The 276,833-nt window shown below is 42.7% G+C and overlaps 1 protein-coding gene across 7 annotated transcripts; it reads right to left on the bottom strand.

The window, feature by feature from the left end:
• Positions 1–43,986: 43,986 nt before the first annotated feature.
• GRIK1 (glutamate ionotropic receptor kainate type subunit 1) lies at positions 43,987–272,543 on the bottom strand. Of its 7 annotated transcripts, XM_072138649.1 has the most exons (18): positions 271,404–272,543; positions 179,926–180,093; positions 179,293–179,550; positions 151,594–151,775; positions 140,757–140,810; positions 134,932–135,105; positions 118,043–118,186; positions 116,587–116,694; positions 101,544–101,588; positions 89,011–89,124; positions 87,863–88,066; positions 84,089–84,312; positions 76,207–76,325; positions 69,166–69,383; positions 63,384–63,609; positions 59,510–59,760; positions 58,111–58,272; positions 44,267–44,402 (listed from the first exon to the last, which is right to left on the bottom strand). In XM_072138649.1, exons 1-17 carry the CDS (start codon positions 271,522–271,524, stop codon positions 58,123–58,125), a joined length of 2,760 nt encoding a protein of 919 aa, XP_071994750.1. In that variant the 5' UTR covers positions 271,525–272,543; the 3' UTR covers positions 44,267–44,402; positions 58,111–58,122. The 7 variants fall into 7 exon arrangements, 6 of the variants coding, with proteins under 6 accessions (XP_071994749.1, XP_071994751.1, XP_071994750.1 ...); XM_072138648.1 differs by lacking the exon at positions 58,111–58,272 and having other exon boundaries at positions 43,987–44,402; XM_072138651.1 differs by lacking the exon at positions 101,544–101,588.
• Positions 272,544–276,833: the final 4,290 nt, after the last annotated feature.

The following is a 276,833-nucleotide window of genomic DNA, read 5'->3' as shown; positions in this document are numbered from 1 at the left end:
TCTCTCCCAGCCAATCCCAGGCTGGAGTTGATTATCTGCACATCTGATTGGCCGAGCAGGAAGTAGTGCCAGAGCAGAGGGTGGAGCCGGTGCCAGAGCAGCAGGAGATGACTATAAATATATTATATAATATAAATATATATAATAGTTAATACATCCTTTTTAATACTTTATAGTTCTAAAATTTAAAATAGTATTTTTTTCTATACACTTCCGAAAAATTATATAGTTTATTGTTCCAAAAAGTTCACATTTGATCCTTTTCAAGTTTTTTTTTTTTTTTGGAAATTTTTTTTTTTTTTTCGAGTTTGTTTGCCAATACCATTCATTTTTATCTTTTAAATAAATTTTTATTTTTTTAATTTTTTTTCCCCCGATTTTCTTACCCGTGCAATATTTATCTCGCCAGTCACTGCCGCTGGTTTTTGCTTCCTAATTTGTGAAAATCTTCTATTATCCTCTTACTAATATTACCCCAGCACTTCTCATCCTGCAGAATTTCTCACTAAAAAGTAAATTGATGCTAATTATTATAAATAATATTGATGGATACATAATCTATGGAGGGGGGAGGGGGGATTGTGATTGAATCATCTTCAATGTTCCAGAACCAGGATGTATATAAGAGATAAATGCGTCTACATACACTACCTCATATCCAGATGATTTCAGGGTGCGTCGTATTATTTTGGTTGAGAGCATTACGTGTTTTCTGTTGTATATTTTTTATTTTTATGCTTTTTTTTTTTTTTTTTTTGGCTTTTAACTATAGAGGTATCTGAGGTAGGTGCTCATCCGGCATCCGATATTATGCAATTTTTCTTTTTAAGTGTGTGTTTTGTTTTTTTTTATATGTATACACTGATGGCGTCGCTCTACATTTTGGGGAGTTTTCTTGTGATTTCTATTTTCTAGTATTTTCTCTCGGAGATATTTTATAAGAAGCTTTGTTTACAGATTTCTATGTCTAAAATTCAGTCTGAATTAACTGGTTGGAGAGGAGCTGTCACCTCTCCGGACGTGTCTGATTTTAGGGGGAAAAAAAATATATTATAATCACGGGGAATGTTTACTTTCGTTCTCTCGTAATTGCCCAAAAAATGTAATTTTAAGGGATTTTCCTTGGCTAAAAAAAATATTGATAATTGATGCAATCAAATTGATTGTCTAACACCAGGCACCCCCTTCAGATCAGCTGTTAATACTCATAGAAAGGAACAAGAAGTGGGCAGTGCCGTTCGCTGTGTAGTGGCCAAACCTGGTACTGCAGATCAACTCTCATTCATTTGACTAGGACTTAAGCTGCAGTAACCCTATATGGCCACTACACAGAGTACAGTTCTGTCTGCTTCCTGTCCGTTTATCATCTGTTGAGAGCATCTGATCCATGGGGTTCCTAAATTTTGATTAATTTAACTTAATTTTAAATTAATTTAAGAGGAGAACAGATAAAGTTTTCCATTGTTGTTTGTTTTGGGGAGGGGGCGCGGGGATACAAGTATTTACTAAATCAGACATGTCAGAGAGCTGATAGGTTCTCTTTTAGCATACATCATTCACCTCATTGATTTGAACCAATCAAACACTGGCAATATGTCACATGATCTTTGTATAAGGCTGATAACTGGTCACACAAGCAAATCTCTTAAAGGGGCTGTCTGAGGTATTTCTGACCTATTCATTGGATATATCAATAACTTCGGGGACCTACCTCTATGTCATGTAGAGGGCTCGGGGGTACAAATGTTAAGGAGAGCAAATGGTTTTCATCCAACTCCATAACAGAAACAGAACTCTGCTCGCCAATTTTGGCTTTCCAAAAGACACCAATGGGACCCCACGTCCAAGTACCTCTGATCGACAATACCCCTTTAAAGGAAATCTACCACCATGATCAAGGATTGTAAACCAAGCACACTTACATGCAGGTGTTTTTAGTTGTTCTGTCCTTGTCTTTACCAAAAAAAGTTTTAAAAATTATGCAATTGAGCCCGAGGGGCTCCATAGATGTTAATTGAGCCCAGAGCCCCTCAAGTGCATTTGCATAATTATTAAAGTTTTTTTTTTCCATAAAAACAAGGTAGCTAAAAGAAGAGCGGATCCTGCCAGGGACGACACAACTTAGCAGCGGGTAAGTGTGCTTGGTTTACGATTCTTCATCCTGGTGGTAGATTTCCTTTAGGGCTATATCTGATGTCCTTAAAGAGCCAATGACATTACTTGGATCCGTCAGGTTTCCATTACGTCCTGGAGCCAAAAACCAGTGGCGTCCAGATTTGTGTGAGTGTGAGCAGCGGATCGTCCGGCGCAGATCATTACCTCCGGCTCGTTTGTCTCTATATTTCTCTCATTTATTGACAATCCATAATCCATGGGCACAAAATGACGCGAGACTCGAGTGTCTTATAATGTAATGAGGGATCCAGGGACATATTACACTATTATGTAAAATATTGTAACTGCGAGATATGTGATGTCACTAACATACAATCTGATACCCGCTTATTATATCCGTAACCTACCTGTGACGCGGGAGGTGGTCACTCCTACAGCTGCATCTATTCAGAGGGAACTCTAGAACCTCATGTCCATCTATCATCTCTTCCATCTTCTCTTTATCTGCAGTTGTAAGAAACTCTAGAGATGAGCGGAACCGATGTTCCCAATCGGGTTCGGTTGCGGGGCCTTGGCTAACAGCCGATTTGGCCAATCGACACCGCTATGGAATAGCCATGGCTGTGATTGGCAGATTGGGGTTCGGGCGTGGGACCCGGACATAATGCCGTGGCGGTAATTGGCTGGATCGGCTGTTCACCCGAACCTGAACAGGAAGACCGGGTCTCCTCAATCCCTATTAACCACCATTCCCCATATAAGTCCTAGGCCCCGTGTATCACGTTTTTATCCCGTTTTCTATGTCGTGTGTGTGTGTGGTGTCCATCATTTATTCTGTCCTTTTGATAATCGAATGAACTTTTAAAAAACTTTCCGCCATCATTCTATGACTTCTGTGAGGACAATAAAGTTTCAGTATTGTAACAAAATAATGCCAAATTATTGCAGGTGTCTCTCACTGTCCTTTGGATGCACAGATAAATGCAATAAAGATTGTATGAAAGCATGGACCTCGTCGTTTGTTGCTTCTTTATTTACCACGTCAATTGCAATTTGCAATGGGACATCTACCACCAGGAACAAGGTTTGTAAACTAATCACACTAACATACTGGTGTGTTCTCCCGCTTACAAGATCCACTCTTCCTTAAGCTTCCTATGCCTTTTGTTTTTAAGAAGACACTGTTTAAAAATGATGCAAATGAGCCTGAGGGGCTCCAGGGTCCATTAACACCTAAGAATGCCGGAGCCCCTGAGGCTAATCTGCATAATTTAAAACCTCTTTGTAAGAAAAAAAAAAAACAGGACATAAGAAGCTAAAAAAAAGGGCAGATTATGCTAGAAGGGACACACACCAGTGTGTCAGTGTGCTTGGTTTACATACCTACGTCCTGGTAGATGTCCTTTTAAGTTTGTTTTTGCGGATCCAAAAGAGAAACCTTTTATAGTAGCTACATTTATTGACCAAAATTGATGATGTGGAAAAAGGAGGAGATTATTGGGTAAAACTGTGCAGTAGAGAAGAGACTCTCTAGGACCCTGTTGGTGCCTCTAACCTGGATACAAGATGAGATAAGGGTGGGCATGGACAGGGTTATGGAGTTGATAATTTCCAGCCAAACTTACGACTCAAGTACAACTCCACTAAATGGAGTACAACTCATGCAGTTGTAAGATGAGGCATTCATTCTCAGTGCCTTATTCTTCTGACCTGAAGTGGAGGAGCTTCACTCCTGAGCATGTACACAAAATGCAGAATCTCAACTAAAAGTCTAGAAGAGGATGCACAACCCACGGCTGGGCCACATGCAGCGTGTCAAGCCTTGTGTTGCATCCTGCACCCTACCAACAGAGTGCCATGAGCTATAACTGATGGCAGTGCTCATTGGTGCAGGAGACCAGGTAGTGGTGAGCGTAGCTGAGAAGTCCTCACTGCTCAGGGTCCTCCCCTTCCACTCCGCAATGCGTCGTTAATCCTGATGCCGATTGCATGTGCCGGTGTCAGGACCCAGAGCAGAGGTACTCCAGTGGTGGTAAGTACTTGTCAGGAGAGTATTTATTTTTGTGTTTGCTCTGGGGGTCTGCTGTATTATTATTGTTCTATGCGCTGGGGTCTCCACTATTATTGTCAGCCCTGAATGCAGTATTTGGTATCTGGGGTGGTATTTATGAGGTGGTATTTTGTGCTTTTAAGTTGTTGGTGCATCTAGGGTGCTGGTTACTCATGCGGTCTCTTAAATTTGAGTGGTATAACAATGTGGCCCTTGTGCCAATACATGTGGTTCACCACTTGCCTACATCCATAGAAGTTTCTGAATATACGTTTGTGGAGTCAATCGGTCCTTTTTAATGTGATTCCACATCTCTGTGCATTGAGTATATAGCTACTGTATGGTGTCTTATGGCACATATGTTACCGCTGGTCCTGTAGATCCTGCACACTTTTAGGGGTGGCCAACTGGTCTATACCCAAAGTGAATGGCAGGCCACACCATGGAGGCCACAACACCAAATTTCTTCTGCTTATTGCACTGGAAAAGAAGTGTGTAAGAAGTGGCCATCTGCATATCCGAGCTCTTGGTCCAACTGATGTCGGCATGGGTGTAAGGAACTGCATGGAGAACCCAAGTACTAAAATATAACCTGATACATTACTTAAGGATGGGGCGGAGAAGGTGCTGTTCTAGAGAGCGTCTCAGGCAACCCAAGAGTTTAGGTTCACCCCTTAATATACATCTCTAGCTGAAAATTGGCGTTCCATCGTGTCTTGGTAAGGGAAGTTGACTTCAGGAATATACTGAGAATAGGTCCTCAATTATTTGTTCTCTTTCTTAAAGAAACTCGTGAAGCCATAATGGTGTAGCAAGGTGCATGCTGCCCCCTTCCTCGTTCAGTGTCCCCTCAGTAGAATTTATTCGATATGACACAAGTTTTACAGATTCTCATGCGTTTACACCTAACGCACTCCCTCCTGTTTAAGGAGAACCCTCCATTGTTTGTAGCCATAAACAATCTCCCGGGCCAATCATCTGTCCTTGTTCTGTAGGTGCTCAGACAAAGCACCGGAGCCCGATGATCTTTCCGCGGTGATAATTACCATCCGCATGCTGCATTCAGCCACGTCGGCTTGTATAATGCTGCATTTGGCGAGCGGCCAGCGATCTAATTACATCCCCATCTCCGATGCATTACGCCAGTTGTGTTTGGACCCAGCAGGACATTTGTTTGGCTGTGTAATTGGTTCTCATTTTGCAGAACATCTGTTGTGATTTGGAGATGCTATACAGGGCAGCACGTTACTATTGTGGAGAAGCTTCTCACAAAGAATTTTTCATCTGTCAATTAAATAGCGCCGGAGAGTTGGAAGTAAAAGTCAGACTCTGCAGCTGCAACACAACGTGTCGATATTCCTTACCCAGAACGAGGTAGAGATCCAATGTGGTTAATTACATGTTATGTTCACCTCGCTGCGCCCCCTCCAGGGTCGGGGTCACCAGGTGCTTAAAGAAAAGCAAACACAGCGTCTTTACTTAGTTTGTTTGGTTCTATTTTATTGTCTTTTTTACTTATTGTTAAATATTACCATAGTAGAGGAATCCCCAACACCCACAGAAGGAAGGGAGATTAAAAATACACAGGAATTTAGTGTTTTGCTGGAAAACCATCATGTCTATCCATGGCTTGCCAGGGCTGGTCTGCAGACAAATGGTCCCTGGAAGTTTGCCCCCCACCACCAGATATGAAATTACCACACAGCCCCATGTAGGGAGGATTATATCTCTCAGAATTGGTATGGATTCTTGAGATCTAAGTTCATTGAATCTTGAGTAGTAGGTCCAAGCCGAACACCGTGGTTCCCAAGCCCAATCCTGGACTTCAGCCAGAAGTTTCAGTTCAGGCTCAACTCCCACAGGTAACACCCTAAATCCATGCTGCCATCACAAGGAGCGCTGATCCTATGATAAATGGTATCTTAAAACCGTGTGTTTAGCGGTTTGTTTGGGTAACTTGTTATTTTGCCAAACTCGCCAAACTCAAATGGGTCGGCTTATCCCTAATCCTGAGGGCAAGGGTGCAAAAACAAAGGAAAGTGGACTCCCGATTCTAGCGTTGCAATGGTGTTTGGGTCTTCCTCTTCCACCAAGGACTTCAGTGCCGATGACTGAAAACCACTGTGTATATGGATTCCTGGAAAATCCCTGACTGGACTGGGGAGGGAACACTGTAGTCAACCATGGCTAAAATATCAGAAAAGATAGAGGAGAGTAAAGGATTAGCCATGAAAAGGGCTATCCTTACATATGTTAGATGCATTTACCACCGGATCTACCATAATAGATAGATCCATAGTGATAGGTTTCCTTTAACACTGATAACATCCAGAATTGGAATTGAAAGAAACCTGGTAGCCGGGATCTCCTCCTACTCCAAGTGTGACGGGATGTGCTCTGCTTTCCGAAAGAAGTGGTGGTGAGCTCTGTGAGCACTGGTCATTAAAATGAGATCTAAGGAAATTCTTCTGGACGTGTGACACTACTTGGAGGTTACCATACCTGTCATCCATTTCAGGGTGACCTCAGATGACCTTACCTATCACCCCATAACATTCTAAACGGGTCATTTACTGTGATCTCCAGAATATCCACCAACATTTTAACATTCCGCACAAAAACGAAGATGGGAAAAGATGTTACTGTCTTGTCCCAACTCCTTGAAGGGTCTAGTGATTGAGTCTTCTTACAAACATGGTCAGCACAAGGATGCCATCCACGTGTCCCACTTGTCAACCATATTTCATGTTCTATCGAAAGGACCACAAGGTCCGGAAGAAATAGGTCCTTCTCTGACCTTATCTGGCGATTTGGACCAATTGGCAATTTGTTAAACTATCAGCCTCAGATTGGTCTCCAATGTGACTAGCCATGATGCCACCATTCCCACGCCGGCTGATTCCAGCTTTTAGGGTAATCTTGTACCTTGGCCGGTCTCGAGAATCCCGTATTATCAAAACTTCTTGAAATGACTTTCTTTTTCGTTACTGATGATGAATATTCATCAGTTCCTCATCCCTTTAACGCCCCCCCTCCGCCATGCTTAGCTTGTCTTCATGGCTCTAAGGTGTTTATATTTAATCACTTCTCTTTCCGGCTCTTGCACCCGGGGCCGGAGCCGGCAGCAGCTTAGGGACCATATTACATCAATACTTTTTAATCAGTTTACGCTTCTGTCTGTTCCTCTTATTCTTACATTGATGTTGTAAATGTTTGCAGATCTAGGGTCCCCATATAATGACTGTGAGGGGGCGATTGCTCTACATCCTTCTACAGGACACATTGATGGCAAAAGGAGACATCTGACAACTTATACTTAAATATATAGAAAGTCCTGTTATAAAGCAGGAGGAGTAAATTGTATGTAGTTTCATATCTGCAGGCACATGTTATAGAGCAGGAGGAGCTGAGCAGATTGTACATAGTGTCCTATCTGCAGGCAGCATGTTATAGAGCAGGAGAAGGTGAGCAGATTGTATATAGTGTCCTATCTGCAGGCAGTATGTTATAGAGCAGGAGGAGCTGATCAGATTGTACATAGTGTCCTATCTGCAGGTAGCATGTTATAGAGCAGGAGGAGCTGAGCAGATTGTACACAGTGTCCTATCTGCAGGCAGCATGTTATAGAGCAGGAGAAGGTGAGCAGATTGTATATAGTGTCCTATCTGCAGGCAGTATGTTATAGAGCAGGAGGAGCTGATCAGATTGTACATAGTGTCCTATCTGCAGGTAGCATGTTATAGAGCAGGAGGAGCTGAGCAGATTGTACACAGTGTCCTATCTGCAGGTAGCATGTTATAGAGCAGGAGGAGCTGAGCAGATTGTACATAGTGTCCTATCTGCAGGCAGCATGTTATAGAGCAGGAGAAGGTGAGCAGATTGTATATAGTGTCCTATCTGCAGGCAGTATGTTATAGAGCAGGAGGAGCTGATCAGATTGTACATAGTGTCCTATCTGCAGGTAGCATGTTATAGAGCAGGAGGAGCTGAGCAGATTGTACACAGTGTCCTATCTGCAGGTAGCATGTTATAGAGCAAGAGGAGCTGAGCAGATTGTACATAGTGTCCTATCTGCAGGCACATGTTATAGAGCAGGAGGAGCTGAGCAGATTGTACATAGTGTCCTATCTGCAGGCAGCATGTTATAGATCAGGAGGAGCTGAGCAGATTATACATAGTGTCCTGTCTGCAGGCAGCATGTTATAAAGCAGGAGGAGCTGAGAAGATTGTACATAGTGTCCTATCTGCAGGCAGCATGTTAAAGAGCAGGGGGAGCTGAGCAGATTGTATGTAGTGTCCTATCTGCAGGCAGCATGTTATAGTGTAGGAGGAGCAGATTGTACATAGTGTTTTATATGTATATGCATAAGCTGTATGCACAGCATGATAAGAGATTCTTGATGCAGTATGTGCTATGGAATATAATAGTGGTAATAATGTTTCTTCATGGAATAACCTATGTAACAAAGACCGAAAAAGGAATTGTTTAAAAAGTAAATCTTAAAAGGCCGGTGTGTTGTGATGTCTCACTGCTGGTTTATTTTAGATGATTTATTTCATCCCCTTTAAAGACTTTCTAGTGTTTTCGGCTCGGATGTGACCCGCACTGCACAATGTCTGCTGTGTCTGGGCTGATTCGGAGCTAATGATGTAGAAGGAAATGTAAATTTTTCATGAAAAATATGAAGACTTGTGCAGTTCGCCCACAGGTCACAGCTAATGCGCCTAGAAGAGACCTGTCCGCATGTGGCAGGGGACAGGCAGCCATCGTTATAAATAGACTTATGGATGTGACGAGCTCCCAGGTGACCGGAGAACATGTAGGTCACTCATCAGTGGTAATGGAAGCAAATAACCGCGAAAGCTTTTTGCACTGCATTTCGTTGGTCACAGCCCATTGACAGCTGCCATTATTTAACACACACTTAAAGGGATATTCCCATCTCTGCCATTTATGAAAATCCACACTTACAATATGCTCAAAATTAGGATCTCCTGACCCCCATTTGGAGGTACCAGATGTCACTGATCAGTACTATATCACTGACTAACCTCCGAGTATGTGTCGTGTCATTTACAGAGGGTCAGTGCGAATATTCAACCCTCCATAGCAGTCCTAGTGTAGGCCTCATCCACACCCATCCGGGCCAATAAGAAGGGGGATCTGGGTGATAATAAAGTTCACCCTGGGGTACTCTGAAGGCCTGTGATGTTAGTGGATTTATCCGGGTGCTCACATATGTTTTCCCCTGGTGGCATGTAAAAGGCTCCCCGACTTTGCTAGCTGAACTGCTATAAATCTTCCCTGGTGCAGGGGGTAGAACTCCGTATATCAGCCCCGAAGCATAAGATCAGCAATCTGTTCTCCTCCACTCGTATATCTTGAAAAACTCCAGTCTGAAAAGAATAAAAGACACAGAACCCAGGGCTGAGCCTATGTTTATAGACTTAAGGTTTCAGCTTCTGGAAGGTTCTAGGGAACTAGCCAATAAACAGCCTGTAACAACACCAGCTGACAATACATGGGATGCGGTAAAGGAAATCTACCAGCAAAATCCGTCATGATAAACCAGGGGCACTTACTCATAGATCCAGGCACCGTGACTGTGGTAATAATCTGATATTTGTTAGTCATGACCTTCTTCCTTCCGTAATCAAATTTTATAAAATAAGATAATCCTAATTAGTCAGTAGTGGGGAAATAGCATGACAGTGTCACAGCAGCGGAGAGAGTACAGTATAAACAATGACAGAACAATAATATTAGAGATAAATGAACAAAAGCAAAAAATGATAAGAAGACAAAAAAAATTATAATGATGCTAATGAGCCTGAAGGCCTCTGGGGGGTGTTACCAGAACTCCTCTGTGCAGTAGCGTCACTGTCTGCTCCCTCAGCACTTCCCCCTCCCTCTTCCTGGTGTAATTTCACTGCAACAGAGGAAGTTTCAGCACACCACTGAAGGGGGAAGTGCTCCTGCCCAGTGTAACAGCCTGTGAAGCTACTGAAACAATTGATGAGCAATCAGACCCCCTTGGGGTTAAGAACACTATTGTAAAAATAAATTAAGAAAAAAAGAATTCTTTAAAAAAAAAAAAATACATTTAAAATCATCCTTCATTATTTCCCTAGAAAACATATAAATAAACAAAAAATCATGAACATGTTAGGTATCCCTGCATCCCAAAAGGCGCAACCTATCAAAATGCAAAGACTATTATGTCATATGCCGCATGCTAAAACAGAAAAATATGCTGATATCCAAATATCTGAAGGTTTTTGCCACCCATAAAAATTTTTAAACTTTCACAAATGTCTTTGGGTTTTAAGCACTGGGGATCAGCGACTAATAATTGACAATTACAATGAGCGGCCATTTTGGACAGTCTTGACATACTCTTCTCATTGGTATATTGGACACTTGGGTTATTGGCTCTTCCCGCTCCATAATTCTCCGTTCTTTAGAGAGCAGAAGTCAGTGATCACTGCGCTGCGGTCCATCTTCCCTCCCCATGGCTCCGTCTGATTTGTTGACTAGTCAGCGCGCTTCTGGGAAAACAACATTTTATGTCCCCGCTTTATTGCGGTCTTGACTCACTATGCTCTTCACCATGACATTTACCGAACATGTTCCTCGTATATTCTATGACGCTCCTAAATCCTACACATAAAAAAATACAAAAAAAAGCAAAAAGAAAATTGCAAGACATGACAGACAAAATGAAGCAGTGGCGCTCGAAAACTTTATATATAGGGTGTGTATACAGGCAAAAATCCTCCAGATCGTACGAACAGGCTCCCATTGAAAAATTTGTTCTGATTTCCCCCAATGTGAACTACTGTAACCCTCTTCCAACAAAATCACTCCGTGAGTGTGGAGGATTTATCAGATCAAGCCTAAAATTACTGAACTGATATACTGAGGGAGATTTATCAGAAGTGTCTGAGGTAAAACTGTTTTGGTTTCCCATGGAAACCAATCAGAGCTCAGCTTACATCTTCCCACAGGTGTTTATAAAACTAAACATGGGAAACCAAAACAGTTTTACCTCAGAAACTTCTGATAAATCTCCCACACTGAGTTCAGTTCAGCACTTCAATAGGTTCGGTCCAGTAAATCCTGCACACGCTCAGTATGAGTCTGTCAGAAAAAAACTTACTTATGGGCATCGGGCCTAATTGTGATCCACAGACTAGTAAAGCATCAGTACAGTTTTAAGACACCTAAAGGGGTTGTAATAATAATAATAATAATTTCTTTATGTATATATAAAGCTCACACAGATTACGCAGCGCTGCACAGAACTTGTCGGATCAGTCCCTGTCCCCATTGGGGCTCACAATATAATCCACCTACCAGTATGTTTTGGAGTGTGGGAGGAAACTGGAGGAGCCGGAGGAAACCCACACAAACACAGAGAGAACATTGTGATACCAAAGAATCACTTATCCACAGGACAGAAATAAGTGTCGGGTTGTGGGTTTTAACTGCTGGGACTCCCAGTAATTGGGACTATTTGGGTTACCAGACTTTACTATCAAAGTAACATAAGTGCCAGTTCTCCATTCACTTCTATGTTGCGGCGGAGCACCTTACCGGTTTCCCCTTAAAGGTGAAGTGCTGCTGACACATGCACAGCGCTGCGCCATTCTCTCAGCGAAACTCTACTGCCAATTTACAGGATTGTTCAGGTCCTCATGGTCAAACCACCACTGCTGTGATGAAAGGGACTTAGTTTCCTTTGCTCCTAAACAACTTTAAGGGGTAGACATCCTATTACCTTATATACTCGAGTATAAGCCTAGTTTTTCAGCACAAAATTTGTGCTCAAAAACCCTAACTCGGCTTATACTCGAGTCAACTAAAAAATAAAGACAAAACTCACCTTTCTGACGTCACCCGTAGGTCCTCTTCTGTCTGAGACAGTCTGAGACAGAAGAGGACCTATGGGGGACGTCGGAAAGATGAGTACAGTGTTATTTTTTTTCCTACTACAGGGGTCGGGCAGGCTCTATGCTACAGGGGCTGGGCAGGCTGTATGCTACAGGGGCTGGCAGACTATATACTTGGAGGCTGTAACCAATGCATTTCCCACCCTCGGCTTATACTCGAGTCAATAGGTTTTCCCAGTTTTTTTGTGTTGAAATTAGGGGTCTCGGCTTATACTTGGGTCGGCTTATACTCGAGTATATACGGTATTTCATTTTTTTGGTATTGTACGCGTAACCTGAAATTTTATATTGCAGTTTTTCAAATTGACCTCCAGAGCAGTCACTTTAAAAATACATTTCCTCTTTTCTGTCGCTCACTTATCACTTCTATATAGCTTTGCTGTACAGACTGGCAAAGAATGAGCAGAGCCATCACCAGAAAGGGAATCATCTGACGGAAACTCTTGTACTACTGGTGGTTTAGATAATTGTAAAAAGTAACGGCATATACTATACACATAGACAGGTTTCTGTCTGCATCTCCTCTGACACCTCTGGCTCTCTGGGGAGGGGTTGTTCTTTATTACTTCCTAGAGACTGTAATATCCTATGGCATTTAACTGACTCCTGGTTATTTCATCCCACAAAACACACGTCCTATCTGTACAGACAATACCGAAAGCTAATATCTGCCTCCAATATGGCCTCCCTTGTATTGAGATGCAACTAAAAGTATAACTTTTCACCACTGTTGCAATTACTATAGAGCTCTAACATGATGAAATGACGACAATGGTGCAGTATTAAAAAATCTTCTGTAGACATCTACAACCCCATCGGAAGTGTTCATGTGCACTCAAAAACAAAATGTCTGGTCATCAATGCTACTATCCAAAAGCAATATTTTAAAAAATTACTTGAAAAAAAAATTGGAAGCGCCAAGATAATTCCTTGTTGGCTTTTACCTTTCATGTCCCATGTACTGTCCTGACTATAGGGGTCACCACTGAACCTAAGGACAGAAGGACCGGACATGACACGACCCGTTTTGCGTCGAATTCCGCCGGGAATTCCGCACGCGAACAGATTTCGCCAGCTTTCACGTGGCAGAAATGGGGGGGGCGTGGCCGTCGGACGACCCGACGGATTCGGAAAAACCGTGGAATTTAAAAAACGAAATGTGTTGCAAGATCAAGCACTTACATGCACCGGGAAGAAGCAGGTGAACTCCGGTGGACCTCGGCGCAGCAGTGACACCTGCTGAATATCAGACGCACGACCTTAGTGAATCCCGGCAGAACCCGAATCCACGTCGGACAACGCGCCGCTGGATTCACGACAGGACCAGGGTAAGTAAATGTGCCCCATTGTCTTTAGTTAATTTCTGTTTGATCATAATTTATCGGTGGAACCAACTAACAACAAGAAAATCCCCATAAGAATATAGAATTCACTCAGCTAAAAACAAAAGTTATCCAATAAAATAAAGCAAAAATTTGGAACTTCTGACACTTGTTCTATCACTCTCACCGACCATTTATAAAAAAAATTTAGACAAAAATAAAATCCTGGAATTCCTGCTACGACCGATCAATAATTTGGGTTCAGACCGAGGTCAATTTGCCGTCACTGATTTTATAGGTCCTGTTCAGCGAGCTGTGATATTACTGACATAGAAGAAGGATCTCACTGTCATCTTATTGATTAGGAAAGAGAAGGAAAGCAAAGACTTGACGACCCATTAGACCAAATACCAAGAAATGTTTTTTTTTGTACATTGGTTAAAACTATGTGCTACATTTTCCTCTGTGGTAGGAAAAGTAAGTTTTTTTTGCATATTTTTTTTCCCTTTTTTTTGCAGTATTTTTCAATTATCTTGGAAAAATGTACTGACTTCTCAAAAATATTTAAAAAATCCCTTGTACTTGTTTTAGCAGTGAGAAGATCTCTTCATACTGAGCAAAGCAGTGAGGAGGTGACAAAATTTCATGTGGCTGCGAAATAGACAAACTCATGTCTATTATCGGTTTTGGACTGTGACTCCTGACCACACAACTGTGGTCATGACGGCTACTGCTGGTTTGCGTCATGTAGACATTGAGGCTATAGAGGTTTTTATATTTTGACGTGCACCAGACTCTGGATGGTTGAGTCCAAGGAAGTCTCATTGGTTTCCTGGAGGCTTGTCCATCAGAGGTTGAGGGACATTTGAGAATACTTGATAATTTACATACATACATGCATAATTTACACAAAAACTTGACTGATGGTGAACCACCCAAGTTAAATCAACCAAATATGCTCTCGGAACATGCTGATAATGCAACCAACATGCTGCATGTTTTATGTGATTTGTGTTATATTCCCCGCAAGTACATATTTATGTGTATGCAGTATATTTACTGCTGGGATATAATTTATTTACATAGTCTTAATTGGAGATGGTGGGTGAGGCCCAAATCCAAAGTTTGCATCTGAACCCTTTGGAGTCTTTTTAAGCTCTACCTCTATTTCTTTAGGGAAAGTTAAAGTTCTTTGTCAATAAAGGCCACCTCAAAGGCTTGTGGAGACTTATAACTATGGATGCTCCACTAGGATATTCTGGGAAATATTCAAATACGTTTTCCAGGATTGTAACACATCCTCCTTAACATCAAGCATGGCTTTCAGGGAGACTAATGACATGATGCCAGGATTAAAGCCAAACCAGTATATCTAGTGGAGCATCGATGGCTACAAGTCTCAACAAGCCTGCAAGGCGGACTTAATTGGCAAAGTCTCTGTAAGGAGAACTCTTAGTTCCTGACCATGGTCAAAAGCCTCTCACTCGGCGAAACCAGTTACCTGAACGCAACCGCATTGTCTGAGAGCTATCTACAGTTGGGAATCTGATCTTTACTGTTTTAGCTTCATGTCTTTAGGCTTCCCAAAAGTCAAGCTTGATGGAAAGGGGGCTGCTTTACAACATAGTGAAAGAAGTATTGGTTTCCTTGTCCCATCCTGGACAATGTATTTGCATATGTCTCTCCATTCCTTTTGGCTTTCATATTCTTTCTTAGAGTTCCACAATTGCTTTATCTAACCTTTTGCCTTAGTTGTCACATTAATGATCCTTCACGGCACCTGATTACTTTTCAATTTCTACTTTCTTAGTTCTTCTTTTTTTTTTATATTCCACCAAGACTTAAGGAAAGATCAATACGATGAAGGAAGTGACCGCAGCAATGTAGACCTCGGAGACTCAACTACAAGTAATTATCTAAGAACTTGTAGAAACTTATATTGATTTGCACAGGAGAAGACAAACATTTCTAGAAATAAAGACTTTGCTACTTCGTTTTTTACTGCGAGTAAGCGCACATTCACACAGGCGTATGATTTCTCCAGTCCCGTATTTACGGGCCCTATATACGTGACGTTTTTCATCCGTATGCAGCACGTATGTAACCCGTATTTTATACGTCACCCATAGACTTCTAGGGCATACGGAACTGAAATACGGGAGAAAATAGGACACACTCTATATTTTTATACGGCTAGTATACGGTACGGTACGGTACGGAGTTAACAATGGCAATGTAAATTGTCAGACGTATTGTCCATTGAAATGAATGTGGCCGTATGTAATCCGTAAAAAAACGGTACGGTACGGTACGGATACGGCCGTTTTCATACATCCGTGTGAATGTAGCCTAAAGAAGAAGTTAGTATTTAGGGAAATATATCCATCATAAGATTCCTGTCTGGGTAGTGAATCTTCTCCATGAAATTATACCTATGAGAAATCACCTATGACACTTATCACCAGGATGGTGGGTAACAGAACAAGTATCTATGGGATCTACAACAAATCTTTCCTGGAAGTCCAAAAATGTATTGCACAACTGAGGGCAACTTACACCCACTAGTGATCATCATGAGTGTCCAGAACCCACATTCCGCAGAATTATTTTTGATGAAGCTCTGGCATCTTGCCAGGAAAATTAAATGAGGTTCTCCACTCTTATACTTGATAGAAGGGTCTCCTGACAACAAAGCCAGGCACAAATGGTCCAAGCAAGCAGCTTTGATCGGAGGAAAAAATTTCAGCAAGTGTATCATTTCTTCAAGGCAACACTGGATAAATGAATCTCTGGGGCACAAAGTTAAAAAATAACAAAAAAAAAAAAATTTTTGTGTTTTTAGTTTTATTAGAAGTAGAACATTTCCGAGACTTGTCTTTATCCTGGTCAGTCATGTTCTAGTCACATCAGATGACTGAATCCTCGGTGGAGCTGGCTGCTTTAATCATGGTTGTCTCCATCGAGTGTGTTCAATAATTTTATAGTCATCCAAGCTGCTTATTACGAGCCTCATCCACGGAGCGCATCTGATGTTGCCGTCTAATCAAAATATTGGATGACGCTGGAGATGAGAGCTGGATACGTTTCAGAAATGGGTTGCGATAAAAATATGTTTGATGGAAAACTGTCGCCTTCCATAAATATGTTCTTGTTTGCTAATGAGCAATTACAACAAAGGGAGTGCATTTTTCATACACGCAAATTAGCCAAATTGGTCTAACAGCGCAACTTTAACAGCTGCTACTTCGGATGATAAAATTCTCAGAGTATTGGAGATGGAGACACTGATGTCACGGTGCGTGAAATATGACTTCTCATGACTGAGGTGAACATGATGGTGCTCCATCAACAGCAACACCGGAGGTTGTATTTAGGAGAAACTGTGGAGGTTCTTACCATTTTTATCTCCTGCATGGGGTGGAAAACTGTGGTGGACAACTCATCCCAGTCTACAAAGGTGTCACCATCACTTACAATCTTCTCATTTATCTCACTATTATAATTTCACAATAAATAAAATATACTGTACCATTGATACCCATGACCACAAAACATGACCACAACTACTCATGTGGAAGTTTTTGTAGCTTCTTTCGAAGGTCTTCTCTGACCGTAATAACTTATGTGTGCATCAGGATGATTTCCACACACCCAATCATCTAAACTCAAGTGAGATAGATCACTACTTACTCACCTTTTTCCTGGCTAACTTATTTCAAGCCATCATTTATGACCACAAAACCTTTCTTGAGCTACCCCTTTCCTCTAGACCAGTGATGGCAAATCTTTTTTAGCGGCCCTTTGCCCAAAAAGACACCCAAACCCCCCCTAATTTATTGCGAGGTGCCAACCAAAAATTAAACTTATTGCTCCCTGTTCTTCAACAATCATATTGGCCTCCTCAGGGCAGCAACACAGTAGAAAGATGGAAAATTTGCATAATTTTAGCTTCTTTCCAGTGTCCCTCTGTAGACCTGTAGGGGCCAGCAGGAGGTCCTCCAAAGATAATTTGGCCTTGTCTACTCATTCTCCCTCTTCCTACAGTCCCAAGTTGCAAAGTAAGTATCAAAATATGACTGAAAGCAGCATCTTTTAAGTTGCTTGGAACTGCAGGAAGATTCTTTGAGTCCTGTCTGGTGTGCTGGGGCGATGGCCCGGGTGCGCACAAAAAGGGCTCTGAGTGCCGCCTCTGGCACCCGTGCCATAGGTTCGCCACCACTGCTCTAGAATGTACACCTTACTGACTATCTATCTGTTTTTGGGCATGTGTTGATTGCTCTTGGTGGAGGATGTCAGGATGAAGTCATTTGATGGCCCCAGTTTTTAACAAACCCTTTATGTTTAGCAGAAGTGAACTCCTTTCAAAGGTGACTTTGAAGGTCATGACATTCTGTTAGGGTCTTCTTGTAATTGACTCTGAACTACTATCCCTCTTCTACTGAATGTTGAAAGCTGAAACCCCTGACTGTTTGAGTATCTTATGTATTTGCAGGTGTGGTAACTCCCTTTGGTGGATGATGTCAGGGGAAAGAAGAATCAGTTCCAGAAGATCCTCAGTCTGGCACTGCTTATAAAAGGTTTATAGGCCCAACTCCTTTTCAAGGTGGATTTGAAGACCATCATACGCCAATAGACCTTAATGAAACAAATTTGGCGTTGGAGATGGGGCAGGACAGGTCTGTATTTTCACAAACAGTCGTGGTCGATTAAGGCAAATCCCTGTGTAAAAATGTGCCAGCAGACATTGGGAGACCCATATGTTTTAGAGGCTCAGGTGATTTAGGGGTGGCTTCAAGAACCTTCTTGCGTTCCTCCATCAACTGTAAAATAGGAATGTATGAACCTTATGTGACATGTTGAACTTTAGCCACAATGGAGCACATTTACTAAGGGTCCGTCGGACACATTTCCGTCGGGTTTCTCGAATATTTCAGATTTGCCCTGAATTGCCCCCCCGGTTTTTGGCGCACGCGATCGGATTGCCGGCGCCGGCTTGCATGCGACACAAATCGGGGGGGTGTGGCCGTTGGACAACCCAAATGATTCGGACAAACCGCGGAATTTAAAATTCAAATTGTGTCGCAAGATCAGCACTCACATACCCCAGGAAGAAAATGGTGAACCCCAGTGGACCTGAGCAGGGAAGCAACACATTCAAGAAATCGGGCGCACGCTGTAAGTGAATCGCGGCAGCTTCGAATCCTTGTCGGACATTCTGGATGGGAGGACGCAACGGGACGGGTAAGTAAATGTGCCCCAATGTCTAAAGTTACTGAAGATACATATAAGACTCATTACTAAATGTGTCAACATCGAGAGCTTGTATCTATAAACTTCATGTAATTGGCTCCTCAGAAATTCTTTCTTCGTGATGATTCTCTATAATTTCATTACCGGCATCCATCACACATTGAGCTGAAGAAATATTATTTTTCACATTTTTTTTTCCCTGCATTGATTTTCCTCTCTGGGAACTTGTGATATTAATTTCCAAAAACATAAAATATGCATTGGATAGAATAAAGAGAAAGGAGAGTTAGGAAACATCTGTGTCCTAGAAATAGCTCAGCAGTATCTAATCTTCTGTCTTTTGCCGACAAGATTAAGGATCTGCTCAGAGTCTGATTAAGAAAGTAAAGTAAAAAGATAAAGACATTCTGCTGAAATTAAAGAGGTTTAAGTCCAATCTCCAAATTCATCAATGTAGTCAATTTCTAAGCTGTCGTAACAACCATGGATTATTACAAGGCTTTACTAACAACGGGATATGAATGGTCCTTCTACAATCTACAGTATGTAAAGCAAAATTGAGTTTAGCAGTTTTAGCTTTTTGTGTTGTTGGACCATTTTATGTTGAATGTGTCATCATCGTCAGCACATCTAATGTATCTCAGGATCTTCATGCAATGCCATAGCGGGGAAGCTACGTGCAAACACATTGGGCTCATTTACTAAGGGCCGATTCGCGTTTTCCCGACAGGTTACCCGAATATTTCCGATTTTCCCTGTATTGCCCTGGGATTTTGGCGCACGCGATCAGATTGTGGCGCATCGGCGCTGGCATGCACGCAACGGAAATGGGGGGGGCGTGGCCGAACGAAAACCCGACGGATTCGGAAAAAAAAGTGTCACAGGACTCGCGCTTACCTTCACTAGGAATAGGCCAGTGAACTTCAGGTAATTCCGGCGGGCCTCGGGGAACTGCCTTAGTGAATCGCCGGAAGACCCGAATCCACCACAGAGAACGCGCTGCTGGATCGCGAATGAGCCGAGTAAGTAAATCTGCCGGAATGTACAATGTCAAGTGGACTATGGAGTAATGGAAAGTTCTTCCCTGGAGTGAGGAATCGTGTTTCCCTACCTGGCAGTCTGATGGAGAAATGGGTTTGGGAGTCATGCGGGTCACAATGGGAACATTACATACCAAATTATATGGTGCCTACTGTAAAATGTGGTGGAACAGTCATTTTGGTTGACGCTATCTTTTAAAGCTATCTAATGCAAAGTCAATTTTATTTTCTGGGTGTAAAGTTGATTAATGCCCAGGTTTTTGTAAAAGCACATCAATGCCATAGGTCAGTGGTGGCGAACCTATGGCACACAGAGCCCTTTCTGTGGGCACCCGGGCCATCGCCCCAGCACACCAGACAGGACTAAAGAATCTTCCTGCAGTTCCAAGCCACTTAAAAGATGCTGCTTTCAGTCATACTTTGAAATTTACTTCGCTACTTGGGACTGTAGGAAGAGGGAGAATGAGTAGACTGGGCAATTCTCTGGGCACAGAGGGACACTGGAAAGCAGCTAAAATGATGCAAATTTTCCATCTTTGTATTGTGTTGCTGTCCTCAGGAGGCCAATATGATTTAAAGTTGTTGAAGAACAGGGAGCAATAAGTTACTGCTTTAATTTTTGGTTGGCACCTCACGATAAATAAGGGGGGTTTTGGGCACTCGGCCGCTAAAAGGTTCGCCATCACTGCCATAGGCTGACCTTAAAGGGGTTTACACATTGATGACCTATGCCCCATAACCAAGACTCCATCCTCAACAGACTCCAGCACTGGAACTACATGGTGGAGGAAGGTGCAGCCAAAAGGTTTCATCCACTGTGTAATGGCCATGCTTGAATACTATAGCTCAGCACTCTTTCACTTCAATTAGTTCACCTCTCCTTAGCATCGTATTTTCACGCCTGCATCTCAAAAACATCTTTAGAATCCACTCATTTCTTAAAATTGCAACGTCAAAAATGCCAATTGTCGCTCTGATTCACTCTCCTTTAGACTACTGTAACTCCCTACTAATCGGACTTCCCTACTAAACTCTCTCTAATTGATTCTTAATGCAGCAGCCAGGCTCGTCTTTCAGACCAAACACTACATGGATGCCTCCAGTCTATGCCAGTCACTGCATTGGTTGGCTTTCTTCTTCCAAATACAGTTTAAAATAATAACCCTCATCCACACAGCTCTGCATATTAGATTACTCTTTTTTTCTTAATTCTAACCTCCCAATCACATCTTCAGGACTTCTTCTGAGCTCCACCAATTCTCTAGAATGACCTTCTCCAGACTATCAGACTAATACCCAACCTCCAAAGTTTCTTTAGGCAGCTTCTGCATAAAAAGCACAGGGGCTGTCTATATACTGAGTGGGCACGTGCTGGGGTTATCTATATACTGAGTGGGCACGTACAGGGGCTATCTATATACTGAGTGGGCACATGCAGGGGACATCTATATACTGAGTGGGCACATGCAGGGGCTATCTATATACTGAGTGGGCACGTGCTGGGGTTATCTATATACTGAGTGGGCACGTGCAGGGGCTATCTATATGCTGAGTGGGCACGTGCAGGGGACATCTATATACAGAGTGTGCACGTGCAGGGGCTATCTATATACTGAGTGGGCACGTGCAGGGGACATCTATATACTGAGTGTGCACGTGCAGGGGCTATCTATATACTGAGTGGGCACGTGCAGGGGACATCTATATACTGAGTGGGCACGTGCAGGGGCTGTCTATATACTGAGTGGGCACACGCAGGGGCTATCTATATACTGAGTGGGGACGTGCAGGGGCTATCTATATACTGAGTGGGCATGTGCAGGGGCTATCTATATACTGAGTGGGCACGTGCAAGGGCTATCTATATACTGAGTGGGCACGTGCAGGGGCTATCTATATACTGAGTGGGCACGTGCAGGGGCTATCTATATACCAAGTGGGCACATGCAGGGCCTATCTATATACTGAGTGGGCACGTGCAGGGGCTATCTATATACCAAGTGGGCACATGCAGGGCCAGCTAGACGAAGCGGGTGAGCAAGTCATTATGATCTTAATTTCAATGCCGGGATATTTTATGGGGTCTTTAGGTTTGTCCTAAACTAATGGAAAACACTCACATAATCAAAATGTCTTCCCTTCCGATCATTCTGTCGTCTGGTACTTCAAGGTGCCGGGGTAGCAGATTCTGAAGGCTGTTGTAAGATTTCCAGTTAACATAAGAGTTTAGGAGGTTCACAGGTCATGTCCACACCATTAAAAGTATTTATGATATGTATACAATGCTACAGGGGCTGTTTTTTGCCGCAAATTGTAGGGGATGGTCACTGCTTTAACCCATTCTTGCCTTGTCCTCTAAATGAGTAGTGCTAAGTGCTGCTAGCATGGCCACAGCTGGGACACTTACCTGCAGGGATCAGTTTGGATGATTAGCTCATGCGCCCTAACATCAGCCACTCAGATTCTCCTGGGTAAGTGCATGATGGTTTCATTTAAAGTACAATTTTAGGCCTTGAAATAGAGATTTTGATGGGGTTGTCCATGAATTTATATTTATACACGGCTGGGGGAGGGATCTTATACTCACCTCCTCCGGTGCTCCAGTTGTCCTGCTGAGCTGCCTGTCAGAGGAGGCGTTTTTATTTTATTGTTACATACCCCAGCCATGTATATATAAAAATATTAATTCCTTTAAGGTCTTATACTCCAGAACAACCCTAATAATGATACTCATTTTGGGTAGGATTTGAGTAGAAGTTGCTCCTCTGGGGTGGTACTTGAAAATGCCCCGCCTCTTTTCGAAACAGATGCAATGCATCATGTTTTGCAGCATTGTTACTACATATTGCAGACAGTTGTGGCAAGTTTTATACTGTTGGCCATTGTAGTAGTAGAATTTAGTACTGGTTCTACTGGTTAGTACTGGTTGCATCCAGTATAATGTGGGACAAAATTACTAAAAAAAAAAGTCTTATAAAAATTGACTATGTTTTTCAGATTTTATTTTATACAAAAATTACTTAAAGGAAACCTAAGTTTTGATTTTTATGCATTATGAACCAAACATACCTTGAGAATGCTGTAGCTTCACTGATGCAGAAACGTATCTTGTTTAATCCCTACTAAAAATAACTTTTAAAGAGAGGGGAGGGGGAAGGAGTGAATCATAACTTCTAGGTCCCATCTCCTAACTGTATGTATGTAGAATATAAAAGAACCATTGCCATATATAAGAAGACAACAGTACAGGCTGTCCCCTACTTAAGGACACCCGACTTACAGACAACCCATAGTTACAGACAGACCCCTCTGACCTCTGGTGAAGCTTTCTGAATGCTTTACTATAGTCCCAGATTGCAATAATCAGCTGTAAGGCGTCTGTAATGCTCTATTGATAATCCTTGGTCCCATTACAGCAAGAAATGTTTAAACTCCAATTGTCACTGGGGCCAATTTTTTTTTGTCTGGATCTACAATTATAAAGTATACAGTTCCGACTTACATACAAATTCAACTTAAGAACAAACCTCCAGACCCTATCTTGTACGTAACCCGGGGACTGCCTGTATAAGAAATGGCACATGGTAAACGGAGCCACATTTCCCATAGCGGCACAGGTGCTCCATTTTATACCTTTGATAAGTTCTGGGTACTGTATGTGAGATCCAATCCTTGAATCAATACGACTTATGATGTAGTATCATGCTGGAAAATGTGTTTTATTACAGACACTACTGATTATCAGACATTAATGTTAACAGTCCATTAATTGGATTGACTGAGAAGAAGATGACGACTTCTGGACTGCAGTCTGGAAATGACTCCACATCATTATTCTTTTCTATAAATCATTTATACCTCTTCAGTGCGGCTGATGCCAGTATTCTCTTTTAGATCTATTTTTACCGTCACTTTGATATCACGGCTGCTTTGCATAGCTATGACATTTCTAGATTTAAGGAAGAAAAGCCATAAATCCATCGAAAACCAAGATTTCATCCTCCGAAACCCCCTCCCTCCATGCTTATGGATATTATTGTGCTTATGGGATTAGATATGGGCATTGACTTTTTAGTCGGAAAATATCAAATTCCTGAAAAGTGTATCGGAGTGTTCAGAAAAAAAATATTACTACTAACCCAAGGTCATCACTGTGACGTTTTGTGACTGTACTGCTTCTGACTTCATGCCAGGGGAACAGAAGAAGAATTTTAGGCTTGGCCAACAATATAAAATATACATGTTGGTTGAAATAATGTGCAAAATAAATATAATTCCAAGGTGGCCAAGGTGTACTACAAAGTCGTAAGGCAAGATCGTGGTCCAGGACAGGCAGGAGGTCGAGACAGGCAGCACAGGATCAGAGCCGGGGACGTAGCGGATGGTCAGGATAGGCAGCATGTGATCGAAGTCAACAATAGAATCGTGGTCACAATAGGAATTCAGAACACTAGCACAGGGCATCAGACAAGCTTTCTCTTAGCCTGTGAGGCACAAAGATCCAGCAGGGTGTGGAGGGAGAGGCTGGGTTATGGGGGATTCTAGGAATGGCCAGCATCAATTAATGGTGTGCTGGCACTTTAAATCTTCGGGAGCCAGCCGGCACACCCCTTTAGTAGATGGGGATGCGCACGCACGACCGTTGGAGCAGGAACGAGGACAGGTGAGTGAAGCAGAGGGCGCGCTGGAGCAGGGAAAGGGGCACGGGTGAGCCTTCGACCTGAGACATGGGTCCAGGGGTGTAACTTGAGGGGGTGCAGAGGGTGCGGTCGCAGTTTGTTTAAGGCCTCATGCATTTGATGGTGTGTAATATAGGGCCACAGACAGGGGAAAGTGATCCTCTGTTTTCGCCCCGTTTTGGCCAGGTGGACACATCAAAAGGAAATCATTGGCAATGCCATAAACCGGAGATTGAATAGGACCTTCTCTAATTTGCAGCACATTCACTTTGCTCATGATGCGGTGAGACAGTGTGCATGAACCAGGCCTCGCCACCTCATGGGGGTCGTGAATTAGTTTCCATTTTTGTGGCTAGATCATGACCCCCAAAAACCTTTGTGTGAACGAGGCCTAGCCCAATAAAAGTGTACCTATAACAATGGAGATAATCTATAAACAAAATCACCTCCATGGCAGCATGGTTGTGCTCTTACCGATTCTCAACAATGCAGCCAATTACTATCCTTACCTGAACATAAACACCGTGGGATTGACTGGCCTTGCCCTGAACCTGCCATTTCTAGCCTAAAGGAGACTTTTTATTATGTCGTACCCTACAGGTTCAACTAAGGCCTCATGGGAACTGCAGCAAATCTTGCTGTAGGACTTCTTTTCACAGCATGTGAAGGGAATGTAAAAGTAAATAGGTGTTGCCAAATTCTGGCACCGCGTCAGCAATGGTTGCAGCAGCTTGGATGCACAAAAAAGAGATCTCCAGCGCTCACGTAAGTCAAAAACTTGGTTCCTTTATTGATGCATAATTGAAATAGGATGAAGAAACATGACGGACCAACGCGTTTCGAGCTGTAATATTTATACCTACATATACTCCTGACCTGATGCTTTTTTTATTGTTGCCGAATTCTCTTCAAGTTCCTGGCCTTGTGGTATTGCCTAATCAGGGCAACCTCTTTGTCTAACTACCGATAAGCTGATTGGTTTCCAAAAATTTTACTTCAAAGTGCCATTGAAACAAATAAGTGAAACTTCTCGTAATACATGGACCAGCTACGGCAGATGGGTAGATATCTTTCGCAACTGGTCAAGGTCAGACTTGGGCTGATTGAACCTTCCTGAGAAGATGAAACTAGAGGCCCACTTTCCATTGACCCCTACGGAATAGACACAAGGAACTTCTGGGTTTTATTATATCCTAGAAGACTCTCTGCACTCGGTTAAGCCCGGCCGCCCCCGGTTGGCAATCTCTATCATCACGATAAAACGTCTCCTATTGTTACAGACTGTCTAGCGTCTCACAGGCGGTTGGAATAACTCCGGAGGTAAGTGCCCGAATAATTCAGAACATTGTATCCTGAAACGGTGTATGATAGCCGCTCCTCGGGAGCCGCAGGCACCTCACATCTCACTGCAGGACAATCTTATTACAAGTGCTGCCTCCATCTTCTCTCCCGAGTCGGAGAGATTCCTCTTGAGAACCGATCACACAGTTTTATGAACATATCACAGAGAACGCGGCAAATTAAAACCTGACAAGACGTCTTGTGTTCCAGACAGTGGACTGTCTGCAGAAAATCAGGACGTGAGAATTTACTCTCAATCAGTGGCGTTACCTCCATCCATTCATTACAGCCAGCGGCGGGAGGTGAGAACTATCCTGGAATAACACGGAGCAGGGGGAGTAATGTGTATATCATCTAGAACATTCATTCTCCAATCTGAGAAGCAGAAATGATCTATTTGTCTCATATCTATCTACTGTATCTACTGGGATATTCTTATCCAAATTTCACATGTTAATAAGCTATTTGCAAATAGTATGTTGTAGAGTAACAGGAGCTGAGCAGATTGTACAGAGGGCCACATTTATCACTTGTTTTTTCTGTTGTTTTTGCGCCTTTTCGTTTAGGCGCACCGTTTTTGCGCCATTTTTGCGATTAAACGTCAAATTAGCCGCGCAGCTGAAATAACCACCTTTCCCTCATCTATCGTTCAATTCCAGATGTTTTGCTGCGCCTAATGATATTCATCATGTGCGACTTTTGCATTTAGGCGCAAAAACGGGCGCAAAAACACTCCAGCCCGAAGGTGGCGTTATCTGAGAAGAAAGCACTGAGCCCCTTTGCAGAAGAGCTCATTTCTAGCAGCAGAGCTCAGCCAGACACTGGAACATATAATAGATACAATTAGATACATTACAGACAGGAGCTGCAGACTCTATTTACAGTTCATCACCTTCTATTTACTAAATATTCTGCAAAACGCTGAGCTCAAAGCAAGAGCAAGAGAAGTTTGCACAAGTTTGCAGAAGTTTGCAAATACTACAAACAAGTGTCCCCCATGTAATTCTGCACAGTGTCTGAGGGGGATATTGTGCAGAATTACAGGGGTGCAGCAGGAGACCAGCACTGGGGGATCCCCTCCAGGAGAAGCCACTGCTGAGGAGGTCACTGGGTGCAGGGTGTCACACACCTGGGTGCTGCTGAGGAGGTCACTGGGTGCTGGGTGTCACACACCTGGGTGCTGCTGTGAGTGTTCTCTTCATTCTGGGATGTGGGAGAAGCACAGAGGAGCTTGTAGCAGGATCACATGTAAGTGCCTGAATCTAACATTGCGCCTAAACTGTGTTAAAGTAAAGTGATTAATAAGAGGCAGAAAATATACTTATCACAGATGGTTGTAGCTTATCACAGATGGTTCCTCCTGCTCTATAACATGCTGCCTGCAGATAGGACACTGGGGCTCATTTACTAAGGGTCCGAACGCTGCACCTTCGTCGGGTTCCCCGAATATTTCCGATTTGTGCCGAATTGCCCCGGGATTTTGGTGAACGACGGATTCGGAAAAACCGCGAAATTTAAAAAATAATTTGTGTCGTAAGATCAGCACTTACATGCACAGGGATGAAGAAGGTGAACCTTGGCGCAGCAGCGACACCTGCTGGATATCAGGCGCACAGACCTTAGTGAATCCCGGCAGACCCGAATCCTCATCGGAGTACCCGCTGCGGGATCGCGACTGGACTGAGTAAGTAAAAGAGCCCCAATATGTACAATCTGCTCAGCTCTTCCTGCTATATATCATGCTGCCTGCAAATAGGACACTCTGGGCCACATTTATCACTTCTGTGCGCCTAAGTGTAGTAGTTGCGCCTAAATTCGGGCGCACTGTTTTGCCAGAATTATCACAAGCTACAACCATCTGTGATAAGTATATTTTCTGCCTCTTATTAATCACTTTACTTTAACACAGTTTAGGCGCAGTTTAGGCGCAGTTTAGGCGCAATGTTAGATTCGGGCAGTTACATGTGATCCTGCTACAAGCTCCTCTCTGCTTCTCCCACAGCCCAGAATGAAGATAACACTCACAGCAGCACCCAGGTGTGTGACACCCAGCACCCAGTGACCTCCTCAGCAGCACCCAGGTGTGTGACACCCAGCACCCAGTGACCTCCTCAGCAGCACCCAGGTGTGTGACACCCAGCACCCAGTGACCTCCTCAGCAGTGGCTTCTCCTGGAGGGGATCCCCCAGTGCTGGTCTCCTGCTGCACCCCTGTAATTCTGCACAATATCCCCCTCAGACACTGTGCAAAATTAGATGGGGGACACTTGTTTGTAGTATCTGCAAACTTCTGCAAACTTCTCTTGCTCTTGCTGTGAGCTCAGGTTTTGCAGAATGTTTTGTAAATAGAAGGTGATGAACTGTAAATAGAGTCTGCAGCTCCTGTCTGTAGTGTATCTAATGTATCTATTATATGTTCCAGTGTCTGGCTGAGCTCTGCTGCTAGAAATGAGCTCTTCTGCAAAGGGGCTCAGTGCTTTCTTCTCAGATAACGCCACCTTCGGGCTGGAGTGTTTTTGCGCCCGTTTTTGCGCCTAAATGCAAAAGTCGCACGTGATGAATATCATTAGGCGCAGCAAAACATCTGGAATTGAACGATAGATGAGGGAAAGGTGGTTATTTTAGCTGCGCGGCTAATTTGACGTTTAATCGCAAAAATGGCGCAAAAACGGTGCGCCTGAATGAAAAGGCGCAAAAACAACAGAAAAAACAAGTGATAAATGTGGCCCATAGTGTCTTATCTGCAGGCAGCATGTTATAGAGCAGGAGGAGCTGAGCAGATTGTACATAGTGTCCTATCTGCAGGAAGCATGTTATAGAGCAGGAGGAGGTGAGCAGATTGTACAGAGTGTCCTATCTGCAGGCAGTATGTTATAGAGCAGGAGGAGCTGAGCAGATTGTACATAGTGTCTCATGTTCCATGTTCTTTGTATCACACACATTTTCTATTTTGTATGATCACTTCTGAGACTAAAGATGTTTTTACGGCGTCGCTCATTGATAATTAGAAGCCATTAGTCTCATTATAAGATCCTCATAATGTAGTCATTAGCTCTGTCCCCCAGGTTTGTTTATCATTCATGCACGGGGGGGGGGGGTGGAGGGGGGGAGGGAGTCATTAATCTCCTATCAACCACCCAGATGGGGACTTTATTTCGCTTGGATCAGGAATTAAAATATTGACTTCATTAAGAAGATGTTTATGAAACAGAAGAAAAATCATCACATGGAGACGACAAGTTCATACGTCTCAAGGAGATTCTTAGTGATCGCTAGATTTTTGAAATAATCATTGTTTTTGGTTTGTAAATTTGTGTTGATACTTTATTCAACTAGAGTGCTTGGAGCCCTCTTAGATGTTCACATTTGGGATGTCTACTGCCACCACTAGGGGGAGTCTAAGAGCTTACTGGATGCTTTACATATATACACAAGTGTATGCAGGAGGCTCCCCCAAGTGGTGACACCCAAAATCCACAACCCCCCCCCCCATTCAACAGAAGCCAAATTAAATACAGACCACCTAAAAAAATACACATCCGAGAGAAGAACCCTAGATAAATACAGAAGCATAAATAAATTCACCCCCCCCCCTTACAAATGATACAAAATCGAAATCCTCTTAATAAACAAGGACCTTGGACGGAATCCAAAAAAAAAATAAAACAGACACCAGACCGAACCCTTTAAAAATACAGACCTCCTAATAAAACCAGCCCCTAAACTAAACCCCTCTTTCTTAAGGGATTTGAAGGACCTACATCAGAACCATCTTCTTTATGGACCCCAAATTCTCTTAATATACCTCAGACCAGACATCCAGATGCTCACCTGTTCCGCTTGGCATCAGGACCCCCTCTGTGTACTCGGGGCATGGTCTGGGTGCAGAGGGAACCACAGGGTCAGGTTTGTCATCTTTTCTGGGGGTCTAGAAGCCGACAACTAATGTATGTTCTCTAGACAAATCGGGGCAGATTTACTTACCCGGTCCATTCGCGATCCAGTGGCGCGTTCTCTGCGGTGGATTCGGGTCCGGCCGGGATTCACTAAGGTCTGACGTCCACCAGGTGGCGCTGCTGCATTGAAATTCCCTGAGGCCCGCCGGAATGCACTGAAGTTCACCGGCCTATTCCTAGTGAAGGTAAGCGCGAGTCCCACGACACTTTTTTTTAAAAAATGCGGCGGTTTTTCCGAATCCGTCGGGTTTTCGTTCAGCCAGGCCCCCCCCCCGATTTCTGTCGCGTGCATGCCAGCGCCGATGCGCCACAATCCGATCATGTGCGCCAAAATCCCTGGGCAATACAGGGAAAATCGGCGCAAATCAGAAATATTCGGGTAACACGTCGGGAAAACGCGAATCGGACCCTTAGTAAATGACCCCCATCATCTGCAGAATTTGACTGCTCCTAGCAAGTTCTAAAAAGTTACAATGTATTTCTGCATTTGCCACATACCTGACCTCTGCTTATTCTCTCTCTCTATCCTAGTATCTTGTGCCTGATCTTGGCTGGTTCTATGACTCTGTCACAGTATCTTGTGCTTGACCTCAGCTGGTACTATGACTCTGTCTCTTTATTTAGTGCCTGACGTCTGCTCATTTCATGTCTCTGTATCTTGTGTCTGACCTTGGCTGGTACTATGGCTCTATCTCTGTACCTTGTGTTTGACCTTGGCTGGTTCCATGACTTTTTCTCAGTATCTTCTGCCTGACCTTGACTGGTTCTGTGGCTCTATCTCTATATTCTGTGCCTGACCTTGGCTGGTTCTGTCATTTGTATCTTGTGCCTAACCTATGCTCATTTCTTGACTCTGTCTCTGTAGGCTGTGCCTAACCTACTATACTCCCATGAAGTCCTGACTTTAAATCTGTAATGCCAACTCTGACCTAGAGGTTCTATGACTCTGTCTCTGTATCTTGTGCCTGACCTTGGCTGGTTCCATGACTCTGTCTCTGTATCTTGTGTCTTACTTTGACTGGTTCTATGACTCTGTCTCTGTAACTGGTGCCTGTCCTTTGCTGGTTCTCTGACTCTGTCTCTTGTTTCTGACATTGACTGGTTCTATGAATCTGTCTCTGTAACTGGTGCCTGTCCTTAGCTGGTTCCATGACTCTGTATCTTGTTTCTGACCTTGGCTGGTTCTATGAATCTGTCTCTGTTCCCAGCTATTGTCCTTGGTTGGTTCTATAACTGTTTATCTGTATCTTGTGCCTGACCTCTGCTCATTAGTTGACTCTGTCTCTGTACGCTGTGCCTGACCTCCCATGATGACCATGGCTTGTTCTGACTTTGAATCTGTAATACCAGCCCTGACCTAGAGCCTGTTCCTGGGCTATGCCTAAATTTAGCATTGCCCTGACCTTTGCTTTTCCCTTGACTACTTTCTGACAACCCTTGCTGCTTCTGTTCACCATCCAGGTCATCTACCACCTATCACGTGCCAATTATGGTCCTTTAAAGGAATGTTAAATAAATCTCTAGATCTTCATAAGTGAGAATTCCATTATATTGTTATGTAATAAACATAATTTGCCCCGGAGAATAACCCGGAACATGGAGGATCATGTAGCCGATGCCTAATTCTGCACTAATATCAGTAATTAATACTATTAGCAGTGACGTCCCTGCCCTCTGGGCTCCGCGTCCTCCTCTGCGCTAATGTCTAATTAGATAGGATCCCATGACTTTCTCCTAATGAAGATGACATCTCTGGCCCGGGCTCCGGCAGAAGCCTCTTACCAGAAACGGAGGTTCATTTCAGGAATGTAAAGAAGATTTCATTATGTTTTAAATTGAGGAAGAAAATGACTACATTTGCATAATAGATGGAACTTTAAAATGACTTTCCCTAATGGAGCACTTAGGAGACATTGGCTCGCCTTTGTTTTTCACTGTAGGAGTCAAAGATATACATTAATATATATACAATTTCTGGCGTTTCTTAATTAGAGCTCTTAAAGGGGTCCTCTGCTCCGGCCAATTCCTAAAACACGGATAACAATATTTCCTGCAGCTGGACTCGTTGGCAAACTTGTTAAAGGCACTGACAGTATGTGCTCAGTTTTTCTCTAGCACCCCTGCAGGATATTGGAGGTATTACAAAGTTCTTATTAAAATCAATGGACTGTCATTGTAATGCCCAGACATGACCAGTGACCCAGCACGAGAAATGTTCTTTGTAGCCACTATGATCATAAATTAGTTGAGTTTTATGCCTTATCCAGGACACTGAGGACACTGAAGGGCAACATTTCAATAGAGAATCCACAGCAGGTTTATGTTGTAGATGTTCATGGCACAATACACCACCTGAGTGAAGTTGGCCCCCCCACCTTGTTGAAATCAAACAAAATTGCTGTCAAACGTTTGTGCTACGTTTGTGCTGGTTTGTGCAGCAGAAATTTTCGTTTGTGCCACTATCGTTTTTAAGATTTTAATGAAAGTTTCCAGAGTTCATCAGAGGTAAACCAGCCCCCCCACGTTGCCCAAATCAAACAAAACTGGGACCGAACAATTCTGCTACGTATGTGCTGGTTTGTGCTGCCCAAATTTTTGTTTGTGCTGCTTTTGTTTTGAATATATGAACAAAAAATTAAAGTTCAAAAGTTCAGCCAGCCCCCCCACATTAACCGAATCAAACAAAACTGGTGTCAAACGTTAGTGCTACGTTTGTGCTGGTTTGTGCAGCAAAAATTTTCGTTTGTGCCACTATCATTTTTAATATATTCATACTTTTTTGCAGAGGTCATCAGAGTTCATTTCTTCCAAAGTACAATGTGTTTGCTTGCTCCTCCTGGTGATCAAACCAGGGAAGTGTCACTAGGTTTGTTTTTTACCAGTTCATCCTAAACACCTCAAACACCTGAACATACCTTAAAAATTATAGCGGCACAAACAAAAATTTTTGCTGCACAAACCAGCACAAACGTAGCACTAACGTTTGACATCAGTTTTGTTTGATTCGGTTAATGTGGGGGGCCGCTTGAACTTTTGAACTTTAAATTTTTATTGATATATTCAAAACAAAAGCAGCACAAACAAAATATTGCGCAGCACAAACCAGCACAAACGTAGCAGAATTGTTCGGCACCAGTTTTGTTTGATTTGGGCAATGTGGGGGGGGGGGCTGGTTGACCTCTGATGACCTCTGGAAACTGCACAAACGTTTGACACCAATTTTGTTTCATTTGAACAAGGTGGGGGGGGCAACTTCACTCAGGTCAATACACCAGGTAACAGGCGCGAAGCGTCATTCAGTTTGATGGTAGTCAATCAAATCTCTCAACCAGACTACACATAGTACACACTGCATTGTTTTTGATAAATGTGACCCATTGTTTTTTTATTTAAGTCAAATTTGAAACATAGGTGCGTAAATGGGGCTCAGCCACTGATAAACATCTACATTTGTTAGATGAACGTGTGAGCTTTATACTGTGCGACATAGATATAGAAACTTCTGGCGTAAAATCCAGACCTGTGCCAGAAAAACCGCAAATTCACAGCAAACTAGCTCCTGAAAAAAATAATAAATCCCAGCCCCCCCCCACTCCCCATGTGTGTCCTGAGGAGGCAGATCTATAGAGTTAAAGTTGGGGATGACACGGGGTCCATTGCTGTCAAGCGACACTTTTTTCCTTTTAAATGCAGCGGTTTTTCCGAATCCGACGGGTTTACTTACGGCCACGCACCCCAATTTCCATTTCCATTGCGACACAATCCAATCGCGTGCGCCAAAATCCTGGGGCAATTCAGGGAAAATCGGCGCAAATCTGAAATATTCGGATAACCCGTCGGAATTTTCTGCAATGTGGAACTGGATGACTCAGAAATATACATGAAACTTGGGGGTAGAGGTGTAGAGCCGAAGTGCAGCTTGGGTCATAGTCTACATTCAGCATTGGTAGAGTTTTTAGACCTGCTTGTGGATAGAGCCTTAGGGGCAGATTTATCAAGATGTCTGAAAGTCAAAATATTCCTAGTTGCCCATGGCAACCAATTACAGCTCAGCTTTCAGTTTACCAGTGCTCATGAATATTTTAAAGGGGAGCTGTGATTGGTTGCCATGGGCAAATAGGAATATTCTGACTTTCAGACAGCTTGATAAATCTGCCCCTAAGGCTCACTTGGCAGCATAGACATTGGGACTCATTTATTAAGGGTCTGTCGGATGCATTTTCATCGGGTTTCCCGACAATTTCCGTTTTGCGCCAAATTGCCTCGGGATTTTGGCGCACTTGAACGGATTTTGGCGCATCGGCTTGCATGCGACAGAAATCGGGGGGGGGGGGGGGGGGTCTGTCGGACAACCCAACAGATTCTGACAACGCGCAGGATTTAACATTTAGAATTGCATCACAAGACATGCACTTACATGCACCAGGAAGAAGCAGGTGAACTCCGGTGGACCTCGGGGCAGAATCGACACAAGCAGGATATCGGGCGCACGATCTTAGTGAATCGTGGCAGACCGGAATCGTCGTCGGACAATGCACCATGGGATCGCGACTGGACCGTGTAAGTAAATCTGCCCCATTAGGTGGTGGTGGAGGTCTATCACAGCATCATGTGCAGGAGAGCTGCTTAGGCTTTCAAAACTGGAAGTAACTTATCCAGTAAACTGGATAAATCAATAATGCTCGTGCTACTTAGGGGTTGAGCGGTAAAGCTTAAGTGCAATTGAGTCAAGTCCAGCTTAAGTCACAGTCTAAGTTGGGAGAGCCTTTAAACCTTCTTGTGGATAGAGCCTTGGTCCAGACTGGCGGCGTAGAGTTAGGAAATGTTCTGAAATGGTGGATGGCAGTGGAAGAGGGGGTCCAAGAGAGCGAATTAGTCTTTCAGAACCAGGAAGTAATTCCTGCAACGGGAAATTAGAAGAGTAAGTAATGTGCATGCCACCTCGGGGCAGAACGAAGGTATTCACATATTTTATAAAGTCATTTTCTCATCTAAAAGAAGCTTGAAATGGATAAGAAAAACGGTGTCAAGTAGCCCCTAAGGTGCTGAGCGTGTGAGTGGGGAGAGTCTATCACGCTAAATCTGGTGCTAGGGCGTCTTCAGAAATTCTGAACTTGAACTGTTCTCCGGTTCGAGGGTAATCCGCTATTTTCCAACACTGCTGGCAGGGCCAAAAATACTGAGGGTTCAAGGGACCTGCTTCAGTCAATCAGCAGGACGTGACACGTTACATGGAGGACATGATGTCCTAGGTCTACTGAGGCAATTGATTGGCCAAAGCCTTGACCGTCCTCAGCACTCCTCGTCCTGACAAACTGTAGTCCACTAAGGTATTAAAGATCTTAGTTTAAGGCGTCTACAGGGTTAATTGTATTACAGCTTTTCCTTCTTCCTAAAATTAAATGGAAAATGAAGACTCCAACACGAGATGGAAATTCCTGATGATTGTTAGTGTAAATCAGAAGTCGTCTCGAGAATCATCCCCCACCTCCTGCATGACATTATCTCATTTCCTCTCACCTCGTGTTTGCCCAATGTGATCAACAATGTTTCACAAAAACACAAGACGAGACGATCAACCGCCGGCGCAATGCGGGGCCGTGAATACATTAAGTTCCAAAAGTTGTCTCATTTGCATTTACAATTTGCCTATTTAGTGAAATTACTGAGTAAACTCTTCTTGTGTCGCTGTACGGAGGGGAGATCATTGCGGAGCGTCTATGACAAACATTTACATGGAAATTATATTATATCACAGGTTCCAATTATCAACGGTAGGAAACAAGGTTAGGATGGGGCTCGCGCTGCTGAAAGTTCCGAAAAATCTCTAGAAAATTCTAAGTGTTATGGGAAATGAGTTGACATTTTCATTCCTTCTTGCCTTATAGGGATATTCCTCCCATGAAGATAAGATTCTTAAATATGCTCAGGATAACAAAATGACACATTGGGGGGGGGGGATATAACAATGTGTCTCAGGCTCCGCCAGTTTCACTACGTTTTTTGCTGCGCCAGATTTATCACTGTGATGATGTATTCTGGTGCAGGATAAGACTATCGGTTCCTACTTTTAGTTGGTCTAAACTGTGCCCCAGAATTTTGGTTGCTCGGATGATTTCCTGCAAGCCACACCCCTTTCTCACAAGACCACGCCCATTTTCTCCAAGGTCACGGTCCTTAATTGGACAAGTCGGAAAAGTGCAAAAAAAAAGGTCTAAAAGCCTTGATAACTGTGATGTAAGGCATTTTAGACACTGTTTTTAGGCGCAAAACCACCAGAATTGTGCCGCAAGTGCGTTTATAAATCCCCCAATTATCCCCCAATTCACTGTTATTAAAACAAATACAGCATTTCACAGCTATATTTCCAACAAATTGTTTACAATTTTTGTTGCCCCGGGATCCAGCCGTAAAATTTCTGACTATGGTCGGGTTCTTCTTACGAATAGCTTTTCCTGTCTGCACACTGCAGTGCTCTCTGCCTCCTGCCCCTTCCTCCTGCAGTACAAGACCAGCTCAGACACAGGCACTTCCTGCCGGCAAGAAGCAGCATGCATGGACTTACTATACAGTCTACAGACAAGATCTTTATCTTGTCTGGCTGAAGGCATAAAGCAGAACTGACTCTGTGTGCGTCATAGCTAAGATGTAGCAGCGCGGAGAGTGTTATTGTGTGTTATATCCATCTCATGGATCTCCTAACAAATCAAAAAAGATGTATATACGGACAAAGGTACTTTATTTAAATGTAATACACATACAAATTAAGAACAATTAAAAAACAGAAATGAACTGGATAGTAATCAACCAACTTGCTGTCCGGAAATAGTCAGGTGATTATGGAATTTCTATGGTAATGTATACGTCCTCCTCAAGCATGCATATACCAAATGATATGGTATGACATAAGATCTAATGATATGATCCATCTTATGGATGGCATCATCTTTCATCTCTGATCCGTCTCATCATCTTTCTATGTGTCAGATACTAGTGAATGTTCAGAAGCTGAATAAAAGTGTATATAAACACTATTCCCTGATAATCAAAGCACATTGTCAGCGCACAGCATCTAATAGCACCAGAGGTATCATGAAGTGTCTGCTTAGAGAGGCCCCGCCCACACTTAGGAATCTTACACTGACCACCGCTGAGTGATAGGAGCTAAAACAGAAATAAAACTGAGTAACATTGTAAAGTAAAGTGTTAAAAAGAGCTTTATGGTGTAAACATCACTGGGGGGTTAAAATTGAGAACTTTCTTTCACAGACAGACCCCTTTCAGATACCAGGAGCCCTCCCCCAGAGGTCATTTTAGACTTTTTTTTTAATTGTTTAAGTCGTTTTTTACATTTCTGTCACTATACTCTGACCGCTCGAACTTTATAAAGAGACATTGTCACATAATTTTACCCCATTTTACTACCACCCCCCTCAGGTTGGGGGTAGAATTCCATTCTAGAATTCCCTCTTTTGTATTAAATCTCTACCATATACCTATAAAAAAATCTTTTCCAAAGTCATATGAGCAGAGAAGAGTCATCTTTGCCTGAGATGAGTGAAGGTTCCAGGAAGAGTGTCACTTTAGACTCCACTATCTTTGCTTCTGTAGCACCTGGTTTTGATGTCATATTAAAGATTAGAATCTCGTCTTCCAGATCATTTGTGGTGAGCTACAGAATTGGAGATAAAGAGAGTTAAACAATTGGATTTGTATCTGCAGCTGGGTCTAACTATGGGTCCAATAACTGAACCACAATCCTGAATGATGAGATTTATTATCTTAATTATTAGCATATTTCTCGGTGCTATAGAACAGAAAATTGGGGCATTTGAACTCCTCCTGCAGCCTCCAAACTTGACTCTTCTCAGGTTTCGTTCTCTTTCAATGGTGTTTTACATGACGGAAAAACAGCAGGATGGAATTTTTTAGACATTAATAAAGACATAATTTTTACAACTTTCTTCCCACTTTTCTATTCTTTCCTTCTTTATAAAAGTTTCCGATTTTCTACCTTTCACTAGATGTAATAATAAGAATAAGCCACTTGTCCCTGGGCGGCGCTGTGCAGTAATGTTGTTAGGTGCTAGATAGTGATAAGTGGATCTGTAGGTTTGGTTATGGGTTTGGTGTTCGGGTCATGACCTGGATCTATTGCCGGATTGGCGGCCGAACAGTCAATCCGGCAAATTGACACCCCTTGCTACTAGTCATGGCTATGAACCCGAACTAAAACAATGGGGGTCATTCTCCGACGAGGATTCGGGTCTTCCAGCGACTCACTAAGGTCGTGCGCCCGATGTCCACCAGGTGTCGCTGCTGCGCTGAAGTCCGCCGAGGTCCGCTGGAGTTCACCAACCTATTCCTGGTGCATGTGAGTGATTGATTTTGCGACGCAAATTTTTTAAAAAATTCTGTGGTTTTTCCGAATCCATCGGGTTTTCCGAAGGCCACGCCCCTGTTTTCTGTCGCGTGTAAGTCGACGCCGATGCGCCACAATCCGATCGTGTGCACCAAAATCCTGGGGCAATTCGGCTCAAATTGGAAAAATTCTGGAAACCCGGCGGAAAAAAAAACGATTTGTTCCTTTAGTAAATGTGCCCCAATGGGTCCACTCATCTGACTGCCTCTTTTGTTTGGGTGACCCATAGATGTGTCTGTTATAGGGTAACAACCAAAATCTTCACAATCCCCTCCCGTTCCTTCACATACACCGTGATTGGAATCTCACTGTCGGGTTCGGAGCCAATCCCTTTTGCCGGCAGTGACATCTTCCTATTTCACTCATTAATTTTCGTCTCTCTCCGTGATTTCCGTCACCTGTGAGGGCGCCGCTGTGTCTCCTGTATCACATCATATCATTACGGATAATAAATAATCCGCTGCCACGATAATGGAACGTGGAGCAAACATCGGATTAATGTAGTGTGCCGCCTTATACGAGAACGTGGGAGCGAAAGAAACACAAACCCATCAGGGTAATGAAATGGCAGCGAGTGCGAGGGACAAATCAGACAAATCAGACTCCCACGGCTATCGGGAAGGTTAATAAAGTCTACTGGCCGGGAACGTGATGGCTCCTGCTGCCTGTACTTTGGCCTATTGAGTTAACCCCATGTGAAAGGCATCGAGCAGAGAAGCTCTGGCTCCGGGATGTGATATAGGAGAAAATATTCTAGAAGAAGGTCCGAGAAACAACGAGAATAAAAATAATTCTTTATTTATATAGCGCACACAGATTACGCAGCGCTGCACAAAGTATGTCAAATCGGTCCCAGTCCCCAATGGGGCTCACAATCTAATCATCCTACCAGTATGTTTTGTAGTGTGGGAGGAAACCAGAGGACCCAGAGGAAACCCACGCAAACACAGAGTGAACATACAAACTCTTTGCAGATGTTGACCTGGGTGGGATTTAAACCCAGGACCCCAGCGCTGCAAGGCAGAAGTGCTACTCACTCAGCCATCGTGCCACCCTAGCAAGAGCAGCATTTTATGGAAGCAGCGATAGATAATAGTTGTGGTATGAGATCTACTCCTTCTTCAAGTCTCAAATTTTACAATCACAGAGTCCCAAACTGTGTCCCCCTGCTGACCTCTGTCAGAACCGGACCATGGAGAAGACCCCATGAATAATGTTTATACCATGTGGATGAACAGCTCTGCGTGCGGAGGAGATAGCAGCACTAGAATCTACCATGATAAGTGGAGGAAGTGTGATGCTTTGGGCAATGCTCTACTGAGAATACTTGGAACTTGGTGTCTGGCGGACGTTCCTGTGACCACCTACAACCAAGCTAAAGGTTGTGACATTGTGATTGTGATACTCCCTAATGGCAATGATCTCCTTCATATAGTGTCCTCATGTCCTCCATTTGTCCTCATATTCCTCATATTGGGGCTTATTTACTAAAGAAAGTGGATCACACTTTCGTCTGACTGTTCACCGTTTTCGGGATTTGCGTGGCTCGGACAGGTATTTTAAAGGGGTTTGCACTGGGATTGTGTCGCACACGATTGGATTTTGGCGCAGCTGCTTTCATGCGACAGAAATCGGAAAGGCGGCCGTCGGACGATCTGACTGATTCGGACTGAGCGCAGGATTTAAGATTAAAACTGTGTCGCAAGATCATGCACTTACATGCACCAGGAAGAAGAAGGTGAACTCCGGCGGACTGGAGCGGGGAAGCGACACATGCAGGAAATCGGGTGCACAATCTTAGTGAATTGCGGCACAGTGCATGATCGTTAGACAATGCACTTTCTGTGAACTCCGCAGACCAGGTAAATAAATGTGCCCCATTGTGTTCTCCTGTCCTCCTCCATCTCCCCCCATATAGTGGCCTCCTGTCCTCCTCCATCTCCCCCCATATAGTGTTCTCCTCCATCTCCCCCATATAGTGTTCTCCTCCATCTCCCCCATATAGTGTTCTCCTCCATCTCCCCCATATAGTGTTCTCCTCCATCTCCCCCATATAGTGTTCTCCTGTCCTCCTCCATCTCCCCCCATATAGTGGCCTCCTGTCCTCTTCCATCTCCCCCCATATAGTGTTCTCCTGTCCTCCTCCATCTCCCTTTATATGGTGCACTCCTGTCCTCCTCCATCTCCCTTTATATGGTGCACTCCTGTCCTCCTCCATCTCCCCCCATATAGTGTTCTTCTGTCCTCCTCCATCTCCCTTTATATGGTGCACTCCTGTCCTCCTCCATCTCCCCCCATATAGTGGCCTCCTGTCCTCCTCCATCTCCCCCCATATAGTGGCCTCCTGTCCTCCTCCATCTCCCTTTATATGGTGCACTCCTGTCCTCCATCTCCCCCCATATAGTGGCCTCCTGTCCTCCTCCATCTCCCTTTATATGGTGCACTCCTGTCCTCCATCTCCCCCCATATAGTGGCCTCCTGTCCTCCTCCATCTCCCCTCATGTCCTCCCCTATTGCTGGGTACATCTCGGTTACATGCCATCCTGCATAGGTATCAGTCTATGCTGAGCGGTGTTGCGCCGGACTAAACAGAAGCAAGAGCTGCGCCAGAACTTACTGTCCATGCGCGGTCATTAACAGCAGCGTGGTGGGAGGCAGAGGCTACTAGGGCGGGGAGTAGCCTCAGCTGCTGGCGCTCAGACATGTCCCAGTACCCTGTAAAGATAATTTGCATAAATAAAAGATATGGATTTAAGTTACATAAGGTCACAGATATTAAAAAAACAGATGGGTCATTGATACTTTAAGCAGTTGATGAAAATGTTAGAAATTCAATAAGATAATAAAGTTACACTTCGCAAAAACATATAGTGAAACTTTCAGATTTTTTTAAAATCGCAATAAATATCACAATAAATATATCTGTAACATTTGCTGCCGTGTGCAGTATTTTTGTACTAATTCTCTAGATCTTGGCGTGGGCCCGGTGGTCATTATCTCTCTTTGTGTAGACGCTCTATGTATTGTCTTGTACTGATTGGCCGGTTTGTCTCCGGCGGTGAATGTACTGGCTGATTGCCGCTTCTCGCAGTGACCACACATCTGGACACATCGTTATTTCCGCTTTGTCATTATCTCTTTTATGTTCCAAGATTCTTAACAGCGAAAGTGAAGAGATAAAAGTTGCTGATTTCTTGACTTTATAAGACTGAATTAATTTTATTATTGTTCATTTGCTGACTAATTGTAAAAATCTGAATAGTCGGCTTTAGACTATTAGAGAGTTGTGTCCCCGTGTTGACCCTTCTCCTTCACCAAGTCAGAACTGGACCATGGAATAGACCTGAAGGTCGGATGAACCATGTTTGACACCATGTGGACAGGTAGGTGTAAGTGACACTTACCTGCGGTGGAGCTAGTACTTGGATCTACCATGATAAGGAGGCACCGGTGGAGAACGTGTGAAGCTTTGGGCAATGTTCTACTAGGAATCCTCAGGACTTGTCTGGTGGTTGCTCCTGTGACCACCTATCACTAAACTAAAGATTGTGGCAGTGACCTTTTTCATTGTTATTATACGTCCGACCACAATGAAATCATTCTTCAGGAACGGTTTGAGGACCATGAAGAACAAAGACGATTGGGGTCATTTACTAAGGGCCCGATTCGCGTTTTCCCCATGTGTTACCCGAATATTATCGATTTGCGCCGATTTCCCCTGCATTGCCCCTGGCATGCACGTGACGGAAATCGGGGGGCGTGGCCGAACGAAAACCCGACGAATTCGGAAAAACCGCCGCATTTAAAAAAAAAAGTGTCGCGAGACTTGCACTTACCTTCACTAGGAATAGGCCGGTGTACTTGAGTGCATTTCGGCGGGCCTCGGGGAACTTCAGCGCAGCAGCGCCACCTGGTGGACGTCGGAGGAACTACCTTAGTGAATCCCGGCCGGACCCGAATCCACCGCAGAGAACGCGCCGCTGGATCACGAATGGACCGGGTAAGGAAATCTGCCCCTATGTCTTGGCTCCTAATTCCCCAGATCTTGATCTGATATGGGTCAGAATAACTATTCCGATTCATGAACACAACGCCTCACGACTTACAGGTGATTTATGATTAACATCGTTCACACAAAAGCTTTTTACCAAAGTTTTTTTTAGAGGGCAATTTATCTTGTCCATCGAAATCAATTGAAGGCCACAAAAAAGTAGCAATATGCCACAATTTTCTGGCAAAATTTGGATGCCTCTAAGAATACAGGGGAGATTGGTCAAGATCCACATTAGAAACCCCAACAGCAGATTTTGAGCAGTTAATTGACCCACATACCCTGGAGGAATATCTGGGTAAGATAACACCATCTTAACTTTCCTTAGAGCACCCTGAGGCCTAAATGACCAGTGATTTATTGTCCCAAATCACTGTATAGGTACATTGTATGAGCCTGGCCTAAACAAAATAAATGCTTATACTTACCTAGAGATGATTCCGAAGAACCACATTGGACTCATCCCTGATGCTCCTGGGGCTTCCATGAACTGGGGGAAGTATATCTTGACTTCATTATGTAATGAAGCCAAAATTACCATTTTGCGCCAAATTGCCCCAGGTTTTTGGCGCACGCGATTGGATTGTGGCGCATCGGCGCCGGCATGCACGCGATGGAAATCGGGGGGCATGGCCGTCGGAAAACCCGATGGATTCGGAAAAACCGCAGTATTTTTTCAAAAAATTGGTCGCTTGACAGGCACTTACCTGCACCCAGCCTAGCTTGGTGAACTCCGGTGGACCTCGGCGGACTTAAGCGCAGCAGCGACACCTGGTGGACATCAGGGGAACTACCTTAGTGAATCGCCGGAAGACACGACTCAGCGTCGGAGAACCCGCCACTGGATTGCGAATGGACCGGGTAAGTAAATCTGCCCCTATATATTCTAGCCAGACATTGAATACTCTAGAGAGGGTTGGAGCCTGTGGCTCAGCAGTGGGCAGAGGCCAACATGAGCAGAATTTGGTATGTAGTCACTGATTGGCCAGTTTTAAATGGCTGGGGGAGTTGCTGTCAAAATAGAATTTATCAGGTTTCATGGTGAAAGTATGGCTAGGTTCACATCACGTTTATGTGATGCTCAGTATATACACCTGGAAAGCTCCCGGCTGGCGAATGCATCCTATTTGCACAGTAGATGTCATGACAACCTCCTGGTAAGAGACATATACGCTGGGCAGAGGCCATTATAGGGAATGTGGGAGACAGATGCAACATATTACATCCCTCCCCCGGCCTCTGCTGAACGTATATATGTTGCTCAGCAGGATTGATAGGCCCACTGTCCAGCCAATTACTGCTCCTCACACTTTCAGACAGGAGGTTTGAGCAGGGCCGGTGCCAGCACTGGGCATACGCGGGCAAGTGCTATGGCCCAGAGCTACTGGGGGGGCCCACACAAGCCTGTCCATAAGGAATCCACGGGGGAGAGGGGGGCTTTATATAAAATAACTATAAGGGGGCTGTATGATATGATAAACAAGGGAATATTTTAGGGAACAGGAGACTGTTTTAGTTTCAGAATTTTTAATGCCGCCACATGAGTTCACTGCAATGGGGCCCCCTGAGGCTCTGTCGCCCAGGGGCCTACTGAAACCTGGAGCCGACCCTGGGTTGGAGGAACAGAATGATGTATCCCACAGTGCATACAGTAGGATACATTGTATGTTGAGAATCTGCCTGACTTATCCCCACTAAAGATAAAAATGAAGTCTGAATGCTAACTAAATTTACCAGAAAGGGAGGCATCCGGGAACTTTGCCAAGTTTGCTGAAAATTTTGTTTAAAGAAAATTAGAGACAGAGAAATGAAAAAAAAACAAATGTGTTTTATTTAGAAAGCACGGGGGGTCATTTGTACATGGGGTGACGGAGGAGGCCGGAGATGCTTGGTGCAGATCCTCACTAGTCTCGTGTGTAGTGAGCCCTTGCTGGATTCCACATTCTCCACGTTGAGTTGATCCTAGATGGTTTTTTTTTATAAAAATCATGTAAAGAATTTAAAAAAAGGAGACACAATCCTTTAAAAAAAACCCTCGATACAGTCCCAGCAGAGTGACATTCAGTATCTACGCCATAGTCTCTTTTCTGATTATCCGCCTCTGGTGACAGGTCAGCATACTGGTGAATGACGCCCGACCCTTGACCTTTGACTTCTTTTTTAGCCTTTTTGGATGTTTTAGCGATATTCCAAGTTCTTCCATTATGGCGTTGAAAGAGAGACACTGGTGATAGGAAAACAACATGTTATCAGACGCACTTTACCTCAATCATAGGCTTTATACTGCGGTGTCATTTGGTAAAAGAAAAGCAAAAAAAACGATTCACTTAAGTAGATGAAATGTGCAATTTTTAGGTCCAAGCAAAATGTTGGACTTTGATTTATGTAAGAGGTGTTATTTACCGCGGTCAAAGGATGTGATTACTTCTGGCACAAGTTTATTTGCTGTACAAGACCTGCTTATTCTACAATACCTGCTTGTGAATCTGCAAGTTCAGAGCTCAGTGCATGCCCCCCGTTCTCTCAATGTTCTAGGCAGTGTACAGACTGTCTATATACTGTGTGTATATCATCTCTTCTTGACATTCTTGGTGACAGGTTCCAATAGACTATGCTGTGCTGATTTAAAAAATGCATTCCTGAATTATTTCAGTACTTTATAAAACTTTATTTCACATTACCTGGCTCCCTGCCAGCAACATGTGGTAAGACCCACACCACATGCAGCTCCTCCCCCCTCCTGTCATGTGCATTTAGTAGGGAAGGAGAGGAAGAATGCATGAGGAGACACAGGTACACAGGCTGCAGCTGCCCCACTGTTCTCCACATACTGTTGGCAGGGAGTCAGGTAACGTGAAATAAGCTATTAACATGTGGTGAGTTATGGGGAAGGGGAGGCAGCTTCTAAATCTCATGCATTCTTCCTCCACTCCACTCCACACCATCCTGCTCCCCTGCCTGCTCAATACAAATGACAGGAAGTGAGGAGTGAGCTGGATGAGTGTGGAGGAGAGGAGACTGAGATACAGGCACACACAGGCTGCAGTTGCCCCCTCACCCAGGACTTAGGACACGCTGCATTTTATGCGAAATGAAGTTTTATAATGTACTGAAACTATTCAGAGTGCTAAGAAAGGCATCTGTTATTCAGGAAAACATAGGCTATTGGAACCTGTCTCCAGCTAAAAATGACAATCCTGGTGACATATTGGCTTTACTTATGCTACAGTATGTTGCGCTGGAGGTTCTATAGCAAAGTCCGTTTAAAATGGTTAAAGAAAATCCAGTTACTCTGGAAGCTCAACTGTAGTCAATGGGAGTTTTGGGTTCAAATGTCACTAAAAAGTAACTTTACCTGGGTAAATGTAAGGCCATAATATTGTACTTGCCCTGGTAAAGTTTAGTCCCAGGAGTCACAGCTCACGTAACCCACTGGCAGAAGGACTCGGGATCTGCTGTGACCTCCCATGTCCTGCTGCCTTTCATTACTATCTGCCCGCCCCTCTGTGATAGCCAACCCCACATCAGTGGTTAGAGGGGGTGGCGTGTAGATGTCCTAGGCATAGACATAAAAACTACTGGGTAACTTTACCAGGGTAAGTATGATGTGGCTGACACTATTAGGGTCTTATACTTACCCTGACAAAGTTTATTATCAATGGCTGACCCCATCATTAGGAAATCTACCATCAAAATCTATCATAATAAACCAGATCCAGACACTGTGACTGTGGTATCTTCTCATATTTGTTAACCATGGCCTCCTTCCTTCTAAAATCAACTTTTAAAATGATCTAATATGCATGATGGGCTACCCTAACCCCTCTGTGACCTGCCTTTACAGATTGTTTCACACTATTCCACCCCCCTGCTCCCTCAGTAGAAAGTTCTGCACTGCACAAGTGCTGAGGAAGCAGGGGGTAGTGGGAGGCAGTGTTTGCTCCAAAACAACAAACCACTTGAAAACAAGAAACACATGTCTCTACATGTACATGTACCTGAGTCTTTGCCTCCTTTGTGAGCTTCAGCCTTTCCTTGTTCTCACCATGCTGCCTACTGTATGTAAACACACCTTCCTGTTTCTCACTCATTCAGTCCGCCCTAATGGTGTCACCCACTGCACCTCTTTCACTCATAGTCCATTTCACTGACAGACACAGTAAGAGGGGATTGGAAACAGGATGAGCCATAATCTCCTGCTACAGCTCCTCCTATTCATCAGAGCTCACATATGTAAACAAAGATCCATGGAGAATTTGCAGACAGCACTAAATTAAGTAGCAGGCCTGCTGAACTACTTGATTCTTCCCCCAAAAAGGTTCAATTTGGGGATTAATTGTTGGGGAACTTGTACAATTGGTACATGGGGCACGTACATTTTTGATTATTGTTTTTTGAGCAGGTTTTCCCCAAGTAAAAATCATGAAACAACCCAAAGCAAAACAGTGAACACCATTTTCACTCAATGTGACCCTGAATGTATTAAATCATTCGGAAGAGGAGGGTTTGTACTCTGTACATTGCGGTATTATGTATAGTGTAATGAGGAGATGAGCTCCGGGAAGAAGGATGCTGATATTGCAGCATTAATATAGTGTAATATCCATCTGAATATCATCGCGGATGAGAAAAAATGGGAAGAGATCAGGTGTGGAATAATCAATTACTGCGAATTGCAAAACATCAGCTCGGACCATTTGCGGCTCCCGGTAAGTGGGTGGTTGGGTATTGGAGCTGGCACGGTGTCAGGATTTCTCTGCTCTGCGGATGTTACCCTGCCAAGTAAATCAATATCACAAACAATACAATGCCACGAAGCCTACAGAGACGTTTCGTGAAAAGGTATCTGGCACGGCGATGTAGAGGCAGATTATGGGCGACGCGGCTTGTTAAATGGCTATTTACATAAGAAAGAGAATTGATGAATGGCGGAGACCTCGGTTATACTCTGCGGCGGATCGCGGATTCAAAAGGGCCAACGGTGGGAAATGTCGTAATTAAGTCTTTCATAAAGGCAAATATGTCCGCACTGTATGCGAGATGGCTTCGTAGCCGTCGCGCGGGGAGAAGGTTTATTATGGTTCTGACAAAAACATTTCACACTGCGGCCAAAAAGTCTTGAAAAAAATGTAACAGATTTAGATTTTTTCTGTGTAACTGGAGTAAAGGAAAGGCCCTGTAGTATTACAAGGGGTCCCTATTCTGGTGTAGAGTTCCTCCGGTGAGGGGACCATTAGTTGAGTTTCCCTCAAGCCAAAAACAGGAAATGATCAACCATGGAAGACGATGTTCCTGACGGCAATGGAGCTGATAGAGAGGGATCCCTATGTTTAGGGCACTTATCTATGAGCCATGGTGGAGGACTTGGTATGGACAACCTGGATCCTCTTTGGTTCAGCTCTGGGTGTTGGTCTGGTGGTCTTTGGCTGGAGAAGACAACCTGGCTCTGTCCATCTGACTGTAAAGATCTGGACTTAATGACAATAATCTCTCGGAAAAAAGATGAGATCCAATTCCAATTATGCCGGAATCGGTGAAACGAAGCCCATTACAGGATCTAAAGGGTTGGGTTGTGAAAGGTCCCCTTAAATATCAAGACTTAGCGTGATGAACTGGGTCGTTGCACAATAATCCCCGATGTGAGAGCTCCCACCTCCCGCCCCAAAAGAGGGAAACATCTATCTTTTATCTTAACGTAGTATCTTGTTCTGTTGATAAAAAAGGAAAAAACTTTTCTTTTTTTTTTTTGAGTGCCGTTTTCTCAGAACCTTCGTCTACTCCTGTGATCAGAAAGGAAGAGGTGATGAGGACTTTTATCTGCAATTAGTAGAAGAAACCCAGAGGAGATGAGGAGGGGTTCCGGTGCTCAAACCAATCTTGAAGAAAGGAGGGGTTCCAGCGCTTAGACCAATCTTCAAGAAGAAGCCACAAATTTTCTAACGCTTGGAATTTATTATAAAATAAAAAAGCAACGCGTTTCGGCTCAGTACGTGAGCTGAAACGTGTTGCTTTTTTATTTTCTAATAAATTAAAAGAGTCAGAAAATTTGTGGCTTCTTCTTGAAGATTGGTCTAAGCGCTGGAACCCCTCCTTTCTTCAAGATTGGTTTGAGCACCGGAACCCCTCCTGATCTCCTCTGGGTTTCTTCTCCTTAAACAGTGCGATCCTGTCCCCTGGAACGGGAGACGCGGATGACTCTGGAGGCTGCCGGCTGTCACTCTGCGAATTTGCATTTATTGATACAAGAAGGTTGTACCTTTTTACCTTTTTGTCATTCTTTGTTTGAACATACTACACTAGGCCAGTGCTTTTTGTCTGTTTTTTGTTCCTCTCGTTTCCTTGAGATTCCTGGAGCGGCATTTAGAAGTTCTACCAGCTCATTACCTACTTATCTACAATTAGGTGATTTTTTCGGAATCTGTTACTTTTCGTTTTCTCAGCAACTAACCAAAATGTACCCGAATTTTGGTTAAAATTTTTAACAAGTTTTTTTTTCCGGTTCTGTACACAATTTTAATACATGTTTGCAACCAGTAAGAAAAACAGGTGTGGACTTGGATGAAAATGGGAATGACCAAAGTTGCTACCCTGAGCACCATAAAGGTTCCATTATACATTGTATGACCTAAACTAAAAGGCATACAAATAGATTAGTCAGCAGGGGGAGGAGATATGCTGTGACATCATCTATTGTCAGTAGTGATGTAATGATGGGTCAGTGTTATCTATATAGAGGTCATTGTACAGGGAGGGGGAGGAGATAAGCTGTGACATCATCTATTGTCAGTAGTGATGTAATGATGGGTCAGTGTTATCTATATAGAGGTCATTGTACAGGGAGGGGTGGAGATAAGCTGTCACATCATCTATTGTCAGTAGTGATGTAATGATGGGTCAGTGTTATCTATATAGAGGTCATTGTACAGGGGGGAGGAGATAAGCTGTGACATCATCTATAGTCAGTAGTGATGTAATGATGGGTCAGTGTTATCTATATAGAGGTTATTGTACAGGGAGGGGAGGAGATAAGCTGTGACATCATCTATTGTCAGTAGTGATGTAATGATGGGTCAGTGTTATCTATATAGAGGACATTGTACAGGGAGGGGGAGGAGATAAGCTGTGACATCATCTATTGTCAGTAGTGATGTAATGATGGGTCAGTGTTATCTATATAGAGGTCATTGTACAGGGAGGGGGAGGAGATAAGCTGTGACATCATCTATTGTCAGTAGTGATGTAATGATGGGTCAGTGTTATCTATATAGAGGTCATTGTACAGGGAGGAGGAGGAGATAAGCTGTGACATCATCTATTGTCAGTAGTGATGTAATGATGGGTCAGTGTTATCTATATAGAGGTCATTGTACAGGGAGGGGGAGGAGATAAGCTGTGACATCATCTATTGTCAGTAGTGATGTAATGATGGGTCAGTGTTATCTATATAGAGGTCATTGTACAGGGAGGGGGAGGAGATAAGCTGTGACTGGTAGAGAATATAGCAGATATATTATATATGTATATAATTAAATTACTGGTAACAATAACTCATTTTCTGACAACTCATTACACAATTAAACCAGTGTCAGAAGTTACAGGACGCCATCAGCACAGTATAACTGTACGGCGCAAATGAAGCAGCGTCTGTGAGATCCCTGACATATATCTTATATAATTGGCCGCACAGACGAGGCCCGGGCTAATAATAATTGCTTCCAAATGCTGAAGCAGCACAATCCTCCTGCACTGTCCCATAGAGTCGCCTGGAGACGCCGCACATATCTGTATAATTGGTTCCTCCAGTTAAACATAAGGTTAAACAGAGAAACACAGGAATTAATCTTCACATTCGAGTTGCTCTGAGGGGCTGTCGGGTTTAGAAGACGAAATTTCCTGCACCCTATTAGAGAATCGGTAAGTAATTGGATGGTCGGGGTGGTAGGACTCTGCTCATGACCTTCATGACGACTGGGCAAGTATCTAGACCAGCGTTTTTCACACCAGTGTCGATACCCCTTTGCCCCGGTGAGGCCTCCTCACAAATTAGGTGCCCGCCCTCAGTCGTCCTCTCAACAAATTACTTCATTGGGAGACTGGAGGTAACTGGGGCGAGCATCATACGAGGGGTCACCAATGGCCGCCTTTTCCACTCTCACGTCCCATCGCTTTTGTGGAAAGAAACAAGGGTGACATGAACCAGTCCTTGCCAGCACAAATAGGGGGCGCTATATGTCCCCCGAAGCGTAGACCGATGTCTAATCTACAGATGTGCCGCTAATGGGGGCATTTATCATGTTGTGTACAGCAGTTTCCTGGCACGAAAAAGTTGCAATTTCAGCTAAGTAGTTGCAACTTTTGGAAAAGTTTTCCACCACTTGTGCAACTTTTTGTTGGAGCAGGACACAGGAGGGGCGGGGAGAGGTACAGCCCGACCCTATGCATTTACAATAGTCATCGGGCCCAGGTTATACCTGGTATCTACACCAGGAGAGATCTTGTGTAAATATCTTTATAAATTTAAAGAGAAAGAAAGAAAGATAATAGATAGATGATAGATAGATAGATATAGAGAGATAGATAGAGAGATAGATAGAGAGATAGATAGAGAGATAGATAGAGAGATAGATAGAGAGATAGATATAGATAGATAGATAGATAGATAGATAGATAGATAGATAGATAGATAGATAGGAGACAGATAGATATGAGATAGATAGATATGAGATAGATAGATATGAGATAGATAGATAAATAGATAGATAGGAGATAGATAGATAGATAGATAAATAGATAGATAGATAGATAGATAGATAGATAGGAGATAGATAGATAGATAGATATAGAGAGATAGATAGATAGATAGATATAGAGAGATAGATAGATAGATAGATAGATAGATAGATAGGAGATAGATAGATAGATATAGAGAGATAGATAGATAGATAGATGGATAGATAGATAGATAGGAGATAGATAGATATGAGATAGATAGATAGATAGATATGAGATAGATAGATATGAGATAGATAGATAGATAGATAGATAGATAGATAGATAGATAGATAGATAGATAGATAGATAGATAGATAGATATGAGATAGATAGATAGATAGATAGACATGAGATAGATATGAGATAGATAGATAGATAGATAGATAGGAGATAGATAGATAGAGAGATAGATATGAGATAGATAGATAAGATAAAGAAAGATAAATTATAACCTATGACAGATGTAGATATGATATATAGGGAGGAGGTAGATAATAGATGCTATATTTGCCGCTCACATGATGACATTACAGCATTTGGCTCCTCCAGTATTTCGTGTCCCCGTTGGAGACCTCGGCTGGTGCTGGCTGCCTCGTCTAATGGGCGTTTTGGAGGTGAGGAGGTTGTACGTTCCTGGGTATCAGTTCATTAATCAGTAGCTGGAGAAATGTACAGGGAGGTTCAGGTGAAATGACTGAGCGCCAGATCTTCTAGGGCTCTGGTACAATGGTGACTGGATAATAAAGGAAATACAGTGACATTCTGGCAGGACGGGGGAGGAGCGCGCCTCTGGACTGGATGTAAGGTTCATGGTATTTGCTTTGTTTGCTTGTGCTTTGTGGTAAATGTATATGTTTAACTTCATGATATTTTAGTGCTGCCTTTCTGATAGTACTGCATCCCTCTCTCTGCTTATGATTTATGCTTCCTCGCCTTTCACTGTAAATTCTGCCGGCCCAGATAGTACTGCACTGCCCTCCCTAATGGTAAAGTATACAGTATCCCTGCCTTTCACTATAAATGATGTAGAAAGAGATCCTCATCCTTGTCCCTACTCAATGGTAAGGCCCCTTTCACACATGCCTTGTGGGGAGGTGTATCCGGCTGCAAGCTTGCGGCCAAATATACGTCCCCATAGACACTGATAGGTGCCCGGTGGTGGTACCGAGCTCAGGAAGAATATAGAGCATGCGCTATCTTTCCCAGTGTTTACGGCCATACATCTGGAGTGCTCCAGCAATCTCTCATTGTAAATTTGACAGGCACAGATAGTATAGCATCCCTGTCTCTCTTTGTATATTATATATTCTTAAACAGGACTGCTTCCCTATGAGTCACTCAAATAATACAGGCTCAGATTTTACTTCATTCCTTGTCTCTCCTTTTTGGCAAATCGTGCTGCAATCTCTCCTTATAAATTATACTGGCACAGATAGTACTGTTCCCTTCTCTCTCACTTCAACTATCTAGACTTCAATAATAGTCATTCATGTTCTCTGAACACAATGGGGCACATTTACTAAGGGTCTGCACACTGCATTTCCGTCGAGTTTCCCGACTATTTCCGATTTGTGCCGCATTTAACAGGAGTTTTTGGCGCACGTGATTGGATTTTTGCGCAAATGCGCCGATTTTCATGCAACACAAAACGGGGGGCGTGGCCGTCGGACAACCCGACTGATTCGGACTGAGCGCGGGATTTAAAATTCAAATTGTGTCGCAAATCAATGCACTCCCATACATCGGGAAGAAGAAGGTGAACTCCGGCGGACCTGAGCGGGGAAGCGACACATGCAGGATATCGGGCGCACGATCTTGTTGAATCGCGGCATAGTTTAACCACGTCGGACAATGCACCTCGGGGATTTCGCAGGGATCGGGTAAGTGAATGTGCCCCAATGTAATTTATGTAGACATGGATACGACCATCTCTCTATTAGAGAAACAGAGAGATGGTTGCATCCATGTTATGGAGTCTCCAGCTGATTATTATCCGTCTCTCACTGTAAATTATGTAGGCACAGATAGTACTGCATCCCTGACTTTCCTCTTTAAATCATATAGACACATTTAGTACACTCTGACTATTTTCCTTATTGAATTATAGAGAACTGTTACCCCATCTTTTACTATAAATTATGTAGGCACAGATAGTACTGCCTCCCTGTCTTTCTTTCTAAATGATGCAGACAAGAATAGTACTCTCTTTTTTTCTCTGTAAATTTAACAGAACTGTTACTCCGTCTTGCACTGTAAATTATGCAGGCACAGATAGCACTGTCTCCCTGTCTTTCTATGTATATGATGTAGACATAGATTGCATAGATGTATTCCTGTATTTATAAGGCACAGTAGACACAGATAGTACCTTCTCCTTGTCTCTCCTCTTTGGTATTTTTTGCTGATGTTTCTCACTCATTAGTTGTGACTTCCTGATAGAGGAAAAGGCTTCTAGACCCAGAATATTTAAAAAACAAATTGATTTATATAATATTATAAGGTAAGAGATATGACAATGTGTAAATCTTGAATATTACTTGGGCCTCTGTATTCTGTAGCCTGAATAATAAGACTCCTCTCTGAATGTTCAGCGACATTACTGGAAAAGAAACCTTTTGATGCGTCTGATTTGGTCTGGTTCACTGAAGGCAGCGGCCGAGTTATCTGTAGCTGGAGCTTACGGGGGAGAGAACATTTCATCCTCTAATTCCACAGTAAATGTAGCTGAGGTCATGCAGGACGGCGCCAGGTCACAGGAGAAAGCTACAATACATATGAAAGAAACAAGCTATGAAAAATAAAAAGTGAGAGGTTATTGGGAAGCGGCTGGATGTGGGTGTAAGGATCAGCCGAGGAGATGGAATCTGCGATGCGTTCAATCATATAACATGTCTGAAGTGTCATACACGAGGATCGGTGGTATATGGCGCATGTATAAGACGCGCAGTGAAGTCTCATGGGCCGAACGTGTATGTCCTCGAGCGAGCCTAGATCACAGACCGCTGCAGTCAGAGGCCGCTCGGAAACCGGGAGAGATGCAACGCAAAGCACGGAGCAAAGAAGAACGGTTTTTATTATAGGAGTAGAGTTTATGGAAAAATAAATCCAGATTTTTCAAAAATTTGTTACGTTTTTTATATTTGTAAGGACATCGACCATCAGTTTCATCGATGGAAGCCTAGACCTACTTATAAGCTCCTGAGGGATCCCCCTTTTACAAACTTCTTATAATATAACTCTATATGCTACGATTATGGTGATAAGCAGGTATAAAAATTATGCTAATCAGACGTTACCGGAACACCGCGACTCATAATTTAATTACTTCCCCATTATAGTTCCAGTCCCGGACTGAGAAGAGCAATGAGGGAGTGAATAAAGTATACGTGAAGGTGCACTGAGGTGCTTCAGTAACATAGCGAGAGCACCCCAAACTGATTAGCATAATTTTTATCGAAAAATCGCGGATTGCAGGGTTGTAATAAAAGAAGTTTGGAGAACAGAGATTCCTCTTGAGTTTGTAAGTAGGACTAGGCTACCATCAATGAATCTGAGGGTAGATGTCCTTTATGGATATCTTGTATTCTTTAGAGGGGTAAACCATGAAGAGGGGCTTGATAAAATAAATCTTCTATACTATACCCCTCAACTACAATAGTGTCGCCATCAGCAACCATGACCTAAAGATATTCCATCGATGTCATGGCGTGATTGAAGGACGATAAAGCTGATCATCTCCATTGATTTTTACTTTAAGTAGGACACTAAGTCTTGACCTACAACCAATGGAGCGCCACGTGTGTTTGTTTTTCAAGTTGTTTCCATTCCCCTGGGCACATATATACTAGGGCAGTAGTGGCGAACCTATGGCACGGGTGCCAAAGGCGGCACTCAGAGCCCTTTCTGTGGGCACCCGGGTCATCGCCCCAGCGCACCAGACAGGACTCAAAGAATCTTTCTGCAGTTCCAAGCAACTTAAAAGATGCAGCTTTCAGTCATATTTCAGTCATATTTTGCTACTTACTTTGCTACTTGGGACTGTAGGAAGAGGGAGAATGAATAGACAGGGCCAGATTATCTTTGGAGGACCTTCTGCTGGCCCCACGATTCTCTGTGTACAGAGGGACACTGGAAAGAAGCTACAATCATCAATATTTTCCATCTTTTTACTGTGTTGGTGTCCTCAGGAGGCCAATATGATTGAAAGTTGTTGAACAGGAAGCAATAAGTTACTGCTTTCATTTTTGGTTGGCACCTCGAGATAAATAAGGGGGGTTTTGGGTTGCAGTTTGGGCACTCGGCCGCTAAAAGGTTCGCCATCACTGTACTAGGGGATGTTCTGACCAAAGAGAGGCGAGTGGTAAATATGCCGGAGACTGACAACCCCAAGACTTTGGGGCGACAACACAAAAAATGCCCCAGTGGTCTGGATCTGATGAAGGGGGTAGCTCAACCCCAAAACGTATCATCCTTCATGTGTCCAATAAAGTTGACGGAACTCTGCCTATATTTTATATTTTGCCACTTCTGTGTTTTAATCTTTTTAAAACACCGTACAGGCAGTGCCCTACTTAAGGACACCCGACTTACAGACAACCCCTAGTTAAAGACGGACCCCTCTGCCCACTGTGACCTCTGGTGAAGTCTCTGGATGTTACTATGGTCCCAGGCTGCAATGATTAGCTGTAAGGTGTCTGTAATGAAGATTTATTGATAATCCTTGGTCCCATTACAGCAAAAAAATTTGGAAACTCCAATTGTCACTGGGGCAAAAAATTTTTTTGTCTGGATCTACCATTATAAAATATACAGTTTCGACTTCCATACAAATTTAACTTAAGAACAAACCTGTGGATAGGGCCAAACCTGCTGATCGCTGGCGCCACACTTGTCTACTTCTGTCAGCTCCATAGAGATGAACGGAGGAACCGGCACATGCGCAACGGGCTGCTCCAGTCATCTCAGATGCAACAAGGGTACAACAAACCCCATTTTCCTGATCCGTCGGGGTCCCATCATTGAGACCCCAACCACCAGCAACTTAGGCCCTATCCAACGTGCTCTCACCAGACAACCCCTTTAACTACTTCCCGTCCTGTGATAGGAAAAAAAGTCTATGGCTGCAGCAATATAAGTATTTTTTTTAAACTAATCTAATTTAAGAGAGGACTTGGCACCCAAAATAAAGCCAAGAAAAAAATCTATATAGATTGAAAATTAAAATATATCTATCCAAAAACAAAACATAAAAAAAAACATAAAAAATAAAACATAAATGTCATCAAAAAGTTCAAAAGGTGAAATCACACCCCGGTCATGAAGAAGTTAAGACTGTGTTGGTTAGTGTTCATCATGGGAAGCTCTTACATCTTGTGGAGATGATAAATGTTCCGGATCTTTCTTGCAGGGAGCCGGCACTTAGATGTGAGCGCTGCACCCGCAGACCTTTCCACTCTATGCAGCAATTACATGTGACCTTTCACAGATCAACACAACCTTTCCATTTGTTTTTCAAAATTGATCCACATTAAGGTTTTTTTTTTTCCCCTCATACTGGGCCGAGATACGAGAGAAGATAAATGTGAACTCTGCCCTTTCACTGGCTGCTTATTAGGAGGAAGAAAACCGAGAGAAGCGGAGCTAATGGAGAACGTCCAAGCTGACGACGGAGAAACCATCGGCAAATATCTCCGTAGATATAAACCCTGGGACTCCGATAGACCTCCTGGACGAGAGAGGTCAAAGTTAAACACTGGGCGTTACACTAACCTTGTTCTATCGAAACTCGAACAATTTATCAGGAGATATCTTGGGCCTAGAGGTCAGTAGGGTCAGGCGATTCATCAGATTTTTTCGAACAAAAAGGAAACTTCAGATTTTTATCAGAATCACAACATTTATGTCTCTGGGGCGGAGCTCATGGTGGAACGGGGCACAGGTAACATCGGAGGTGGAAGATGATCCCTCCAGGTTCCTAGAAAATGTACATTTTTGCTTACAGAGAGATTACAGACAACTCTGAAAGATGAGGGGCACGGAGAAATACGGTATGCATGGGGCTACAAAGTTAGTTCGGAGCATGGAAATAAGTAGGGGGCAACCTGGATGAGGGCCTAGATAAAAACTAGTGGCGACAGAGAGCTAGGGCGCAGAAATAAGATAAGACGTAGAGAAATTGGGAGCTTGAGTGATACAAGAGACAAAGGAATTCATAAAAAAAATCAAGAATAAACTTGAAAATGTACTTTTAAAAGAAAAAAAACTTGATTTCAATTTAAGCAAAATATCATCCAGCCCCCTAAATGAAAGTTTCGGAAGGACATATCGGGGCAACATGCCTGTTTTCCATGGGTGGTCTGCATCAAGATGTTATCAAATAAAAACACAGTCTTAAGTCTATGGGGTCCCCACAGATTAAAAAAAAACAGATATATGATGGGTGTGAATATTTTTTTTCAACTAATAATTTTGCTAATTTCTCCACAAAATGATACATTAAACCTGTAGAACATTTTTAGATAAAATTCCGTTTTTATCTTTATGCAAATGAGCTTTTTCAGTGCATCAGAGGTGGGGCTGTATCTGCCGGTGCACCCATTTCCTTCTCTAATAAGAGGGCTGTAAGTTATTGTGTAAGGTCTCATGTACTGCACTGTGAGGGCACGTGGGCCACAAACAATGAGCTATGTGCCACTGATTGCACCAGACCGTGAATGTGCACTATTGAAGGCTATAGGTTGTGCGGACTCTACACGTGGTTGTGTGGATGAGGTGCAGGAGAAAGGGAGGGGCATCAGCAGACATGACCCCACCCTTTGTGCTAATTTGCATAACGATCATTCAGAATTTTTGATTGAGGCACTACTGGAATGTGGTTGCATAAAAGGGGTTGGGCTGATGGTGGCCCGACAAATGAATCACTAAAATTTCTTATCAGGAAAAATGCTTCTTTCTCCACTTGCCAGGCTACTTTCCTCTTCTACCTTCTTCAGAACTATAATTTATATATAAATAGTTTTTGCACTTTGTCTAATGAAATTGCATTGTAACCCAGACTATGATGTGTTCCTTTTATATAGGTTACATATATATATACATTATGACCACTGAAAAGCTGGACTCCAATAAAACCCAACATTTACGCAGATCTTGGGACACACCTTTCATGTACATTATACTGTATGTATAGAGGGTTGTGTTCTTATTCCTCTCTCCTCCCGAAGCAATTTTCCACAGTCTAATTCCGTGGATAGAGTGGTCCCCGACGTGGAGTTGGACGGGTGAGTGGGTTTACACTGCAGCCCATAAAAGAAACAAAAGGCCTTTGCATGCAAAAGGAACGAAAGAAAAAAAAACATGCATAAATAACAATAATATCAATAAATGGCCATGATATCATAAAAACATGCATAAATTATAAAAATAACATATCTTAAAGACATCATGAAAAACATGCATAAATTATAATAACATATCTCAGAGATGTAAAAAAAACATGCATAAATTATAAAAAATAAAAAATCTCAATGATATCATGAAAAATATGCATAAATAATTATAACATCAGTAAATGGCCATGACATTATAAAAAACATGCATAAATTATAAAAATAAAAAATCTCAATGATATCATAAAAAACATGCATAAATTATAAAAATAAAAAATCTCAATGATATCATGAAAAACATGCATAAATTATAATAACATATCTCAATGATATAAAAAACATGCACAAATAATAACAATAATAAAGGGCAGTGATAGTATACGGAATAAGCGTAAATGGTTCTCCAAAGCAACAGGATTGTGTGACACTGTATAACAAGGCAAGATCCCATTACCACAGTCCATTTGAGGCAGAAATCGGTTGGCGCCATGTGATGATGTCATCACACCTTCCATCCAAATATCTAATTTTTTTTTTACAGCAAACAGGACAGATGGGGGTGGGGCTTATGTAATAGAAACGGGGGAATTATAAGGATGAGGGTGATAAAGATGAGGACGTTATAGGTGCTACTTAAAATGGGCATAAATTGAGGTGCATTATAAGTGGGGAGTAGAGAAAAGGAGGGGGAATTTTAAATGGGCCCCAAAAGTAAAGGGGGCAGTATAAGGAGGTGGCTACAGTAATGAGTGGGGTGTCACAGGAAGGGGGAATTATATAGTCTGTTGGGCAGAAAGGGGGTATTATATTTTGTGGGTACACTAAGGGAGTGGCTGCAGTTAGGGACAGGGCTTTGGAACTAAAACATTTCAGCTACATCCCCCACCTTCCGCTCCCTGGTTTAAAAAAAATTCTCAAAGCCTGTCTACCAAGTTCTATTTCACGACAATGAATGTGGAGACAGTTCAAAGCCATTTTGGTACACCAATTCATAAAGCCATTGTCCCAAAATCTCACATCTCAGTCTAAATTACCGCACAATTTGTGCACTAAGAATGTTGACCACAGTTGATGAATGCCCCCCCCAATGACTATTAGGTGCACATAGGTTCCCCATTCCATCATCATATCCACTTAATGTTCATCAGACCACAGATAATCTCCTCCTCACCTGTTCTATATCACTATTTTTCCTGGATTTATAGATGAATTCTCCAATGGCCACAAAGACTGATAGAACAAGCCCTGCGGCGAGCACTATGAAGATGCCACCAATGTTCTCCACTCCTAAGGCGCTGGCTTCTTTACTGTCTTCTTCCGGGCAGCCATTCCCTCGCCACCACTTCTCCTTCATCATATGTAATTTCCCTTCTTCTTGTAGCTGGAGAATAGCGATGGTGATTTTGTCCCTGTATGGAGAACCTGGAGGAATATAAAAGTTATACATCACAGGATTGTAGGAATGTCCTACAGGCAAGGGCCTTCTACATACTTTAAAGATCTGATACAGCCCATGGACAAGTATTGATGGTCTCTCAGAAGAATAAATCCTGGCCAACCTCTGTAAATGATGTCCCCTATGCCAGTATATTACCCAACTTTCTGGAAGGAGCCTATTTTTGAAAGCCACATTCAGGGTCGGCTTCAGGTTTCAGTAGGCCCCTGGGCGACAGAGCCTCAGTAGGCCCCTCTGAACGCACGTGGCGGCATTAAAAATTCAGAAATTATAACATATCTCCTGTTCCCTACAATATTCCCTAGTTTATCATCCCAAACAGCCCCCTCATGGTTATTTTATATAAAGCCCCCCTATGGATTCATTTGATACATTCGCCCTCACCCCCATGGATACCTTATGTACAGCCTTATGTGGGCCCACCCATTAGCTCTGGGCCCCAGAACTTGCCCAGGTATGCCCAATGCTTATGTCGGCCCTGGCCACCTTGATCGTAGCAGATAACTACTGCCCAGCAACCAGGAATCAGGGAACACTTCAGAGAGTGTTTAAAGGAAATCTACCAAATGGATGCAGTGCTTCTAAACCAAGCACACTAACATGCTGGTGTATGCCTCATGAAACAGGATCCGTTATTATAAATTATGGTTTAAAAAAATATGCAAATGAACCACAAGGGCTCCTGGATACATCACAGGAGCCCCTTCTGGCTCAGTCATCTACTGATTAATCACGTCCCCTCCTTCCCCAGCCAGAGGGCTGGATGGAGGAGTGAATAATTAGGAGATGACAGAGCCAGAATTGGCTTCTGTGACATAGCCAGGAGCCCCTGAGGCTCATTTGCACCAATTTTAAAGATGTTTGTCTCAAAAACTAAGCTATTAAAAGCGAAAAGAAGAATGGAACCTGTTAAAGGAGGTACACGTCAGCATGTAAGTGTGCTTGCTTTAGAAGCACTGCATCCATGTGGTAGATTTGTCTTGAAGGAAATTATCATTGGAAGTAGATCTGATGGTTGATTCTTCCTGCTGCCTCTGCCCTAATCTGTAACGTAATAATCCTGGAACCTAACTTGTTAAAAACTTTAATTTAGTAAATAAACTGCAGAGACTACTGGGGCGTGTACTAGCCTGGCTGGGCACTGGGAACTAAGGCTAGTACACGCCCCAGTAGCCTCTGCAGGTAATTTACATATTACTAAAATCAAGTTTCTAACAAGTTAGGTTGTGTTATGAGACTATTAAGATACATATTAGGGCAGAGGCCACCTGGAAGAATGTACCATCACATCTACTTCTGATGATAGATTCCTCACGGTAGGTGTCCTTTAAGGTGTGGTCACATTAGGGGGTCAGTAAGTTGTCTCTTTCCTATACAAAGACACCAGTACCTTAGACAACACATTCTACTTTAGGGATGTGGTCGAGCAGAGGGTTGAAAGAGTTAACAATATGCGCTAATTAATTTAGTGGCTTTCGTTAGAATTTCTCCCGGCGCCATCAATCACGTCTCCTGCCCTTTATTTTCTCTCTGTTTGTCCAAGTGCTGAAAATCTATTTGTCATTGTGCCGCTGTCACCCGTATTAGCATTTTCTAACAACACTTCCCAGAAACCGTTTATTATGTTAAAAACACATCATAATTTATACATTTGGAAAAAGTATTCGGGGTCCGGCAAGGATCAGTCACTGTCATTCCCACGGCAAACACAGAGTTTTATGAGAGTAGAAAACAATAATTTTCTCCCATCGGCAGTCCGAATATATACAGACACCACAAAAAGCAATCACTCAGAAGGGAATTTTATGTTTAGAGCTCCTCGTGACCGGAGAGGCCTCACATATAACAGCCCTGTCCATATAATGGACTGTAGTATCACACAATGGGCAGAACATGAAATGATAAGTGCCTTGGATTGTTTGCATCTCAATATACAAGTGGCAGAGCTAAATGTGTAATCTAGAGGGGCACGGAACGGGACCTGCATGGAAATGCCACCACTTATAGGTTGCGAATGGTACTGATCCACCTCATTCTCGTGTATAACTATGAGCTTCAATATCACACTAGGCCCTGAGTGTCCCTCCATCTTCTGTTGGATAAGTCTCTCGTTTTAGCAGACACCTCACAAGTAATAGGAACACATCAGAAGTTTCGATCAGGGGGTTCAGGTGATGACATCTCAACCGATTGATAAGAAGGACTTATCTGAAGATGTACTCCTTTGGTTTCGATCAGCTGCACTCAGATCTTTGAGTGTACCAAGTCCTACACCACCAGCATACCCAGTAGAGATGATCAGAATCAAAGGTAGCAGGGCACATTTACTTACCCGGTCCCTCGGAGTTTCCGAAAGTGCATTGTCCGACGACAATGAAGATTCAAGAAGATTGTACGCCCGATATCGTGCATGTGTCCCTTCCCGGATCAGGTCCGCCGGAGCTCACCATCTTACTCACGGTGCATGTAAGTGTTTGGCTTGCGACACAATTTGTTCGAATCCGTCGGATCATTCGACGGCCTGCCCCCCGATTTGTGTTGCATGAAAGCTGGCGCGATTGAGACACAATCCTACTATATCCCTGTCCCAGCAACCCGATTCCCAAAAACGCTGGAAAACCGGATGGAAATGTGGCTATGGGGCCCTTAGTAAATAAGCCCCAGTGTCTGATTACTAGGATCACCTCCATTTCTGCCATCTATATCTTTAGTTTGCAGTCCTCTCAAAACTGGTGGGTGGAGTCCTCTCGGCTGTGGCTCACTCCTCCACCTACCCTCTCCATAGACTGACACCTACTTGATCTTCTGATCTTCTCTCGTGAGCAAGAAAAAACTCAGCAAAAATTCCTGAATGGAACTCATGAAACAAGAAAAGTAAGTGGAGAGGAATTACTAGAAACTTCTTCTGAAAGCTGGCCATGGTGAGGCCATGGTTTTCCCTAGGAGCGAAGCTGGTCAAGCAGGTGCCCTAGATGCATAATTTCAAAAAGGAAGCCAACAAGTTTTAGGAGAGAATGTGGGTGAAGCTAAACCTAGTTGCATGTTTGGTATCAATTTTTTTTTTACCATATTGCATGGTAGGTCCACATTTCCATATTCAGTTAAGCTTCAGAGTACCTTTAGATTATGGAATCCCATCAGGGGTGGATTAAGACTGCCCTGGGCTGTATGAATATTATAGCCCCATACTAGCCAGGAAACAACCTCCTACATATGAGGGCTCATCTACTTAGGGTCCGGGGACCGCACTATCGCCGGGGATCGCGTAATGGACAGGTAATGGGTATGTGGGACCCTTAGTAAATAAGCCCCAGTGTCTGCTTACTAGGATCACCTCCATTTCCCATGTCCCTTCTGTTGCTTTCAATCTGTGGTTTCTGGAGCTTTGGAGGACCTTCAAAAGTCCTGAAATGGCTCATGTGTACATGTGTATTAAGAACATGAACAAATGAACAAGGTCAAGATCCTTCTCAGTATAAAATTTGGTGGGTGGTTTGGGTGGCCATGGGTCCCTGAGAAGGCTTGGGCACCGGGCTACTGCACAAACCGCCTATATATTAACCCACTACTGACCCCCGTATTAACTTACCTATTGGTGTGCCAACGCCATAACCTTTTGAGTCAATGAGCCCTCCAATTTGGGTAAGATTGCAGTTTCGTTGTGTGACGTATTCAATACTGGTGGACTCCATGAGCAGCGCGTAATCTGTGGTGAGAACCCGCTGAATGCCCTCGTCGTTGTTCTTCACAAGTGCTGTCTGCTGCCTGCTACTCATGAAGGCCCACATCTTCTCATAAGTGGAAATTTTGGATTTCTGCAAGAATTGAAAAGTAATCACTAACAATGAACTTCAAAAAATGGAAGAGATGGACATCAGGGCATGTGGACATGTGCAGACATTATGGACGACTAGGACGTTTGAGGGATCTGATAAATATGTCTCGTTGGACCTTCCTCCATCAGCGGCTATTATGTGGATGAGGGTGGCATGCCGACAATTTGTAGGCAAACACTAAGTCAAAAACAGCACAAGGTCTACAAGTGCCCCTGGGCCAGACCGACCCCTACCCTGAGTTGGACTGACTCAGTAGAGCCTTAGTGGAACCCCCAGTAGGCCAAAGGTCTGACACAAAATTATAGGCTTCAAAGTCCAGCCCTTATGATTTGAAGGTAACCTTCAAGCAATTATTAGATTACATTAGATTAAATTAGATTAATCTCTACCTTAATTCGAACCTCCCATGCACGTATTCAGGACTTCTCCCGAGTTGCTCCAATTCCCTGGAATGATCTTCCCCGGACTCTCAGACTAATACCCAGCCTCCAAAGCTTTAAACGTGCTCTTAAAACCCATCTCTTCAGGCAGCCTATCACACTCGCTAACTGCATGAAATGTCAACTCTCCCTTTACTAATCCATCCAATGTCCTATCTACCATCTGTTATCCAGCAAACAGCAGATATATACCAAGCTCCAGGCTTCTCTGCAGAATTTTTCACCTAGGACCCTGTAAATAAGATGGCGGCTGATGGCTGGTTCAAGCAGCAACATCGTTGCATATGACTGTTTGTTCTTTGTAATGTAATATAGTTGTATATGTCCCCTATGATTTGTAAAGCGCTACGGAATTTGATGGCGCTATATAAATAAAGATTATTATTATTAATTATGTTACAATAGGAACTACAAATATTGTGCCTAAGATATTGTTCCTCAAACTTTCCAAGCTTTGTCTAAGATGCCCCATCGGGACAGTGACATCTGTGTTATGATGGCCTATGGCCACTATATATATAATCCTGTGCCTGCAGAAATGTCTGGATAGCTGCGCCTTTAACAACTGATAAGACAATGTTTTGGTTGGAGGTGAGTCGTCAGATGCTTCGTAGGCCGATAATATCTCATTCATGTCTTCAGTGTTTTCTATACCGTAAGGAAATCTGTTTCCAGGGCTGATAATAAATATCCGGAGAAGAGACATTCCCATTTACTCCCTCATGATTTATTACCATTTGTGGACCGTCGGTGCCTCCGTTTCACTATACCATAAAATATCAGTATTAAACCGTTCATCACGACCACTCCATGCAAAATCACCAATAAAAATACAGCGTACACTCATTGCTTGAGGATATGGACTGCAGGACAGGGCTGCGTAACACAGGACATATTATCATGAGCAGTCAAAATTCCAGCAAGACGCTGACCTGGACACAAGCAATGGAAAGGATTAAAGCAGCAGTATAACAGTGTGTTAATCTTTAGGGGGAAGTGACCTGGGCGCATTTGCTCAGGCAGTGTCAGGCCATGGTTATGATAACAGCAGTATAAGAGTGTGTTAATACTGTAGAAGACAGTGACCGGAGAACATTTGCTCAGGCAGTGTCAGGCCATGGGATTGATAGCAGCAGTATAAGAGTGAGTTGATACTGTAGAAGACAGTGACCTGGGAACATTTGCTCAGGCAATGTTAGAGAAATGGAAATGATAGCAGCATAAAAGTGTTAATCTTAAAGGGGGGCAGTGAAATGAACACATTTGCTCAGGCAGTGTCAGGCCATGGGATTGATAGCAGCAGTATAAGAGTGAGTTGATACTATAGAAGACAGTGACTTGGGCACATTTACTCAGCCAGTGTCAGACCATGGGAATGATAACAGCAGTATAAGAGTGAGTTGATACTGTAGAAGACAGTGACCTGGGAACATTTACTCAGGCAATGTTAGGGAAATAGAAATGATAGCAGCATAAGAGTGTTAATCTTAAAGGGGGGCAGTGAAATGAACACATTTGCTCAGGCAGTGTCAGGCCATGGGATTGATAGCAGCAGTATAAGAGTGAGTTGATGTTGCAGAAGACAGTGACCTGGGAACATTTGCTCAGGCAGTGTCAGACCATTGTTATGATAACAGCAGTATAAGAGTGAGTTAATACTGTAGAAGACAGTGACCAGAGAACATTTGTTCAGGCAGTGTCAGGCAATGGGAATGATTACAGCAGCAGAAGTGTGAGTTGATACTGTAGAAGACAGTGACCTGGAAACATTTGCTCAGGCAGTGTCAGGCCATGGGATTGATAACAGCAGCATAAGAGTGAGTTTATACTGAAGAAGACAGTGACCTGGGAACATTTGCTCAGGCAGTGTCAGGCCATGGGATTGATAACAGCAGTACAGGCAGTCCCCGGGTTACATACAAGATAGGGTCTGCAGGTTTGTTCTTAAGTTGAGTTTGTATGTAAGTCGGAACTGTATATTTTATCATTGTAATCCCAGGCAGAACTTTTTTGGTCTCTGTGACAATTGGATTTTAAAAATGTTGTATTGTCATAAGAATCAATATTAACAATAAAGCTTCATTACAGACGCCTGTGATAACTGTTACAGCTGAGTATTGTAGCCTAGGACTAAAGCACAAGAAATTACCAATATCCAGAGGTCCGTTTGTAACTATGGGTCGTATGTAAGTCGAGTGTTCTTAAGTAGGGGACCGCCTGTATAAGAGTGAGTTGATACTGAAGAAGACAGTGACCTGGGAACATTTGCTCAGGCAGAGTCAGGCCATGGGTATGATAACAGCAGTATAAGCGTGTGTTAATATTTAGAAGACAGTGACCTGGGTCCAGGTGCTCAGGCAGTGTCAGACCATGGGAATGATTACAGCAGCATAAGAGTGAGTTGATAATGTAGAAGACAGTGACCTGGCAACATTTGCTCAGGCAATGTTAGAGAAATGGAAATGATAGCAGCATAAGAGTGTTAATCTTGAGGGGGCAGTGAAATGAACACATTTGCTCAGGCAATGTTGGACTTTGGGAATGATAACAGCAGCATAAGAGTGTGTTAATCTTGTAGAAGACAATGACTTGGGAACATTTGCTCAGGCAACGCCAGGCCAGGAGAATGAAAGCAACAGTGGCAGAAGAGTATGTTAATCATGAGGTGGGCAGTGACCTGGGAACATTTGCTCAGGCAAAATACATGGAATTACCAATGGAATGATAACAGCAGCATGAGAATGTGTAAATCTTGTAGGGAAACAGTGACCTGGACATATTTGCTTAGGAAATGTCAGATCATGTGAATAATATTACCAGTGTAAGAGTTTGCTAATCTTGAGGGAGACAGTGACCTGGGCACATTTGCTCAGGTAATGTCAGACCTTGGGAATGATATAAGCAGCAGCATAAGATTGTGTTTATGTTTAGGGGGGCAGTGACTTTGGTTATGACATTAGCATAATAGGGCAAGATGATGACATTATGTGAGAATAGTCAGTGTTGTGAAGTGAGGAGCCTAGCAGATACATAGTAATGATAATAGCAGCAGAAGATGAGTGTGCTGATTTTTAAGCAGACAGTGACCTGTCTGTATATCATATTAGAGAAAAAATTGATAGTCATAGAACAATGATTATATTATGAATCCCAGGTCTCAGTACGGGTAGGGCATAAAGATTAATTTGCAATCAGCTTCGTATTTTTTATTAGAATGTCTTTTTTTAACACCACAAACCTATTTATCATGCTGCGGGATACATTATAGTCCGCTGATAAATTCTTACTGCCTGTACCCGCTCCTGATTGACTTAATCATTCTGAGGAAAAACAAGCCACTGAAGGAAAATTAAAACCTTTTAGTTCAAACTCAAAAATTAGATTGCTTAACCCGAACAGATCAGAACAAATCCCGTCTCCGACACAAGTTATGCATGCGTACACCTGCTCGTGTCTGCCCACATCCCCTTAATTATCTAGACGAGAATTCTTTAATTAACACTAATTTAAAGCAAACTGGAATATTAACTAGAGTTCACTGGTTTCTTAGGAACCGAGACGAAGGAACAATGACATTTTTGTAACCTGGATTTGTTCTGGTGTCTCGTAAATTAATGTAAGTTTTGAGAGGAAATGCTGGAAAATGGAAGAAATGTCTTAAGTTTTAACGTAAGGTTTTATGGCTTCCACTCGAAATAAATGAGCGGTTCAAAAAGTACATCCTCCATGGAAGAGCATGGCTGTAGCACGTGATGTAACGTTAACTTAAAGGGAAGGTCCACCATGTTTTTTTCACCAAATATTGAGCCTACCTTGCTAATTTTTCTGTGAATATTTTCTGTATACATAATTAGAGATGAGCAGACCCAATGTTTGGGTTCAGGTCCGGCCACCTGACCCAGACATGTTGCCGAACAGCCAAATCGGGAAATTGAGGCCCCTAGAAACTAGCTGTGGCTATGATTGGCTAGGGTGTGTCCAATCGTAGCCATCTCTAGTTGCTGTGGTGTCAATTTGTCTTGTCAGGTGGCCGAACCCAACCATCAGGTCTGCTTATCTCTAAACATAACCTTTAAGAAGCCCTTCAATTGAATTATTGTCTATTCTTGCCCCCTTACCTAATTGCAGTGTATTTCATACAAGAGAAAAGTGTGAAGGACACTCATTAATCTGCCATCCAGGATCTTGTCTACTCTGATCAGATACGATCTTGACTATAAGGTTTTGCACTTTGGGTTGTTTGCTATCAATGCCTGTATGCCTCAGCACAGCATCATATGGGCAGATAGAGATTGTGCTATATTTGCCTGCTGGGAGGACAGTATTCTTACAACTCTCTATATTATACCCTAAAATCTACAAGACCATAAGTATACAGTCAAGGAGGCATCACTGGCGTCCCTCTTATTATAACTGTGTGACTGGAGACTTCTTATCACCAGCCGTAGCTGTTACATGAGTTTGTTGCACTTGCTGTGGAGAGGCTTTAGGGCAGTGGTGGCGAACCTATGGCACGGGTGCCAGAGGCGGCACTCAGAGCCCTTTTTGTGGGCACCCGGGCCATCACCCCAGCACACCAGACAGGACCCAAAGAATCTTCCTGCAGTTCCAAGCAACTTAAAAGATGCTGCTTTCAGCCATATATTAAAGTGATACTTACTTCGCTATTTGGGAATGTGGGGAGAGGGAGAATGATTAGACAGGGCAGAATTATCTTTGGAGGATTTCCTACTGGCCCCACGATTCCCTGAGTACAGAGAAACACTGGAAAGAAGCTAAAATGATGCAAATTTCCCATCTTGTCCTCAGGAGGCCAATATAATCGAACGTTGTTGAGGAACAGGGAGCAATACATTTTTAGTTTTGGTTGGCACCTCGCAATAAATTTTGGAATGCACTTGGGCACTCGGCGGCTAAAAGGTTCGCCATCACTGCTTTAGGGTATTGTGAATGCAATGCCTGGTGCCTGAGATGGTAACCCCTGAGACAACGGAGAGGAATATAATTCACAGGGGGTCACCATGAGATCCCATGACCCAATGGAAGAGAAGGTTCTCAGAAAAACTGGATAAGGTAATAGCGGCCGACTTCTTACCTTGAAAAAGGTCATCGTTGACCCGTCTCTGACAGCCCCATATTCGATCTTTGTTTGTTTGGCCAAGTCATCTGCAGAATCAATGGGAGACTCCATTCTTTCCACCGTGAGGAAAGCCGCCAAGTTTGCCGTGTAGGAAGAGATGATGATCAAGGTAAAAAACCACCAAATACCTCCAACTATTCGGGTAGAAAGGGCTTTGGGCATTAGCTCTGATCCTGTTTCAAGACATAGGTGTTATAAAATCAGACTTCAAAGTAACATATATAATAGTAATTGGTTTAATGGAACCTGCCTGAAATGTGTGTACCCCTTTCTATTCAATATTAGATTTTTAAATTTAGAATTTTTTTTATTTTAGATTGTTACCACCTGTTATAAAACTTACTGTTACAGCTGTAAAGAACACTGGTTTTTATACTATCTTAAACTATTTTATAGACTGGACACGTTGTCTTGTGTTTTCAGGTATTGGGTTTATATATAACTTATGTATGTTAAAATTAAATTTGAAATATTATTTATCTATTTTTGTATAATTTTTTTATGGCTTTGAAAATTTTTAAAGATGTTAAAAAAAGTAATTGCGATTTCGAAACGGGCTTCTTTATGCCTAACGCTTCATCATTATCATAGATAGGGATTCTTTATTGTAAGAGCAGTGAGTCTATGGAACCCTCTACCACAAGATGTTGTGAGGGTCTAGACACGAGACAAGTTCAGGAGGGGCCTGGATGTCATTCTTGAAAGAAAAAATATTCCTTGTTAACCAGATTGTTGTGATTGACCGTCAATCTAGAATTTCTTTGGAGATCGGGAAGACATTTTCCGTAATATAGGCCAATCAGCAACAGCCTTGTGTATTTTTTTGCCTTCCTCTGGATAAAATTGTAGGATAGTAGGTTGGACCCAATGTATCTAGGTCTTCTAGGTCGAAAGATGGTGACCCTTTAAAACTGCAGTGAATGGGTGAGGTTTGCATAACCCTGTCATAGTCTGGATTGTCCTTAAAAAATGGAGACTGTTGGCACAACTAATTGGGGGCAAAATTTGACAAACTTGGACCAACAGATTGTTTGTTGTACAGGGGGTGTCCCAATTCTTTGTTCGTTTATAAAGGGGAGAAGAAAGAAATTTCATATCTGTCTAGCTACAGTCTACGACAGATAAAGCTCTAAAATCAAGAAATTGACAATTTCTCTCAAAACCGGTAACCGATAAGATCTGCCCCTCTATTCTAGAGAAAGGATATTGTGGATATTGTATAATAAGAAGTGAAGTGTTTTTGGGTTATCCGGGAGATTGTTCTTCCTTATGATGAAGTACTCTGTTATAATTATCTGCTATAGTTTCTGGAGATGATGAATCCTCTTGCCAGTCACTATGCCAGCTTCGGGCACAAGCATGTTTACACTTTCATGCCGACTTCCCTGATGTGATCCGAGCTCAGAGCGTCTTGCGGTCTCATTAACCGTCAACAGGTTTGATTGGTACCTCCTTATTTATGTGACACCGTGAAGATCTGAAGAAGTGTCTCGTGAAGAGCATCTTATGGTGCCCAATGGGTTCTTAGTCTTTATCAATGTCTTGGCTAATTGGCACTTTTGTCTGGAGTGTTTCAGTCTAGAGGGTTTTGTGAAATATACACTTTTGCTAAGAAATCAGAATAATTTGCATAGCGCATTCTAGGGCTGTTATGAGACAAAAGCCACCTAATTAGAAGTGTCGCTAATGTCACTTAAGTGGGACTTTGTTGTCTTGGGCACTGCCTACGTGTTTTAAGAGCTACACCAGTTTAAAAAAATTGATCACAAAGCATCCTAATGCTAGGACCAGCTGAAAACACCGGGCTGAGAATCAGGCAATTGCACTGCAGTGCCTCCACAGGGCAAATTAAGTATGACAAGAAGTTCCTTTAAATCCACAACTCTCTTTGGATGGTCCTTCTAACTTAGGTCACCTAACTTAGTTTACCTACTTTTTAAAAATTTTAATATGTGTTTACTTTTCCCATTTCTTGTCATTGGATCATTTAAGAATCCAGTGCCCTCATAGGAAGTGCCTTCTTGAGGTCTGGAGGTGTGAGGCTATTAGGAATCTCATTCTCACAAACCCCAGTCTCTTTTACTGTAATGAGTTGACATAGACAGGCTTCTACTGTGATACTTGGCCGGTAGCTAAGCTGGGGGGTTGGAGAAGGTTGTTGGGGATCTTCTGCCTTTGGACTAGGCATGTGATAGACCACATGTTGGCATGCTGCCATATTTAAGTTAATAAAGTTACACATGTTAATGCAGTATGGAAGAGCCAGGACCTCGAGATTAAGTGAGAGAAGTCTTGAATAAGGAACTCCAATATGAACTCCAATTGAAATCGGAATTCCATAATCAATAGCGGGCGAAGATTGGGAGAGAGAACGCTCATACGGTAAGATTGCAGAGGTGAATAAATATTACATTAGTATATATAGCCGGCTCAACTAGAAGTGTGAGGCACAGCATAAGGCACAACTCTAGTGGAGGTGTGTTTTTGCAGGATTTGCAGGACCAGCTAGAGTGTAGACAATTGGGAGTGGAACAGGGGGGCAGACAGAAGCACAATGCGTTTCGAAGACATACGGAACCCTTTTTCCAGTGGAAAGCTTTTTCTCGCTCCCCAATGTCAGTCCTGCGTGTGCGGAGATGAGACCATCTCTCATTTGGAATCCAATCTGGTGTGTGCCCCCCTCTTCCACTCCCAATAATCAGGAAAGCACATTACGTAGGGTATGAACCACCTTCGTTCTCATAGTTCGGTATGAAAAAAAAACTATTTTTATCAAAAGGCATAACCTATGTACAAGGAATTGTTATAAATTGTTATACTAGACAAGACCCATGGCCACTAGATATGACCCACGGCCACACTTATGTTTATATTTGACGGTTTTATAAATAACTTAGAATGTGTAATTTTTGGCTTTGTTATGGGTTATTTTTTAAAAGGTTTTTGTACTATTTAACAATATTTTTACATTTTTTTATCCAAAGCACACCGATAATGATACACAGAAATCTAGTCTAGACATTGCAGTTTGTTGGACATCTGGCTCTTCAGGCAACATGAAAAAAGATTTTCGGCATGGTTCCTGAAAGAGCCGGATGCCTCTTATACCTGGTCTAGAATCCCAGACCATTGTAAGTCAACATATACAGGACAACATCAGCATGCAAGCGTTTCTATCAGGAATCTGGGTCAGAGACAATACTTGCTGAAGTCTCTTTAATATGGCAGACATGACAGCCAATCCTGATCCAGACTTTGCTCACGCTCTGTAGAAAAGAGAAAGTCTGATCATCACACTTAAGAATTGAAACAAAACGGCTTCCAGTCAAGCACAACAATGCAAGAAGAGCATGACACTAAGTGTAGAGGGTACACACCGATCCATCTTTTATTCTCGATCACACTCTATAGGCCAAGCACCTTCATCCATGGAACAAACGGCCATTTTGAAAAAAAAATAAAAACTTGCGCCCTTCCAATGATGAAGGAGCTTATGGCGACCCGCTTGCCATCACAAGAACAAGGATGGAGACACGTCTAAGATTTTTTTCTTGAAAGACAAGCAGAGTCTGGTTGGGGCTGACTGTCATGTACCCAAGGTAATGGTAACTAGCGGACACTGCATCCCACAGTGTGCTGTGGATGCTGGTAAACTCCAGAGATGTGACTTGGGGTATTGTACACAATGGAAACGAGGTTCTAATACACAAAAGGTGGACACATTCTAAAACAAAACCCTATTACTGTAACACCTTATGCCACTTAAGCAGGATTTGAGTTTCAAAAAAAAATCTAATTAATTTGAAAAATATATATTTAGATTTTTCTTTTTCTGTTAAAAATATATTCCTAAACAATTTTGAGACTCCACCATGTTTACACTGAATAAAGCACTGCGCAATTGTCAAGTATGGTCAGCAAAGTAGACTTTGATGTTCACCTGAAAAATAATTGTGTAGGTTAAAATTTTACATGACTGGTCAGTGCATGTAGTGCATGGTCAGTGCATGTAAGATGATGCGAAAGGTCTCTCCTGATTAATGAAAAGCATAGTCAGAAGGAATAGTCATTAAATATATATGGCCACCTCAAGGTTCAGTTGACATTGTCTAATTTCTAAACCAAGGCCAAGAGATGGACCTTCATCTAAAGCTGGCAAGAGCAAGTTACACTAGTCTCACAAAACATTGCTCTAGATGATGTCATCACACAGACAACAATGACATCACTAGCCTCAGCCTGGGACCATAGGACAACTTCACCTCAGTGGAAAGCTAATAATGTTATATAATAGCTCTTTAACATCTGAAGACACCCAACATCTTCTAATACCCATCAGCTCACCATTTAGAAATTGAAGATGTGATCACACAGACATAATGACATCAATAGCCATTGGCCGGGGACCCTAGGACATCTGCACCTCAACGGAGAGCTTGTTGTCCAATGTAATAACTCTTATTCCCTATCATTAACCAAACGTAGAACTTTGTGGAGGCTTTGCTCATCTACAAGAAGGTGGAGTTTTTGGAACGTACGATGGAAGCAGATGTCCTGATCCATGGGTAGATCTCATTGACATTATATTATCCTATCCATGGTGGTCTCCAGGATGAAGGACCTCTACAGGATGTAACTCATATGTTTTGTTGAATTTGTACTAGAATTGATAAAAAATTGCAATCGGAGAACATCTCCATCCAAGCACAACTTCCATATATTATTCTCCATTCGCTTGCCCTGTATACGGTATATATACTACACTTTAATGCCACATAAGGGTTGAATTTAGCTCTTCATGCAATATATGCCTACACGACCATCACATCTACTGCATCTTCAAGAAACAAAACAGAGTCACCTTGGAAAGTAAAGTTATGAGAAGGTGAATCTCAGCTCGCACTATTCATCACTCTGTAATTATCATTCTTTCTAAGTCTTGTGATTACACAAAAGTAAATAAGTAATCCGACATTTTTCCTGAATTCATTATTCCCGGTTTAGACATGTAACCTTTGAGTCGTAAAATAAGAGTTTGTCCTCCAGAGATTGACACACGATGGTCCAAGGACACATCACGTCCTTCACCGGGTGGGGGGGGGGGGGAGATATTCATTTTTAAGCAAATTTTTAATTGGTTATTTAAAATAAGACAGGATTTTATTTAACCTTGTGCTGTCTTCTGTATGGTGGAGATTACTGTTATGGCTACAGATGTCTTCTAGATGTCATAGACTCTATAAGAGGTCAGTGGGATCTATATGGTTTCATTGGATTCTTCGTGAGATGACTTTATAGACTGTATATAGTTGAGTATGCTAATTGTATGTAGGAAGACGACATGTTTTCTAGGACTGTTCTTTAGAATAGGCTATAAATACATGGATTAGGTCCAACCACTCAACCAGTAGACTAATCACAAGACTCTTGTGGGTGGTCATGTCAATGGAAATAACTCATATACCAGACACTACATGGATGGATAAACTGGTGTTCAATAAATTGGCCTTCAACCTCACTGAAGTGCCATGGAGATATTGAGGGTGGGCTAAGATCTCAAAGGGTAGAACCCAAAGTTTCCTAAAACCGATGTCCTATCCTAACGATATTATTTAGCTCCCTTTAAGAAAAGGAGCCATGATGATATTGTCATCAATTCCATCAATATTTTCAGTCCACTTTAAGAACGGCAGCCATGACAGTAGTTGTTATTAATAGTCTATTGGTTATAATGTCTCTTCGTTATAGAAGTTTTTGGGCAAATATGATTGATGAGTAATTAACTGGATGATGTCTGGTTACATTCTGCTCCTGGGATAAGATCATTTATAATCTTTGTCGTAGACACTCACCAGACATGGAGAACGCCATGCACTCTGGATTATTACTATTGTACAATATAATAAATTAGATACCAGAGATGAGCTTTTAAATATAGAATTTAGAGTATAGAGTTTTGTCCTTGGAAGATTCCCCCTTTATTATTATCATTTTTATGCTAAGCTATTACTCTAGGGTTGTTTAGACCATGATAACACTTAGCCGACATCCCTCCGCTAATCCCTTCTCTACAGGATCGAGACTAGATGTCCTCAATCAAGGGATCAAAGGAGATAAGGGTTCACCAATAAGCTATAGTGTAAAGGTACATGACGTATTTAATCGCATTCTGAATGACCCATCAAAAATGGCCGTCTGTAGGATGCTTCAGTACTCTGGTGGGCCTGTTTGGTCCTCATCCCCTGAGAAAAGGGTCTCCTAAGGAAGAACTGGAGTTAAAAGTTTAAGAAAATTTAGTGGATGATGTTAAAAGAAAGGATGGGTTACAATATGGACCTTACATTGTGTCATTATGTATCCACCAAAAGTAAAGGAGGACTCATCTATCTTGAAGGTTATACTTGACCACCATCCACCATCCCATGAACTGGTCAACCTTCTTCCATTCTTAGTCCTCCACTGGGTTGATGGAAACCATGGAACTACACGTCTGATATCTTCCCTACATTACAAAGATTTTGATGGATGTAGAAAAATAATGCTCTCTTATATCTACAGGGTCTTCTAGTTTTCAGAAGACCTTCCATGTTCTTTATATATGGTCCATACACGTGACTATAAATTGACCCTAACAGCTATAAAAAACTTACTCAATCAAAGGAAGTGGTGTAAAGAAGACAATGTATTATGAGTAAGTCATACAATGACAGAGACCCTAAGGATAGTCTAATTCCAAGACGGGACAAGGTCCACCACCAATTCTAAATTTGTTACAAATAGCAAAAAGATATTGGGAAGATGTTCCCCAAACTTGGCATGTGACATCGTGGAGTAATGATTGACCGTAATGATTGATACTAATAAAGCTTGGCAGTCCTGTAAGCTGGCATAAGGGTTTACAGTTCACCATGGGGGTATGGCAGTGGAGTTTACCAGCACAGAAGGCCCCAAGCAGACTGTGGGAGGTGTCTGACAATCAAGTTGTGACCTTAGTACCTTGTTGCATGAGAGCTCCAACTCCAAACCAGAAACTATTTAGCAAAGTAAAATTGTTTTCCACGACATCTGAGTCAGGGTTGCACGGGTGTGGGTTATACCACTCGTATGGGGTGAACCTGTGGTTTTTAACAGAGACAGTCTGTAAACATCAGATAAATACAAAGCATCAGCAAACCTGCTAAAACAGTGCAAAGAAAAGAGAAGGAGGTAAGCGTTACTATAAAATAGGCAAGTTTTATAGTCAATGCGTAAATCAGAATGTTAAGCTTAGTTAAAGCGAACCCGTCACCAGGAATGTAATTTTTAGCTGGTGACAGGTTCCAATAGCCTATGCTATGCTACAAAAATCCCTTTGTCAGCATTCCGAATCATTTCAGTACTTTATAATAGTTTATTTTGCATTACCTGTTGCCCTGCCAGTAGCATGTGGTGAGACACGGAGTAAAGGGAGGGGGCAGCTGCAGTCTGTGTGTGCCTGTGTCATCCTCTTCTCCACACCATCCCCTCCCCGGTCTACTCAATGCACAGGAAGTGGCGAGGGGTGAGGGAGCTGCATGTGTGGGGAGGAGAGGAGACAGACACAGTCACACACAAGTGATGGGAATTCCGGCTCTTCTTAGTGAGCTGGCTCATTAGGCTCAGCTCACTAAGAAGAGCCGGCTCTTATGGCTCCTGAACGTCTCTCTATTAAATATATTATAGGGAGCCGCAGGTCAATCCGTCACCCCACACCACTCCACTTTTAACCCGATTTTATCAGGTTAAAGGGGGTGTGGTGAGCCATTTAAGGGGTGAGGTTTAGTGAGTTGGCTCACGTCATTCACGCGACAGAGCCGGCTCCTTCGCAAACGACCCATCACTATCACACACAGGTTGCAGCTGAAGCCCTTCTCTACATACTGCATGCTGCTGGAAGGGAGTCATGTAATGTGAAATAAACTATTATAAAGTACTGAAATGATTCAGAATGCTAATCATTTAAAATCAGCTTAGTATAGGCTGTTGGAACCTGTCAAGAGGTAAAAGTGACATTCCTGATGACAGGTTCCGCGCATGCATGAGACATAACATGTCTGGGTTTTTCAAGAAGACAAAGGTTTTTTCTTAGTAAATATTATAAGATATTTCAAGTTTCCATTTTACTGCAATTTATCTGTTGATGTCTTGTCAAATGGACAATCGTTGTAATAATTATGGTCTACACGGACCACTTACCACTCACAGACCTCTGTACAATTCACCAGGAAACAGTTCTCTATGGGAAATGTGACTTTTTAAAAAAAAAATTTGGCAAAAAGGGCAGCAGGAGCACAACTAAAGACTGATGGACTCCACAACAAAAGTTTACCCCAACACAACGAATCCTCATTCCCATCAGTACCTTTCAACAACACATATGCTTTAATGATACAGGACTGACCATTACCAGGCTCATTACCAGGGTAATAAAAAAAATTAGGGGCTGGACCAAAGATAAGTTTTGTCTCTTACACCCTAAAAATTTGTATTTTGGAAACAAATATACAACATTGTTTCTACCAAGGCAACTCGGACACAGCAGCTCATCTCTATGTAAGGTCGATGCCTATATAATGGCAGCTTAGATACAGTTCTGTGGTAGGGTAGATATATCTACAATATTATATGTATACCAGTCTCACACAGAGAGAAGTGACGACTTTCCAGTTATATCCAGTGATGTCTTCTCTGATTGCAGTGAGAATGAAGTAGAAGGAGAATACTGTAACTTGTGCAGCTGCAGATTTCTCTATAGCCTCAGTTACTTGACTATATACTGACTTACTGTTAATTATGACATTAAAAGGTTAATAATCTAAAAGGTTCTATAATCTAAAATCTAAAAGGTTTCATAATCCATCATATTAAAGGAAGGTTGGGACAAATCTGACAGCCTCAGTAATAAATCTCAGTGCCCAGAGTAAGGTTGAAGGATTTATGATGCTCGAATTGCTAGAATGCAAAGGAGATCAAACTGTCACAATGACAACCATTGCGACCTCTATAGTTGGTCTATGTGCACATTGGGAAATTTTAATCTCAAAGATTGGTTATAGACATGTGATCATGACATTTCATGGCCAAAATGTCTTTATTTATATAGCGCACACAGATTATCCAGCGCTGCACAGAGCTTGCCAAATCAGTCCCAATCTCCAATGGGGCTCACAAGACATTCAACCTACCAGTATGTTTTGGAGTGTGGGAGGAAACTGGAAGACCCGGAGGAAACCCACCCAAACATGGAGAGAACATACAAACTCTTTGCAGATGTTGACCCTGGGACTTGAACCCAGGTCCCCAGCGCTGCAAGGCTGTAATGATAACCACTGATCCACCATGCTTCCCCCTGGATTCCTATGACCTTGAATGGTGAATTCTGCTATAGGACCTCCCTTTTCCAGATAATATACAAATCATATGTGTATAATACACAAGTGACAGTCACGCGTCATTAAAGGGAGTGATGTTGCTTAACACGGTACTTAAACCAACATCTCCATTACAAACAATAGCATCAGCCTTACACGTATTGACTAAAAAGTGATCTATAGCTCAATACGATGTGATAAATCCAGACACTAATATATTCCTGTCTCAAGTACGACCGCAACTTGTTCTCACGTGGGAGTAACGATTCTCCGCTGAAAGCTTTTCCAGGACGTCTAGGATACGGCTGATGCATAATCAAAACCTGCAATGGGATAATGACTCCGGTCCTTGGGAACTGCACGGTGACACTACTCAGGAGGTAATCACTCGCTGATATTTGCTTTCACAGGAGGAAGCGGCAGCCACATTACCTTCCACATGTATTATGTGTCGCCAGCCTAATATGCACTTACTGGAAAATGCAGGTCATTTCTCTCCACAAAAAAATAGGAAATGGGGGAAAACAAAGTTGTTTCTAAGATAAAGAAATTTGTAGACCTTGTTTTATGTCGTGTCTGTGCCAGATCTTCCGGTTAAGCTGAAACAAACTATAGGAAGTGCGGAAGGGGCATCTGCCTCCTACAAGACATTGGAGCAGAAGAAGCAATATTTCTGCTTATTTACCAAATGCCCTGAATTTTCGGGGAAAGTCCCCAGTTTTTCGGCTTTCAAAACCCTTCCTTATAGTGGGCATTTGCATTTGGTTTAGGGCCGAGTAGGGCGCAGCAGGGTGTAAGCGCACCCATATTACCCTCTGGAATTGTGGAGTCGGATATCAGTTTTCACTGAGTATTATTTGTTTGGTTGGGAGTTGCAGTACCACATGCAACCTCAAGATTGTAGTGGCACTGTCATCAATTCAATACAATGGGGCACATTTACTTACAGGGTAAGCGGAGTTCATAATCCGACGATAATGCACTGTACCGAGTTTCACTAAGATTGAGCACCCAATATCCTTAATGTGTCGCTTCCCCGCTTTCAGTTCAAATCAGTCGGACAGTCTGACAGCGCATCCCCTAATTTGATTTGCACGGAGACCAGCGCAGCTGGTGACCCAAAAAAAGGGTCACATGCGCCACAATCGATTTCCGAGATAGTTCTGGTCTTCTTTGATCTTCCACATGTCCCGAATCTGATTGGATAAAAAACTTGCCCTTGAAGCAAGATGGCGGCTGTGTTCCGGACATACCCTAAAACATAGACCCCCACCACGCATCACTTGCCAGGGTATAAAGACCTGTTGTAAACAAACAGCAGCGCGGCACTGACAAGTTTGTTTGTTTTTACGGTCGCCCGCCTCACCCTCCAGCCGGTTGTATAATTTTTTTTACCAGTTTACTGTGTCCTAATTAGGCTGCCGTTCAGTCTAGGGGATGGGGGGGGGACACTTTTTATGTGTCTTCTGGCATCTATAATAACAAATAATAACTTTGTAAAACAGCACGAGGCGCTCAGGCAGAAGGCGCCAGAGCACCTCTCAGCTTCACCGGCTTTTAATTTATGCACGCCCCCTGCTGCAAGACTCCCGCTACTCCCGGCCTGGGAACTAGGAAATAGCGCAGGTCCCGCTCTCTCCAAGCACCGGCTCTGACGTCACCGGCCGGATGACAATTCCTTGACCGGAGGAGGGTTGCAGCGGGGGCGTGCATAAAGTAAAGTTTGGGGAAGCTGAGAGGCGCTCAGGCGCCGTCTGCCTGAGTGCCTCCAACTGTTTTACAGAGTTATTATCTCATAATAAAGATGGCAGAAAAGGTGTTAAAATCGGTTCCCCCATCCCCTAGACCAGTGATGGCGAACCTTTTAGCGGCCGAGTGCCCAAACTGCAACCCAAAACCCCCCTTAGTGCCAACCAAAAATTAAAGCAGTAACTTATTGCTCCCTGTTCAACAACTTTCAATCATATTGGCCTCCTGGGGACAGCAACACAGTAGAAAGATGGAAAATTTTCATCATTTTAGCTTCTTTCCAGTGCCCCTCTGTACGCAGAGAATCGTGTGGCCAGCAGGAGGTCCTCCAAAGATAATTTGGCTTTGTCTACTCATTCTCCCTCTTCCTACAGTCCCAAGTAGCGAAGTAAGTATCAAAATATGACTGAAAGCAGCATCTTTTAAGTTTCTTGGAACTGGAGGAAAATTCTTTGAGTCCTGTCTGGTGTGCTGGGGCGATGGCCCGGGTGCCCACAGAAAGGGCTCTTAGTGCCTCCTCTGGCACCCGTGCCATAGGTTCGCCACCACTGCCCTAGACTGAACAAGCAACCTTATTGCTTTAATTTTTTTCTTTATTGGATCCCTAATCATACCAGAAAGTGAGAAACTTTTGTAACGGCTGCTTTATACTGTAATTGGTTGTGAAGAGTTAAAAGGAAACACATTTTTCTAGCAGCCTGTATTACTTTCAAATTCATCTTGGCAAAATATATATAAAAAGAAAAAAAAAAATCAATAAAAACCATTAAAAGAAGGGCTGGGATTTAACCATAACGATTCGGAGGATAATGAATTTCTTACACTACCCGTGGAGCACTTCACGAGTCATTACGACAATTAACAGAAGCAGATGTGTAGAGAAACGAAGAGATAAGAAGACTTTCCCCCGACGCGGTATAAAATTCTGGATCTTCTCGAGGGAATTTAAAAAACTTGCCCTCCGGATGTCGTTAGGGGACTAAATCGGAGGTAACATATTCATTACTTCCATCAATTAAAAAAATACATCACTTCTTGGTACAGATAACTAAAAATGGAGCCTTACAGTCCGATCCCATAATTGGCGAGTCGTCTAGGATCCCGTTTCCGCTCCTTCCCGGAGCTCGTCTACGGTAGTTATAATTGCAAAACTCTTTTAATTGCCAATGTCATAGCAAATACATTCTAATTACTGTTTCTACACTATGATTAATCGGTGAATTTATTAACTCTTATAACTCAGGGGGCTTCGTTTAGCTGGAGTAATGAAACCAGATTGTAATAAAGCCGCTAATTAACGAGTAAATATTCATGGATGGCGTGGAACATACTTAGCCGAATGGAAACAGATTTTTCCAGTGTTGTTTTTTTTTATTTTCAAAAACACAAAAACGACGCATCCGGTTTGGTCTCGTGTGCATATGGAATGACTGTGGTTACACACCGTACGATATAAGGCTATTGATCACAGTGATCGCTACTCTAATCTTGGAAGGAAAGTAAGTGAAATGAGAAAAAGATGACAAACTAATTTCTCAGGAAAAAAAATTTAAGTTCACAAGGAACGTTTCATTTATCTCACGCAATGCAATCGGTTCAGAGCAATAAAATGTATATTGGGGAGCTACACCAAATGATGAAGCCAGGCTGATTGCAGAGTTTGCTGCTTATGCTCGACCACTCTCCACCACATGCTTGGCCACAAGTATATGGGAACGTCAAAAACAGCCAAAAGTATAGACTATTTTTGTCACTCTAAAGACCTAAATGTGTGGCAAACTCTCCGGTATAACAGACTGCAGGAAGCAGACAGTGGACCCCCATTTTTGAGATGAGGTGGTGCAACTCGTATCTGCCACGTGTTTATTATGTGGATATATCATAAATATTATACATGAGACCAACCCTTTAAGCAGAACTTCCAGACCAAGTACCTTCAATCACAGAAAATTTACTTGGAAGTAATATGCAAATTAGCATTATACAGTCACAGGGGCACTCAAGGCCAGCTCTTTCCACGTCAGAATGCCCCTCCACTTGCATCCAAAGAAATCACTAGTTGTTACTTCTGAAGGACACAAGGGGAGCAGGGGAGCAATGAGATGGAGAATCCTCAACTTCAGTGCTGAGCTCTCTGGCTCTATGACTCTATACAACTTTTTGGATGATGCCACCATGTTGGCCCATAAAAATAATATGATCTGGAAGGTTTATGAAGTTCCCTTAGGTAAGTTGGGCCCTTACTAAGATCACCTGAAGGTAACACATCATCAAGATCTGAGACCTCTCAATCCAGAGGCCCCGTAGCAGCTCAGTAGTTGGACATTATAATATGAGCAGCCCAGATTTGGGTCCCAAATTTAGGTCTAACTTCTAATAATCAGAGTGGAAATCTTGGGGATACAGCAAACGAATCATAGGAATTGTATCTGATCTCCAGGTATGAGGGCAGCTACGGCACCTACGGGGACCCGGGTACTCCATGGACATGTCTAAAGAGACCAACCCTCTAGGTGCCACAGTTAAAGAACCACGTCATCAGTAAATCACTGGTGAATGTAACCCTTGCTCATAAGCCATTGTTCATCTGACAAAACATCAACATTCTTTTTTTTTACCGGGATAATCCTTTGCCAAATCCTGGACACACATCATGCAAGATATACCATAGTATACAACATTCACAATATTATCACATAGCATAAAAATGGGATTATTTGAATTGAAAAGTTTTTTCCCCTAAAAATGTAAACCATTTCCACCCCTAAATCCCCCTAACGTTCTCACTGGGGTCATCACCCAACTTTATTAGTTAATACAGTGATGCATGGAACAGTGTAGGGTGGTGGCCCCATGAGAGCTATTTTACGATACTTTTATATATGTTGTTAATAGTGGCAGCGGGACTGTGAAAAATGGATTTATATTCCAGGACTGGAGGCATTTCCTCACACTGCTTTGTTCTTATCCCTCTACAATGAGCAGCTCCACAGTGAGTAAAAGCAGTAGACGGCTGGGGGGGAAGGGCTGTAAGGAAGCTCAATGCAGAGATCTTATAGCACAGTAGTGTGAGAACACAACCCCACTGCTCCAAGTCCAGCTACAATCCTGGAAAATAAATGTTTTTTTTACAGACCTTCTACTAACAACACACAAAGAGATAACACAGATATCAATGCACAAACCTAACGTTGTCTAAAAATTTGCATTGCCAAAATTCGATTGCCTTTCTATACAAGTTATTAACCATCAGCTTGCTATCTACCAATACCTACTGTATGATCACTTAGGGTGTTTTACACTCTCTAGCTCAGGGCTAATGTCTAACATGAAGTTTCTGCCCCTCCCCGTTACATTTATTAAATAAATTCCCCCCATCATGTGTTCCTTATAATTCTGTTATCTTCTTAGGGGGCAGACGTTTTCATCCAGACACCGGGGCTACAATTGACTTGTACACACTTTAGCTAAGGCCTAGATGATTCTGCCCTGTAGTATTATCTATCTGAGGCAGCTACAATACATGAGCTAACACTGATTCTTCTATGTAACAATGATAAAATATTCAACAGTTCATACATTTTACAAAAGCCATCTGTGCCGAAACCGAGAAGTACTTAAACCTTGGCCTGTAAGACCCCAGCCCGTGTCACGCTATCGTCTGGCTCAGCACCATAGTACACAATCTCACTACGGTAAGAGATGGGTCTGTCATGAGATTCAATAGGGCAGGTACTTACCTTGCGATGACAAACAAGACACAACTGACTCCCAGGCAGGCGAGGAGGACGTACATCCATATGTCAGGAGACAGGGGGTTGAGGAATGAGAAGACGCCAGGATTGGTGCCATTGGGTTTCCGGTATAAGATGCTGATTCCCAGTGTCATGAATGGCTTGGAGAAGTCTATGACCTTCTCTCTGACGTAGGTGATGGTGAGCGGAGCCACAGCCAAATCAGCTTTCTGTTGATAGATTCATTTTTTTAGATTCAAACTTCGATTCATTTCAGTGAAAAGTTGTAAACTGAGCCAAAGATTATTAACCAGACTATGCTTCCCGGTGTCCATGGGTTTAGTGCCCTAGTTCATAGTGTCCAATGGTAACTAGCTCAACTGCTAGTGTTCTAGCTCCTTGTGTCCAGTGGTTTAATAGACCAGTCACTAATGTCTATCGGCTTAGTGTCCTAGCTTCTGGTGTCCAGTGGTTTAATAGACCAGTCACTAATGTCTATCGGCTTAGTGTCCTAGCTTCTGGTGTCCAGTGGTTTAGTAGACCAGTCACTAATGTCTATCGGCTTAGTGTCCTAGCTTCTGGTGTCCAGTGGTTTAGTAGACCAGTCACTAATGTCTATCGGCTTAGTGTCCTAGCTTCTGGTGTCCAGTGGTTTAGTTGACCAGTCACTAATGTCTATGGTTTAGTGTCCTAGCTTCTGGTGTCCAGTGGTTTAGTTGACGAGTCACTAATGTCTATTGGCTTAGTGTACTAGCTTCTGGTGTCCAGTGGTTTAGTAGTGTCCTAGCTTCTTGTGTCCAGTGGTTAAGTAGACCAGTCACTAATGTCTATCGAATGTGGTGTCCTAGCTTCTGTGTCCAGTGGTTTAATAGACCCATCACTAATGTCTTTCGGCTTAGTGTCCTAGCTTCTGTGTCCAGTGGTTTAGTAGACCAGTCACTAATGTCTATCGGCTTAGTGTCCTAGCTTCTGGTGTCCAGTGGTTTAATAGACCAGTCACTAATGTCTATCGGCTTAGTGTCCTAGCTTCTGGAGTCCAGTGGTTTAGTTGACCAGTCACTAATGTCTATGGTTTAGTGTCCTAGCTTCTGGTGTCCAGTGGTTTAGTTGACCAGTCACTAATGTCTATTGGCTTAGTGTACTAGCTTCTGGTGTCCAGTGGTTTAGTAGTGTCCTAGCTTCTTGTGTCCAGTGGTTAAGTAGACCAGTCACTAATGTCTATCGAATGTGGTGTCCTAGCTTCTGTGTCCAGTGGTTTAATAGACCCATCACTAATGTCTTTCGGCTTAGTGTCCTAGCTTCTGGTGTCCAGTGGTTTAGTAGACCAGTCACTAATGTCTATCGGCTTAGTGTTCTAGCTTCTGGTGTCCAGTGGTTTAGTTGACCAGTCACTAATGTCTATGGTTTAGTGTCCTAGCTTCTGGTGTCCAGTGGTTTAGTTGACCAGTCACTAATGTCTATTGGCTTAGTGTACTAGCTTCTGGTGTCCAGTGGTTTAGTAGTGTCCTAGCTTCTTGTGTCCAGTGGTTAAGTAGACCAGTCACTAATGTCTATCGAATGTGGTGTCCTAGCTTCTGTGTCCAGTGGTTTAATAGACCCATCACTAATGTCTTTCGGCTTAGTGTCCTAGCTTCTGGTGTCCAGTGGTTTAGTAGACCAGTCACTAATGTCTATCGGCTTAGTGTCCTAGCTTCTGGTGTCCAGTGGTTTAGTAGACCAGTCATTAATATCTATTGGGTTAGTGTCCTAGCTTCTGGTGTCCAGTGGTTTAGTAGACCAGTCACTAATGTCTATTGGCTTAATGTTCCGGCCTCTGGTGTCCAGTGGTTTAGTAGACCAGTCATTAATATCTATTGGCTTAGTGTCCTAGCTTCTGGTGTCCATTGGTTTAGTTGACCAGTCACTAATGTCTATCGGCTTAGTGTCCTAGCTTCTGGTGTCCAGTGGTTTAGTAGACCAGTCACTAATGTCTATTGGCTTAGTGTCCTAGCTTCTGGTGTCCAGTGGTTTAGTAGACCAGTCACTAATGTCTATTGGCTTAATGTTCCAGCCCCTGGTGTCCAGTGGTTTAGTAGACCAGTCACTAATGTCTATTGGCTTAATATTCCAGCCCCTGGTGGCCAGTGGTTTAATAAACCAGTCAATAATGTCTATCGGCTTAGTGTCCTAGCTTTTGTGTCCAGTGTTTTAGTAGACCTGTCACCGGTGTCCATTAGCATAGTGTCATTGCTCCTTGTGTCCAGTGGTTTAATAGACCAGTCACTAATGTCTATCGGCTTAGTGTCCTAGCTTCTGGTGTCCAGTGGTTTAGTTGACCAGTCACTAATGTCTATTGGCTTAGTGTACTAGCTTCTGGTGTCCAGTGGTTTAGTAGTGTCCTAGCTTCTTGTGTCCAGTGGTTAAGTAGACCAGTCACTAATGTCTATCGAATGTGGTGTCCTAGCTTCTGTTTCCAGTGGTTTAATAGACCCATCACTAATGTCTTTCGGCTTAGTGTCCTAGCGTCTGGTTTCCAGTGGTTTAGTAGACCAGTCACTAATGTCTATCGGCTTAGTGTCCTAGCTTCTGGTGTCCAGTGGTTTAGTAGACCAGTCATTAATATCTATTGGCTTAGTGTCCTAGCGTCTGGTGTCCAGTGGTTTAGTAGACCAGTCACTAATGTCTATTGGCTTAATGTTCCGGCCCCTGGTGTCCAGTGGTTTAGTAGACCAGTCATTAATATCTATTGGCTTAGTGTACTAGCTTCTGGTGTCCATTGGTTTAGTAGACCAGTCACTAATGTCTATCGGCTTAGTGTCCTAGCTTCTGGTGTCCAGTGGTTTAGTAGACCAGTCACTAATGTCTATCGGCTTAGTGTCCTAGCTTCTGGTGTCCATTGGTTTAGTAGACCAGTCATTAATGTCTATTGGCTTAATGTCCTAGCTTCTGGTGTCCAGTGGTTTAGTAGACCAGTCACTAATGTCTATTGGCTTAATGTCCTAGCTTCTGGTGTCCAGTGGTTTAGTAGACCAGTCATTAATGTCTATTGGCTTAATGTCCTAGCTTCTGGTGTCCAGTGGTTTAGTAGACCAGTCATTAATGTCTATTGGCTTAGTGTCCTAGCTTCTGGTGTCCAGTGGTTTAGTAGACCCGTCACTAATGTCTATTGGCTTAGTGTCCTAGCTCCTGGTGTCCAGTGGTTTAGTAGACCAGTCACTAATGTCTATCGGCTTAGTGTTTTAGATCCTGGTGTCCAGTGCTAGTCACTAGCATCTTAGTTTTCTCGTCCCTATTAATTTGATGTCCTAACTCAGTTTCTCCAGTCTTTTGGTATCTCAGTTTATAATGTATAATTGTTCTGTATGATTAAATATGAATATGACTTAGCAGCCCTTCTTCCTGCTGTACAGTGGTTTGGCAAACCCATCACTTATGGTAACACTACATATTTCACTACAATGTAATACCAGTAATGAATTACTCTTTAAAATAAATGAATTAGGGATTAGCTCAGTGTCCAACAATCACAAGACTTAGTGACCTATCCATGCCCAGCTGAGTTTTGTCATTTTCTGAGGACCCGCCTCTAGGATGTGCCAAATCAGACTCCTTCTACCAACCGTTAATATCCAGGGCCATTCTGGTTGCTACAACTTAAGGGGAGGCAACCTTCAAAAACTTCAAGATGTGATATGGATGCTGAATGATGGTGCCAAGTGTCACCTAATCTAATGTAGTCATTAGTTACAAGATTGAGTGATGCAACTTATATTTCTAAAAAATCATACAGTAGGTTCTTACATGATCGATGAGTTCCCGGACCATTCCATTCCACTCCCCTTTGTCATTCTGTGCCCCATATTTTCCATCTGCTACCAGCCTGACTTCATATATAAAGCCTAGGATATTGGAGAGTTCCTTAAGTAAATCCAAGCAGTAGCCTTCAAATCTGTCATTTCCATACAAGGGCTTGTCAGACTTCCGGTACATGACGTAAGGATCCTCCTACAAAGGAAGAAAACTTTGATGAATTTGATTCAGTATTACCATATGTCTATTTTCTATAGGTCAAGTCTTTTCAGAGATATTTTTGTAGTTGCCACCGTTTCCTTGCCTCCCATGTCTCATAGAGGAGTCATTTAAAGAAGGTGGTTCTGAAGATCTCTAGTAGATGGACTGGTGGGAGAAGCAATAATTGTAGATGGAGTGGAGGGAGAATTAGTCAATGTAGGTGTACTGCTAGGAGAAATAGGCATTGTAGATGTACTTGTGGGAGAAGAAGTAATTTTCGATGGACTGATAGACAAGTAATCATTGTGTATGGACTCGGTTGAGAATTAGTCATTGTAGAGATGGACTTGGGTGAGAATTAGCCATTGTAGATATTCTGGTGGGAGAAGTAGCCATTGTAGTTGTACTGGGTGGAGAAGTAGTTATTGTAGATGGACTGATGGGAGAAGTAACCATATAGATGGACTTGGTGGTGACAAGAAAATCACTACTCCACACTGCATGCCTAATATAATTCAAAATGGCTTCCAAGGACAAAGAAAAGTAGACCCCGTGGTACTTTGCTGGTTTTGACTATATGGACATTATAAATTTGTATTTTTGCTAATGGTCCAATCCTGTAATAGAGGGTTTTTATTCATTTTTCGTCAGCGAACCGTCAATCCTAATCTTATTAATTGAAGTAATTGTATGAAATCAATGATTCTCTCCGCAATAGATATGAATGTAATTAGCCCTATTAGCCTATAATTGAATTTCCCTAGATAAGGTATGGATATTCTAGACTTCTCTGCTCCGACATCGATTGAGGACAATTAGTGTCTACCAGGTCATGTGAAGATGGAGGGCTCAGAAGTCAGAGGTGTCGCCAGGCTTTCCCCACTCTAGACTATATCTAGGTACTCCGCCATGGCAGAACACAAGCTGATCCAACTTACCAAGATGGTAGTGACTATAAGCGTCCGGTTGGCCAGCGAGTCTGTTATGTTGGTGGACTTGTCTTTAGCGTTGTCAGTCATATTAAGGCCAATGTTCGAGTTCCACACACCAATCTATAGGATTGGAAGCAAAGTTATGAGTCTAATACTAAAACATTGAAAATCTACAAAAGAAGTGGGAACAATAAACTGTTAAAGAAGTTAGGAAGATACTTCCTAGCAAAGCAAGAAATTGAATGAAATAAATAACTAGACATATATGAGATAGAGGAAAGATAGAAAGATAGATGACAAAGCTGTCCTTAACCTCCTCCCTCCATATCAAGTCAATACCGTTCTACACATACAACAGGTACAGAAAGTATTCAGACCCTTTAAATTTCAAATTCTTTAACTGCAAGCAATTGGTAAAATCCAAAAAGTTTTGATCAAAAAAACCCAGTCTTTACAGAAAAAAACAGAAAAGTAGATATTTTTGCAAATTTTTAAACAAGACAAACTGAAATATCACATGGTCATAAGTATGCAGACCCTTTGCTCAGTGATGAGTTTTTGTGAGTCCTCACCTTGTGTCTCCATCTTCCCTCCTATATAGATTGTGAACCCTCACCTCATGTCTCCTTCTAACCTCCCATATAGATTGTACGACCTCACCTCAGGTCTCCTATCCTCCCATATAGATTGTGAGCCCTCACCTCGTGTCTCCTATCCTCCCATATAGATTGTGAGCCCTCACCTCGTGTCTCCTATCCTCCCATATAGATTGTGCTCCCTCACCTCATGTCCCCTTCTACCTCCCATATAGATTGTACTCCCTCACCTCATGTCTCCATCTAACCGCCCATATAGATTGTGCTCCCTCACCTCATGTCCCCTTCTACCTCCCATATAGATTGTGAGCCCTCACCTCGTGTCTCCATCTTCCCTCCCATATAGATTGTGCTCCCTCACCTCGTGTCTCCATCTTCCCTCCCATATAGATTGTGCTCCCTCACCTCTTGTCTCCATCTAACCTCCCATATAGATTGTGCTCCCTCACCTCATGTCCCCTTCTACCTCCCATATAGATTGTGCTCCCTCACCTCGTGTCTCCATCTAACCGCCCATATAGATTGTGCTCCCTCACCTCATGTCCCCTTCTACCTCCCATATAGATTGTGAGCCCTCACCTCGTGTCTCCATCTTCCCTCCCATATAGATTGTGCTCCCTCACCTCATGTCCCCTTCTACCTCCCATATAGATTGTGAGCCCTCACCTCATGTCTCCATCTTCCCTCCCACATAGATTGTGAGCCCTCACCTCGTGTCTCCTATCCTCTCATATAGATTGTGAGCCATCACCTCGTGTCTCCTATCCTCCCATATAGATTGTGAGCCATCACCTCGTGTCTCCTATCCTCCCATATAGATTGTGAGCCCTCACCTCGTGTCTCCTACCCTCTCATATAGATTGTGCTCCCTCACCTCGTGTCTCCTACCCTCTCATATAGATTGTGAGCCCTCACCTTGTGTCTCCTATCCTCCCATATAGATTGTGCTCCCTCACCTCGTGTCTCCTATCCTCCCATATAGATTGTGCTCCCTCACCTCGTGTCTCCTATCCTCCCATATAGATTGTGCTCCCTCACCTCGTGTCTCCTACCCTCTCATATAGATTGTGAGCCCTCATGGGCAAGGTCCTCCTTCCACTTTGACGCAGATCTCTGTAGTTTTGGTATTTTGTATTGGCTTTTGTTCTTGTCTTTTGGTAATGTATGTGAGCCCATTACTGAATGTTGAGCAGCATGGAATTAATGTGCTCTATAAATACTAATAATTATGTGAATAAAAAGATATGTGATATAATTTAAATGATACATTGATAGATACATAAATAGATGGATAGATGATGTTATCAACACCATCGTTTTTCAAGACAGTCTCGATCTTGCTCTAGTCCAGTGATGGGGGAACCTTTTAGAGATCGATTTCCTAAACTACAACCAAAACCCACTTATTTATCGCAAAGTGCCCACATGGCAATTTGCGATAAGCAGTTATCACTCCTAAATTTTTGTGAAAAATCCAGCTGAAACTTTATTTCCTCAATGGATTCCCATTGGAGCTTTTGTCCTGGGCCCCACAATTCTTCCTGTTCAGGGAATCCAATGAAACACTAAGCTACTACTTATTGCTTCCTTCTCTTGTAGCTTTCAACTGTATGAGTATCCTGTAAGTAGAAAGAAAGTGGAGAAACTTGTAGAATCCTAATGTATCATTGGATTTCTTGCGCCCCCAAGAATTGTGGGGCGCAGAACAAAAGCTCCACTGGGAATCCATTGAGGAATTGAGGTGTAACACACCACAACATTGGCATCTTGAAATAAATTTTCACCTGTATTTTTTTTTTTTTAAAGTGCTGACTTCCATGTGCAGATAGATAGAACTGAGCAGAGACCCAAATCAGATAATCAAGGGGTCTTAAATTCAATTAAAATTATATTTTGAAAATCCACTAATGATTGTAAACGTAGTCAAACTTCGACAGGTCTTTACTTCCCAATTTCTGAAAACATGTTGCAGAAAAACCCATTCAGCTGACAGAAACGCCCATTCTTGGGCTCATTTGCATAATCCCTCCCCTGAGGTTCTGTTTACAGGACAATCCCACAAAAACTAATGAAGGAGAGTTATGGATCAGCCTTAAATACGTTGTAGTGCCCCTTTAACACAATCCTTGGATTGTATAAATAGTTCTCCGTCTTCTTGGTCTCCTGGATTGTCGCAGTACAGAGATGTCACTACCTGTTTATATGTTGTATATATTCCTCCCCCTCCACGTCTCGCAGTCACATGTATAAATCATCCTCTGCTGAAGATGTCAACAATAAGAAAAAGCGAAAGGACAATTTGTCCTGTAAGAAATTGAGTGTGAAGAATTAATAATAAGAATATAATGTACGGCGGCCAGTCAGGCATTTATAACTCCAGACAGACAGGCGGGAGACCACATCTCCATCTCTGCTGCCCCTGTCCCAGCCTGTTAGGGGATTAGATACAGGGATTTCCATATATATTGTACTGTATGTATTCCTTCATCCCGGGCGCTATACACATGAGGTTTACACTGGCGGAGCAGTATTATTACAGGGGGCGCTATAGGGGGCACTATTACTAATGAGGGTAACAATGTCAGGGCAGTATTATTACAGGGGGTGCTATAGGGGGCACTATTACTAATGAGGGTAACACTGGTGGAGCAGTATTATTACAGGGGGCACTATAGGGGGCACTATTACTAATGAGGGTTACACTGGCAGGGCAGTATTATTACAGGGGGCACTATGGGGGCACTATTACTAATGAGGGTAACACTGGTGCAGTATTATTACAGGGAGCGCTATAGGGGGCACTATTACTAATGAGGGTAACACTGGTGCAGTAATATTACAGGGGGCGCTATAGGGGGCACTATTATTAATGAGGGTTACACTGGCAGGGCAGTATTATTACAGGGGGCACTATTACTAATGAGGGTAACACTGGAGGAGCAGTATTATTACAGGGAGCGCTGTAGGGGGCACTGTTACTAATGAGGGTAACAATGGCAGGCCAGTATTATTACAGGGGGTGCTATAGGGGGCACTAATACTAATGAGGGTAACAATGGCAGGGCAGTATTATTACAGGGGGTGCTATAGGGGGCACTATTACTAATGAGGGTTACACTGGCAGGGCAGTATTATTACAGGGGGCACTATAGGGGGCACTATTACTAGTGAGGGTAACACTGGTGGAGCAGTATTAATACAGGGGGCGCTATAGGGAGCACTATTACTAACGGGGGTAACAATGGCAGGGCACTATTACTAATGGGGGTAACAATGGCAGGGCAGTATTATTACAAGGGGTGCTATCGGGGGCACTATTATTAATGAGGGTAACAATGGCAAGGCACTATTATTACAGGGGGTGCTATAGGGGGCACTATTACTAATGAGGGTAACAATGGCAGGGCACTATTATTACAGGGGGCGCTATAGGGAGCACTATTACTAATGGGGGTAAAAATGGCAGGGCAGTATTATTACAGGGGGTGCTATAGGGGGCACTAATACTAATGAGGGTAACAATGGCAAGGCACTATTATTACAGGGGGTGCTATAGGGAGCACTAATTCTAATGGGGGTAACAATGGCAGGGCACTATTATTACAGGGGGTGCTACAGGGAGCACTATTACTAATGGGGGTAAAAATGGAAGGGCAGTATTATTACAGGGGGCGCTATAGGGGGCACTATTACTAATGAGGGTTACATTGGCGGGGCAGTATTATTACAGGGGGCACTATTACTAATGAGGGTAACAATGGCAAGGCACTATTATTACAGGGGGCGCTATAGGGGGCACTGTTACTAATGGGGGTAACAATGGCAAGGCAGTATTATTACAGGGGGCGCTATAGGGGGCACTGTTACTAATGAGGGTAACAATGGCAGGGCAGTATTATTACAGGGGGCGCTATAGGGGGCACTTTTACTAATGAGGGTAACAATGGCAGGGCAGTATTATTATAGGGGGCACTATTACTAATGAGGGTTACACTGGCAGGGCAGTATTATTATAGGGGGCACTATTACTAATGAGGGTTACACTGGCGGGGCAGTATTATTACAGGGGGCGCTATAGGGGGCACTTTTACTAATGAGGGTAACAATGGCAGGGCAGTATTATTACAGGGGGCGCTATAGGGGGTACTATTACTAATGAGGGTAACACTGGTGCAGTATTATTACAGGGGGCGCTATAGGGGGCACTGTTACTAATGAGGGTAACAATGGCAAGGCAGTATTATTACAGGGGGCGCTATAGGGGGCACTATTACTAATGAGGGTAACACTGGTGCAGTATTATTACAGGGGGCGCTATAGGGGGCACTGTTACTAATGAGGGTAACACAGGTGGGGGACTATTATAACAGGGGGGTAATGATATTAATTCTTTTATATGGCGCACACAGATGGGGCGTGCTATAGTGGGCACTTTTACTAACTGTGGATCACTCTGCAGGGACATTATCACTATAGGGGGCACTATTACCAATGTGATGACACTGCATTGGCACTATTGCCACAAAAGGTCACACTGGGGGAGCATTACTAATATAGGGGGCTATTTTATTAATGGGGGGGGGTCACGTTGTGAGAGCACTATTGCAGTCAGGCTCTATTACCATTGGTATCACAATGCAGGAACATTATTATAACTATAGAGGGCGCTATTACTAATGGGTAGTATAGAGCCAATGCACTCTTAACCAAACCCTTGAAGAAAGTCTGGGTGCCCTGACCCACGTCCTGTGCCCGCGTCTGCCTGGCACATGTACATGACTGCCCCTAATGCAATGTGTAGCATCTAAGCCGATGATGATAGTGCTGAGGACGGGCTGTGTGGGTAATTGCCCCGTCTCTTGGCATCGCTGCTATAATGAGACGTTATCAGGGAGGTGTGAGTGACCCTGACATTGGAGCTGTGATTTTGGCCGTCGAGTTCCCATTGTCCCCCTTTTTGTAATTATCGCCAGGTTTCATTAGAAAGGAAATGAGATTTGTGCCCGCGCCGGACGCGGCGATGTATCAGGACGTATTTTATAGTAAAGGCTTCTCCTGACAGGTCACATGATTGGTCGGAGGCTGCCAATTACTTCTACGGAAGCTTTTCACATTTATCTAGAACTTCTGGAGGACAAGTACAGTCAGATACGTTGTATAACACCACAAGGAGTCTGACAATACACCGACCAAATCACTCGCAGGACTCCAAATCATGAAGGAATGAGGGAGATCCCTTAAGTTATTATTAAAGGGAAACTCTAAACCCCCAAATCAACCCCACAAGTGACACCGGCATTGTGTAGGACACTTTATCCGCTTTCCGGATACCACATTACAAAAAACATGAGGTAAAGTGACCAACCCCTTTAAGAAAATACTAGAAGTGTATATTCCCGTTTGTCAGACTACACACAGATTTTGCTGTGGATTCTGGGTCTAAATTTGTTTGAAATCCACATGGTGTGAATACAACTTCAATATTACATCAAAAAAATCATGGCGGAGATAATTGCACCACGGAAATAAGTCATTCCAAGATATAATAAAGAAACGTCTTGAAGTTACATGGCGGCATAAATGACTAAACATTATTGTAGGCTGGATATGACCTTTACAGGACACCGTAGGATGGAACGCTCTATGTTATTCACATATATATATATATATATGGCTTCAGCTAAAGAGAGATTTGCCTTATTAGATTGCTGTTAACATTTGTATTTGTAAAATGCAATAGTTAACACATATGTTAACATTATGTTAATATATACGCTAACATTGTGTTGACGATTGCGTTTTGTAAACTTAAATGTTAACATCAATTTCATCAGGCAAATCTCTCTCCAGCTGTTGAATTGCGTCTATTAAACAACAAATGTGACCGCACTCCCTGCATCACATAAAAAAGGGGAGGAAAACGAAAATCTACCATCAAAATCCATCCTGATAAACCAGGGACATTACTCATAGATCCAGGCACCGAGACTGTGGTAATCTTCTTATATTTGTTGTCCATGGCCTCCTTCCTTCTAAAATCAACCTTTAAAACTATGCTAATGAGCCTGAAGGGCTCTGGGGGCATTACCAGAGCTCCTCCGTGCTGCAGCATCACTGGCTGTTACAATGAGCAGAGCATGTTTCCCCCCTCCACCTGCTCATTTCGTCCTCCCTCTGCCCGTGTAATTTAGCAGGCAGCAGGAGGTAACAGCTTGTGAAGCTAGAACACGGAGGGGCTCTGGAAACACCTCCCCCCCTCCGGTTAGAATAGTTATAAAAGTTGATATTAGTAGGAAGGAGACCATGGATAACAAATATAATACGATTACCACAGTCTAAGATCTAAGAGGAAGTGCCCCTGGTTTATCAAGATGGAATTTGATGGTAGATTTATATTAAATACAAAAAAAAAGCCGACCAGAATCTTATTCAATATTGTCAGTGACCATAAACAGAATCAATCGACAGTGTTGGAATGAACCTGTTATCCCTGTTTTAAGACAGGATTACTTAAAGTGAACAACGCACTAGAAATGTAAGGGGTTCGGTCATTTTGGAAAGTTACATAATAGTCAAAATCTCGAACCCCTCGTAGAGCAAGTCAGAGGGACCAAGGATCAACAGCTACACAAGAAAAAACACAATATAATACAGAATACACACACTAACCAATCATATAGTCAAAGAGGACCATAATGGAAGGTCAACGAGGGGTTAACACATACAGCCAACAATTACAGATGTAGCAGGGCTGGGTTTGTCACTTTGCACATCTCACTGTTATGCGTATATGTGTATGCTAACTTTTTTTTCTCTATTCAATTCTAAAATCTACCATTTGATTTGATGCATTATGATCCAAACATACCTTGAGAATGCTGTAGATACACTGATGCAGAAACATATCTTGTTTTCTACGTGAGCTGAGTGGTTTTGCTGAAATAACAATTAGAACATACAGGACCTTGGGAAAGCTTCAGCCTGCCTTTGATAAACACTTTACAGTGAGCTTTCTGAACAGTCCAGACCGGACTAATCAACCTTGAGCTGGATGACTCGTACACAGAAGCTAGAAGCTGGTGCAGGGATTGATTACTTCTGCCTGTCAGACACAACCGGTGATTACATCATTCTCTGCTGCAGTGCATCCTTAATGTGAGAGGAGAAGAGCTGACAGAAGAGCAACAGAGCTTCATTATCATAACATTATCATAGTTTTTTTTCAGAAAAAACACTCAGCTCAGGGATTAAACAAGATATGTTTAAGCATCAGTGTCGCTACCGCATTATCAAGGTATGTTTGGTTCACAATGCATATAAACAAATGGTAGATTTCCTTTAAAGGGGTTGTCCAGAAATTGACAGTGATGGCCTACCTGCTTGATAGGTCATAAATAGCTGACCCATGGGGGTCGGATATCTGACCCCTGCTGTCAAGAGTTGTGGCTCCGATAGAAGTAAATGGGAGCCGAGGTTGTCGTTACAGCATCTGGCCACAACAAAGAGCACATTGGTAAAGCAATTAATTCCTGGAATACCCCTTTCACAGAGGAGCGCCCCCTATCTGGGCCCATAGACAAAGACCTGTAAATCCATATATCACATAAAGAAAGTAGTGATTGTAATACTTTGATTCCCCTGCGGAGGTGCTATAGCAAATTTAACTAACCATACAATATAGCAGATTTCTTGGAATCTTTTGCTCAGCTTATAATAAAAGCTTAAAGGGATGGTTCAAAGAGGACAACCTCTTTAAATGAGAAATGTGGCCATGCTACATCCATACACAGTGGGATAGGCCTGACGCCGCCCTGTGACAGGACAACATAAATCCTCAATAACAGATCGGGGGTGAACAGGACGCACATTTGGTCTCCTGTAATTGCAGTTTAATGATCCGGTTTGCAGTAAACTTCATCATTCAGCTCCGTCATATGTAAGTTCTCATTTGTCATGTCTTAAAGGGAACCTAACAAGTTGTACATGAAATCTAATCTGCCAGCGGCATATTATAGAGCAGGAGGTGCCGAGCAGATTGATATATAACTTAATGGGAAAATATTCCATACAACATTGATCCATTGAAATCACTGATCCTTCTGAACTTGGAAGAGTCCAGTGGGTGGGGCTTTTTAATGAGAAAAAAGTGAGACCACCCACTAAAGTATTCATCTTAGAATGAGCAGAGATTTCAAAAAATGTTTTAATATACTGACATATTTTCCCACCGCATTATATATCTTTCACTGCTCTATAACATGCTTCCAGTAAATTTTTCGGATGATAGGTTCCCTTTCAACAGGACATTCCATCAACTCCACCAACTCCAACTCTTGCCTGATCTCAACAGGTGTCACAGCTCTCATTCTGGCGCTACTGGAATTCATGTTAGTTTTAGTAGCACTAGCAAGTATGCTAATTAGTTTATCTTTTGTCAGGTAGGAGGTCCGGGACCGCCCACTTCACAGTAGGGAGCCTAATATGCATAATAGCTTATTAAAGGGAGTTTATTGGTAGTTTTGCCCAGGTGTTAGGAGATCAGGTAATCATACCATTATGTTTGTTGTTAGTAGCAGCAGAACTATGAAATCTGGATTACTGCTGTTCTGTCCCATATGTGTACTGAACTGATCCACTGCTCCTCCACTCTGAGTTAAAAGTGTAGCAAGCTTCTGGTAAGATACTACAGCAGTCACTCACAGCAGAAGGGAAGCAGATGTGTAACAGAGCACAGCAGAGTGAGGATACACCCTAAGTGCACCAAGTCCAGCTACAATCCTAAAATATAAATACATTTTTCGCCTTCCAACATGCACAAAGTTGTGGTTACACATCTCTCCAGGGAAGATACATAAGAGTTTCTACAGTCAACATGGTCACCACTGCCGTTACACTCCCTTTAACGGATGCAAAGAGTTGGTAAGGTGGTTAGGGGTCCCCTTTAAAGGAAATCTACCATCAAAATCCATCAAGATAAACCAGGGACACTTATTCATAGATCCAGACACTGTGACTTCTTATTAAAATCAACTATTAAAATGATGCTAACGAGCCAGAATTTCACGGAGAAGTGTGTGTGTGATTGTGTGGGGGGTGTTACAAGAGCCCCTCCATGCTCTAGATTCACAGGCTGTTACACTGTCTCACCCTTCCCTTCCTCCCTCAGCACTTCTCCCTCACTCCCTCTGATCTAATCTCACAGTGGGAGGGGGTATTTCTCCTGCAGAGTGTGACAGCCTGTGAAACTACAGCACAGAGGGGCTCTGGTAACACCTCCAGAGCCTTTCTGGCTCATTTGCATGATTTTATAAGTTGATTTTAGAAGGAAGGAGGCCATGGATAACAAATATAAGAAGATTACCACAGTCACGGTGCCTGGATCTATGTCCCTGGTTTATCAGGATGGATTTGAATGGTAGATTTCCTTACCTTGTAGGTTCATCCTAAGAATCGAAGAACCACAGTGGGTCATATACAATCTGCACCGGTGGGTTTCCTATATATTTTTATTTTAACCCCTTGGGACCCTGTAGAAGGGTCCGGAAAGTCCACTGCGGGTGGTGAGACATACGTAGACTATTACCGCTCATACATAAACCCATTCTACAATGGATGAGATGATAAAAAGGAGTGAGTTAAGGCTGATTTAAGCGGACCCCGGGGGCGAGGGAGGGGGGACAGGAGAATAAAGCTGATGGAGCAGAAGAAGATTTAATGAGCACGAAAAAAAAAACTTGATTGTATAGCGCCCCAGGTATGTAACGTCTGGACGTAGCCGAAATCTAGTTCTATCCGATACAATTAATGTATTATCCTAATATCCTGCCCCAGGGACAGTCAGGTATCAGGATTTATGGGGTATTTTCACCAACAATTTATTATTTAAAGGGAAAGTACAGTTTAGAGGTCGGTTTGTCATTGAACTAACAGATCTAGACTGAAAAAATGGGAAAAAAACCCTTGTATGTGATTAAATAAAGCTTGTTCAATGTATACAGCTCTCATACTGACTTATGTGGTCTCCATGTTAACAGACTACAAACAAAACTGTTGTGTAGTCAGAGTTGTGGTGGGATAACATTGGAGACATGTTTTTATCATCAAGTGTCTGAGGTAAAACTGGTCTAGTTGCCCATGGAAACCAATCAGAGCTCAGCTTGAGTTTTATTAACAGCTGTGGGGAGATGAAAGCTGAGCTCTGATTGGTTGCCATGGGCAACTAGAACAATTCTGCTCTAAGAGACATTTGATAAATCTCCCCCCATGGAGACTATGCTATAAGTGTGTATAGGAGCTGTATACCATAGATAAGGGGCTGCTGCTATGGACACGATCTCAAATATGTATAGCATGATAGATGGTCTGTAAGAGAATGTGTCATCACACATGAACAGGAAATATGTTCAATTGTTTCTGGAGAGAGGTATACATCTGTGTGTAATATTAGTAGCAGCAAGCCTGTGAAAAATAGATTTTTATTCCAGGATTGTAGCTGCTCTAAGTGTACTAAGTGGTGTCCTCACACTGCTCTGCTCTGTGTTCTCTGCAGCCAGTGTTAGGCTATCTCTTTGGAGAGATCTGTGTAATCATACGTTTGTGTGTGTTGTTAGTAGCAGCAGGACTGTGAAAAATGCATATATATTTCAGGACTGTAGCTTCTTCAAGTGCAGTATTGTTGTAATGCCCTCACACTGCTTTGCTCTGTGCTCTCTGCAGCCAGTGTAAGGTCCCTGGTGATCTGAGTAAGCAAACCTTTGTGTGTACTGTTTGTACCAGAAGGACTGTGAAAAATGCCTTTATATTCCAGGATTGCAGCTTTACCAAGTATACTGGGGCTATATCCTGACACTGCTGTGCTCTGTGCATCCGTTTTAAGGTATTGTTCCTGTAGAGATGTGTAATCATCTCTTTATGTATGTTCTTAGTAGCAGCAGGACTGTGAAAAATGTACTTATATTCCTGAATTGTAGTTTATCCAAGTACACTGGGGCTGTCCTCACACTGTTTTGCTCTGTGCTCTCTGTAAACAGTTTAAAGTATTTTCCCTGAAGAGATTTGTAATTATACCTTTCTGTGTGTTGCAAGTAGTAGCAGGACTGTGAAAAATGCATTTGTATTCAAGGTTTGCTGCTTCAATACATTCACTGGGGGCATGTACTCACACTGCTGTGCTCTCTGCAGCCAGTGTAAGATATTGGGGCTCATTTACTAAGGGTCTGAACGCCGCACTTTTGTCGGGTTTCCCCAATATTTCCGTTCTGCGCCAAATTGCCCCGGCATTCGCACTTGATCGGATTGTGTCGCATCGGCGGCGGTTTTTACGCGACAGAAATGGGGGGGGGGAGTGGCCATCGGACAACCCGACGGACTCGGACAAGCCGCGGAATTTAAAAAAGAATTTGTGTCGCAAGATCACGCACTCACATGCACCAGGAAGAAGAAGGTAAACTCGGGTGTTTTGCGAGTAGCAGCAGAACTGTGAAAAATGCATTCATATTCAAGAATTGCGGCTTCTATACTTTTTTTTTTGGGGGGGGGGTGTACCCTCACACTGCTGTGCTCTTAATACTCTGCATTGAACTTCCTCATAGCACCTTCCCTCAAAATTTCTATTTATACAGGTGAAGTTCAACCCCCTTAAATTGTATCATAAAAACTAAGAAAAAAATACCTATTAAGAATAAATAGAGAAATGAACTAACTCATAGTTTTTGACCTATTTATACTACACAAACAAAATGGTGGTAAAAAGTGGACATTCCCTTTAAGTGTTAGTAAAAAGAAGCACGTGTATGGGATAAACATATTGACACTCAATGCTGCATTATTAGGGTCAATAAACTGCAATTACAGACAAAACAGACAGGAACTAGGGTGAAGCACAGGAGGTAAGTACCACAAACCACCACCTAGGGGGCACTGACACTACATTCATGTACAAACCTTTTTCCAAACTTTATTTAAGTGACTAGTAGTTTCTCCCGCGGCCTTGAGGAAATGAAGAAATATCTCATTAAAGACGATAACACAAAGCACAAAGCAAAATACCAGATCATAAAAATACTAAAAGATTACAAAATTAATTAAACAGCGCCACAACGTATTACAGGTTGTGTCCGGTACTGCAGCTCAACTCTATTTTATTGAAAGGATCGGAACTGTAAAACACCAGACTGTAATACACCAGACAGCCAATGGATAGGAGAGGCGCTGTTTTTTCCCCAAGGAAGAATTTTTTTGAATCGTTCAAAATTAGCATTTTATCGTGAAATACTAAAATTATCCAGTAATAATATTAGTATTAGTAATATAAATCAGTTATTTTCATCATCCACATTGATTATAACCATTGGTAATGTAAGAAAGAGGTGTAACTACAAGGGTAGCAGCCATAATAGCTGCTATGGGGTCTGCAGTGTCAGGGGGCCCGGCCATGAGACCTGCCACACTAACAAATGGAAGATGTGCACCATTATATACACGTTATACTGCACATTGTACAGGGTAATATGTATATAACAGTGCACATCTTCTACAGTACACAGCTGATCCCAAAGCAGACATAAGAAATATCTAGGGAGGAGACGGCAGGACAAGGGATTTCTCATCTCGACTTCCTGCCAACTACTTCCCCCATGTGGTCAGCAGCTACTTGTCCCCAATATAAAAAGTCTGCCTGACAGTGAGTATATACATATGTATTTGTGTGTGTATATATGTGATGTGTGTGTGATTTATATGTATGTGTGTACATCAGATGTGTATATGATGTATAGGTGTTTACATCATATGTGTATATGAGGTATATATGTGTGTACATACGTTATAGGTCTATATATAGTATTGTATGTATGTGTGTATATTCTGTATGTGTGTAAATATGTGATGCGTGTATGTTGTATGTGTGTATACGCTGTATATGTGTGCATACGGTGTAAGGTATGTGTATATATTGTATGTGTGTTTGTGTTTATATACTGTATGTACGTATATGGTACTTTATGTATGTGTGGATATGCTGCATGTGTGGGTTTATGTGTGTATATGGATTGTTATACTGTCTATATGTTGTGTATATACTGTATGTGTAATAATATGATGTATATATATACGCTATGTGTGTATTTGATGAGTATACACTGTATGTCTTTGTGTATCAATGTATGTTTGAGTGCATAAATATGTGTTGATGTGTAAAAAATATATAAATGTGTGTGTATATATACATGTAGAACTGTATTCATGTATATACCAGTATATAACTGTGTCTGACTGTATAAACATGGGTGAGTGTTCAGATATGTCAAGTTTTTGTAAGGGGGGGTCCCAATCGGGCTTTAACATGGGCGGGTCCTATGCAAATATTCAGTGGGAATTACTGGGTAGATCAAGGCAGGATTTTTCTAGGTCTATGAATCGGTCAGTAAAATCCCTTTAACTGCCTTAAAAGTTGCCCTTCGACAAGGTTGATCTACTCCAAGAACAAGGTTATGAAGAAACCCTTGAAAATCGTCTGGAAAAGGTGTGGTCTTCTCGTAGAGGTGGTCTATCTGCCTTATATTACTCATAGTCCTATTTCTCTGTTGTACATGGACAATCATTCCCACTTTTCCTTCACAGCCATTGCTCTGCTTGCGTGTCAGTGTTCACTGCAGTTCTGGAATTATATTCACAATCAGATTCTACCTAGATTGCCTTGTAATGCAGTAACTGGTGTAGGGGTAATAACAGGGCCGGCTCTAGCACAGGGCATACTGGGGCAAGTGCCGGGGGGCCCAGGCATGCTGGGGGGGCACATAAGGCTGTACATAAGGGATCCAAGGGGGGCTTTATATGAATTAAGCATGAGGGGGGCTGTTTGGTATTTGGTATGATAGACTAGGGAATATTTTGGGGAACAGGAGAAAGGTGGAGTTTCAGTTTCCACGTGAGTTCACTGCGAAGGGGCCTACTGAGGCTCTGTCACCCAGGGGCCTACTGATACCTGGAGCCGACAATGGTGCAATGCCACGTATATTGGATTTTCACCTAAAGAAAAACATATAGAGATTTGTCATAGGACAGACGACTCATTTAGAGCTGGAGAGTCAGAGAGTAAATGGAAGAAAAACCAGTCTGGCGGTTATCCAAGGATCCGCGGTTCCGTCCTGGTTGTGCGCCGCGTGATGTAGACTGCGGGATATAATTCCCATTTTTACTAGGCCGGCTGCTATGGAAGTTACAGATAAGAAGCAAAGAGGCTAAAACAATGGAAGGATCTGGAGCGGAATAACGAGATTATTGTTACTTCGCTAATAGAACGGAATTATTGGCTGTAAATATCACAGGTGACGCAGTCTCCGCACCAGTATTACTACAGGGAAATCTTTTCCGCTTCTGGTTTACAAGCCCAGGGGTCAAAATAATTTAACGCCTCAAAGTGCCAACCAATATTGGTCTGAGGGAGCGCGGAAACTCTTTACTTTTTTCCCTGGGTATTCCGGAATGTATAATAATAATAATAATAATAATAATAATAATAATTCTTTATTTATATAGCGCACACAGATTACGCAGCGCTGCACAGAACTTGTCATATCAGTCCCTGTCCCCAATGGGGCTCACAATCTAATCAACCTACCAGTATGTTTTTTTGGAGTGTGGGAGGAAACCGGAGGACTCAGAGGAAACCCACACAAACAGGGAGAGAACATACAAACTCTTTGCAGATATTGACCCTGGGACTTAAACCCAAGTCCCCAGCGCTGCAAGGCTGTAATGCTAACCACTAAGCCACCGTGTATGACCTGTCAACGGAGAATTTTAGCCGCTGTCCAGAAGTTTCTCTCCGACACATCACAAAATGCTTTCCCTACTTCTGTGTCGGGGACAGTCTCCGCTTTGCTGTCTACAGAGATATAGAAATATTATAGCCAATTTCTATAATCTTAAAAGAAATCTACCATAAAGATCCTTCACTATGCTAATGAGCCAGAAGGGTTTTGGGCGGCATTATCATAGTCACTCCATGTTGTAGCTTCACAGACTGTTATTCGGTCTCTCTCTCTCCCGCATGCTACCTCAGCAATTTCCCCAGAGGGCTGCATGCTGTAATCTCAAGGCAGTAGTGGAAGTTTCAGCACACAGTGGGAAGTGCTGCTGAACAGTGTAACAGCCTGTAAAGCTACAGCACAGATGGGCTCTGGTAATGCCCCCTATAGCAATTCTGGTTAATTAGCATAATTTTAAAAGTTGATTTTAGAAGGACAGAGGCAATAGATAACAAATAATAGAGGTGCCTAGACCTATGAGTAAGTGCCCCTGATGGTAGATTTCCTTTAACGTAAATTATAACAACTCCGGACCCTTGCTATAAGCGGCAGCAACACAGTGTAGGGAGCAATTAGAACAATTGTTATTAGAGTAAGGATTTTCTTAACTCTAAAACCTGAATTTTAGGCTAAGAAAATCCTTACTCTAATAACAGATGAGCTTGTGGTTCAGCAGAACAAATCTCAGTTGTTGCCTCTAATACCAAGTGTCCTGAGTACATGATAAAAACTGACTGCAGTAATTATTGTCATCTCGTTAGCAGTTTAAGTGGGGAAAAAAAAGAAGGAAAAGCACTAAAAATTTTAATATTAAGTCCCACCCCTGAGGTACCGCCAGATACAAGGCTTGACTGAAGCATTGAAGTGTAGCACCTTGTAAAGGTACAGGAAGACCATAATAGTTACTTCCGTTATCCTCGGCTCAGTAGAGCCCGGCTGGGCAGTGTCATAGCCCTCTTGGGAGCTTCAGAGAGAGAAGTGCACAAGTTCTTGAATTATTTTTCATAAATTCATAGATTTCTCATGATTCCATGTAGAATCAAGCAAAGTTGGTCATCGTCAAAGAAGCTCAGTGATCGGTGGAGGCCTCAGACCAGGAGAGGCGGGACCCGAAACGGCTTGGAGGGCAGAGTCAGGTAGTTAGGGGGAGGAGTAGTGACAGGGTTGCTAGGGGTTGGTTTTAAAAGAGTTACCTGAGGTAAAGGGGGACGCCATTTTAGGCAAGAAGTTAATAATCATAGATCTAGGGTCTCGTGATGCATTGCATGATCTCTTTTAAGCAATCTCCAGACACATCTACAGTTCGGTGCTTACACCTTCTTTGCAGGTCTGCGTGTCTACGTGGCAACAGACTACAAACAAACTATGCAGTCAGATGGTAAGCTCTTCCCTTTCATTGTTCATCTCCGATGGTTACAGACAGGTCAAACTCTTTTCCAGTCCAGATTTTGATGGAGTCAATGGGGCACATTTACTAAGGGTCCGAAAGGCGCATTTTCGTCGGGTTTCCCGGGCTATTTCCGATTTGCTCTGTATTTAAGTGGGGTTTTTGATGCACGCGATCGGATTGGATCGCGCCGACTTGCATGCAACAAATCGGGGGACGTGACCGACGGACAACCCGACTGATTCGGACTAAGCGCGGGATTTACAATTCAAATTGTGTTGCATGACAATGCACTTACATGCACCGGGAAGAAGATGGTAAACTCTGTCGGACCTCAGCGGCGAAGCGACACATGCAGGATATCGGGCGCACGATCTTGAAGAAACGTGCCGGAATTCATCCTCGTCGGACAACGCACATCGGGGATCGCAACCGGACCGGGTAAGTAAATCTCCCTCGATGGGGATCATTTGCTAAGGGTCTGCACACCGCATTTTCGTTGGGTTTCCTGACGATTTCCGTTTTGCTCCACAGTTAACAGGGGATTTTGGCGCACGTGATCGGATTTTGGTGCATCGGCGCCGGCTTGCACGTGACAGAAATCGGGGAACGCGCAAGATGTAACATTTAGAATTGTGCCGCAAGACATGCACTTACAAGCACCAGGAAGAAGAAGGTGAACTCCGGCGGACCTCGGCAAGGAAGCGACGGATGCAGGAACTCGGGCGCACGATCTTCATGAATCGCGCAGGACTTCATCCTCGTCAGACTGTCCGAATCGGGGATCGCGACAGAACCGGGTAAGTAAATGTGCCCCATTGTCTCAGACCCTTCCGGTGACTGTCCTCTCGTGTGACAGGCCTAGCACTAAGGCCCTCAGTCTGGATTATGAGTCGGAAGACTCGCTGGTCCTGTGGGAAGCGGATGAGAATACATTTGCTTTCCTCCTCCTGGTGGAGGTGATTTGTACGGCGGCAGCGAGTCTCCGTCTTCCTGGAATAATTCCTTAGGTACTTTTGTCTACGTTAGCCAATAAATCTGCCGGTGTCACCTAGTGACGCTCTGCTCATTAATCACACTCATAGGGGCGGCCGCAACATTTACCTCCGCAGCTTCTGTCACTCCACATTCTCCCGGTGACATTAATTTATACATCTGAGGAGGCTCTTAAATTAATTGAATATTAGTCCCATATTTCCTGGCCTGGATGTGAAATCACCTCAGTGGTAGTACTCTCCATCTAATACCCCGAGGGGGATGGGGGTGAGGAATGCGGGGACTGGTGATCATTGATGTGTGACTTTCACTTCCTTCCAAGATTCAGATTAACTTTCAACGTAGATGAAGCAGTAATACATTATATTATAGTATTATATTCCTGTACATAGGGGGCAGTATTATAGTAGTTATATTCTTGTACATAGGGGGCAGTATTATAGTAGTTATATTCTTGTACATAGGGGGCAGTATTATAGTAGTTATATTCTTGTACATAGGGGGCAGTATTATAGTAGTTATATTCTTGTACATAGGGGGCAGTATTATAGTAGTTATATTCTTGTACATAGGGGGCAGTATTATAGTAGTTATGTTCTTGTACATAGGGGGCAGTATTATAGTAGTTATATTCTTGGACATAGGGGGCAGGATTATAGTAGTTATATTCTTGTACATAGGGGGCAGTATTATAGTAGTTATATTCCTGTACATAGGATGCAGAATTATAGTAGTTATATTCTTGTACATAGGGGCAGTATTATAGTAGTTATATTCTTGTGCATAGGGGGCAGTATTATAGTAGTTATATTCTTGTACATAGGGGGCAGTATTATAGTAGTTATATTCTTGGACATAGGGAGCAGTATTATAGTAGTTATATTCTTGTACATAGGGGGCAGTATTATAGTAGTTATATTCTTGGACATAGGGAGCAGTATTATAGTAGTTATATTCTTGGACAAAGGGGGCAGTATTATAGTAGTTATATTCTTGTACATAGGGGGCAGTATTATAGTAGTTATATTCTAGTACATAGGGGACAGTATTATAGTAGTTATATTCTTGGACATAGGGGGCAGTATTATAGTAGTTATATTCTTGTACAGAGGGGGCAGTATTATAGTAGTTATATTCCTGTACATAGGGGGCAGTATTATAGTAGTTATATTCTTGTACATAGGGGGCAGTATTATAGTAGTTATATTCCTGTACATAGGGGGCAGTATTATAGTAGTTATATTCCTGTACATAGGGGGCAGTATTATAGTAGTTATATTCCTGTACATAGGGGGCAGTATTATAGTAGTTATATTCTTGTACACAGGGGGCAGTATTATAGTAGTTATATTCTTGTACATAGGGGCAGTACTGTAGTACTTATATTCTTGTACATAGGGGCAGTATTATAGTCGTTATATTCCTGTACATAGGGGGCAGTATTATAGTAGTTATATTCCTGTACATAGGGGGCAGTATTATAGTAGTTATATTCTTGTACACAGGGGGCAGTATTTTAGTAGTTATATTCTTGTACATAGGGGCAGTACTGTAGTACTTATATTCTTGTACATAGGGGCAGTATTATAGTCGTTATATTCTTGTACATAGGGGGCAGTATTATAGTAGTTATATTCATGTACATAGGGGCAGTATTATAGTAGTTATATTCCTGTACATAGGGGGCAGTATTATAGTAGTTATATTCTTGTACATAGGAGCAGTATTATAGTAGTTATATTCTTGTACATAGGGGGCAGTATTATAGTAGTTATAGTCTTGTACATAGGGGGCAGTATTATAGTAGTTATATTCTTGTACATAGGGGCAGTATTATAGTAGCTATATTCCTGTACATAGGGAGCAGTATTATAGTAGTTATATTCTTGTATATAGGGGGCAGTATTATAGTAGTTATATTCTTGTACATAGGGGCAGTATTATAGTAGTTATATTCTTGTACATAGGGAACAGTATTATAGCAGTTATATTCCTGTACATAGGGGGCAGTATTATAGCAGTTATATTCCTGTACATAGGGAGCAGTATTATAGTAGTTATATTCATGTACATAGGGGCAGTATTATATTAGTTATATTCCTGTACATAGGGGGCAGTATTAAAGTAGTTATATTCTTGTACATAGGAGCAGTATTATAGTAGTTATATTCTTGTACATAGGGGGCAGTATTATAGTAGTTACAGTCTTGTACATAGGGGGCAGTATTATAGTAGTTATATTCGTGTACATAGGAGGCAGTATTATAGTAGTTATATTCTTGTACATAGTAGCAATATTATAGTAGTTATATTTTTGTACATAGGGGGCAGTATTATAGTAGTTATATTCTTGTGCATAGGGGGATGTATTATAGTAGTTATATTCCTGTACATAGGGGGCAGTATTATAGTAGTTATATTCTTGAACATAGGGGGCAGTAGTATAGTAGTTATATTCTTGTACATAGGGGCAGTATTATAGTAGTTATATTCTTGTACATAGGGGGCAGTATAATAGTAGTTATATTCTTGTACATAGGGGGCAGTATTATAGTAGTTATATTCTTGTACATAGGGGGCAGTATTATAGTAGTTATATTCTTGTACATAGGGGGAAGTATTATAGTAGTTATATTCCTGTACATAGGGGGCAGTAGTATAGTAGTTATATTCTTGTACATAGGGGCAATATTATAGTAGTTATATTCTTGTACATAGGGGCAGTATTATAGTAGTTATATTCTTGTACATAGGGGGCAGTATTTTAGTAGTTATATTCTTGTACATAGGGGGCAGTATTATAGTAGTTATATTCTTGTACATAGGGGGCAGTATTATAGTAGTTATATTTTTGCATATAGGGGGCAGTGTTATAGTAGTTATATTCCTGTACATAGGGGGCAGTATTATAGTAGTTATATTCCTCTACATGGGGGACAGTATTATAGCAGTTATATTCCTGTACATAGGAGGCAGTATTATAGTAGTTATATTCTTGTACATAGGGGGTAGCATTATAGTAGTTATATTCCTGTACATAGGGGGCAGTATTATAGTAGTTATATTCCTCTACATGGGGGACAGTATTATAGCAGTTATATTCCTTTACATAGGGGGCAGTATTATAGTAGTTATATTCCTCTACATGGGGGACAGTATTATAGCAGTTATATTCCTGTACATAGGAGGCAGTATTATAGTAGTTATATTCTTGTACATAGGGGGTAGCATTATAGTAGTTATATTCCTGTACATAGGGGGCAGTATTATAGTAGTTATATTCCTCTACAATGGGGGACAGTATTATAGCAGTTATATTCCTGTACATAGGAGGCAGTATTATAGTAGTTATATTCTTGTACATAGGGGGAAGTATTATAGTAGTTATATTCCTGTACATAGGAGGCAGTATTATAGTAGTTATATTCTTGTACATAGGGGGCAGTATTATAGTAGTTATATTCTTGTACATAGTGGGCAGTATTATAGTAGTTATATTCTTGTAGATAGGGGGCAGTAATATAGTAGTTATATTCCTTTACATAGTGGGCAGTATTATAGTAGTTATATTCTTGTACATAGGGGGCAGTACAGGCGGTCCCCTACTTAAGGACACCCGACTTACAGACAACCCATAGTTACAGACGGACCCCTCTGCCCACTGTGACCTCTGGTGAAGCTCTCTGGATGCTTTATTATAGTCCCAGACTGCAATGATCAGCTGTAAGATGTCTGTAATGAAGCTTTATTGATAATCCTTGGTCCAATTACACCAAAAATTTTGAAACTCCAATTGTCACTGGGGCAAAAGAAATTTTTTTTTCTAGAACTTCCATTATAAAATATACAGTTTCGACTTACATACAAATTCAACTTAAGAACAAACCTCCAGACCCTATCTTGTATGTAACCCGGGGACTGCCTGTATTAGTAGTTATGTATATATATACACTCACCGGCCACTTTATTAGGTACACCATGCTAGTAACGGGTTTGACCCCCTTTTGCCTTCAGAACTGCCTCAATTCTTCGTGGCATAGATACAACAAGGTGCTGGAAGCATTCCTCAGAGATTGTGGTCCATATTGACATGATGGCATCACACAGTTGCCGCAGATTTGTCGGCTGCACATCCATGATGCGAATCTCCCGCTCCACCACATCCCAAAGATGCTCTATTGGATTGAGATCTGGTGACTGTGGAGGCCATTTGTGTCCAGTGACCTCATTGTCATGTTCAAGAAACCAGTCTGAGATGATTCCAGCTTTATGACATGGCGCATTATCCTGCTGAAAGTAGCCATCAGATGTTACAGGGTACATTGTGGTCATAAAGGGATGGACATGGTCAGCAACAATACTCAGGTAGGCTGTGGCATTGCAACGATGCTCAACTGGTACCAAGGGGCCCAAAGAGTGCCAAGAAAATATTCCCCACACCATGACACCACCACCACCAGCCTGAACCGTTGATACAAGGCAGGATGGATCCATGCTTTCATGTTGTTGACGCCAAATTCTGACCCTACCATCCGTATGTCGCAGCAGAAATTGAGACTCATCAGACCAGGCAGCGTTTTTCCAATCTTCTACTGTCCAATTTCGATGAGCTTGTGCAAATTGTAGCCTCAGTTTCCTGTTCTTAGCTGAAAGGAGTGGCACCCGGTGTGGTCTTCTGCTGCTGTAGCCCATCTGCCTCAAAGTTCGACGTACTCTGCGTTCAGAGATGCTCTTCTGCCTACTTTGGTTGTAATGGGTGGCGATTTGAGTCACTGTTGCCTTTCTATCAGCTCGAACCAGTCTGCCCATTCTCCTCTGACCTCTGGCATCAACAAGGCATTTCCGCCCACAGAACTGCCGCTCACTGGATGTTTTTTCTTTTTCGGACCATTCTCTGTAAACCCTAGAGATGGTTGTGCGTGAAAATCCCAGTAGATCAGCAGTTTCTGAAATACTCAGACCAGCCCTTCTGGCAGCAACAACCATGCCACGTTCAAAGGCCACAAATCACCTTTCTTCCCCATACTGATGCTCGGTTTGAACTGCAGGAGATTGTCTTGACCATGTCTACATGCCTAAATGCACTGAGTTGCCGCCATGTGATTGGTTGATTAGGAATTAAGTGTTAACGAGCAGTTGGACAGGTGTACCTAATAAAGTGGCCGGTGTATATATATATATATATATATATATATATATATATATATATATATAGGAGCGGATAGTAAATTTAATTGTTGAATAGGGGTTGAAGTATTATAGTTCCGTATTTTAGATCTGACCCCTCTTATGCTTTTATATTGTCTTTTATGGCTCTTGGTTGCAGTATTATTCGTAGACTATTCCTAATTGTTTGACATTTTACAGGTAGAAAACTCCTGTAAAACAGATGATGATATTAGAACAAGTGATCATTTCCTTGATTGCATCTATACGGTAACTACCGTTCCCAATTATATATGCAAATACGCAGATGATCCGTTGTCTGCATTATAAATCTTTTGTCCTGCGTTCCACTTTCTTTGGTTGGAACAATGTAGCAGTTCTGGATTTGATCTCCTACCAACTACAGCAACCTGTTTATTTTCACATTCCGGGGTTCACCTTCTTTGTTGGACATTTCCTCTAAGAGGATAGGCAATGACAAATTTGGTGCAGGTGGATATTGGTGATCTGAAACTTATACATTTTGGATTATGGGCAGTGGTACAAGACTGATTGTTCTTGGGTCTAATCCTACAGGTGCTATCCAAGTTCTCCTGTTGGTTTTTACCCTCTAACATCCATATGGAAATAGGGAATGCGCTGCAACAGTAGTAACAGGTCTGAAGACATTGGTGCAAAGCAGCAAAGGTCAGACAGAGAATAGTCAGAAACAGGCCAAGGTCAGGGCAGGCAGAGGTCAAGGCACAAACTGAAGGTGAGGGGAGGCAGCTAGGGATCAAGGTGTGGTGAAGATGAGCCGTTTAACGGAGCTGAGGTTAGGAATCAGGTATTGATAACAAACCTTTGTGAGAAGCTATCAAGCTCATGCACCTTCCCGTAACCAGAAGGCACAATAAACTGGCCCTTTAAATTTCAGAACTTGGTGTCTTCACGTTTCCTGATGACCAAGGAGATGGTGGAAGCTGAGATCGAGAACAAGGGAGGTGGAGGACACAATAGACTGTGGCATCACAGCGCTACACATGGACTGCTGAGTGGATACAGCTGGATCTCCCCTTTAAATCCGGAAGCTTCTTTATGACATAGAACATCTTTATTGTATGTCTTTTAGCTGACGTAGTGAGCTAGTAGTATAGTAGTCATATTCTTGTACATAGGGGCAGTATTATAGTAGTTATATTCTTGTACATAGGGGCAGTATTATAGTAGTTATATTTTTGTACAAAGGGGGCAGTATTATAGTAGTTATATTCTTGTACATAGGGGGCAGTATTATAGTAGTTATATTTTTGTACATAGGGGGCAGTGTTATAGTAGTTATATTCCTGTACATAGGGGGCAGTATTATAGTAGTTATATTCCTCTGCATGGGGGACAGTATTATAGCAGTTATATTCCTGTACATAGGAGGCAGTATTATAGTAGTTATATTCTTGTACATAGGGGGTAGTATTATAGTAGTTATATTCCTGTACATAGGGGGCAGTATTATAGTATTTATATTCCTCTACATGGTGGACAGTGTTATAGTAGTTATATTCCTGTACATAGGGGACAGTATTATAGTAGTTATATTCTTGTACATAGGGGGCAGTATTATAGTAGTTATATTCTTGTACATAGGGGCAGTATTATAGTAGTTATATTGTTGTAGATAGGGGGCAGTATAATAGTAGTTATATTCTTGTACATAGGGGGAAGTATTATAGTAGTTATATTCTTGTACATAGTGGGCAGTATTATAGTAGTTATATTGTTGTAGATAGGGGGCAGTAATATATTAGTTATATCCCTGTACATAGTGGGCAGTATTATAGTAGTTATATTCTTGTACATAGGGGGCAGTATTAGTAGTTATGTATATATATACACTCACCGGCCACTTTATTAGGTACACCATGCTAGTAACGGGTTGGACCCCCTTTTGCCTTCAGAACTGCCTCAATTCTTTGTGGCATAGATACAACAAGGTGCTGGAAGCTCCTCAGAGATTTTGGTCCATATTGACATGATGGCATCACACAGTTTCCGCAGTTTCCGGTAGTTACTGTTATTTATTAATGATCCTATGGCAGACTTAGTATTTAGCATTTAGCTGTTTATTTGTCAAGTCTTTATCGAGAACGTACATTAAGACTTATCCCGACACTAAAGGCAAAACAGAACCGGGCACATTTAGCCCTGACAGCAAAAGTGCAGTGTTTATTACTAAAATATCGAAATCACAGCATTAGAAATATTTCACAGCCGCCTCTGTCCAACCTAATCGAGGGGAATATATATTCATAAAAGCCGATCGGAGCAATTTTCATAATGGAAAAGTTAACGCAGGCAAGAATAAGGTAAAAGGTTTTCCTATGTAAATATATTCCCGTCGCTTTGTGTAAACCCTCCGCTCCGCATTAATGGGGCTGGCACCCGGATCAGATCTTTAAATTGTTTATGACATTCAATAAAAAAAAGTCCAGAGCCGAGATACTTGGGTCAGCGGGCTCCCCGGGAATGGAATTTACAACTCGGATCAAAGAGATGATGAAATCCCGTGGTGAGACGTCCCTCCGGGTCTTCGGAAGACCTTTTGCTATTTAACTTTTATTTAAAAGGAGGATAATATGGCACGGGATTCGGAGCTGGGAGCAGATTCATGTGAAGACTTGTCATATGAAACTATTGTATTATAAATCTTATACAAGACAGCGCCTTTCAGAGGCCACTTTTGGGTAGCGTATCCCTTGAGCGATCATTGACTTCTAGACGTAACTCAACGATGTCCTTGATGACCACCAACAGAGATGATTGTTTAATCTGCAAATGTAACTCCCTCAGCAGCCAAGGTCTCACCTTGTAGAACTTTCCAAGGAAATAGAAAATCCCCTGGGAGTCGGATGGGGTGATAAAAAAAAGGATACATACTTACCCCATTCTGGCACCCACGTCTCTCCGTTACTTCTGGTTTTCAGCCCAGGATCTGGCACCGGGTCACGGGAGCTACTTTATCCAACGATTGGCCTTTATGAACCAAGGGACTACAAAGGAAGTAAAACCCATGGAAATCGGAAGTGACATCCTGTGGTCCGAGGTGGTCACCCATTGGCTGATGCGTGTTCCACGACCGAAAACTAGAACTATTGGAGTCACATGGCAATTGGAGCAGGGTAAGTGCAGGCAGTCCCCGGGTTACGTACAAGATAGGGTCCGGAGGTTTGTTCTTAAGTTGAATTCGTATGTAAGTCAAAACTGTATATTTAATAATCGTAGATCCAGACAAAAAAATTTTTGACCCCGTGACAATTGGAGTTTAAACATTTTTTGCTGTAATGGGACCAAGGATTATCAATAAAGCTTCATAATAGACACCTTACAGCTGATCATTGCAGCCTGGGACTATAGTAACATCCAGAGACTTCACCAGAAGTCAGAGGGGTCTGTCTGTAACTAGGGGTTGTCTGTAAGTCGGGTGTCCTTAAGAAGGGGACTGCCTGTATATGTTGTTTTTTCCCCACTCCCACTGTAGCCAGTTGGGTTTTCTCCAGATTCCTAGTTAATTCCGCACAACCCCATCTCTTCTTTTCCATTACCATGCAGTTGGGGGGAGGTGCGATGCTACAGATGCTATACAGGCAATATCCTGATTTTGAAGAAAAATTATATATATACTAGTTTAGGATATGACATTACTGCTTTGTTGTGTGCACCACACAGGTAAAACATTATCGGACTGGTTCAGCTAAAAGAATTGGGGCTAAAGGTAATGGGACAGAGGGAGCATGGCCTCGCCCAATTAGTCACCACTTCATACAAGTCCTGGCGTCGTACCGGAAATATCTTTTGGCGATGGTGTACATAGATCCCACAAGGGGTTAAAAATGACAAAGATTTTTGAGTAGGCAGCATTTTTGGGTTTTTTTGTAAAATTCTGGAAAAATTCAAAACAACGAAGCACAAGCCAGAAAACGATCATCTGGCAGGTGCACCCAATCATACAAAAAAAAAGTAAAGTAAAAAAAAAAAGGCAAAAATGACTAAACAAGACTAAAAATAAATATAAAGTATCCAAGTTCTTCCTCTACAATTACAGAGCCTCATTTTAAACCCGTGTAAAAATGTATTGTGAGATTTTTTTTGTAGGCAAAACTAAGCAGTAGAGGGCGGAGCAAGACAGTTGTTTTTCTGAGTCCTTGTGTCATGTCCCGCTCCCTTATATCAAACACAATAGGGGATTTGGATTCAATGTACACCATTTTTCGAGATATGAAGAAAACCTTTAAGTTCTCTGAACACACAGATCTCAGTGTTATAATTACTCATGTAACACCAGGAGGTCTCGACAGCTAAAGACAAAACATGTTCCATTTATTTATACAATTCCTGAGGCTTTAATAACTACCATATATACTCGAGTATAAGCCTAGTTTTTCAGCACAAAAAAATGTGCTGAAAACCCAAACTTGGCTTATACTCGAGTAAAAAAAAAAGTTTCCCCAGGTTTTTTGTAGTAAAATTAGGGGCCTCGGCTTATACTTGGGTCAGCTTATACTCAAGTATATACGGTATATTTTTTGATGGAATCTTGGCAATAAATGGAAGCGTCTGGAAAGGAGGAAGAATAGAAGAAAATCCTGAATACCTTTTCCATGCCGTCCTCCTTCAGGCTAATAATATCCAAATCAAAATCTCTTCTCAAGCCGTCCGTTCTATTAAAGGTGATCCGACCTGTCAGACCATCCCACCGCGCCTGGAGACACAAAGACAAGAGAAGATATTTAAAGTCGAGGCGACTATCCATCAATATCTCACGCCCAGAAATCTCTTTTTAAAATATTCAATCTACTGAATATTTTTACATTGAAATTCACAGCGAGTGAAGTGGGCGACTACGCAGGAGTTATCTCTATATATAGAACGAGCATTTCCATGGTAACAGACTACACACAAACACCGTGTAGTCTGATTCTTCAATTATACTATCTGTGACCTGCCCTCTAGTTCTTAATCACAAAAACTCAACGTTGACCCCATCTGTTCTTGAGTGCATATTGGCAAGAACTAGCAGACATATCACAAGGAGTATAAGATCAGACTACACAAGGCTTGTTTGTAGTCTGTTACTATGGAGATGAAAAGGGTCTGCAGAAGATTAGAAGGGCAATTTTACTGAAGACCAACTAGTTTAAAATATTTTATCTGCAAGAACTGTTGCAAAGTAAATCATTGGATCTCCACTAGGCGAAAGGGTTCTTATGCTACCTTAAAGGACATCTACCACCACATTTAGGGGTGGTAGAATGTCCCCAAACATATGCTCGTTACCTTAGGGGTGACGCGAGACTGCAGCTGGCATGCTCCGGGCTGCCTTCTAAACCGAAATATGCAGTTATAAAGTTTATGTAAATGAGCCGGAGGCGCTCACAATTTGGCTAGCCGAGCACCTCCTGGCTCTGTCATAACATAATTTATGCACGCCCCCTCGTGCATTCCTTGCTCAGCCGGCTGGAGAGAAGTGGCAGCACAAGGAAGGTAGTTCACGCGCATGTGCAAGATTAGCAGACAGCCATGAGACGTCACCGGCTGTCTGGAGCAATTTCCGCTTGCGCCGAAGATGTATTTAGATGAGATGGGCGTGCACAAATTATGTTCAGACGGAGCGAGGAGTCGCTTGGCTAGCCTCCGGCTCATTTGCATAAACTTTATAACTGCATATTTCGGTATAGAAGACAGCCCGGAGCATGCCAGCTGCAGTCTGCAGACCCCTAATAGTGGTGGTAGATGTCCTTTAAAGAGAATGTCCACCAACTCCAACTACCTCCCGACACAACTTTTTATCTCCTACCTCCACCATTCTTCAGCCATCAGTTCTGTTTCTTTTCTCTCAGTTGGGTGGTCCTGGTGTTTTACGTGGATTGCATTGTACCACCCACCAGACAATATACACCCTAATTTGCATATCAGGTGTCAAAACTTACAGCACTACTTGCTCAGGAACGGACATGGATAGACAAAAAATTCCAAGTACGTCTAAATCAATGGTCTTTAAAAACATGCATCGCGCTTGTAAAACTTGGTCCTAAACCGCAAACACTTACCTCCTTGATGAGGTTCATAAATCGAGGTCCAAATCTCCATGGCTTGTGACGGTGACATTGCAGAGAGCTAACAGTCAACTGGGCAGCCCGTTGTGTTGCTACTGCCACCATATAGACGGCGTCGTACATCAGGGCAGCATCTGTCTGTATGAAGCACATAGGAAGACTGAATTTTATTATAATACTCAAGGACACCAGTTATTACCATCAAGGTTACGAGCAGAAGTTGTGGAAGTCTATTCCTTATTGCCAGATTACTGGGAATGCGACTAATGTGACCCCCATTGATCAGGAGAACGGAGGTCCCTAAGCGCTCAACGTAGATGGGACATTGGTTGACATGTATTTGGCCATTGATGAAAGCTTGACAACACATAGACAATCATGGTGCTATTTTGGTAACACATCGGCCACGTTCTTCTACTTTTAGGCAATCACACATTAATTGTAGCTGTAATTTCTCTATATTTATTTCTGTACAGAAAGTTCAGCAGTCTTCTCGAACACCCACCTCTTGCTTAAGATCACCAGCTGCTGTGTTACTGCACTTGCCTTGTTTTCAAGGTTGTACATAACAGCGGAAGGCTATAAATACGAGCTCGGGATGTTACGACAGTCTGATAAATATATAAGTGGACTTGAGCGTGTCAACAAAGTAGACCTTAAATTAAAGTAATGTCTCGAAGCGTAACATGAAGGAACGAGATGGAGAAAGTGACTGGAGGGCTCTCAGATCAAGGTCAAGATCCGACATCAACGCAACGCATCGCTATGTGGAGAGAATGTGAGAGGATAGAAGACAACTATAGGAAACAAAAAAGGGTACGAGTAGATACACTGGATTTTTAATGTAGAGGAACCCTTATAAGAAGAGTAACCTCCACTGTCCATATATGTTCTGTATATATGTTCTTCTCATCAAAGGTTGGCTGTCTACCACCTGTGATGCTCTCAGGATCACTTGTTTGAGTATTTGATGTTGTTTTTTGGGAATCTTTTGAGGACAGTAACAGGTGGATATACATTGGCCTACCTAGGTCCAAAAAAAGCTGAATACTACCTAATGGACGGAGCATATGAACCTTGATGCACTGAACCGCCTTGCTTTTATGAGAGGTTAAAGGGAGACCACAAATAGTAGAGTTGAGGAGAACATTGGAAATGGCATGGTCTACAGAACCATTTGGTCTCTACATGGTAGACCTGTTAGTGGTGGTGGTCAAAGGTTGGATAGTCATGACAGGTAGAGTTTTGGCCTGTCTTCACAAGGCAAGAACTTGTAGCTAGGTTCAAAGAGTGGAATGTAATCTTTTTATGACCATTTGTGGTCAGAGGGCTTATTTCTTGACTTATTGAAGAGCCTACCTGCAGAGTGGACAGAGTGGAGTTCTATGTAGGTCCAATGGTAATGGCTGAATTATATTAATAGGCAGTGAGGTTAGTTCTAGGATAGTCAACAGGGACCATGGGAATAGTTAGCCCATATGGGAAACAATGTTGGGAAGAGTGGGATTAGAGAAGATCCCTGTTGATGGACCAAGATATTGATGGCCCACTTGACACAGATGGTCTTCAACTAGGTTGGACTGTGGAGACTTGCCTCTAGGAGAAGAGAGGCAGTAACTGAGACAAATGCAGATTAATTGTTGTCTATAGTAAAAAAAACACAGTGTAGACCTCAGCTATGGTTTGGTTTCCCAAAGCTGCAATCACTTTCAAGAGTATTACGGTATCAGACACAGTGGAATATTGTACTCTAAAATCCCAAGTTATTAATTAGATTTCTACACTAGTATTAGAGTGTACGACATTCGCTAGTGTGGCTAAATCCATTTAATGGCTTATTTGATATTGACGAAACAGCGCCACCCTTCTTTTGAGGCTGCATTTGGTACTACATCTCAAATTAATAACTGCAATACCAAACACAACCCACAAATTTGACATCCATCAGTAAGGTGCTGTTCAGACATAGGAATTTACATTTTGTTAAATTATTGTTAGCTTTGGAATAACTTTATTAATATATGGTTTTCACAATGTGTAATTTTTTTCTCTACAATATCCCATTACGTTCCCATCTTGGCAATTATGAAGTGCAGAGAGCAGTCATGTACGCGGCAGATAGCATGTCTGGGTGATTTAGGGTACACATGACGGTGCTCTCTCATCTATTGCGCTGGTAATCGCCATCATATATGGCCTATTTATATCAATAACTCTTCCCAACGATACATTTATATAGGGAGAGGCGGTGGAGATAATGAAATGACGCCTCATTAGACAGGAGAACTCCGGCTTATAATACAATTATCCAACAGGAATGGAAGAATTAGAGGAGGAACATTTCTATTTTTACCTACGTTTTATGTCCTTTATGTTTGCTTTTAGCGTTAACACATTTCCCCATGGAATCAAAAGGTTTGAGAGCAGAGAATTTAACCTTTAAAACTAAATAGTGAAAGGGGAATGAAATACAGAGCAAAAGTATCAAAGATGGGGATGACATCCACCATGTCACCATCAATAGTGGACTAAATGCTTTAGGTCAACAGCTGTCCTTCTTTAACTCCATGGTTGGCCCGTCAAGTCTACATGTGTTCTCAATGGGAAGAGGTGACTGAGATGCTCCACCACATGCAACATAGTAGACCAAATTATTGTGTTTGTTTGCTTTGTAGGATGGGCACTATTTTGGGGTCACCGCTGTAGATATAAGATCGGAATTAGGTGTTTCGGGTTCTTACGAGGTCAAGAACAAAAATTGTGCCCGTCTTACAGATCAAACAAACAAAATAATTAGGCTAATTAGTCGCTCCAGGAGGAGCATATCACCCTCTCCCTATTGAGAACATATGTAGACTTGACGGGCCAACCATGGAGTTTAAGAAGAACAGCTGTTGGCTGCACACATAGTCCACGATCAATGGTGGCACGACCAATGGTGAGGTCACCTCCGTCTTTGATATGACTTTCCCAGAGATCTGTCATTTTAGAGTAAATTTTGACTTCATGTTTATGCCGATTAGCTTCTTCGAAGACTTGAAGACTTCATTTCTTCATTGTGTAGCGTCCAACGAGTAAATATCAAAACTGAATAAAAATTAAGTGACGTATCTTCGGGAAATGGGGAAAGCGGATAGAGAGCCCCACACAAGGCTGCCATTACCTGTGGCGTGAGGTGGGTGTTTTAATGAACAGTTATTAATGAAGTCTTCCTTCGGGCAGGACAGCGATGGTTAATATTTGCATATTGTTTATTAGATGTGAGACATTGGTGTAAATCTGGGACCTCATTATCATCTCCGGATAACAGATGCGGGAAACCATTCATCAATTCCTAAACTGGAAATAATGCTGGCGCAGCCGGAAGGTTTTAATGTCACTGCAATTTGTAAATGAGGCCCCCACTTTTACAATGTGGGGACTTTTCCTTTATCATCATCCCCCAAATACAGATGGCTCTATAAGAGGGGAAAAGTAACACAAAGCTTAAAGGGATGATCCAACGTGAGGAGAGGCGGAAGATGAAAGACTCCTATACACAGTACAATGCTATGCAAATAGCTGAGCATGAAAGCAGAGAAGACTTTTATGTCAGAGACTGCGCTGTATACGATAATAAAAACCGCCAACAGTACAGAACAGGGTCCTGACAGATAGAAAACTTCTCACATTACTACCCGTAGGGGGCAGTAGTCCGGTAGCTGCATTCTTATATACATGACAGTGTTATATACAGTACTAGCAGCTATGTGTGTATAGGAGGGAGTATTATAGTAGTTATATTCCTGTACATAGGGGGCAGTATTATAGTAGTTATATTCTTATACATAGGGGGCAGTATTATAGTAGTTATATTCCTGTACATAGGGGGCAGTATTATAGTAGTTATATTCCTGTACATAGGGAGCAGTATTATAGTAGTTATATTCCTGTACATAGGGGCAGTATTATAGTAGTTATATTCTTGTACATTAGGGGGCAGTATTATAGTAGTTATATTCTTGTACATAGGGGGCAGTATTATAGTAGTTATATTCTTGTACATAGGGGGCAGTATTATAGTAGTTATATTCCTGTACATAGGGGGCAGTACTATAGTAGTTATATTCTTGTACATAGGGGGCAGTATTATAGTAGTTATATTCTTGTACATAGGGGGCAGTATTATAGTAGTTATATTCTTATACATAGGGGGCAGTATTATAGTAGTTATATTCCTGTACATAGGGAGCAGTATTATAGTAGTTATATTCTTGTACATAGGGGCAGTATTATAGTAGTTATATTCTTGTACAGTATTATAGTAGTTATATTCCTGTACATAGGGGCAGTATTATAGTAGTTATATTCTTGTACATAGGGAGCAGTATTATAGTAGTTATATTCTTGTACATAGGGGCAGTATTATAGTAGTTATATTCTTGTACATAGGAGCAGTATTATAGTAGTTATATTCCTGTACATAGGGGGCAGTATTATAGTAGTTATATTCTTGTACATAGGGGGCAGTATTATAGTAGTTATATTCTTGTACATAGGGGGCAGTATTATAGTAGTTATATTCTTGTACATAGGGGGCAGTATTATAGTAGTTATATTCTTGTACAAAGGGGGGAATTAATATAGTAGTTATATTCTTGTACATAGGGGCAGTATTATAGTAGTTATATTCTTGTACATAGGGGCAGTATTATAGTAGTTATATTCCTGTACATAGGGGGAAGTATTATAGTAGTTATTTTCTTGTACATAGGGGGCAGTATTATAGTAGTTATATTCTTATACATAGGGGGCAGTATTATAGTAGTTATATTCCTGTACATAGGGGGCAGTATTATAGTAGTTATATTCTTATACATAGGGGGCAGTATTATAGTAGTTATATTCTTATACATAGGGGGCAGTATTATAGTAGTTATATTCTTATACATAGGGGGCAGTATTATAGTAGTTATATTCCTGTACATAGGGGACAGTATTATAGTAGTTATATTCCTGTACATAGGGGGCTGTATTATAGTAGTTATATTCTTGTACATAGGGGGGCAGTATTATAGTAGTTATATTCTTGTACATAGGGGCAGTATTATAGTAGTTATATTCTTGTATATAGGGGACAGTATTATAGTAGTTATATTCTTGTACATAGGGGGCAGTATTATAGTAGTTATATTCTTGTACATAGGGGACAGTATTATAGTAGTTATATTCCTGTACATAGGGAGCAGTATTATAGTAGTTATATTCCTGTACATAGGGGCAGTATTATAGTAGTTATATTCTTGTACATTAGGGGGCAGTATTATAGTAGTTATATTCTTGTACATAGGGGGCAGTATTATAGTAGTTATATTCTTGTACATAGGGGGCAGTATTATAGTAGTTATATTCCTGTACATAGGGGGCAGTACTATAGTAGTTATATTCTTGTACATAGGGGGCAGTATTATAGTAGTTATATTCTTGTACATAGGGGCAGTATTATAGTAGTCATATTCTTATACATAGGGGGCAGTATTATAGTAGTTATATTCTTGTACATAGGGGCAGTATTATAGTAGTTATATTCTTGTACATAGGGGCAGTATTATAGTAGTTATATTCTTGTACATAGGGAGCAGTATTATAGTAGTTATATTCTTGTACATAGGGGCAGTATTATAGTAGTTATATTCTTGTACATAGGGGGCAGTATTATAGTAGTTATATTCTTGTACATAGGGGGCAGTATTATAGTAGTTATATTCTTGTACATAGGGGGCAGTATTATAGTAGTTATATTCTTGTACATAGGGGGCAGTACTATAGTAGTTATATATTGTACATAAGGGGCAGTATTATAGTAGTTATATATTGTACATAAGGGGCAGTATTATAGTAGTTATATTCTTGTACATAGGGAGCAGTATTATAGTAGTTATATTCTTGTACATAGGGGCAGTATTATAGTAGTTATATTCTTGTACATAGGGGGCAGTATTATAGTAGTTATATTCTTGTACATAGGGGGCAGTATTATAGTAGTTATATTCTTGTACATAGGGGGCAGTATTATAGTAGTTATATTCTTGTACATAGGGGGCAGTATTATAGTAGTTATATATTGTACATAAGGGGCAGTATTATAGTAGTTATATTCTTGTACAAAGGGGGGAATTAATATAGTAGTTATATTCTTGTACATAGGGAGCAGTATTATAGTAGTTATATTCTTGTACATAGGAGCAGTATTATAGTAGTTATATTCCTGTACATAGGGGGCAGTATTATAGTAGTTATATTCTTGTACATAGGGGGCAGTATTATAGTAGTTATATTCTTGTACATAGGGGGCAGTATTATAGTAGTTATATTCTTGTACATAGGGGGCAGTATTATAGTAGTTATATATTGTACATAGGGGGCAGTATTATAGTAGTTATATATTGTACATAGGGGGCAGTATTATAGTAGTTATATTCTTGTACATAGGGGACAGTATTATAGTAGTTATATTCCTGTACATAGGGAGCAGTATTATAGTAGTTATATTCCTGTACATAGGGGCAGTATTATAGTAGTTATATTCTTGTACATTAGGGGGCAGTATTATAGTAGTTATATTCTTGTACATAGGGGGCAGTATTATAGTAGTTATATTCTTGTACATAGGGGGCAGTATTATAGTAGTTATATTCCTGTACATAGGGGGCAGTACTATAGTAGTTATATTCTTGTACATAGGGGGCAGTATTATAGTAGTTATATTCTTGTACATAGGGGCAGTATTATAGTAGTTATATTCTTATACATAGGGGGCAGTATTATAGTAGTTATATTCTTGTACATAGGGGCAGTATTATAATAGTTATTTTCCTGTACATAGGGGCAGTATTATAGTAGTTATATTCTTGTACATAGGGAGCAGTATTATAGTAGTTATATTCTTGTACATAGGGGCAGTATTATAGTAGTTATATTCTTGTACATAGGGGGCAGTATTATAGTAGTTATATTCTTGTACATAGGGGGCAGTATTATAGTAGTTATATTCTTGTACATAGGGGGCAGTATTATAGTAGTTATATTCTTGTACATAGGGGGCAGTACTATAGTAGTTATATTCTTGTACATAGGGGGCAGTATTATAGTAGTTATATTCCTGTACATAGGGGGCAGTACTATAGTAGTTATATTCTTGTACATAGGGGGCAGTATTATAGTAGTTATATTCTTGTACATAGGGGCAGTATTATAGTAGTCATATTCTTATACATAGGGGGCAGTATTATAGTAGTTATATTCTTGTACATAGGGGCAGTATTATAGTAGTTATATTCCTGTACATAGGGGCAGTATTATAGTAGTTATATTCTTGTACATAGGGAGCAGTATTATAGTAGTTATATTCTTGTACATAGGGGCAGTATTATAGTAGTTATATTCTTGTACATAGGGGGCAGTATTATAGTAGTTATATTCTTGTACATAGGGGGCAGTATTATAGTAGTTATATTCTTGTACATAGGGGGCAGTATTATAGTAGTTATATATTGTACATAAGGGGCAGTATTATAGTAGTTATATTCTTGTACAAAGGGGGGAATTAATATAGTAGTTATATTCTTGTACATAGGGAGCAGTATTATAGTAGTTATATTCTTGTACATAGGAGCAGTATTATAGTAGTTATATTCCTGTACATAGGGGGCAGTATTATAGTAGTTATATTCTTGTACATAGGGGGCAGTATTATAGTAGTTATATTCTTGTACATAGGGGGCAGTATTATAGTAGTTATATTCTTGTACATAGGGGGCAGTATTATAGTAGTTATATATTGTACATAGGGGGCAGTATTATAGTAGTTATATATTGTACATAGGGGGCAGTATTATAGTAGTTATATTCTTGTACATAGGGGACAGTATTATAGTAGTTATATTCCTGTACATATGGAGCAGTATTATAGTAGTTATATTCCTGTACATAGGGGCAGTATTATAGTAGTTATATTCTTGTACATTAGGGGGCAGTATTATAGTAGTTATATTCTTGTACATAGGGGGCAGTATTATAGTAGTTATATTCTTGTACATAGGGGGCAGTATTATAGTAGTTATATTCCTGTACATAGGGGGCAGTACTATAGTAGTTATATTCTTGTACATAGGGGGCAGTATTATAGTAGTTATATTCTTGTACATAGGGGCAGTATTATAGTAGTTATATTCTTATACATAGGGGGCAGTATTATAGTAGTTATATTCTTGTACATAGGGGCAGTATTATAGTAGTTATTTTCCTGTACATAGGGGCAGTATTATAGTAGTTATATTCTTGTACATAGGGAGCAGTATTATAGTAGTTATATTCTTGTACATAGGGGACAGTATTATAGTAGTTATATTCCTGTACATAGGGAGCAGTATTATAGTAGTTATATTCCTGTACATAGGGGCAGTATTATAGTAGTTATATTCTTGTACATTAGGGGGCAGTATTATAGTAGTTATATTCTTGTACATAGGGGGCAGTATTATAGTAGTTATATTCTTGTACATAGGGGGCAGTATTATAGTAGTTATATTCCTGTACATAGGGGGCAGTACTATAGTAGTTATATTCTTGTACATAGGGGGCAGTATTATAGTAGTTATATTCTTGTACATAGGGGCAGTATTATAGTAGTTATATTCTTATACATAGGGGGCAGTATTATAGTAGTTATATTCTTGTACATAGGGGCAGTATTATAGTAGTTATTTTCCTGTACATAGGGGCAGTATTATAGTAGTTATATTCTTGTACATAGGGAGCAGTATTATAGTAGTTATATTCTTGTACATAGGGGCAGTATTATAGTAGTTATATTCTTGTACATAGGGGGCAGTATTATAGTAGTTATATTCTTGTACATAGGGGGCAGTATTATAGTAGTTATATTCTTGTACATAGGGGGCAGTATTATAGTAGTTATATTCTTGTACATAGGGAGCAGTATTATAGTAGTTTTATATTGTACATAGGGGGCAGTATTATAGTAGTTATATTCTTGTACATAGGAGGCAGTATTATAGTATTATATTCTTGTACATAGGGGGCAGTATTATAGTAGTTATATTCCTGTACATAGGGGGCAGTATTATAGTAGTTATATTCTTGTACATAGGAGCAGTATTATAGTAGTTATATTCCTGTACATAGGGGGCAGTATTATAGTAGTTATATTCTTGTACATAGGGGGCAGTATTATAGTAGTTATATTCTTGTACATAGGGGGCAGTATTATAGTAGTTATATATTGTACATAGGGGGCAGTATTATAGTAGTTATATTCTTGTACAAAGGGGGGAATTAATATAGTAGTTATATTCTTGTACATAGGGGCAGTATTATAGTAGTTATATTCTTGTACATAGGGGCAGTATTATAGTAGTTATATTCCTGTACATAGGGGGCAGTATTATAGTAGTTATATTCCTGTACATAGGGGGCAGTATTATAGTAGTTATATTCTTATACATAGGGGGCAGTATTATAGTAGTTATATTCCTGTACATAGGGGGCAGTATTATAGTAGTTATATTCTTATACATAGGGGGCAGTATTATAGTAGTTATATTCTTATACATAGGGGGCAGTATTATAGTAGTTATATTCTTATACATAGGGGGCAGTATTATAGTAGTTATATTCCTGTACATAGGGGACAGTATTATAGTAGTTATATTCCTGTACATAGGGGGCTGTATTATAGTAGTTATATTCTTGTACATAGGGGGGCAGTATTATAGTAGTTATATTCTTGTACATAGGGGCAGTATTGTAGTAGTTATATTCTTGTATATAGGGGACAGTATTATAGTAGTTATATTCTTGTACATAGGGGGCAGTATTATAGTAGTTATATTCTTGTACATAGGGGACAGTATTATAGTAGTTGTATTCTTGTACATAGGGGTAGTATTATAGTAGTTATATTCTTGTACACAGGGAGCAGTATTATAGTAGTTATATTCCTGTACATAGGGGGCAGTATTTTAGTAGTTATATTCTTGTACATAGGGGGCAGTATTATAGTAGTTATAGTTCTGTACATAGGGGGCAGTATTATAGTAGTTATATTCTTGTACATAGGGGGCAGTATTATAGTAGTTATATTCTTGTACATAGGGGGCAGTATTATAGTAGTTATATTCTTGTACATAGGGGGCAGTATTATAGTAGTTATATTCCTGTACATAGGGGGCAGTATTATAGTAGTTATATTCTTGTACATAGGGGGCAGTATTATAGTAGTTATATTCTTGTACATAGGGGGCAGTATTAGAGTAGTTATATTCTTGTACATAGGGGGCAGTATTATAGTAGTTATATTCTTGTACATAGGGGCAGTATTATAGTAGTTATATTCCTGTACATAGGGAGCAGTATTATAGTAGTTATATTCTTGTACATAGGGGGCAGTATTATAGTAGTTATATTCCTGTACATAGGGGGCAGTATTATAGTAGTTATATTCTTGTACATAGGGGGCAGTATTATAGTAGTTATATTCTTGTATATATTCTTGTACATAGGGGGCAGTATTAGAGTAGTTATATTCTTGTACATAGGGGGCAGTATTATAGTAGTTATATTCTTGTACATAGGGGCAGTATTATAGTAGTTATATTCCTGTACATAGGGAGCAGTATTATAGTAGTTATATTCTTGTACATAGGGGGCAGTATTAAAGTAGTTATAGTCCTGTACATAGGATGCAGAATTATAGTAGTTATATTCTTGTACATAGGGGGCAGTATTATAGTAGTTATATTCTTGTACATAGGGGGCAGTATTATAGTAGTTATATTCTTGTACATAGGGGCAGTATTATAGTAGTTATATTCTTGTACATAGGGGGCAGTATTATAGTAGTTATATTCTTGTACATAGGGGGCAGTATTATAGTAGTTATATTCTTGTACATAGGGGAAGTATTATAGTAGTTATATTCTTGTACATAGGGGGCAGTATTATAGTAGTTATATTCTTGTACATAGGGGGCAGTATTATAGTAGTTATATTCTTGTACATAGGGGGCAGTATTATAGTAGTTATATTCTTGTACATTGGGGCAGTATTATAGTAGTTATATTCTTGTACATAGGGGGCAGTATTATAGTAGTTATATTCTTGTACATAGGGGGCAGTATTATAGTAGTTATATTCTTGTACATAGGGGGCAGTATTATAGTAATTATATTCCTGTACATAGGGGGCAGTATTATAGTAGTTATATTCCTGTACATAGGGGCAGTATTTTATTAGTTATATTCTTGTACATAGGGGCAGTATTATAGTAGTTATATTCCTGTACATAGGGAGCAGTATTATAGTAGTTATATTCTTGTACATAGGGGGCAGTATTAAAGTAGTTATAGTCCTGTACATAGGATGCAGAATTATAGTAGTTATATTCTTGTACATAGGGGGCAGTATTATAGTAGTTATATTCTTGTACATAGGGGGCAGTATTATAGTAGTTATATTCCTGTACATAGGGGCATTATTTTATTAGTTATATTCTTGTACATAGGGGGCAGTATTATAGTAGTTATATTCTTGTACATAGGGGCAGTATTATAGTAGTTATATTCTTGTACATAGGGGGCAGTATTATAGTAGTTATATTCTTGTACATAGGGGGCAGTATTATAGCAGTTATATTCCTGTACATAGGGGGCAGTATTATAGTAGTTATATTCTTGTACATAGGAGGCAGTATTATAGTAGTTATATTCTTGTACATAGGGGGCAGTATTATAGTAGTTATATTCTTGTACATAGGGGCAGTATTATAGTAGTTATATTCTTGTACATAGGGGGCAGTATTATAGTAGTTATATTCTTGTACATAGGGGCAGTATTATAGTAGTTATATTCTTGTACATAGGGGGCAGTATTATAGTAGTTATATTCTTGTACATAGGGGGCAGTATTATAGTAGTTATATTCTTGTACATAGGGAGCAGTATTATAGTAGTTATATTCTTGTACATAGGGAGCAGTATTATAGTAGTTATATTCTTGTACATAGGGGCTGTATTATAGTAGTTATACTCTTGTACATAGGGGCAGTATTATAGTAGTTATATTCTTGTACATAGGGGGCAGTATTATAGTAGTTATATTCTTGTACATAGGGGGCAGTATTATAGTAGTTATATTCTTGTACATAGGGGGCAGTATTATAGTAGTTACGGTATATTCTTGTACATAGGGGGCAGTATTATAGTAGTTATATTCCTGTACATAGGGGGCAGTATTATAGTAGTTATATTCTTGTACATAGGGGCAGTATTATAGTAGTTATATTCTTGTACATAGGGGGCAGTATTATAGTAGTTATATTCTTGTACATAGGGGCAGTATTATAGTAGTTATATTCTTATACATAGGGGGCAGTATTATAGTAGTTATATTCTTGTACATAGGGGCAGTATTATAGTAGTTATTTTCCTGTACATAGGGGCAGTATTATAGTAGTTATATTCTTGTACATAGGGAGCAGTATTATAGTAGTTATATTCTTGTACATAGGGGACAGTATTATAGTAGTTATATTCCTGTACATAGGGAGCAGTATTATAGTAGTTATATTCCTGTACATAGGGGCAGTATTATAGTAGTTATATTCTTGTACATTAGGGGGCAGTATTATAGTAGTTATATTCTTGTACATAGGGGGCAGTATTATAGTAGTTATATTCTTGTACATAGGGGGCAGTATTATAGTAGTTATATTCCTGTACATAGGGGGCAGTACTATAGTAGTTATATTCTTGTACATAGGGGGCAGTATTATAGTAGTTATATTCTTGTACATAGGGGCAGTATTATAGTAGTTATATTCTTATACATAGGGGGCAGTATTATAGTAGTTATATTCTTGTACATAGGGGCAGTATTATAGTAGTTATTTTCCTGTACATAGGGGCAGTATTATAGTAGTTATATTCTTGTACATAGGGAGCAGTATTATAGTAGTTATATTCTTGTACATAGGGGCAGTATTATAGTAGTTATATTCTTGTACATAGGGGGCAGTATTATAGTAGTTATATTCTTGTACATAGGGGGCAGTATTATAGTAGTTATATTCTTGTACATAGGGGGCAGTATTATAGTAGTTATATTCTTGTACATAGGGAGCAGTATTATAGTAGTTTTATATTGTACATAGGGGGCAGTATTATAGTAGTTATATTCTTGTACAAAGGGGGGAATTAATATAGTAGTTATATTCTTGTACATAGGGAGCAGTATTATAGTAGTTATATTCTTGTACATAGGAGCAGTATTATAGTAGTTATATTCCTGTACATAGGGGGCAGTATTATAGTAGTTATATTCTTGTACATAGGGGGCAGTATTATAGTAGTTATATTCTTGTACATAGGGGGCAGTATTATAGTAGTTATATATTGTACATAGGGGGCAGTATTATAGTAGTTATATTCTTGTACAAAGGGGGGAATTAATATAGTAGTTATATTCTTGTACATAGGGGCAGTATTATAGTAGTTATATTCTTGTACATAGGGGCAGTATTATAGTAGTTATATTCCTGTACATAGGGGGCAGTATTATAGTAGTTATATTCCTGTACATAGGGGGCAGTATTATAGTAGTTATATTCTTATACATAGGGGGCAGTATTATAGTAGTTATATTCCTGTACATAGGGGGCAGTATTATAGTAGTTATATTCTTATACATAGGGGGCAGTATTATAGTAGTTATATTCTTATACATAGGGGGCAGTATTATAGTAGTTATATTCTTATACATAGGGGGCAGTATTATAGTAGTTATATTCCTGTACATAGGAGGCAGTATTATAGTAGTTATATTCCTGTACATAGGGGGCTGTATTATAGTAGTTATATTCTTGTACATAGGGGGGCAGTATTATAGTAGTTATATTCTTGTACATAGGGGCAGTATTATAGTAGTTATATTCTTGTATATAGGGGACAGTATTATAGTAGTTATATTCTTGTACATAGGGGGCAGTATTATAGTAGTTATATTCTTGTACATAGGGGACAGTATTATAGTAGTTGTATTCTTGTACATAGGGGTAGTATTATAGTAGTTATATTCTTGTACACAGGGAGCAGTATTATAGTAGTTATATTCCTGTACATAGGGGGCAGTATTTTAGTAGTTATATTCTTGTACATAGGGGGCAGTATTATAGTAGTTATAGTTCTGTACATAGGGGGCAGTATTATAGTAGTTATATTCTTGTACATAGGGGGCAGTATTATAGTAGTTATATTCTTGTACATAGGGGGCAGTATTATAGTAGTTATATTCTTGTACATAGGGGGCAGTATTATAGTAGTTATATTCCTGTACATAGGGGGCAGTATTATAGTAGTTATATTCTTGTACATAGGGGGCAGTATTATAGTAGTTATATTCTTGTACATAGGGGGCAGTATTAGAGTAGTTATATTCTTGTACATAGGGGGCAGTATTATAGTAGTTATATTCTTGTACATAGGGGCAGTATTATAGTAGTTATATTCCTGTACATAGGGAGCAGTATTATAGTAGTTATATTCTTGTACATAGGGGGCAGTATTATAGTAGTTATATTCCTGTACATAGGGGGCAGTATTATAGTAGTTATATTCTTGTACATAGGGGGCAGTATTATAGTAGTTATATTCTTGTATATATTCTTGTACATAGGGGGCAGTATTAGAGTAGTTATATTCTTGTATATAGGGGGCAGTATTATAGTAGTTATATTCTTGTACATAGGGGCAGTATTATAGTAGTTATATTCCTGTACATAGGGAGCAGTATTATAGTAGTTATATTCTTGTACATAGGGGGCAGTATTAAAGTAGTTATAGTCCTGTACATAGGATGCAGAATTATAGTAGTTATATTCTTGTACATAGGGGGCAGTATTATAGTAGTTATATTCTTGTACATAGGGGGCAGTATTATAGTAGTTATATTCTTGTACATAGGGGCAGTATTATAGTAGTTATATTCTTGTACATAGGGGGCAGTATTATAGTAGTTATATTCTTGTACATAGGGGGCAGTATTATAGTAGTTATATTCTTGTACATAGGGGAAGTATTATAGTAGTTATATTCTTGTACATAGGGGGCAGTATTATAGTAGTTATATTCTTGTACATAGGGGGCAGTATTATAGTAGTTATATTCTTGTACATAGGGGGCAGTATTATAGTAGTTATATTCTTGTACATTGGGGCAGTATTATAGTAGTTATATTCTTGTACATAGGGGGCAGTATTATAGTAGTTATATTCTTGTACATAGGGGGCAGTATTATAGTAGTTATATTCTTGTACATAGGGGGCAGTATTATAGTAATTATATTCCTGTACATAGGGGGCAGTATTATAGTAGTTATATTCCTGTACATAGGGGCAGTATTTTATTAGTTATATTCTTGTACATAGGGGCAGTATTATAGTAGTTATATTCCTGTACATAGGGAGCAGTATTATAGTAGTTATATTCTTGTACATAGGGGGCAGTATTAAAGTAGTTATAGTCCTGTACATAGGATGCAGAATTATAGTAGTTATATTCTTGTACATAGGGGGCAGTATTATAGTAGTTATATTCGTGTACATAGGGGGCAGTATTATAGTAGTTATATTCCTGTACATAGGGGCATTATTTTATTAGTTATATTCTTGTACATAGGGGGCAGTATTATAGTAGTTATATTCTTGTACATAGGGGCAGTATTATAGTAGTTATATTCTTGTACATAGGGGGCAGTATTATAGTAGTTATATTCTTGTACATAGGGGGCAGTATTATAGCAGTTATATTCCTGTACATAGGGGGCAGTATTATAGTAGTTATATTCTTGTACATAGGAGGCAGTATTATAGTAGTTATATTCTTGTACATAGGGGGCAGTATTATAGTAGTTATATTCTTGTACATAGGGGCAGTATTATAGTAGTTATATTCTTGTACATAGGGGGCAGTATTATAGTAGTTATATTCTTGTACATAGGGGCAGTATTATAGTAGTTATATTCTTGTACATAGGGGGCAGTATTATAGTAGTTATATTCTTGTACATAGGGGGCAGTATTATAGTAGTTATATTCTTGTACATAGGGAGCAGTATTATAGTAGTTATATTCTTGTACATAGGGAGCAGTATTATAGTAGTTATATTCTTGTACATAGGGGCTGTATTATAGTAGTTATACTCTTGTACATAGGGGCAGTATTATAGTAGTTATATTCTTGTACATAGGGGGCAGTATTATAGTAGTTATATTCTTGTACATAGGGGGCAGTATTATAGTAGTTATATTCTTGTACATAGGGGGCAGTATTATAGTAGTTACGGTATATTCTTGTACATAGGGGGCAGTATTATAGTAGTTATATTCCTGTACATAGGGGGCAGTATTATAGTAGTTATATTCTTGTACATAGGGGCAGTATTATAGTAGTTATATTCTTGTACATAGGGGGCAGTATTATAGTAGTTATATTCCTGTACATAGGGGGCAGTATTATAGTAGTTATATTCCTGTACATAGGGGGCAGTATTATAGTAGTAATATTCTTGTACACAGGGGGCAGTATTATAGTAGTTATATTCCTGTACATAGGGAGCAGTATTATAGTAGTTATATTCTTATACATAGGGGGCAGTATTATAGTAGTTATATTCTCATACATAGGGGGCAGCATTATAATAATTACAGTCCTATACAGGTCATACAGAACACAAAGTATTACATATATGTTGCATCTTAAAGTTCCTTCACATTTGTCAGTGATACTGATATGTTAAATTGACATATAAAAATTATTATGTGTTCTCACCGTCATCATTCCATCGAGGAGTCCGGTCTCGGGCCGGGGTGGAGCTTGGAGACGTTCCATTGACCACCTATCCACCACGGATGACACCTGAGGATTGTCGATGTTAAGCAGGCGGAATCCAGTCATATTAACCCCACTGTATCTGTATGGCTCAAGGTCAAGTGCAAAGAGGTCCTGCAACACAAGACACAGTATGAGTCATGATACAAAGGTATAGAGAGATATCCACAACACTGAGATCTGACAAGACTTAGATAGTTCTGGTATGCTGTTCATGAATCAGGAGGATCAGGATGATTGGTAGTCTCCTATATCCAATACACCTCATACTACTATATCAGCAAAATCCATCCTGATAAACCAGGGACATTACTCATAGATCCAGGCACCGTGACTGTGGGAATCTTCTTATTTGTTATCCATGGTCTTCTTCCTTCTAACAACTTTTATAATTATGCTAATATGCCAGAAGGGCTCTAGGGGGTGTTACCTGTGTGCTAAAACTTACTGTGCTGCAATGAGATTAGATCAGGCTGAGGGATCAGGTGGAGGGGAGACAGTATAACAGCCTGTGAAGCTGCAGCACAGAGGGGCCCTTGTAACGCCCCAGGGAACTTTATGGCTCATTAGCATAAAATAAAATAGTTGATTTTAGGAGAAAGGAGGCCATGGATAACAAATATAAGAAGATTATCACAGTCACAATGCCTGGATCTATGAGTAATGTCCCTGGTTTATCAGGATGGAATCTGATGGTAGATTTTCTTTAAGATACACATCCTTGAAAAGAACCTGTCCGCAGATTTGTAATCAAATCATCGTGTATATTTTCAGTAGCAGCAGGACTATACAATATGGATTTATATTCCAGGATTACAGCTGGACTTCCTCACACTGCTGTTAGATCTCTGCATTTAACTACTCTACAGCCCCAATTGTCCTGCCTGAGTGATCGGGAACAGCTTAATGCACAGAGAAAATCAGTGTCAGCACAAGTCCAGCTACAATCCTGAAATATAAATAACTTTTTCACAGTCCTGCTGCTACTGACGGCGCACACAAAAGTATGATTACGTATCTCTCCAGGGCTGCTACATGCATTGTCCAAACTGCTGAAAGACTCATTGGATGGGGCTTTTCGAGAATTATATTTGTCTAGCAAATCACAGCAAATCCAAATATCTCTAAATAATTCCATTGTAGTAAATGGAGCCGGGCTGCAATACTCCACGCATCCTGTGGACAAGTGTGGCGCTGTTTTGGAGGACAGAATCCATAGAATCTGTAGAATTTGCTAGTACTATTGCTTTATACATGTTGTAGCTTTCATAAAGAGTTAAAGCTCTTCTATTTTTATGTTTTTATGGCAGATCTGTGTGTCCGCTGTCAGTATTATACTTGTGGGGGGCATTCACCTTCCATTGTGAGATTTTATGAGTCTCAGGCCGGAGATTAGTGGCATTGTGAGGGGTTTATTTCTGATGGATTGCTGCACGGTACCAGCACCAGAGATCGGACCACTAGAGTTTCCCTTTAGGGGGATTTCTGTCTCGCCGTTACCTGCCGATCAGGGGAATCCATCACAGAAATTGAAGGGAATGTGGGAGTAAAAAAAGAACATTTTCTCTAACCCTAAGGCATTTTGTGATGTTATAGTTGGGTAAATAAAAGTTTATGGTGCCGTACTGTATTTAAAGGGATTGTCCACTGATGGGGGATAGGTCCACTAAAGATCATTGTAATGGCTCATCTCACCATGAGATTAATAACCTTAACACATTAGGGCCAATTTGGATGTTGGCCCCGCCCCTAAATGTGAAGGGTGTACCCACCCCTTGCCGTTCCATTTCACGGCCTTGATCCGCCCCCTCCTCGCCCAAAGTGGCATAGAGGGAGAATTATTCACAATTCCCATCTCTGTGCGAGAAATTACGACTAGTACAGCTAGTACACTAGTAATCAGGCATACAAGTGCTGAGAACTCTCTCCAGTATTTTTCACTTGTTCCGTCTCCCAGGAGTACCTTTGTGTACATTGATGGTAGTAGCTGGATTGCAAAAAATGAATTTTTATTCCAGGATTGTAGCTGTACTTGGCACCATGGGGGTGCATCCTCCCACTGTTATGCTCTTAGCTCTGCGCTGTGCTGAATCATCAAACTTATGGTTTAAGTGTATTACAGAAGACACTTAAAGCAGGAAGGAGGACTATGCAAAGTTCTCTCAGCACAGCAGAAGGAGTTCTCCAGTTCTACGTTCAGCTACAATCCTGGAATATAAATCCACATTTCACAGTCCTGCTGCTACTAAGAATACACATAAGGGTCTGTTTACACATCTCTCCAGCAATAGATGCATTAGGAACACAGTAGTGTGAGGACATACCCGCTGGGAACTAGAGAAGCTACGATCCTGGTAAATAATCCATATTTCACAGTCCAGCTGCTACTAACAATACACACAAAGGTCTGATTACACATCTCTCCAGCGATAGATTTATTAAGAGTACAGCAGTGTGAGCACACATCCGTTGGCCACTAGAGAAGCTACAATCCTGCAATTTAATCTATATTTCACAGTCCTGCTGCTACTAACAACACACACACAGGTCTGATTTCACATCTCTCCAGGGATAATATCTAACATTATATACAATAAGCATTAAGAGTACAGCAGTGTGAGGACTCAACCGCTCGGCGGTGTATGAGGCAGTGTCAACCTCAAGAGTCAGAGGCTGTGGTCCGGCGCCCTCCGCGCCATCCGCCTGCGACACTCTCAGTTCTGTGGCCATCTTGGATCCCACGAGGCAGACGGCGCCTGCAGGATTCGGTAGCGGTGATGGGCGGGTAGCACACGGAGGATCGTTCACCCCATCGGGGGTTTGGGAGGGGACCACTGCTGTGGAGTCCATTCTAACAGGGTCTTTAGGGCGGCCTGGGGTACGGAGGTACCTTCCATAACGGGACCGGAGGCTGAGGCCACAGTGGCCACGAGACTGGTGAGGTAACTGGTTATACCCTTGGGAATAAAGTGAACCAGGGGAGCCACGGAGGTCTACACTGTTCTCCTCTTCTTAGGACCCATGGGTTTAGGCAATGTAAGTGTTGAGTTGGTCTAAATTAGTGTGTTTTGGCCTGGGACGGTGCAGGAGCTAACACTCAGCACGTCTGCTCTCCTCCATAGCCAGGTCACTCCCCCGTGTGAGGAAAAGCTATACAATATTCCAATATATTTTCTGTATCAATTCCTCATGGAATTCATCCAGTGGATAGAAATCTCTCCATGGTCATGTGATGTCACACAGGTGCACGAGTCGTTAGTATCAGACGGTTCTGTGATAGTAACGGCTTGTGCACCTGTGTGACATCACATGACCATGGAGAGATTTCTATCCACAGGAAGTAAATAATGAAGCTTCATATAGAAGGACAGCAAGCAGAGATCTAGAAAACTGAGGAATAGATACAGAAAGTATATGGGAAAATTGTCTAGTTTTATGGAAATTATAATTCTCCTCAGTGATTATTAGAGAAGGCGGGGTTTAAATAGCAAACTTCACCTAATGGGAGAACATAATGGGGCACATTTACTAAGGGTCTGAATCGTGTTTTCCAAATTTTACCGTTTTGCGCCGAATGTTTTTTGGCGCACGCGATAGGATTGTGTCGCATTGGCGCCGGCTTGCATACAACGAAAAACGTGGGGCCGTGGCCATCAGAAAACCCAACGGATTCCGAAAAATCGCGCTATTTTTTTAAAAAAAGTGTCGCTTGACACACACTTATATGCACCCGGAATAGGATGGTGAACTCTGGCGGACCTCGGCGCAGCAGCGACACCTAGTGGACATCGGATGCACGACCTTAGTGAATCGCTGGAAGACCCGAAATCCTTGTCGGAGAACGCGCCGCTGGATCACGACAGGACCGGGTAAGTAAATGTGCCCCAATGCGGCACATTTACTAAGAACAGTGCAGTGTGTACTATGTGCAGTTACCTGTGTAGTGTGCAGGGGGCGCCAGATTCAGGATTTCTGGCGCTCGTTCTTTATGAATCTGGCGCCCCCTGCACTGCCCCGACAGAGTGCACCACTTTTTTTTTGGTGCACCTTTAACACGGGGTGTGCGACACACTTCTGTCATACTTTGCATGATAAATTTGGTCCGACTTTACCTAAAAATTCTCAATAATTTGCAGGGCTTAGAATTAGGAAAGTGTATAGGAAACTAATAGTAGAGCAATAACTTGAAATTATTCTTGACCTCTTGGATGAGAAGATGAATGACGTTTCCCACTTTCCTCCCATAATGCAGCTGGTTCCGCGTATTAACTCCTCTACCCTTTTCTGTGCGGAAATTTCTACCTAATGTCACCCATCTAATGCAAAAAATAGAAAAATCTCGTCCAATAATTAGAATGAGCCAGAAAGAATTGGGAGTCATTAAATCGTGATTGACGACTGCAGGGCCCGGGCGAAAAATTTCACGCTTAATATAATCAAATGTCACCGCGGTAATGAGTAGTTATGTCTAAGGAGTTAGTAAAAGGAAGGTATTTTATTAAGACACTAGATTTGAGGTGTTTTGGTACTTGGGTCCTCTATCCTGGTGGTCTGAGGGGGAGCACACTGGACATGGAATAAGGGCCCCCTGATGCACGGGGGAGCCTGTCCTCACACTGCTGTGCTATGATATCTCTGTATTAGGCTGTTCAATAACCCCTCCCCTATACAACAACAGAAATTAGGAATAGAGTAGAGAATCTGTAGAGCTGTTAAGTGCAGAGATCTCATAGCACAGCAGTGTGAGGACACTCCCCACTGTGTTTAAGTCCAGATACAATCCTTGAATATAACAGCATGATAAAAAATGCTTACAATTTTTTTTTTTACTTTTCCTAGGATGAAGGTAGGGGGTGAGGTCATAGAAAGAACATGTTATACACTGTGTATATTAAAGGGGTTGGCCACTTTACCTCATGTTATGTGTAATGTGTGTGTAAGGGCGCAGAACCGCCGCCGGGCCGCCAGTACCGTCTACGGGAACGTATATATGCGGCCGTAATTTTGCAGCCGCATATACATCCTCCAGACGGCCGTGTGAACATGGAGTAAGCATGGGGGGAGGATATTAGGTTATTTAGCAATATACATACAGGCGGTCCCCTAGTTAAGGACACCCGACTTACAGACGACCCCTAGTTACAGACAGACCCCTGTGACCTCTGGTGAAGCTCTCTGAATGCTTTACTATAGTCCCAGACTGCAATGATCAGCTGTAAGGTGTCTGTAATGAAGCTTTATTGATAATCCTTGGTCCCATTACAGCAGAAAAAATTGAAACTCCGATTGTCACTGGGGCAAAAAAAAAATTGTCTGTATCTACAATTATAAAATATACAGTTTCGACTTGCATACAAATTCGACTTAAGAACAAAACTAGGGACCCTATCTTGTATGTAACCCGGGGACTGCCTGTATTTTAGAAGTTCTGCCCCGCTTTCTTGATATGTAAATTGTCCCCTGTCTTCGATAAGGTCATGAATATAAGGTCCTGGCAGGGCAATAGGTCATGGACAGGTAGAGATCACATGACCCTCCATTGGCGGCCATTTTATGGACAGGAATCTCTGACTGATGAGGTAAAAGACAGGAGGCGTCACTTTACATATCAGGAAAGCAGAGCAGAACTATTACTGGATATATATTGGTAAATTACCTCATATCCTGCCCTCACACACAGATTACATGAAACATGAGGTAAAGTGGCCAACCCCTTTAACTTTGTGAAGATGTTGTAGCTAGTCTTGCGAGGTGTAACGTCTTACCATTGTCGTAAAGAAGTAATGGTAGTATTCAGTCATCATTCCCATGGAGAGGATCTGTCAACAAAGAGAAGAGTCAATTAGAGTCAATAAAAGTCTGTGGTTTCTACAATCAAATATTACAGAACCTCGTTAAAGGGCAGTGGCGTAACTAGAAGCTGATGGGCCCCAGTGCAAAGTCTCTGCCAGGCCCTTGACTTTTAATATATTGTTTATAGTAATAGTCTTCTCATATGGGAAAGTGGCACCTTAGGGGCCCCCTAAGACACTTGGGCCCGGGTGCGACAGCGCTCTCTGCATCCCCTCAGCTTACGCCCCTGTTAAAGGGGCTTGTAATGATTAGTTAGTTGGTATCTGCAAGGGATATTGTAGATATAGCTGCTATTTGCTTTTCTCAGATCATTCATCTTGGCTGTTGTGATGTGTGACTACAGTTTCGCTCCATTGCCTACAATGAGCCTGTGGTAGTCTGAGACACGCCCTCTTTCCCTCCTCCTAGAACTTTGTCTCTGCCGATTGGCCGATTATAAACAGTATAAGGGGAGATTTATCAGAAGTGTCTGAAAGCAAAACTGTTCTAGTTGCTCATGGCAACCAATCAGAGGTCAGCTTTAAGTTTATAAACTGCTGTGGGGAAATGAAAGATGAGCTCTGATTGGTTGCCATAAGAAACTGGAACAGTTTTGCTTTCAGACACTTCTGATAAATCTCCCTCCATGTCTATCACCAGGCAGCACATGGAGAGCTGATTCCTGATAGGACAGAATTAATATAAAGTAAAAGTTATTAAACCTTTGCTTATCAGGTGATAATCAGGAGTTGTGAGATATGAGGTGTGAAGACGAATGAAGAAAAGTCTACCTAATTATACGGCCTACAGAGTGCCGGGAAGGCATAATCCAAAGTTACAGACAGTTCTGGATAGCATTACTTGTATTATAGCCCAGAGCAACATTCACAAATCTGCAGATTTCCCAACATCAGATTTCTGACACATCTCCCAGAACGTAAAGGTCTAAGTTCAAAGAACGTACAAGCAAAGGATGCTGGGAGATTTCAGCTCTGAGATCCAAAGGATTGCAGGTCTCAGATCATGTGGGATGTAGTATTCAATAGCTGTAATGCCCAGTTTGGGAAGTGATTATCCTACATGGATTGTCCATGACTAGCTCCGTGCTTTGTATAGTGGTCATACATTGTAACTGCAGGTTGGGCTTCCATTCACAGTAATGAGACATCTGCTTATGGTCCTATGGGTTTTGCTACACTGAGTGAATAGGTTATGGCGGACTACTAGACGGAGGAAGGAGCTGTTCTCTGTGTTAATTATGGTGCTCAATGCAAATGGTACCAATGTGGGTCTCGAATGTTGGATCCCCACCGATCTGATATTGCTGATCTACCTTATGGAAAACACTATTTAATAAATATTTAAATCTGTCGGAGATTTTTTTGTTTCTGATACAAAGTTCCTTAACCACTGCATAGCCATATAGATGTATGTAATAACATTATGTCAGCCACCTGCCACCACTAGGGGGAGCTTAGGATGTTCCTGTATACAGTGAACTCCTAAACTCCATCTGGGGTCTACTATACCGAGGAAGGAGTTCTCTGTACTAACTGTGGTGCTGAAAGCAAATGGAAGCTTCAGAAGGCTGGGGGTCTCAGAAGTTGAACCCACATTGATCTAATATTTATGTCCTACTGGGTTCTTTCCTTACTTTTGCTGCAGGGTGGCACATGTCCATCCATAGATGACCTCATAGTCATGGTGGATGTACCCCTATTATCACAGCCCCATAAATGTACAGTTTCGAGGGGATTAATATTATGTTCCTGATTTGCTACATTTCGTAACATTTCAAAACGCATCCGAAGTTCTATCTCCCGTTTGAAAGATTGGAAATGACGGAGTTAAACAATACTTTAATAAGAGAATTAGAATGAAAATCTATTCAGCTCTGAAAATTAAAGCGCCGGCTTTGTTCACTTAATTAAAGCCGCGGTGACGCTACGTTGCTGCCTGTCAAAATAATTCTAGAAAGGGAAAGGATATCCTTTGAAATCAGCGAGAGGGAAGAATACACATTCTGATGAATCCTTCACTCCATAAAAGAAGGTCCGGGAGACGAAAGAGAAGGGAACCCGCGGGAAGCCGAAAATAGGAAATGTTTTCCTCCCGATCCTTCATTCTTTATGATTATTACCTTAAATGGCTGCGAACGAGAAACGGACGCAACCCCCCCCCCCCCCCCCCCCGACAGGAATAGACACTGCGGTGGAAATCTCCCTTTTGTTTTCGGAACTGGCAAAATTGTTTCCTAATTAATTTATTTCAAATTTTGACTAAATGGGAAGAAATAGAACATATTATGGAACCTTCCAGTCTATGTGGCCTTGACAAAGCTGGGGAGGCCCAAATAGGGATGAATATACACTGTGCCTGGTGGGAATAGACACCATTTTTAGGCTTTACAGCAGGCGACTGTGCCCCTAAATGCTGCCCCTCATCTTGCTGCATGTGTTGCTGTCTGAGGCAAGAGGCTCAACTTGCCTCATGGATGGTGCATCCCTTGCCCCAATATGTTCAGTTCGCCACTACCCGTTACTGAAACACAGTGGAAAGGTTTGCAGAAGGCTCTGGCGCATGCGCGGGCAACTGGTGAAGTTCATGGACGTGCATCTAATCTCACTGCGCATGTTCTGGATTTTCAGTGACTGAGCTGTAAAGTGAGGTATACTGCGCCTAGCTGTACCAAATGCAATATGTGTGCCAGAAGCCATCAGCAGCCCCCCAGTACTTTCCCACCCGGTTTACTTTGAGACCAGCGTCAGACTGGCCCACCATAGTATCAGAGTATCCTCCGGTGGGCCCTGGCTCAACCCAATACTGAACCCAAGAGTTCCATAGGAAAACAACACAATTTGGAGGGTGCTACAGTTTATTTCCTGGGGGATAATGAAGAGTGGGCCCCCAAATTTCTTTGGTGGGCATAAGGAAACCCAGTCCAACACTGTTTTGAAAAATATGTTTGGGACTCTAACAATCGGTTCCAAACTGCCTGACAGATTTGATTTAAAAACTTTGTGGCCACCAGAATTCTGTGCTGAATGACTTTTAATACATATTTGAAGCAATCAGAGATGTCGAGTTCCATATACCATGCATAGCCATACAGATTCATGTAATAAAATTTTTGTTTGCCACCAGTCACCACTAGGGGGAGCTAAGGACCTTTCCGTATACAATAACCTCTTAAGCTTCATAGTGATTAGTCATGATTGCAAGTTGTAATAATCTATTTTATAGAGTTCAGATTAATTCAAGCTCTGTATCAGGAAAAAAAATTGCTGTATTTTAGTATTTTTTTACACCTATTAACAATAGAGTAATAAATTAAAACAGGAAAAAAAATAAATTACATTATGTAATTTATATAATCCCTTTTTGCAGTTCTTACAGTGGGATCGACAAACCTTAAAGGGAACCTGTCACCACATTTTTCACAAATACAACTGGACACAGGTTCCCATAGAGCAGTGATGGCTAACCTATGGCACTGGTGCCGGAGGTGGCACTCAGAGCCCTTTCTGTGGGCACTCAGGCCATCACCAGAGATGACTCCAGGTATCTTCCTGCTGTCCCAGACAGCCCAGGACTTGCTGTGCACAGAGCTATTTTAAAGTGACAGATGTACCTGGGACTATTTTCTGCTTTATTGGTGTCCTCAGGGTGCTGATATCAATGAAAACTAGGGAGAAGGGAGTATAAATCACAAATTACATTTCTGTGTTGGCACTTTGCGATAAATAAGCCGGTCTTTGTTGTAGTTTGGGCACTCGGTCTCTAAAAGGTTTGCCATCACTGCCATAGAGCCATCAAATCAACTTTGTTGTCTTACCAGATCTAGAGGAGTCAGCGGATGGCTGTCCATTCCATTTTCACTCACTTCTTCTCCTCATGCTCCATAGAGGCATGGGGAGGATTAGGAGTTCATGTGGGCATGTTGTGATTTCATGTGATCAGATATATACATGGGGTAGATTTTGCAAATGTTAGTGGGTAAAGGATTTCAGATGACATCACTCTGGTCACATGACATGAAGTGCTGCATGGTGAGAAGGAGGCATGGGTAGGAGTAGAAGTGAGTGAGGATGGACTGACGCACCCCCTCTGACTTGCTGCTAAATCTGGCTGTATACCTGTTAAAATATCAAAGTTGATTTTATCAGGATGTGAGGGAAAGAATTATTAGCTCATAGAAGGGTGTCATCTGGTTAAAAGGGTTCTATGGGATTCTGTCACTAGCTGTATTTGTGAAAAATCTGGTGGCAGGTTCCCTTTAACATAGTCAATGGAATATTTTGGGAATTGATAGTGTCCATTAGTTTAAAGGGAACCTGACACCACATTTTTCACAAGTACAGCTAGTGGCAGGTTACTATAGAGCTCTAGTAACTGTCTGACACCCTTTGTTTAACTAAAAATTGTTCCCCTCAGATCCCCACAAAATCAGAGTTATCAACTTGCCAATCTGAATTTTTGGAGCAAGTCAAAGGGCGTGGCCTTGTGGCATGTGACCAGGGTGACATCATCACAGGTCCTTTATCCTCTTAACATTAGCAAACTGTACCCCATGCACATATCTGACCAAATAAAAAAATCACAGCAGCCTGTATGGACGTATGTGATTTCATGTGATATGATATGCTGTGGTTTCATGAGATATATGCTTGGTGTACAGTTTGCTAATGTTGGAAGGCTAAAGGACCTGCAATGATGTCACCCTGGTCACATGACATTATTGCTGCATGCAGAGGTAGCAAGGGGAGGAGCTGCTGGATTTAGCCTGAGGAGGCCACGCCCACCTTGACTCACTATAGACATGCTTAGACAATAGGTAAAATTATAAAGTTGAATATATGGGAATCTGAGGGGAACAATTTTTAGCTAAAAGAAGCGTGTCAGTTAGTTACTGGGGCTCTATCGGAACCTGCCTATAGCTGTATTTGTGAATAATGTGCTGACAGATTCCCTTTAATCCTACAATGGAGTAGAATAAAGAAGCCCCCAAACAAATATGAAAATACTTATTTTTTACATAATTCCAGTTCGGTTCCATACCCAGACTTTCCCATTACAGGAGCAGCTCTGGAGAAACATCACACAAGTCTCAATGTAAAAAGTTTCCAAAACTACTAAAAGTCCCGACAGATTTACACGGATCTTCACGACTTGTATCTCTTTCATATAACATAATAATGTGGATTTTTTAGCCGGTTCTCCCTATCACCAATACTTCATGTTCTTCAGAAGGACGACTATATCTGTCAGACACCTGCGAATAACTTAAATGTGGGATTAAGGACCTTCATAGCAGAAGGACACGGAGGCCATGAAATCCCTCATGTAGAAGGGAAAAAATCACTTACAACTTTATAAGAGCCATAAAACCTGGAGGCCCGTAGTGGTCCGACACCACTTACTCCATAATAATGCTGGTTTTAGGGGCATAAAAACAGATGAGAAAATGACTTATCACGATACCGAAGACACCGAAGTACAAAAAATTACTGCTCAACTTTTTATCGGCCGCCCTAATAAAGCCGTATTCCAATACATATGATGTACTACGGCTGACCGAGATTATTACCGGTATTATTTGTCATATCCTATGAAATGTTATATATGAGGATAGTTTCTAGGGATCATTTAAAGGGGTCTTCCCATCAAACAAGTTAGGGCCTATCCTCAGAATAGGGCCTAACTTGCTGATCGGTGGGGGTCCCTACAGATCACGAGGACTGGGGGTCTGAGGTATCTCTGTTCTGCTCCAGTCATCTCAACAGACTCCGTCGGAAACCCCGTTCTCGTTGATCAATGATGAGATCCCCCAACGATCAGCAAGTTGAATGGAGCCTAACTTTTTTCGTGTGGGAAAACCCCTTTAAGGGCGGAGGCAGAGTTGGGGCAAGAGTACACATAGGAGTAGGGTCGTAGACATGTGGAGGGCAATAAGTTGTGTAGATTAGTAGGCGGATAATCGGTTAGAGGTTGGAAATCGAGGGAATTTGAATGGTATGGGATGAGTCCAAAGTCATGGGCAGAGTACGGACTCACAATATCGAGGTTGGAATTAGCTAGGCTACACCAGAGAGTGTCATTTACCCCAATATTGTATTTTCAGGGAATCAAAAATTCACATTTTTAGGGCACTCTTTCTTTACCTCTTCCTGAGGCAAAATCTGAAAAAAACAAGGCCAAAATATCTTTTTGTTTCGGAGGTTTGAGTTAATTAATATATTTATTATGTGACTAAATGCCTAATTTTTTTACCACTGGGCGATTTGTTAATCGGTCTACGACATAATTCTGTCGTAATTTGCTAACAAAAATGGTCTGTACCACATTTATAAAGGGGTTTAGATAGCTTTCAGGCACTTCCTTCCAACTAGTACAACAAAAGCAATGCAAAAACAATGCAAATTAGCCTAAGGGGCTCCAGGCTGCAGAGATGTGAAAGGAACCTGGAGCCTCTCAGGCTTATTTGCATAATTTTTAAAGCCTTTTTTCAGAAAAAAAAGGGCATAATAAGCTAAACGAAAAGGGAGAGGCACACACCAGTATGTAAGAGTGCTTAGTTTACAATCTTACATCCTAGTGGTACAGGCCGTTCCCTACTTAAGGACACCCGACTTACAGATGACGCCTAGTTAAAGTAGGATCCCTCTGACCACTGTGACCTCTGGTGAAGTCTCTGGATGCTATTACTTTATTCCCAGGCTGCAATGATCAGCTGTAAGGTGTCTGTAATGAAGTTTTATTGATGATTCTTGGTCACATTGCAGTTAAATTTTTAAAATCGAATTGTCACGGGGGCCAAAAAAAAAATTGTCTGGATCTACAATTATAAAATATACAGTTTCGACTTACATACAAATTCAACTTAAGAACATACGGATGAACCCTATCTTGTACATAACCCGGGGACTGCCTATATATATCCTTTAAGGGAATGTGGATGAGCTGCAATACCACACACAACCTCTGGACAGGTATGGCGCTATTCCTGCATGAAAACAGCTATTTTTTTGCAACCAACCCCTTTAAATTCCCTATTTTTCAGTCTGACATTTGGAAGAAATTACACCAGTTATGGTCTTTATGTAATGGTGAGGTTACCTCATTTTAAAAATGAAATAGTTACCTAAAACTTTCTACAATCAATAAAAAAATTCCAGAAGTGAAAAATGAAAAAAAATAAATTGTTGAAGTGTATACAATGTGCGCGGCACAAAGAGCAGCCGTTGGGGCCGGGGAAGTGCTCGGAGGACTCACTTGCCGCACACAGACTCAACCGCAGACACTTAAGCTCAATCAGGCGGCTCAGATCTCAGCATTGGCGCAATTATCCTAAGTATTTCTGTAAATGTAAAACTACTCCGCAGTCATCAAAGGAAGAACGGGACATTTAACTTTCTCTTTTACGCTGTCAAAGGGAATATTTTTTTTTTTTTTTGTCAAAGATAAAAAATTGTGAAATCTTCCATCAGAGAATCTATTGTGTGAGTGGCGGGAGCCAGCCCTCTATCAGCTCCCATTATGCAGGTTTAGGAGAATTTAAAGGATTCCCGTTCATAAGTAATGAGGGTGTTTGAAGGGGTTGTCCAGAGGTTGAGAAGCATGGCTGCTTTTCATCCAAAAACAGCGCCACTCTTGCCATGGTTTGTGCCGATATTGCATCGAGCTGCATAGAGATGAATGGAACTGAGCGAAATTATAGCACAAATCTTGGCCAGTTGTGGTGCTGTTTTTGGAAGAAAACAATGGGGGTCATTTACTAAGGGCCCGATTTGCGTTTTTCCCCGACGTGTTACCCGAATATTTCCAATTAGCGCCGATTTTCCCTGAATTGCCCCGGGATTTTGGCGCACGTGATCGGTTTGTGGCGCATCGGTGCGGGCATGCACGCGACGGAAATCGGGGGGCGTGGCCGAACAAAAACCCGACGGATTCGGAAAAACCGCCGCATTTTAAAAAAAAATTGGTCGCACAGGCCATACTCACATGCACCACGATGAAGACGATGAACTCCGGGGGCACCTCGGCGGACTTCGGTGCAGCAGCGACACCTGGTGGACAACGGGCGCAGGACCTTCATGAATCACCGGAAGACCCGAATGCTCCTCAGAGAAGCCGCCGCTGGAACACGAATGGACCGGGTAAGTAAATGTGCCCCAATGTTTTTCAACATCCAGACAACCACTTAAAGGGAACCTACCACCACATATCTACATATAAAGGTACAAAGGAGGAACAAAGAGGCTACTGGGGTGTGAAGTAGCCACGTCGTGTAGCCTCAGCTCCGGCTACTCCCCGCCCCAGTAGCCTCTTTGGAAAATGTACATATTAGCTAAATAAAAGTTATCAAAAGATTGTGGGGACGTAAGCATTAGCCCTTAAAAGGGCTATCCTCACGTCCTACAGATGTACCTACCACCCGATCTTTATAGGTAGATATGTGGTGGTAGGTTCCCTTTAAAGGGAACCTGTCATGGTGGTTTGAGACACGCTAAACCACCAACATCTCATTATGGACCTGTGGTGTAGTGTCCCAAATATTTTTAAGAATTCGAGGGGAGAAAAAACCCAAACTTTATTCTCCTTTTGTCCCTTGTTTCTTCGGACCCTGTGTGTTCTGGCAAGTAAAGCCGGGGTATTACACCCTGCCTCGCTGCGCATGTGCAGTGAACCTGGGATTTTGCCCACATTACGAGATGAGGTGCTGCCGGGGGGGTCTTCTGATGTGAGTCCAATGTGCCTCATCGGACTCACATCCAGGTAAGCAGAAAAGTTTATTTTTTTCCATGTACAGACATCAAAAAGTTCTATTTGGTCCATAAGTACCTTTGTTGGTTTCGGGTCCTTAATCGACCTGACAGGTTCTCTTTAACCATTTGTGTTGTGCCACCGTAAATCACTTTCTGCAACAAAATGAGTCCACCATGCTCCGCCTGCACCCTACTGTGCTCTCTGGAGATGGACTGGCCAGGGTGCACGGCCAATGATACTTAGAGGGATTTCTCATCTTGATATTGTTGACCTAGTCTTAGGTTTGGTCACCAGTATCAAATCAGTGGAGGTCAATAATCATATCAATGGGGGTTTGGCTGCCTCTCTGTGTTAGGAGAATGAAGCTTGAAGATCAACTCCATAAAGTTTGTGGTGGCCGAGATATGTACATGTCCCATAATTGGGGAACAATAGACGTACAATTCTTCTACCAATCCAGAATTAGGAAGAGCCCTATTTTCAAGATCAATGTAGGTCCCAATGGTTGCACACTTATTGTTCAGACAATTTTCCTCCAGGTAGATGATAAGTGTCTTTAGTGGGACAACGTCACCACCTCCATCTCTTTCCACCCCTAAATAAGTGGAAGGGGATCAGCTAATTTGCTTATATTATGCTAATAAGTCTCTCTATTGTCAGATGGCTGGTCCTGAGGTGGGGCAGACACCCTGCCCCCACCCATCCGACGATAGCTTAGGACGATAGCTTAGGAGACAGAAAATTTTTACCTTATGATGTAATTTGAAGAGTTTTGCTGCCTCGGAAAGGATTTGGAGGAATTGATTTAATATATTTAATATATATTTAAGCTGAATGTATGTATGTGTGTGTGTATATATGTATGTGTGTATATATGTGTGTATGTATGTATGTATGTATGTATGTATGTATGTATGTCCGCTGAAGGAATCTGTACCGACACGTTTACAATCACCAAATTTAGCACAGTTGCTGCCTGTGACTCAGGGAACGTCATAGATTCGGTTCTGAGCAGAAATTTTCATCCTGCGCTTTCCAAAATCCACTTATTGCCCACCATATACCGGTAAAACTGTTCCAGCTGCCTATGGAAACCAATCAGAGATCAGCTGTAATTTTATAAACATCTGCGGGAAAATGAAACTTTGAGCTCTGATTGGCTGCCATGGGCATGGTTCTGCTCTCAGATACTTCTGATAAATGAGAGCGTAAGAGGCAGATAGTCACTGGAATGAGAGTGTCGGAGACAGACAGTCTCTTGAATGAGAGTGTCAGAGACATGCAGTCACTGGAATGAGAGTGTCAGAGCATGCAGTCACTGGAATGAGAGTGTCAAAGACTGACAGTTGCTGGAATGAGAGTGTCAGCAACAGACAGTCGCTGGAATGAGAATGTCAGAGACATGCAGTCGCTGGAATGAGAGTGTCAGAGACAGAAATAGTCGCTGGAATGAGAGTGTCGGAGACAGAAACAGTCGCTGGAATGAGAGTGTCGGAGACAGAAACAGTTGCTGGAATGAGAGTGTCGGAGACAGACAGTCGCTGGAATGAGAGTGTCAAAGACTGACAGTTGCTGGAATGAGAGTGTCAGCGACAGACAGTCGCTGGAATGAGAATGTCAGAGACAGTCAGTCGCTGGAATGAGAGTGACAGAGACAGACAGTCGCTGGAATGAGAGTGACAGAGACAGTCAATGGAACGAGAGTGTCAAAAAAATTTATAAAAAAGGGACGGTCAGTGAGAGTCTGACACAGTATATAGATACATATAAAATATTTTTTTAACCTATTCTATTTTGCTGTAGCTAAGAGCAGTGATTTACTATCCTGGGCAATGCCAGGAGCTACAGCTAGTAGAAAATAAAGGATATTGAAAGGATAGACATTCCTCCCTACATAAATGATGGAGTGATGAGGGAAACGTTGCGGCGCCTTGCGCTTGATGTACTATATGGAAGCAGAATTGTGCCTTTGATGATCTGAAAATAAAGAAGTAACTTGTCTACCTGTTTGAGGATCTCGGCGGCGGTTTCGTGCGAGCAATCAAATATCACATAAAACTCCTTGGCTTTCTTCATCTCTTTGAGCAGAGGCCGCGCGTCCTTGTTTCCTGAGGGTAATTGGCGGATTTTTATTTTGATGTTGTATCTTGATGGAGCCTTGATGAGTTCTTGCAGGCGAATTAAACCTAAGGGAGAAAATAATACATGAAATTAGGTGAACACTAAAAGTCCTCTAACTGGATAGTAAAGATCCTTCTGATAGCCCCGTAAAAAAAACTAATTAGACGCCTTTGTTAAAAAGTTACTGGGAAAGTTTTTATATCTCTGGAAAAGATCATATTCTCTACAACTTCAACGGAAGATGTCACCGGAAAATACCTGATATGTGAACACAGTTTTTCGATTAAACATATTTTATTTTTTTTGGAAGGATTAAAAAAAAAACTTCCCTGTCATGATCTATATTTAATAAAAAGAACTATAATTAATAATTATTATTCTGGACACTAGGCTTAATATTAAACTGACACTTTCTTATTCCATAAGGGACTTCTATACAGTATTAGCCTAATTTACACCACATAACAATAGAAGAAAATCACATTACATCACTACTGACAATAGATGATGTCACAGCTTATCTCCTCCCCCTCCTTGTACAATGACCTCTATATAGATAACACTGACCAATCATTACATCACTACTGACAATAGATGATGTCACAGCTTATCTCCTCCCCCTCCTTGTACAATGACCTCTATATAGATAACACTGACCCATCATTACATCACTACTGACAATAGATGATGTCACAGCTTATCTCCTCCCCCTCCCTGTACAATGACCTCTATATAGATAACACTGACCCATCATTACATCACTGCTGACAATAGATGATGTCACAGCTTATCTCCTCCCCCTCCTTGTACAATGACCTCTATATAGATAACACTGACCCATCATTACATCACTACTGACAATAGATGATGTTCAGCTTATCTCCTCCCCCTCCTTGTACAATGACCTCTATATAACACTGACCCATCATTACATCACCACTGACAATAGATGATGTCACAGCTTATCCCCTCCCTGTACAATGACCTCTATATAGATAACACTAACCCATCATTACATCACTACTGACAATAGATGATGTCACAGCTTATCTCCTCCCCCTCCCTGTACAATGACCTCTCTATAGATAACACTGACCCATCATTACATCACTACTGACAATAGATGATGTCACAGCTTATCTCCTTCTCCTCCCTGTACAATGACCTCAGTATAGATAACAGATTTCCCCATAGGGGGCACATTTCTAAACATATTTTAGTAGATCTTACCACGTCTATTATACAAAATACAACAACTTGAGACAATTTTCGGAATTATAATACACAGATGGTAAGTGCTGGTATAACCTCCTGCACATCTGTTCTTATATCCCATCTCCGGGTACGAGCTTACGCTTCAGCTGGCACAAAGTAGTGACATCAGAATCCGCACGAAATCTACTAACTTGGATTCTGCTGCAGTAGTCGGAATGAAATGCTGCACTTTGTGGATAAGTAATTTTTCATGCATTGATGGCATCAAGCATTGGGCTAATCCGCCATAGAGATAAAAGGAAGGCAGCGTTATACAGCAGGTGTGCTTATATAATGTCCGTCTTATGCAAATCACCCAAAATATGTCTCATGGATGCAAATGATGAGGCTTTATCTCCCTAATTGTGTGTCTGGAGGATGGAACATGTGAGATATTCTCTGTATTATAAAAAACACTCAGACATTTTATGTTTCTTCAATTGTTTTAAGAAATATAAAAAAGTCTAAAACAAAAAATGTAAAAAGTTCCATAAGATGAGACAGGAATATGCTTCAAGTTACACCTCTCTGTCCAGGGGTCTATCACTTCTATGGGGACCCGCCATATAAAGAGTGGAATACTATACACAGTAAATTATGGTTGAGGGACCTGGTACACATTTTACATTGCCTCAGTCTCTTTCCTCCTCCAATCTTTATGTATATAACCCATCAGTTATTCCCCACTTGTGGAATTCTTCTTATGAATAGCTTCTTCTGTCTGCACACTGCAGTGCTCTCTGCCTCTTGGCCCTCCCCCTGCAGTAAAAGACCAGCCCAGACACAGGCACTTCCTGCCAGCAAGCCGCAGTGTGTAGAGACTTTCTTTACAAGCTACAAACAGATAAGGTCTTTATCCAGGGCAAGGTGAGAGAGGCATATAGCAGAGCTGTGTGTGTTTCAGGTGAGTGTGTCATTGTGTGTTATATCCATCTCATGGATCTCATCATCTCTGATTTGTCTCAGCTCTCTTTTTCTATGTGTCAGATACTAGTACAATGTTCAGAAGCTAAATGAAAGTGTATATAAACCTGCGCCCTTATAATCTAAGCACATTGACAGCACACAGCATCTCACATCACTAGAGGGATGATGAAGTGACTGCTCAGTCCCCACACACACTCTGGAATCTTATACTGACCAACGCTGAGTGATAGGAGCTAGAAGTGAGTAAAATTGTAAAGTACGGGGTAAAAAATGATCTTTATTGTGTAGACATCACTAGGGAATTGAAATTTGAGAACTTTCTTTCATGGGCAAACCCCATTAAGCAGTAATTAGGATGATCTGTATGTATCAGTTGTTAACAGGTTAAAGCCCCTTTGCACAGTGATACCTCCCCCCTGACAGAGACAGAAGCAGGAATTAGCCCTGATTATTGTGCTGGTGAAAAACCTGATCAATGGGAAATTAATGGGAACTTTTCCCCTACAGGTCTGAATCTTCTGAACGAGTCTCCTTCCCCTCCTGGAAGCTGCTAATTTAGCCCCCGGTAATTCGTAAGATGCGTTACATCCTCAGTAGTCTTCTCAGATTTGCTTTATAAAAAATGAATTCTTAAAAGGGTTTTACCACGAAGAAAAATTAGGCCCTATCCACAGGATAACGGGCCTAACTTGCTGATCAGTGGGGGTCTCAGTGCTGGGCAAGTTCCGTCAGCCCCATAGAGATTAATGGAGCAGGACGCGACCATCTGCTCCATTAGTCTGTATGTACATCGGACCCCTTGTTTTCATGATCTGCGGGGGTCTCAGCACCGATCAGCAAGTTAGGCCAGAGATAGAGCCTAACTTTTCTTTGTGGGGGAAACCCCTTTAACCCCTAAACCGCCAAACATTTGTCATACGTGCCTAAAAATCGAACCAATTTTGTAACGGATGTACAAGGTCCTTAAAGATCTTACGTCCGGCCTCATATTGGAACCTGGTAAACGATTTGTATTGCGTTAGCTGTGAGAGCCCTTCACATGGTATTGAGCCGAATACTATTAGGGATAAAGTAATTGAGTCTGAAAACAGTTCTATATATGAAAAAAAAGAAAGAAAACACTCGAGCCGCTTCTCTGAGTGCACTGGGGAGATCAAAGCCAGCGATTGCACAAGCCATTAAACTTTGCCTAAACGTCCTGCATAATGGATCCCCTAGTGATGTAGGATTCTGCCTATTACGGAGGAGGGTAGAATACGGCGCAGTGGCCAAAAACAGGACTTAAAAAGCAATCTACTATATTGGCCTCCAGCTGGGAACCATGGGCAGATATTGATTTTTGGATAAAAATGTGTGACAACTAAATTTGTGTAATGTAAGATTTGGCGTATTCCCCCTCCCCTCCCCCGCCTCTTACATGCTGGGCCTGATTTAACCTTATCTGGAGACCAGAAGATCCTGTGGTGCCTGGAAGAAGCAGTAAACAAAATAGATTGAGCCCCTCCGGTGAAAGTAGGGCGCAGTCAGATTCCTATAGACATCACAGTATATAAGGAAAGAAATTTAAAGGGAACTTAAAGGGGTATTCTTATTTCCGGAAATTAATGTTATTGTTGGGATGATGAAAAATTATACATATTTTCTGTATTAATTCCTCACAGTTTTCTAGATCTCTGCTTGCTGTCATTCTATAGAAAGCTTCTACGGTTACTTCCAGTGGACAGAAATTTGACCATGGTCACACAGGTGCACGGCTCATTATATCACACAGGTGCGCGGCTCGTTGTATCACACAGGTGCACGGCTCGTTATATCACACAGGTGCGCGGCTCGTTATATCACACAGGTGCGCGGCTCGTTATATCACACAGGTGCACGGCTCGTTATATCACACAGGTGCGCGGCTCGTTATGTCACACAGGTGCGCGGCCCGTTATGTCACACAGGTGCGCGGCTCGTTATATCACACAGGTGCGCGGCTCGTTATATCACACAGGTGCGCGGCTCGTTATATCACACAGGTGCGCGGCTCGTTATATCACACAGGTGCACGGCTCGTTATATCACACAGGTACGCGGCTCGTTATATCACACATGTGCACGGCTCGTTATATCACACAGGTGCGCGGCTCGTTATATCACACAGGTGCGCGGCTCGTTATATCACACATGTGCACGGCTCGTTATATCACACAGGTGCACGGCTCGTTATATCACACAGGTGCACGGCTCATTATATCACACGGCTCTGATTACTCTCTGTGATGCTAACGAGCCGTGCACCTGTATGATATAACGAGCCGTGCACCTGTGTGATATAATGTGCCGTGCACCTGTGTGACCATGGTCAGATTTCTGTCCACTGGAAATAAACAATGACGCTTTCTTTAGAATGAAAGCAAGCAGAGATCTAGAAAACCATGAGGAATGGATACAAAAAGTATATTGAAAAATTGTATAACTTTTCATTATACAGACAATAACATTAATTTGCTGAAATGGGAATAGCCCTTTAAATATTGCAGAAATGACTAGTCCAGTGTGTGTCACTGTTTCTGGTTATTATGTGAATTGTAGACTAAATTTTACATAAATTCTCCTCTTTGCAGGTTCTGTGTTTCACTTTCTGTTCTCTCTGAGCTGCTGAATGGAGACCTAGCTGCTTTGACTCCCTCCCTCCCTTCTCCATAGATTAGATGTAATCTGAGACAATGAGCTTCTGTCTTGTTGACTGCAAAACAGAACTAAGCAGAAATTTAAATTTAATAGCAGATTAGGGATTAAGAGGGAGGATAATAAGAGCCAAAGTAAGAGGAGAAGGAAACACTTTCCTCTGATAAGATGTATGACACCGTTCCTTGTATTCACTGTTATAACTGATTCATTGTTGGAAAGTTAGTCGGCGTGGGTGGGGCTTAGGTGGGGGCTTTGTAAAATGGGGCATGCCAAATTTACTAGATTTTACACCAGAAATTGGATATTATTTTTGCTTACATTAGCACCTGGACACAAGGGACAAAAATATGCTTCACTTTGCAACTCACTCCAGCACAGAGGATTTCAGGAATGTTGTAGGAAACACCAGTCTTGATGTTTTTTTTCTGCCCAGTGAGTATAAAGGGCAAAATATAGGACTTTTTTTTTTTTAAAATATTTTTGCTTTGTCTTATCAGCACCTGCATGTTCGCCTTGTTATTTTTGGCTTACCAAACGCCAAGACTCAGCTGAAAAGTGCTGAGCTGTGAGAATACAACGTGACGCGGCCATTTATAAACTCAATTAACATCTCAATACAGAATCCACATAGAACACCGGCAGAGACCAAAATAGGCCCCGTGAGCACCTGGGCCCGACAAGGAGGGCGAGGCATCAGGGATAGTAGTTTATCAGTATGAGGAAGATACAATAGCTTACACCGCTTCAGCAATTTACTCGCAGAACGTCGCATATAGACTAAAAAATTCGAACAGGTGATGAAGTATGGCCGCTTTTAACCTTGTGATGCCCAAATGGGGGTCACGATGCATGGGACATATAACTATCTACCAGTAAACACGGTGGAGCTTATTTACTAAGGGTCAGCGGCCGCACTTTCGTCGGATTTTCTGATGTTTTCGGCGATTGCGCGGCTGTGACAGGTATTTAGCAGGGGATTGTGTCGCACACGATTTTGGCGAAGTAGTGCCGGCTCTCATGCGTCAGAAATCCGGGGGTGGGCGGATTCGGGCTGAGCTCGGGATTTAACATTCAAAATGTGTCGCAAGATCAAGCACTTACATGCACCAGGAAGAAGAAGGTGAACTCAAGTGGACCTGAGTGGGGAAGCGACACATGCAGGATATCGGGCGCACGATCTTAGTGAATCGCGGCACAGTGCATTATACACGGACAATGCACTTTCGGTGAACTCTTCTGGACGGGTAAGTAAATGTGCCCCACTGTCTTAGGGTTCATTCCTTCCTTTTTTGAGAATGGGGTGGAAGGTGCCCCCACCAGAAAACAGGATGTATGGTTTCCCAATCTGACCCTTAAATAAATGTATACCCCACATTTGTCCCTCACTATAAAATAAGCCACAGAAGTTGAGACAATTTTTTCCGACATTGTCCAAGTCTTTGGTGAAGATGCTGCTTTGACTATATACTGCCACCTCTATCACAGGGGATCCTTGTCAGGCCATTAGTAGCTTTTCCATCCTCAAATTCAAATGTATCCATGTCCTAAAGGGGTTGTCTACAATTTGCAATTGATGGCCTACCTCAGGTTATATGACTGCTGGAGGTCCAACATCCAGTGCCTGAATTCTTGGCCCAGCAAAATGTAGGGCATGGTGCCAAAAAGACTATAGATGGTTCCTTCTGCTATGTACTGGCCTGAAACTGAAGACTAGTCCTAGTTGTCCTTGGGTCGCACAAAGCTAAGGCCCCCATAGATGCAAGTTCTCCTTTTAGAGACATTTATAGTACAGGTATGCAAAAAAACCCTACAGCACGGTGGCTTAATGGTTAGCATTACAGTCTTGCAGCGCTGGGGACCTGGGTTCAAGTCCCAGGGTCAACATCTGCAAAGAGTTTGTATGTTCTCTCCGTGTTTGTGTGGGTTTCCTCCGGCTCCTCCGGTTTCCTCCCACACTCCAAAACATACTGGTAGGTTGATTAGATTGTGAGCCCCATTGGGGACAGGGACAGATCTGGCAAACTCTGTGCAGCGCTGCGTAATCTGTGTGCACTATATAAATAAAATAATTATTATTAGTTTCCCTCAGAATCACATGCTACATCTAAACCCCATCGGTTCTATACAATAAAAATTTTACTAGAAAGTTAATTAAACTTCATTACCAAAACCCCCTCCCCTGAAAAATCCTATTAGATTGTGCTGTGATTGTCTGCTGTGAGAGGGGAAAAAAGAGCTTCTTCCCTCAATGTCTGGACACATAGCTTGAAAATCTGTGAAATATTACTAAATCCCAGACAGCAACGCAACACTTCCACGAGGCATGAAATTAACGACACACACACTATCATCACAATCTTTTAACCCTAACTTAACTTCAAATTTAATTACATCTTATTTAGTATCCTGCCTAGCACTTAATGTATGCAAGTACGAAGAAGTAATAAACTACCCACCACTTACCGGGTCACATATCACGCCGGTGGTAGTAAAATGGAATCATTGCTAGATGCGGATCTCATAAGTCAGCGTTATAACCTAATAACGGATAATATATAATATATATGTATTGCTTTCTCATTCAGTCATCACCCCGGAGGTTGCATCTCCTCAGATCTCCTAAAAAATGTGACTTGTTTACTTTATTTTATTAACCCCCCCCCCTACAATATTTACGTTGTGCGTATTATGGTGACATTATAGATTATAGAGTTTGGGGGTAACAAGGGGTAGACGCAGCATCATCAATAAGGGTCCTTGTCAGCTCCGTGATCAATGAATATATTTCCCGAAATGTAGCGGATGGCAGACTGTCACGGAAGATAGTATAAATCATGAGGGGCTACATGAGGAGCCCGGGAGGTAGATAAAGAGATTCTCATTCCGATATTGTAAAGAAACACAATGACGGATCACGCCGGGGGTTATTAATAAGGAGGCGTAGGACGCATTTCACATTGGGATATCATCCGCATCCAGATGTAGCAGAGCTGAAGTTATCATTTATCAGCGTCTCCTGATAACTTATAAGGGTAATAGAACGTATGGGTGTTCCTGCGATCTTCAGGCATCACCGTATGATATCACAGGGCGTCACGTTGTACGATAAATTCAACGCGGCTTAATATGTAGGAGGCAATTAGATGTACAAAGTAAACTAAAAAAAAAAAATACATCCCAGAATAATTACCCGATGACAAATACAAGTGCTTCCCCAAAAATGTAAATATATCAGCCAAAAGTTATTTATCCCGGTTTGTTGTGCACCTTTCTCTACTACACTTTTGCCTTCCACTTAAAGGGGTTTTCCCATCTGGGCATTTACATTTAATTTAATTTATTTGCCATAGGTAAACATTTCTTCAATTGGATGTTTATAAAAAAATGTTCCTGTGTGAAGATAATTTCTCATAAATGTAGTCATGTTGTCCTTTAGAAACCAGATGGCTTCCTTGGATACGACCACCTCACACTCTGGCAGCGGTGGCCAGACATGCGCTATAGAGTCCTGCCAGACCACCAGGATTCAGCGATCATTACCACAGGGTGACTGTGCGACATGTAGTAACTCCCGGACATATTATATACAATAACTTTTTGTTTCTTTGTGCACTCACTCCAGCAGAGGTGGCTGTATCCAAGGAAGCAATCTCGTTTCTAAGGGACCATATGGCTACATTTATGAGAAATTATCTTCACACAGGAACATTTTTTTTTAATAACATCTAATTGAAGAAATGTTTACATATGGCAGATTAATGAAACTGAATATGAGTGCCCAGACGAGAATACCCCTTTAACTTCCCATTAATAAGCTTTAATACAGTACTCCGTGATCAGCCAGGCTGTTTAGCAATGACCCTTTTGTGGCTTCCCCTCCTTGTGAAGTTTATCAATGACTGAATTCTGGACATCTGTCAAGTCAGAAGTCTTTCCCATGATTGTGTCGCCTACTGAACCAGACTAAGAGACCTTTCAGAAGGTTTAGGAAACCTTTGCAGGTGTTTTGTGCTAATTATTCTAATTTTTTTTTTTAAAATAATTGGCACATTTACTAAAAACAGGGCAAACTGCACAAAATACAGTTAAACTTTGTACAGTGCAGGGTGCGCCAAAATCATGATTTCTGGTTTCTGATTACTCTGCACTGATGAGGGGCAAAAATCACCAAACAGGTTGTCTGGTATAAATGAGCATATTATTCTTCCCATGATGCCCTGACTATAAAATAAGTCTTAGCCCTCCTCTTCATGGCATACGGAACCCTCCCCCCCCCCCCCCATTATATGTGGACAAATAAAACAAATCCGGATGATCTTTCTAGTGATCGGGGCTTTCCTCCAACACTCATAATATGACACTGCAATAAAATATAAAAATAATATCACACACAGTCTGCTACATCTATCTATAACCTCAGTGATATACCGCGATCACATGACTGCGCTGGTAATGATCTTTATTATGTACGTCGGCCGCACTATGTAATTACAATATTAATTGAGTTTTCCGTTTTTAGAAATTGCTTTAATCATTCATGGTAGAGATGAATTCACGCTGCGGCGCTTAAAGTAAACAGTTAATCTCTGTATAAAGAAGGAAAGAAATGAAAATTCACGTAATTACCGGGAAACAGCAGAGAATTGTGTATAGTAATAACAGCTGACCTATAGTAATGTTATGACAGATACAAGATGATGAATACATACACTGCGGATTATGTATGGAAATCAGTGGGGAATTATACTCATAATAAGACTTGTAAGATTATATAAATGTTATGTGGACACTGCAGATCCTCGATTACTAACCTCGAAAATCCTGATGAAAAACCATAAGAATTCTGCAAGTAATGGACGAGCGGCAAGTATCAAGCCCAAGTTTATCCGATCTGTAGGTGGTCATGTAACATCGAAGACTAGAATTGTATCAGAAATCGATTGCCACAATCAGATCTGTAATATTTCATGCGGTTCAATAGATATCAATGTCACGGGTGTTCCCGCGACCCATGTCTCGGGTCGTGGGCTCACCCGTGCCCCTCCCCGTCTCTTAGGGTGTGCACACGCCGGCTTCAGAAGATTTAGAGGGTCAGTTCACCGTTAATTGGCGCTGGCCATACCCAGAATCCTTTATAATCCAACCTCTCCCTGCACACCCCGCCGGATCTTTGTGCCATATAGCCATTGAGAAAGCTTGCCCTATGCTAGTATTCTAAATTCCCGCTGTGACCCCGGTTCCGTTATTGACTTTGATCCTGTTCTGCCTGCCTTGACCTGTTGCTACATCCCGGACTCTGATCCTGTTCTGCCTGTCCTGACCTCCTGCCTGTCCCCGACTACGATTCTGCTCAACGTCTCTGTACCTCGCCCTGGCTGTCACTGCGGACAAAGTCGCACCTGTGGAACCACCTGGTGGTACCACGCCACAACAAGTCCAACCCGCTTTGTGGCAGGCTTTGGTGAAAACCGGGTGCCTCTTAGATTCCGGTCCCATGTGTCGGCTTGCGTTATCGTTCGCGGTGGTCCAATGGGTTCACTACCCCTGGAGCTTGACAATCAACACTCCATAGAGTGTGGGTCCATGATGATTGGATCCAGCACCTTCAGCTCATAGTTTTCCGTCACAGGTTCTCTTATATCTTTATGTGTTTGAACCACAAGAGATTCTGCACATCAGATGGCTGCAAGATATTTCTGAGACATTTCTGGTCGTCTGTGATTTGCTACGTAACTACTTTCCATTAGAAAAACTTGCCCTCAATCCAATATGGCGGCTTTCAAGATTTCCACTGTGTTCTGGACATAGCCTTATAGATGGATCCCCCTTCACCCATTACTTTCTGTGGTATCAGATATATCATTCATCCTTTAGTTTCTGAAATAAAAGGTATCCTGGGGCTTTTGACTACTCCTGTATACATCACATGTGACATATACTGGCCAAAGAGAGACTGAAATGACATTGGGTGAATTGGGATATGTTTTACATACGTATTCACTCAGGGCTATCCTAGAGGGGAGAGTATAAATAGCCTAACACTGCTGAACAAAATACCGCCATACTATTACCCAACATCAATATCATACAATCTACAAATAAAAATGCTGTAATGTTAATCACTACCCACATAAGATTGTTAACTTAGTGGCCCATAATATGATACCACCTCCAAAATCTGGGCAGAAAATTAGCCAGGAATGTGCCTCCCATTGAATTCAGACAGTCACTTACCATGGGTTGAATTGCAACAACAACTCAAACTGGTCCATTGTCTATACATGAATATGAGGCATATCCTCAGCAAGTACTGTGTCAGAAACTTTGTCGTAAACAAGGTGTTTATAGATCAGGATGCATGGCGTTCTGAAAATATGATCAATTATGCATCATCTTAACATACCATGAGCACCTACTATATGGTCCTTCATAATACTGGCGTTCAGGGCTGCCATCAGGGGGGTTTACTGTGACTGCAGTCAGGGGCCCAGACAGGAGAGGAGGCCCAGAGTCACAGACCCCCTCTGAGAAGATGTTGGCTCTTGCAAGGGAATCCTCTCTGAGAGGATGTTGGGCAGAAGAGAATGAGCAGAATCCTCTGAGTAGATGTGATGGGTATCCACAGAGAGGGGACACAATTCATAACAGGACCCCAAACTCCCATGTGACATTTATAATGCTGATACCATTGGACCCTCACTGTTATACCTCCCCCTTGCTCTATCCCTCTAAGAGTATATAGATCAAACATTTTCAAAAAAAGGGGTTAATTTACCATCAAAATCCATTATGATAAACCAGGGGCACTTACTCATATATCTAAGCACTATGGTAGTCTTATTTTATTTGTTATCCATGGCCTCCTTCCTTCTAAAATCAACTTTTGCTATTATAGTAATGAGGCACAAGTGCTCTGGGGGTGCATTACCAGAGCCCCTTTGTGCTGTAGCTTCACAGGCTGTTACAATGGGCAGGGGCACCTCCCACTGTATAAGATTACAGCAGGCAGAGTGAGGTGGAAAGTGCTAAGGGAACAGTAGAGGAGGGGAAATGTGCTCCTGCACAGCGTAACAGCCTGTGAAGTTACAGCAAGGCTCATTAGCATCATTTTAAAAGTTGATTTTAGAAGTAAGGAGGCTGTGGATAAATAAATATAAGATTACCACAGTCACGGTGCCTGGATCTAGGAATAACGAAGACGAAGGCAGCGTGCCGAAACGCGCGTCGGGGTGTCAGCCGTCCAGATCCACGTGTATCACCACCAGCAGGTAATAATGCAGGGACGCAACTCTTGTTTGGCATGCATACATTGGCCACATAGGGATTAGATTGCCTGTAGATTGCTGTAGTGCCTTACAAGCACTACAGCTAAACTAAGGGCAAGTGCAATATAAGAAACATAGACGCCGGGTTGTGCAATATATTTAGCACCTAGGTGTGTCCCCTAATGGTATTTTGTCAACATGTCAATTTGCATTTTTTTACCAATATACTTGAGCCAAACCTAAAATGATGTGGTTTACTATATATATATACTTATTGGATCACGTGTACTGGATATTTGTTGTATACTGTCTCTTCAGCACATACTGATCGACCTTGCTCACACTTGTTACCCCTCCCCCCCTTCCAATAATTTTTAAAGTAATGTTTTGTGATATTGTATATTTCCAATAAAGATATGAAATTTTTTTAAACAGTTTGTTGTTGTTTTTTTTTTGTGTATAGGTGTAGTAGTATCTATTTGGTACCGGATTTATGCATAGTCCTACAACAGGGGATCATAGTGCAGACACTGAATCCCCACTTGGAGGGGAAGCTATCCCTGACCCCTCTTAAACAATGTTCTTCGTGTTGTGATCTATGAGTAATGTCCCTGGATTATCAGGATGGATTTTGATGGCAGATTTCCTTTAATATTCTAAGGCCTATGCCTAACCCACAGTGATGGTCCCCATAACTAGCTAATAGTTGGACAGGGCTCCTAAATTTCCTTAGGTATAGGATAGGATTGGGAAATACCCCATTTGGCAAGGGTGGCCATATATGTCCCACATATGGTTTGGTAGAGAAGTACTTGTCTCCTCATGTGGAAAACAAGACCACAACTTACCAATAATAACCTATTGAGTAGTGTTAACAGTGGAACCGGCACGATTGGAGGTCACCGATAAAACAAAAACAAACAAACAGGAAATGGCAGAACAACATGTGGAGCATGCAAAAAGTCAGTGTATGGCCATAGGGCACCATTTAGCGGCTGAGTGCCCAAACTGCAACCTAAAACCCCCCTTAAGTGCCAACCAAAAATTAAAGCAGTAACTTATTGCTCCCAGTTCAACAACTTTCAATCATATTGGCCTCCTGAGGACAGCAACACAGTAGAAAGATGGAAAATTTTCATCATTTTAGCTTCTTTCCAGTGTCCCTCTGTATACAGGGAGTCGTGGGGCCGGCAGTAGGTCCTCCAAAGATAATCCGGCACTGTCTGCACATTCTCCCTCTTCCTACAATCCCAAGTAATGAAGTAAGTATCAAAATATGACTGAAAGCAGCATCTTTTAAGTGGCTTGGAACTGCAGGAAGATTCTTTGAGTCCTGTCTGGTGTGCTGGGGCGATGGCCCGGGTGCCCACAAAAAGGGCTCTGAGTGCCGCCTCTGGCACCCGTGCCATAGGTTCGCCACCACTGCCATAGGGCATAATGTAGCCTATCACTGCCTTCAGCAATGTTTTTTCAGGTATGTACAGTAGAGTAGACCTGGGAGCTGTAATCTACTAGACTTTGCTATAGTCTTGAAAGCCAAATGTTCCCAGTTATAAAGAGCTAAGGTCTTTCCACACAGAGGAGCACAGATTTCATGCACAGGGTAATGTGGTAGAATCAGTTAATAGAAGTTATGCGCACGGCATTATGGGGCTTGTAGGAAACTGCCATCAAATGTGAACCCAAAGCACCCTCTCACTTTCTCAACTATTAGTCTCTGCACATTGGAGACAAAAATAGCCAAGTATGTGTGAAAAAGGTACATCCGTTCACTATTAACCCTTCCCATCAACATCTTCTACAGTAGCATTAAGGCTGAAGTTAGAAGTAACCCCTTATAACCTCTCCCGGTATGTCTCAATGTGATCCGACGGAGGAATAACTAAACTCGATGAAAAATATCTGTCTATCCTCAAGGTGAAAAACAAGACAGTATCACTTCCGCTGCTAGAAAACAAGCTAAAATAAACACCTGCATTAAAATGATGACAGTAATAAAGGCAATTTAGTGTTCCTCACCCCTCGGCCATCATCATACTCTCTCGGTACAAGGTAACCTTGGTTATCTCTACAAAAAATCACAATGTTCTACATTCTACAAAGTCGAGACAAGTAAGAGGCCGGAGCGGCTCAGCCTCTACCTGATCCCCTCCTTGGTGGATATTGACTCCAGCATCAATCTCTGTAAACTTTTCACCGGTTGTGGCGGTGGTTCGATATTATTCACTCATGCGGGTTATTCACTCGTATGGACCACAGCATGAGGAATATGTTCCTGTGTCTCCAGGATTGAAACAGATGTGACTTATGGTCGCTCTTTATTATTCTACAGGAAAGCAAAGTAAGGTGTGAGCTTATTAAGACTGTTTTTTTAGTAGGCCGATCTTGGGGTTGACCCAAAAGCTCTTATAGGTCTCATTAGATACTGGTATTTCAATGTATGTGTATCCACGGGATAAAGGGGCCATGTAAGTTGTCTTCTATTATTGACCATTATTGTTTGAGTCCTACTTTTAGTCCACATGGTATTTTTGAGTCTTGCCATCGTTGTGGTATCTTCAGGACTCTATTAGGTTCACAACTTTCCCAAGCTTGGTCAAGTGTCCCACTTGTGTCTGGAGAAGTGGTCTCTAATTTTGAGAGTTACATTTTTGTGGTGCGGCAGAAGTGCCATAATATGGACGTGTAGGGTCTTTCGACCTAATTTGGATGAGACAACAACTGTACATGACCAATGGGAAAAAAAGGTTGTAGTTGTGAAGGCCCTTTATGTAGCTGGTGTGTTGGTCCTCGATGATAGGGGTCTTTTCTCTGGAGCCTCTATCAATCATGTTCCATGAGATGTCCATTGGTCTTTCTTCACAGTCAGCTTTGACCCAAAGCATTGGTGACATGAGTACAACATCTGGTGAGATCTAGTCATCTTAAAATATGATTCCTTTTGCAATTTTTGCAGTGGTACAGGTTGGTTTCCACATCAGCAGCCACAGGAATAAGGGACTTTTCTCATGAAAAATACATAATACAGGCAGTCCCCGGGTTACATACAAGATAGGGTCTGTAGGTTTGTTCTTAAGTTGAATTTGTATGTAAGTCGGAACTATATATTTTATCATTGTAATCCCAGCCAGAACTTTTTTGGTCTCTGTGACATTTGGATTTTAAAAATGTTGGGTTGTCATAAGAATCAATATTAACACTAAATCTTCATTACAGACACCTGTGATAACTGTTACAGCTGATCATTGCAGCCTAGGACTAAAGTACAATAAATTACCAATATCCAGAGGTCCGTTTGCAACTAGGGGTCGTATGTAAGTCGAGTGTTCTTAAGTAGGGGACCGCCTGTAATCTCATAATACACAATGGAGCACATTTACTTAACCGGTCCATTCGCGTTCCAGCGGCGGCTTCTCTGACGAAAGTTCGGGTCTTCCGGCGAAGGTCCTGCGGCCGATGTCCACCAGGTGTCGCTGCTGCGCCGACGTCCGCCGAGGTGCGTCGGAGTTCACTGATCTCTTCCTGGTGCATGTAAGTATGGCGCGTGCGACCAATTTTTTAAAAAAAATACGGCGGTTTTTCCAAATCCGTCGGGTTTTCCGACGGCCACGCCCCCCAATTTCCGTCGCGTGCAACCCGGCGCCGAAATCCGATCGCGTGCGCCAAAATCCCGGCGGAATTCGGCGTAAAACGGAAAAAATACCAAAACCCGACGGAAAAACGTGAATCGGGCCGTTAATAAATGTGCCCCTATGTGTGCAGATTCCCTTTCAGGGACTTTGCATGTTCTGCAGGATGAGGCTTTGGATTTTACAGTATAGTCTTTCATTTATGACCGTTTATTATATGTATTGTAAAGGTTGTCCTGGTAATGTTAAAGGGGTTGTCCACTTTGAGCACATTCTAGCAAATAACTGATATTGTTTGTGTAATGAAAAGTTATAAAATTTCCCAATATACTTTCTGTATCGATTCTTCCCAGACCAAGAACTCTGCTTGCTGTCATGCAACAGGAGGCTTCTTTATTGATTCCTGTAGATAAACAACAGCCCATGGCCAAGTGATGTCACACAGGTGCACGACTCATTATAATATATAATGTAATCAAAGATGTGTGATTATAATGAGCCGTCTGTGTGACATCACATGACTAGGGATATATATAACAAGCTGTGCACTTGTGTGGCATGATATGACCAGGGATATATATAACAAGCCGTCCACCTGCGTGACATCACATGACCAGGGATATATAACGAGCCGTGCACCTGTTTGACATCACATGACCAGGGACATATATAACGAGCCGTGCACCTGTGTGACATCACATGATCAGGGATATATATAACTAGCCATGCACCTGTGTGACATCACATGACCAGGGATATATATAACAAACCGTGCACCTGTGTGACATCACATGACCAGGGATATAAGGAGCCGTGCACCTGTGTGACATCACATGACCAGGTATATATATATAATGAGCTGTGTACCTGTGTGACATCACATGACCAGGGATGTAAGGAGCCATGCACCTGTGTGACATCACATGACCAGGTATATATATAGAATGAGCTGTGCACCTGTGTGACATCACATGACCAGGGATATAAGGAGCCTTGCACCTGTGTGACATCACATGACCAGGTATATATATATAATGAGCTGTGCACCTGTGTGACATCACATGACCAGGGATATAAGGAGCCGTGCACCTGTGTGACATCGCATGACCATGGACCAATGTTTATCTCCAAGAATTAAACAATAAAACTTCCAGTTGCATGCCAGCAAGCAGAGATCTAGAAAACCTTGAGGAATTGATACAGAAATTACATTGGAAAATTTCAATAACTTTTCATTACACAAACAATATCAATTATTTGCTATCATGTGCTTAAAGTGGACAACCCCTTCGATATAAAATGTATAAATTACTTTGTGCCTTATACATTTTTTATACTTAAATTTAATTGTATTATCTGCTTTAAAAAAAAAAAAAAAATAAAGGATAATGTAGTGATGTATAGAGTGACCTCTTACAAGATCCATCTCTATACACCAGGGCATTGAGCTTGTGTCACAGTGTACCTCTTAGTTCCTAGTTAGATAACATCCTTCCATTGATAGTAGGGTAGTGGTATGGTGCAACGCTAGTCCTCTCTCCTGTGTACAGGCAGTCCCCGGGTTACATACAAGATAGGTTCTGTAGGTTTGTTCTTAAGTTGAATTTCTATGTAAGTCGGAACTGTATATTTTATAATTGTAGCCCCAGTCAAAATTTTTTTGGTCTCCGTGACAATTGGATTTTAAAAATGTTGGATTGTCATAAGAACCAGGATTAACAATAAATCTTAATTACAGACACCTGTGATAATTGTTACAGCTGATTATTGCAGCCTAGGACCAAAGTAGAATAAATTACCAATATCCAGAGGTCTGTTTGTAACTAAGGGTCGTATGTAAGTCAGGTGTTCTTAAGTAGGGGACCACCTGTACTGCCATGTACAGAGGTGTCTTCATTGGAGAAAGGGAGGGGGGCTTCTGCGACTCTGGGCCCCTTTCTGCAGTCACAGTAAGCCCCCCCCTGCTGGCGGCCCTGATTATCAGTATTATATAGAACATATAGTAGTTGAAGGCCCTGTTACAGTTTGTTCATTTGATGCAGAACTGATCAGAGTTTCAGTAAGCCATTCTTCTCCAAAAACAGTTTCTTCCATGGTACTGCTAGAGGGTCGGCCTTAGACTGGATTCACACGAACGTATGCCCACCGGGTCGTAGTGGGTGACCCCACCCTCTCCATAGAGATGCACGGCCGTACACAAGCGGAAAGATAGAACATGTCCTATCTTTCCCTGTGCACAGAGCAGTACGGTGCCACACGTGCGGCCATTGCTGTCTATGGGGGACGTATGTACGGCCACAAGCTTGCAGCCATACATACATCCCCCATAGGGTCGTTTGAATTCGGACTCATACAGCGGGACATATCGTTGTGTAGCCAATTGACCAGTTCACAGTTGTTGCTGCAACACAACCCGTGGCAAATGGCTCTGCCTGAAATCAATGGGAGGCACATTCCTGGCTCATTTTTTGGCCAGATTTTGGGCCAAATCCACTGTGTGAATGGGAGCGAGAGTTCACATCAGAACCCAGCAGCTTCAATTACACATTCACTTTCATTATGGGGGAGATTTATCATATGTTTGTGAGGTAGAATTGTTTTAGTTGCCCATGGCAACCAATCAGAGCTTAGCTTTAATTTTATAAACAGCTGTGGGGAAATGAAAGCTGAGATCTGATTGGTCAACATGGGCAACTAGAACAGTTCTGCTCTCAGACTCTTCTGATAAATCTCCCCCTATATACCTATATATATATATATATATAGTACAGTAAAATCCTGTGCTCGTTGAGCCTCTCTGATATTGTACGTCTCTGAGTCCATGTATTTCTCCTTTCTTCTCCCAATCAAGACAAATCCCTCTTGTCACTTGATAGATTTTTAAAGAACGTCTCTTAGGATTTTTTTTTTAATGCCATAAAATATTCAAACAACATCGTCAAGTACATGGAGTAATTCATCACATATTAAAGCAAATCTTCGTTTCTCGTGGCTTGATTGAATTTAATCTCTCCGAATGTGAGAAATCCCAGTTCTGTCGCTAATCTGTGAGATATTTGCATGTGTAATTGACAATGAAGTGCGCTCGGGAATCAGTCACGACTGGCGACTCTTCATAGGACGTTCCGGATGTAATGGATCTAGATCAGACCAGTCCAGGCACTAAATACTGTACATCCTACTGATGAATAAGTGCCCCATGATACTACTAGTGTAGAAAAATTTCGGGTTTCCTATTGGGTTTACTCTGTATCACCCTACTTGTCACCTACACTGCTTGGCGAGCACTGGACACTGGATAGCAGTATTATTTTTGATGTGTATGTAACTAAAATATACAGATTGTATGGGTAGTTTTATGTCAGCGTAGCGGTATAATTTGACACCTTATAGTACTGTTAATTCTATGACATTGTAAGGCTATATTCACACGAACGTATGGGGGACGTATATACGGCCGCCGTATATATGGCCGATATACGTCCCCCATACACTTCTATGGGCGCACGGCACCCTACGGGAGCGGTACGGTGCAGCACACATGCGGCACCGTACCTTTCTGTACCCGGGAAAAAGATAGGACATGTCCTATCTTTTCCCGTAATACGGCGCCGTGCGCCATAGGTTGCTATGGAGTGGGGCGGGGGTGAGCTGCACTCACCTCCTCCTCCTCTCCCCGTACACTGCCGTTGCCCGCTACGGTACGGTACGGGCGGGCAACGGCAGTGTGAATATAGCCTTACCTGGATAATTTAGTAATTTTGAGAGATTGGAGGAGATTTATCAGAATCATCTGAGAGCAGAGTTGTTCTAGTTGTCCATGCCAACCAATCAGAGCTCAGCTTTTATTTTCCCACAGCTGTTTATAAAATGAATGCTGCGCTCTGATTGGTTTCCATGGGCAACTAAAACAGTTTGGCTCTTAGACACTGATAAATCTCCCCCCTTGTGTCAGGGGAAGCCCTCAGAGATTAATTTATACCCTATCCTGTTGGTGATAAGTGTCTGAATACTTGGGGTCCAATTGCTACCAGAGCCAACAGAGAACAGGAGATCCTATGTCAATGGAGCAGCGGTGAAAATGGGTGGACAATACTTAACGGGCATCTACCTTCAAGATGAAAGACTGTATGCAAATGAGCCCGAGAGGCTCCAGGCTCCATTAAAAACTATGGAACCTGGAGCCCCTCATTCTCATTTGCATACAGTCCTTCATCCTGGTGTTAGATGCCCTTTAATTTTTTACTATGAAACTTCCACCAGTTTCCTAAAAGTTAATGGACCCTCAGAAGCCAGACCCTCGCCGATCACTGATAAATCGAGTAACAGTAAAGCTTTATTTCTATAGCGCTATCATATTCCACAGCGCTGTACAGATCATGGGCTACATATACTGATAAGACAAGAAATAAATATTCTTAGTTAACTAGTAAAACTAAAAAAACCTAAACCCTGGATCTTTGCTTTAGTATAAATATAGGAATCTGTTTCATTTCCATTTTAGCACTTGCCGTGGTATCTTACGCCGAGGCTCTGGAGGTGAGTCATGCTTGTAATGCAAGAATTTTCTCTCTTTACACCTCCTTAGACATGTGAATTTTTCCTCGGGCTCCTTCCAAGCTGTGCAGATAGATGTATATAAATAGCGAGTGCAGAACGGATGAAATCCATTCATCTGGTGTCCTGGGGAGCTGCCCGGCCACACTCATCTCATGTCATGTCACGAGAACTAAGACCATTCTACAATACAACACAAAATCAAATTAATGTTGGGCAAAATTGCTGATTTTGCCAACTTCTGGATTTTAATATTCCTAATCATTTTGTTCTTCTGGAGATGGAAACATCCGGATCCACAGGAAAGTCCTCAATCCAAATTCAACATTTAGGTGAGCCTGGAGCAGGTTGACCAATATGGCTTCATGGACTTTCAGTTCTCCTTCATGATACAGAGTGTTGGATCACCGAAGTACCAGAAGATCCTCCATTGGGCTGATGTTCTCACCGAATACTAGACCCCAGAGGTCCAGTAGAAGACCAATTTGGAGGCTACTATGGTCTATTTTCTAGAGGTTGATACAATAATTATATCTAGTGGACTCAATAAGCCCCAATCGGTCACTGAAGCCTGATCCAGCAATGGTATTGGGTGCAGAAGCTCACAGAACATCAAACTGACCATAGACAGTCAAAAGGACTATAGGCACAGTGACTGGATCCCCAGTCTTAAAATTTAAGTGGTGTGGATTTCAAAAAGTGGCCTCATGTTTCAATAGGTCATCAATATCAGATTTGTTGAAGTCCGAAATCTAGAAACTCCACCGATTTACCTCCACCATCAAGTCTCTCCTAAAAAGGCCTAATGATCTTCAAGGTGCAGAAGCCCACAGTATCATCAATCTTACCATAGAAAGTCAAAAAGATTGTAGACACAGTGACTGGTTCCTCAGTGTGGACAGTGTTGCCTCATGTTCTAATAGGTGATCAATATCAGATTTGTTGAAGTCCATCATCCAGAAATTCCACCAATTTACCTCCATCATCAAGTAAAATAGCCTAAATATTTTCAAGGAAGCTTCATGTAAGTCGTGAAGATGTCCCCATCCCCTCCGATTGTGGAGAGAGAGTGGAGTCAACGGAGGAACCCATCTGTAGTCAAGTTTTATTTTCTGGGTGGAAGGTTTGCAAATTCACCAAACACATTTGATTTCCTAAACTATACTAAATTTCTCCATATTTTGCTCTACACATCTGATTTTCTGCTGATCCACATTTAATCTTAGGCCATGATGGAAGGAATGTAAAGCTGACCTATCGTCTCACCGAGTGGAGCGATTTATTTCTCTCTCGAGATGCTGATGGCATCTTAGTAAGTCAATGTAACTTTTAAACTATTATAACTCTGCCCTTTCCATTATCCTAAATGCATCATGATTCTGCTGAATGTATCTGTCTCTCCAATGTACTAATAGCAGACGTCCTCCTGACATGATTACACCATCCCCCGCTCTACCAGGACGCTATCATGGCTCCGCGCTGAAATCATTTTAATGGTAACATTTGTATTAATGGCTAAAAGTATAAGTGGATTTGTTTCTAGTGAAGGAAAGATTTTTATATCTCTGAAAAGAAGATTTTTTGAGACAATGTGAAAGTTACCTGGATACAAAGGTCAAGCCTGTAGATTTGTGGACACCATGGCAACTAAGATCAGCAAACCAACGGACCCCATGGGCTAGGGGTGACTAATCACCAGAAATAATAAACTGGAGCTACATATCACAGAACATTATGGACTCCCATCCCAAAAACCATGGACAAGGTGGGGGGCTCAGTACTAAACAACACAAATAATTAAAGAGCAGAACACTAAACATAATGGACTGAGAACAAAACACCACAAGACACCATGAACCTGGGATAACAAACCACTAGGTATCATGGACTGGGGACAATAGACCACAAAACACCATGGACTCGGGGTAACAGAACATGAACTTAAGAAAACAACCACTGGACAATATGGACTATGCATAACAGACCATGGACTAGATACCCCAGAAGACAAGATGGGAATAGCATCGTTTGGGAATAAAACTTCTTGTTAGTAGTTTCTGTTGATCCAGGGAGTTATTCTGACCACCATATTAGGGGTTGGGAAGAAAGTTTTCACTGCTTTGGGCCCATTGGCATCAGCCTTGCAGGGTTTTTGCCTTCATCTTCTGGATCAACGCAATATAATGTATAGGTTGGACTTGATGGACCGAAGCCTTTTTCTAACGTTTTTTTACTATGATAGTAAGATGAACTAAAAAATAACAAACCACTAGACAATATGGAATAAGGAGAGAAAACTACTATATACACTTCACAACATGGATAGGAGCCATCAGACCACCCACTTGACAAAATGGACTGGTTTGGTGATAACAGTCAAGATGGGAACTGGAGAAACCAAAACCACATCATGGAGTAAGGTAACGGACCCATAGACAACACTTGAAATGGGAACCAGTATACTAAAAATGGACTGGGAACAACAAACTAAACAACACTTGGTATAATAGTCCACTAGACTAGACTGGGGCCAAAAGACCACAAGACACCATGCAATAGGAGCAACGGACCATTATACAACATGAACTAGGCATAAAAGACCACAAGAATAGATGGAATAGGGGCAACAAACCACAGGACAAGATAAACTACAGTGAACAGACCACTATATACACTTGACAACATGGATTGTAGGCATCCAACCACACTACACTTGACAACATGGACTGGTCTGGAGATAGCAGACCATAAGACAACATGGATACTAGAGAAACCACAACGTCAGAATATCATAGACTCGGGTAACAAGCCAATAGACAACATGGGCAGAGGGAAAAAAACCAAAGAACACTACAGACTTGGCACAACAGATCACTAGACACAATGGACCCCGGCACCAGATTACAGGAAACAAGGATATAATCCAATGACAAACCAGTGGATACCATGAACAGTGACCGCCAATCACTTGGCACCATGTAGGGGGGTTAACTGGCCACTGGACACCATATATTAGCAATGAGGTCATTGTTGGGGCCGTCATGTAATATTATAACTGTAATATAATCAGATCTCGCGGCCCAGTGACACGGAGTTTACTATCTGATTGAAATGTGACATAATGGCATTTTAATGAGCCGGCTTGTCACGCCGTGTTAGGTAAATGTGTTGCCCCTGGCTAGATGGAGTGTAAGCGAGCTGTGATATGATAATATACATTGATCCGCGTAGCTTCCATTGTCTCCTGAATATGGCATAATTGTGTTACACAATGACTCACCGTGGCCCTACATACCGAAGCAGAAAGACACCTACTGTATGTCCTATCACAGTCTTCATTGTACAGACTCTCTAGCGAATCCTTTAAGACTCTTATCTACTGTTTAGGGGATTAATGTCTGATCACTAGGGGTCCTAGTGCTGGGAACCTCAACAATCATAAAAAGAAGAGCAACAACCCCCACCGGGGCCTGACCTTTTAGGGCTTTGAGACAGCTGGATTCCCCAGGTACCAGAATAGCTGGCCTAGAACTCGTCTGGGTCCCTCGGTAGAGGTGGAATAGTCCTCGTCCACACCGGGCAGGTCTTCGACAGGTGGTTTGCAAGAAAAGGAGGTGATGAATGGAAACAGTTGTCCCTAGGTATACGTATGTGAGGATCCCTGGGTAGATGGTAGAGGGGAGACCCGTAATGGTATATGGCTATTCCAGAACATTGGTCCCAGGCGGCTGGTTGGATATATCTGGCACAGGGTGCTCACAGCCTGGTTTATGTAGCTTCAGACTGGAGAGGTTGTAGACTGCTTTGGCAGCTGGGTTTAGGCAGGCCTTATTAGAAGTCAGGGCTGCTGCAGGAGGCCTGGTATATCTGTGGGCCGTGTGTCTGAGACAGTAGGTCCCAGACACATCTGCATCTCATGAAGAACAGGAAAGAAGAACCTAGAACTAGCCACAAGGGTTTTTATGAACTTCCCTTGGGAGGTGCCCAGTTTCTTATCCAACCAGGACCTTTGTTACAATATAAGATTAACAATTAGAAAACATTCTCTGATTGCTCAGGGTGCGCAGTGATTACGTTACATCACATTGGGGCAGATTTACTTACCCGGTCCGTTCGTGATCCAGCGGCGCGTTCTCTGCGCTGGATGCGGGTCCGGCCGGGATTCACTAAGGTAGTTCCTCCGCCGTCCACCAGGTGGCGCTGCTGCGCTGAAGTTCCCCAGAGGCGCGCTGGAATGCCCTGAAATTCACCGGCCTATACCTGGTGAAGGTAAGTGTAATTTTCGCGACACATTTTTTTTCTTAAATGCGGCGGTTTTTCCGAATCCGTCGGGTTTTCGTTCGGCCACGCCCCCCGATTTCCGTCGCGTGCATGCCAGCGCCGATGCGCCACAATCCGATCGCGTGCGCCAAAATCCCGGGGCAATTCAGGGAGAATCGGCGCAAATATTCGGGTAAAACGCGAATCGGGCCCTTAGTAAATGACCCCCATTATCTTCAACCCTTTCAACATGGATGTGTCCCCTCTCGACATTTTTTGTTTTACCTGCACTGTTCTGTTCCTTTTATGCCTTCTGGGCAGCACGGTGGCTTAGTGGTTAGCATTACAGCCTTGCAGTGCTGGGGACCTAGTTTCATGTCCCAGGGTCAACATCTGCATACAGTTTGTATGTTCTCTCTGTGTTTGTGTGGCTTTCCTCCAAATCCTCTTGTTTCCTCCCACACTCCAAAACATACTGGTAGGTTGATTAGAGAATTATTATGATTATTATTCTAGCGAACTGGGTGTTACCATTTCCTCTAGACAAAGGGGTGTGTCCTTTTTTTTTACAATCTGACACCGGCAGCTCTAATTGGACCATTCAGATTGTGGACGGACCCTCTCTGGTAACACTTGATTGAAGGAATTATGTAAGAACAGAACAACGTAGAGCATTTTAAGGAAAAATGCTCAAAAATCAGTAAATTATGACAAAAATGGTGACAGATCCTCAAAAATAAGAATTTTAACACAGGATATAAGAAAGCAATATCAAATTGATGCGTTTGTGATGAATTTTACCTTTATGATACATAAATGCTATACATACTAAACTGATGACTGCCCCACCCCTTTGGATATTAGTCCAGAGCTCGGCCTATCCCTGGATACTGGGCTCCGTCCTGTATTCCACCATTAATATCAGTCTATGTGGCTCAGGAACCAGTTGTGATGTCTGTAATGACCCGACTCCTCCGTGATAAGGACAGGGACCTATAGAGAAGCCGCTCTCGGGGGACTCCGCCACATAAAAGACAAGCGCTAATAGGATCCTGGGGGGCACTTACACTTCATTAGATGGATTCTCCGCTCCAGTCGCTGAGGTTATCTGCAGCTTCCAGCTCTCCGCTGTGAACCATTAACCCACTCATATCAATATGGAGCACGACGGAGGAATATCATTAAGACCCTCACTAAATATATATACAGCACACACAGCACAAAGGGAAGGATATCAGGTCTGACCCATCCATTATCGCCTTATTGATTACTCGTCACCTGCGGACACTAAGACCCCTCGCATCACGCCACTGATTGTGAATTTCAAAGAATTTATTGGTCTATTGTGTTTTTTTTGTTTGCCTTTAATTTTGTACATTAATTTTGGTTGTTGAACGGAAGCTTTGATCATGTCAGGTAGCTGTGTAACCACAGCTTTGTGTATGTTGTAAATTCTAGAATTCCTGCCCCACTTGGTGCAGTACCGGTGTGTCCTCACACTGCTGTGCTCTTAAGTCTCTGCACAAAACGGCTCTACAGCTCCTCCCTCTGTTCTGAGTGACTGATGTAATATTGGTGATGTAGTGGATGGAGAGCTGTGGAGCTGCTCAGGGCACATGCGCCTTTGCCAGTCATGGATTGTCAGAGGGGTTTAGTGCCACCTCACCGTAGCCACTGGCGTCATCTCTCTGCCCACCACATTGCTGTCCCTAGTCCTTGCTTGTGTATTATACTGGTTCTTTAACTCTGCCCTGCACCTTTGGGTTATATAAGGAAGCTTCACCCATGGTAAGGTGCCTGAGCAAAGGTTATTCTCTAATCAGTGTTGTTTCCTGAGCCTGATGAAGTTTTTGGATCTGGCTCTATACCACCTGTCCAGATCGCATGTCCCCGGACTGCCCTGACCTCGGATTGTATAGTGACCACTTCTTCATTTGTCCATTGGTGGCGTACTTTGGCATCTTTTGACTAACTACCTAAAACAGCACTACTTTGTTGTTTCAGCAATATGGTGGCCGAGGTATGTCATGATATTTGCTGTTGAAAAAAATAGAAAACTACATAAAAAGGATCTTGAAGGTCACATTCGGCTCCTGGATCTATTGCCTTTTGGTACTTATTATACCTATTCGTATACATAAATGGCTAGAAGTTTTCAATAACGATCGGCCAGAGATAAACTGTTTACAGTGAGACTCCCAACGATCAAATTTAATCTGAAGGCGAACCGGACAGGAAGTGTTCAATATTCCCACAGTGCCACCACAGGGGAAATCAAGTATTACAAGCATCTCAAAGAAATCAATAGGCTGTCTATGTAATTCACGGAAATGCCAGGTCCTCCAGAGAAACACTCACTGTAGAAAATCTTTGCCCTGGCTGACACGTGATGGTTTTTAAGGAAAGCCTTATTTTTAACCACACAGAAGTATCCTCTTAAGGACGCAGGTGTTTTTCACAGAATTTTTGAGAAATAGCTGTATTCTTTTTTTTAAAAAACAAACCTTGTATACAAATTTTTGATCACTTTTTTCCCCCTTGTTTTAAAAGGTGAAACAATTCAGGTATTGTCCACTTTTCATCCTACACCAACCCCACAACTAGGGAACGACCTACCTGCTATAACATGAAGTTAATGAGGTTTTTCCTTACTTTCTAATCCAAGCCTCTTACTGTATTTGACTAAGGATTTCCTAAGAGGGTATTTAAATATCAGTTTTCTAAGACAGACTTGCCCTTTATGGGTTGAGAAAATGGATTATTTTAAGAATAAATTGCATGTGAAGTCTTCCATCCCCTTCACCGCTACCTGAGGTTGGCAGCTTCAGTTTTGTCAGCAATTATGGTCAACTTTGGCACGGTTAGGCCTATATAGGCTCTTAATGGTCCCGTAGTCCCATCTGATTGGTCCAATACAATAGATTTGCATTGGGACCCAAGAGCTTCAGGTACCTTTAAAAAATCCAACTTGTAGGACATAATCTTAAGAAAGTTGAATGTTCCGGTGACCTTACCTGTACTATCCTCGTACACCACAGTCACTGTCTTCCAGCTGTAATGTAATACCAAGTCCAGCACCGCTCGGCTTATGGCAGCATAGTCCGGGTGGAGATTAATGAAATATGTGTCCTTGTTATCCACTGAGGGGTGTTTCCATCGTGTTTGGATGTGAGGAACCTCCAGAGCATTGCAGATAGACTGGACCGCGCTGACTGAGGAGCTATGAGATGGTCCAAACAATGCCGCTACACCAAGAGCAAGCTGGTCACAAGCTGTAGAAGAGATATGATAAGACATGGGTAAGAGAGTAATCCATATTCATCCATAAATAGTGCTCATGTGTCCCTCTCCTCAAGCTTTAAGTTTTGATCACAGCTACTTCTGTTGGAAGATGTTTGGCCAGTGATGGACCTTAGCTCCATACATGACATGGCCATGTTTGGAGCTAAGGACTATCTTAGCATCTTCATTTTGAAAAGACAAATTCTGCAGAACCTCAAAAATGTATGTGTCATCAGGTAAATCTGTAATATTTGGACTCCCCCCAGAGTACAATAAACAGGATCCTGGAACAATTATTGTAAAACAATAATGAATTGTATTTGGAGTTTCCGGTAGACCCCACAGTAAGAGGTCAATATTCTCACCTCTCCGGGAAGCTTCAAAGCTATCAAAGAGGTTGATTCTCTGGATGTCATAGGTCAACGTGGTGTTGGGCATCAGGGTCCGGTTCCTGTTAATATTGGTCACAGCAAATTTGAAGGCTAATTCTTCCACATTAACCGGCTCATTTTCCTGTGTCTCGAAAATCCCTCCTGTAAACAAGACAAAAAAAGAAAAATTCTAAGAGCTGTCAAGTTACCTACAAAACTAGCAGAGCTACTATACAATGACATCAACTATAATGGGGCCATGGAGCACTTTAATTGGGTACTTTACTTTCACTATTGTAAGTCAGGCATAGACAGATAGATCGATAGATAGATAGATAGACAGACAGATGGATAGATAGTGTCAGGACTCAGTCTCAGTGAACCCCCTGGACAACCGCGGGAGACACTAAGTGGAATCTAAGTGGCACCCGGTCTTCACCAGAGCCCGCCGTACAGATTTGGAATACCGCCTCGGAGTCTGGAACAGGCAAATAGTCAGGGTTTGGTGGCGATGGAGCGAAGTCAGAGGTGAGGTCCGGGGTCACAACTGGAGATCAAGGCAGAACAGGAACAGGAACAGTCGCAAGGGAAGCTTTCTCCAAGGCTGTGAGCTCAAAGATCAGGCGGGGGTTCATGGGAGCAGCCGGCCTTTATGGGAAACCAGTAAGTGGCCAGCGCCAATCACCGATGCACTGGCCCTTTAAATCTACAAGAGCTGGTGCGTGTGCCTTAGGTACGAGGACGCGAGCGCCGCCGGGAGGAGACAGCAGGAGCATGGAGAGGTAAGTGCGAGCTGGGGGTCGCGCTGCCACAGAGAGGGGCATGGGTGTGCCTGCGATCCAAGACGTGGATCGCAGGGACACCCATGACAGATAGATAGGTAGAATGATGTGTGATGTGTTCTTCACCGAATTTAAAGTTCCCATTATTAACTCCTAATATCTGGACATAATATCATAGATTTAAAGGAGAGGTTTGAAAGAGAGCCAACAACTTTCGGTTAAACTTTTTATGTTTTCTGCAGCCGCCACTAGGGGGAGCTTTAGAGCTTGGTGCATCCCATCACATGCTTCTTACTTCCCATAGTGGTCAATGCAGAAAAATAGAACTTCATGTTACGAAGGAGACTGGAGACTTTGTTTTCCCCAAAAATTGGAGTTCCTATCACTTAAAAGATGTGTTATGAAAACTACTGTGTACTCTGTAGAGGGTTAATGATCCCAAGATCTCCAGGTATCGCAGTGATATTGTATCCTCATCACGTTTCTATACTCCGTCCTCTCCGCTCCACATCCGACCTGTCAGCGCACTCCATCCCCTCCACCAGGATTTCCTATATCCCGGCCCCCGGTGACTTTGCTTCACTAAATTGATTAAGAATTTCCCTCCTCCTCCTGCGAGTCTCTGGTGTATCGGCCGCTGCCGGCTCCCAGTATGATGTAAATACATTGTGAGGGGGAAAATCGCTTTTCTATGGTGAGCGGATCCAGACTACAGCGCAAACACCCGGGTTCTGCTGATACAGAACATTTATATATAGAAACAAAGAAAAATAAAGTCTATTGGCTACTCCATGGGGTGAACTCTAGAGACTGACATAAGCCTCAGAATGTCTGGGACTGTCTATTACCTGAGGGGAGACTGCGGTGGAGGATTTACTACAGCAAAACTGACTATAAATGGAAGCCAAATGGATGAGAAGGATGAGAAAAACTTGTCAAAAAAAGGTGTAAATAATAATCATTAAAATATACAGAGATATATACAAAATCTATAAAAATACAGAGCTCTGAATCTACTGCTTAGCCCCTGTGACATGAACATTGGCTGCACATAGATATCGCTTGCTCCAGAGCTGCACTCACTATTCTGATACTGCTGCAGTCACTTTACATACATGACATTACTTATCCTGTACTGATCCTGAGTTACATCCTGTATTATACCCCAGAGCTGCACTCACTATTCTGCTGCTGATGCAGTCACTGTGTACATACATGACATTGCTTATCCTGTACTGATCCTGAGTTACATCCTGTATTATACTCCAGAGCTGCACTCACTATTCTGCTGCTGGTGCAGTCACTGTGTACATACATGACATTACTTATCCTGTGTCACGGGCACCCCCGCGATCCATACCACGGATCGCGGGTGCACCCGTGCCTCCGTTGCGGGCACCCCCGCGATCCATATCGCGGATCGCGGGTGCACCCGTGCCTCCCTCCGCTGCCCCGGCCCCGCTCCGGTGCACTCACCTCTCCTGGCTCCCGCTCCCGTCCGGACTAGGTCTCGCGCGCGGCCCCGCTCCCTAGGGCGTGCGCGCTGCACTGTCTCAAGATTTAAAGGGCCAGCGCACAGGTGATTAGTATTGGTCATTTCCTGTTTTGTATATAACCCTTTGTTTCCCATCATTCCCTGCCGGATCTTTGTGCCTCTTAGCCTTAGAGAAAGCTTCCTAGCGAGTATTGCTGTGTTCCTGCGTATTCCTGTGTTCCTGCGTATTCCTGTATTCCTGTGTGTTCCCGTTCCTTTGTCCTGTGTTGCCGTGTTGCCTGTGTTCCCGTTCCCTCCTGCCTGGACCTCCTGTTGCTGACCCCGGACTTGAACCTGACGTTGCATCTCTGCCGCCTGCCCTGACCCTGTGCCTGGACCCGACTACGAGTTTGTCATCCGCTAAGGTACCTCGACCTCGGCTGCCACCGTGGGCTAGTCACACCTGGGAACGTCCTAGTGGTATCCTGCCGCAGCAAGTCCAACCCGCTTTGCGGCGGGCTCTGGTGAAAACCAGGTGCCGCTAGGCTCCGGTTCCGGGTGTTGGCTAGTTACATCTCCCGCGGTGGTCCAGAGGATCCACTGATCCTAACAGTAAGATCCGGCCATGGATCCCGCCGAGGCTCCTTCTCCCAGTCAGCCTGATCTAGCCACCATTGTGATCCACCAGTCCCGGCAGATTGCAGCACAGCGGAATCAGCTAGAGCAAGTCACCGCCATGCTCCAACAACTACTTGCTACCCAACATCAGCAACAGTCTCCTGAAGCGGCCGCTGCGACCCCTGCTACCCCGGCTTATCTTCCTGCTGCTGAACCCAGGCTACGCCTCTCTTTGCCCGGCAAGTTTGATGGAGATCCAAAGATGTGCAGGGGCTTCATAACCCAGTGCTCCTTGCACATAGAACTTATGCCGTCGCAATTTGCCACAGAGCGGTCCAAGGTGGCATTTGTCCTCAGCCTTCTTTCCGGGAGTTCCGGTCAGTCTTCGAGGAACCAGCACGAGCCTCCTCTGCGGAGTCTGCATTGTTGAACTTGCGTCAGGGCAACTCATCGGTGGGAGAGTACACAGTTCAATTCCGCACCCTGGCTTCTGAACTTGCGTGGAACGATGCGGCCCTCATCGCTACATTTAAGAAAGGGCTCTCTGCGCAGGTCAAGGACGCACTGGCAGCTCGGGATCTTCCATCTACTCTGAGTGACCTCATCACCTTGGCCACTCGAATTGATGTTCGGTTTAAGGAGCGAGCTGAGGAACTACGCTCCGAGTATCCCCAAGGCCGTGTTAGACGCATTTCTCGCCTGGCGCCAGTCTTCCAAAGGCCGCTCCAGGGCCCGCCTGAATCTTCTGCTGAGGAACCCATGCAGGTTGACCGAACCCGGCTCACTCTACAAGAGCGTTCAAGACGCCGACAGGAGAACCTCTGTCTGTACTGTGCCAGCCCAGAGCATTTCATCGGTTCCTGTCCTGTCCGTCCTCAACGTCCGGGAAACGCCAGCACCTAGGCTTCTTGGGAGAAGCGTCCCTAGGTGTAAGCACAGCTTCTCCACGTCTGACTCTTCCCGTGCTCCTCAGCGTTGGCACGGTACCCAGATCCAGGTTACTGCCTTCCTGGACTCAGGCTCTACAGCGAACTTCGTGGATGCAGCCTTGGTCTCTCGGCATCACTTCCCGGTGGTTCGTCTCGAGAAGCCATTGTCTTTTGCCTCGGTCAATGGTCAGATTCTCTCCGTGCCCATCTGGTTTCGCACGGAGCCCCTGCTTCTGCAAGTTGGTGCCCTACATCAAGAGAGACTTTCTTTTTTTGTGCTGCCCCAGAGCACATCTGCTCTACTGCTGGGTCTCCTCTGGTTGCAGCTTCATGCCCCTGTACTGGACTGGTCCTCCGGGCATATCCTCCGTTGGGGACCGAACTGTGCTTCACGTTGTATGCAGATTCCCCGTCCGCTACCTGTGAGGACTTCAACTCTGGCTCCCAAGTCTCTGGAGGGTTTGCCAGCTTGTTATCGGGACTTTTCGGATGTTTTCTCCAAGAAGCAGGCGGAGATTCTACCACCACATCGTCCCTATGATTGCCCTGTGCATCTTCTTCCTGGCGCCACTCCTCCCAGAGGTCGTGTCTATCCTCTTTCTGTACCTGAGTCTCTAGCCATGTCCGACTACATCAAGGAGAATCTGCAGAGGGGTTTTATACGCAAGTCCTCCTCTCCGGCTGGCGCAGGTTTCTTCTTTGTTACCAAGAAGGACGGCTCCCTACGTCCCTGTATAGACTATCGTGGGCTGAATAAGATCACGGTAAAAAAACGTTACCCCCTGCCGTTGATTACAGAACTCTTTGATCGCCTACGTGGTTCCAAGGTGTTCTCCAAGCTGGACCTCCGTGGTGCTTACAATCTCATCCGGATCCGCGAAGGTGATGAGTGGAAGACGGCGTTTAACACCCGTGACGGGCACTTTGAGTATCTAGTGATGCCCTTTGGACTGTGTAATGCCCCTGCTGTTTTTCAGGAGTTTGTGAACGACATTTTTCGGGACCTTCTTTATACTTGTGTCGTGGTCTACCTCGATGACATCTTGGTGTACTCTCCAGACCTTGAGTCCCACCAGGCACACGTACGACAAGTTCTACGTCGACTTCGTGCCAATCACCTCTATGCCAAGTTAGAAAAATGCCTGTTTCACCAGCACTGCCTTCCCTTCCTCGGTTACATAATTTCCGACAGAGGCCTCCAGATGGACCCCGCAAAGCTGTCTGCAGTTCTTCAGTGGCCACGTCCAGAGGGTCTCCGAGCCATACAGAGGTTCCTGGGGTTTGTGAACTATTACCGTCAGTTTATTCCCCATTTCTCCACTCTGGTGTCCCCCATTGTGGCGCTCACCAAGAAGGGTGCCAATCCACGTGCCTGGTCTCCAGCTGCTGAAATGGCCTTCTCCAAGTTAAAGTCTGCTTTCTCCTCAGCTCCCGTATTCTCTAGGCCAGATACAGACAAACCCTTTCTTCTGGAGGTGGACGCATCCTCCATAGGAGCTGGAGCGGTGCTCACTCAGAAAGGGCCCAAGGGCCGAACTTTGACTTGCGGTTTCTTTTCCAAGACTTTTTCCCCAGCTGAGAGAAATTATTCCATTGGAGACAGAGAATTATTAGCCATCAAACTTGCTCTTGAAGAATGGCGGTATCTTCTGGAGGGAGCTGTGTTTGTGTGTACACTGACCACAAGAATCTTCTGTACCTCCAGAGAGCCCAGCGCCTGAATCCCAGGCAAGCCCGGTGGTCTTTGTTCTTCTCCCGCTTTGACTTGCTGATTCATTTTCGTCCGGCAGACAAGAATGTCAAGGCTGATGCTCTGTCCCGTTCGTCAGATGTTGTTGGAGATGAACCAGTTCCTCGGCACATAATTTCTCCTGATCAGCTTGTTGTTGCAGCTCCGGTGGACCTTCGGCAGCAGCCTCCTGGCAAGACGTATGTTAGACCTGCTCTCAGGAAGAGGATTCTGTCTTGGGGACATTCTTCTCGTCTGGCTGGGCACCCTGGGGTGCAACGCTCCTTGGCCCTCATCTCCCGCTATTACTGGTGGCCAGACCTGGTCAAAGATGTTCGGGAGTTTGTTGGATCCTGCTCCTCCTGTGCCCGCAATAAAGCCTCTCGTCTCAAACCGGCTAGACTGTTACTCCCGTTGCCGATACCCAGTCGCCCGTGGTCTCACGTGGCAATGGACTTTGTTACTGATCTGCCTGTCTCCTCGGGCAATACTGTCATCTGGGTGGTGACAGACCGGTTCTCCAAAATGTCCCATTTTGTTCCCCTTCCAGGTCTTCCGTCTTCACCACAGCTTGCCAGTTTGTTCTTCAAACATATCTTCCGTCTGCATGGCCTTCCGCTTCACATTGTGTCCGATCGAGGAGTCCAGTTTGTCTCTAAATTCTGGCGTTCTTTATGTAACCAACTACAGGTCATCCTTGACTTTTCTTCTGCTTACCACCCTCAGTCGAATGGTCAAGTAGAGAGGGTGAACCAGACTTTGGGCTGCTACTTGCGCCACTTTGTCTCAGCCCGTCAAGACAATTGGACTGACCTTCTACCTTGGGCTGAGTTCTCTTACAATTCTCTGGACTCGGGATCTACTGGTTCGGCTCCGTTCTTCGTGGTCTATGGACGTATTCCTCGCCCACCTCTCCCGCTGTCTACCCCCTCTGTTGTCCCTGCGGTGGAGGATCTGGTGCAGGATCTCAAGGCTGTTTGGGACCAGACCCGCCAGTCCCTTCTACGAGCTTCAGACCGTACCAAGACCCAGGCTGATAAAAGACGTCGAGCTCCTCCTGTCTTCTCTCCTGGTGACAAAGTATGGCTATCCTCCAGATACGTCCGGCTTAAGATACCCAGCTATAAACTTGGGCCCCGGTTCCTTGGCCCCTTTGAGGTAATCAAGCGCATTAATCAAGTGGCATACAAGCTCCGCCTTCCTCCATCTATGCGCATCCCGAACTCCTTTCATGTATCCCTCCTGAAGCCAGTCGTCTTGAACCGCTTCACCCAGCAATCCCCTCCTCCGGCTCCTGAGGCTGATTCTCCAGATGTATATGAAGTCAAGGAGGTTCTGGACATGAAGTTCGTAAGGGGTAAGCGGTTCTTCCTTGTAGATTGGAAGGGGTTCGGGCCTGAGGAGAGATCCTGGGAGCCTGAAGAGAATATTTTTGATCGGACTCTCCTCCAGAGGTTTCTTGGGACCAAGAAGAAGAGGGGGAGGCCGAAGGGGGGGTACTGTCGCGGGTGCACCCGTGCCTCCCTCCGCTGCCCCGGCCCCGCTCCGGTGCACTCACCTCTCCTGGCTCCCGCTCCCGTCCGGACTAGGTCTCGCGCGCGGCCTCGCTCCCTAGGGCGCGCGCGCTGCACTGTCTCAAGATTTAAAGGGCCAGCGCACAGGTGATTAGTATTGGTCATTTCCTGTTTTGTATATAACCCTTTGTTTCCCATCATTCCCTGCCGGATCTTTGTGCCTCTTAGCCTTAGAGAAAGCTTCCTAGCGAGTATTGCTGTGTTCCTGCGTATTCCTGTGTTCCTGCGTATTCCTGTATTCCTGTGTCTTCCCGTTCCTGTGTCCTGTGTTGCCGTGTTGCCTGTGTTCCCGTTCCCTCCTGCCTGGACCTCCTGTTGCTGACCCCGGACTTGAACCTGACGTTGCATCTCTGCCGCCTGCCCTGACCCTGTGCCTGGACCCGACTACGAGTTTGTCATCCGCTAAGGTAACTGATCCTGAGTTACATCCTGTATTATACCCCAGAGCTGCACTCACTATTCTGCTGGTGCAGTCACTGTGTACATACATGACATTACTTATCCTGTACTGATCCTGAGTTACATCCTGTATTATACTCCAGAGCTGCACTCACTATTCTGCTGCTGGTGCAGTCACTGTGTACATACATGACATTACTTATCCTGTACTGATCCTGAGTTACATCCAGTATTATACCCCAGAGCTGCACTCACTATTCTGCTGGTGCAGTCACTGTGTACATACATGACATTACTTATCCTGTACTGATCCCGAGTTACATCCTGTATTATACCCCAGAGCTGTACTCACTATTCTGCTGGTGCAGTCACTGTGTACATACATGACATTACTTATCCTGTCCTGATCCTGAGTTACATCCTGTATTATACCCCAGAGCTGCACTCACTATTCTGCTGCTGGTGCAGTCACTGTGTACATACATGACATTACTTATCCTGTACTGATCCTGAGTTACATCCTGTATTATACCCCAGAGCTACACTCACTATTCTGCTGCTGGTGCAGTCACTGTGTACATACATGACATTACTTACCCTGTACTGATCCTGAGTTACATCCTGTATTATACTCCAGAGCTGCACTCACTATTCTGCTAGAGGAGTCACTGTGTACATACATGACATTTTTTAGCCTCTTGAATATGCTGTGTATTGCTATACCTCAGGCTGTGAGAGGGGAGGAGGAGTGCTGGAATAAATATATCCAGTGAAAGTAAAAGTCCTTCACACCCAGTGATCTGCCCACATAGCACAGTTATAGAGAGCAGGGGAACATACACAGAATTACCCTAAATTTTAAGATAATAGATGTTCTCCACAAATGTAAATGAGCTCATCTTCAGGTGTGAGGTTCTTTTTGTCACAGTTCCACATTGAGTCATATGTAATAACTAGATCTTTGTGAATTGCGCTCGCGCTGTTCTGCCTGTGACTCAGAATATTTCCTAAATGTAACAGCTCCTTCCATTGACAAAAATATATGGTATTTGGAAAGAGAGGACGAGCTGATCTGCATGCACGCTGCGTCCGGGGAACGCCAGCGGGAAATCAATACTTTACAAAGTAGCACAATTCTGAGTAAAATGATGCAGGGAATATACTATATAATATAGAGCCATCACTCAGGGGCGGGAGACTATAATAATAGACCCTAGTGCTGTATATTAAGGGAATGCCACCCCCTCAGCCATATTACTCAATGAGGGAGGGAGCAGGATGAAGAAATGCACTCCTGCTCTTATTATATCACATCGACGTGTAGCGTATGTTAGCACATTGCAGATTTTGATCCCAGTTCAACAATAGTAAAAAGGTAGATAAATCATGACTAGACTCTAGTCACATCCAGAGCTGCATCAAGATGTAAAGAAAAGCTCAGATTCAACCTATACTGAGCCAATACACAACAATAATCGCTCACACGATAACTTATATACGGAAGATCATTCTGGGAGATGGGGTTCTCTCTGTTCGAGGACTGTGCAGGACTTGTTCTGGAGAGTTTAGGTTCTTTTGGGCCCTACCATGTGTCAGATGTAGATGGATTTTTCTTGATTCATAGGTTTTTGGCAGAAAATCTGTGTTGAAAATCCATAACAAATTTATCATGGACTGAACACTGACAGATCCTGAACCAGCAGGGGGTCACCTGGAGATGAGAAGACAGAGCTGAGAAAGATCCAGCCGGAGGGTGACTGGGGATTTGGCCACAACACAAGAGATAATACTAGATCAAAGGAAAATAAGCAAAGTGTGAAGCTGCATTCATCATGTATAAGGGCTCCAGGGAAGAAATCTTATGTAGAGAAAAATAATGGTGTAAAAAGGATAAGTAATGCCATGTATATACACAGTGACTGCACCAGCAGCAGAATAGTGAGTGCAGCTCTGGGGTATAATACAGGATGTAACTCAGGATCAGTACAGGATAAGTAATGTCATGTATGTACACAGTGACTGCACCATCAGCAGAATAGTGAGTGCAGCTCTGGGGTATAATACAGGATGTAACTCAGGATCAGTACAGGATAAGTAATGTCATGTATGTATACAGTGACTGCACCAGCAGCAGAATAGTGAGTGCAGCTCTGGGGTATAATACAGGATGTAACTCAGGATCAGTACAGGATAAGTAATGTCATGTATGTACACAGTGACTGCACCAGCAGCAGAATAGTGAGTGCAGCTCTGGAGTATAATACAGGATGTAACTCAGGATCAGTACAGGATAAGTAATGCCATGTATGTACACAGTGACTGCACCAGCAGCAGAATAGTGAGTGCAGCTCTGGAGTATAATACAGGATGTAACTCAGGATCAGTACAGGATAAGTAATGCCATGTATGTACACAGTGACTGCACCAGCAGCAGAATAGTGAGTGCAGCTCTGGGGTATAATACAGGATGTAACTCAGGATCAGTACAGGATAAGTAATGTCATGTATGTACACAGTGACTGCACCAGCAGCAGAATAGTGAGTGCAGCTCTGGGGTATAATACAGGATGTAACTCAGGATCAGTACAGGATAAGTAATGTCATGTATGTACACAGTGACTGCACCAGCAGCAGAATAGTGAGTGCAGCTCTGGGGTATAATACAGGATGTAACTCAGGATCAGTACAGGATAAGTAATGTCATGTATGTACACAGTGACTGCACCAGTAGCAGAATAGTGAGTGCAGCTCTGGGGTATAATACAGGATGTAACTCAGGATCAGTACAGGATAAGTAATGTCTTGTATGTACACAGTGACTGCACCAGCAGCAGAATAGTGAGTGCAGCTCTGGGGTATAATACAGGATATAACTCAGGATCAGTACAGGATAAGTAATGTCATGTATGTACACAGTGACTGCACCAGCAGCAGAATAGTGAGTGCTGCTCTGGGGTATAATACAGGATGTAACTCAGGATCAGTACAGGATAAGTAATGTCATGTATGTACACAGTGACTGCACCAGCAGCAGAATAGTGAGTGCAGCTCTGGAGTATAATACAGGATGTAACTCAGGATCAGTACAGGATAAGTAATGTCATGTATGTACACAGTGACTGCACCAGCAGCAGAATAGTGAGTGCAGCTCTGCAGTATAACACAGGATGTAACTCAGGATCAGTAATGTCTTGGTCTGTGAATTGTCTCTGCACATCCTGTGAGCGCCCCCCTGCCTCGGCTGTGTACGTAACATCTCAATCACACTGACAGCGTCTACGGGAAAGCAATGGGGAATGTGAATCTCCTGCAGATTATCGTCCCCGGCAGCAGTCAGGCAGGCTGTGTGCGCAGTGTAAGTTGGATTGGCAGCAGCAGAGATGAGAAACGCAGCTTGGTATCAGTCACGTCGCGCCATTTCCCATATCATCCTGACATCTGGGCCGAGAACCTCTTTAGTACGGCCGCCACCTAGACATGAAAGGGTAAGACTGGCATATTGTATATAGAAGGGTCCTATTAATGCCGGTCTCATCTGTCCCTGCACTTGGGGAATAATTGCATTTTGTCATTTATAGAACATAACGTATTTTACTATATGGGACCCAGAGTGAATAAATAAGCGTGGCCGTCTCCTGGACAAAAAAAAATCTCAGATATTCAGCTGATTCCAGATTAGGTTTCCATCAAACGTCCTTAGACGTGAAGTGTCGCCCAAGTGAAATCCCATCCGTGAGGAAAATGACCACTATCCCATTAAGTTGTGAGATGTTGTCTGGTGGACACCACTGTTAAGTCTGGATAGAAGTCTCAGTAGAAATAATAGGGTGGACATAAGCCACCAGACAGTCCCAAAAATATATAAAAATCGAAATAATGAGAAATGTTTTAAAAAATTAACCTCAACTTCCTTAACCTAGGGACCTAGGATAGGTGTATCTATGGACTGCTAATTGGTTTTAATAAGACCGGTCTAATAAGAACCTCTCACTTATCCATTAGCCATTCGAAGAGGTGATAAAATTGAAAATTGTGTCAACCCCTTTAAGACAGACACACCAAAACTCCACTGCCCTGAGTAACGGCACAGGCCTAAAGCTCAAGTGGCTAAAAGCAGCCGCATAAGGCCCCGGATAAGTTTAACTATCCATGTTTATTGTACACTAATTTTTTTTAAGTGAACGGTATATTTAAAGGGGTCCTGCCACCAAGAACAAAATGCAGCGTGACACACTCCATGTGATTGCCACGGCTCCCCTGATCAATTAACTGTTTGGTTTATTAAAATCTGTCCATCCATTCAAAAGATATAGCCCCTGGAAGTTTATATGTGAATTAGCTCCCACTAATCAAAGGGGCGGGCATCTTTTATTTTCATAACTAGGATAGAGACATGTAAATATAAGGTTACCGCCCACTTTTTAGTGTGTGAACTATTGTAGGCCATATCTTTTGAACGGGTGGTCGGATTTTAATAAAACAAACACCAAATTAATCAGGGGCGCAGCGGCAATCGCCTGAGGTATGTCACTCAGCATTTTATACTCTATGACAGGTTCCCTTTAAATAAAGCAGGAGAGTAGATAATGTGGCTTTAATATTTCATTCCTCCTCTGGTGAAGCAGCGGTAGGACTGAACACGCGCTTCTGTTGGAGTCGGAGTGCTAAACATCACACATAGAGCAGGGTACATTTCTATTATCATAACTCTGAGTGTATTTTTGGTTTCACAACATGTTAGATCTCAGTTTCTAAGGGTCGCATACAGATCACTGGAGTGATTGAGACACACCAGCCGATGTTTAGCAGTGACAGCCACGAGCTGGGCTTCACAGATGGTGACTATATAATTGGAGGAGGTCTGTCATTATTTATTGCCGCAGAGAAACCGAACCGAGAGGTGAAAACAAACTAGATCAGCGGGTGCCTGCGAGGAGACTCGTACGGGCAGATATTCAGCTTTCACTTTTATTTTAATGTATTTCAGTGGTAAGGAGCAGAAATAACTCTACCAACTGCGACTGCCAGGTGCCAAGTCATCTGGAAAACTGCAGCATAAGCCAAATTATCTACATTTACAAGCTGGAGATGCCGCGCAGAACGCTGATGTCACCGATATATCACTAATTATACGTATTATTGCCTATTCACTTCTTAAAAGACCACTGTGATGGATTGGGTATGACCGGGACAAGGGGTTGGCTGGGGACAAGCGGAAGTCCCATCAGGTTCTTGGAGAGAACTTTAGGCCTCGTGCACACAACTGTATGTTTTTTCCTATTCTCTATAGTACAGTTTTTGGCATACGTTTTTCACCCGTATGAGCACGTATGGTGCCATATCCATACAGTCTCCGTATAAAGCACCTCCCACTGCTTCTAAATACTGCGCCTCTATACGGCAGCATACGGTGCACAACTGTCTGTAGCACATATGCAACCCGTATTTTACACGTTCGTTTTATGGGGCATACGGAACATAAATACATGAGGCAATAGGACATGCTCTATATTTTTTACATCTCGAGAATGGTACAGTACGTTGCACAATACAGCCATTGAAATGAATGGGGCCGCATGCTACCAGTATAAGTTCGTGTGCCCGAGCCGGTCCATGCCACCTGCCTTGCCCAGTGTATAAATGGTGCCCCTGTTTCACCCACTGCAAGACATGGTCTTCAGTTCCCAGTTATCAGACGTTGTCTCCCCGGATGATAAGTGCACACACTGGGTGATAAAAGGTACCTTGTCATGACCTTACGCTAATGAGTATCTACCTTCCCCTGATCTCCAGCCACTACTTTTGAATTGTTATTTCTACCGCCCGCTACAACCTATAAACATTCTCTGACCATTCTCTGCCTGACCCCTTGTGCTTCTCACCACCTGGGCCACATGTCACCTTTAAAGGAAACCTACCATTGGATTTGATGCGTTATGAAGCAAACATACCTTGAGACTGCTGCAGCTACACTGATGCAGGATCATATCTTGGTTAATCCCTGAGCTGAGTGGTTTTGCTGATAAAACAGATATAACATTATGATAATGAAGCTCTGTCCCTTGTATGGCTCCTTCAGTGCTTGGTTCCGTGCTTCTCCTAGCATGTGAGTTTTTCTCAAGAGGAGATGATGATGCAATCACTGTTCTCCCTGCCAGACAGAATAATCAATTGCTGCACCATCACCCAGCTGCCGTTTATAAGTGATCCAGCTCAGGTTGATTAGTCATGCTTAGTCATTCTTGACTAACCTCCATTTGCAATTACAAGCTTAGTGTCTAATGTGTTTATCTTGGCAGCCATACTGTCCCAGCTTTCCCAAGGTCCTGAATGTTATAATTGTTTTTTCAGCAAAACCACTCAGCTCAGGGATTAACCAAGATATGATCCTGCATCAGTGTAGCTACAGCAACCTCAAAGTATGTTTGCTTCATAATGCATGAAATTAAATGGTAGGTTTCCTTTAAAGGGAACCTGTCATCAGCAACTGGCCTAATAAACCACTACTAATATTGTCAAACAGCGTAAAAACCTTCAAGTTTTTGTTTCTTTCATGGCCCATGGTGGTGGCATCATCCAAAAAATTAGAGCTTAAAACTGAAGTCAAGATGGACCTCCTCCTCTGTGAAAAACTTTATTTTAATAATATGCTAATTAACTGCAGAGGCTTCTTGGGCGTGTACTAGCCTGGCCGGGCACTGGGAACTAAGGCTAGTACACTCCACCATAGCCTCTGCAGTTAATTTACATATTACTAAAAAAATGTTTTTAACACGTTAGGTTCCAGGATAATTAAATTACAGATTATGGCAGAGGCAGGAGGTGGAATCTACCATCACATCTACATGTAGGTACTGAGGATGCCTAAAGCATTTTGGTTTTTAAATAATTGGTAAATATATACTGCGATCACAGGAAGTCTACACAGAAGTTCTCGCTATGTCAGGAGCATCCATTTATAATAGATATTGGAGTTCCTGCAGGAGTAACCTGATGCTGACCTTGCTTTGTGTAGCCCCATGCAGTGATTGAGTGTTCTCTGGTGAAGTCTCTATCACAATAAAAGTGAATTAGAGGGCAAGAGAGACGGGCGCTGGAGAAGTATTGTACTCGGTTATCAGGCTTTTAGCACACAGTTTAGCCCTCTGGTCACAACTATCACAGGTAGGAATAATATATGGAAGCATTTGCTTTGTGATCCAAGTTATAGGACCATGAAGACATTTCTAGCCCTCTGCATGGATATACACTATGAGGCTGGTTTAGAAGGATACTTCTACTTCGGAAACATTAAAAAAATTACTTTAGTAAATTGGGTAAAGATGATCCCCTTGATATAAGTGGATGGTGGAGTGAGAACATATCAAAGGATATTCTTATGTTGGGAGTTGAAGCACAAAGGCACTTACCCAGCTCCGAGTCCCCGCTCCCACAGTATGACTTTGGCCAATCTATACTTACAGTTAGACCTAAGATGTCAGTAGCAGAATTGGTGGAATTTAACGGTGATGTGATAATCCAGATTATGTGGCTATTTAGACCATTAACTGGTCAAAGTGGTCACGTAAATTCCAACAATTCCAGCTCAGCTTGTAGTGGCAAAGACTTGGCTAGAAAATGTGCCACAGGAACGGGAAGACCAAGGTCTCCTTAACCACAGCATCAAAGAAGCAAGACTGCAACACTATTATCCTTTCAAAGGAAAATCCTAAGGTGGTTGATGCTCCCAGCCGACGATCCTGGCGTCAGGATCCACCATAAACCAATCAATACGAAGAAGCCACAGATGCAGTGGCTTCTTCTTAACAACACCACGTTCTCTGGAAAATCTATTGACTCTCCCAGTTGGACTTAACATGTCAAAAGGAGAATTATTAGAGCTTAACGGTGATATGACAAGTCCTGGTTACATGACTGTTGAGACCAATGACTATTTGAAGTGGTCACCTGAATGCCAACTATTCCAGTCCGGCTAGTAGTGGCAAAACCCTGTCCAAAGAAAACACCACAGGAACAGGAAGACCAAGGTCTCCTTAAACACAGCATCAAAGAAGGAAGACAGCAACCCCATTAGTTGATGCTCCCAGCCGACGATCCTGACGTCAGGATCCACCATAAACCAATCAATACGAAGAAGCCACAGATGCTGTGGCTTCTTCTTAACAACACCATGTTCTTTGGAAAATCTATTGACTCTCCCAGTTGGACTTAACATTTCAGAACGAGAATTAGTAGAGCTTAACGGTGATATGACAAGTCCTGGTTACGTGACTGTTGAGACCATTTACTATTTGAAGTGGTCACCTGAATGCCAACTATTTCAGCCCAGCTAGTAGTGGCGAAACCCTGTCCAAAGAATGTACCACAGGAACAGGAAGACCAAGGTCTCCTTAACCACAGCATCAAAGAAGGAAGACAGCAACCCCATTAGTTGATGCTCCCAGCCGACGATCCTGACGTCAGGATCCACCATAAACCAATCAATACGAAGAAGCCACAGATGCTGTGGCTTCTTCTTAACAACACCATGTTCTTTGGAAAATCTATTGACTCTCCCAGTTGGACTTAACATTTCAGAACGAGAATTAGTAGAGCTTAACGGTGATATGACAAGTCCTGGTTACGTGACTGTTGAGACCATTTACTATTTGAAGTGGTCACCTGAATGCCAACTATTTCAGCCCAGCTAGTAGTGGCAAAACCCTGTCCAAAGAAAGCACCACAAGAACAGGTAGTCCAAATTCTCCTTTCCCCTGGAAAATCGATTGACAATCCCAGTTGGACATAACATGTCAACAGGACCAAAGGGGCTTAACAGTGACGTCACATGTCCTGCTTATGTGACCAATGAGACCATTGACTAGTTGGAGTAATCACGTGCACCTCAACAATTCTTGCCCGGCCGGGAGTTGCAACATCCTGACTGGAGAATGGAACTGGAAGTCCAACAGCATAAGTATAAATAGGTCCCTCTGCCTTGACCCCTGAAGGTTTTCCAGGAAAAGATAGAAACAAGAAATGTAAGGAAGGACACATCTGTAGATGGAAGGATCGGAATAATGTTCTCCCTTTGGGTTATACAGTTGCCCCTTGATCCCTATTGTAAAATGGGCAATTGTCATAGTTACGTTATACCAGATAATTGATATTTAGCAAATATCCTTTCCTTTGTGGCAATATGTCTTCAATTACAACCGATTGTATTGATTGTTCCTCAGTTGAAGACCTATATCTGGATTCCATATCTTCCCCCATTGTGTTCCTTCATCCTTCTTTCACATCCATTGTTGTCTTAGTAATTCAGCCTCTCTGTCTCCTTCATTCGCCCTCTTTCTACCAATTGTTCTCTGTTCAATGTCTTATAATGACCCCACGTGACCCTTGTCCCCACATTTAATCAGAACTCTCTATTGTCCTTACCTTGGAGTTCATTATCTAAGTATTCTGCAGTACATCCGAGTTTACGATCTAGAGGGTACCTGACAGAAACCGATGTCCCTTCAACAAATCTCACCCATAAGCTCCCATTTTAAAAAAAAAAATCTTTATCTTTCAGTATATGTTCTAGTACTGGATGCCGCCGCATGTTACAGCTTAGGTAGCTACTGTGCTACTGCATGTGGAGCCTAGAAGTCACAGAAAGAATAGTGTAGGAGAGTTGACTAGCGAGGCTTCCAGAAGATAAGAGGATCACAGCTTGTCCTCCTTTATAGCGTCATTGCAGTGTCAATGAACGAGTATATAGCACGATAGGAAAACGTGTTATGTCTTATAAATGAAAGTGATGAATTCTAAGGGATTCAGCCATGTAACTAATTGTAGGTAGGGTTGGACTTGTCCACCAGAATTCCAGAGGATCCTACAGTAGGCTGAAGCATGACCCCAATGCTGAATTCCAAAGGTATAGTAGGAGACAACAACAATTTATTGGGTGTTGATGGATAATGATTCAAAGTTCCAAAAACTCCAGTCCAACATTATTTGTAAGCACTTTGCAGTTCTTCAAGTTTTCACCTGGTATCATGCTTCTTCCCACAATTTGGTCACCAGCAAACTATGTGGTGGCTCCATAGATGACCATGCCCATGTTGTGCCTTTACTGGAAGGTTACTTCCTTCTAGAGTTCAACTAGCCAGTGTTATTCATCAATCCATAAAAAATGATCTTCCACTGAAGATCTATGACAACAATGCACCGGGGACCTCAACTGATATGATTAGGAAAATTGGGCAATATAAATTTGAAGTCAATATGTGGATGAGAAAGAACATTTGATCCAGTTTCACCTGAACTGCCTTTCCACCATACACAAACATGATATTCATGAATGTTTGTGGACAATTCTTTGGCCAAAACTTCAAGAGACATTACTGAATGCTCATAAGGCTTCATGTAGAACGTATAACCACCCATCACAACCATAAATACAATTGGAGGTACAGGGGGCTTCATATGTGTATACTATGAGTATTTTTTGGCACTCAATTTGTCAGAGCCAGGTCATCTGCTCCATCCTGGGACCACCCATCCGATGGTGGAGCAAAGGAGAGTTTAATTAAGTTTTAGTTTTGTTTTAGATATCAATATGCTAATTAGACTCTACACTCTTGACCTGGAGTTGATGGACTGGCTCCACCCATTTGACAGTAGATATCCAAATAAATTGACATTGATTGCTCTGCAATTGTTGGTGCTAGGGAGGAAATTTTGACGATGCCAATATCAGTGGAGTGGCAACTTTTGGAGTTGATGTTCTCCAAAGAGTTGGAGTTTATTAAGAGGTGAAAGCCATAACTCTGCAAAATTATAAACCAAATAAATCCACAATCACAATTCACAAACTGTTATCCAAGAAAACCCACACATTTCAATTACTTCCAGCACTGCCAACTGAAACTTTGATCCTAAACTTTTTAGACCTTTCCGAAATTAGAATAAATATTACAAAACACTGTTCTACGGAGAAGGAAATGGACGTGACACCGTGATTGAGTGAAGTGGACGCAGATCAGATCTTTCAGGGGAACTTGTCTAAAATCTCATTTTGCTGTTTATAAATGTGAGGTTTCTAGTAATACGACTCTGGCGTTCCAGGAATATATATTAGTGCAATTCCCTTTTTAAATTGCTTTCGAGTTTTGTTCCTTGAAGAAGTTCATGGTGTATTATTCTTCTACACTTTCCTAGTGTTAGTAAATCGTGGAAAGTTTTGAGTCCAAATGACTCTCAACTGAATATAATTAACAGAGTTTTTGGGGTGGTCCTGCCAAAATTGAATCTTATGTTCTCAAAATATTACTTCCTATTTAGAGGTCGTTGCAAAGGTCAAACACAGTGACCACAGGTCAGAGAATGGACATCATTTCATTGAGATTTCACAGGTTCTCATGGCAACAGAGATCATATAGCATGGCACTGGGTCACCAGAGATCATATAGCATGGCACTGGGTCACTAGAGATCATATAGCATGGCACTGGGTCACCAGAAATCATATAGCATGGCACTGGGTCACCAGAGATCATATAGCATGGCACTGGGTCACCAGAAATCATATAGCATGGCACTGGGTCACCAGAGATCATATAGCATGGCACTGGGTCTCCAGAGATCATATAGCAAGGCACTGGGTCACCAGAAATCATATAGCATGGCACTGGGTCACCAGAGATCATATAGCATGGCACTGGGTCACCAGAAATCATATAGCATGGCACTGGGTCACCAGAGATCATATAGCATGGCACTGGGTCTCCAGAGATCATATAGCAAGGCACTGGTTCACCAGAGAATATATAGCATGGCACAGGGTCACCAGAGATCATATAGCATGGCACTGGGTCTCCAGAGGTCATATAGCATGGCACTGGGTCACCAGAGATCATATAGCATGGCACTGGGTCTCCAGAGATCATATAGCATGGCACAGGGTCACCAGAAATCATATAGCATGGCACTGGGTCACTAGAGATCATATAGCATGGCACTGGGTCACTAGAGATCATATAGCATGGCACTGGGTCACCAGAGATCATATAGCATGGCACTGGGTCACCAGAAATCATATAGCATGGCACTGGGTCACTAGAGATCATATAGCATGGCACTGGGTCACTAGAGATCATATAGCATGGCACTGGGTCTCCAGAGATCATATAGCATGGCACTGGGTCACCAGAGATCATATAGCATGGCACTGGGTCACCAGAGATCATATAGCATGGTACTGGGTCACCAGAGATCATATAGCATGGCACTGGGTCACCAGAGATCATATAGCATGGCACTGGGTCTCCAGAGGTCATATAGCATGGCACTGGGTCACCAGAGATCATATAGCATGGCACTGGGTCACTAGAGATCATAGAGCAGAGCACTGGGTCTCCAGAGATCATATAGCATGGCACTGGGTCACCAGGGATCATACCCCATTCCTTTGGGTCACAATGAATTATGGAGAAGTCCCCGGGGTCACCATGGACTATACAACATTTTATAAAAGGGTCACAGTGACTCTAAAGCATTTAAAGGGTCACAAGGGAATATATAGAATTCCACTGGGTCACCAGGGATAATATACTGTAGTGATCCAATGGCAGTGGTTGATGTATTTACTAGAATGTCTCTATATCTCAGATTTTTTTTTTGTTATTTGAAAAAGTTGAGTATAGATTCTCTTTATGTGTAGTCTCGGCTTTAATATACCATGTGAGGGCGCCTTTAAGAAGGACCTCTAGACTACCAGTGTGTATATATATGTATATATACTGTATTTACACCATAAATGACTGGACTCTAAGCTGTCTTTAAGCTCTCCTTTAAGTGAGTCACTCCACGGTTTATATCTTGTAAATTCTCTCTTCTTAGGATTAAGAAATAAATCATCTCGCACTATGTTAGGTTTCCCGGCCGTGAGGTTTATCTGGAAATCTAATTCGACTAATCTTATATTCCATCTGGCTTCATATCCACCAGATCAATTTTTAGCTTCAGCAAACTTTGGACATTTATCACTGGAACAACAAACTTCACCGAAGCCAAAAAAATGACGACGTCTCCTTCAAATAATGGGGCACATTTACTTACCCGGTCCATTCGCGATCCAGCGGCGCGTTCTCTGCACAGGATTCGGGTCCGGCTGGGATTTAAGATGGTAGTTCCTCCGCCGTCCACCAGGTGGCGCTGCAGCGCCGAAAATAATCTTAACGCCCCGGAATGCACCATCCCATAGAAGGTGAAGGTGAGCGCTCCCCAAGCGACACATTTTCGGTTTTTAAATGCGGCGGTTTTTCCGAATACGTCGGGTTTTCGTTCGGCCACGCCCCCCCGATTTCTGTCGCGCGCATGCCGGCCCCGATGCGCCACAATCCGATCGCGTGCGCCAAAAACCCGGGGCAATTCATGTAAAAGCGGCGCAAATCGGAAATATTCGGGTAACACGTCGGGAAAACGCGAATCGGGCTCTTAGTAAATGACCCCCAATGTAACTATAAAATATGTCACATTCTAAATATTTGCTCCATATCAGATGTATTGATGCCGCTCTATACAGTATGAATCTACATCTATTCAGAGCCATCGGAGCTGACAATCTATTTTCCGCTACAATACACGCAGGTTCATGGGCAGATGGGTGTAACTAGTGCTGTAGCCAGTAGTGGATATTAATACGGGCGATTAGGGCAGTAGCCTGGGGCCCAAAACTTTTTGGGGGCCCATGACCACCCAAACCACCCACCAAATTTTATACTGAGAAGGACCTTCACCTATGACATCCTTATACATCAGTTCCTGCTCTCAATACACATGTACACAAAAGCCATTTCAGGACCTTTGAAGGTCCTCCAAAGGTCCTGAAACATGAGTGAAACCGTACTGCCGCTGGGACGCCATTGCTGACTATTAGTGATGGGTCGTTCGGGAACGAGTCGGCACAAAGAGCTGGCTCACTAAACCCTGCCCCTAAGCGACTCACCACGCCCCCTTTAACCCGATAGAATCGGGTGAAAAGTGGAGTGGTGTCCGGTGACTAACTGGCCTGTGGCTCTCTATTACCATATATACTCGAGTATAAGCCTAGTTTTTCAGCACAAAAAAATGTGCTGAAAACCCAAACTAGGCTTAAACTCGAGTCAAAAAATATATATCAAAACTCTCCTTTCTGGCTTCCCTTGCTGCTGGCTATATACTGGGGCAGGGGGCTGGCTATATACTGGGGGATATGGGCTGGCAGGCTACATACTGGGGGGCAGGTGTTGGCTATATACTATGGGGCAGGGTCCGGCAGGCTTATACTTGGGTCGGCTTATGCTCAAGTATATACGGTATATATTTCATAGAGAACCATTCAGGAGCCAGAAGAGCCGGCTCTTCTTAGTGAGCAGAGCCTATTGAGCCAGATCACTAAGAAAAGCCGGAATTCCCATCACTACCGTCTATGGGGGCATATATTTGCGGCCGGATATATGTCCCCCAGATGGTTGTGTGAATGAAGCCTTAGACACATCCTGGATGATTGGCCAAGGCTGGTCCTGTGACCCCCCCCCAAGTACTTCCGGTCCATGACGATGATAGAAACTTCATATTCTTTTGACGGGTCTGTAGTTGATTTGGGGTCCCAAACCGATCTGTCAGGTCCATTTTAAGGGTATTAAACTTCACCATCTCCAAAGCCCCGTCCATTTACATAAGCCCAGGTGCACTGATGCATGATGGGACATGTAGTTTCTAGCGGTTTTGCATGCGTACAGCATCACATGATTCGTGTAGAGCTGCAGGACGCGTCTGTCGCCGCACGGTGCGGATAGACTAGCGCCAGCGAGCGGGACGCAGCAATGTGACTGCACCTCCTGATGTGAATGGGTCTTATTAGATGATGTAATTGAGGGCCGGTGGAGAAATTCTCTGTAATATGTCATCTGATGGGAAATGGCGCGGTATACACCACTGTGAGCACTGCGGAGGTGCGTGCACTTTCATGCCGGCTGTATTATGCTTATTGAAAATCACATTACCATGTAATTGTGTTGTATTGTAATATGGGAAAATATCCATCATTTATCATCCGCTGCTGACAAGAATGAACATGGATGAGATGAAAGGACGGAAGCCAAAGGATGAGGCTCCGAGGAGAGGGGGACAAGCGGTAGAAGGCTGTACACTGCGGGGTCTCTTCTGCCCGCCAAAATCATGTACGTTCAGCTCGGACAAGCGTGCATGTGTCCTGTAAGAGGATACGGAATAGTAACCAGCGGAATGTAAAAGTTATGACCATTCCAAACCGCCTGCTTTGGAGAGGAGGGTCTATCAAGCGAGCTAAGAGCACAGCAGTGTGAGGACACGCCTCCAGCTACTTAACATTGTCAAGACTGCTATACATAAATATATATAAATTCCCATTAAGTTTCGCCCTTGGACTACTACGTTCCGATGGGGAACACCCAAATCTGGTTGGGGTGTCCCATTTTCATGGAACACTTAGTAGAAGAAGACAATTTTGGCAGGATTAGTTTTTTTTATAAAACTATGATAGAGCATATGAAAGTTGAAAAAGCAACAATATGTAACAAAAAACTACAGAACATGGAAGATAAAGTCCTGGTCCTAAGGGGACTATACATTACCTTTAAAGCAAACAGCAGCAATCAATAGTCCCGTGTACATAAGGAATTATAAAGTTTCTGGTGATTATTTTTTACTCTGTATTTGCTCCTCTGCAGGCTCTGTCTTTCATTCTTAGCTCTTCCGGAGATAATGGAAGAGACCTAGCTACTGTGACTCAATGCTCCCCCTCCCCTCTCCATAGACCTCTATGTAATCTCCTAGCTACTGTGACTCACTGCTCCCCCTCCCCTCTCCATAGACCTCTATGTAATCTCCTAGCTACTGTAAGACTCACTGCTCCCCCTCCCCTCTCCATAGTCTTCTAGGTAATCTCCTAGCTGCTGTGACTCACCCCTCCCTTCCCCTCTCCATAGACTTCTATGTAATCTCCTAGATGCTATGACTCACTCCACCTCTTCCCTTCGCCATAGACTTCAATGTAATCTCCTAGCTGCTGTGACTCACTGCCCCCCCCCACTCCCCTCTCCATAGACATCTATGTAACTTCTGTCTTGTTCATAGCAAGAAGGAATTCAGCAGAGATTTCAGGGTGAAAAGCAACTCAGTTAGGATGGAAAGAGGATGATAAAGGTAAAGGGCACTTTGCTACATATTTTGAGGAGATCAGATAAAACTCCAGATAATAATCTAATTTTTTAACTTGATATGAAACAGTTAACCAAAAAAAGAGACTTTTGCTGAATTTCCTAAATCTAAGTTTGTCACCAAACACAGTATTTTGCTTTTCTCTAATCAAGCAATGACCTTCCTCCATCTTATATATAACATAAAATGCTGCCACAATAATGAATATAAACGATATGCAAATCAAGATGTAAAGCTAATTAAAAGTCCCAATTACTGTCCCGGCAGCCACCTCTCGGGTGCTGAGGTCCTCTCTCTGTGCTGTCCTGTAGTCAGGGCTTGTAGGGGATCCTGGGTGCTATAATTGCAGTTTCCTCTGATCAATGTCGTAGAAGATTTGCTTTTATCTTGTCTCAGAGAAAAGGTTTTTATTATTTTTTTTTTTGCTGTTTGGTAAAAACACAATCTGCCGTCTTCAGATCCGGCATTAATTAGACGAGATTTAATTGCATGGAAACTGTGGATCTGTTGTAGCTAAAATATCAGCAGATACAAGGTAAAGAAGCAGGTACAACTTGTAGAACCTTAAAGGGGTTCCAGTTTTAAAGATATCCCCCCTGGGGTTGTGTACATGCTCCGGCCCCCGTTAGCTGTGTGGACACTACTGGTAGGCCAGAAAGGCCGGTGGTCATGTGACTTCTGCCACTATTGATTGGTTACAGCAATCATCTGACTGACGACACATCCCACCAACAAGGAGTCAGGAAATAGTGAATTTGGTAATTTTTCAGGGCCCCGTGCCTACTGTATAGCCCACACGAGAGGTGTCACATCCAAGCTGACCGTCCCTAATTTACTGGACAGTTCCTAATTTTCTGAAATAGGCCTCCAAATTTTTTGAAATTTCCTATCCAAAAAGTGGGGAAACTCTACACTAATTTGGGTGAGTCAGTCCAGTTCATGGATGGGGGCGGCTCAACCTCACGAGTCACATTTCAATAATTAAATTGTTGGTTTCGCTATGAAGCTACTGCTCATGTGAAAGGTTAGAGTTGCGCATGCGCGACCCTCATCCGGTCACTTGCAAGTGTAAACAGGGCCCCATTCTAGAGGTTCATTCTGTATATCCACAGGTGCAAGCACCATGGATGTGATGGGGATATGAAGCATCAAGGCCGGTGGTGCTGCCCCCTACAGCACTGACTAGTATAGCAGTCATACAGGTCGACACACACTTGAAGCCATCACTATTCAGCCGCAAATTCAGACTTTTCTCATATGATATCTGTTTAGCGGGAAAACTTTACCTACGCCACAGAACGATGGGGCACCAATAAAACCGTCTATATTATATTTCCCGTAATCTCATAATTGTGGAAGCAGAGGATATCAAGGTCCTTCAATATATCCTTCATAATACAAGTATATGAGATCTATAGCCCGTCGCCTTCCTGTCACATACATCTTACTGACAGCTCCAGTATCTATGGTACCAGCCATGAGACATAACTGAGTTCTAGGAGAGAAGACAAATGTGTCTTTGTCTCATCCAAAGAGTTTTCTGTATTTTCATGACTATAAGAATTGTTGTTTTACACTGAATTAACACATGTGGAATTATGTATTGAACAAAAAAGTGTGAAACATCTGAAAGTTTGTCTTATATTCAAGGTTCCTTTTGCTTTGAAGACTGCTTTGCACACTCTTAGCATTCTCTTGATGAGCTTCAAGAGGTAGTCACCTGAAATGGTCTTCCAACAGTCTTGAAGGAGTTCCCAGAGATGATTAGCACTTGTTGGCCCCTTTGCCTTCACTCTGCGGTCTAGCTCACCCCAAACCATCTGGATTGGGTTCAGGTCTGGTGACTGTGGAGGTCAGGTCATCTGCTGTAGCCCCAATCACTCTCCTTCTTGGTCAAAAAGCCCTTAAACAGCCTGGAGGTGTGCTTGGGGTCACTGTCCTGTTGAAAAATTAATGATGGTCCAACCGGATGGAATAGCAGCCGCTACAAGATGCTGTGGTAACCATGCTGGTCCAGTATACCTTCCCCCAAAGTGTCAGCAGAGCCCCCACCACACCATCACACTTCCTCCTCCAGGCTTCACGGAGGGAACCAGGCATGTAGCGTCCATTCATTCACCTGTTCTGCATCACACAAAGACACAGTGGAACCAAAGATCTCAAATTTGGACTCTGGTATAATGTCCATTCCTTGTGTCTCTTGTGCTTGTTGCTGGTCCTTAGCAGTGATGTCCTAGCAGCTACCATGTCTCCTTTTACCGGTTGATGTAGACTGGTGACTCGGATGAACTTATGCTCCACAGCAGAGGTGACTCTCATCCTCCGCAGCAGAGGTGACTCTTGGTCCTTTCCTGGGGCGCTCCTCATGTGACCCAGTTCCTTTATAGCGCTTCATGGTATTTGCAACTGCACTTGGGGGCACTTTCAAAGTTTTCCCAATTTTGGACTGACTCCCCTTTATTTTTTAAAGTAATGATGGCCACTCGTTTTTCTTAGCTTTTTTTAGCCATAACACCAATTCTACCAGTCTATTTAGTAGGACGATCAGCCGTGTATCCACCTGACACAACACAACTAATGGATCCAACCCCATTTATAAGGCAAAAAACCCACTTATTACACCTGACGGGGCACCTGTGATGTGAACACCTTTTCAGGTGACTACCTCTTGTATCTCTTCAAGAGAAGCCAAGAGTAGCAGTAATCATAGCAAAAGGACCTAGAATATAAGACATATTTTCACACTAGTATATAATTCCACATGTGGTAATTCATAGTTTTGAAGCCTTCAGTGTGAAGCTACAATTTTTGTAGTCATGAAAATACAGAAAACTCTTTGAATGAGAAGGTGTATCCAAACTTTTGGTCTGTACTGTATATGCACCTGTCAGGGATCATTGTCCATGGAGAGAACATACAAACTCTTTGCAGATGTAAACCTAGATGGGACTTGAACTCAATACCCCAGCGCTGCAAGGCTATAGTGCTAACCACCGAGCCACCATGCTGTCCTATACTGAGGAGGACCTTTGTTTTAGAACCCATCATACAGGAGGATATGATCTGATCCCTGATGGGTCATGGATCTCCAATAAAACTATATAAACTCAAAACTCAACTATAACTACAAACTCAACGCACAACTGTATGAACTCAAAGTAAAAAAGTATAAACACAAATATAGTAAACATTTCAGTGGAAGCAAATTCACACTGTAATATAAACAGATAAAAAACATGAGAACAAGGGAGAGACTGACACATGCAATAGTAGTATTGTGCACATGGGAGTTTTAGTTGTAGTGTCCCCCTAAAAGGGTTTTCTGAGGAACATATTTACCCCACTCTGGCTCCCAATTCCCTCTTTGCTTCGGTACTTCCACTTTTTGGGCATGCTCCCAACTGAAAGTTCAGTGGGGTCGTGGGACCACAACAGCCAATTACAAGCCTCCTTGGACTAGGAGACCACACAGGAAGTGGTCCCCTGGAAAATAGACGTGACATCCTGTGGTTTCAGGACTCCACTCATTGGCTGAGCATATCACATGACACCTGGAACTTCAGGCCTTAAAACCAGAAGTGCCTCTGGACCCGGGAGCCAGGTTGGGGCAAATTTGAGTAATTTTTTATTTTCAGCCCCCGAGTGGTTTCCAGATTTCTGGGAAACCCCTCTAATCTTTGTCTTGAAGTCAAATCCCATCTATAAAGTGATGTAGAGGAGGAGACATCTCGTTTCTGTATAGTATAGTGGAATAATGTGGTTCCTTTCCTTGAATCCCCCTCCCCCCGCCCCGCCATGTAGATCTCATATATCCGCTGTAATTGTCTCTCCAGCCCCGTCTCCCTCTACAAGGTTTAATTCATCAAATACCCAAAAAAGAGGCTCCACATTTGCTTTTCCTCAGGGTCGGGGGTTGTATTTATTCCCCTGGAGACTCTTATCAGAGGGAAAAGTAATAATACGTATTATTAAGGCAGCTGTGTTTAATAAAGGGCCCCCGTCCCTGCGCTGCTCCGACAGGCAATTTCATATGTTTCCTTATGTTCACTTGGATTTGCTCAAAGGTTTGAAGTGATTGAGTCCACGAGGTAATTCTTCTCTGTGATGTAACTACTGTAACAAGATGTTCCCTCGATACTGCGGCAAAAGTACCGGCGCAAATCAATATGGAGGACTGGAGGATGCAACAAACTAGAAAAAGTCTGAAATATCGGAAATACTGATGGCGTGGGACACGTAAGGTGAATAACTCAGACAAAACTTGTCCTTCATGGGTTTGGAAAGGAGGGGGGAAGCGCTGCACAGATCAGATGATTGTGGCTGTCATGATTTTGGGGCATTAAAACAGCACCCCACTTTCTCACAGGTTGTGCATTGTATTGCACCTTTGTCCCCTAAGGTGGATCAGCAGCCAATAGCATCAAGGAGCTCATTTTTATAAAAATAAAAACTGAATTTCGCTAAAATGGGAAATCAAGGAGAAGATCAGCGTTAAATACACCCCCTCACCGATTTCACTGGACCAGTTGTACACATAAGACCGGGGCCTACTGACGCAACATGTGAATTTCTTTCCTATGTTCTCCCAAGAAATAAACCACTACATCCCCACATGTTCATAAACATTTCTTCAATTGCACATTATTAAAAAATATGTACATGTGTGATGATAATTTCCCAAACATGTAACCATGTTGTTCCTTAGAAAACGAGATAGCTGTCCTTGGATATGACCACTCCAGGATTGGCAGCGGTGGCCACACATGAGTCCTGCCCAACCACCTGGATTCAGTGTTTATTACCACAGGACGGATGTGGGGCATATAGTTACTCCCAGTTATTATAGATGCAAATATTTTATTTCTTTGGGCAATCACTCCAGCAGTGGTGGTTGTATCCAAGTACAACGTTCTCGTTTCACAGTGCAAGATTTTGGGGAAATTATCATTTTTTAAAATTAACATCTAATTGATGAAATGTCTATATATTACAGATGAATTGAATTAAATGTCCAAATGGGAATACCCCTTTAAATAACCCACAAAGAAAACAAAATGTCACAATAGTGAACACATGTGGGGTAATTTCTTCTGCTTTTCGGGCTTTCCTTGCTTTTAACACTTCCAAAATCCTGTTCATAACTACGGGTTTAATTTTGGGAAACAAGTCCGGAGATGATGAACACAACATAGTGGCACAACGACAGAAAAATATGGAATTTAGTCCACCCCTCCCCATGCGATAACAAACGGTGAGCGTTAGATACACTTACATGCTTATTAGCAATGAATGGAAAGTGTGGGCCCCGGGGGAACAATGATTCATATTCATCCTCTTTTTCCTCTCGTCTCCTAATCCTACTCTAGAATAATCATATAATGAAGAAAATACCTCCCCGACCTTTAGCCTCTTCTACCGTATGGAGGACTACAATACTCATCATTCATCAGGTGATCGTTTAAGACGCTATTTCTCCAGTGAATTTACATTCCGGGTTATTTACTGATTAGAGGAGGCAGTCGCCCTCGCAACACAAAAGCCCGAGCCTCCAAATGCACAAAGCAACGCGCGGGGAGGAACAATGGGCTCGGCTTTTAAGAGAGAACTGTCTGCGCTGGTTGATGGCTCGGAGCTGTCAGCCGGCAATCACTCGGTAATCACGGTGTAGACGCTTCTGTGGATTAAATAGAGAGACACTTTGGGTACAATTATTACATTTTCTATTTTATGTTTGCATTTCGTTCTCTGTTTTTTGGGGGGGTTTTAGATTCAGAGATTTACAGAAGACTGGCCAAGGCTAGTTGTTTGGGACTTCAACTTGCCGGATTGGCTTTTCGTCCGAGTTGCGCCTCATTCAGACGGCTGTTGAAGGACGTAAATACATCGCCCATAGACAGCAATGGGCGCACAACGCCGTATGGGAGCAGTACGGTGCCGCACAAGTTCCATAGCCGGGAGAAAGATTGGACATGCCCTATGTTTCCCCGGAATGCAGCTGTGTGCACCAAGCTTCTCTATGGAGAGGGGCGGGGGCGAGCGGCACTCATCCCCTCCTCCTCTCCCCGGCGCTGACATGTGCCCACCGTCCAACTGTGAATTTAGCCTTATTTAGACGAACCCGAATGCTGAACCCAAACTCGACCATTGGGTCCTCTTATCTACAGGGGGATATAAGAATAAGTGGGATCAATTGCCCCAAATTTCCTTAAAGGTTGTTTGATCCCATCCCCTTTCCATGACCCCATCCTCGGATTCTGACATAATTGATATATTCGCTCTAATCCCCACCGTTCCCAAGTAATCATTTTTTTTTTTTTCAGATCATTACCGTCTAATGGGTGGAGTCTGGCAGTCGTCTCCAGCCCAATGGCATCTGACTGTAAACAGGCAAATTAGCATATTAAATACCCAAACTGCCCTAAAATTATTCTTATTAATCTCTGGTAGCCTGGTACCGCCCAAAAGACAATAGACAGCTGAACATATTGTTTTCTCATCGATTGCTCCAGAAAGATGATGGGTAAATCATTACAGTTTTGATCTAATCAGTGGAGAAATTCCTATTATTGGTTCCCAAAAGTGGTGAAAGGTTCCCTTTATGAATGGGCACAGTATCAGACTATGGGCCCAGACTCTAATCTAATACTTATCCCCATGGAAACAGCATGAAACAACATAATTTGGAGGCTACTATGGGGGATAGTGAAGGGTGGGCCCCCTGAATAACCTGGTGGGCCAAAGGAACCCCGGTCTGAAACTGGTCAGACCTTTTCAGCCATGCGGCCTACTTCTAAAATATATACACCTTTGTGTAACTTTACATAAATGATTGATCATTTGCATAGTTTTTAAACCCTTTTATTGCTAAAAACCAGGGCATAAGAAGCTTAAAGAAAAGTGGTTCCTGCCAGAGGGGGCGCCCACCAGTATGTCAGTGTGCTTGGTTTACAGTCCTTCATCCTGGTGGTAGATGTCCTTTAAAGATACAGACTGAAGTGAGATAAATAGTTAGAAAATGAAGACTACAAGTTACACAGTATTTATGCTGTGGAGGATTTGATGCCTTTTACAGGTGGTCCCCTACTTAAGGACACTCAACCCCTAGTTAAAGCCGGAACCCTCTGCCCACTGTGATCTCTGGTGAAGCTTTCTGGATGTTACTATAGTCCCAGGCTGCAATAATCAGCTGTAAAGTGTCTGTAATGAAGCTTTAGTGATAATCCTTGGTCCCATTACAGAAAAAAAATTTGAAACTGGGGCAAAAAAAAAAAAATGCCTCGAACTACAATTATAAAATATACAGTTTCCGCTTACATACAAATTCAGCTTAAGAACAAACCTTCGGAACCTATCTTGTACGTAACCCGAGGACTGCCTGTATTTCCATTTCAACTAAACTAATATATTTATTCTTTTAATAAGAAAATATTATAGCCGCTCCTATAGGTTCTAATGAGAGGAGAGATGACTCTGCTCATTCTGTACAAATCTATACAGTAAAGCCTCAGAAATCCGACATTACTTTTTTTTCTCCTCTCGTTGGCAGTGTTATTCTGGAATACTGTCCTGGAATAATAGAATGACCTTCCACCCCACAGAAACCAAATATGTTTAAACAATTTTTTGAGTGAAAATCCAAAATTAAGTTTTCCACCAGTATATTCCCCAGTACTGATAAGATAAGTACTGAGGAGAAGTGAGATCTTGGCATCTAAGAGGTCATGCATTACATGAGATCCCGGTGTTATTATCACATCAATTCCGTTTTCTAGAAAATGGCCGCATCAAGGATAATTGGTGTTAAAAAAACGAAACACTAAATTCTAAGAATCTGAAGCTTTTGTATAACTCTACCATGTACTGTATCTGTGGTCCGTTCTGTCTACTTGACCCATGATATAAGTCACCTTGGACCATGGGGAGGGAGGTACGACCTGCTTCTTTGTACATACGCCCTGATTTCATAGCATGCGCAGTTAAGTGAGCTGTACTGACCTTGGCTTCACCACCCACAGTATGTATATGTGGGGGTCAAAAGCTGCACCTCAAATGGTAGGGGCTACCTACTGTAAAGACTATAAAGATTGGGGTAATGGCTGAGGGGTAGCCACAACTCAGGCTGCCCTAGCATCTGCCATGGTGCTGGCACTGGTAGCTCCTAAACCTGCTGCCTTGGGCAATATGTTGGCACGTATTCACGTATTGTAAGTCCCTTTAAGACTTTAAAACATATAAAAAAGAGATTACAGTGAAGCCATTTTTTGCGCCCATTTGCCCGGAGGCTTAGGCCTCTTGCACGCGAAAGTTTATGGTGGAAGTAAGCTGTACGAAAGACTACAGCTAGCATACGCCCACCATAGAAAGGCATTGTGGATGGGCACGGTAAAGTGAGCCCACACATTTGTCATGTTATCATACCGCAGCCGTAAAAAATGTAGAGCGTTCCCTATTTTTTGCCATAAGAGTCCCTCCACTTCTTCAGCCGGCCATATCTTCCAAATGGTAGACACTGGACAATGCTGTCAGATACTGCAGATCTCTTACCTTATAGGATATACACGTTTAGCCAAATTGCCAACTTTGTGGCAAAGGCAGGTGCTCCATGAAGTTCCATTTCGGTAATTTTTTACATTTTTTGAAATTCCCTGACTCGTATATTCAAACTTTCAACTATTAAGTCGGAGTTACATAAGTCACAGCTGCAAAAAAATGAGGTCTAAATTCCCAGTCAAACTGTGAAAAGCTCTTCCCCGGGCCCCCCCGTTGCTCAGATTTCATAGCCGCAGTCAGAAGCCGAGATTAAACTTTTGCTCTGTCCTTATTTTTATTTTGATCAAACACACAGGCACGAACTGTAAAGATCTCCTGCCGAGGAACATCTGCCCTAATTCATGGTAGTAAATTGTCCAGATGTGCTTTGTGGGTAGCAAACCTGGGCACCACAGAAACTTTAAATGGGCTCTTTAGGTTTCATCATTTGACTTTCTGAACCGTTAAATAGACCTAAATCCACCCAAAAAGAATCATAAAAATAATTAATGATGTGGAACTGACCTCAATGGGGGTTTGCTTTACACAAAATGTATCCCCTGTTCTCTAGTGTCTGATCACAAGTGGTCCTGGAATCGTTAGAACTAAGGACCCCCTAGAGGGAACCTGTCCCCACACTTTTTATAATGCAATCTATGACAGGTTCCAGTGCATCCCTAATAACTATTGGGCAAGCTTTTTTGGCCAAAAATTGTGTCCCTCATATCCTCATAAAAATACTTTACAAACTTGGCCGGAACTTGTAGAGAGTCAGTAAAGGAGTGACCGTCTCAGGTGAGTGAAGCCACCCTTCTCCCATTAGTTATACATCATCCAGGTGAATTCTTGTGCCTGCGTACCAGTATTGGATTATAATGTAGGTGGTTGGACCCATACCTTCTTGGAAGCCCATGGCCACCCAAACCACCCACCAAATTTTATACGGTGAAGGACCTTCACCCATGAAATCCTCGTATATATTTTCCTGTTCTCAATATATACGTAAACAAGAGCCATTTCAGCACCTTTGGAGGTCCCCCTAATGTCCTAAAACCACTCATTGTAAGCAGCAGAAGGGACGCATCCGCCATTCCCCAAGAATCTGGTTCTAGTACCAGATGGAGGAAGTGATTCCAGACTTTTAGAGGCTATAATACTCATACAGGGCCCTAAGCCACCCCAACTGTTACTGTTCTACTTTTTCTTGATATGTGCACCCTCTACGTGAGAATTCACCTGGCCACTCAACTAATGAGAGGAGAAGCAGGGAATGAGGTTAGGAGGGCAGCTTGCATTGGTAAGTTTATAAAGTTTTTTTTCTGGGGATGTGAGGGCCATCATTTTTAGCAAAAAGAAAGGTTGTGTAATAGTTAGTATGGGAACCTGTCACCAGCTTGCATTAGACACTTTGATAATCAAAGGTCTGTCTAACTTTGTAAATCTACACTAATGTGAATTGTTGAAGTTTTTGACAATGCAAATCCTCTATCTATAGAAGCTCTCTTCCCTCTCTCACAGCAGAAAGTAAAAGCAGCAGATCAAATGTTAACCAACTACATTGGGTTCATCCAAAACTTACACAATTCCAGTAATTCTAGGAACAGGATAGAAGTTTTAGCACTAGGATATAACTTACACACAATAAAACATTTTTAAAGGAAGCCAACCACCAGTGTCCGGGATTGTAAAGCCGGCACACTTACTCATAAGATAGACAGAATATACTTATCCTCTAGGTTCTTTTACCCTGGTTTTTCCTAAAAAAAAGGGCTTTAAAATATATGAAAATGGGCCGGAGGGGCTCCTAGCTCCATAGCTGTTATTGGAACCTAAAGCCCCTCAGGCTCATTTGCATAATTTTAAAAGCCTTTTTTTCTTAAAAACAAGGGCATAGGAAGCTCAAAGAATAGTGGGTCCTGCCAGAGGGGGCACACAGCAGTATGTCAGTGTACTTGATTTACAACCCTCTTCCTTGTGGTAAAGAAGAGCTTCCTCAGTGATCTTCTGGCTGTATCCTTTATCTCTGTATCTATTTATGTGATATTTACAACCTACCCTCAATTTTTATCGAAACCAATGTCATGGGCAACTTCGGAGCCATCTCACCAAAGTTACGTAAAACCATAAGATCACATAGTGGTACCACAATTCCTGGACTTCCCCAGTGTAGAACGTTCTGAACACTTCTAAATTCAGATATTTAGACTTGATAATTTCCAGCTCCTTTGGCTTCGAGTGAATAAGCATCTCATCTATATTTTACTTGTTTTTTTTTATTCCTCATAAATGATTTTTCAAAAACAAAAAAAGAAAGGGAACTGCTAAAGGCTCCGGAAACAAAGGCGTCTCTCTGACTCGTCTCGTCTCTCCGGCATCTGAGATAAAAGACTGTATCAATCGGCAGGTATGTTGGTGCTCGTCTGATTACAGACCTTGGCAGAGCAGTATTATTTGTGCTTTTCATCTCTTTGAACCATCCACGGCCAATTTTCTGCATATCTGCATACCGAGAGATAATACGGCGCGCAGCTGACGCGTTTCAGAGCATTGTCTTAATTTGAAAAGGTAATTAATAGTCAAAAAGACAATTTGGCACCAGTACAAGCCGAATATAGGCTAATCAACTAAAGGCATGCTCTACACTAGTCCTACAGTCATGGGGAGAAGGTAAGTACCCCCCTTCCTCCTTAAATTCGATGATTTAAATTGGTGTCCTCTCCGACCTCTGCAAAGATCAAAACCAAGTTTCACAGTATCCGAGGAACTTTTTACAAAAATAATCAACTACGGAATAATAAGTACACCCCGATGACCACATCTTGTGGTCAATAGAGGTCACATCCCGTCACAATTATGGGCAGAGATGACATCACAGGAAAGTTTCATAAAGTACGGTAAGCCGGATGGAGCATACCACAACGTATCATTAGAATGATGGTGATTCTACATGTAGGTTGTTCTTGCCTTGAGGCAAGCAGTGACCTGTCCGCTTAGTGAGGATAAGGTATTGGAGATACACCATGTAAGATTCTGAGCCTGAGGCAGTACAAGCAATGTCGAAGCTTCAGAAATGTTCTACATATGGCAAACTGACAGGGTCGTAGAGTAGGAAACAAGTAGGGACTATTCAACATTTGAAATGTTGAGAACAAAATTTAACATTATAGTTCTGTCAACGAAACAGAGCTGTGTGCAGCCCTAGCGATACAAGATACATACAGTGGAGGATGCTGGACCAATACAGCGCTGTGTTATGGATGTGATGAAGAGGGTGGTACATCCTTGAAACGCGTTATCCCAAATGTTCATGAATTTTCCACCTGTCTGACAATGTTTGTCTATTTTGTTCCATATTGTCCTTTGTATATGCACAGATTCATGCTTTTTTTGGTAGCAAGTGGTAATACGACGCATAGCCACTGCCAAAAGTAGAGAGCTAAGACTTTATATGGGCAGGGTAATCAGGACTCTCCTTTCAATCACTGTGTGTGGAACCAAAAACCAGGACTCTACCAATCAATCACTGTATGTGAGTGGTGTAATCAGGGAACACATTGCCAATCACTGTGTGTGGGCGGGGTAATCAGGACCCTCACTGTCAATCACTATGTGTTGGAGGGGTAATCAGGACTCTCACTGCCAATCACTGTGTGTGGGTGGGGTAATCAGGACCCTCACTGTCAATCACTGTGTGTGGGTGGGCAAATCAGGACTCCCACTGACAATCATTGTGCGTTGGCAAGGTAATAAGAACCCTTACTGCAAACTAGTGTGTGTGGGTGGGGTAAATGGTACTCTCCGTGTCAATCACTGTGGGTGGCCAGAGTAATTAAGGCTCTTACAGTCAATCATTTTGTGTCGGCAAGGTAATCAGGGCTCCCTGGGGAAGATTTATCACTGCACCTAAACTTTGTCTAGCGTAGAAGCAGTGAAATAATTGCAAATTCTTGTGCAGTGCAATTATTTCAGATTACAATAGCCACTACTCCACTTCCACACCATGTGGGTGTGGAGGGGCCGTAGATGTGCCAGTCTGGTGGAGTGCGTGGGCATGTGGTATTCCAGCCCCAAGACAGCCTTCTCTTAAAAATGCAGCAAACCTTCATTGGCTGGTTTTTACGCAAAACTACGCTAGGTCGACCTATGCCTTTTGATGTTTCCAGCACAACAAGGGGTGGAGTGGCTGCAATCCTACTCCTGCGCAGGAGCCTCAGCGTATGATAATCCTCCCCCTCTATGTCCATCACTGTGTGTGGGCAGAGTAATCAGGACTTTCACAGCCAATCACTATGTGCGAGTGGGATAATCAGGGCTCTCACTGTCAATCACTGTGTGTGGGAGGGGTAATCAGGACTCTCACGGCCAATCACTGTGTGTGGGTGGAGTAATCAGGACTCTCACTGTCAATCACTGTGTTCGGGTGGGGTAATGAGGACTCTCACTGTCAATCACTGTGTGTGGGCGGAGTAATCAGAACTCTCACTGTCAATCACTGTGTTCGGGCAGAGTAATCAGGACTCTTGCCGTCAATCACTGTGTGTGGGCAGAGTAATCAGGACGCTCACTGACTTTCTTAGTTGTCAAGCCATCATTTCTTCTGCTTTACAAATCCTGCTCCAGATCCTATCCAAAATATCTCAGCTCTTCATCCCTCACTGCTCTGCTGAGATTACATGAAAGGCTCATTTTTCAGTCTCACCGTACACCTTCCATATTCTATTTTGCCACCATTTTTTATTTATATCAAAACCCTGAACGGACCAGTCAGACGTCTTGTGCTTTGACAAACAATATACAGAAGACCTGACTCTCTACTTACTTCCCACTCTCTAAATAAAATTCTAAAATCTTTTCCAGTCTAAAAAACCATAAAAACACCAAACAATTGAAAAAAAATTCCTACCGGAAGGGGATGGCTCTACGTGGAGAAGAGTCGCCCTGCGGATAACTGCGGCGCGCTATTTACATTCCTCCCGAGGACTTGAGGAGTAAGAGTTTAATTAATACGGCTACAGAGCTAACAATAAATTATTGAAGCAGTTAGAAGAGGTAAACTTGAAGATTCATGAATATAATGAGTGATCTCCAAGGCTCGAAACGCGTCTCCTCCTTAATGTTAACTGCTACCGGAGAGAGGAGCGCCGTAAAAGACGATTGATTCCTGAAATTTATTTATAATTACTCCGAGGCCATCTTGTTGGAGTTAATGGAGTAGTTCAGGGGAAGTTTCCTCGCCATGCAGACGACGCTCGGATGCATTTTTGGCTCCCTTTCTCGTGTTACGCTAGCGCACGTAACTCTTTCCTTCAAAAACGTTACCCAATGACATTTTATTCATTGCAAATGATCGATTCTGCCGCCCAAGCAGGAATGCAATGAGCTGATGCAGATGAATTTAAGACATCCTCTTCTTTTTTTTTTTTTTCGGGAGAGGGGGGGGGTGTAGAGGCTGACAAGTCTGAGTCCTGGCTGATGGGCCTCAATACTAGCGATGAATAATTCATCTTCACATCACTCCCACATCGTTTACCTTTTATTCGGCTTCGCCTGGATTGATTTTTTTTCACATCACACACTGTAGCATTAATAATAGGGGAGGGAGGGGAGAAGGAAAAGAAGAGAAACTGGAGTTGACGTTCGCTGACGAAAGCTCGGCAAAAAGTTGGAAATTTGGGTTAAAATTTATCGAATAATTACCCTAGTAATTTCCTTATAACCCCAATATACACAGGCAGTCTCCGGATTACGTACAAGATAGGTTCCGTAGGTTTGTTCTTAAGTTGAATTTGTATGCAAGTCAAAACTGTATATTTAATAATTGTGGTTCCAGACAAAAAAATTTTTTGCCCCAGTGACAACTGGAATTTCAACATATTTTGCTGTAATGGGACCAAGGATTATCAATAAAGCTTAATTATAGACACCTTACAGCTGATCATTGCAGTCTGGGACTATACTAAAGCAACCAGAGAGATTCACCAGAGGTCACAGGGGACAGAGAGGTCCGTCTGTAACTATAGGTCGCCTGTAAGTCGGGTGTCCTTAAGTGATGATTTAACCCCCCTTGTTTATGTGGCTTGCTGTTGTCGTACAGCGTTCACCATCTGGGTGATGCATGGCCTGAACCATACAGGCTCTTCACGAGGGAGGAAGCACAAAGTCTACGGATAAATAGACAAACTTCCGTCACACAGTTATAAAAAAGGTGTCGCCAATGCAGCCTCCCTGGCTGTATACTTATGATTTTGAGAGGCATAAAGAAAGAAGCATAATTGCACTGCTCCTCCAGCCGGAAGAGATGCTACTAGCTGTCCATGTACTCCTGTGCTGAGACATCATGGGACTGATAATACACAGCTTAGAGAGGACATTTTTTTCCACATATTTTTGCATAATCCCAAGACATTGATTCTGACCAATATCTTTCGTAGCTCTTAAGAACAAAGTAAGTTAAACTACACAAAAAAATTCCGCTTTAAGCCTACTCCCGATTGTAGCCATTCAGCCGACTAGCCTTGTATAATCTGCTCATGTTTCCACAAGATTCCTCATCGATGTAAGGTCTCTCTGTGTAATTGACCCGTCATCCTCCAGCCGTCTCACAATTACTATTTTTTGATTTTCATCATTTATAGAACTGAATGTGAAAATTACTTTATCGCCCTTAATCAGTCGGAGAAAAACTGCAGAAAACATTATGCCGCTCCCCGCGTCTGCTCCTTCGTAACCTCGTGAGTAAATGTGTCCAGCAACATTTACACGGATTGTACGTCTGAATATTCCTTACATTTTCCGTTCAGATTTGCAACTTTTTGAACAACTTTTTCAAAAAGTTCTTATTGAGTTTTTTTTTTAAATAATGTCTCCCCCCACTGGACAAAAGTAGCACCATTTATATAAAATGACAACTTTGATCTTCCCTGCACTCTGCACTTCTATTAGGCAGACTAGAACCAGCTGAGAGTGAAGGGCACTCAGCTCCCAAAAGTGAAGCGTTATCTTGCTCTTTCTCTGTGATGTCCACTATCATTCCCATGATGCCTCAGCACAGGATCACATAGACAATTTAATACTGTATCAAATGTGCCTGCTGGGAGGACAGTGGAATTATCCTTCTCAATACATCCCTGGTAAAAATGTAGAATACTCTAAGTATACAGTCAGGGAGGCTGCAGTCATATGATCATTAATCTCGACAACATCGGTCAGTTCTGCCTTAAGATATTATTGGACAACATAATTTACATTAGCAATCAATGCCAGGCAGCTGCTGCCGAGCCAATAGACTTATGTAATGCACAAAAATGGTCCTAGATGCAAATTATGTGAAAATCGCTTCACCCTTCTATATCACTAGTCGGACTTCACATTTAATACTGTATTTTGGCTCCGGGAAAGTCAGAGGGTTCACACGCAAGTGACTCCTGTAATTACGGGAAAGAGTTTATTACACACGATTCAGGAAGATTAGTAAAATTAAAACAGTTTAGTCCAAAATAAAAGACGGATCAGGGGAGAATTAATACGTTAATCTAGATGAGAAGTCAGGTCTATCTAATGAATTTGATCCAGTAACTAACACAAGGCGAAAGTGGGGTGATTCTTTATTGTACACGACCCTACATGTTACATGCACCTCATCTAATGTATATGGAACCTTTCGACTAGTTTTGTACTGGCCCAATAGAGTAACAGAGGATCCTGAGCCCAGGATCTAACCCAATACTACGCCCCAAAGGACCAGGAAAGCATAAGACCTGTTTAGAGGTTATGGCGGTCTACTTTGGTGGTGTTGGTGGACCTTCGAGTAATTTCATGTAAAGGGACCAAAGATCCCACGATCAATTCTGCTCCTATACTGATGGCCAATATCAGGGCATAACCATACAAAAATATGGTTATGTACAGAAAGGTTACAGGTCTGTGATACGACAACAATAGCTAGAGGAGAGGACGTACTGTATATAAGATAGATAGATGGGGGTCATTTCTCTTATTTCCCCCTTCCCTGAGCTCTTTTTGCGCCTTTTGTGAGTCTATTTTTTGTACCTGATTTGTCATTGTCATTGTTAAATAAAGTTTTGCCCCTTTTTTAAGCGCAAATTTAAAAAAGCAATTTTGTTGCACAAATCATACCATTGCCTTTCCTATGCATGGTCCTATGCGTGCTGTTGCACAATTATTTACGCCCATTTAGGAGTAAATCAATGTTAAATAAGGCGCAAACATCTGGAAGCAGAAGAAATACAAAGCCAAATTAGGCACAAACCAGGAAACTGCTACACGGGGAACTCTGGTGAACTGCTGGAAAAAGGCACAAAAAATTGTGCAATAGGCGCACAATACGCCTGGTGTCACGGGTGCCCCTGCGATTTATGTCTCGGATCGCGGGCACACCCCTGCCCCTCTCTGCGGCGCGGTCCCCGCTGCCCCGTTCCAAGGCCAGGACTTACCTCTCCAAGCTTCTGCTCCGGAATCGACTAGGCCGCCCACGTGCCCCCGCTCCCTAGGGCGCGCATGCCGGGTCTTCAGAGTTTTAAGGGCCAGCGTCCTGGTGGTCAATCCGGCTCTGCTTTATAATCCGGCGGCTCCCATCATGCCCCGCTGGATCTTCAGCCATATTCCTGTGAGTTCCTGTTATCCTGTTCCTGTGTTCCCGTGACTCCTGTGTTCCGTGTGCCAGTCCGTCCCTGCGTTCCTGTTCCGTGTGTCAGCTCCTGTGTTCCTACCGTGAGTTCCAGTGTTCATCCCAGACTTGGACAACCTTGGCTGCCACCGCGGGCCCGTCGCACTCGTGGAACAACCTGGTGGCACCCCCACTACAACAAGACCAGCGCTCTGGTGAAGACCAGGTACCTGGTGTCGGCTAGTACCATCTCCCGCGGTGGTCCAGAGGGTCCACTGACTCTCAGACCTGCCAACCCTGACACCCGGCAATTGTTTCCAGGGAGCCGGTTTCTGTTTGGAGACCGGTGAAGGTGACCGGATCAAACTCGTAAGATCCACCCCGTAGATTTACACATGTGTATATGTGTTTTGGACCTTGGTTCTGCTCAGTTATATCCTACATGAACCCTCCATGCAGATGTGATAGTGATTCCTCAGTATATCTGAGCTCCGCACTGGTTGTGTCTATGTAATCTGTAGTTATTACTGTGCCCGGGGCGCCCACACTGATGACACGGCGGCCAGGCACAGGTCACATATAACAGTATTACAGATATTTCCATAAAGCCGGAAGCTTTCCTATTTAATGAATGTGGTAGTAAGAGCGGAGAACTCTCTTAAACACTACATTATACATGGAGCTGGAGGGTAGGCATTGGGGCTGGTGGGATGTCCCCTCCACAGTCTCATCACGGATATTTCCATCACCGCTCGGAGAATTCCTAATCCTGACACATAAATATGAAGCTAGGCCGGTGGTCCCGGGGCACCTGGCGTCCTCACTGCTGGATTGGGAAAGGTTAGGAATCCAATATTTGCGGATATTTGCAGATCATCATCATCTGATAATGGATGAAAAATAAATAACAAGTGATTCGCCTCCTGCGCCCCTCGGGTCATTCTTCAGAGATAATGTGCGGAAAAAAAGGAGAAAATAATAAAAAACACATCGAGGAAAGTGATGTGTCTCCAGGTTACGTGAGATAAGGCGGCCAGGCATCGCATTCAATCACCCAGCTAAAGATGAGGCCCCTCGCTATTCCCAGCAGCGCTTTCCCTAATAGGGTTTTCCAGCAGCTGGAACATTCTGCCAGGATGCAAGAGGTTAAATTTAATTGGGTCAAAGAAGATGCTAAAATAATGCTGGGAAGGAAAATGTGGAGAAAAGTGGATTTGCTGGGATTCTTATTACCAAGGGCACATAGAGGGGACCCCACAAGAAATACTTATTAGTGCAGAAGGGGAATTTCCCCTTATAAAAGGTAGATAGGAGATAGATGATAGATAGATAGATAGATAGATAGATAGATAGATAGATAGATAGATAGATAGATAGATAGATAGATAGATAGATAGATAGATGATAGATAGATAGATATGAGATAGATAGATATTAGATAGATAGATAGATAGATAGATAGAAGGATAGATAGATAGATAGATAGATATGAGATAGATAGATATTAGATAGATAGATATGAGATAGATAGATAGATAGATAGATATGAGATAGATAGATATTAGATAGATAGATATGGGATAGATAGATAGATATTAGATAGATAGATAGAGATAGATAGATAGATAGATAGATATGGGATAGATAGATAGATAGATATAAGGATAGAAAATGCAAAGTCCAAAGCAGCACAAGCCAGTAATTAGTAGTTGGTGCAACAGGCGATGATCCCTTGGCATGGGTCCTTGATATACGTAGTGAAGAGGCAGCACTCAATGAATTGTAGAAAAGTGGTGAACTTTTATTCCATCACACAGCGACGTTTCGGTGCTAAAACTGCTTGAGAAAGGTGCGGTTTTAGCACCGAAACGTCGCTGTGTGATGGAATAAAAGTTCACCACTTTTCTACAATTCATTGAGGGCTGCCTCTTCACTACGTAGATATAAGGATAGATAGATAGATAGATAGATAGATAGATAGATATGAGATAGATAGATATTAGATAGATAGATAGATAGATATGGGATAGATAGATAGATAGATATTAGATAGATAGATAGATAGATAGATATGGGATAGATAGATAGATAGATAGATAGATAGATAGATAGATAGATAGATAGATACAAGTAGAAAGTCCAGGCAGCACGTGCAAGTAATTGTGGGTGCAAGCTAATCAGGATTGGGTAAACGATCCTCCATGCATAAGAAAATAGAAAAAAGCAGCACTCCAAACCATCGAATCAAGAAAACGTGGTTCTTTTATTTCATGTGTAGCAGCTGCTACACATGAAATAAAAGGACCACGTTTTCTTGATTCGATGGTTTGGAGTGCTGCTTTTTTCTATTATCTTATAGATAGATAAATAGATATGAGATAGATAGATACATACTAGTTGGATAGATATGAGATAGATATGAGATAGATAGATACATGAATTTTGCACTTTACACCAGTTGGGAGGGGGCAGTGCCGGACCGTGCAGTGGGCCCCTTGCGCCAGGGTAGGGTGTAGAACAGGGGTCTCAAACTCGCGGCCCGCGGGCCAACTGCGGCCCGCGGGACAATATTTTGCGGCCCCCACCTGGTCGCGCTGCATGGAGAGGGCTCACGGGCTGAGCCCTCTCCATAGCCGGTAAGTCTTTGCTGCATATTGCAGCAAAGGCTTACCGGTAACACCCGCGATCGGTGCTAGCACCGATCGCGGGTGCTTTCACAGCGATGGCTGCCGACAAAGCTGCCGGCAGCCTCAAAAAGATAGCGGCGCATGGGCGCCGCCATCTTACCTGGGATCACCGCTCCCCGTGACGTCATCGGGGGGCGGAGATCCGTCTCCATGGTAGCCTCAGGTCTTCCGAAGACCCGAGGTTTTAACCCCTTCATTACAATGTGCTGATAGCACATTGTAATGAATGAGGAGGAAAATCTCCATATACTGCCATACTGTAGTATGGCAGTACATGATAGGATCGATCAGACAACCTAGGGTTAAAGTACCCTAGGGAGTCTGAAAAATAGTATAAATAAAAAAAAGTTTAAAAAAAAAAAATAATAATAAAAAAACCTAAAATTTCAAATCACCCCCCTTTCCCTAGAACTGACATAAATATAAATAAACAGTAAAAATCATAAACATATCAGGTATCGACGCGTCCGAAAATGCCCGATCTATCAAAATATGATGACGGTTTTTCAGTGCGTTTAACCCCGTTACGGAAAATAGCGCCCAAATTCGAAAATGGCACTTTTTTGCCATTTTGAAAAATATAAAAAAATCTATAAAAAGTGATCAAAAGGTTGTACAGTCCTAAAAATGATATCATTGAACATATTATCAAATTTCGCAAAAAATGACAGCACCCACAGCTCCGTACACCAAAGTATGAAAAAGTTATTAGCGCCAGAATTTGGCAAAATAAAAAAAAATATTTTTGTACAGTAGGTTTTAATTTTTGTAAATGTATGAAAACATTATAAAACCTATACAAATTTGGTATCCCCTTAATCGTACCGACCCAAAAAATAAAGTAGACATGTCATTTGGGGCGCTCAGTGAAAGACGTAATATCCAAGCCCACAAGAAAATGGCGCAAATGCATTTTCATTGCATTTGGAATTTTTTTCCCGCTTCCGAGTACATGGCATGGAATATTTAATACCATCACTATGAAGTGCAATTTGTTACGCAGAAAACAATCCATCACACAGCTCTTTACGTGTAAAAATAAAAAAGTTATAGTTTTTTGAAGGTGGGGAGTGAAAAATGGACATGAAAAAACAGGAAAGGGCCCGTAACCGGTTAATCCCCTTCCCTCCGGTACTTGAAGAAGATGAAGTCGCCGCTCTGAACGCACTTGGTGCAGGTCAGAGCGGCGACTTCATCTTCTTCAATGGGAGGGACACGGGGAGGCAAGTACCGGGTGGGGGGGGGGGGGGGGGAATGGAGTGTCCCTGACTGGGCTCAGTGCGGTAGGAGCTTGGGACCCCTCGGTACACAGGACGCGTTCATAGAGAAAACACGTCTCCCAGCTTGGGGCTTTCCTTGCACTGGGAGACGCCGTGACATTTGAATCTGAATAATGATATTTTGTAAGCGCATTTTGTGTGGAAAACTTGATGCGGCCCAGCCTTACCCAGAATCTACCTCCAACGGCCCCCAGGTAAATTGAGTTTGAGACCCCTGGTGTAGAACGATGTCGGGTACATCGAAATTGTGCGCACAATGGTCAAACCCCCCCCATAAAACCAGCGGGTTCCAGAGGGTGCAGTTTGAATCATAAGATACACCCTCCCTAAAGTGGGCAGGCGTGCAATGGGAGAGGGTTAAAGTACTACATTACTTATCCCTGACTATATGAGTAGTGAAATACGGGGCTGAACCCCTTTCAGTATTTTATATACATTTATTGCCTTTGCTTCTTGTAATCCAGACGAGAACATTCTTAAAACAAAAAAAATGACTAGTTCCGCCCTCCCGTGTGTTGCGCTGCGTTGGCCATTAGGATCTGATTGTTCCTCTGCCTCCTCTCCCGCCTGGGTGCTGCCACTTAGGTTTTATGTAAAAAGAATAACAAGTAATGCGGGAGCTGATTAGGAACAAGCCATTGCTCAACAGTGTTAAGAAAATCGATGCCGATAAAGTTTTATTCAAAATGTGAAGAGTGTGAGGCAATGCTGCCATAAAGCAGAGTACTGCCGAATATATGGCTTCTCCCTTATTTTTTATCATCACTCATGGAAATTTGTGCAGGACCCAGTTAGAAAAATGGGTGGGCTTGTAAAATTGGGCAGTCATACATGGTTTACAGGAGCATCTGTGGTCTGGGATATTTCTAAGTGGGTTTCTGTAGTAGGCAGGGTGTACATGCCCCTATTGTACACTAGTATGTAAGTATGTTATAGAGACAACAAGTCAGGGCGATTTGGGACACTAAACCATTGAAAGGTCCTCCTTTAATGGAAGTTAAAGGAGTTTTCCCATCTAATCTATTGATGACATCTCCACAGGATAGGTATTAATGATAATAGATGAGTTGCAGGAACTACCTCTGGAACAGGCATCTATCTTGGGAACCAAGGTCTGTTGACCTCCGTTCCGAAGTCAGGATGGGCGGTCACGCATGCGCGGCCACCCTCAGATGAACTCTTTGAGACTATTCGCCTCAGTTGAATGAGGAGTGGCCTAAGCGGGAAAGAGGTGAGTAGACCCCCGTTCCTAAGATACATGTGGGTCCTAACATCTGGGACTGGGATCCTGTTGATATGTCATAAGGTATGGGCGAGCCTGTTAAGGTTCAAAACCGAAAGCTCACCCCCAGTGGTAACACCCACAATTGGGCCAAGCAGGCAGTGTCATTTAAAGGGGAAGCTAGTGTCATTAGTCTTTGTTTCCTTAAAGGAAACCTACCACTACGGATCTACCTATTAAGGTAGATCCAGAGGTAGGTGCATCTAACGTATGTAAGGGTAGCCCTTTTTAGGGCTAATCCTTTACCCCCCTCTATCTTTTATAATCTTTAATCAGGGTAGTATGCAAATTTTCTAAAGAGGCTACTGGGGCGTGGAGTAGCCGGAGCTGAGGTTGCTACACGGTGTGGCTACTGCACACCCCAGTAGCCTTTTTGATCCTCCTACCAGATATCTTCAGCACACAGCTACAAGGAGCTGCGCGCACTCGTCCACGAAGCCGGAGTTCTGCGTATGCGCAGAACACAGGCCAGCAGCTGTGCGATCTCGGCTCCAAAGCTGGAGCTACCGCGCATGCGTAGAACGCCAGCTTCACGGATGAGTGTGCGCAGCTCCTTGTAGGTGCGCGCTGAAGATGTCTGGGTAGGAGGATCAAAGAGGCTACTGGGGTGTGCAGTAGCCACACCGTGTAGCAACCTCAGCTCCGGCTACTCCACACCCCAGTAGACTCTTTAGAAAATGTGCATATTACCCTAAATAAAGTTTAGCAAAGATAGAGGGGAGTAAAAGATTAGCCATAAAAAGGGCTATCCTTACATACGTTAGATGCACCTACCACCGGATCTACCTTAATAGGTAGACCCGTGGTGGTAGGTTTCCTTTAATCTGACTCTATACAGCACCTGTAAAGGGCAATATGGGACACTAAATCACTAGTCTATAAAGCTATATGGATGTTTGAGGGTCCTAAATCCACCAGACAGGTTCCCTTTAACGTAAATCATACTGAACACATGACATTTCTTCAGACTCACATCCAATTTCCACATAAGGCTGCACTATCTGCCGTAGCATTTATTTTATCACTTGTTGCCATTTCTTTTTTTTCGCTTTTTTTTACAGCTTTTAACTTTGTTGTCTTTTATTTCAACAAACCAACATGGAAAATGCCATCTGTACAAGTCCCAAATCTGATAAAAAAGCAAAGCGCATTTATTTCCCTTCCTAAAACCTTGAAACACTGTCATGTAAAGCAGTCACTAAAACAAATAATATATTACAGACTATACAAACCCGTCCCGATTCAATCAATTCTCCCAGCCTAGATAACCTCTGCAGGCCCGACTGTCTGCTGCCTGACGTATGGAGACGCACCAGCTCACGAATTATGGAAATTGCCCAAAAATATGAAAACTGTTGATTTATGACTTACCTGGCTTATTAATTTTACGATAAGAGCGGAGGTGCCTTTAGCTATGCAAGTTCCTGAACCTAGCGATATACCAAGGCAGGGCCCTATCTGTATCCGAAAAGCAAATATATATGTAAATGTACTGTCCACAAATGCTAAAATACAAAAAATATTTAGTGAGGGATGAATCGGAGCTTGCACCCCTGAAAAGTGGCAAGGATAGCTTTGATATCAATGGACCATCTAAATTTCCAGCTCATCTACTACCCAGAGACGCCAATGGTGATGGGCAGCGTCATGGCAACGCAATCTACGGGTCTCAGTGTTTTTTCGTCACCTGGCACAGCACCAACCAAATCTTGAATCTTGGGGGTGGATGGAAGTTCACAAAAGAATCAGTTCTGGGAACATTTACAAATTTCCCACTTCAGAATGAAAGAAAACAATAGTGCGCTAAATACTTCATGTTTTTGACTCAGGTCAAGAGGGTTTGTGGCAGGTGCACACAAGTCAACAAAGGACCCCTACCGAAACGTTGTGCGGCGCTATTTATCACCATCTGTGTGACCAGGAGGAGAGAATCGCCATGTAAACATGTGATGAAGTAGTACACAACCATTTTTAGGACTCTATATAAACTCCATCAGTTCTCGGTCTATTAACCAGAACTCCGGCGTCTTTTTTCGATATCAGGCATGAAAGACCGGCCAACCCCCTCCCATGACCCTACACTTATCTACAATCGCTTATGTCATAATGTAGAAAACAGATTATCAGGTATAGCGGTATAGAGAGCCGATGCCTGTAGAGACGGTAACATACTAATTCGGGATCCGTACGCCCCATGATCAGTTATTACGCTTTATGGCAGTTGTATTTACATTTTTATGGCGCTATCTCTGATAGAATGATTCTCTTTTTTTGCTGCTAATTCTGGTTAGAAGTTGAGATATGGGAAATCTCATCATGATCGGCAGTAAAGCGATAAGAACATTTAACATTTGGAAATGTCAGCTGAATCGGGAATCACTGCAAGGTGACAGGAATATAGGAGTCTAATAAATGGACCAAAAGTTAAGGTCTCTTAAGGTCTTTGGACAGTCCCTTTAAAGAGTTCCTTGACAATCAGCTGATTGTAAAGTGTCATCTTGGTAGGATCACCAGTGATCGTCTATGATCCGTGAGGGAATCCCTGTCAATCACTATCAAGCCGGTATAGCTCACCCTTCCAAATGTGTGTTCGATGTATCACAGCTCACCGGTGCTCCACTTTGCCCGGGGGGCTCCAGTGTGGGTGATCCTTTCGAAAAGTTGAAGGACTCCTAGTACCGTGGTCCAAGCGTCTTCCATCTTTAGTCAAAATATGTACAGCCAACCGGCATACAGAGAAAGGGTATGCTTTAGTACGCTATGACTAAGGGCATGAAGGGCTGCCCGAAGCACCTAAGTCTTTTCTCTATAAAGCGGCTGGATGTAAATATTTTTATTCTCATTTCAATATAGATTGAAGGAGTTTTTTCCACGGTACTAGGTAAGGATCAACCATCCCCGCGTCCCCTGGGTATATCTGAGCACCCGTGAGTTGTGATGCATCGAACAAATGTTTGGAAGGGTGAGTTGTACCAGCTTCAAATTTTTTTCTTTCTTGTGACTGACCCTTGAAAAAGTTTTTACCACACGACTGGGAACCCCTATCAGAAAGTGTTGAATTCCCTGCAGTGCCACCACTGAAGGAATTAATCATTACACACGGTCGAGAGACGAAAAAATTGATTTGCAGATTTGTTACCGATCTGCCAAGCACCAAATAGAGTCAAATTTTTTAAGTTTCAGACAAACCGATTAATTTCCAATTACTTCGTCTAATAAACAAATTTTTTAAAAAAGGTAATGACTGAACGACCCCCTCCATCCGACGGAATACAGAAGGACACAGGACATCAAAGAAACTCCCAAGTCCTGCTGCAGGCGGTTTACATCACCCGTGGCTAGTGACAGCTCCTAGCAAACATTAACAGAGTAAATAAAATATTGGTCTTTTCAGGGGTAAACCTAAACTCTCTGCTGCCTGAGACAAGATATAGAACAGTGCCCGTTCCACCCCATCCAGTAATTATATAACCGGTTATTGTTTTTTAGCAAGTGGGTTCTCCATGCAGAGTCTCACACCTATGCTGACATCCGCCTATTTTTAATTGTCAGGTCCTACTTTATAGCAGGTGACAGTCCCGACAATGCTGACCCTTAATTTTGCTGCAGGTGGTGCTGTCTGAGGCAAAAAGCTCAACTTGCCTCATGGCTGGTGCACCCCTGGGTCTTTTACATAACCTGTTAAAGCTTGTTATAGTTGGTCAACCCCTACCTGCTGGGACCCAATGCAAAATTTGTACCTGGCTCTAAATATTATATTTATAGTTCTGGTCTCTTTAATATGAACCCCTGAGTGTCTGGGGCCCTGGGGTAAAAACACCCTCTGAACCTTAGTATGATTTTTTGTAGCCCCAAATTCCTCTCCGTCTCGTTTTTTTTCTCTGTAACTGCTGCTAAAAGGAGGACAAACTGAGTCAAAGAAGAGGAGGAGACTGGGACCAGGTTGTGCTGCCTCATATCCTGGGGTCGGAGGCTTGGTGGCTTCCAAGATATAACTTTGTTTGAGGGCCCCAAAAATCCCAAGTACTCCTCTGCATCTTCAAAAAAGATTCACCACCTAATGACTCCCTATATTTTTGACGGTTGCTTTAAGCCAAAACCTGAAATCTCTCTTCCGGTTTGGTATTCACAAGTCCTTGTCGGCTAGAATAAAAGTCTAAATGTAAATCTAAAGTTGGTAGAAGTTGCCGGGACTTATTAAAGCGCGTTGTGCGGAGAGAAAACTTGCCAGTGGTTAATGAATTAAACCTTCATCTTTCTTTTACCCGGAGACGCGGCTTATATACAAATCCTGACAGTTAGATGAATTGAGATTCTCGATTTCGTCCTCTGATCTCTAACGGAGCATCCAAGCAGTGAATCCAATTTCTTACATTCTTGTCGAAATGTTTTTCATAAAACCGATGCAGATGTGAATTCTGATTACAAATTGCCGCTTCTTCAGCCCATCGCGGTGGAAGAAAAAAAGTGTATCGGCCCTTCTGTTTATAGAAATTATGTAAATCGCACGTCTTTACGGGATTGGGTGAATCCATTACCCTGAGCCTTGTAAACGCAGCCACTCTTTTTGCCATGAGTTTCTGACTTAAGTAGGATTCATACAATCCGTCTAGAAAATACTACAATAAATTGAAAGGAATTTATCATATATTATCTTTACTTTACTTTGTTTTTGGGAGTTATTATACAGCTGCTGGTGGATGCAAAATCCAAAAAACATTTGTTTACTCTACTGTGCAAAAGTTTTAGGCAGTTGTGTGGAAAAAAGGCTAAAAAACAACAAATAATTAAAAAAAAAATGTAAAGAAATTGAACAAAAGAGAAATCAAGATCCAAACAATATTTGGTCAGGCCACCCTTCGCTTTTGAGATAATAATGATTCTTCTAGGTACACTTCGTGTAGGTTTTGCAGGAACTAGCTATGGATGTGGTTCCAAACATCTTCAAGAACTAAGCACAGATCTTCAGTGGATGTATGCTTGCTCATATCCTCCTTCAAGTAGTCTAAGACAGAATGGATGATGTCAGGATAAGGACCTTCTGGGGGCCATATTATGAAAGCCAGGACTCATTGGGGCAGATTTACTTACCCGGTCTGTTCGCGATCCAGCGGTGCGTTCTCTGCGCTGGATTCGGCTCCGGCCGGGATTCATCAAGGTAGTTCCTCCGCCGTCCACCAGATGGCGCTGCTGCGCTGAAAAGCATCTGAACGCGCTGGAGTTCACCGGGACGGACCAAGTGAAGGTGAGCGCGTCACAAGCGACACATTTCTTTTTTTAAATGCGGCGGTTTTTCCGAATCCGTCGGGTTTTTGCTCGGCCACGCCCCCCGATTTCCGTCGCGTGCATGCCGGCACCGATGCGCCACAATCCGATCGCGTGCGCCAAAATCCCGGGGCAATACAGGGGAAATCGGTGCAAATCGGAAATATTCGGGTAACACGTCGGGAAAACGCGAATCGGGCCCTTAGTAAATGACCCCCATTGTTCTTCTTGAAGCTTGTTCTTGGCCAAATATATTCACCCTTTACCTTCGAGATATTAATGATTCTTCTAGGTACACTTGCACATAGGTTTTGAAGGAACTAGCTATGGATATGGTTCCAAACATCTTCAAGAACTAATTACAGATCTTCTGTGGATGTATGCTTGCTCATATCCTCCTTCTAGTAGTCCAAGACAGAATGGATGATGTTGGGATGAGGACCTTCTGGGGACCATATTATGAAGTCCAGGGCTCATTGTTCTTCTTGAAGCTTGTTCTTGCCCAAATAAATTCACCATTTACCTTCAAGATAATGATTCTTCTAGGTACACTTTCAGATAGGTTTTGAAGGAACTATCTATGGAGGTTGTTCCAAACATCTTCAAGAACTAAGATCTTCAATGGATGTATGCTTGCTCATATGCTCCTTCAAGTAGTCCAAGACAGAATGGATGATGTTGGGATGAGGACCTTCTGGAGGCCATATTATGAAGTCCAGGACTCATTGTTCTTCTTGAAGCTTGTTCTTTGCCAAATAAATTTTAAACACTTCTATTTACGCTTCAACTTAACTAAAATGGCCACTAATTACGTGCTCTGTGCTCTGAGACAGACCCGCACTGATGAGGACATCACAGTGACCGTCTCATGATCTTTCTTGGATTGCTTTGCATGTTGGACTAGGTCAGAGTCTCTTGGAGTTTATTCAAAGAGGACCTTCCACCACCTTTACCGATTTCAACTCTCTGGATCTTTGAATGTGCTTCCAAACGCACACAGCAGCTCGAAAACACATTAATATATTCTATGTATGAATTTTAAATATAAACTGATATATATACTCCAAATTTTATTCGGATGAACGAACTGCTGTAGGCTTGTTTGTGTTCATTTTATAGTTGTTGTTCCACTAACTTTGAGGCAGTTGGGTTTTTTTTGTTCTAGCTCTCACTTTTACTGGTCAAACAGCAATGTTACTTTAGAAACAGACATGCAAATTAGTCTCTCTATTGTCAGGTGGGTGGTACCAATATATCTGCTACAGCCCAAGACCACCCACCTGACATTAGAGAGCTTAATTAGGATATTGGGTGGCAAATCTGCACATTTGTAAGCGTCCCGGTTGGGAAAAATGATGGTACAGTCATATCTGAAGCAACCGGTCAAAGGACATCTCAGGACTAAAAAGACCCAAAATGGTGACAATGCACAAGGATAAATCAAATATGTAGATGGGTGGCCTACCCTTTAGTACTAGAGTAACTTGTTGGCGCCCACTGACACCTAGAACCTGGATGTTGGCTGATTAGATTAGGGTGTTTTAGACTGAAATTTGATGAGGGAGTTTAGACTAAAACCAGAAACCAACCAACAACACAACGACACATTAGTTCCCAAAACATGGGGTCCATTCTTCATCGGCCCCTCTTAGCTACACCCATCACACTGCCCACCACCCTCCATACTCGAGAGCAAAGTAATGAGTAGATTATACAGGGTTCTTCAGTAAACCTGTCTCACATGATCCATTGAGGCTGATAAAACTTGGAAGGGAACCAATAACAAGTAATGAATGCTCAAGGTCAGGTCTTAAAGGTAATCTCTCAGGATATGTTTGCATAATAACATTCACACTTAAGACTTCTAAGATACTCTTACCACTTCATGAAGAAGTAAAAAATTACCCTTAGATTTGGTGTTCTCACAGTTTAATTCTTTTTTTTTTGGCCCAGATACTTCTTATGTTCCCTGCAGTCATCTATAAGCTTTTGAGGGCTAGGAGAGCGGTCATCTACTGAGGTGGGATGACTTATGATGTCACCTGAATACTTCATGATTTTAGGGAACACAATGCTATAGTGGAAACTTTTTTGTTCTTTCCTTATATGGCCTGGTGATGCCGTTACTGATTGTGGAGGTCAAACCACACCTCAAGACTGATGGGGTCGTAGCATAAGCAGAGTTGGCAGCTTCGATAGGTTTCAGCAAAGCCCCAGTTTCTTTAATCCCCTGCATTGTAAGTGTGGTGAACAGCATTCTGTGAACAAACGGAGGTCTCAATGGTCTCAAACCTTGACTTTTTAGTAATTAATGGCATTTCAAAAACATATTCTTGCCCTATGATGGAAAATTTAAGTAGACCTCTCATCACTGTGGTCATGACTATTTTAGTAAGTTGTTTCCCATAAATTAACAATTCTAGAACATCTTTTCTTAAACTTCTATGTTGTTATTCTTATGTTATTCCTTGTAGAAATGTATGAGTAGTCAGCCAAGTGGGTGTTATCAGTTGGGAGTGTGTCTTCCATAGTTATCATTGATTGGACAGTATTTGACTGCGCAAGGACAAGCCCCCACTGGTAACACACAATTGGTTGACTTCTCAACAATCTAGATTAGGGGTAAAGAACCTATGGCCTGAAAGCCACATGTGTCTCTTTTGATGGCTGCATCTGACTTGTGAGCCATAGGTTCTTTAATAAATAGCACGGTGCTGAGTGTGATCACTGGAAGCCGGCAGTAATTGTGCAATCCAGGTGCCATCATTTAGAAGAGTGGACTCTCTATTACCCAGGTGCCATTGCCTAAACAATGACTGCATGGTGCCTGGGTTGTAGGGAAGAGTGCGGGAGGGAAGAGGAGCCGACTGCAGGCTACGCAGGTAGGTGAGTATTCATTTTTGCTGTGGTTTACTTTCTAATGGAGGGCATGTGCTGCGGTGACTTCCTATCTACTGGGGGGGGGGGAGTCATGTGTTGCAGCGGCTACCTATCTACTGGGGGAAATGTGCTGTGGTACCTACATATCTACTGAGGGGAATGTGCTGCATGAACTACCTAACTACTGGGGGGCATGTGCTGAAAAGACTATCTATCTACTCGGGGGCATGTACTGCGGTAACTACCTATCTACTGGGGGCATGAGCTGCGGTGACTACCTATCAACCGGGGGCATGTGCTGAGGTGGCTACCTATATACTGTGGGCATGTGCATACTGTATGGCTGTAACGGAATTACATTCTAAAAACATGTGGCGTTGGAAGGGAGTTGGGACCCCTCAATGACATTAGATGGTCGGCCTGTTCTTCAGAAATCAGCTAGGTTGTCTTACTCACATCTAATATATCTTAAACAGGAAGTGTCACCAGTTGCAAAGTGCACCTCACGTGATTGCTGCAGTACTCCTGATAATTTTGGTATTTGTTTTTTCAAAATCTGTCCTCCCATTCAAAAGATATAGTCCCTGGAAGCTTATGAATTGGTTCCTAGGGGGCGGTAACCTTTTATCTTCTCTGGGGGTGTGTCTCTGACATGAAAGGTTACCGCCCCTTACTTACTATGAGCTCTTTCACTTACAAACTTCCAGGGACCATATCTTTTGAACACATGGACAGATTTTTAGAAAACAAACTCTGAATTGTTCAGGAGCACGGAGGTATGTCATATGTAATAACTCCATCATACTGCCTAAAATTTACTGTTATCTAGGCAGTATATTTACCGGTTGATAAAGAATGAACTGTCTAGTTGGGGTTTATACTAACCATTAGTTGGTTTACTTTTTTTTACCATTTTACTGGTTTCTACCATTTTGGTTGGTTTACTTTACCATTTTAGGCCAGATTAAGCGCATTTCAGTGTATGGCAACCAAAATAGTAAATCCGGCCCAAACTATACTGGTAATTTGTGTTACGTATAGGGATTATGGTAGAGGCCGTCACTGCAGCATCAAACACCCAGGGAGTCATATATTTCCTTGATTCGTATGCAAATTCACGGTGACAGCCACCGCTTAAGATGACATTAGACATAAATGATGTACAAATGTGATAATTAAGCAATGAAAATCACTAAGATCCGAGACTGAAGGTAAAATCCTGCAATTAGACATGTAAGAAATGTCAGTGTTGACTCAACGACTGTCACCTAAGAGCCAAGGATTGGGAGAACTTATCTGGAAGCCGTTGAGTTAAATTCAGTAAGTGTATAAATAAATTCACGACGAGAGGACTCAACGATCATACAGTAATTATGTCGTATGGATTGGAGTCGATGGAAGGGATTAATTGTGACACGTGCTGGAAGTGCTAATGAGACGGCAATAACAGATTTGTAAATGGAGCGCATCCCCAAATAAAGAAGAGTATATATATGTACGGGGCCTTAAGGATCTATCAATGAGCTAACGGAAGGAAGAAACTTACCTTTGTTCTCCAAGTACCACCTTAAACATCTTTGTACCTCAAGGGGCTTAGAAGGGATGTCCATTACATATTGATGCACCAATAGAATAAAACAAGAAATGAAGGCTTCCACAGAGCCCAGCAACCATGGATGAGACAGAACCCGACCATACTGGTTGATCAAAGTGCCCAATGATATGGTTGCCACATCATAATGATTAACACAGTGGGGCTTATTTACTAAGGGTCCCTCGGCCACACTTTCCTCGGATATTCCAATGTTTTTGGGGATTGCACCGCTGGGACAGGTACTTAGAAGGGGATTGTGTCGCAATTGCACCGACTTTCATGCGACACAAATCGGGGGGCAGGCCGTCACACAATCCAACTGATTCGGACAAACCGCAGGATTTAACCTTAAAATTGTGTCGCAAGACAATGCACTTACATACACCGGGAGGAAGATGGTGAACTCTGGCGGACCTGATCGGGGAAGCGACACATCCAGGAAATCGTTCGCACAATCTTTGTGAATCACGACACAGGGCATTGTCGTCGGACAATGCAGTTTCGGGAACTCCTCCGGACCGGGTAAGTAAATGTGCCCCAGTGTCTCAATAGAGTGGTTGCTTCAGAGTCTCACTATCATGGAAGACATAGGGGCAGATTTACTTACCCGGTCCATTCGCGATCCAGCGGCACGTTCTCTGCACTGGATTCGGGTCCGGCCGGGATTTATTAAGGTAGTTCCTCCGCCGTCCACCAGGTGGCGCTGCTGCGCTGAAAAGCATCGAAACGCGCTGGAGTTCACCGGCTCGGGCTGAGTGAAGGTAAGTGCAAGCTCCGCAACAGATTTTTTGTTTTAAATGCGGCGTTTTTTCCGAATCCGTCGGGTTTTCGTTCGGCCACGCCCCCCGATTTCCGCCGCGTGCATGCCGGCGCCGATGCGCCACAATCCGATCGTGTGCGCCAAAATCCCGGGGCAATTCAGGGGAAATCGGCGCAAATCGGAAATATTCGGGTAACACGTCGGGAATGATGGCTGCTACTATGCCCCACCATGAATGTTGACTTAACTCGACGGGCGTGATGGCTACTACTGTGCCCCACCACAATGGTTACTACAGTGCCTCAGCCCCACAACAAAGTTTTTAACAATTCCTCCATTCAACAGTTAGCACCGAGCCCTCCTTTATTGTCTGCCATGATATCTCAAGTCAATAGTTTCCACAGTGCCCTGGAGTAATAATTGCCACCATGGTTTTCCACAATTGCTGCCACAATGTGACAGCCCAATAGTTTATGCAGTCCCCTGCTACAGTAATGTCCACAGTGCCTCACCAAAATGGCTGCTCCAAACTTGTAGTCACAGTGCTCCATCAGCTTAGCTACCCTAACATCATCATGATAGCGGACGTAGAGCCCACACCCTTCACTAGAGATTGGAATATCAAGGTGGAAGATGTATTTGGGAGCTGAGCTTTACTGTACCAATTTGGGGAATTTGGTAAGAATTGTCTTATACCTGAGGATGGCTCTAGATCTGATCTCTGAAGATCCAGCAGAAGACAACCCCTTATAGAGTTGGCTGTAGGACAACCACTTACCTCTAGGGCAGTGATGGCGAACCTTTTACAGACAGAGTGCCCAAACTACATCCAAAATCCACTTATTTACCTTGAAGTGCCAGTATGGCATTTTATACAGTAACTTATTGCTACCTGTTCTTCCACATCTTTCAATTGTATCGGCCATCTGAGGCCACCAATATAGTTGACAGAAGGAAGGCAAATTCAAACTATCATTGTAGCTTCTTTCCAGGGTCTCTCTGTACAGGAAGAAATGGTGGGTCCAGCAAGATGACCCACAAAGATAATGCAGTTCTGTCAACACCTTCTTACTTTCCACGTAATTCCAAACAGCCACTAAATTGTCACTTTAAAATAGCATTGATATCAGCATCTCTTAAGTTCAGTGTTTGGTGAACTCTGTCCTTGGACAATGGCCCGAGTGCCAGCAAAAAGGGCACCGAGTGCCACCTCTGGCACCCGTGCCATAGGTTCGCCACCACTGCTCTAGGGTCTATTTCTTCTACAGAACCTCAGTCTCTGCTTAACCCAGATTTACGGCTCATCGCACATTTCCTGAACACTAATCTGCTCTTTATAACGGTGTTAAATATTTATGAATGCAGTTTGATCCACATCTATCATCCGGAGAGCGTATCGGCACAATGTCATCCAAAATCTATAGAAGGAAGGCGCACATTCTAGAAATGAATCTTTTGTAAGTCAACAAATGAATCAGGCGGCTCTCAAACTCCAATTATTGACCGGAGTGATATATAACAGTGATGCTAATACTGGACCATTACCACGTATCCTGCATGGGATAGCTAACAATGCTGCGGGCAAGGATGGAAATAGCCGGGATAGACCGGACCACCTGTGCTATATCAGAGGACCAAAGAATATCACGTTTTGACTTTGTTCACACTGCTACGTTATGTATATATATATATGTTTGACATGATGGACAGAGCCTTCAGCCATTGTGGGAAAGCATCCTCACCCTGCTGAGGAAAGCAAATAATTCACCTCTGACCCTAAATCATATGATAACTATACATTTAGGTTTGGGGTTTCCAGGCATCCTTAAAACACCACATGGGTTGGAGTAGGAAAGCAAAAAAAAACTAAAGCACGCATGTACTGCTCCGGCTCAAAGTTTTGCATCAGCCATCTGGTCCCTGGAAAAGCCGGAAGTGTCAAGGGTCATGGGACCTAATGCAGCCAATCACTGATGACCAGGGCAACAATGGAACTGTCAAACTACCCTTTATCTTTGCCTCCCCCTTTTCCTACTTTCATGGCATCTTTATCCATGTGTGTCTCTTTTAAAAATAAGTGGACCCAAACTTTAAGTTCAGTGTTCGAATCGCTCCACCAAACCTGGACATATAGGAGCACATTTACTTACCTGGTCCAGGGGAGTTCCCGAAAGTGCATTGTCCGACGACAATGCACTGTGCCGCGATTCAATAAGATCGTGCGCCTGATTTCCTGAATGTGTCGCTTCCCCACCGCCGGAGTTTCCCATCTTCTACCAGGTGTATGTAAGTGCATGTCTTGCGACACAATTTTAAAGTTAAATCCCGCGGTTTGTCCGAATCAGTCTGATCACATGCAACAAAATCCCTGTCCCAGCGGCGCAAATCCAAAAATGTCTGAATATCCGACTAAAGTGAGGTCCGCGGGACCCTTAGCAAATGTGCCCCATTGTGTGATCCAGAAGATTTACGCCCCTAGTAATTAGGCACCGATATTATTGGCCAGGTGGACACCCCTGGCCATTTCCATGCCTGGTTAGTAGAGGCAAATTACGCAACATGTTATGTCGGTTAGGTGCGGCGCTCCAAACAACAAACTTAAAGGGAACCTGTCATTTTCACACAGCAGTTCATAAAATGAAAGCTGAGCTCTGATTGGCTGACAATGGGTAACTAAAACAATTCTGGTCTCAGGTACTTCTGTTTAATCTCCCCCATTGAACATATATCGGTGACCTTAAGTCCACGACTTAAGGTCCCCTGACTAACAGACAACCCCTAATTACAGACTGGCCTCTCTGCCTCCTGTGACCCCTGGTGAATCTCACTGATAATTTACAGAATGGTGGCCCCAGGCTTAAGGTTGTATACAATGAGCTTTATAGATATTCCCTGTTCCCAAATGACCTAAAATTTTTTAAAAATTATTTGTCGGGAGTTACACTTATAAAAATTACAAGTACAAAATATACCAGTACCCACTTACATACAAATTCAACATAAGAACAAACCTACAGAACGGATCCTGTACGTAACCCGGGGACTGCCTGTAATTTGTTTTATTTTCCCTTTAAGTCACCGCTATAAAATTGGGAACTAGAGATATTTTTCACAACATAAGACCCAAGCAGCTGTCATGGAGATGCCTGAAAAATCCCACAGTGTTTAATAACAATTCCGAGTACATTTTCGGAGTATTTCTGTCTAAATAGCCGATGTGGACGCATCTGACATGTATCCCTTCTGTCTGAAAGATACAAGAGCTCTTATATCCCTCTCGCGGCTCCTCTCACTACATGAAAACTTGACAGACAGGAGCGGCTATGGTTATTTTTATAGTTTAAGTACCGAACAATTAACCCTTACTAGGTAACTGGAGAACATTATTCACCTCCGTATATATACATGGCCCGACTTCAACACGAGAAGAGAAAGGACTCTCCAGGATGTTGGGGGCTGGTTAACACCTCTTATACTAGTGATCACTTGGGGCAGGGGGAGTGGCATCCCCCATTAGGTTTACCCCATCATCATGATCCTTGGCTTAATTTCACATACTTGTTTGTATGACATTTGAAGAGTATTCACCGCTTTCCCTTAAAGAGAATCTGTTATGCAAATTAACCCACCAAAAATAAAGACTTTATTAAAAAATCGCACTAATTGAGTCATGCATATTAAAATTTACATGTATTGCCCAGTCTCCTTATTCCTGATTGACAAGCTATGATATTCTGTTGTATTGGAGACTTTTACATCATTGGGCACTTCATGTCATGTGACCAGTATGACATTATCTAAAGTCCTATTACATCTGCAACATCTGCCATATGTATGTATCTGATCACATTAAATCAAAGCATGCCTCCATGAAGGATGGGAAGGAGTAGCAGTCAATGGAGGATGGGGAGGAGAAGAAGTTCATGGAGGATGGGGAGAAGAAGAAGTCCATGGAGGTTTCTGTTATTTCATGTGATCAAATATATGCATGGTGTACAGTTTGCTAATGTTATGCGGCTAACGGACCTTAGATTACATCACCCAGGTCACATGACATGCTGAGAAGAGGCATGGGACATAGGAACAAGTAGATGGAAGGTGCAGGCCAAGCCTTCTTTGATGCCTGGTAAGTTTTTTAGCTAAAAGAAGGGTGAAAGTTTGTTAATAGGGCTCTATAGGAACCTGTCACTAGCTGTGTTTGTGAAAATGTGGTGACAGGTTCCCTTTAAAATACAGTTGTGTCCGCTACAGTTGACTCCAGGCGCTCAGCCTTGTTACACAGAGTAAAGTGTAGGGTGGCTATGCGCCTATGGTGAGGTCTGGGATTGGGGGTATCAAGATGGACGTGACAAATACCAGTCGATATATCTCTGGATTCAATATACAGTATAACCACTTACAACCACTTACAAGATCCAAACATTGAGTGGCACCACAATGGAGCCCAGACAGGACCCTTTATAGGTCAATGGGGTCTGCTAGGTACTGCTGGGGTCTATTGTGTGACGGTCCACACTGCTGCCATTGTCTTAGTAACTGTGACAGCGCAGCTTTATAACTACATTATCATACAAGTACATCCAATATTCACATCCACCTAACTATATACACAAATTTACATACATTAACAGTTTACGCGCTGGAGGGGGACACAGTTTAGTGCTGTACTTCCTCCTCGCTCTTTACGGAACGTGTGCTGTGACTCCACCCCCTCCAGCAGCAGGAAGTGGAGGGTGATCGGAGGCGTCTCCTCTCCTATCCTGATCCACACATGTACAGGCAGATCTGTGAGTCGCTGCTCTGATGTAGCAGTGAAGGCATTTTTTTTTAACTAAATGAACGTTTTGGATGGTCATGGGCCCCCTAAAAATGACCCCCCCCCCCCACCCCCCCAAAATAGACCTATGAGGATTGGTCATTGGTTATAAGATGAGTGGCTTTTCAATACAACACGATTTCACGATATTGTCACAAAAAGATCTGCTATTTTCGGCTATGTGAAGCCACCTCGTGGTTGTGTTGGACGTTGCAGCCTCTCAAGGATTTCGTTAGCCGGTTGTGAAAGTTTGTGAATTGGTTTTATGAGAAATTCCTTAGATTGATTAGTGGACACAGATGAGTCCTTTGTGTAAACCCAATGCCAAATGCTTAAAAAAAATTTCAAAAACGAGAAATAATATTTCATTTGTTGTTCTATTCGTACAGTTCGGTTACTACATTTACCAGTTGTACTGAAGCTCGGTTTCTCAAGACGCGCCCCAGCCCACCGCTGCTCAAACCTTCAATAACATCAGCTTTAAAGCTGTACTACTTACACTAATTTAGTTTACCAATCAGTTCAAGTTGGGTTACAGGATAATGTCCTTTTGTCCGCATATTATACAACATGATCTCCAAGATTGATTTCTTCAAAGCCTTTCTAGGTCACACAAGGTCAAGATATGAGCTCCTTAAGATCCTTAACAATTCCGAGCTTTGATCTCTAAGATCCTTGATATCTGAAGACCTTTCATGTCTTGTTGGCCCAAGATTCATGAAGAAAATTGCGCAAAGACCGATTTAATTTGGAACCACCAGATGTTCCGGCTTGCGAGGAATATAACATCAGCCTTAATAAGCGTCGTAAACCTGAAAAACCCTTATTGGATGACCTAAATGTTGAGTCGGATGTGTCCATGTTTTAAGTCGATGCTAAAATTTCCAATTTTAGAACTTAGATTTGTCGTGAAAACAATTCATTACAAAATTGGGATATGGTTAAAGGCAGCAATTTACAATCCCAACATTATGAGACCACACGTCGAAACATATAGCAAGTTATGGGTTTGTAACACCACGTGGCCCCCGAAAAGCTACTCATCCTTTTATTCCCATACCTAGGAATGCCCAGCCAAGAATGTAGGACTCATCTGCATCTGATAGACTTTGGAGGTGGAAGACCATAGAAGATGGACATATATATTACAATTGGACAATGATGATAAGTCCACAACCAGACTTGGCAAGTAATGGTGAACTCACCCTTCAACGTTCCGGCAGAATAGAACTCATAAATGCCCTGATAAAGTGAACCCCTTATATTAAACCTGCTAAAGGACCACCAGTGACCCTTAACTGTGCAACCACATGTTCAGTTTTTTAGATGCAGTTTTTGATGTCCAAAACAGGAATGGAGTAAAAGTAGGAGGAGGAGGAGCAGCACCTTCCAATTATTTGTCACACTCATTATGATCCATACCTGCTTTTAGCTTCAAAAACTACATCTGAATTACTGAACGTGTGGGCGCACCCTAAGAAAGTTAGAGGAGAATTTGCTTTTGCCTGGCAGCTGCTAGTATTTGGAAGTGACAAGTAAAGGTAAAGTTTAGGTTTGCGTTCAAACGTTCCGTTTTTCAGGTGGAGTTTTCAAAGCCAAAAGCAGGTGTGGATCATAATGGAGAGGTTCTCCTCCTCCTCTTTTTTTCACTCCAAGCTTGATTTGGACATCCAAAAACTGCATCTGAAAAACTGAACCCGTAGAAACATAAAGCAGATACAGGGAGAAGTCCTGCAGGAATGGATATCAAATAAAGTACAACATCAAACTACAAGAGGGTAGTCAAGGATCTGAATCAGGTAACAAATAAACCAACAGAGCTACCACAACACACAGTAGAAGTTACTGAAGCATAAGAAAGTCTCTGGCAGAGACGTCCAGCCCCAACAGGCCTAATGTGATACATTAAGTGGGTGACACCTAAGTAAACCAAGATTTTAACCTTTGTTTATCTCTTAACAACAACGGAACGAGACAAAAGAACAAATAATCTGGAAAATTCCCTAGTCTTCTACTTGATCTATGACACATTATAAAACCACCATGTGAAATCCATAGTAAGTGGCAGCGCGGCGTCACACAATCCCTACTACGACAAATAAATTGTGTAAAGACTTTCGTCCTCTCCTCTAGTTTTTCGACTTTCCCTTGATCTCTACCCCCCCTCCCCTATATATATATTCCAGGATTGCAGCTGGACCTGCAGCTGTTGTGTTCTCATAACTCTCCACTCAAACTGCTCCGCACAGCCCCCTCCTCTACTGTATTATCAAACTAGAAAACTGCTACTGCTTTTACTCAGAGTAGAGAGGAGGGTTGTGTTGTGTTCAGTGAAGGGATTTCACATATGTCCAGCTACAATCCTGGATTATAAGTACATTTTTCACAGTCTTGTTGCTACTTACAACACACACAAGATTACACAGATCTCCAGGGCCAATATCTTACACTATCTGCTGTTTTTTTAAGTGGGTTGGCCACTTTACCTCATGTGTTTTGTAACAAGATATAAGGCGATTTACTAATATATATGTATCAAAGATTCTGCTCCACTTTCTTGATATGTAAAGTGAAGCCTCCTGTCTTTTACCTCATCAGCCGGACATTACTGACCATAAAATGGCGGCAGCTGGTATTGTTCCTGTTGAGATGTGTAATCATACCTTTGTGTGTGTTTTAAAATAGTGAAAATGCATATCTATATATATATATATTTTTTTTTTTTCCAGGATTACAGCTGGACTTGCAGCTGTTGTGTTCTCATAACTGTCCATTCAAACTGCTCCGCACAGCCCCGTCCTCTACTGTAATATCAACCTAGAAACCTGCTACTGCTCTTACTCAGAGTAAAGAGGAGGGTTGTGTTGTGTTCAGTGAAGGGATTTCACATATGTCCAGCTACAATCTTGGATTATAAATCCATTTTTCACAGTCTTGTTGCTACTAACAACACACTCAAGATTACACAGATCTCCAGGGCCAATATCTTACATTATCTGCTGCTCTTTTAAATGGGTTGGCCACTTTACCTCATGTGTTTTGTAACAAGATATAAGGTGATTTACTAATATATATGTATCAAAGATTCTGCTCCACTTTCTTGATATGTAAAATGAAGCCTCCTGTCTTTTACCTCATCAGCCGGACATTACTGACCATAAAATGGCGGCAGCTGAAGGGTCATGTGATCTTATCTGTCCATGAGCAATCGCCCTGCCAGGACCTTATGATAGTATTCATGAATATAAGATCAAGGTCCTGGCAGGGCGATTGTTTATGTACAGATGATAACATAACCCTCCATCTGCGGCCATTTTATGATCAGGAATGTTTGACTGATGAGGTAAAAGACCGGAGGCTTCACTTTACATATCGAAAAAGCGGAGCAGATCCTTTGATAGATTTATAAACCCACATATTACAAAAACACATGAGGTAAAGTGGCCAGCCCCTTTAAGTGAAGTAAAGGGCGCAAGAATTTTTGTTAATTTCGACCTAAATTCTGAAGTTTAGAGTCAGCTTAGAGCGCAGTCTCTTCCTAATCCGTCGTTCCCGCCCTAATATTCTATCTCTTTTGGAACATCCGTCTAAATTGGTACAATTATTTGCGAGGTCAATTTGAGATGAAGCAGTAATACCCCCCCTCCCCGAATAAACAAAGAGCGCGGGCGAGGATGATGTCCTTGATGTACCTCATCCTCGTAATCAGATGTTCCTAAATCTGCAAATTGGCGCATTGCTACCTAATGCACGGCTGTAATTGAATGGTCTCCGTCATCAGCGGACGCGGTGCACGCTAAGCTCCCCCATATGTCCTCTTCTCCAATTAACATCTTTCATTTATTCCACGGGTACAACCTCTGCGCTGGTTTTTCATTACTGACGTCCGTGTAGATCCTGGTAAGTAATACAGATTAGGTCCCCGGACCCGTGGCGTCTCCCGCACGGATGACAATAAGCCTCTTTTCTCAGAATTCCTTGATTTAACTAACCAAAGATTGTAAGACTCGGGTGGTGATTAGTTTTTACTCCCGGACTGTGACCCTACAGCTTATTCTGTCCTATTTTGATTTTGGGTTGAAGCTAATGATAACCCTTTCCTTACAGGGGCCTCCCTATTCCAAGTCAATAGAGGGAACAAAATTTGGGAAATTTACATAAACAAACAACTATAACCTGAGAAGGTTTCCGAAATTTCGTCAAAGAATTGCTGATCCCCAACTGCAATATAAATGATCAACTTTTGTCCCTAAAAAATTCAATAATTCATGGACAATTCTTTTAGAACCAGATTATTTTTACAGTGAAAATATGTTTTTTTTTTAAAAATAACTTTTTGAAGCAATGCTTAAAGGGGTTGTCCACTTTAAGCACATTTCAGCAAATAATTGATATTGTTTGTGCTATGCAAAGTTATACATATTTTGCAATTTACTTTTTGTATCAATTCTCGGCGGTTTTCTAGATCTCTGCTTGCTGTTATTCAACGAAAAACTTTATTCCATGGTCATGTGATGCCACAAAGGTGCATGGCTCATTATATCTCTGGTCATGTGATGCCACACAGCCGTGCAACTGTGTGACATCACATGACCAGGGATATAACGAGCTGTGCACTGTATATCATCACATGGACACACAACAGTACCACTACTCCTATCCTGTATATATGGGCACAGCACAGTACTACTACTCCTATCCTGTATATATGGGCACAGCACAGTACTACCACTCCTATCCTGTATATATGGGCACAGCACAGTACTACTACTCCTATCCTGTATATATAAGAACAGCACAGTACTACTACTCCTATCCTGTATATAAGAGCACAGTACTACTACTCCTATCCTGTATATATGGGCACAGCACAGTACTACTACTCCTATCCTGTATATATGAGCACAGCACAGTACTACTACTGTTATCCTGTATATATGGATGCAGCACAGTACCACTACTCCTATCCTGTATATATGGGCACAGCACAGTACTACTACTCCTATCCTGTATATATAAGAACAGCACAGTACTACTACTCCTATCCTGTATATAAGAGCACAGCGCAGTACTACTACTTCTATCCTGTATATATGGGCACAGCACAGTACTACTACTCCTATCCTGTATATATGAGCACAGCACAGTACTACTACTGTTATCCTGTATATATGGATGCAGCACAGTACCACTACTCCTATCCTGTATATATGGGCACAGCACAGTACTACTACTCCTATCCTGTATATATGGGCACAGCACAGTACTACCACTCCTATCCTGTATATATGGGCACAGCACAGTACTACTACTCCTATCCTGTATATATAAGAACAGCACAGTACTACTACTCCTATCCTGTATATAAGAGCACAGCACAGTACTACTACTCCTATCCTGTATATATGGGCACAGCACAGTACTACTACTCCTATCCTGTATATATGGGCACAGCACAGTACTACTACTCCTATCCTGTATATATAAGAACAGCACAGTACTACTACTCCTATCCTGTAAATAAGAGCACAGCACAGTACTACTACTCCTATCCTGTATATATGGGCACAGCACAGTACTACTACTCCTATCCTGTATATATGGGCACAGCACAGTACTACTACTCCTATCCTGTATATATGGGCACAGCACAGTACTACTACTCCTATCCTGTATATATGAGCACAGCACAGTACTACCACTCTTATCCTGTATATATGGGCACAGCACAGTACTACTACTCCTATCCTGTATATATGGGCACAGCACAGTACTACTACTCCTATCCTGTATATATGGGCACAGCACAGTACTACTACTCCTATCCTGTATGTACGTACACAGCACAGTACTACCACTCCTATCATGTATATATGGGCACAGTACTACTACTCCTATCCTGTATATATGGGCACAGTAGTACTACTCTTATCCTGTATATATGGACACAGCACAGTACTACTACTCCTATCCTGTATATACTTTTCCAGTACACATGGACACAGCACAATACATTAGTGTCATTCTGCTTTAGCTGTGTAATAATACTAGAAATCCTGTTTATACCCATTGCAGGACGCAGCTTTGTAGAAGAAATTCCCTTCCATATAATGGAGAATATTCGGTAGCAGTGCAGTTGGTAGAAGTAGAACACATTCAGTATTAATATGGAGATGTTACAATGGATAAGCCCGTTCAGGCTTTGCTGCCCTTGATATCGATGCCATAAGTCACCGTCCCGAAGATCTATAATGTTTACCAACGACAGGCAGGACGGGAAGCAGATAAGTAAGTATAAGAGCCGGATTGTATCCAGAGGGTATAACCTGTGGCCTGGAGCTAATTGCGAATAAATCCACTTAGAAGTGAGATCAATAATCCCGATAAGTACTGTGTAAACACTTCCTGAACTACGACCCTCGTACTGTAAAATATTACTGCGCCATCAGCTACCTGCGAGCCACGGTACATGGAATATGTCTTATATTAAGGTATGAGATCATAATAATAATATATTCACCAAATATAAGGGGTGAATTGGGATTTGGATGGGGAAAATATGAAGAAAGAAAGAACCAGTCCCTGGTGCCCACTTGTCCTTTCTTCATGAAGAAGTAGGGCCCATTGTGTGGTTCCTAAGTTAGAGACCATTAGGTGGGACTAAAGCTGGAACTAAAATCCTATAATCAGGGGCATAGCTATAATGTGGTACGCGGCTATAGGGGCCACTTCACAGATTCTGGGGGGACTTTGAAGTTTCTTTCTATCCCTCACAGTTGCTGAGATATCAGTCCCAGTATCTGACCATTATAAACCTCTCCACTGTCATAGAGGAGGTGCTGGAGCAGAAGAGGCCTGTATTGTGACAGTATTTTCTTACACTGAGACACTGTGAAGATCATAACACACTCCTCTGCTCCAGCACTTCCTCTCTGACAGTAGAGAGATTATAATGGTCAGATACTGGGACTGATATCTCAGCAACTGTGAGGGAAAGAAAGAAACCCCTGAATCTGTGAAGTAGCCCATATAGCCCTGTACCACATAATAGCTATGCACCTGATTATAGGATTTTAGTTCCAGCTTTAGTCCCACCTAATGGTCTCTAATTATGCCAAAACTTAGGAACCAAACAATGGCCCCTGCTTCTTCATGAAGAAAACACAAGTGGACACCAGGGACAGGTTTCATCTTCATATTTTGCCTATGGCAATCGTTTCTTGCAATGAGACACTGTGAAGATTATCTTAACACACTCCTCTGCTCCAGCACTTCCTCTCTGACAGTGGAGTGGATTATTATGGTCAGATACTGGGACTTATACCTCCACAACTATGGAGGCTACAATGAAAATTGGAAGTGCATCTGAATCTGTGTAGTTTGTTCCTCTCCACTAGTGTGAGCTGGTGAAAGGTCTTCGTTAAAGTGGAACACCCAAAGAGTTTTCATGCCCCTTACAAGACAAGGATACATTTACATTCCACCTAGTTGACAACCGTGTGAAACCAATTCAGACGAGAAGCCTCAACAATATAGGTCACCTACATCTCCGCTGACTGTAGGCTTCCCTTTAATTATCAAAGTCAGACATACAGGAAATATTCCGTATATTAATCACTGTAAAAGTGAAAACTACAAAAGCTTCGCTGATATGACAGGAATCACTGAGAGACAATTAGTAAGAAAACCAAATGTAACCCCTTCGGTGCCGCTCCTCTCCTCTCCTGGCATTTTATACAGTGATTTGTTACTTATTATATCCAGAAAACCTAAGAGAGATTGGGGCACATTTACTTACCCGGTCCTATCGCGATCCAGCGGTGCGTTCTCCGATGAGGATTCGTGTCTTCCGGTGATTCACTAAGGTCCAGCGCCCGATGTCCGCCAGGTGTCACTGCTGCGTCAAGGTCCGCCGTAGTTCACCAACCTATTCCCGGTGCATGTGAGTGATTGATTTTGCGACACAATTTGGTTTTTAAATTCCACAGATCAGTCCACAATTCCACAGTTTATCCGAATCGGTCAGGTTTTCGGATGGCCACGCCCCCCCCGATTTCTGTCAAGTGAAAGCCGGCATCTGATCTTGTGCATCATAATCCCAGCGGAATTCAGCGCAAAGCGGAAAAAGTCGGGAAACTCGACGAAAGTGCGGCCACGGAGCCCTTAGTAAATGAGCCCCATTGTGTCCATAATGGCGTCTAACCATCACAGACCCTACTCAGGGGTGATATAATAGTAGCGTGGACCCCCCCCCCCCTCCACATCAAAATAGAACAGTAGTGACAAAAACTCTAAGTAATTGCTCTTGGCATCAGAAGGAAAGATTGGATTCCAACCTGAAGCTCCGAGATTCTGGGAACAGGGTAAGGTTAAAAAATGTTGTACTTCCAATTTGGAACAAAACCAATTTTCCACAATTGTGGAAAATCCTACATATCGCCAAACGTCAGCCGCGATGGAGAGTAGGAGTGGTGACCCCTCCCTTCTCCATAGCAATCCACGGCACGTGGCCCGTAACACAGGGAAAGATGGGACATGTCCTAACTGTTCTCTGGGTACGGAGCTGTACGTGCAGCCACTGCCGGTCTATAGGGGAAGTATGTATGGCCACAAGCTTATGGCCCTACATACGTCCCCCTACGGTCGTGTGAATGCGGCCTAAGTACCAGGCAATGGGACCACAAGCCAACAGTATGTAGTGGTCATACATGGTTAAGGCAAATATCTGAGCTGCAGTAACTCAGCATGACCACTACACAACAGACTCAATGTGATGGACAGGTTGTAGAAGACCTCTTTTAGGTTAATTTGGTATCTTAAGGATGGACAAACCCTTTAAGGCATAATTGCCAATTGTCTTGAATTCAACATGATAGTTTCCAGTTCCTGGTTCGTTACGGTACTTCTTGTTTTGTGGCCTTGTACCTCACCGGAAAGTCTAGGGGGTCATGGGACCTGCTTCATCCAAAGACTGGCCTCCTTACACCAAGTGACATCCCCTGGAAAACAGAAGTGATGATTGGACGAGGAGGTCAGACAGTAAATAAACTGGGGACCATGACCCACTGGACCTTCTGCTTGGACACAAGGCTTGAAACCGGAAGTGCTGGAGCGATGCATCACCTGGGAGCTGGGGCAAGGTGAATACTTGCTTCATTTTTCTTAAGCCCAGCTCCCTGGGGGGTCTTCCATATTCAGAGTTGGTAAGGATGTTAGGAAGGGGTAAACACCAGAACGTAGTAGCACTACTGCTAGACCAAGAGACAACTCAAGCCGGGATCTCAGAGTTACTATCTACCATGTAGAGTAAGAGATCTAGGGTTAGATAGGGTTATATGTCTGGTCACCTCGGGTAGGGTTGGGTCACCTTCTCCCTAACCTGCCCTCATACACCATCAACAACTGGTTTTCTTGAATTTTTTTTAAAGACTTTTCATACCAGGAGTCCGATTCTTTTTTGGGAACTTAAGAGTTAGATTTAAGATCCAGTATTCTGCTGATTTTATTGGTACCCAAATGTCAGAGCTCCAACGATTAGATAAATGGGGGTATATTGCAGCTCTGAGCTCCTGGGTTCAAGTCCCATCCAGGTCAACATCTGCAAAGAGTTTGTATGTTCTCTCCGTGATGGCGTGGGTTTCCTCCGTGTCCTCCGTTTTCCTCCCACACTCCAAAACATACTGGTAGGCTATTTAGATTGTGAGCCCCACAGGGACTGATTTGGCAAACTCTGTGTAATCTGTGTGCGCTATATAAAGAATTATTATTATTATTATTAATGTCTTACATGGCAAAACCACTTTAAGCAACTTATTCCCAAGTGAATAAACAATTGACTGGTGGAAACGACGCGTTTTGGTCTCCCACTGATCTGATATTGGTTATGCACTAGAATAGTTCATCAGTTTCTGTGTAAGACCCCTTTAAATCCTCTCCTCTGACCAGGCTTTCCCACCATTGTCGGGCAGAAGTGCTTGACCTTTTCCCCTGCACTTTGTCCTTTGTGCTTCCTGGTGGGACTGGCCCTTTAATTATAAGGAGGCTTTCCCTGAGCGTTATGGAAAGAAATGCATCTGCTAAATTTCTGGAGATGCACATTTGTAATCATTGGGATAATATCCGCCAATCCTGAAGATAATGAGATGCTGCCTTCAAGATTGTTGTTGCTCAGAGATATCACATAAATCTCTCGTCACTGCCAAGGAAAGGATATAAGGCTCGGAGCCAATCTGCCCGCTCCAGCACTACGAGTATTGGCTGCTGTCACCCGGCATATGGGAGCGGGTACAACATACTACAGTGTCTTAAAGCTCAACACATCTATAACAGATTGAGAATTTTTGAACTGTATCTGCACTCGCAAGACGCCAACGCAATTGAAAGGAATATGAAATAGGGAGCAATAGACTCCTTGCGGTGCCATTGGGACACCAGCTACAAATACGGCGGAGCCTTGAAATTACAACTTTGCCCCTGCAAAATGGGTGTCGTAATCCCATAGAGGGAGGTCCATAAGATGAGTAGATACTGTATTACAGTTATAGGAGACCATACATATGTGTCCGTGTCCTTACAGGTGAGTGATGTGGTGTACATGACACACACTCCTCCGGTGGGTACACAGCGGAGGATGGCGAGCGGCGTCCATGTCCCCGTCTCTGGATCCTCTCCCGCTTTGTATTCAGTGTCAGACCTGCATCGCTGACACAAGGAGACCAGTGTGCACAGAGTCTTCCTATGAAGTGAATCTTGTTACCATGGAGCAGGATTTCTCATAAAATACAGAGGATCTGCTCTCCCGGGACTGGGACTTCTAGATCAAATCCTCCCAAGGTTACACCAGGTTAACGACAAACCCCGGAGTTATCGGCTTTGTCTCTATTCCTCCACCAGACTCATTTAAGACCCAATTTCCAATCTTTTCCCCGTATTTACATTCCTGGATACCGGATTCTAGTCGTCAAAATTTATAGAAAAATAACAGGCAGAATTTTTGATATAATAAAAAAAAAAATATTTAAAAAATATATAAAATATATTTCTCAGTTTTAGACCGAAATATTTGCCGGATGGGTTTGAATATGGAAAAAGAAGGTATCAGGATGATGAGTTTTCTCTGATTCCCTGTGGGCCGGCCCATAACACACCTATCCTTTGTGATTGGATACTTGATATTCTGGCCACGCCTCTTTTTCAGAAAGTTACTGCCCATGTGACAAGTACGATACATAGATGCATTTCCACAATCTTCCCAAGTATTCTGAATGGATGTTATGTGACTGCAGGGTGGTCCCCAGGCAATGCTTCTTATATATTTGCACACATTATTTATGAAGCCCAATCTATTGGAGGTAGCTATGTCTGACCCCTTCAACAAGTGCTTGGCAGAACTCTCTAAATGGGTTAAGGTTGCAGAGGCATCTGACCCTGTGAGCTTCAGCCCCTTGCTAGGGGCTTATTGACAGGTGTCTTGCGGTATCTGTCCCGCGGAAAGCTGGGTGGATATTTCTGGAGCTCAATGTTAGTCTTTATGTTAGTCTGTATGTTTAATGATGCAGGGGCTGACCAGTCAGCTGCTAGGGCGGCATCCAGGAACTGGATAAAGAGCTAACTCTCAGTTCACTCAATGCTGGTTATACTCTCTCCTGTGTCTTACAGTACTTCTGTCTGTTTGTGTTTTGCAGGACCTGAAACCCTGTACCCGAGCCTGTATCCAACCTGAACCGGCACGTCAAACCTCAGTCTGAACTGGAACCTGTATCGGAACCGGTTTCCAGCCTGAGCTGGTACCCAGAACCCAAATCTGAACTGGAACCCTGTATCCTGCCTTATCCTGCTGAGGCCAGTGATAGGCTGTAGTGGTCATGCACCGTGGATGTGACATCACTGCTGAAGACTATAACTGGACTCAGCTGCTGAGACCAGTGATGGGCTGCAGTAGTTATGCACCATGGATGTGACTTCACTGCCATACACTATGTTTGCAGTAAGAACCCAGTGGTGTTGGAGGCCATATTTGAGCTATGAAACCATGAGTGACAATGAGACCCCCTGTTCTTGTGATCAGTGGGGGGGTCTGTTCTCAATATGGGAGATAATAACGAAACTTGGTAAAACCCACTTAATAAAGATTCAGTAAAAGGTGTCTTGGCAGTCAGTAAGGGGTTAATGTATGGTAGCTACACAGTCTCTGATAGTATTATACCGTCATGGGGCTTTGCAGAAAATAACTCCAAGGCTGTTTCTTGTAGAGACCTCAGAATCTTCTTTTTCTTATAATTATGATCTTGGGGGAAGATCCTTCCTATAGCGGAAATCAATAAGAAATTGGGAGATTACGGGCATTACCCATGGACCTTCTGTGAGAGATTAATTGCTGGTAACCCAATTTCTTCTAATCCGCTACAGCAAAGCCACGGAGAGACCATAAAATTACTTTATATGTCAAATGCTGAGCCGAGGCAGCGAGCGGAGCAAGAGGGAAGACGTCGCCATATTATGTATCATAAACTCTGTGCGGAGCAGGAACAATGGCGCTCACAGGGGAGATACTATAATGTTACGCTGTATAACGCAGCATTCTCCAAATGTTAGCTCACACCCTTCACTTCTGTGGTGGCATCAAAAAATTCTACCACTTGGACTATACATGAAAATATAATAAGCCAAGTGGTTGTATAGATAGATTTGAGATAGATATTAGATAGATAGATAGATAGATAGATAGATAGATAGATAGATATGAGATAGATAGATATATAGATATGAGATAGATAGATAGATATGAGATAGATAGATATATAGATATGAGATAGATAGATAGATAGATAGATATGAGATAGATAGATAGATAGATATGAGATAGATAGATAGATAGATAGATAGATAGATAGGAGATAGATAGATAGATATGAGATAGATAGATAGATATGAGATAGATAGATAGATAGATAGATAGATAGATAGATAGATATGAAATAGATAGATAGATATGAGATAGACAGGAGATAGATAGATAGATAGATAGATATGAGATAGATAGATAGATAGATAGGAGATAGATAGATAGATAGATATGAGATAGATAGATAGATAGATATGAGATAGATAGACAGATAGATAGATAGATAGATAGATAGATAGATAGATAGATAGATAGATAGATAGGAGATAGATAGATAGATATGAGATAGATAGATAGATAGATAGATAGATATGAGATAGATAGATAGATATGAAATAGATAGATAGATAGATAGATAGATAGATAGATAGATAGATAGATAGATAGATAGATATGAGATAGACAGGAGATAGATAGATAGATAGATAGATAGATAGATAGACCGCCACTAGGAAGTTTGGGGCCCCTGACTGGCAAAGTTTTGGGGCCCGCCACAGAAAGATCATCCACCGCAGTACACACAGTTAGTTCCCTGCACCTGGAAAGGAAGGAGGGTTTTATGTGACTTAGGGCCCTTTCTTCCCAATGGGGCCCCCTGAACACAGGCACACTAACCCCTCCCTGATGGCTGCCCTGGATGGATATGAGATAGATAGATAGATAGATAGATAGATAGATAGATAGATAGATAGATAGGAGATAGATAGATATGAAATAGATAGAAAGATAGATACATATGAGATAGATAAGTAGATGGATAGATAGATATGAGATAGATAGATATGAGATAGATAGATAGATAGATAGATAGATAGATAGATAGATAGATATGAGATAGATAGATAGATAGATAGATAGATAGATATGAGATATATAGATAGATAGATAGATAGATAGATAGATAGATATGAGGTTGGGCATGAAATGTTCTTTCTAGATTTCCCTATTTTATTAGAAAAATTCACCATTTACAAAACATTTACAAAATAATTGTCTACACATTCTTATGCAAGTGAACTGAAAACAGTCACTTCTTACTTCTTAAAGGATAACAGTTCTCTCTGCTGTGAGAGCTACAATTGGGAGCAGTGTACAAGCCCTGGCGTACAATTCCTGGCTGTACACCCGCTATATCCCCCCTTACGCCATCTCCTTGCCAAGCAGGGGTGGAGGAGTATGAAGGGGGCACCTGTGTGCACTAATAGATGATAGAGAGAATAGACATTTTATGTAATAACTCCACACACCTTCATACTCTGGTCTCTCCCCTTTGATATACTGAATAACCTTATCACACATTCTCTTTGTACTTCCTCACCCCCAGGGATGGCGATATGTTACCTTTGTGTCCATCTTTTATCTTCATATCACCAACAACAGTAAACTTTAGTGAGCTCCACTCAAGAAGACATCTAAAGTTTCTTCATACAAAGAGAGAGAGGTATCAAAGGGGAGGCCTATGGTTACCGAAAAGTTGTGGTTTACCTTATTTATTGATCAGCAGCGCCACACATGTCTATGGGATGTGTCAGGTACTGCGGCCTCCACTTATATGTGGATTAACTATGGGGGGGGGGGGGAATGCCCTCTAGACTACATTGACAGGAAGGAGGCGATGCTGGGCCGTGTAGTCCACGCAGGGGGCTGTGCACTAACTATAGCCTGTGTCTGAACCTGGCAGAGAACTGAGCCGGTCGCATAACATTGTAACAGTGAATCCTGGAGAGCCCCTTTAAGGGACCCCCACAATCACCTCCTATTGTGGCGTTTATTTTTTTTGTGGCACTACTATTTGTCTAGACCACGTTAATCCAGAGTTTGGTGCCTTTAGACCTGGTAGCAACAGGCAGAGACTACTGACTAGAGACAGAGATCTCCTGTGTTTTACCTCAGCAGTCAGACATTCCTGACCATAAAATGGCGGCAGATGGAGGGTCATGTGATCTCTATCTGTCCATGAACAATCGCCGTGACAGGACCTTGATCTTATATTCATGGACACTGTTATAAAGGTCCTGGCAGAGAGACTGTTCATGTACAGGTAGAGATCACATGACCCTCCATCTGCGGCCATTTTATGGTCAGGAATGTCTGACTGCTGAGGTAAATGATGAGGTAAAAGACAGGAGACTTCATGTTACATATCAAGAAAGCGGAGCAGAACTATTACTAGATGTATATTGGTAAATTACCTCATATCCTGCTCCCCGCACTTACACACACATTACAAAAACATGTGGTAAAGTGGCCAACCACTTTAACATGTTGGGTAACAGTCTGGAAGGCCCCATCTGAAAGTCCTGCAGATTTTAGTGGAGTACAATTTACCTCAAAATGGGAGGTTTCTATGTCGATATAGGTTGTTGTGTAACTACAGGGTCCTGATTAGACCTGAACATGTTTTTATAAGGTTGTGTTCACACATTCAGTTTTTCTGATGCAGTTTTTGAAGCCAAAAGCAGGTTTTATTCCCTCCAATCCAGATTTGGACATCAAAACCTGCATCTGAAGAACTGAATGGGGCTTATTTACTAAAGGTCAGAACGCCGCACTTTAGTTGGGTTTCCCAAATATTTCTGTTTTGCGCCGAATTGCCCCAGGATTTTGCTTTCACCAGACAGAAATCGGGGGCCAATGGAGTCGGACAACCTGACGGATTCGGAAAATCGCAGAATTTGAAAAAACGGTTTGTGTCGCAAGATCACGCATTTACAGGCACCAGGAAGAAGAAGGTGAACTCCGGCGGACCTCGGGGCAGCAGCGACACCTGTTGGATATGGGGCACACGATCTTAGTGCATCCCTGCAGACCCGAATCCTTGTCGGACAATGCACTGCTGGATCACGACTGGACTAGGTAAGTGAATGTGCCCCAATGTGTTAATGAAGCCTGAGGATTCACCGGTCGGTCCTCCCATACATCATTGATTATACTTTAACCCAAATTTGGCCAACTTTGATCTACAGTATATAGGGGAGTTGGTGTGAACATGGAACAGCGCAGTGTCTTCAAGCATAGACACAACAGAAGACAACCCCAGCAGTCCACAGTATTCTACATCACAATTTGTTTCTCCCGTTCCTGGCGGCGTGGCGGATTATCTCGGGGACGCACAGTTCCTTTGTGAGGCTTTCCAGCCTGGGAGAGGGATTGCTGCGTTTCATGCCGGAGACATTGTGACTAATGCCGGTGGAATACTAACCAGACCTCCCCGTACACCGCGAGCGGAACGTAATGTCAATACATGGAGTTTTATCTACTCCGGCTCTAATTGTGCCCTTCAGACTGAGCGGATGTGACAAGGAATAAGAGGATTCACTCCCTACATGGGAATGGCGTGTGCCAGGAGATAGGAGGGAGAGTATGTAAAGTACTAAAAAATTTTAAAAATTCTGAGCTTTTTAAAAACAATTCCTAAAAACCAATACGGCCTGCAATCTAGTTTCTAAAAGCAGTGCCACCCAACTTTCTTAAGTTCCTGATAAGTAAATGTAAATCCAGGAACGGATTTCACCATAATGCAACCTATGCAGTAATTTAGGAACCTATAGGTCACAGCGGGATGGAGTGGATTCTCCCGGATCGGGTGTTGACAAGAAACCTGGCTTCAAGAATCCATGGAGAAGATGGATACAAAATAGAACGGATAACTGTATTGATGTGAAGTTTTGGGATTTTACTGATGCAGTCATGTTGGGGAGGGGTGGATTTTTTTTGCCAGAGATTTTATTTAAGATCCCAATTATAAAAGCTGAATAATTCACACATGAGAAAGTACTAGACGCAGCGGGAATGAGACGTATGCCGAAAAAGCTTCTAAAATATGGAAAAAGTAATGTCTAAGAAAATAAGACAGATTTCCATCTCGGCGGCTCCTCTGCATGCAGAGCACTCGCCATAAATATTACACGATTTTATCTTTTTCTTTTAGTTAAAAGTAAAACAAAACACATTTAAAGACTCGAAGCTTTATGGACAGCGCCCCCTAGTGCCCACAGGAGGAACTGCTGCATTACCAGCCCCGTACAAAAACCGGCATCTGCCTACAAGTATTTACACATGTAACCCCTGATGTCTGCACCTTCATGGTTACGACTTGTCACATGTTACAGGATTATATTAATTAATAATTAATGAATTATTCCTGTACTGTAACATTGCTGTGTGTATTATCCCTGTACTGTGACATCACTGTGTGTATTATCCATGTACTGTAACATTGCTGTGTGTATTATCCCTGTACTGTGACATCACTGTGTATTATCTCTGTACTGTGACATCACTGTTTATATTATCCCTGCACTGTGACATCACTGTGTGTATTATCCCTGTACTGTGACATCACTGTGTGTATTATCCCTGTACTGTGACATCACTGTGTGTATTATCCCTGTGCTGTGACATCACTGTATGTATTATCTCTGTACTGTGACATCACTGTGTGTATTATCCCTGTACTGTGACATCACTGTGTGTATTATCCCTGTACTGTGACTTCACTGTGTGTATTATCTGTGCACTGTGACATCACTGTGTGTATTATTCCTGTACTGTGACATCACCGTGTGTATTATCCCTGTATTGTGACATCACTGTGTGTATTATCCCTGTACTGTGACATCACTGTGTGTATTATCCCTGTACTGTGACATCGCTGTGTGTCTTATCCCTGTACTGTGACATCACTGTGTGTATAATCCCTGTACTGTGACATCACTGTGTGTATTATCCCTGTACTGTGACATCACTGTGTGTATTATCCCTGTACTGTGGCATCACTGTGTGTATTATCCCTGTACTGTGACATCACTGTGTATTATCTCTGTACTGTGACATCACTGTGTGTATTATCCCTGTACTGTGACATCACTGTGTGTATTATCTCTGTACTGTGACATCACTGTGTGTATTATCCCTGTATTGTGACATCACTGTGTGTATTATCCCTGTACTGTGACATCACTGTGTGTATTATCCCTGTACTGTGACATTACTGTGTGTATTATCACTGTACTGTGACATCACTGTGTGTATTATCCCTGTACTGTGACATCACTGTGTGTATTATCCCTGTACTGTGACATCACTGTGTGTATTATCTCTGTACTGTGACATCACTGTGTGTATTATCCCTGTACTGTGACATCACTGTGTGTATTATCCCTGTACTGTGACATCACTGTGTGTATTATCTCTGTACTGTGACATCACTGTGTGTATTATCTCCAGTACTCATTAAAGCCTCAACACAAAAGATTTGTGAATCCTGTAATATATGATCACCTTCTTCATTTACACTGGAACCTCTAATATAGATGGAATCCAGACCTCTGCTGGTGACATCTTCCTCTTCTCTTCCTATGGGATGTTTGATGTAAAAGCCATGTTTTCCAAATATAGCAGCAATGTCCTCGGTGACATTGGACACGTAACATCATCTCGTTGTTATCCAGAATACAAGGCTGTAAATTTTATGGGGCATGAAGTGATGTGTCTGCTTTATGGAGTGCACCTAGACGGATACAGTGACCTACCTGTCATCTTACATAGACCTGGAGAAACCTTGGAGGTGTTACAGTGGCCTAACTACTGTACAGGATATAATAATCCACAGGAGATAAGTAATGTCATTTGTGTACACAGTGACTGCACCAGCAGCAGAATAGTGAGTGCAGCTCTGGGGTATAATACAGGATGTAACTCAGGATCAGTACAGGATAAGTAATGTCATTTGTGTACACAGTGACTGCACCAGCAGCAGAATAGTGAGTGCAGCTCTGGAGTATAATACAGGATGTAACTCAGGATCAGTACAGGATAAGTAATGTCATGTATGTACACAGTGACTGCATCAGCAGCAGAATAGTGAGTGCAGCTCTGGAGTATAATACAGGATGTAACTCAGGATCAGTACAGGATAAGTAATGTCATGTATGTACACAGTGACTGCACCAGCAGCAGAATAGTGAGTGCAGCTCTGGAGTATAATACAGGATGTAACTCAGGATCAGTACAGGATAAGTAATGTCATGTATGTACACAGTGACTGCATCAGCAGCAGAATAGTGAGTGCAGCTCTGGAGTATAATACAGGATGTAACTCAGGATCAGTACAGGATAAGTAATGTCATGTATGTACACAGTGACTGCACCAGCAGCAGAATAGTGAGTGCAGCTCTGGGGTATAATACAGGATGTAACTCAGGATCAGTACAGGATAAGTAATGTCATGTATGTACACAGTGACTGCACCAGCAGCAGAATAGTGAGTGCAGCTCTGGAGTATAATACAGGATGTAACTCAGGATCAGTACAGGATAAGTAATGTCATGTATGTACACAGTGACTGCACCAGCAGCAGAATAGTGAGTGCAGCTCTGGAGTATAATACAGTATGTAACTCAGGATCAGTACAGGATAAGTAATGTCATGTATGTACACAGTGACTGCACCACCAGCAGAACAGTGAGTGCAGCTCTGGGGTATAATACAGTATAAGTAATGTCATGTATGTACAATTTTAGTAAACTCTTTGTGTTGGGTCAGTGTACAGCGCAGGAGCTGGTGACATATACTGTATATATCCCATTTCGCAGGCGCTGCAGTTTTAGAGGAACCCGCCCGGGGGTCACAATGTCCTTCTCTCCTGCCAGATATAGCAGAAATTTCGGACATGAAAATACTAAGAGGAGGGGGTTTATTTTAAGGGTCTGAGTAAGCAGATAATAGCAGTAGTTATGATACAATGTACTAATAGTCCGGCTCAGTCCTAAGCATTTTCCAGTGTGACATTAACCCCTGTGTGACTGTGTCGCTCACAGTAATATCAATCACTTAAGCCTTTTTTTATTTTGCAAAAAAATAATTAAAAAAAAAAAAACCCTAGCACAATGAAAGCAGCGCAGCGTCTCCCCTCCTGAGCGCCGCCTGCCACTGATCTTTCTTTTGTTCTCTTCTCGTATTCTGCATTCTATCTTTCCTCTGATCTCTCTCCCGGTTGTTGCTTTCCTACGCTTTCCAATTTGCTCCCTTCTCATCTCATTTCAATCTGTTCCACCGCTGTGATATATAATTACGCCGCGGTTAGAGTGCACGTAAATGGAAAATAAAGTAGTAGATATAAACAGCTACTTTACAACGCAACAGTCTGACGATCCCACAGACACCCGGAGGGATGGAGATCTAAGAACATGCAGCAGAGGGGCGGCACGGGAAGGGTTAAGAGCCCGCGAGCGGAAGAAGAGCGGCCGGAGCACTGGGGATGTAATGGGGGCAGTGTTACTATCACAGTTATGTACCACTATCAGGGGCATAACTACAGCAGTAGCAGACAAAGCGGCTGCTATGGGGCCCGAAGTGGTACTGGGGCCCGACATCCACTGATACACTAAAAAATGAAGGATGAGCACCATTATATACACATTATGCTGCACATTGTACATACATATATATAACAGTGCACATCTTCCACAGTATACAGAATCAATCGGCAGCTCAGATAGAAAAAAGTCAGGGGAGAGGGAGGGGGACAGCAGAACGGCAGGATTAGGAATCTCTCATGTCTCATTCCTGACGTGTACTTCCCCCGTGTGGTCAGCAGCGACTGAGACAGATCTGTGTACATGTATATATGCATATATCACTGCATAAATGTGTGAGTATACAAATATGTATATTTTATGAGGGGGGGTAGGGGCCTCCATTCAGAAGTCTACTATGGGGCCCTGCCTCTCCTAGTTACACCCTGGAGCAATACCACTATCGCTGTTATGGGGGATCTATTACTATCAGTGTTATGGGGGATCTATTACTATCAGTGTTATGGGGGATCTATTACTATCACTGTTATGGGGATCTATTACTATCACTGTTATGGGGGATCTATTACTATCGCTGTTATGGGGGATCTATTACTATCAGTGTTATGGGGGATCTATTACTATCACTGTTATGGGGGATCTATTACTATCACTGTTATAGGGGATGTATTACTATCACTGTTATAGGGGATGTATTACTATCACTGTTATGGGGGATCTATTACTATCACTGTTATGGGGGATCTATTACTATCACTGTTATGGGGGATCTATTACTATCACTGTTATGGGGGATCTATTACTATCTGTTATGGGGGATCTATTACTATCACTGTTATAGGGGATGTATTACTATCACTGTTATGGGGGATCTATTACTATCTGTTATGGGGGATCTATTACTATCACTGTTATAGGGGATGTATTACTATCACTGTTATAGGGGATGTATTACTATCACTGTTATGGGGATCTATTACTATCACTGTTATGGGGGATCTATTACTATCACTGTTATGGGGATCTATTACTATCATTGTTATGGGGGATCTATTACTATCACTGTTATGGGGATCTATTACTATCAGTGTTATGGGGGATCTATTACTATCGCTGTTATAGGGGATGTATTACTATCACTGTTATAGGGGATGTATTACTATCACTGTTATGGGGGATCTATTACTATCAGTGTTATGGGGGATCTATTACTATCAGTGTTATGGGGGATCTATTACTATCGCTGTTATAGGGGATGTATTACTATCACTGTTATAGGGGATGTATTACTATCAGTGTTATGGGGGATCTATTACTATCAGTGTTATGGGGATCTATTACTATCACTGTTATGGGGATCTATTACTATCAGTGTTATGGGGGATCTATTACTATCAGTGTTATGGGGGATCTATTACTATCAGTGTTATGAGGGATCTATTACTATCAGTGTTATGGGGGATCTATTACTATCACTGTTATGGGGCATCTATTACTATCACTGTTATGGGGGATCTATTACTATCAGTGTTATGGGGGATCTATTACTATCAGTGTTATGGGGGATCTATTACTATCAGTGTTATGGGGGATCTATTACTATCAGTGTTATGGGGGATCTATTACTATCAGTGTTATGGGGGATCTATTACTATCACTGTTATGAGGGATCTATTACTATCAGTGTTATGGGGGATCTATTACTATCACTGTTATGGGGGATCTATTACTATCACTGTTATGGGGGATCTATTACTATCAGTGTTATGGGGGATCTATTACTATCACTGTTATGGGGAATCTATTACTATCACTGTTATGGGGGATCTATTACTATCAGTGTTATGGGGGATCTATTACTATCACTGTTATGGGGAATCTATTACTATCACGGTTATGGGGGATCTATTACTATCACTGTTATGGGGGATCTATTACTATCAGTGCTATGGGGGATCTATTACTATTACTGTTATGGGGGATCTATTACTATCACTGTTATGGGGGATCTATTACTATCAGTGTTATGGGGGATCTATTACTATCAGTGTTATGGGGGATCTATTACTATCAGTGCTATGGGGGATCTATTACTATCAGTGTTATGGGGGATCTATTACTATCAGTGCTATGGGGGATCTATTACTATCAGTGTTATGGGGGATCTATTACTATCAGTGCTATGGGGGATCTATTACTATCAGTGTTATGGGGGATCTATTACTATCAGTGTTATGGGGGGATCTATTACTATCACTGTTATGAGGGATCTATTACTATCACTGTTATAGTGGGCAGAATTCCTTTCACTGTAATGTAGCAATATTACTAGTGTTATAAAGGAATATTATTATCACTATTATGTATCACTGTTATAACTCGACTCTTGATGGAATTATGGACGCTATGAGATTCCATTATTTTTAATATTTGAAGATTCACTGAGGACTGGTTCTGTTCCACAGGAATGGCGCATAGCAAATGTGGTACCAATATACAAAAAAGGATCAAAAAGTGATCCTGGCAACTACAGACCTGTGAGTCTAACTGCTGTGGTAGAGAAAATATTTGAGGGGTTTGTTAGAGATGCTATCCTGGAGTATCTCACTGTGCACAACCTTATAACCCAGCGTCAGCATGGGTTTATGAGAGATCGGTCCTGTCAGACTAATCTGATTGGTTTCTACGAGGAGGTAAGTTCAAGACTGGATCTGGGGGACGCTGTGGATGTTGTATATCTGGACTTTTCAAAGGCATTTGACACCGTGCCACATAAAAGGTTGGTATATAAAATGAGACTGCTGGGACTAGGGGAAAATCTGTGTATTTGGGTAAGTACCGTATTTTCCGGGCCATTAGGCGCACCGGAATATAAGGCGCATTAGTCCGATGCGCCTTATATATGTAATAATTCCATATATAAGGCGCATCGGACTATAAGGCACGGGGTCCGGGGCGTGTCGGAGGTCCGGGGGCAGAGCGGAGACGCGACGGGACGCGGAGAAGAGATGCGATGCGACCCGAAGACGAGACCCGACGAGACGCGGCGACGCGGGGAAGGTGAGCGGGGAAGGTGAGGGGGAGGTGGAGGAGGGCATTGGACCATACTTACCGTGTTTCCCCGATTGTAAGACACCCCCGAAAGTAGGACGTAGCGGGGGTGTAAGGGGGGACGTCTAATGTAAGACGTACCCCGAAAGTTAGACGTACCGGAGGCAAATTATATGGTACCTGCTTCAGGACCATGGACAGCAGGGGGAGCCGGGAGCGGAGGGGGGATTGGTGGCTGCTGGCGGCAGTCAGAAGTCGTCCGGCAGGGGCGGGAGTACGATGCAGCTTCCGGGAGTGGAGGGGTGGAAAGCGGAGGTACTGTATGTGGGGGTCAGGTTGGAGCCAGCCAAAGGGTGGGCGGGAGCTTGATGCCGGCGGAAGCTGGAGATCGCGGGACCGGGGCATATAGAAACATGCAGCCTCCGTGCCCTCATGTGCAGCCTCTGATTGGACCAGCGGCTCCTTCACGAGGAAGAAGAAGCTACACCTCTACCCAGCACTACAGAGGAATTGATCCCATCGTCATTACGGTACCAGGTACTGTAACCCTATGGGAGACAGTGTGTGGGATACTGTATGGGGCTGTAACCCTATGGGAGACTGTGTGGGATACTGTATGGGGCTGTAACCCTATGGGAGATGTGTGGGATACTGTATGGGGCTGTAACCCTATGGGAGATGTGTGGGATACTGTATGGGGCTGTAACCCTATGGGAGATGTGTGGGATATCGAAATTTTTTTCCAATATAAGACATACCCCGAAAGTAAGACATAGTGGGACTTTTGAGGGTAAAAAAAATGTAAGACACTGTCTTACTTTCGGGGAAACACGGTATATAGGTCCCCGCTACCGGAGACAGCAGATCTCCAGCGGGAACTGCAGACCACGCGGCAGAAGTTGTTCGTGCCGCGTGGTCTGCAGTTCCCGCTGGAGATCTGCTGTCTCCGGTCTCCGGTAGCGGGGACCTATGTAAGTATGGTCCGCTGCCCAGCGCCATACATAGGGCGCACCAGACTATAAGGCGCACTTTGGATTTCCAAGGAAATCCAAGGCTTTTAAGTGCGCCTTATAGTCCGGAAAATACGGTAATTGGCTTAGTGATAGAAAACAGAGGGTGGTCATTAACCCTTACAGGACTCAACCTTTTGTTCGTTTTTTCCATTTCTGTTTTTTAACTCCCATTATTCCAGATGTATACCGGCTTATTTATTATCTGCAGGACAAATTGTACTTTTTAGTGGCTCCATTTAATATTCTATTCAATGTACTGGAAAGCTGAATTAAAAGTTATACACTTGAGCCATGGAAAAAGAAATACAATCTTATAAGTTACCAATCTTATATGCTATTCTGTCACTGTTGTGGGGGCAGTATTTCTGTCACTGATTGATGTTACCAGTGCCCCACTATTCTGTAGCTTCACAGGCTGTTACACTGTTCAGGAGCACTTCCCCCACATCAGGCAGAGGGAAAAGGAAGTGCTGAGGGAGCAGAAAGGGGGAAGGAGCAGTGTAACAGGAGGGCCCTCTTCACTCCTATTGTTCCATATGACTGTTATTACTCTGTAATGTAATATTATATTTATATATGTCCCCCTATGATTTGTAAAGCTACGGAATATGATGGCGCTATAGAAATAAAGATTATTATTATTAAAATTATAAACAGTCTGAAATGCATGAAGCTGCTAGGGTAACCTTGAAGGACATTAAGGACACAGACTAATATAAGTATATAAAGTGGCAATTTATTAAGGACTATATACATGGTCACTGTATAAAGGTCTATATATAGGGGCACTGTATAACGGACTATGGGGAACTGAATCAAGGACCATATTGGGGCTCTGTTTAAAGGACTATATATAGGGACACTGTATAAAAGACTGTAGATAGGGGCACTGTATAAAAGGACTACAGGCAGTCCCCGGGTTACATACAAGATAGGGTCTGTAGATTTGTTCTTAAGTTGAATTTGTATGTAAGTCAGAACTGTATATTTTATAATTGTAATCCCAGACAGAACTTTTTTGGTCTCTGTGACAATTGGATTTTAAAAATGTTGGGTTGTCATAAGAATCAGGATTAATAATAAAGCTTCATTACAGACACCTGTGATAACTGCTACAGCTGATTATTGTAGCCTAGGACTAAAGTACAATAAATTACCAATATCCAGAGGTCCGTTTGTAACTAGGGGTCGTATGTAAGTCAAGTGTTCTTAAGTAGGGAACCGCCTGTAGGTGCACTGTATAAAGGACTACAGATAGGAGCACTGTATAAAGTACAATATATAGGGCCATTTCATAAAGGACTATCTATAGGGACTCTATAAAGGGCTGTATAGGGGCACTGTATAAAGGACTATGTATAGGGGCACTGTATAAAGGACTATATATAGGGGCACTGTATAAAGGACTATATAGGGGCACTGTATAAAGGACTATATATAGGGGCACTGTATAAAGGACTATATATAGGGGCACTGTATAAAGGAATATATAGGGGCACTGTATAAAGGACTATATAGGGGCACTGTTGCAAGTACTATATATAGGTGCACTGTATAAAGGACCATATATAGGGAAATGGTATAAAGGACCATATATAGGTGCACTGTATACAGTACAATACGGCAATTGCATAAAGGACTATATATAGTGCCACCATATAAAGAACTTTATAGGGGCACCGTATAAAGGACTATGTATATATATATATATATATATATATATATATATATATATATATATATATTTATATATTTATATATATATAGGTGCAGTATATAAAGATATAAAGGACAATATAGGGGCACTGTATAAAGGACTATGGGCGCACTGTGTAAAAGAGTATATATAGGGGCACTGTAGGGTACTGTATAAAGAGTTATACATATAGGGACACTGTGGTGGGCACTATTATAAATAATAAGTAATATAAAGCACTTGCATTATTATAGGTTATGTCTAAAATGTAAGATAAAAGTTGCTAAAAGTGTAAGTAACCTGCTACAATTGTATATAGGTCAGTCCATACACACATGTCAGACGAGCGCTGACCCCACATCCAGACGTCTTTATGGGATTTTACACGGACAATTATGTTATACTTGATAACAAATCAAATACTAATCTCACATGATCGCTAATAAAATGTTACTGTATCCGCGTAATCCTCTGCGCCGCTCTCATCCATTTTATGGCCGTAGATCTCATTAGGGAGTGTAATTGTCTGGTGTCTCTACACCGCGGATGCTTAGAAGAATAGCCAGAGGTTACTACAGGCCAAGTCACAATTGATTTGAACTTCATAGAATTAAAGGACAATGTCATAGAAGAACTCAGTGTTGCTCACTGTCGCCCCCTGCTCTGTAAAAGACATGAAAATCTAACAAGAGAAGTGACACTTGCTCTGAGTATATCATGAGTGCATTCAGTAGAGGATTGTGGCTCACAGCCCTGACTAGCCCAACACTGCCCCCTATAGACAACTTTGTTAGAAATTTGATTGAAGCAGTTTTTTAAAGGGGTTTTCCAGGATTATTTTTTTTTAGAAATGAATGGAGCTATGGTGCAGTACCATGCACCAACACAGCTCAGTTGTGGAGCTGTTTTTTGGGACAAACCCTTCAAGTAAGTAGAGAGATAAAAACTTGGGATATGATATGTTGTTAGTCTTCTGTGGAGACACCTATACTACAGATTATGAGCAACACAAATCCAATAACCCTAATATCACATGATGTCAATCCCTCATACACATGCACCCTTGGCATGTCCTGTACACACTATTTCTGTATTTCTGGATCTTATTAGTCGTTTTTAAAGAATATTTCCCCTGTACTGCCTCTACCTGAACTATGTGGTTGTCTTTTGGAGATCTAGCAGCTGTGACTCACCTGCCCCCTACCTTCCCCATAGACTTCTATATAATATAACCTCAGTAAGCTTTTGTACATTAAGGATAGACCCAGTTCTGAATTGATCTGAAATAGCCTAAAGCTTCTGAGCTGAGATCCAGCAGCTTGGACCTTCCCCATAGACTTCTCTATAATCTAACCTCAGTGAGTTTCTGTCCATTAAGGATAGACCAGCTCTGGATGGATCTTAGGTGCACTTAAGCTGCTGAGTTTTGATCTAGCAGCTGGGACCCACCTATCCTTCTCCATAGACTTTCTACTTGAACCATGCAGTTGTCTTTTGGAGATCTAGCAGCTGTGACTCACCTTTCCCCTACCTTCCCCTTAGACCTCTATGTAACCTTACCTCAGTGACCATGTGTCCATTAAGGTTATACCCAGCTCTGGATGGATCTCTGTTGCCCTAAAATGCTGCGTTGATATCTAGCAGCTGTGACTCGACTTCCCCTTATCTTCTCCATAGACTTCTATGCAATCTAACCTCAGTAAGCTTCTGACTATCTAGGATACACCCAAGTCTGGATGGATCTCAGATACCCTAAAGCTGCTGAGGTGAGATCTAGCAGCTGGGACTCACCTTACCTTTCCCATAGACTTCTATATAATCTATCCTAAGTGAGATTCTGACCTTCAAAAATACACCCAGCTCTGGATAGATCTCTTAGTTGTCCTAAATCTGCTGAGTTGAGATCTAGCAGCTGGGACTCACCTTATCTTCCCGATAGACTTCTATATAATCTAACCTAAGTGAGCTTCTGTCCAATAAGGATAGACCAGCTCTGGATGGATCTCAGATACACTAAAGCTGCTGAGCTGAGATTTAGCAGCTGTGATTCACCGTCCCCTTACCTTCTCCATAGACTTCTATATAATCTAACCTCAGTGAGCTTTTGTCCAATGAGTATAGACCCAGCTCTGGATGGATCTCTGGGGCCCTGAAGCTGCTGAGTTGAGATCTAGCAGCTGTGACTCACAGTCCCCTTACCTTCTCCATAGACTTCATTGTAATCTAACCTCTCTGACCTTATATCCATCAAGGTGGATCTAGATGGATCTCAGCCCAAAGACCCTCATCTATCTGAAGTGTGACTTGGGAGAAACTTCCAGACATGCTACAAGAATCTTCTGACATCTTCTCGAGCTTTAAAGTTTCTCTAACTCCAGTCGACTTCACTGAAGTAACGGAGGATGAAGCTGACTATGACCTGTCCCCTTATTCTTTACTCGCTGTAACATTGTATCTTTTTTAGATATACATTATATCTGTCTGTAGAATATCTATCCAGGGGAAAGCTGGGTGACATCAAAATGACAATATAAAGTTAGGTGATGCCACCCAGCTTTCCTAATCTACTGGAAAGCAAACGTGTCTGAGTACCCAGTGACGGATCATCCACTGTTTTGTGATGGGTCTTCTATTCAGTTGACAAAACTTGTCGTTCAGGGATTTCCTAGTCACATCTATTACTGTGGGTGACACTTAGGATAGTGACATTACATGATGCCACCCAGCTTCCAGGTTACATATACAGTATAATGCCCTTATATATGAGCTATGGCATCAGAAATACAGTTCAACCACTTACATGGAAAGCTGGGTGATGTCCACTATAGTACCTATATGATCACCCAGCTTTCCTAAATCGCAGATGACAGACTAGTTATACAGGGATACCTTATTCAAAGTGAAATAGGATAGCATCACAAAAATATTAGTAAACTCTATGTCTCATCCAGGGAAAGTTGGGTTCGATTCAATAAAAGAGAAATGAGAGATGTTGCCACCCAGCTTTTCCTGGTTATTCAATAATAAAACTAACCAGTTTCCCAGAAACATTATCTATTGTTATGTCAGATGTTTCATTAAAAGTTGATACAATATGTATACGGATAATTCCTATTCAAATCTGATACAGGGAAAGCTGGGTGGCGGCCAATACCATGGCTGTGACATTCAGCTTTTCTAGATTAATGAATATCAGTACTGGGTCTAGATTTCTAGAAATGCATTATCCATGCTAAACCAGGTATTGTCACCCAGCTTTCCCAAACTACTGCAGAACACAATCTACCCTGTATATGTAGAAACAGATTATACTCTGCTTTATCAGTCTCCTTAATAACCTGATCTAAGGTTCATTTAGTCATTGTTTACAAATATCTGTCCCTGGGAAAGTTGGGTCAACATCCGATATAGTGACATGATAGTCAATGACACCCAACTTTCCCAGATGTCAAAGCTGTTATACATATGTCATACAGAAGCTCTTAGGCTGTCAGCGGTCTGTTGACAAATAATTCTAGAAATCTGCCCAAAGGAAACCTGAGTAATATCAAAATTTAGGATCCTATCACCCAGCTTTCCCAGATTTGTAGTTCCGTTACTATCATGTTAGGCTAAATTTACAAATAACATATAAGATGAATTATAGGAATATTACAATGAATCCCAACAACAATAACAGGTCATCTAGTTGTGCTATATTGTTATAAGATAATAATAACTGATACATAGCTGTATCTGTTCCAAGGAAAGCTGGGTGACGTGCATCAAAGGTCAATTACTGGTGGAAGCTAGGTTTTATTATACTTTCTAAAATTGTTATGAAGTTAAATATGGGGTGAGAAAATTTTAACCAATTCTGGTTGTCACCCAGCTTTCCCAGGTCGTGATAAAATAAGAAAAAGTCGTAAGAGGCCAAAACTTTGCAAAACCCAGTAGACATCTGATGTGTCATATCTGGGGGGTGATGGAGGGAGCCGTGTGCACAGCTGAGATGCAAAGTTGCAATGAAGTTTCCCCCTCCTGTCATCTCCCCTGGACAGTGAATGGTAGGACTCACCAATCCTTAGGACCTGCTGGGATGTCTGAGGGGTGATCGCACTGAAAATGCAGAGTAGGGGGAGAAGAAGTCCACAGCTGCCAGGAAGATCCATCCTAGATGAGGGATGAGGGCTGCACATGCCTAGAGCCAGACTGATGGAGCAGACCTCATCCTATGCCTCAGTCACTCTGTGGGCTCCCTGGCTGGGTAGCACCCTCTAGCCCATCACTGCATCTCTGCTGCTCTCTGGAAGCAGCCACCAGCTGATGTCCACAGGCAGGCTCCACTGCTTGCTCTCCAGTCTGCAGGCAGGTTCCTCAGTTTGCTCTCCAGTCTGAAGGTAGGTTCTTGAGCTTGCAATATAATCTGCTGCCAAGTTCCTCAGGTTGGACTCTAGTCTGCTGCCAGGTTATTCAGCTCCCACCTTATTCTGCTGTCAGGTTTTTCAGCTCTCACTTTATTCTGCTGTCAAGTTCTTGATCTTACACCCTAGTCTGCTGGCAGGTTCCTCAGTTTGCTCTCCAGTTCGCTACCAAATGTCTCAGTTTACACTCTAATAATCATGTTCTCCGGACAGTCATCAGAGACGTTCCTTAGCTCGCACCCAGTCTACAGAGAAGTTCCTTAGCTTGAACCCCAGTTTGCTGTCAGGTTCCTTAGCTTACACCCAATCTTCAGAGAGGTTCCTCATCTTGCACCCAGTCTAAAGAGATGTTCCTCAGGTGGAACTCAGGCTACAGAGATGTTCCTCAGCTTGCACCCAGTCTGTAGATAGGTCCCTCAGCTTGCACCCAGTCTGTAGAGATGTTCCTTAGCTTGCACCCAGTCTGTAGATAGGTCCCTCAGCTTGCACCCAGTCTGTAGAGATGTTCCTTAGCTTGCACCCAGTCTGCAGATAGGTCCCTCAGCTTGCACCCAGTCTGTAGAGATGTTCCTCAGCTTGCACCCAGTCTGTAGATAGGTCCCTCAGCTTGCACCCAGTCTGTAGAGATGTTCCTTAGCTTGCACCCAGTCTGTAGAGATGTTCCTCAGCTTGCACCCAGTCTGTAGATAGGTCCCTCAGCTTGCACCCAGTCTGTAGAGATGTTCCTCAGCTTGCACCCAGTCTGTAGATAGGTCCCTCAGCTTGCACCCAGTCTGTAGAGATGTTCCTCAGCTTGCACCCAGTCTGTAGATAGGTCCCTCAGCTTGCACCCAGTCTGTAGAGATGTCCCTCAGCTTGCACCCAGTCTGTAGATAGGTCCCTCAGCTTGCACCCAGTCTGTAGAGATGTCCCTCAGCTTGCACCCAGTCTGCAGATAGGTCCCTCAGCTTGCACCCAGTCTGTAGATAGGTCCCTCAGCTGGCTTCTCTCTGCCTTGTGCACACCACACAGAGCTCACTCCAGCAAGAAAGTGAGGAGGGAGCAGGCAGCATGCAGAGCCTCCTGATATCCAGCAGATTAAGCTCCATTCACTCCCAGGCAAGAAGCTGAAGCTGATTGAATCCTTGCTTGGAATCTACTGATGAAAGCAATTCTAATCTCCATGTTTGGCTGGGAGTGGAGAAGCTGGCCGATTAAGTCAGCATCCTGTAAGTACAGAGGACCATCACCCTCATCATCCTCCTCTCCGTCTCCTTTCTGGCTGCCTCTACTTCTCTTTCTTCCTTGCACAGTCTCTTTTGTTAAATGAGCATTTCAGGGACCACCCCTAGGACTATACACAGGGGGGAGAATGTAGTAGAGATGACTCCACAGCCCCCAGAAGACAGATGGGGGTCACCTGTCACCTGCCACTGCTGTAGTGAATGGACCTACCTGGGGGAGGGGGGAGGGTGCTGCAGACTGGCACCTGCTGCTGTAGTGAATGGACCTAACTGGGGGAGGGGGAGGGTGCTGCAGACTGGCACCTCCTGCTGTAGTGAATGGACCTACCTGGGGGAGGGGGGAGGGTGCTGCAGACTGGCACCTGCTGCTGTAGTGAATTGACCTACCTGGGGGAGGGGGAGGGTCTGCAGACTGGCACCTGCTGCTGTAGTGAATGGACCTACCTGGGGGAGGGGGAGGGTGCTGCAGACTGGCACCTGCTGCTGTAGTGAATGGACCTACCTGGGGGAGGGGGAGGGTGCTGCAGACTGGCACCTGCTGCTGTAGTGAATTGACCTACCTGGGGGAGGGGGAGGGTCTGCAGACTGGCACCTGCTGCTGTAGTGAATGGACCTACCTGGGGGAGGGGGAGGGTGCTGCAGACTGGCACCTGCTGCTGTAGTGAATGGACCTACCTGGGGGAGGGGGAGGGTGCTGCAGACTGGCACCTGCTGCTGTAGTGAATGGACCTACCTGGGGGTGGGGGAGGATGCTGCAGACTGGCACCTGCTGCTGTAGTGAATGGACCTACCTGGGGGAGGGGGAGGGTCTGCAGACTGGCACCTGCTGCTGTAGTGAATGGACCTACCTGGGGGTGGGGGAGGATGCTGCAGACTGGCACCTGCTGCTGTAGTGAATGGACCTACCTGGGGGAGGGGGAGGGTCTGCAGACTGGCACCTGCTGCTGTAGTGAATGGACCTACCTGGGGGAGGGGGAGGGTGCTGCAGACTGGCACTTGCTGCTGTAGTGAATGGACCTACCTGGGGGAGGGGGGAGGGTGCTGCAGACTGGCACCTGCTGCTGTAGTGAATGGACCTACCTGGGGGAGGGGGAGGGTGCTGCAGACTGGTACCTGCTACTGTAGTTAATGGACCTACCTGGGGGAGGGGGGAGGATGCTGCAGACTGGCACCTGCTACTGTAGTGAATGGACCTAACTGGGGGAGGGGGAGGGTGCTGCAGACTGGCACCTGCTACTGTAGTGAATGGACCTACCTGGGGGAGGGGGGAGGATGCTGCAGACTGCCACCTGCTACTGTAGTGAATGGACCTACCTGGGGGAGGGGGGAGGGTGCTGCACACTGGCACCTGCTACTGTAGTGAATGGACCTACCTGGGGGAGGGGGGAGGATGCTGCAGACTGCCACCTGCTACTGTAGTGAATGGACCTACCTGGGGGAGGGGGGAGGATGCTGCAGACTGCCACCCGCTAGCTGAGAGTGTGGAGCCAGATAAGTGAACCACGAGTCACAGAATGCCTTGTTGGATATGAACTACTAATCCACAGTCTCATAATGTCCAGATTGATGATATAAGATATGTACTAGATAGATAGATAGATAGATAGATAGATAGATAGATAGATAGATAGATAGGAGATAGATAGATAGATAGATAGATAGATAGATAGATAGATAGATAGGAGATAGATAGATAGATAGATAGATAAATATGAGCTAGATAGATATGAGGTAGATAGATAGATAAATATGAGATAGATAGATGATATATAACAACTAGATATTGTAGACAAGACGTGATTGTTACATTAGAACATGGATCTCCATATATTGTATTCAGTCTTCACTATACGTAACAAATCTTCATGCAGACTTTTGACACATTTTGTTATTATTTTTGGTACATTTTTGCCACGTTTTAAAAGTCTATGAATTATGTAGTACCAGGTACGGCCACAGCTTTGATCTGAGGGCGCTGATATTAATCTTTTTACTCACCTAGACCACCAGGGACGTTGACAAAAACCTCTATTTTTGACTACAACACTAACGTTGCTGATCTTTATACTCACCTAGACCACCAGGGATGATAACATTAACCTTCCTTCTTGATAAGACCACCAGGGACAATGACACTAACCTCTGTACGGGTCTAGACCACCTAGACACTACCCAATAATATTTATTTTTGCTTAGTCCACCAGGGACGCTGATATTACCCTTTATACATAACTATAAAACCAGGGACATTAACATAGTAACATTAACCTTTTTTTGACTAGACCACAAGAGACACTGACATTAGACTTTTTTCTTGCCTTAACCACCAGTGATGCTGATATTAAACTTTTTAATCACATAGACCACCAGGGACCACGACATTAACCTTTCTTCTTGACTAGACCACCAGGGACCACGACATTAACCTTTCTTCTTGACTAGACCACCAGGGACAACAACATTAACCTTTCTTCTTGACTAGACCACCAGGGACCACGACATTAACCTTTCTTCTTGACTAGACCACCAGGGACAATGACATAAACCTTTTTTCCTGCCTTCTTTTACATTTCTAGACCACCAGGGACGTTGATATTAACCTTTTTACAGGTCTGGACCACCAGGGACGCTGACATTATCCTCTGCTCTCCCCTAAACCACCAGGGATTATGAAGTGTGGGAAAATCTCCGGCGCCTGATGAAATGTTCCTGTATTTGCGAGTCCCTTAGATATTTCATACATGATTTGGGCATTTTTTTTTCTGTTTTTCTCCGAAAATAAAGGGGTCTATGAAACCAAAAAATGGTGTTATGCATTATATTGGGGTGTAGTTTACTAAAAGGGATCATGACAGCCCTAAATAATTTGTCTCTTTTGGCATGTATATATTAACCCCTTTTCTGATCTAAACCCCCCTGGATACAGACACTTGCAGTAGCCTCCCCTGACAGCTCTTCCTTCCAATCCCCCCCAGACACCGGCACAGTCCTGTCCTGGGGATGGAGAGGACACAAATCCGGGATGTCCTCACACATATCCAGTGGATTTTGATGGTAGATTTCCTATGACACATGGGGTTGACCCAGAAACTACCCTATTCTATTACAGACCTTAAAGGTCATCAGTAAGGTCATTGTTCTTGCACCTGTGATGGATAAGACCTCTGATTGGCCACAGGGTCATATCACCGGGATCGTCAGGGGACGCAAAGGTGGAATGAGGAGCCGGAGGAAGGTATATACTAAGCACTGCCCTCCTCGCTTTGACCTCTCAAAGGATTTTCCAATAAGTATGAAAAATCCCTTTAACCCTTTCACTACCCTAAACCCTAGAAATGTATAAATTATATTAGCCCCTTCGTAATTGAGAATAGGGAAGAACCATGTGGTATCATGGTCCTGGCTATATGGATATTCCATAGGTGGATTCAGTGATAACAGTGGTGCAATCTCGTCTTGTCCCTTTAATATAGCCCCATGTTCTCATTGACAGACAGTTACTAATTTATCCGGGTCCTTCCTTATTCCAGTGGAGATTACAATGTGTGACAACAAGGGCTGCAGAGTGAACAGGGGCGTAACTACAGGGGTAGCAGCCATAGCAGTTGCTATGGGGCCTGCAGTGTCAGGGGGCCCGGCCACACATCCTGCTACACTACCATTATACACGTATTATACTGCACATTGTACAGCATAATATGTATATAACAGGGCACATCATTGACAGCACACAGCTGAGCTGGGAGGGAAGGGGAGGGACAACAGGACAGCAGGACTAGGAATCTCTCATCTCTGCTTCCTGCCGTCTACTTCCCCCATGTGGTCAGCGCGCATGCGTGACGTCCGATCTGTGGCCTCTGA

The sequence above is a fragment of the Engystomops pustulosus genome, chromosome 2 (genome assembly GCF_040894005.1).
Source record: "Engystomops pustulosus chromosome 2, aEngPut4.maternal, whole genome shotgun sequence".
NCBI lineage: Eukaryota > Metazoa > Chordata > Amphibia > Anura > Leptodactylidae > Engystomops > Engystomops pustulosus.
This window is presented reverse-complemented; position numbering and strand designations above follow the sequence as displayed.

What these genes read in the sequence shown, in the direction of transcription:
- GRIK1 (XM_072138648.1), bottom strand. Translation starts at nt 271,524, where the DNA reads ATGTGCAGCCCTCATCCCTCATCTAGGATGGATCTTCCTGGCAGCTGT. An exon ending in ATTACTTCTTTACGACAATG is followed by an intron (nt 135,106 to 140,756) that starts GTAAGACGTTAC and finishes CTTGTGTTGCAG; the next exon opens with GACCTCTTTGCACTTGACCT. An exon ending in TTATGAACCTCATCAAGGAG is followed by an intron (nt 116,695 to 118,042) that starts GTAAGTGTTTGC and finishes TTGTGTCTCCAG; the next exon opens with GCGCGGTGGGATGGTCTGAC.